This window comes from Acanthochromis polyacanthus, chromosome 18 (genome assembly GCF_021347895.1).
Source record: "Acanthochromis polyacanthus isolate Apoly-LR-REF ecotype Palm Island chromosome 18, KAUST_Apoly_ChrSc, whole genome shotgun sequence".
NCBI lineage: Eukaryota > Metazoa > Chordata > Actinopteri > Pomacentridae > Acanthochromis > Acanthochromis polyacanthus.
The window spans coordinates 5629326-5872509 of NC_067130.1; the positions used below are offsets into that span (position 1 = coordinate 5629326).

At 40.3% G+C, this 243184-nt stretch overlaps 11 protein-coding genes across 18 annotated transcripts; 6 read left to right on the forward strand and 5 right to left on the reverse strand.

The window, feature by feature from the left end:
- Nucleotides 1–339: 339 nt before the first annotated feature.
- Nucleotides 340–4635, reverse strand: exosc2 (exosome component 2). Its single transcript, XM_051938808.1, is given in 10 exon segments — nucleotides 340–736; nucleotides 1329–1457; nucleotides 2289–2437; nucleotides 2440–2464; nucleotides 2905–2973; nucleotides 3068–3133; nucleotides 3224–3313; nucleotides 3458–3503; nucleotides 3595–3696; nucleotides 4287–4635. Coding segments are annotated over 10 exon segments (879 nt in total). The 5' UTR covers nucleotides 4409–4635; the 3' UTR covers nucleotides 340–655.
- Nucleotides 4636–6818: 2183 nt separating this feature from the next.
- Nucleotides 6819–53842, forward strand: ric1 (RIC1 homolog, RAB6A GEF complex partner 1). 2 transcript variants are annotated; one of them, XM_022215460.2, is made up of 27 exons: nucleotides 6819–7478; nucleotides 14622–14729; nucleotides 26853–26932; nucleotides 30285–30392; nucleotides 32757–32902; nucleotides 33578–33714; nucleotides 35067–35158; nucleotides 35927–36015; nucleotides 37347–37491; nucleotides 37581–37629; nucleotides 37907–38077; nucleotides 38177–38389; nucleotides 39146–39184; nucleotides 39753–39863; nucleotides 40073–40162; nucleotides 40286–40446; nucleotides 41387–41525; nucleotides 41611–41727; nucleotides 42528–42935; nucleotides 43094–43405; nucleotides 43553–43711; nucleotides 45556–45689; nucleotides 45772–46052; nucleotides 47489–47701; nucleotides 49148–49325; nucleotides 49412–49600; nucleotides 51301–53842. In XM_022215460.2, exons 1-27 carry the CDS (start codon nucleotides 7338–7340, stop codon nucleotides 51614–51616), a joined length of 4326 nt encoding a protein of 1441 aa, XP_022071152.1. In that variant the 5' UTR covers nucleotides 6819–7337; the 3' UTR covers nucleotides 51617–53842. The 2 variants fall into 2 exon arrangements, with proteins under 2 accessions (XP_022071152.1, XP_022071161.1); XM_022215469.2 differs by having other exon boundaries at nucleotides 35070–35158.
- A 3453-nt stretch (nucleotides 53843–57295) lies between these two features.
- LOC110966171 (endoplasmic reticulum metallopeptidase 1) lies at nucleotides 57296–86594 on the reverse strand. Its single transcript, XM_022215447.2, has 15 exons — nucleotides 85439–86594; nucleotides 81083–81387; nucleotides 77673–77800; nucleotides 77477–77582; nucleotides 76761–76907; nucleotides 76487–76579; nucleotides 74540–74752; nucleotides 74092–74312; nucleotides 71103–71277; nucleotides 70279–70469; nucleotides 69768–69920; nucleotides 67992–68194; nucleotides 67754–67869; nucleotides 66790–66953; nucleotides 57296–63342 (listed from the first exon to the last, which is right to left on the reverse strand). Exons 1-15 carry the CDS (start codon nucleotides 85711–85713, stop codon nucleotides 63166–63168), a joined length of 2667 nt encoding a protein of 888 aa, XP_022071139.2. The 5' UTR covers nucleotides 85714–86594; the 3' UTR covers nucleotides 57296–63165.
- Nucleotides 86595–90575: 3981 nt separating this feature from the next.
- Nucleotides 90576–97039, forward strand: oaz1b (ornithine decarboxylase antizyme 1b). Its single transcript, XM_051938167.1, is given in 7 exon segments — nucleotides 90576–90754; nucleotides 94152–94237; nucleotides 94240–94286; nucleotide 94454; nucleotides 94598–94769; nucleotides 95783–95867; nucleotides 95961–97039. Coding segments are annotated over 7 exon segments (648 nt in total). The 5' UTR covers nucleotides 90576–90629; the 3' UTR covers nucleotides 96093–97039.
- A 2248-nt stretch (nucleotides 97040–99287) lies between these two features.
- LOC110966156 (E3 ubiquitin-protein ligase UHRF2) lies at nucleotides 99288–135325 on the reverse strand. Its single transcript, XM_022215426.2, has 16 exons — nucleotides 134936–135325; nucleotides 125546–125944; nucleotides 123180–123508; nucleotides 113490–113708; nucleotides 113199–113308; nucleotides 112894–113080; nucleotides 111207–111330; nucleotides 107985–108092; nucleotides 107031–107135; nucleotides 106814–106920; nucleotides 106341–106503; nucleotides 105870–106007; nucleotides 105232–105466; nucleotides 104832–104980; nucleotides 103887–103985; nucleotides 99288–103797 (listed from the first exon to the last, which is right to left on the reverse strand). Exons 1-16 carry the CDS (start codon nucleotides 135086–135088, stop codon nucleotides 103651–103653), a joined length of 2772 nt encoding a protein of 923 aa, XP_022071118.1. The 5' UTR covers nucleotides 135089–135325; the 3' UTR covers nucleotides 99288–103650.
- A 6582-nt stretch (nucleotides 135326–141907) lies between these two features.
- On the forward strand, nucleotides 141908–154000 carry LOC110966127 (uncharacterized protein KIAA2026). Of its 3 annotated transcripts, none has more exons than XM_022215393.2 (10): nucleotides 141928–142482; nucleotides 142977–143682; nucleotides 144916–145116; nucleotides 145207–146837; nucleotides 146973–147034; nucleotides 147166–147255; nucleotides 147382–147497; nucleotides 147713–147921; nucleotides 148152–150194; nucleotides 151243–154000. In XM_022215393.2, exons 2-10 carry the CDS (start codon nucleotides 142988–142990, stop codon nucleotides 153255–153257), a joined length of 7062 nt encoding a protein of 2353 aa, XP_022071085.2. In that variant the 5' UTR covers nucleotides 141928–142482; nucleotides 142977–142987; the 3' UTR covers nucleotides 153258–154000. The 3 variants fall into 3 exon arrangements, with proteins under 3 accessions (XP_051794652.1, XP_022071085.2, XP_022071077.2); XM_022215385.2 differs by having other exon boundaries at nucleotides 141928–142449; XM_051938692.1 differs by lacking the exons at nucleotides 147713–147921; nucleotides 148152–150194; nucleotides 151243–154000 and having other exon boundaries at nucleotides 141908–142449; nucleotides 147382–147706.
- Nucleotides 154001–154235: 235 nt separating this feature from the next.
- mlana (melan-A) lies at nucleotides 154236–160961 on the reverse strand. 2 transcript variants are annotated; one of them, XM_051938694.1, is made up of 6 exons: nucleotides 160852–160961; nucleotides 157750–157863; nucleotides 156813–156905; nucleotides 155883–155979; nucleotides 154930–155037; nucleotides 154236–154363 (listed from the first exon to the last, which is right to left on the reverse strand). In XM_051938694.1, exons 3-6 carry the CDS (start codon nucleotides 156899–156901, stop codon nucleotides 154295–154297), a joined length of 363 nt encoding a protein of 120 aa, XP_051794654.1. In that variant the 5' UTR covers nucleotides 156902–156905; nucleotides 157750–157863; nucleotides 160852–160961; the 3' UTR covers nucleotides 154236–154294. The 2 variants fall into 2 exon arrangements, with proteins under 2 accessions (XP_051794654.1, XP_022071096.2); XM_022215404.2 differs by lacking the exon at nucleotides 160852–160961 and having other exon boundaries at nucleotides 157750–160766.
- Nucleotides 160962–160993: 32 nt separating this feature from the next.
- Nucleotides 160994–189497, forward strand: LOC110966106 (nipped-B-like protein B). 3 transcript variants are annotated; one of them, XM_022215357.2, is made up of 47 exons: nucleotides 160994–161119; nucleotides 162384–162532; nucleotides 163445–163610; nucleotides 164637–164737; nucleotides 167261–167369; nucleotides 167455–167603; nucleotides 168014–168144; nucleotides 168778–168868; nucleotides 168996–169520; nucleotides 169628–171328; nucleotides 171648–171761; nucleotides 172733–172900; nucleotides 173670–173741; nucleotides 173848–173937; nucleotides 174020–174120; nucleotides 174245–174331; nucleotides 174986–175217; nucleotides 175455–175606; nucleotides 175705–175785; nucleotides 175930–176030; nucleotides 176149–176278; nucleotides 176363–176445; nucleotides 176653–176785; nucleotides 176880–177023; nucleotides 177121–177207; nucleotides 177439–177656; nucleotides 177752–177854; nucleotides 177941–178039; nucleotides 178523–178669; nucleotides 179171–179305; nucleotides 179399–179497; nucleotides 179600–179653; nucleotides 180395–180503; nucleotides 180599–180735; nucleotides 180953–181093; nucleotides 181218–181311; nucleotides 182017–182171; nucleotides 182268–182358; nucleotides 182997–183170; nucleotides 183344–183534; nucleotides 183671–183778; nucleotides 184186–184386; nucleotides 184541–184687; nucleotides 186162–186511; nucleotides 186593–186767; nucleotides 187454–187642; nucleotides 188782–189497. In XM_022215357.2, exons 2-47 carry the CDS (start codon nucleotides 162460–162462, stop codon nucleotides 189139–189141), a joined length of 8298 nt encoding a protein of 2765 aa, XP_022071049.2. In that variant the 5' UTR covers nucleotides 160994–161119; nucleotides 162384–162459; the 3' UTR covers nucleotides 189142–189497. The 3 variants fall into 3 exon arrangements, with proteins under 3 accessions (XP_022071049.2, XP_022071066.2, XP_022071057.2); XM_022215374.2 differs by having other exon boundaries at nucleotides 168999–169520; XM_022215365.2 differs by having other exon boundaries at nucleotides 161109–161232.
- A 2602-nt stretch (nucleotides 189498–192099) lies between these two features.
- On the forward strand, nucleotides 192100–207605 carry nup155 (nucleoporin 155). Of its 2 annotated transcripts, none has more exons than XM_051938693.1 (34): nucleotides 192100–192171; nucleotides 192554–192721; nucleotides 194516–194653; nucleotides 194765–194861; nucleotides 194991–195061; nucleotides 195145–195237; nucleotides 195630–195893; nucleotides 195982–196055; nucleotides 196179–196270; nucleotides 196358–196455; nucleotides 196550–196717; nucleotides 196812–196912; nucleotides 198096–198266; nucleotides 198370–198480; nucleotides 198651–198745; nucleotides 198840–198925; nucleotides 199129–199258; nucleotides 199379–199445; nucleotides 199548–199663; nucleotides 200879–200982; nucleotides 201181–201314; nucleotides 201490–201681; nucleotides 201944–202082; nucleotides 202159–202294; nucleotides 202388–202541; nucleotides 202638–202742; nucleotides 204063–204217; nucleotides 204432–204561; nucleotides 204652–204765; nucleotides 204872–204992; nucleotides 205076–205186; nucleotides 205514–205650; nucleotides 205756–205862; nucleotides 206754–207605. In XM_051938693.1, the coding sequence occupies exons 2-34, from the start codon at nucleotides 192580–192582 to the stop codon at nucleotides 206890–206892; spliced, it is 4092 nt and encodes a 1363-aa protein (XP_051794653.1). In that variant the 5' UTR covers nucleotides 192100–192171; nucleotides 192554–192579; the 3' UTR covers nucleotides 206893–207605. The 2 variants fall into 2 exon arrangements, with proteins under 2 accessions (XP_051794653.1, XP_022071038.2); XM_022215346.2 differs by having other exon boundaries at nucleotides 192121–192291.
- A 955-nt stretch (nucleotides 207606–208560) lies between these two features.
- Nucleotides 208561–211240, reverse strand: LOC110965913 (rhodopsin). Its single transcript, XM_022215112.2, has one exon. It carries the CDS (start codon nucleotides 209952–209954, stop codon nucleotides 208869–208871), a length of 1086 nt encoding a protein of 361 aa, XP_022070804.1. The 5' UTR covers nucleotides 209955–211240; the 3' UTR covers nucleotides 208561–208868.
- A 603-nt stretch (nucleotides 211241–211843) lies between these two features.
- zdhhc8a (zinc finger DHHC-type palmitoyltransferase 8a) lies at nucleotides 211844–226853 on the forward strand. The gene is made up of 10 exons (XM_022215333.2): nucleotides 211844–212303; nucleotides 219830–219951; nucleotides 220035–220192; nucleotides 221257–221429; nucleotides 222879–222981; nucleotides 223066–223157; nucleotides 223242–223371; nucleotides 223490–223604; nucleotides 224898–225010; nucleotides 225109–226853. The coding sequence occupies exons 1-10, from the start codon at nucleotides 212200–212202 to the stop codon at nucleotides 226411–226413; spliced, it is 2415 nt and encodes an 804-aa protein (XP_022071025.1). The 5' UTR covers nucleotides 211844–212199; the 3' UTR covers nucleotides 226414–226853.
- Nucleotides 226854–243184: the final 16331 nt, after the last annotated feature.

Sequence of the window (243184 nt, forward strand, 5' to 3'; positions counted from 1 at the left end):
TTAAGTTTGGAGAAATACTTTTCCTTTCTGTTTCATAATCATTTGAGAAAAAAAAAAACAGAACAGGACTTTGTTGTGATGGGAATTTACTTACTTACTCACTCTGGGGAGTTTGTCTCAGTCATAAACTCCCGAGAAGAAAAGTTGGATGGATAGTGATGATGTAATGATGTAAAACGCCATCAGTGATTTTTCCTCTAAGAATTATTTACTTTGGTAGAAAAAATATAGTAGTGTCCCTCTCACCCCACCCTCATATCACAAACACAATATCTATCAAAACCAATTGCAATATGGTTATCACTCAGCCCAAATACTGATCACACAGTAGAGAAAATGTTTAAAAATTACGAAAGATTTATTGCATACAATACTGTTTTAGTATAATAACACATTATCAAAACTGATCCACAATACCTGTGTAATACAGCTGCTACAGTGATTTCTGAATGTTGCTGATTTTAAAAAAAATGTACATATCTTTTCTATTCAAATAGCGAACATCAGTTTTGTTTAATAAAACAAAACGTTTCAACTCATACTTCACTTTGACATATGTAACAAAAAGCCAGTTGTTTGTTCAGATAAGTGAGCAGCAGTCAGGTCACAGAGCTGCTTGATGGAATTTTGGCTTTGTGATGAAGCTCTGAGCTCTTTAACCCTCCTGTTCCAGCAGCTTCTGTTGTGTCAACATCACAATCTCCTCCATCACCTCTGGTTTCAAGATGTCCTTGACCTACAGAGACGGGATAAAGCAGAGAATTACACATTTGTTAATGTAAAAAAATATTTAATATAGCAAAGATCTTATGAATACTCAACATTTTTTAACAAGAAAAAAGATCTGCATGTCAACATGTACTACCACATCTGTGAATTTAGCACTTTCTTGAATGATCTTTGTATTCAAAGTAAACATGTTTTTAGGTTTTCTGGGTTGCAGCTTAAGAGCAGAGTCCAAAGTAGCAGTAGAGTAATTATTATGAAACCGTGCCATGGGAATAAATACAAGAGTACATTATATTATATGTCATTATTACTGGATAAGTGATTAAATCATGTGTTCCAAGGGCAACAAAATCAACCGTGTCTGTTCAATCGTGCAAGAACAGTAGAGTCAAAGTCGAGAACTGATCTATTGTTTTCCCAGTCGTGTTGCCCAGGAACTGTGGATTTCCAATAAGGCCACTAGATGGCACAATAAATCACGGAAAAGACCACTTTTGTATTGCAAAATGTTATCATTGCCATCTGTTTAAATTTGCAAATGTGGATGGCTTCCAGAAGCATATTGTTGAAGCTGATCATCATATTCTAGTGTTTCCTACCTGGTGCTGAAGTGAGGATTCGTAGCAGTAGAGAACACTTGTGTCGTACAAGAGGACCTTGTGTGCAGACAAAGTCAGCAGGCAGTTTCTCAACCGTGAAATCACCTCTCGGTCTGACAGGCTAACAGGCTGAGAGGACAGACAGAAGGGAAACAAAGAAGTTCAAAGGCCAAACGTATTTGGACAGTTGCTTTATGTTCTTCCGTACATTTAGCTTTAAATAAAAGAATGGATCCTACAGCTCAGTTAAAGTCTGACCTTTGATTTGAGTGAGTTTAAATTAACAAGAAACCACTGTGTTGAGACATTCACAACTAAATGGATATATATTAGGTTAGGCAAAATCATTTAATATTTTGTGATGAAATCCTCTGAATGACTGCCTGAAGTCTGTGATACACAAACCTCACCAGATGTTTTTGTATCTTCTCTGGTGCAGCCTCTTTCAGCTATTCCACCTTTGTGTCCTTGGTTCTGTCAAATTATGTTATGTTGTCCAATATGCTTTGGTACATTAGACTAAATGCGAGTGGTCAGGATGGTCCTCTGCATCTCTGTACTCTACTTCTCACTTCTGTCAGCAGTGAAATCAATAATGAATGACAGTTACAATCCACTGTGTTCAAGGCTCTTTCCAGCATTTTGATAGAGGTTTCCTTTTATTTAATCACTTTATGGAACTTTTTTGTGTTTTTGCAAACCCCAGTGGGACCTATCTGTTGCATCTTGCTCAGTCCTCTAAAGTTCTCATCATGAAGTCTCCTCGTGATCGCTGACAAGAAAACATTTACCTATTTACTGGGGAGCATTCTTGACTTGCTGTGTCAATACTTCAATATTTGTACTCCCTTTTACAAACTGGAGTACTGTTAACCTCTTGATTTAAATCTACATTTGTATCGATCCATATATTACCGAGTGAAACTATGAAGGACTGCTCATTGTGACCTCTCTTCATACCTCCAGACTGGTGTAGAAGCCCCCAGCTTCCTCCTCCTGCTGTCCCGGCGTGGGATACAACCACACAAAGCCGTTATTCCCGAGGATAATGGACGCACCACATGGCAGGTTGTGGAAGTGTGTTTTCTGCCTCTTGATCAGAGAGGGGAAAGTTGTACGAGCACACCTTGACCCAACTGATTGTCAGAGAAAGCAGAAACAGGAGATTAGAATAAGCGAGGACTGTCTTTAAAACAACAATATCTACGGATTTTTTTTTAAAGTATTGTAAGATAGCAAAATTTTGCGATCCATAACTGTAATGGAACACATAAAAGAGCAAAATCACTAATATTTTGTCTGTGATATAATATATAGGAATGATTAACTATACAGATTTTTGCCTCATGATTTTTTTATTTTAGCATCTTACCAAAACATAAAGGAGCCAGTAATCAAAGACAGATTAATACTTGATATGACACAATTAAAAATTCATTATGAGTGTATTTTTATAAGTGTATTTGCAAGCCATGTTTGTCTGCTTAGAAGTATGTTTCGCCCCTTTGTTTACATTCTAACTGGTCTTAATATACCACACTGTGCATATCTCATTGCGCACTTTCGCAGAACTTACTTTTCCATACTTTAAACTACGGGTGTGAAGTGAGAGAGCTCCATCTGAGAAGACAGACTGCACCTCTGCCTAAAACCACAACAAAAGTAAAGCACATATATTATGAAGTAAGAATAAGACGGTGAAGCAGCCAGTGACAAATGTATAATAAACTCTTAGTTACACTGATGAGATCTCCCTCCTGCAGGTATTCCCTCATGGTGAGCTCATCTTCTGCTGATCTTCTCCTCTAAAAGAAAAAAGCAAGTAAATTTTGCCAGAATAACCAATATTGTATAACAAAAACTTTTCGTAGTGAGTCAAATTTTCTATCACTGACCAGCTCTCCTCCTGGCAGATTGACAGAAGACAACAAGAGGACAGAGTCCAGCCGCGAGTTGGTCTCCACCTTCCACCGTTTCTGCTGTACCTGCATATGATCACAAAAAAATAGAATAAAATCACAGGTATTAAAAAAAAGACAAAGTCTTGATTAGCAAAATGACAACCCTTGTTGTAATGGCATATTTATATGAAAATAGCACAGATCTCAGTGAGAGAGGCAGTGTCTTACCTCTGTAATTCTGCCAACCACAACATCTCCGACCTCACCATTAAATCTGCAAAAAAATAACAATCAGAAAAACTAGTCAACGATATCTGCATTTTTTTTTACTAAGAAAATGTTTAAGAGCGAGTTCAACCACTCACCTGGTTTTAAGGGGCCTGACACAGATTAGTTTGTCCACCCTTTGTACCTCTCCAGCGACTGAAGCCGTCAGCTTGTCTTCATCAACATAAGTGCCATGACCCCTGGGAATAAATGGTATATGGCACTGTCATAACAATAAAACAGTCAAAAAGGGATGTGGTTAAAATAGAATAGTCGTTTTATTGCCTTTGTCAGACTTTTACAGTATAGTGACATTGGAATTCTTTGTGCGTTTCTCAAGTCAGCTTTATAGATATACATACAAAAAGGTAAACAATAAAAGCAGAAGCAGGAGAAAATGTTTGATGAAAGATGTGCAAACTATATATATATATATATATATATATATATATATCAACATCTTTGCCACAGTTTCAAAATATCAAACTTGCATCGGATTTTGTCTGTCTGCCTAAAAGTGGCTCAACAGAACAGAACATGCAGAATGTTAATTCAGGTGAGTTCCTGTTCTGCATCTCTAGCGAACTCAATATTAAACTAAACTCATTTTGTGAGTTGAAGCTAGCGCACCAATTGCACGATGATGTCAGTTCACCTGACTATGGTCAGTTCAAGCTGTTTCAGTGGGGGTGTCTTAGCTATTTGACCAATCCAGATAACAGTACCAGACTCCTGCCACAGAGCAGCATCATTTTGTTTGACTCTGTTCCACAATAAAACCAACACCCACCTCATGAAACCAGTGTCTGAAGTGATGACATCGCCGGGGACTACCAGGTCTTTTCGGTCGAAAGCAGCAGCTGATAACGACACAGTTTTTCTAATAGTCGGTAGTCTCATGTCCACAGCCATGCTTGTCTGCTTGGCTTCTTCTTCTTCGCCTTTTTATTTACTTGCGGTTTACGCACAACTTTAGCTGGAAATCTTACCACCTATCGAAGCACAAATCTGACTGTCTTTTGACAAAATTACATGCAATTTTCAAATCCGCGAACAAAGTCTAGAAACGTTTCAGGCAGAGGAAAGAACCATGCTATCAAACAAATTTCTTCTTCGTGGTCTATTTCTTCTTCGTCTTCCCAAATTCCTCCACAGGCATTCATACCGCCGCCTCCTGTTCTGGAGTAGGAACCACAAGTTGTAGTATTTTATTGACTGTTTCTCTTACAAAATAATAATAATAATAATAATAATAATAAACATCTATAGTGCGGAAAAATCAGTGTATTATTTATTAGCAATTCCCATCAAAATAACATTTATTTATTCAGACGGCAAAGTTAACCCCTGCTTCTACAGGATGCTTCATCATTATTCCTGCCTTTGTCTAATTTTAAGAGTGAGCTTCTTCCTTTTCTTTAAATCAGGCAATAAAGGGCATTAGCAATTTTGTTTTATATTTGCTCATTTTTGTATTTTCAACAGGAGGAGCAAAAATGAGGGGCTGCATAGTAGAGTAGTGGTTAGCACTTTTGCCTTGCAGCAAGAAGATCTCTGGTTCAAATCTCAGTCTGGGGTCTTTCTGCATGGAGTTTGCATGTTCTCCCTGTGCATGCGTGGGTTTTCTCCGGGTACTCCGGCTTCCTCCCACAGTCCAAAAATATGCTGATATGTTAATTGATAACTCTAAAATTGCCCGTAGGTGTGAATGCGAGTGTGATTGTTTGTCTGTACATGTAGCCTTGTGACAGACTGGCGACCTGTCCAGGGTGTCCTCTGCCTTCGCCCGAGTCAGCTGGGATAGGCTCCAGCACCCCCCGCGACCCTAGTGAGGATACAGCAGTGCATAGAGAATGGATGGATGGATGGAGCAAAAATGTCTTCAACTCACAACATGATCATTTCGCCACTAGAGCTGCAACAATTAATCTAATAAACTATTAGTTTTTGACCATTAGTTTAATTGCCACCTATTTTGCAAATGAGTTAATTGGCTTAACAATATAATGTAAACTGGGGGACGAAGCCCATTTTAGGAACAATGCTATTTTCTGTTAAATTTTATATTTTTGAATATCAATATATGTACACAAGAAGCATGTTTAAGTGAACTAATTTTGAGAAGGTAATTAAATCATACCAGGCTATAGCTTAGTTATTATAAAACTATACATGAAATCTTGAAAAGGGGCATGTTTCCCCACCATACCAGACAAGTAAATTTGAGCTATATGATCCTGTTACTTAAGCATAACATTAACTAATTCTCAAATTTTGATGTTGTTCTGACTTTAACGGCAACGTGAATGTTAGGTAACAGATATAGTGATAATTTTACACTGTTTAAATATTCCAAATTAATCTATAATTAAGAGCATATGATCGAAGTTATAATTGTACTGAATTATCATTGATATTTAAATTTATTACATAAATTACTGTCAAACTCCTGTATGACATAGGTATGTTTATAACATACAGTAGCAAAGAATTCAAGTTAGCTAACCAATATAGCATGATATATTGACTTAACATAAAGTCAGTAAGTTAGCTTTTAGACAGATAACAGATAATAGATAATATTTTTTCTTTCTTTTTTTTTTTTTTTACTGATGGTTAGCTTTTATGTTACTGTATTAGATGATAGTGTACATAAATTATCAGAAATCCAACATTAGTAAGGCTAAAATATTGAAAATCACTGATGTCCATGTCAGGCCCTACTCTTACACTACATGCATATTATAAAAATTAGTTTTTAAACAACAAATTAATGAAAATTTCCTAGATGATACTCATGTTAACAATAAAGTAAAGTTTGCATATGTATAATTTTTACACTTTATTTTGTCTTCTCAAAATTTTATATAGAATAGAATAGAAAGAATAGAAAGCCTTTATTGTCATTGTACACGGGTATACAACGAAATTGGGATATATCATCTTTCCTCAAAAGCCATCCCTTTTGATTTCCTAAGAGCAGTACAACATCTTAAATACTATTTAAAGATGAGTAAGATCACTATCATCCAAGACAATTGAAAATATCTAATGGGCAGAAGGGAAATGTATCAAGACTTCTCACTCTATATCTGGGACTCCTCACCACTCAGTCAAAACTGAAGAAGGCACTTGGATGAGAGGTTTAAAGTCTCCATGAGCCAAAACAGTGAGGATCTCAGTATTGTGGAGGGGAAAATAATTTTTATTTTTCCACCAGCAGATGTCAGCGTCCAGCCACGTTGCCTTCGTCGCTCCTGTGGTCTCACATAACGGAGCGGTGACGTCAGATGTCAACACGACGCAAACTTGTCCGTCTCGGCCAATCAGCGTTGAGTCAGACAGACTCTTGTAAAGATGGCGACGGTGAGGCACAGAGGAGTGAAAACTGGACGCTTTGCCGTTATTAAACACCACTGGTCCAGACACCGTAAGAACTGATACGGCACCGGGAGCGAAAGTTTATCGACCAATTTCTCGGTCGCGACACGTCGCTCGGTGCTGTACGGCGACGCTGCGGCTCTGGTCGCTTTTGTTTTCGGCTCCACTGTTGTTGCCTTGGACTGCTCATTAGCTTCAAGTTGGAAAGCCAATGCTAGCCCAGGGCTAGCTGTGTAGCTCCATCGGCTGCTTGGGTCTTTCTGTATGGCATCCATGGATTGATATCCTGTCCGGTGCTAACACTGGGCTGTGCAGACGTATTCAAAGTTTTTGTTTTCACGGAAACGACCGCAAATGAATCCACTGGATTAAAAAATACTACTTAAGGGGGAACAGGGGGCACCGACGATCTGGCATTGCGGCACTGTTCTGAGTGTCGAGGCGGAGTAAGTTTGCCGTCATGTATTTTCTAACCGGGTGGCCACGGAGGCTGCTTTGTCCGCTAAGGAGTGAAGAGGAGCCCTTCCACGTCCAGCCCAGCTCCCAGAGGTTTTACTTCGCCCTGCTGTCAGAGACTCAGCTCAGCATCTGGTTCAGTCGGGTAAGTTACGTGAACTAGCAGCAGCTTCGGTTCACTCATGAACTCAGCTGTCCCGACCAAAACAACGCAGTGCTACTTTCATTTTAGCGAAGATTAGACCTCTGTTAAACTGATTCTCCACTATAAGCAATCCAAAGGTATTTATATGATGTGTTGGCAAACCCTTCCACGTACTATCACATAGGTGACAGGTGACGTTGTTACGCACCTTTGAGGATATCCGTAATCACAAAGGTATAGCAATACGATTTACGTAGTATTTGAATGGTGCTTAGTGTGTGCTCCGCCTCATATTCATTTCTTCATATATAGTAAAGATCCGTAAAGACCGTTTTTAATGTCTCAACCACATGAACTCACCTGATGAATGCTATAAGCCAGAGTAGTTTCACTCCCTCACTGTTAGTATTTAGTCAACCCGATCGTCTCAGATACACTGTGTGTGCGCTTTTGTCGAAATTTTCTCACTGTGTACTCGGTCACATATGTTCATGTTCAAAGTTTAAGTTATTATCAGGAACAGTGTTCAAAACAAACACTCACTGACCACGTTGTGGTATTTTCTGTCAGGCAGTAGCTCAGGATTAACTCAAGATCTTTCAGGCTGCCGGAGTTCATGATAAATGCAGTCATGTCAGTGCAATATAGTCTCTCTTTCCCTTTCATTTTTCATCCACAAATGCATAACGCAGCAGTAATATTTTATAGTGACTCAGAAGTAGGGTTGCTTTCTGTAAGTGACTGCTCTTTAGATGAAGGCCACTTTTCTGGGTATTATCGCAGTCTATTCCACAAGAGGATGTTTTAAATCTTTTTTTTTTTTTTTGCAACCAGCGATATTAAATTTTTTGAAATTGCCACTTTCACTAAACCTTGATCTCTTTTCAAGCATTGCCACTTCCAAAATGCCAGGTTAAATTGATTTAAATTTTGACTACTGAACTCCGCCGGTCAAAAAAAGCACTGCTGACGTTGGTTGCACGGTAATGTCATAAAATGAGATGACCGTAATAATTTTGTAACTGGTTATGTGACATTTAAGACCTGACTTGCGAGAGAAAATACTGAAATCGGTGCTGCAGGCCACGAGTTTCTGAAAGAAGTGAATGCTTTATTAGCTATTTTGATTAGAAATGTAAGTAAGTCAGGTGCAGGATGAGAAAAGTAATAGAAATGCACAATGCTTTTTAACAATGAAAGACAGCATAAGGAAGTTGATGCAAGCTTGAACAGTTCAGTACTGAATATCATTTGTAAATTTTGACATGTTCCGATCAGTATTTAGGTATAACTGGTGTCTGCATTCATCTGATGTGTGCGATGGCAGCAACTACCACAAACTAAATTCTATTTTTACAATTGTCCATATTTGTTTATTTGCTCATGGTGGCTTCCAGAGAAAGAATGCTGTCCATCAGTGTAGGTTTCATTCCATTTGTTTCCAGGGAACTCTTGTATCAGGTTAAACTGCAGTTCAACTTCAAGTAGTGTGGAAATGCAGACTGGCTCTTGAAATGTCGATTCATTCTCCACCACTTTTTCCAATGTTTGCGCCAGCATCATGTAGTAGAAAGAGCCTCGAAAATGCAGAACTGTGTTTCAAGCACTGTGAATTCTGTGCTCCCACCCCCATTTGTTTAGAGATTTTTGCTGTGGTGATGTGGAGGGTGGGCCATTTGATTTGATAACCTGCAGTTGAGCACATTGTTTACAGCAGTCCGAGTTCCACACGGCTTGTATATTATTGAGTTGTAGCAACAATGGATCAGGGTCACTGTTGATTTCCTGAGGCCCGCACAGGATGTTAGCATGTTTTGCTTCCTCTCTTTCTTAAGAGGTTTGCCTGCCTACAAGTATTAGTGGGGCATCCAGGAAAAGGAATGTCACAGTAGTGTTGATTGGAGAAACTTTCTTGCCCTTGACATGCACCTTTCACATCTGTTAAGTCCATTATGTCATTCCACTTCACTATGTAGACCAGCTGTACTCGCATGGATGATGTCGAGGGTGTTGTTTATACTACTTTCTCAAACATTGCATTTTTTAAAATAGATTTGTTGAAGCAAACATTTGACATGATGATGTAATCCCTGTTTCCATTTGGGTTACATTGATAGAAGGACAAGTGGACAGCTGAGACACATTACAATTCACCCCTGTTTCAAGACCTGTGGGCTGTAGTATAAAGCAAGACTAGTGAGTTTACGAGGTTTGTTGAGCCTCTAGATAGAGATTTCAGTGTCAGGAAAGTGGCTCTCTAAACCTACCAGATCAAGATGATAACTCATGCAACGGAGCTCACCTGCTACAGAGGAGGTTTTGCTCAGTTTCAGATTTAAATCGGCTGCAAGAAGCGTCTCCCTGAAACCAAATTGTGACTGGCTCATTCTCTGTTTGTGATGCAGATTCTCAGCTGTGAGAATATGTTATATCTGTAAGCCTGTTGAGCTGTATGTTCCTAATGCCACTGCATGAAGCTGTGCAGGTACAGTATCGCACACCATATGCATGGCATTGCCATGGGAACCCAACATGTATTTAGCTGGTAATGCAGAAATCACAAATATGTTTGGTCCTGATTTGCTGCCAAAACAGTTGTACACTGCTGATACTGCAGCCAATAGAACACATATTAATATATTGATTAGTCTATTAGTTGTTATTACAGAGAATATTCCATCATTTTCACTTTGATTTGGCTGGAAGATTAAATAATATCCTTTATTATGGGACAGTGACAGACATAATGCTCTTCAATGCAATGTTATGTTTAAACAGCTCTGATGTGCATCCTTAATAATAGGCAACTGCATTGATGATTAAAATGAATGTATTAACCCCTGATTAACGGTTTTCTACCAACATCCCTCTCAAATCATTTGCAGTAGCGTCATAAATTTTTACATTCCTCGTAGATCTTTATTATAACAACCTGTTGACTGAAGTCGGCAGCACACGATTGGCCCATTTTGTGTGGAAGAGGAGTAACATGATGCGTCAAACTCCCCCTGTTATGTGAAGGCGCACAGAGTCTGAAGAAGAAAGACTGGCTGAACAAACAAAGTTGATAACCTCTGTTGTAATGCCTCTTATCTCTGACTGAGATATTAGGTTTTGTCCAGCCGACTTGCACAAAGAAAGCCTGGAATTTGTCAAACTTGCTTTATCCATCTTTACTCAGGTTACATATAATATAGTTATTGTCAGTCTGATGCCACACAAACACCAGATTTGTTTCTCACAGCTGAGCTTAAAAAACAAAGATGTTTCAAGAACTAATATACCAACTATTCATAGCGTTGAGACTAGCAGGTCAAAGTTTTTGTGACTTGCAACAGAGCACAGGACAACCTCTACATCCTGCACCGGTGACGTATTTTCCTCTTATGTCCTTGTCTGGGAAGCCTATGCACATATTAGCATTTACACTACAAAAGACGTGGTCAAGTATGTCCCAAACCACCCTGGCAAGTGGTTTGACTGATTGATCACAATGCATGGAGTTTGTCTTTTACTTAATTTCTGCTCTCTATTTTTTAATCTGATCACCCAAGGTGCATTTAAAAAAAAAAAAAAAAGTGTAAACAGAGTGATCGTGTGTGTAATAGATTATGGCAATATCATTATAAAATGGCTATATTTTGTCCTCTACTGATTCCAGCTAAAACATCTTAACACAGAAATATAGGGGTGTTTCCAAGTCCCATCAATTCACGTCGCCCACTACATATTTATGTCACACGATTCGGTATCCATACGTGACATACACATGCATAACGCACGTCTGTGCTTGGCGCAGGGTCATTTTGTTTGTAGATGCATCTATATTGAATGGCCAAATTCTGTATTGCTGTGATTTCTGATCATCCATAACTAATAAACAAATGCTGCATTTTAAAAAAAAATCAGGATTTCTGACAGTGCCATATGGGGGAATGATCAGCTGATGAGTACTTTTCTTGTTCTGTCTGTCATAGTTCATAACATGACTCATTGTAACAACATTAGATACTACCTACATCTGGTTTCTGGTTTCTTGTTTCCTGCTTCATGTTTCTCTGCATGGACACTACATGTCGCTCAGGTAATTTGGTGAGTCAAGGTGATTGTAAATCTGCCATTTCCCCTCCTCAATTTTCTTTGCCCCTGTTGCTCTCAGCTGTTATTTTGCCACCAGGTGCAGTCTCTTTGATCCCATCTCTCCTCGGTCTCAGCCTGTGCAGCCTGAGCCCAGTTAGTTCAGACGAGGCTCTATTACTAATCCGTGCAGCACAGTGGCTTATCCTTGAAGTTATTCTATCCTTCCGCCCTGCCATAACTGTATATGTTGTGTGTGAATGTGTAGAGCACCATACTTGGCTCTGGGTGTTTGCGAAAATGATGAGTGTGGTGTGTTACGCTCACATATGATTGAAAGTAATTGTGTGTGTGATCATTCAGGCTCCTCTGGGATTTCTTCAGTTACACCTACTGACTGTGGAATTGTGGTGCTGCATGGGAAATGGCAGTGCAGTCGTAGTTCACTTACAGTGTGTAGTGGTTGTTTATTTAGGTTGTTGTCATGCAAACTGAAGTCTTGTAAGGCCACTTTTTCTTTTGGAAACATTTCTTTTTTGTCTGTGTGTTATTGAGCGGTACATCTGACCGCCTACAGGGCTAGGTGATGCAGCAACTTTTCCTAATTTGAAAAATATCTTGAAAAATGCAACAACCAAATCTTTGATAGATGAGTTCACAGCATCCTGGCATTAATAAGGATGACTATTTTCCGAATTATTTCTATTTCTCTGTGTGTTTAGTTAAACGTTTGATGCATTTGTGTTTGTGTTGCAGTGAAAGATCCAAAGATTCTTAATAACTGTCAATACACAGTGGTTTGAATTTTGTGTTATTAAATGTAAAAATGTGAACAAAAATCACACTTAGGAAAACACAGACACAATCAAGGGAATACAGATGCTTTTCAGGTTGAAGACAGGGACCAAAGAAACAAAAAGTAGCTGGACAGTGGTTTAGCTAACTATCTGTGCCACTGCAGAAACAGAGCTCAGTGTTTTTAAATATGTAATCTACAAATAAATTTTCCATTTAAATGCAGTTTGTGCCCAGAGTTCATTATGGAAGCATTGTTTTTAAAGGCATGCAGGGTACAGCTAGCTTTTATTAAGAAAAATAATGAATAAAAAGAATTGTAGCAGATAATTTTCCCAGATTATATTGCCAAGTTAAACGTGTCAGTCTGTGTTCTGGCCATCAGATCTTTGTTAGTAAAGGGGAAATAAATCAGTACAGGGTGCACTGATATGCTTTTTGACTTCCAGAAGCAATAAAAGTTACAGGACTTAACATTATAGGATGCACCTGTTTACTTCTTTGTGTAAGCACTGAACAGTTAATCAATTTCAGATTGAATTTGCAATTTAAAATAACACAATTAGTAAATCATAAAGATTGCAATTTGGAATATATGCTTTGCATTCAAACTTGAACCAAGGTTTAAACTGTTGTGACAATACTTTCTCAAATTCCTGCTTTTCTTCTTGTGTGACAGTCATGCTTTTGTTGGTGTCTCATGTGTAATGCTTCGTCACATTTTCAAAGGAAAATTTAAATCTCTCTAACACAGAATATAGAACTGAAGCTTGACTTTCAAAAATGCATTGTGAAGGTTACAAAATGAGATGTATTCCCAAAATCTTTCAGCCATAATGAGTATGTACAGAGGTGAACAGATGTAGATGTAAACCTGAAATTAATGCAGAAATGCGCTAACCTCATATTCGTTGTTTAATTTCAAATCATAAAAAAATGTCCAGGTACTTCCATACTGCACCATATGTAGCTCTATTAAGTTACCATTCTGTCCAGCTGTTGATTCAATTGAAGTATTTTTTTCTTTTTACTCTATCTGAGTTTTGGAAGTCGTTGGAAGGAGAATGGTTTCTGTTTCCCAGCCAGCGCGACTGTCACTGGTATTATTAAATTTTCATTATATGAAAGCGACACTGCAAGTCACAAATTGTTGCAACCTGTTCTCTCATTACAGTGACTGGGTATCAGGACTAACGCAGCTGGAATTACACGAGACATTTCCCTGCTTCTGTTACCTGACCATAGCTATTCACTGTCCTGTTTATTTGTAATGTCAAACCCCTTTATGTCTCACTGAAAACAGAATTAACTGCCTCACGTAAAAACAACCAGGCCCAACATATACTTTTTGAAATGATAATGCTGCAGTTTTACTTGCTTCCTATTTATGTGCCTGGTAGGATGGAGCTGAATCAAAACAGGTCACCAGCATGGCAGCACCACACATGAAAAAAACATGTTTACCACACTCACTGGCACTGCTGCTTGCCAAGAGATAAAATCAATTGGCAGTCTTTTAGTTACATTTTCAGGAAGACTCTTTAGTAATGAGCTGTGCTGTTAACCTTGAAATATGTAACCTTATACAGCTTTATTACATTTTCTGCAAGGCCTTCCCTAAGGTGAACTCAAGAATGAGACATCGACAGGTGTTGAGGTTTTGATGTTGAGATAGTGGTTTCTTTATCAGTGCTCTTTTTTAAACCGCTTTTTTAACTCTTGCTGCTTCAGTGGTTGAAGTTACACACATGTTACTCACTACTCCTCATTTTGCTGCAGATAAGCATAAGAGTGGATAGAGGCAATACAGGAGCAACAACCTTTACCAGAGGCTGTTTATGCACACATGTTCAAATGTTGTCTATGTGTTTTATGGTATAAACAGTAACATGGATGTGTTTTTGTGTGCTTGGCTGAAATATATTTTCCACAGTAAATGGGCCTCACTTGATAAGAGTTAGAAGTTTGGCAGTAGCCGGGTATTATATTTGTCCCACTCTTGGATGAGAAATTCAAATCAAATCTGTATTGTTTCTTTGCCAAAGAATCGACGTTTCAGGCAATGAAAGCATTAGCAACAAATTCTTCTGTGGCTCGCTAGCTGATAAATGTATACGTGTATAAATCATCACTGTCAGTCACCACTGTAAATATTAAGTGTGTTTTTTTTTCCCGATCTCTTTTTACATTATGAGACAGTCAGATGTCTGTGAGCTGCAAGATGTTTAAAATGCAAATTTTCTCTCCCATGTCCCTGTTTCCCACCCACAGCCCAGTGTTTTGATAGTCAGCTATATCGAGTCTGCAAAGGCGGCGGCCCAGTTTGGCTTCTACCAGAAGGCAGAATGGAAACCAGACGACTCCATGATAGCTGTGGCGGTAAGCATACCACTTTATCCTTGTCATGTCATATTTGCAGTTTGATTTATCAGCCCACATCTCATATCATGCGTTGTTGGTACTGCAAAATGGTAAATATGTGGCTGGGGTATTGACTGTAATCTTCTGAAGTTTCCAAAAATCATCCTGCGTAAAATCAACAATTATTGCACCCATGATTTATTTTGTTGACTGAGAAATCATGGGAATTTCCACGTACAAACAGCAAGCTAAAGCATCAGAATTGTCAAAAGTATGTCATTGATAAAGTATGCAGCCATGTCTTATCGTAAATGAAACCCTACACTTACTGCCTTCATTATTTTGGTGGCAAAACTTTACATGACCTTCCCACATCCATACAGATATGACCCTCAGCGCTGCTGAAATGAAAGCGGCTGCATAACAAGTTGGCTCTGTGAGGTGCTGAACTTACCTAAGGGCTCTGACACACCAAACTAGCAGTCGTGTTGCTCACTGTCACATGTAATCACTTCGTTTCCACTCTCATTTATTTGTTACCTAGTGGGGCTCTAGTCTCTGAAACAGGAACCACTCTTCTTACCATTTTGCTACCACAATAATTTATTACATGTAGAGTTCTTGTTGATATTGTCAAAAATGTTGCATTGTGTTTAAAATTGTTCCTAGTGTTTTGCCTGTGTGTTCTAGATAATTATGCAAATGTGATTTTTCGTTATTGTGAAGAGGCTTTTTGCTCAATTTTACTAAATCTGCTTTTTTTTTACTATTGCAAAGGCCTATTGTGAGCATTATTTGGTAGTTTTGGAATATTTTTATTATTTAGAAAATAAATGTGTTGTTTACTTTTAAAACTGAACTTTGTTTATTTTTTATTTGACTTGCATAATTATCTGGAACAGTCATATTCTAGAAAATTGGATTATTACACCTCCAAATAATAAAAATATTCCAAAACTACCAAATAATGCTCACAATAGGCCTTTGCAATAGTAAAAAAGCAGATTTAGTAAAATTAAGCAAAAAGCCTCTTCACAGTAATGAAAAATCACATTTGCATAATTATCTGGAACACACAGTAAATTCGAGACAATTAAATTACAATGCAGTGCAGGACCCCACACCATCAGCCAAAACAGAACATTTAGAAGCTTCATAATAATAAAATGTATGGCAGAGGTGTTGCATTGAATTTTGTTCCATTTTGCCGGTGAGCATAAAAGCACAAACACAGCTTCCTCGTAGCTGTTGGACTTTACAGTAGAATGAGCACGACAAATGCTAGACAGATAAAATGAAGCGTTGCTACACTTTTCTAAACAGCAGAGTTTGCCCTATTTTTACAATATGCTGAGCTCCAGATACAAAGAAGGTATTCCCATGGCAGCGAGAGCTGAACTGAAACAGCATCCCTGAGCTCTTCACATCAGAAGCAGAACAACTTTAATAATCTCCACCGGGAAGTTGCTTTGTATTAGTTGCTCGACTATGTGGAAGCTGTACAATTATACAAGAGGTACAGTACTGTACAAGAAAGTATTGGGGTTCATAGTCGGACGTCTTGTGAGAACAGAGTGGTTCATGCAGTTGCGAGGTTAACAAAGGGAAGGATGTACACAACAGCCAAGATGGTGTATGAATACTGCTTGGCATGCAGTGTGGATGAGGCCTCACGGTCGACAGTTCAGTTTGTTGGCTGCAAAAATGTTCCTTCAGGCTACTTTGACCAGAGGAGCAAAATTTGCAGCAAGCTATTTGCCAGATTTCTGGATACTCTTGAATTTGTTCCTGTTTTCTGTCTGAAAGCTGTCTATGGTAACAATGAGGGTAATATCAGCTTAAGAAACATTTTGTAATATTTTGTTTGTCACCTTGTTCATGTTTAGATCATGGAATATTTTTACTCCATGTATTATCCTCATCTACCGCATCCTGTATCGACTGGAGGGGATTTTGGAAATTTTGAGGCCGGATCTTGAGCTCTTTGTGTTGCTCCTCCTGCCATTACTGCAGTATTTGCAATGTGTTATTGTGCATTATTCTGTTGGGGGGGATGTTGCTGCCATTGTGAGAATTGTTAATGTTTTTCCTTTACCTGCCCAGGGTTTAGTGTTGTGGCTGATCGATGTATGTGTGCTAACTGAAGCTATTTGTGCTTTGACTTTCATAGTCAACTCCGCAGGTTTGCATCTTGCAGAAGGCCACAAATAGCTCCAGATCTAACACTGCCGGAGTGGAGTGGCCACTCACAAAGCAATTTTGACTCCACACGTGGTGCTTCAGGCGTATACTGCTGTGTTTGAAAGTGTACTGCTAGCTGTGGAGCCAAGCAAAATAAAATGTAGAAGAGTAGACAATCAATGCAATCAATAAACTAGCTACGAGAAACTCAACATGTTGCGAGGGACAAGGAATGATGGCGGGAGCTCACGGTAGAGCAGGATTAAAGTAAAAGATTCAACAATAACACGTATGAAATGGCAAGTAGCAGTAAATTGTCTCCAGCAGACAAATCAATAAGGGTCACTGAACAACAAACTGGCCTTTAATATTTGAAGACAGTATCTGAATGCTTTGGTTACACTTTGCTCCTTATCTGCAATATCATACTTTGTCCTCTGCTGATCATTGACTGCAGTGAGTGTGATTCAGTTTACTCAAAGTGAAACCGTCCTCTTTAAAAGTGAAACAATATATCTCTGTCAAATTGGTTTTTGTTCTATGGTTTATCAGTCGCAGATGTTTACATTTTAGCTTCATCAAAGTGGCCTGATGACTGCTTTGGATATAGGAGGAAACAAGTTGTCCTCCTATATCCAATTTGGACACCCAAAGGAGTCCAAATTGGATATAGGAGGACAACTTGTTTCCTTGACATTAATCTCACTCATAACACTCGAGGCTTTCGGGCAAGCTCTGTACCGGGAACAGATTACAGTTGTCGAAAAACCCCTAGGTGTTTCAGTTCTTCTGGGAAATAGAGATAGTCTCATTGTGTGTGTTTTGTGCATGAGTATAAATTTTCCTAAGCACCTGATAAAGAGAGGACACACAGGGTATCTGTGATGTTTTACTTTATTTTAATAATCCTGAAATTTCACCCGTGGGATTTTCCTTTGTATGATCTCACCTCTGCCTCAAGGTAAACCCACAACTAACAGAAAATAACCACTTCATCGTCTCACAAATCTCAAAAGACCTGATTTTAAAAAATTCATGCTCATTTCCATGGAGATGAAAGGACTATGTTCTCGCCAACATCCTTCTATTTGAAAACCCACATAAGCTTATTGCTGGTTGTTTAGTCAGACCTTGCCTCCACTGTGAAACTTCCTTATTTAATTTATTGCAGGTTCAGTTGCTGATAATAGTAATCAACAGTTGAATTCTACTACATAAACTTTAGATAGTACGGTTTAAGATTACATTTGCATGCTGTTAAGTATCTGCTTTTATAACGTTTCCTCACAGTGCAGGCAGAAAATCTACATGCCTCACACAGCTTCGAAATGGCAATATCGTACAGTCTTTACTGCAGTGATTCCACCGAGGTCAAGGTGAAGCTGTGGTTTATTTGCACATAATATTGTGTATAAACAGTAGCTTCATTCAGAGAGGGATAGCAGACTTTGATACCCTCTTGGAGCAGAGTGTTCCTCCGGCTACAGAGTGCATCGTGTCTGGGCTGATGGCGATGTTATTTATTTTCAGGGTGGGATGTAAATCACTCTCATCAAGTGTAATCCCTGGTTTCGGTGTCTGTGATCCCTGTGTGCGTCGAACTAATGTCTTGATACGCGCTGTGAGTTCAGAGAGGGAACAGACGGATGCTGCATCTGCTGTGTCAAAACAGAGAAACAAGTCTGTGCAGTGGCTGTAGAATCAGGCGCTTTATTGTAGAATAATCGTGTAAATAAACATGATAAATAGAAGCCCTATGAGGGTAAATCTGCTCGTCTTGTTGTCTTTGTTTGGCAAAACTAATTTCTCGGGACAGTTATCATCTAGTAACAGTATTGATACTAAATGCTACTGTCCTTGATAAAGAATACCAGAGAACGAGCACTTCTACACAGACAGGAAGTGTTTCCGCTTTTCGTTACAATTACTTGCAATTGTTAGCCGAGAATGCTGTTGCCAAGAGAACTGTGAGGGAAGTGACAAGTTGAGTAATCTCACACAGGACAACTTCCTGAGTCAGCAGATGACTCAGCCAGGTTCCAAAGGTCATGTGATTACCAAGAAAGATCAGACACAGGTGGCACCAAGCAAACCAGGCATAAAAAACTATCAATTAAAACAATTAGTGTCTGTCTGCTACAAAAAACCCCCCTCTCTGTTTTTGTGTGTGCTTTAGTCCATGCTCACAAGTGTGTGCATTTGAAAATCGCATCTTTTTTTAACTTATAAACGCAGCTTTCTTTGCATTCACCTTTCTGTAGTTTGCAAATTTTAAAATTCACTTGAGGAATTTTTCTGATAATGGTAAACTGTCTATGATAGTAATATCTTAATGCTTTCCTCCATTCTGAAAGTCTGTATAATTGGTAATATAATCTGTCTCAAAATTGGGATGTAAATAAATACTTGCAGCCCCCGCCAGTGCATATTTACCTTTTTATGTTCTGTTTCATCAAGTCTATGTAAAGACTGCTACTGCTAAATCTTGCCAAGGACACAAGATGTTGTTCTGAGGTCAGTATAGCAAAAAGGTCAGAAATGTTTATCCCAAAACACCACCTCTTTTCCTCGAAGCCATTTTGCTGAATAGCCTGTATCAGGTGTGAAAGAGGCAACTATAACACACACCCACTGGCTTATTGTATAAAGCAGACACAGTCCAGTAACCTTTTGAACCGAAAAGTATTTTTGCTCTTGTGTGAATGTTCTAAAGTGTTTGAGGCAGAAATGAAGCATTCGATTCATATTTGTATTATGATCAGAAATGCCTTCGAAAGTCCAGATAATGCCCCAGACATTAAAACAAGTAGAGAAAATATTGGCATGATAACCTTGTGGCCTGTTGAATTTCACCTGGCCACAAGGAATCCCCCCCCGCAAAGTATACATGAATGAGTGCTGTGAATGTGTCTGGGAAAGCAGTAAGTGGGGCTCCGTCCAAAACCCACCCCTGCAAACACAACGGGGAGCAGGTGCAGAAGATAAAAATACCAGGGTCCACTCTCCACTCACTTCCTGGGCTTCAGAAACACAGAGTTTGGTTCTGATTTCTAACTAATGAAAAGTAATGACTGTGACAACTACTGAGGCAGCCATTAACTGTGTGTCATTTGCAAAAGAAATCATTATTTAAAGCCAATAATGTTGAAAGCTGAATGTGAACTGCAGCTGTAATTGTAATGAAGTTTTCATTGTCTCATTATGATGACTACATCAACTTTAGCGAATTAATCTAGTAAAATATGTATTCCGTTTAGGAGGATGTTGTTGCTTTTTGTGTGGTATCTTCACTTTTTTCTTTTCTTATTTTTCTTATTTCAGTTTAAGTGAAATCTTTAAATCAACATGTTTGACTCTGGAAGTGAAGTGATTGAGAGCTACTGATAAAAACATTTTTATTACAGTGAGTTTAGTTTTGAAAATGTGTGTGGTTGTCTTTCCATTTTCTGAAATAAATCTGTCTAACATCTGATCGGAGTCTAGGTTTGAAATGTAACACCGTAGAGCAATTTTTCTCTGATGTTTACAGCCTGGTTCAATTTTTCAACTTGTCAGGAAAACAATTTAATGAGGACGTCTAGAAAAGCACTTTGTGTGAAAAAGCTAAAAATTGTCCTGCTGAATCGCATCAAAACGACAGTTGATGGCTGTGCTTGAAATATATTATCTATTTCACCTGACAAATGATAATGCAGCAACAGAGGCTGTTGTCCCTTCAAAAAGTACTACTGCAAAGTTGGTTAAGGTTAGAATAGAAAAACTAACTGCTCTCAATTCACAGCAGACTGACCCATAACTTTCTGCCATGATGGGAGCTGAACCTGCTGAATCTGAAACCTGTTTTATTGTTGGTGCTCTGTGATGGAAACATGGAGGTGATTGTATGTCTTTAGCAAAGAAGGTGCCACTAGATCTGTGGAGCATCTGCATCATTCATCATGATGTTATTCATGTTAATCAGACAACACAGGTTTGTCTTGTTCACGCTTGCAGAGTATTTTGTAAATTCCTTGTCAATTTTACATGTCAAAAAGGAATGCTGAGTTGTTTTAATGTCCAAGCAGAACAGGCTTATGATGACATACTTGCGTAGTAAGTCTTAACAAATTATTCAAAGGCGAGGCGGTGTCTCGATAAGCACCTATTTTCTTTTCTTTTTTTAATCTCCAAGAAGCCTTAACTTCTCACACGCTCGTTACTATTGTAGTTTAATTATAGTTTGAGCAGACTTGGAGTAAAGAATCATAAAGGCCAGCATTGCCCTCACTCTTCACTTAAGCTACCAGCTGTTTCCCAGATGTTTGGCTGCTCACACACTCTGCAGACCTTGAGGCTAACGTAATCACCCTCCTTAAACCACGCATAGGACTATCTTTAGCTGTGCGAGTGTCTGAGATTACGAGAGAAATAACTGAAGCAATTGACAGAATGTTAAGGATGGACTTTTTTGTGTGGCAGGAGTCAAGAAAGGAGGAAGTTCTTCAAACAAGGGGGAAATACTTCTTACCGTTTTAGCTTTTTCTTGTGTGTGTTTTGGGATCTGTCCGAGGCCAAAATGTTCCCTGTCTGTTTTTAGACTCTCACACAGCAGTACTCGGGAAAGTGTTTTCACCAGAAGCTTTATTCACCGAGCAGGAATTTGGTGCAGTTTGCAATGACACAAACGTAGCATGCATGCATAGATGCAAGTGTATATTACTGCTTTATTTACTTGCACATCGTTCCACTCATTCAGTGACTGTCAACGGGGTTAGGGAAAGTGAAGTTTTATAAATAGTACATAATCCTAAAATTAAAGACTCAGCATTGTCTGCAGAATTTTTTGTTTTGTAAACAAAGACAAACCTCAGGTTCCCATCTTATCTCTATTACACACTCATTCAGTATGTAGACACAATAATAGGGGCATACATTAGCTCTACAATACATATAATTCTGTTGAGAATCCATCAGAGAGGCGTTTGAACTCTGGATTATGTTGAGGCTTTACTGTGCCATAACTGTACTGGATTAGGTGTTTCTTTTTATGGTGTCTGCTGCTTTAATCACTCTGTGTTGGTATATTCTGCCTGCTTGGAAAGGCACAGTGTTTACCTGAGAGGTTGATGTGATTTTGGGTGATTTTTAGTTTCTGTGCTGCCTGCTTCAAGTAGAAAGTGTTATTTTTAAATCAGTTTTTAGGTCTGAAGAGCAGTGGACTGTTACATAATTAACAGCGATCGATTGCACATAATTCCTTCCCTGTCAGAAAAGATGCAGTGTTCCTTGAAAGTAATGGCATGCTACTGAGTGATATATCTTCTTTATTTTCTCCACTCCTGTAATCAATTCTCAAGAATACACTAATGGTGCAGAGATGGATCAAATGTCTTCAGACTTCTTCTGCTTCAGTTAAGACTGCTGACAAGTGTGTCCTTCCAAAGCACTTTGTGCTAGACTTTATGCACACTGCAGTTAGTTAGAGAGGCACAGCACATATCTTTGGTCTGCCGTTGCACTGTTTATACTTGTTTATAATCTGGTAGCTACTGCTTCAAAGCAAAACACGTCTGACCTTTGCTCAATGTAGAATTTCTTGCACAAATTTCTGCCCTGACCATTGGCATCTGCGTTGTGTGGTTTTGAAAAGTGCACTTAACTCCAGCGAGCCACTGCAGATATCCAGCAGACTTTGTGTGTCTGTGTGAACTTGCTCAGACACGTAGAAGAGAGGCTTCAGTTCGCTATTATGCTTTCTGAACTCTTCTGCTGACTTGTCACTTTCTCTGCAAAAAAACCCCCGTTCAAAGTCTTGCATTCTACTGGCAAGCCCGAACTAGAGTATTTACCAGTCAGCTTTTTTCACTTCGTTTCTATTTGTTTGGGTTTTTGCAGAAGCAATAAATCATTCCTTTGATGTTGCCCTTTTTCAAATGCAGCATCAAGTCATAGTATGGAACCGAAAAGAGGAAGTGTTATGTGACAAGACTGACTAAAGCGCTGCCTGGAGTGCTGTAATTATAATATCATCCACAATGTGCATCTCGCTTACCAGGCATTAAGTACGTGTGTGTGCCCACGCTTGTCAATAGGAGAAAGCAGGTTAAAGCAGGACGTCATCAAATACATTTCTCATGCACTGCAGTTACTCTGCAGTTATTCTGAAACCCACGTGATTAGGAGTCAGATTTGTTTGAGATTTTAACCAAGCTGCAGCCTCTGAGGCTGAAATATGAACCCAGCGCAGAAGGGCCAAAAAGAAGCACAGTTCCTCAAAATTGCCCCTCGAGGCTGTCTCTGTAAGTAAGCCAACCTCCACAGACCTCCTTGTTAAAAAGTCCCAAGTTTACACTCGAAATAAACAAGTTTAAGATCTGAAGTTATGGTCTCTTTAACTAATATCCCCATGTGTGACAACTGTATGGCAGCAGATGGTAATTTGTAATAGAACTCATCCATTTGAATTGTTTCAGTATTTACGTGCAGGTACTGAATTAGTGATTGTGAGTTTATTAGTCACAGCACGGACACAGCAAGAGGATAAGATCTGTAGCTGATGATTTTCTTTAGATGCATCCCTTTTTTGCAGACTCATAAATAAATGTGTGGGTACCGCTATCCGTCTCGGGTGCTGCAACTTGCCAGCAGCAACTCCCATTAGTGAGAGGACATAAACAAAAAAAACTTTTTCAAACTTCCCCCAGGCTGTTCTGCTGACTGTCTTTGAATCTCAGTGGCTGCTTGTTTATTGGGCTGAAGTTGACAATGGCTGGCATCCTACCACTTCCTGTAACTTTATCTCTTGCAAGTGTGAAACTACCGGGAGTCCTCGAAACACGGGATGCATCTCAATTGTGGCCCTCCTCCTCCTCCTTTATCTGCTGGTCCCTTTCATCCACATTTTTTCACTTATCTGACAGGATAAGTTGAAGCAAACCTAATCATAATCTCATGAACAGATGAATGGATGTGTGGCTCCTTTCATGTAGTGGTGTGATCCAGCTACAGATTAAAGGCAGGCCATGCTGGGAGTGGGAGACATCGCTGAAGTTCTCTCTAAGTTGCTGAATAGTTTTTCTGCCCCTCCTCCTCCCATCTTTGATACTTCAGTGAGATTCCCTGCCTCCTGTAATTGACATGCGTTTGAAGTACATTAGCTGGCTAGTCGCACTTAAATTTCCTTTCTGAGTTCACATGGCCGCCCACTGGGAACGAAACCTTGTCAGAATTGGCAAATATGTGGATTCAGTGGGGGGCGACGTCACATTGACAAGACTTCAGAGTCATGATGTGAACGTTCACTCGCTTTTATAATTAGATATGCGCAAGATATAGTGTTTCTGCTGGAATATGGACAGTTTTTTTTTCTTGTTTGATTTCTGTATTAAGAAAGGCGGTGATGACAGGGTAAACATTTAACAGCACAGATGCGGTGAACTGAATCATTAACAAATATTTGAACAGAAGTATTTGCTTAAAATATTTGTCAGAGAAGTAACTTTGAATATTTTGGCACAGTCCTTGCAAATAATCACGTCACTGTTGTCGAAAAAATTACCCCTTAAATAGTATTAAATCTGTGTTGTTTAAAGTATTTCTTTTTTAATTGAGATCGTTTAAGCTGCTTTGTGTTGACAGTTTCTCTTTTTTCCATAAGAAAGTAGAAATAAGACAGTTTTTGGTTCTAAATCACGTTTCATGTCTCTCTGAAATGGTTTTAATGCATGTTGGTGGGTTGTTGTTTAGCAGTTTTCGTCTTTGTAGCTCCTCACCAGTGAGCTCCAGGACTGTTGATGGCTTTAACAGGTCTCGGTCTGGCAGCAGCTGCTGTTTTCAAGTTGAACTTCATGCAGCTGCTGGCTATACCTTCTCTCTTGGTTTGTTTTTACTCATTGCTGTGGTGATGTGTTGCTTTGCTACCAGCAGCACAGTCACCACACTAGACAGGTGTGTAGTGCACTGCCACAAACTGCGCAAAACACTGGCATACAGTGCAACCAAATGTGTGTATATGTCGAACTCATTGTGATGCAGCTCTTATTCTAGCATGACAGAAGCTGTTTATGTACAGCCACTGTAAGACCATGACACATTAGTGCTGACAGTGGAGTCAGGATCAGGTCTCGTGTCTTCTTTCTCTCTTCAAGCTCAGTTTCAGCTGTCTCCTTGACAGCAGTATGCATGTGTAGTTGTGGAAAAAGCACCGGAATAATATAATACAATGTACAATGTGTTGTTAATATTATCACATAACAGAGCTTATACACAGAATGAAACCTTCATTGTGTATCAGCTGTTTTAAAATGCTGACAAAATAGTTTCTGAGAATCATCATCAGCAGTGTCAACCTGCATAGGGAGTTTCAGCAGCCACTACATAATGGCAGTCTAAATAGATTAATTTAAGTGCAACGTTTTGCAGCAAATATAGACTCATTTTTCCCAAATGATCAACCGGCAGTTCAAATTTTTAAGGATTGTGCATTGCAGGATGATGTCAAGCATTATTGTTTGTATAAGAGATGTTTAATAAGAGATATCTGTGCTCTTTAGTTTTCTTTCTGACGTGATATTAGCCTGCCTGGCATAAATGATTTGCGTAGTTTGTCGTGTTTCCTCTGGGCTGCCACATTTAATAGATGATTGTTTGGGTCCTTTATGTGCTTTCATCTCTGGAAGTCTGAGGTTAGTGTTCCTTTGTTTCAAGGCGTGGCACCCACACCCTCAGATTTATTATCCAATAGATTTAAAACTCAAGTCAATCACTTGTCCAATGATAAATGTACACGTGGTTTATGTTGTTTTTATGTATATGACTCATGTCTTTGTCCACTATGACTCGGATGAAGGCTCAGTATTGTTCTGTTTGCACAATTTAAGGATGTCAATTGATCAGCGTGCTGCAGTTCCTTTCCTGCTCTTAAATGTTTTGTTGCCTATAGCAGTGGCTATGTGGCAAAAGTTGTACTTTTTAATATAGAGTAGTCGATAATGGGCTCAGTCAAGATCATTTAGTTTTATCGCTGCAGTTGACTGCTCTTTCACACCTGGGGATCTGGATCTACAGTCTCAGAGCTTCCTCAGGTCCTTTGCCTTCCTTCCTCCAGCCGTGACCTAAAAATTGTCCCTCTGGTCTTCATGCAGTCTCTGTAAAGATGATTCAAGCAGTGAGGGCAGCGACTCTTTGATCAAATGTCTTTTATTGATTGGTCGCTTAATCTCACTGGACATTAAAAGGAGCAGCCAGGCTTTTGTAGGAGACAATTTTGCTGTAATAACAATCTGTCTCTTAATAACTCTAATTCTGTGGCCAAAACACGAATACAAACGTACCATATTTTATTAATACAAATAAAAAATGCATGTGTGTGGAGAATCTGAATCATGAATATTTCCTGAAGACATCTCTGACAACTTGGTTATTTCTTTTTTTCGCAGCCCAAAAGGTTTTTCATTTTACTTTTATCTTGACTAATTCGGAAAAAAAATACTTAACTGTTGTCCAAAACAGCCCCACAGTCACGGTTCTGATTATTATTCAGCTTGAGCCCAAAAAGGATGTCAGAGTGACTCTGCTTGTGGCCTTTCACAAAATATTAGGGCTGCTGATATTCTGCTTTCATTGCTTGCCAGCGTCTGTTCTGTTCTTTCAGTGATAAACAAAACTGTCCGTTTCTGTTATTTCTGTCAGTCACATTTTGTCTGCTTCCTATTCCCTCATTATAGCTCTGTTTTTATTAGTCATTGAGTGATTTTGCAATAATTTTTTGATGCATTTCAGTAAATGTCTTTTCATTCCAATTCATATTTGTACAGATTTGTTCTCTCACTCCTCTGTCTGTCTGGAAAATTTTTTATGATTTTATGCAATCTCGGTGTCTGACTCCCCTCCTTCCATCTTCCTGTCTGATAATGAAATAACAAATGTACAACTACATTTGTGTTGTTTTAATGACAGTGTTTGTTTTCTCTCTATTTTCAGACTGCCAAAGGCTACATCCTCTTGTTTGATGTGTTGGGCGGAGGAGATGACAAGTACCTCTATGAGCCTGTCTATCCAAAGTGAGTGCAGCACACATTTAAACTCACACATGCATTGATTCAAACATGCTTAAAGAGCCACCTAACCATCTTTATGATAAGTTATATCAACAAAACACAACAGCGCTATTTTTGTGTTGTTTGAACTGATCAGTTAAAATGATGGATATCTCATTTTTCTGGTGATTTACAGTGAGGTTATTGCCTGTACAGTAGTTTCATGCAGCCAGACTATTTTCTAACACTGGCACACACTGTATAGGATGGTCTACCTGCACTGCATAGTCATTTTACTATTGGGGGAAAAATGATCTACCATGCAAATACCTTTTTTTTTTTTTTTTTTTTTTAAACCAATCACAGTCTTCTTCGACAGAGCTAAGAGCTAACTTCCACAATGGTGTTCACTCAAAATAGTGATGGGGGAAATTGTTTTGGTGGACGGTACCTTGAAATTTTTAGCATGTAGTTTGCTGCCTGAAGGTTGTTGTTGTTTCCCATAGTAACGGTTGAAAACAGTCACATGTAGATCGTGAAAGGGGAAGGGAAAGCTGCGTGAAATGTGCGGCCAATGACAGGATTATACCTGAAATCTTCACCTGATTAGTCGTACTTGCTCTAAACAAACACAGATTTATCTTATGCAAACACTTAGCTTCGACTGCTTTTCCCTTTTAGGGGATTTTTTTCTTGCTGCAGCCTATCTTTGAATAATATGACAGGTTGACCATTGTCTACCCTAATGGGTGTAGCCCTGTTTCACTCTTACTGACAGTCAGAGAAGGGAATCTGGCATTAACGTGTGTCTGATCCAATGAGCATTTCATATTATTTGATAATGTTTCGGGTTTACAGATCCAGCCTTAAACCTCGAGAACTACACATAGACTGGACTAAAAACGTTTAGCTGCATCTCCTCAACTATTTTCTCGTCCAGAATTGCTCAGCCTTCTGCTTTATTTTCTTATTGCAAGGTGTTATTAGTATTACAACAAGTTCTTGCACCGCAGTGTCTTTGTTATTTACATGCGCTTCCCCATGAGATTACATTAGGCGGCACACTGCTTCTTAAACTCTCCCTGTGGCAAAATAACAGTAATAATATCCTGTAGTGTGGGTTCTAATATTATGTCCCACTCATGTAGAATGTGCTCATCTGAACGTGGAGAGATGAATATGTGCAAAGTGTCTGCTTATGTGTGTGAGGCAACCTGAATTCAAAGTCTGTCAGGATTTTAAAGCTCCTGTAATGTGAGGCCAGCCGAACGCTCGTTAAGCCAAGAACCAGCTGAGCGTCATTAGCAATCAACCGGCAGCCGTCTGTCCGTGGAAATAAAGCCTTTTTTGTTTGCTCATGACCAAATATGTAATCTTCTGTGGTTATATGGTTGAAGCCAGTGGTGAAATTGGAGCTGCAAACTTGTGCAGTTATCACAGCATTTTAAAAGCATCCGAGTATAAAGCCATATTGGTCTCTAATGAACTGTCCCTAAACAAAACTACACAGACGTGCACTGGTTTCAGAAAGTGTTCAGACTACGTAGGGCTGAATGATCTGTCGAACTGCATTTTTTTCTGACAGATGTTGTAGTTTGATATGCTAAAGTCAAGGTTCAGTTCAGTATTTCCTGTGTAATAGATTTAAAACATCTGGTGTAGCATCACCATGAGACACTGTCAAAAGGAGAACAGCAGGAATTTGTGAAACCATTGACACAACAGTTCAAACTCTGGGTCAGGCGCACTGCAGAAAGTACGAGGTATGCCTATTAAATTACAAGGTTGGGCTCATGTTGGTTGAACCACAGCATGCATGTCTGACATACATTAATCAATAAAGTTCCAGTCTGCTCAGATACAATCAAATTACAGCGTTAATCTCATTTTTCAAAAGACACCTCGTATACCCCAAATTGCTGCTGCCACGATTTTCTAATTGCTTTGTTTGATAATATTTGACATTTATGAATTGATCAGTCATAATTCGGACCTCCTTAGCTTTCGCACACTTTCTTTGGTTTCTCATAAATGCTCACTCAGTGTAGGTCAGTGAGACAAAAAAATCTACACTAATGTTAAGTGTGCAAAAGGTGAATGGCTCTGAATGCTTTCCGAATTCCCTCCGCGTTCTTCAGGGTGTCTGCTTTTCCTTCTTCCTTTACTAATCCTCTAATTTGTGTGCTTGGTATCAAGAGTTTGTGTGGCATTGTGTTTGGGTGTGTGTGCCTCGCATACCTCGGCAACATACCAGCAGAAGTCGGGCAAGTTGGGGCATAGTCGATGATCTTTGTCAGTTCCAGGAATTAAAAATGATTTTGAGTTGGGATTTTAGGATTTCAGCAGGTGTATTTTCATATCTTTTAACCCTTTAACACTTAAGGCTCATGCAGGTACCCTGGATTTTTTTATTATCCCCCGCCTCCACGAAGTGGAAAAGGGGGATATAGGTTTGGCCTCCGTCCGTGCGTCCGTACGTCCGTCCGAGATGAAGGGGACAGCTTTTCTCGGAAACTATTACAGCAAGGATTACGAAATTTAGTGTGTAGCTTCACACCATGGACACCTTTATCAAGTTCGAAAATGAGACCTGTGCGATAATATTTAACACAGTTATGGCCCTTGATCACTATTTTGGATATAGACTTATATGAAGGGGACAGCTTTTCTCAGAAAGTATTACAGCTAGGATTACGAAATTTAGTGTGTAGCTTCACACCATGGACACCTTGATCAAGTTCTAAAATGGGACCTATGCGATAATATTTAACACAGTTATGGCCCTTGATCACTATTTTGGATATAGACTCATAGACATCACATGTGGCGGGGGATATTGATGACCATGTCGTCTTGTTTGGACTGTAAAGTAGTCAGAAATCATACTATGAGGGATTGCTTTTTACCCTTTTTTTCAGAACAACCTAAGCTTTCAATATTTGGCAATGTCTGACATAAACTATGTGTTTAGACAATAGTTTAAAAATTGACTTGAATTTTTCAGGATTTTTCTAAATTAGGAACTGGAGTTGAACATGAACCAAATATTAGACAACGAAAATGTAAAATATGAACTATAGTAAGTATTTACAAAAATTTTAATTTTAAAATACTTAAAATGTGAGCGGTGCCACTCCTCTGGGTTTTTGTGATGGACGTCGTTGCACATGGTTCCTTTGACACACCGTAATACCCCGTAAAGTGTATCTTCTCTTCTTTCAGGAACTGTTCCAATTTTGTCTCTAGCCTCAATGGTTGAGGAGTTTCGGTAATTTAAATGCAAATGTGCCACTGTGTGTCACCGGTGATCCCTGTAGTTGTTAAAGGGTTGAACTAATATGTGTATTTGGGATATTGTGTGTGTTTTTTTTCACAGAGGAAGTCCTCGTGTGAAGGTGACACCCGGTTATAAGGAGGAGCAATGTGCCCCCGCTCTGTCTTTAGAGATGAAGAAGCCTGTGGACCTGGAGGCCCCCATCACCAGGTAGATGCTTTCATGTGATCTCTTTCTCTGTTGTGTCTACCTGTTTGCCTCAGCCTCGCACAAACACCACTCCGCTCTCACTCTTGGCCTTCAGTTTGTCATCACACTTGCACAGGCAGAGACGCCTACACTCACTGAACCCACCGAAAGATTTACTCTCGCCGTATCGTAGTGCAAGCGCTTGCTGTAAACTATAAGAGAGTGCGATGAATCATGTTTGTTTGTGTCCACCTCCTTGTGTATATTTCCATGTATACATATTTTCTGGTCATTTCAGATCATGTAAATTAAACATTGGATGTTTTCCATTTAAAGCCCTGAAAACTACAGTTTTCATGGAATCAGTGTGACTCCAGTTTAGTCTGGATTTGTACATTTTGAACATTTTGCAGCTACGCTTTTGCTGAAGCAGTTCACCAGTGGCTGTTTAAAGGCCTTCCTCCATTGTTACTGCTGTTACAAATGAATAGCTCTTTGTGTGTCTGTGAAGGGAATTTGGCGTGAAAAAGTCTCTTCTTCCTCTAATGGAAAGTCAGTATTGGCAGTGAGCGATTACCGAGGTGCAGTGGGACGCTAAGCTCCTCTACTGTCGTCTGTGAAGGCAGAGGCCTGCAGAATCGGCAGAAATGGAGGGTTTGCTGAGAGAGGAGAGTGATGGACAGATGAATGAGGATACATGGATAGGTTTAGTGATTGATGGAAGGAAAGAATGATAGAAGATGCATTTTTGATTTCATTGTTAGCTGAAGGAAGTTAAGATTTGCCTGCAGCACAACTGATTTAAATCAACTTCATGCCGCATGTGTGGTTTCTGGACAGTGTTTTGTTAGATAACAGGGTTTTCTGACATAGAATGGGCCTTTTGAGAGTGACTCCACTTGTCAAAAAGCATGACAGCAAAAATAATGAGTCTGTGTTACCTTATTCAGCAGGATTCTATGCAATTTTCCTTTTTTACCATTTGATAGGCAAAAATGTGTATTATGCTTGGATAAGTGAAATCGCAATTAAGAAAACTGGTGAAAAAAATTACATTTCTATATTTATTCTTAGTACTTATCATTGTGGCGCTGGTAATATACTTTTGGGACTGGCTTAAGCCTCTTTGGGGAGGCACCAAAAACGCTTTGATGCAGAAAAACCCTAGATAATCACAAGGTATTTTGAGAATGCAAATTTCCTGACCAGATTCCATCAATCTGTTTGACGCTGTTTAATGCTTGTGTGACTCTGATTGCTATCATGTTCCCTCGTGACAAATCTTGCTGTTGTTCCTTCTAAATGGGGTGTGCCTCTATTGTGTTTCCAAACGCATGAAAAAGCGCATTCATTTTTTGCTCAATTTATTTGTTTATTGGCTTGAAATCAATTGAACAAACAAGACATTTGTACATTTTTAAATCAGATATCAATTAGGGCTGTAGAATTATCATTTTTCAGTACTTTAAGACAATTTATACACATATCAATCAATTAATCAAGAAAGCAGCCGTTGTAGATGAGTATACTGACATATAAATATATAATATTCATTTCTCAAATATACAACCTAAATTATAATGCAGTTGATGAAGAGAAATGCCTTTGATCAACACAGGAGTCTGTTCGATAGGAGCCAGTTTACAGTAATTTGATTTTCTCCTGTGTGGCACTTTGAGTTATCTCATAGTTTCTGTTTTTGTTTGTCACTCACCTTCCCTTCTATCACCCACACGTCATTCGAGCTGGAAGCCTTTGTTCACTGAGTGACAAGAACTATCTTTTTGTTTGTCTTGTGTTTGTATTGTCTGTGTCTTTCGTGTCCCTCCGCTCATCTGTCGCTTCTCCTCCACTGTTTGCTCTTGACAGAGATTACAGGGTAGTCATCTGAATGAGAGCACTCTGTTGGCATTTCACAGACGCAGCTTGATTGTGCGGGAGATGAGTGGGCGTCTCCTGCTGTGGAGCTGCAGTAAAAGACGTCGCCTCCTCCACACTGTCAGTCCACTGCGCTCAAATCCTTCGCTTCTTTTCATTTCTCCGCTTTGTGACTCCTCTTGGTTGTGCTAGTGGTAAACCTCTCAGACTTTTTGGAAGACAATGAAGCACTTTAACGCACACAAACACACTGTTGTTTGTTCCCCTGTGTGTTAGAAGACAGTGAGCCCTGGCAGTGGCAGCGATGTGGCCTCATCACAGCTGGCCAGTAAACCTTTCAGGCTTCACTCAGGGCACAGCTGGATAATGAATAGTCCACTGTTTTCCAGCTTGTTATCTCGCTCCCACCCGTTCTACCTACCTCTGCAGCCTGTTGTGTTTTACTCACTCCTCTGCTGTTTTTTTTCAAATAACACTCATTTCTGTGTGTTTTCTTATTCCCATCAGCCTGCAGTCCCTCCGGGAGGACTTACTGGTGTGCACCGCTGACGGCTACCTCCACGTGCTGCACTGGGATGGGCTGGGCAGCAACGGACGCAAGGCCATCTGCCTCACTACAATCCCCTTCTCACTAGACCTGCAGTCGGCCAGAGGTTAGAGCACACCAAGGCACACAGCTGAAGAAAGGAGTGCAGACAGTCAATAGCTAATGCAGGGGGTCCTCGACTTACATCGGAGTTCTGTTCTTGTGGTGTGATGTAAATTGATTTTCGCCGTAAGTTGGAACTCTGATGAAAATGTAAACAAAGCTGTTATTTGCATCACGATATCTGTCAGTTTGCATATTTGTACAACTACACTATCGACAAACAGTCATTAGCTCACACTGAAATGTAACTCGGTAGGAAATTACTGACGAAGATGTAAACAAAGCCGTTACCTGCATCACCGTATCACTTATGCTTGGGAGCTGTAATGAAGTTAGCAAATGTAGCATAATCCAATGTGGCTGCAAATGTAAACAAAGGCGTCTTATAGCGCCATGTAATGACTGTACATACAATATTCATCCGCTCTGCTCGCCATGTGACTACATATCCATCCGCTCTGCTCGCCAACTAGTTCCTCTGAACCAGTTCCGATAAAACGACGAAACGTTAAACCAAGGACCGACCTGAAATCAGTTCCGATATAATGACGAAACGACGTAAACCGAGGACCTCCTGTATTGGAGAATTCCTTATAAATCACCATAAAATTACATAAACGAAAATGGTGAATTCTGTCCAGCTCACATATCCCACCATATTCTCTGTATGATTGTGTAGGTGGCCCCTCTCTGGACCTGGAGGGAGTGTATATACGTTGTATGGAGTACTGTGTGACCCTGGACGGCTTCGCTGTGGTCCTGAGTGACGGACGCCTCGGTTTTATCACACCACTCTGCAACACCATCACCACAGATGTAAGAATACTCAGAGACACAGGCCACATCTCCACGAATACTTGTCTCACAGTGACATGTTAAAACAAAAGTAATATCCATGCACACAACCAAATGTTTTAGCTACATTTTAGAGATAAACATGAAGTAGTGCAATGGTTGGTTAGTTGTTCAAAATACTATAGAAGAACAGCAGTGGCCAAAAGTATTTACCAAGATTCCCTCAACTGCACAACAAATTCAACAATGTCTGCAGCCCAATTCATTATCTATATTGAATTAACCACCTGTAATCAAGACGATGTTTTTGTTTTCGTCACTGTAGACGGTCACATGATATGAGCCTGATGAATTAGGAAATGAAAGTAGAAATATAAGTGAACATAATGTCTGAGTCATAGTTTCCAAAAGTCTTAGTTTCTGTCTGTCCAGACTACAACGCAGGCCCAGAGTTTTCTAACTAAAACAGAGTCAGCACTTTTCCAAAAGCATGTTTTCTAGAAACTCTGGAACAGCGTAACAAAGCAGGAGTTATGTTTCTTAAAATGAAAATATATTAATGTGAGTGTAGTCAGAGGCGATTGATGCTAAAAGCTCCAGATTTTTGTAAAAGGCGAACAAAGGCTACAGTCCCAGATCATGAAAAATGTATAACTTTCACAGCACTTAATAGCTGTTTTAGCTGCAGAATGCCTGAGCCCATGACTATAGAAATAGAATGCAATAGAAAGACAAATAATTTCCCATCACATTACAGGATATCTGCATGTCTGTAAAGCCAAATTTTAAAAAGTGTCAGCAATATAAATATGTATAAGATGACTTTTTCAAGTGTGCCAAACAAGTTGTACGTTACGTGTAAGAGCTGTGAATGTCCTTCCCTTTTAGAAATGTTTTATTTATTGACAGCAGCACCAGTCACTTCTGTTTTCCCACAAACGAGACAAACAGAATTACTTGAAGAGAACAATTACCCAAGCAATTTTTTTATTAATGTCATGCTAATATGACTCAGTGCAGAGCCTGCGGCTATTACTTATCTTGGCAGGATGTAAACAGAAATGACTGTATTTTCAGGATATTTTTTCTCATCCAAAAAGGGCAGAAGGAGCTTAATATTAACATTTTGGCTTGAAATTATGTTCTAGAAATTGGACTGTGGGTGTTGAGGTTGCCATGAAGATATAAATGCGCATTCAGATATAAATGTCAAATTAAAATCGTGACCAGGCAGTTTTGAGTTTCTTTTGGACATTTTTATATATAAGGAAATAAAAAGACTTTAGTGAGGTAGCTTTTCAAACACTATGCAGACCTGAAACTGGCACCATTCAGTTACTTATAATTCATCAAGGTTTCTTGTGTGTGTCCAGCAGTTGCAGGGAGTTTGGGCAGCAGACGTGACTGATGGTACCTGTGTGGCCGTCAACAACAAGTACAGACTGATGGCCTTTGGCTGTGCCAGGTACATGTCCGCTCAACTGCCTCCCTCCGTGTCTCTATCTTTACAATACGACGTTGGGAAGAAAACCTGGGTGTGTTTGTTTGCGTTTGTGTGTTAGGGGGAGATTGTTGTCCGTGTGGTGTGTGTCCAGTGTGAGAATCTGTCAGTTTGTATTTGCAGAGGCAACCTAGTGTGTGCTTGTCAGGAACTTCTCGTGGATTATGCAATCTGCCAGGTTGGCAGGAATTTCTCTCCTCACTGCTTCCTACTTTCCTTCAACATGTTTTGCTACAAGTTTTTGTACCTTGCGGAAACAACATGCACACACACACACACAGCAAAAGAATTCTCTATATGAATGTTGTCACGGCAGTCCTTTGAAAAAGAAAATGGAGCCTAAAATCAAACTCCTTTGGCACCCTTCATGATAAAAGTGGTTGCTACTCTAATCAAGCTCAGTGATGAATGAGGTAGACTAAAATGGCATCTGCAGAAATCAGATTTAATCCTCTGTGATTAATCAGTACAAATAAATACCTTGGCCTTGTGTTGTTAGTGTGGAAGTATGTGCATGAATGTGTGTTTGGCTTAATGTTCAATCAAGTGCGCAGAAATTCTGTGAGTGATTCAAAGCTTAGAAGTGTCGCTTGGATGTAACGGCTCCAAATTAAAATACATGTCACCTGAAGCACTTCCTGGTCCTTGAAGTGTCTGGCTTTGATTACAGGCGATATTTCTCACTTTATCCAACAGGTTGTGACAATAGAAGTGTCTTTGTTCTCTTTACAGCGGCTCAGTGCTGGTGTACATGATCGACACCACGACAGGATCCATGCAGCTCTCACACAAACTAGAGCTCACCCCAAAACACTATCCAGGTATCTCTCATTTACCCTCCATTGCCGTCTCTTATCTGTCTCACCTTGTCTTTCCCTCACACAAATTCCTTGTTGAAATAACATAAATTCCTTTACTGTTTTCCTTTACGGGCCTACATGCTTATGTTTCCTCCTGGTTCATATCAGTTTGTCACAGTCCTGTAACGTGACCAAGACCATAGCTCCCCCTAGTGGCTGAACTGCCACATAAGTCCAGTGTTGTTTAAACAATGAAACCAGCTGATGTTTTGCTGTTTCCTTACAGTTAAGATCTTAGCATCAAAGCAACTCACTTAGAGTCCCACAGAATTTAACCTGGAGCTTATCCCAAACACATCAACACACTACAAATAATTATTTTGTCTTTGGCACAATCCTCTTCTTTTCTCTTTAAATAGCAATAGTTATTTATTGTCTGGTGATCAAAGAATATCTATATAAGTTTATGTGCTCATATACTCTTGAGTTCCTTGCACTTGTCTCAGTACATAAATTTTCTGCTGCTATTTTTACTACTATATAGTTTATTGTAATATAATACATATATTAGGATTTAAAACTTTATTTATCTTTGATGGGAAATTCACAAGCTCTCCAGCATATTAACTCTGCAAAATAGTTTAATAACCTGATGAACACTTGAATGCCTCAATTCCTTTCTGCATAAGTACTTTGAATTTTGGCATTTAATTTATTTAGCGCTTTTGTGCTTTTGCTTAAGTATGAATTTAATTGTGAGTATAAGTAATTAATTAATTCTAGTCCACAAACAAGCATTCTCTAAATTAATTAACAGTATCATATTATATAAATATATAGACTCCCATAATGTTTTATCTACTGTGATATGTATAGTCGCATTGAAATCATATCTAATTATAGTATAAATTGTCATAATAAGTTGATTGTTTTATCAGAAACCAGCACTTTTAAGGGCAAAAATGGTTATTTTTCAGTGGCATGCAGGAGAAAGAAGCGATTTGTCCAGCCATTGCTAAAATTTCCATTAAATAATAATTGCTTCTCACTTCGTGTCATTTGGAGTTCCTGCTCCTCAGAAGATGAAGAAGATGAAAAAATAATTGAGCTCAGTGAATTAATGAAATATTCAAAACTTCTCACAGTTACTAAATCTAGCATGAGTGAGATAACAAGGAATATTTGACAGCTTTCATGGGTAATCTCGTAATGATGAAGAGCATAATGAAAGATGTTTTAATATGAGGAAAGGCAGAAGTTTCACCAGCGCAGAGATCCACTCAGTTTCAAAGTATAAAATACAGCAATAGCTGAAATATGAAATCTTTTGACTAAATTCTTTGCCTTTTCAGACATCTATAACAAGACAGGCCCTGTCAAGCTAATCTGCTGGTCACCTGACTACAGCGTTGCCATGGTTACATGGGAGTGTGGCGGCCTGTCGCTGTGGAGTGTCTTCGGAGCTCACCTCATCTGCACTCTGGGAGAAGACTTTGCGTGGGTGGACACACACACAAATACAGCCCTACACACTTCACACATCATTTAATACAATTTCTGAAAGAAATTTCGTTTCCTCCCCTCAGGTATCGTTCCGATGATACCAAGAAGGACCCCCTTAAAATCAGCTCTATGGTATGTGGCTTTAGTAAATGCTCCACTACAGATGGTTGAGTTGTGGTTTTGTTTTATTGTTAAATCCATTCTTCACTTAACCATTCGAATTTCATCAAATTGCTTTTCATTGAAGTGAAACGGAACTAACACAAAGGCTGAACACTATTAGTTTTTTGCATCTGTTCCAATCACAGTAATGAGATTTGTTTTTTTAATTAAACTTATTGGGAATATGAATTTCATCTGCTCTGTTTCCATTTTTTGACCCTAAAACTTGCACTCTGCCTCTTTCCAGAGCTGGGGAGCGGAGGGCTATCACCTGTGGGTGCTCCCTTACAAGCCAGAGAGGAGGAGACCAGAGGAGCAGCAGGATGTGGAAATGGTTGAACCCCCTCCCTCCTCCCTGCAGGCCGGTATACTGCAGTTCCACTTCATTAAGAGTGCCCTCACAGTCAACCCCTGCACGGTGAGAGCGGCAGTGGAAACATATCACCGCACACACTCACACTAACGCACGCCGGCATTAAACTTTCATGGTTTGTTTGCTCCTCTCTCGGCCATGCAGAGTAACCAGGAGCAGGTGTTGCTCCACGGCGAGGACCGCCTCTACCTGACCTGCGTTGACCCCTCGCAGATCCATAGCAGCTCTGACGCACACCCGCACACACACATACACCCACGCGACGGCAGCCCCATGCACCACCCTCCCAACCCCGACTCCTCTCTCTCTCAGGGACTCAGCACTTTACTGGGACACAAGCACTGGCACGTGGTCCAGGTGAGGATGTGCAGTCATCACTCCTGGTTAGGTGTGATTTATACAACAGTGACAAGAGTTTGGAAATATTTCTTGGTGATAACATTGTAGCCTGTGTCCATATTTGGACAAAGACTGAGCTTTATTTACATTATGCTACATTACATTGTGTTGCATTATGATCTTTGTATTTGTATCCAAATGTGTGTTGTACTTTCCTTGCTTTCCCACCCCTCCCTCTTCTCCCAACCCTCCCCCTTGCCCTCCTCTGTCCCTCTCAACCCGCCCAGCCAGCAGGCCCCCCTATATAGAGCCGGGTTCTGCTTGAGGTTTCTTCCCTGTTAAAAGGGTGTTTTCCTTGCCACTGTCGCCTTTGGGCTTGCTCTGGGGGTCAGGCATATGGGTTCTGTAAAGCGTCTTGAGACATTTTGACTGTAATTGACGCTATATAAATAAAATTGAATTGAATTGAATTGAATTTTATAAAGCAGCTGGGTGTGTGTAGCCTTAAGTAGGAAGCTTAAACGGTAGATTCTTGTTCCTATTGTCCTGTACACTTTTCGTGTGTGAAGATTCATGAATTAATGCTCTGGTAAAAATTCCATGAGCATAGTGGTTTCTTCTAGATCAAAAAAGCACATGAAGAATTGGCAGAACCCCCTGATAATATCTGCTAATAGACAGTATTGCAGTTAATAGTGGTAGCAGTTCATTGTGTTACTTTTTGTTGCATCACAGAGGAACTTAATTGAATCTTAATTTTTTGTTTTCCTCTAGATTCACAGCACATACCTAGAGAGCAACTGGCCTATAAGGGTAAGTGTGTGTTTGAATTTGTGTTTATTGGTCCATCATGTCAAGCGTTAGGACAGTTGTTAGACACAGAAACGTCTATGAAATCATCTTTAAAATTCCACCTCTTTAGTGCTGAGCTTTCTGATGTTACATGTGATTTCATTTTAGGGGTACATTCACAGACTAAAACCTGTGATATTCCTGTGTTTACAAAGTAAATTCCTCCTGCTGCAATCTCAACTGTGTGCACAGAAGCAGAGTTATTGTTCTGCACGGTGCAGGAGCTAAAAATACAATAATAGAACCTCTCCTGTTCTTCTTAGAGAAAATTTGTTGTTGATGTGGGCCTGCAAACATTTAATTTTATCTGATATATAGTTGTACAAACAAACTCCACTTGAAATACGTCATCTAAGTGGTAGCAAATAGGAAATGTCAGTTAAACTGTCAACACTGTTACGTTTTATGACTTTAAACGTATGTCAACACTTGACTCTGTCATATTGTTTGCTCATGGATGGCTCTGTGTGTGTGTGTGTGTGTGTGTGTGTGTGTGTGTGTGTGTGTGTGTGTGTGTGTATGTCTACAGTTTGCAGCCATAGACACAGCAGGCCAATGTATGGCTGTAGCAGGGAGGCGGGGATTTGCACACTACTCCTTATTCACAAGGAAATGGAAGCTGTTTGGGAATATCACTCAGGTATGTTGATGCTGTTCATTGGACGATAACAGTCAATAGAGATCCTGCTTTGTCTTAAATAAGTGGAGTAACATACAACGTAATTGTAGTGAAATGTTTCAAAGCTGCAGAAATAGCACTATAATCTGTATTGTCAAGTTTAAGGTTAAATGTTTGTTTGGCTGAAATCATGGGCAATTGTGTATTTATGCCCACGTGTCTCTCTGTAGGAGCAGAACATGACGGTGACAGGAGGTCTGGCTTGGTGGAATGACTTTGTGGTGGTGGCCTGTTACAATTTTATAGACCAGCAAGAGCAGGTGAGGATGAAGCACCCCTTACTTTGTCAATATTTCTTATCAAGCCAAGTGTTTCATGCTCCCTATCATGATTCTAGACGTGTAGTTGTGTCTCATTGTGATTTCTCGATCTGTTGATACCAGTTGAGGCTCTATCAACGCTCGTCCAACTTGGACAACGCCTTTGCCTCTGTCACAAAGCTGCACTCGGACACTCTGCTGCTTAACGTCTTCAGAGACATGGTCATCCTGTTCAGAGCCGACTGCTCCATCTGCCTCTATAGCATCGAGAGGAGGAACGACAGGTGGGCTCCAGTCATAACTTCAGAGCTTCACAACACTCAATTACATGAATCTTTTTCTAAGAACAGTCCCATCTGCTTGCAATCTGCCAGACATTTTTCTTCCAGTTTTTCTTTTTGTACTTTGTAACTTAAAAAATAGATTGCCTGAGGAAGAATTTTGGCCAATCCTCAAAGTTCCAAATATCGAGGCAACAAAACAAATGCTAGTTCTATTGAGAAATGATGGTGTCATTTCTGAACTGGTTCGCGGTTCTTCTGACACATTCCAGCAGCAGGGAAATCCCTGGCATCAATAGCCATGGTATTGTTAGGTAATAGTGTTACTCAGCTACATTTTCCCTTGGGAAAAGAGGCTTTAGTAGAAGCTTTTGACATTAAACCTGTCACGTGCCAGAACTGGGCCTCTGCTTTTTCGTCTGGCCGGCACATTGACTCATGCCAGCCTCGGAACTAAAGGACTTTGTCAACTGGAAGGACGCTGTTAAAACGCAGACCTCTACCAAGGCCAATAGTCCCCTCTTCTTTGATATGTGGTTCTCCAGCCAAACCCCCTTATAAATATCTGGATAATTCTCTGAAACAAGTTGGATCAACTCCAAAATATAATAGGTTATTTTTTTACTCATGCTCCACCAGCAGATTTCAGATTATTTCAAAGTTTTTAATTCCCATTTATTTAGTAAGTATATTTAGTAGTATTTAGCAGTGGTAGATTTTGCCTAGGTAAATTAAACTGGGCAATATTTTAAAACGCTGCATCTTTTAATGTGTTTGCTGGCATTTTGAGATGGTCACCTGGCAAATTGAAAATTGACAGGTGAAACTGAGCTTTTGCAATATCACTCGTGTTAAAATATTCCCCCAGTATCTTGTGTTGCTTTCTTTGCTGCGTCATTAAAGTTGTGATTCTGACTTATAATGTGTGAACTTGCAATTTCAGTCCAAATCCATCAGCCAGTGTGGAGCTCCTGCAGGAGGTGTCGATGTCTCGCTACATCCCTCATCCGGCCCTCGTGGTCTCAGTCACGCTCACGTCTGTGCGCACAGAAACTGGCATCACATTGAAAGCCCCGCAGCAGGTACCACAGCGACACACAGACACACACACTCACCCAGCTATAACCAGAGGTGTGTTAATGCTTCTGTAATGTGTGTCCATGCCAGGCCTGCATGGCAGAGAGCATCATGTTGAACCTGGCTGGCCAGCTAATCATGCTACAGAGGGACCGTTCTGGACCGCAGGTACGAGATAAAGAGACCCCTGCAGTCAACAAGAAGCTGGTGAGTCCAGACACCACCCCTGGATTTTCTAAATTTTAACTCAACATGTTTGGCGAAAAGTTAATATTGCAAATAAAGCTTAGTGTTTCCATTCACCTTGATCACCATGCAGATTAACTGTAATCACACTTTAATTAGTTTTTGGTCTCTGCAGTTGTGCTCGTTGTATTAAATCTGCAGCCTCATCTCAAAGTCATCTGTGACTTTCCAGCTTTTAGCCAAACAGAATCAGAAGTCATCTCTTCTTGTAGTTGAGAAAAGTAAAGGCTGGGTTATGCTTTCCGCACGAACGCGACGTGAGGAAATGAGATGCTTGGAAATCCACTCGAGAGAACGTGACTTTATACTCCATGCGACGTCTGCTCCCAAACTGCAGGGGGCAGTGTATCGCAAACACACGCCTACCTAGTCTACTCTCGTACTAAACTAGACACCACTTAAGAAATGACATTTTAACGAATAGTTGCATTTAAACGGTAAATTTTAATTTCACGCCATGAATTGTTCATAACCCGGTTATCACAGTGATCTCTGTGATGAATGGTATATATGCCTGTATTTCTGAATTTCTGCTGCTACGAACTCCTGTTCTTCTGCCAGTTTTCCGCGTGTCTCCGTCCGCCTTGTTGGAAAAACTTGTGAGGGGATGTTTCTGCTAAAATTATGTAATTTGTCCGCGCCAATGCATTAAGCATAAAACAAGCTTTACTCTTCCACAAACCTAAAGCATCTTTAACAGCATGTCAAGTGAATAGCCTTCATTTAGGAAATCCCTCTAACAGTTTGTCTTTCTCCCCCAGCTACCATTTTGCCCTCCTGTGGTGCTGGCCCAGTGCGTGGAGAACGTGTGGACCACCTGTCGCTCCAACAAGAAGAAGCGCCATCTGCTGGAGGCCCTGTGGTTGTCCTGTGGAGAAGCGGGGATGAAAGTCTGGCTGCCGCTGTTCCCCCGAGACCACCGCAAACCCCACTCCTTCCTCTCCAGGCGCATAATGCTGCCCTTCCACATCAACATCTACCCTCTGGCCGTGCTGTTCGAAGATGCCCTGGTGCTGGGAGCAACCAATGAGACTGTGCTCTACGACGGGCTGCAGGGATCCTCAGAGCCACTGGAGGCGCTGTTCCCCTACTGCACCGTGGAGAGAACCTCCCAGATCTACCTCCACCACATCCTGAGGCAGCTGCTGGTTCGCAACCTGGGCGAACAGGTATGTGCAGCGACCTGTCCCGTATCGACTCAGATCAAACACGCTTCACTTACACAATCTTTAATCTTTTTGTTTGCATTCTGTAGACCATTTAGGAGATCATATCATGAGATTGTTTGCATCAACAGAGTCACAAAGTTCACTCTTTCCTCTCACAGGCTTTGATGCTGGCTCAGTCATGTGCCTCCCTCCCCTACTTCCCGCATGTCATGGAGCTGATGGTTCACGTGGTGCTGGAAGAAGAGGCGACATCACGGGAGCCCATACCTGACCCTCTGCTCCCCACCGTGGCCAAGTTCATCACAGAGTTCCCCCTCTTCCTGCAGACCATCGTCCACTGTGCCAGGAAGACAGAGTACGCTCTGTGGAACTACCTGTTTGCAGCTGTGGGAAACCCCAAAGATCTGTTTGAAGAGTGTCTCATAGCTCAAGATCTGGACACAGCAGCTTCCTATCTGATTATACTGCAGGTATAATAGGACTGAGCGCCCATGTTAACACACACTGCATGCACCTGGTCACTTAACTTTTTATAGCATAATGCAGGAGTTACTGGACATTTTCAGCCTCAAGCAGTGATCTATAAAACTCCTCGTCTTCTCTCTTCTCCCATAAAGAACATGGAGGTTCCAGCTGTGAGCAGACAGCACGCCACTCTTCTCTTCAACACCGCACTCGAACAGGGGAAGTGGGACCTCTGCCGGCACATGATCCGATTCCTCAAAGCCATCGGCTCAGGGGAGATGGAGACTCCGCCCCCGACACCCACCACTCAGGTGAGGAGCTTCACATCGTTAAAGTTCTTCCTGTTTTTCAGTCAACCTGGCTTTGAAAATCAGTGAAGGAAAAGTTACAAGAAAAGGAATGTAATGCAACAACCTGACTGGAATTTTCCTATATATGGGAAAAAATTAAGGTTGTACAGACTTAGACTTTATTAATCCGCAGAGGGAAATTCTGTAAATTCTGCCTTCATATGGATTTTCTGAATCACTGGTGTTCGTAATTTTCATGGCTTAGTATGCATCTGTCCACATTGAAAAGCTAAAAATCTGTTCTATGGATGCACTTTTTTTTCAAGCCAATTTCAAAATCTGATTTCAATGGCTTAGTGTGGATGATGATAATATTGTACAAAATATATGGTTAATTTGTAATCCATTTGACATGAAAACACAATAAGAGACCTGAAAGCAGACAAATGATTCTAATATCAAATTAGTTGTGGCAATCACATGTACTCGATCTAGTAAATACTAGGGATGTGCGCGACTAGTCGTTTAATCGTTTAACCGCCTACTCATTTATTAAACGTTTAGTATTTTACTAGTCGGTTAAACGCTGCATTAAGCACCTTGTTCTTCGCGCCTCTGCCTCGGCTTCTTTGTTAACAGGCTGAGCAGCCAGGGAGAGAATTGCTCCTCCTCCCCTCCCCCGCACACGTAGCAGGGGGCGGGGCCACACAGTTTGGGGAAGAAAGTTTGGAAAGGTAAAGTGGGAAGATGGCGACGCTCCCGCGTAAGAAAATCAGCACCGTTTGGCAGTATTTTGATGCAGCAGATGACAACAAGGTCGCCTGTCGGCTGTGTAAGCAGAAACCAGTGTTGCCAACTTAGCGACTTTCTAGCTAAATCTAGCGACTTTCCAAAGCGTCCTAGTGACTTTTTTGTCAAAAGCGACTAGCGAAAAAACTAGCGACTTTTTCTGCCGTTTTGGAGACTGACAGGAAAACTCAGATCATTCTGCAGTTACTGTCCTCAACAAGCAGCAGGTGCTGCTGTGAGCTTCTCCCCCTCCCAAAGCACAGGCTGTCAGTCCAGTAACCCCACAGCAGTCCCAGTGTCTGATTAGAGGACATATCACTCTGCAGCCAGACGGCAGGTGAATCGCGCATGCGCAAAGTCACTACAGATCCCTTCTCGACTTGCGGAGCGGGATATAAATGAAAATGTTTCTTCACTGTCATTATGTGGCTTTATAGACTAGTCGGTGGGGAAATTAGTCGAAATTCCCATCCCTAGTAAATACAGTGTCCCAAAAAAAATTGACATCATTTGAGATGTCCGTATCGGAGTGACTACATGATCGGGAGAAATGATACTTAATAGGATTTATTTTGGACATAATGTGTTTTATTTTACAAATTTCAAATGAAAAATTGTGGGGGATGGTAATTTTGTAAAGTTCCAAAGTTATTACAGATGTTCAATGTGTGCACCACTTTAGCGCGGCATGCATCAAGTCGGTAGTGGAGTTCTTGCCGCACTTGCTGCAGCATGTCATGTGTAACATTCTCCAGAGCTTCAGTGATTCTGTTCTTGAGTTCCTCTACACATGTGGGAAATGGTGGGATATAGACCAGTCCTTTCACGTAACACCACAGAAAGAAATCGCACGGTGTTAGGTCAGGTGAGCATGGGGGCCATTTCAGTAGTACGTTATCTCCATCATTAGCACGTCTAATCCATCTTCCTGACAGATTCTCGTGAAGATAAACTCTATTATTAGATGATGAAATGATGTCAAATTTTTTGGGACACCCTGCATATAACTTCTTTCATGCTGTGTACCCACAAACGTTGTCAAACCTGTAAACGTAAACATTTGTATTTGTCTTTAGGAACCGAGCTCAACAGGTTTCGAGTTCTTTAGAAATCGCAGCATCAGCTTGTCCCAGTCAGCCGACTCCGTCACAACAGGAAAGTTCAACCTGCAGAAGACCTTCAGTATGCCCACTGGAGCTTCTGCTAAAGGGTACGCACATGTTAAACAGTGAATGTGGCTGTTCTGCTTTGTTCGAAGTCTTCTCGCTATAATATCCTCCTCCTTCTGCCAGACGGGATGTGGAGTGTGCAGAGAACATGTATATCGACATGATGCTCTGGCGCCACGCCCGCCACCTCCTGGAGCAGGTCCGCCTCCGTGACCTGGGATGTTTTTCCGCACAGCTGGGCTTCGAGCTCATCGGCTGGTTGTGTCGCGAGCGGAACCGAGTGGCTCGAGTTGAGGATTTTGTCACAGCGTTGAAGAGACTCCATAAGGATTTCCTCTGGCCATTTCCTGTTATTCCTGTGGGAAGCCTCAGCTCGCCACTGAAGAACGGACGCTGTCGCACAGGTGAGTGAGCAGAGTCAGATATCACTGAAAGTTTCAGTTCAAACTTTAAAATTACGCTAATATTTGCAAAAATGAAAAGAATGCTCTTGATATTGAAACCCAAAGAACTTTTGAATACTCAATTGATTGAGATAACTTAGTATGCATCTGTTATTGCAGTTAAAATGTCCTGATGATATGTATAACCTATATTCCTCATGACTTTTCTTACCATGTGAACTCCAAACATTTTTTTATGTATGTGCTTAATGTTCTTCACCTCTATGGAATCAGCACAACCATGGCTAGAAGTAGAGAGAACTCAAAAGTTTATTTTGTTCATTATAACAAGGTTTTAATGGTACAAACCAAAAAACAATGAAAGTTGAATTTCTTATTTATTGTTTACTTTTTTTAAAAAATCTGAAAAGTAGAATCAACATGTGCAACATTTTTCCAAGTGCTCACAGGTGGTGCCAACATTGAGGAAAAAATGTGGTTCTATATAATAAAGTCACCTTACTACTTCTAGTTTTAATTTGTTTTCTTTCTGTTCTGTGCTGCTCAGCGTAGTTCAGTTAAAAACTCAGTGAATTTTTGTCATGAGACTGTTAGTCACTTGTGGCTTTTCAGCTGTGATGAGCAGCTCAGATTTTTTATTATTTTTTTTACAGAATCTGGTTACAGCCAGAAGTTTATTTCTGGCAAATGATTAAACGAGTCATGTAAAATGAAGTGATTTTGATTAAATATAGTTTTAAGTTTAGGTTTGGTTACTGCTCCCGACAAAACCCAAAGTCGCACGAGAATGACTGTGGGATAGTTCAGCATCAGATGAGTCTTCCTGTTTTTGCGGTTTCTGTTAAAGGTATAATTTTGCTGATTGATGAAATACAATAGCCTGCCAAGGGTTTAAGAACACAGTAGCTGGTCAACATGTATGCCCCTGCTGACATAATAATTCAATTTTGACAATAACCATAAAAGGAAAATTTTAAAAGATTGTATTCAACATTGAAAAAGTAACTTTGTGCAAAAAATTAAATGTAAAATGCATCTTAAAAGAGCATTTCCTATTTCAGTGATAGAAGTATGGCACAGATATTGAGCAAGCTGTCAAAAATGAACGATGTTTAAGGAGGTTATACCTCACATTTTAATTTCATTGGCACCCCAGATTCTTCCTCATCTCACTCACAGAAAACCTACCCAGGAATTAGTCTGATTCTTAGACCCTGTGAGTGTTTACAGCCCCATCTTTATTCCAAATCTGGACCAGATCAACTCCTAACCTTTGTTCTGAACCTGCAACATTTAAAGCCTATTTCAGATACAATAAAGACCAAAATCTCATGAATATGAAGCGACTTTAAACACAGGATGAGCTCAAACAGAACAAAGCTAAAAATAAACATTTTTATCACCGTACTTAATGCTCTTTTTGGTCATTCCTCCAGTGCTGAGCACACGGCTGCTGAAGTCCCAGTCAGCTGACAGCCTGCTGAACAGCGACATGGACACGGCGCCGCCCCCAGCAGCTCCCACCAACCACACCTGGATGGACGGACTCGGGCAGAGGGCCAAAGACATGGACACAGCTTCATCAGCTCACTCCAACCAACACTCACCGCAGACACACGACGCCTTCCTGTCGCTTCTCACCAACAAAGGTAACCAGACCTGAGCAGTTAATCCCTCTCATTAAAAGGCCCTGACGCAGACACAGCTCTCATCCACCTTTTGTCGTTGTTTTAAACTGCAGTCAGATGAAAAACAACCAGTTCACTGTCTTGGAGAGAGTTTAACTTGAAAAATATGGTCAGATTCTTTATAACACCAGCTCAGAAACGATTCAGGGAGAGACAGGCTGCTTGCTGGAGAGGATGCGGACATTCAGGGGCAAACCATTATCATGTGTTTCGGGGGTGTCCTACGATTCACAGCTTCTGGAAAACGATCAGAGATAGCATGGAGAAGGTTTAAGAATCAAGATTGATCTTTGTTTTCAGGTCTTATACTTTGGTAAGATGCCACCTCAACTCATTGGTTACCCTAAGATATACTTGTCTAGAATTCTGCTGGTTGTCAGCAAAAAAGCCGTTACAAAAAGCTTAATATGTCAGGACCCACCCTCTGTAGAAGACTGATTTAATGTGGTGCATGATATTTATGTAATGGAGAAATTAACATTTGCAGTGAGACTCAAAACAGATTTGTTTGAGAAATGTTGGAATGATTGGATTGAGTTTATCAGCCCACATAGATCAGACTTTAACCCTCGTGTCATACTGCGGGTCAAAATTGAGCCGTTTTAAAATTTGAAAATGTGGAAAATGTATATGTTTTCTCAGTGAAACTTCTGATGTCCACATTGTCAACATTTTTGGGAAATCTTTGAACATTTTTTGGTGGAAAAAAATGTTACAAATGTTTCTTAAGAACATTCACATAAAAATGTTTTTGTGAATGTTCTTAAAGAAAATATTAGATGTTTTACTGATATGTACGTAATCATTTTAGATATTTTGGGGATTTTTTGAAAGGTTTTTACCAATTTTTTGAAAATATTTGCAAGGATTTCCTTGCCACATTTGGGGGATGTAAAAAAAAAAAATCGAACTTTGAAGGAAAACTTTTAAGCAATTATTGGAATTTTCTTCCTGAAGGTTTTGCAAATTTTCAGAATTTTGGGGAATTTTTTTGCTGAATTTTTTTATTTTTTTCAAAAAAGCAAACGATATTTTCTGGAGCCCGTAAATGAGGACAACGGGAGGGTTAAATGATGTAATATGAGTTGTAATACGACACCCCTGCTTCTCTGCTGCACAGGTTTATTTGTTTTTTTATTTTGTTTATTGTCTTTTCTGTTTTGTCGTTTTTTTTCTCTTTTCCTGATGTGTATGTATGTGTTCTATTTTTTATTATTTTTATACACTCGTTCCGTATATCTGTTTGTTTATAAACTTGAAAAACAGTTTGCAGTGTACGTTTGTAAGGTATTGTGTATCTGCTGACTTATTTATGGAATAGAAAGAGAATTTCCAATAAAAAAAAAACCCGCGGTCAGCTTTTATGTTGTTGTTTTTAACCTCTTCTTTTTCTTCTCGCCCCTCTAGTGGAGGAGTACAGCGTCGGCTCGGCCACAGACCTGACAGAGACCAGCTCAGTGGTGGACGGCGATTGGATGATGGTCGACGAGAACTCCTCCACTCTGAGCCTGAGCCAGGCCGAGCTGGAGCACATCTCCATGGAACTGGCCAACAAAGGCCCACACAAGTCACAGGTGCAGCTCAGGTGAGAAACGACTCTCCTCCTGGATTGCCACACCAGTCTTCTGTTTCTGTGTGCTTTCATTCAACATTCGCTGCGAATCTCTGCAGGTACCTCCTCCATGTGTTCATGGAGGCCGGCTGTCTGGAGTGGTGTGTGGTGATCGGCTTGATCCTGCGGGACGCAAACGTCATCAAGCAGGTGATCAGCTTCCTGGACAGCCCAGAAGTTCCTCCAGAAACTGTGCAGAGTGTCCGAAACGGCTTGTTGGCTGTCGACACCTGGGCCTCCACTGACTGGTGGGTAAAACATGCAAACTGCCAGTCAAAGTTTGAACACGCCTTCTCATTCAATGCTTTTTATTTATTTGTATTATTTTCTACATTGTAGATTAATACTGAAAATTAATTGTTTGCAGCATAACTATATATGTGCTCTTTTATAGTTTTGATGCCTTCACTGTTAATCTAAAATGTATAAAATCATGAAATAAAAACCACTGAATGAGAAGGTGTGTCCAAACTTTCTACTGGTAGTGTATTTTAGGTTCTCTGAATGTGTAAATGCAAAATGTTTTTCTTATGTACCGCAAATTAAGGATGAGAATATGCTTACTGTATTGTGTGAGTGACCCTGCAGCATCAGTTAACGTGTTGGATAAACCCTGGTTGTGGTAGAATAACAGAAATAAGCGTCTCCTTAGCACTTTTCCGTCCTTGACCGTGATGTAAAACATCAAGAAAAGATGTGAAGATAAATGAGGACACAAGAAAAGACAGCCCACGGTGCCAATTTCACACAAACTTGCATAATCATTTGGCGGTGGATGCTGTTGTGGATCTGCTGTGGGTGGAGCCTTGCTTAAATGTTGCTACCACAAATGCACTTCCTGGCCAAAAAACAAAAACACCACCTGGATTTAACTAAGCAAACGGATAAGATCCTTCCATTGGGTAGTTACTGCAGTGATGAATATGTTTCATCTGCAACAACTTATTTAAGCCTAGCTGATGCAGTGAGGAGCTTCTCATTTCTTAAACAACCATGTTGGAAGTAGGGCTGGACCCGAACATCCCGAATATCCGAATATTCGTTCGCATATGCAATCGTTCGAATATGCAGCCTTACTGTCTTCCCTCCGCCTTTTGCCCACATTGGCTCATCTCGTCCTGTGATCACATACACATATACACATATGTCGGTGTGATCACCCCCTCCTCCCCCCAGACGAAAATATTCGGAGCTCGTCTCTTCCCTGCGCCTTCGGCCCACTTCGGCTCATCCCGCAGTGTTCTTCGGCTCATCCATTCGTGTTTGTAAACACCACCCGAATGGCCGGGTGGCTGCAGACTCTGACGTCACGCTTCACTTCGTTGCATGAACACAAGACAAGATGCTGAAGACCGCTGTTTGGGAATTCTTCAGTTTAACTAAAGACTAAACGAGGGCAAAATGTGGACCCGGGAGACCAGACGAACGGATCCGAATATTCGGGCCGCCTCCGTCTCCGTCTCAGAAGGGTCAAATTATTGACCTGCATCAAGCAAAGAAAACAACTAAAGACATTTCTGAAACTACTAAAATCAACTCCAAAATCCAACTCTCCATCATCAATATAAGATCTTGGTGAAAAATGAATGCATCTCTGGACAGAAATAAATGCTGCAACATCGCAGAAGCTTATGGAAATGATGCTGTAGTGAATGACTGCCAACAAAATATTAGAGTGTGTGACTTTTTTTTGGCCGGGCAGTGCATTATAGAACTGGTCCATCCTTTCTTTTTGTAGAGGTTAGACCAGTGTGTTATGAGCTAAAGAAGATAAAGAAGGAAGCAATGAAGCAGCTTTTCCTTGGAGAATTCAACCAGCTTTCATCACAGCTGCTGCTGAGACATTTCTGCGTCATTTCACTCAATTAGGAACATTTTCAAAACAACAAACACTGTCTGTCCACAACCTCAGTCTTACCTTGCTAACTTTCCTCCCATCTGTTTCCAGCCTCGGATACAAACCATTTCTCAACCTGATCCAGCCGCAGCTGCAGCAGCTGCTGGACTCTACGTCCGAGCAGGTGCAGCCCGAAGCCTTCCAGCCCGTCATCCAGAGCTCTAAACTCAGCGGCTCCGAGGCGCTGGGAGGAGCGACGGTACCGCGGGTGGAGGACAGCAGGGGGGTTGCTGCTCCGCTGGGCCTGGCTTTACCCTCCCTGGAGCCCGCGGGAGGATTCCCCCGCCCCCCCTCCGAGGACTGTCCTGCCGAACAGACGGAGGAGCAGGGGGAGGAGGAGGGAGCGTACGACTGCACCTTGTCCTGAAGCCCGGAGGCTCTTCTGGACTCAAACCTGTGAACTTTGGATCCCCGAGGGAGCAGCAGCTTCAGTGGCTGACTGGAAAACGACTTTATTGTTGTGCGAGTGTGTGAGTGTGTGTGTGCACAGAAAGTACCTCTCCTGCAGGTTCTTACTTCAGTCAGTATTATCCACTCTCCACATTTTCCTCTGTGGACACTGAGCTGCAGACAGACAGCCCGACTGGCACAAAGACATCACAGCACAAGCAGAGGCAGGCTTCAGTCTGACTCTTCCTTCCCAACAGGACTCATTTCACCCAAAATGTGCTGTTAGGAAAAAGCTCACCTGCTACTTGTGGTGTCTGGAAGCTGTCGAGCAGCACATGAAAGCTCCAGGCTCTGTCCTTTTCTCGCTCTCTCTTTTTAAAAAAACAATCCCAAGCCTGTTCAGACAAAAAGCTCCATTGTGTGGTGAAAGAATCAGTTTCAAAGAGTCTATTTGATCATCGTGCTACATTGCTGAGCATAATGTAGAACAAAGCTCGAACCATTTCCAGGATGCACTGAAGTGTGTCTGAGCCGACAGCGAGCGTACGTGTGCACAAGAGGTGTTTCATACTTTCATACCTCATATGATTTTAAAATATTTTGTGATACCTTTTTGGATAATGTAACGGCGTACAAGAAGACGTTATTTTTCTATCGATCAGACCTCGTCCCGCTTGAGTCTCGCTTGGTATAAATTCTGTGTAACTCTCAGAAAACGAGATGAGATTTCTAAGGAAATGATCGCTGAGAAGAATCCACCACAGGCTAGTTTCTTACCACTGATCAGTACCTCCGCTTATGTATATTTCACACACCGAAGCCCGGCGTCTCCACCACAGTCTGTATCAGTTTGTTGACAAACACGCTACAAAAACCAAATCATATGATGCTTTATCCAGCTTTTAAAACACATTTGGGTTCGTCTCCATCTGAGAGTGTTTCTCATCACATGATTATGTTATTAAAGCCATTCTGCTGTCTGTAGCCAACCCTTGTTACGAGAGCATCATCTGACTCCCCTGTCCGCAGTGTTAAAAGTGACAGTATCGTTTATAAATCGAGGGATTGTTGCGCTGTCGTGTGATTCGACCCTCATCATCTTGATAAGGACTTCATACTTCGTCCAGTCCAACATGCATATCACACCCCTGAACCGCTTGACTGAGTTTTTTTGTGTGTGTGCTTCTGTGTGCATTTCTGAACCACGTCGTATTCAAAATGTGTAGAATTGATCTTATTGTATTAGTCCTCATTATTACTATTATTTATTGGTATTTTTAGCTGAGTGATAATTGCTGAAGTGAGAAACGGGAGTTTGTTTTTATGACTGACAACAAACTCTCTCCAGTTTTAGTCATCAAATGGTTTGTCACGGACATGTCAGTATTATATTGTGCAATGTATTGAAATGTTACTCAGCTTTATTTTTTATGCTTCTCTTCTGTCCCCCAGCTGTTAGCTTTTCACGATAGACCAAATCCTATTTTAGAGGTTCATTTTGTTCTCTCCTTTGTAGATTCTTCAACGGTTTCCTGACTTGTCTGTTTTGTTAGAACACTCGCTAAACACGGAAGGGCAAAACGACTACACGACACAGGTGTTTCTGTCGTCACCAGGTGGGCCCCGTCTCCACTCTGAACAAGCTCTACAGCTCCACTACGCTGCTCCGCTGTAAGCTTTTTACTTGACTTGAAAACGGTAACTTGATGAACCAAAGACTTTTACGTCCAGAGGCCTTCTGTTTTAACCCGTTTGCTTCGATTGAACGCTCGAGTCATTATGCAGAGGGAACAAAAAAAAAACTCAAAAACACACCCCCAACCCACCTCTCATCACAAACATAACCGCCATGGCTCAAAGACAACTAATGCTGACAGCATACGAGACAATTTCCTACGGAAATGAATATTTCAGACGTGTTACGGTTTCCCTCTCTGCGGGTGAGGAGTGGTCAGTCAGGTGTGTCTCGTGGTACTCGGGTGTCACGTTCACTCGCAGGTGGACAGCGCTCCCTCCCTAACTCTGTACAGTTTAAAAGTATTGCCTGTTTACTCAGAGTAAAGTTTTATTTCTGGGCCAGCAGACATCCTCAATGCAGTGTAAAGATACTCTCTTGTACATTTGCCTTTTCTACTCATGTTTGGTTTTCTACTTCATTTTTTCCTTGTACATAAAGACCAATAAATTATTTTTAAAATGGTAATTTTGCTTCATTTAGCACAACTGTCTGTATTGTTGTTATTTTTTTATCCAGGGCATACAGGTGTTCTGTACCCCCACACTTGCCGCTCAGCAGTGGGCTTTTTCTCATGCTTGCTGTTATTATTTTACTCTCCAGTCCATTAGCAACACTGCTGCCATGAGCCGGGGCGATAAACCATCTGGCCATCTGGCAGATAGCAGCCTGTTAATGGAGTGAAAAAGTAAAAGCGATTAAAGCTGCAAGGGGCGTTGGACTGGTTCTCGCATCCTTGCTGGTCGGCAAATCCATACATGTCCACCAGGTGGCGTTTCGACCGAGAGTGCATGTCAAACTGTGAACGTGATGAAGGTTGGACTCTGAAAATTTCAGGTGCTCGGCACCATAGATATGTATAGAAGGGTAGATACGACACGCCCCTCTGAGCAACGTGCACTGCCTACCGAGACAGGGGCAAAGTTTCAGTGTTTTCCATTGATGTCAATGGCACGAAAACTAAAACAAGAAGAATGCTGGCTAATTTTGCTGCATACAATTGTACACTACGTCGGACGATCGAGACAAGGAAGTTTGGAATAAGTTTTCATAGGTAAGAATAGTTTTTGGCTCTTTTTTTCATTATTAAATCGTGTTGACAGCTTCCAGTCTATGAGAGCTACCTGGTTAGCCACTAGCAAAACACTAACGCAAGTTGACAGCTGGACAACCAAATAATAGACGATTAATAGTAGCTGTAGTGTAGTTGTACAAGCAGTAGTAGTAATACTAAAAATACAACCAACAGTAAGAGTAATACCATAGACTGTATATAAAGATGGACGTAGCATCTGGCTCCAAAATTGAAGCCCTCTCGGAAGTGTCAAAAACTTGCAATATCACGCCGTCCGCTAGGGTTGGCTCCAAAAAGCTTTTGCTCCATAGACCCCAATTCATTTTTGGAAAATATCAAATTTGATAGACTGATTTTCTACAGCTCAGGATTTTTTTTCCCGCCATGGTCAAAATGAGAGATCAGGTGACCGATCTTAAAATAAATCAATACTGAATTTTAAATAAATCGTTAAAGTTGGCGGAGCCAGGGGGCGTGGCTATACTTGATTGACAGTCTGGTCTGGAATGATTGACAGCAACAGAAGCCTCTGCGGTAAAATGTGGGCGGGATAAGAGAGTCTTCAGCTCTGTCTGGCCCGCCCATAGACTGGTCCAGCCTGTTTGATGACGCTTTTTACGTCACTGGCTCCAAAAAATCCAAAATGGTGACCAGGAAATAGCAAAATCCGGGCTTCATTTTCTCGGCGCTGAAACCAACGGGTGACGTCACGGTTAGTTCACGCCTGATCCTCACGCATCCACCTTAAAGGAACATTCCACTAAAAATCCCTGGACATGCACCTAAAATGTTGGTTTAACCGAGTATTCCAGCCAAAATCCTCAAAGAGACCTGAGGGGCTGGTTAAAAGGAATATTCCACCTAAAACCTCAACAAGAGCGGTATGTGTAGCAGCGACAGCAGAAAGAGGTCCTCTCTGGGAGGAAGAACCGCGCCCGAGTGGCAGCTCCCTTTCTGCTCTTACCTTACTCACTGAACTCAAATGCCATGGAGGACTCGAGTAGTTGACGTTTCCTGCTGCAACCTTCTCTTTTTCAGCTTTCTTCCATGTCCGATCACTCCCGACCCGGTTTTTGTTGATGTTTTTGACTCTTTTTCCGAGCTTTGACCAATCTGAGAACATGAAGTACATCAGCGGCATCAGCGGCGTAACCAATGGAGGGAAAACCAGCCTCACCAACCGCCTGATCAAGAACCTGCCCAACTGCTGCGTCATCAGGATGACTTCTTCAAGCCCCAAAATCAGATTGAAGTCAGTGAAGATGGCTTTAAGCAGTGAAATTTCATCACTGCTCTGGACATTGACGCCATGATGAGTACGATCATCACGTGGCTGGATCCGCCCCTGGTTCAGTTGTTTACATTTTTCAGATTAAGGCATTAACGATGTCTGTAAGTTGGTTCAGGTTGTTCAGTCATTTTTTTTTTAAGTTCTGCACTTTATTTTAAGATTTACAGTTATATAAAAAGTCATTTATAAAAAAAGTTGCCAAAATGTTTTTTGAACCGTACTGAATTTATTTGGTTTTGATAGTCTGTTATTGGTTACATGCAGACGCTAATAAAGTAGTAGGTTACATCAACATGTAGCTATCGCACTATTTCAAGTTTGACATGATTATGTTCTGGATCTTTGCTTTAATACATTTTCTCAGACTGGACCACTTTGAATTTTAGTTGAATACCACTGCTCTACTGGATTGCAATAGTTTTTTTCCCAACTTGTCAACAAGTTTGTAGAGGTCTCTTGGGATGTTATTGAATTTTTGTTCTGAAAATCCGACCTCTCTGTCAGTTTTTGTCATTCAAAAATTAGTGCTTGATTCAGTCAACCGATAATGTTGTGGGCCGGTCTGGGCCAAAAATGCCAGAGCTGATTTTTTGCCCCAGTCCACCCCTGGATGTCACATGGAGACAAACAATCATATTCACACCTATAGACGATATGGAATCACCAATTAACCTGAGCATGTTTTTGGACTGAATTTGGATTTTCTCCCTGTGCATGTGTGGGTTTTCTCTGGGCACTCCGGCTTACTCCCACCGTCCAAAAACATGCTGAGGTTAACTGATTATTCTAAATTGTCCGTAGATGTGATTGTGAGAATGATTGTCTCTAAATGCAGCCCTGCGACAGACTGTTACCTGTCCAGGGTGTCTCCTGCCTTCACCCTAAATCAGCTGGGATAGACTCCAGCCCCCCTGCGACCCCAGTGAGGATTAAGTGGTGTATAGATAATGGATGGATGTTTTAGGACTGTGGGAGGAAGCCGGAGTACCTTGAAAAATCTTAAAAATATCTAAAGTGATTATATATATATATGTATATGTAAAACATTGAGCTGGATTTTTTATGTGAATGTTCTTAAACATTTTTAACATTTCTTTATTCCACCAAAAAATGTTTAAAGATTTCCCACAAATGTTGGAAACGTGGACATCAGATGTTTCACTGTGAAAATGTATTTTTTTCTCCACATTTTCACACTTTAAAACGGGTCAATTTTGACCTGCAGGACGACACGAGGGTTAAATCACAGATCCAGAACGTGTGTCATTTCTACAATTAGTGTCATGTTAAGTTCAAGAATCTTCTAGCTGCAAGGTGACAGTGCTAACCACCAAGCCACTGTGCAGCCCTTACACCCAAAATCATTCACAACAAATGCAAAATTTAGATTTCTGTTTGACTAATATGTTTCTTCTTGCTGCAAATAACAAATGAGGAAAGTTGTTAAGAAGCTGGGTTCTACAGTCAAACGTAGGCATTCATGTGAAACTTTTTGGCTTAACTGTGCATAATCTGACGTGCTGCTTGTATTAAAAGACGATACTACCAACAACAGTAACGTAAGAAGCATTTTAATTGCTGTACAAGTGCTAAATTAATTCAAGCTTTTTGCATAATGTAAAATCATCCCATCCATTCACTACATGGATACCCTGTTAACCAGATCAATCCCAATAATCACAACAGTTAAATTGATCACCAGCTTCCAACTAACAAAACAAATGTGATTTTTTTTTTTTTTACAAAAAAACCTCTAACATAATTCCAAAAGAAGAACCGTTATGTGTCAATCACAAAAAAAAAAGAACAATCTGATCAGTTTTGTGTAAAAACATATTAATTTAACTTTCAGAACAAAATACAGAAACTGACATGAGTGGAGATTAAAGAAACACAGTTCAGGTAACGATAAAAACAATATATTTAAAAAAAAAAGGAAATAAAGAACACCCTTCAACATTAAGACATTTCAACGTGTATCCCAGAAGATATTTCAGTTCAACAGTTTAATTCTCAACCTGATATGGAAACCGTGTGAACAACAGATGGAGATAAAGCTACGACCAAAGTGTGAGTTTGTTCTCGAAAACAAAACACACCCTGTGCCGTGCTTGGTCAGCCTCTCAGTCTCGACAGAGTTACATTAATACATTAGACTGTCGCAAAAATGTCACGTTATCCTAAAAAAAAAAAAAAAAAAAGTGTTTGTATTTTAAAGCTTTAGCAGCACTCGGTGGAAGCTTTAGTCTAACGGCGGGAGCACCAACAGTGTAGGATGAGCCTTTTCACAGCGTTTATGTCGAACACCTCCCCACTCTGTCCCACGTTTACAGCAGTTCTTCTTCCGTTTAAAGTTAGAAAGACAGACGGGAGTAGAATCATCGCATTGAAATGGTCGGTGAATCTGGTGTTGGTGGTCAGAAACGAGCTAAATTTATTAACGAATCTGCATTTTTTTCCTTCAGTCTCTAACAAAACAAAACAAAAAAAAATCAAGATCAAGCACTACTTAGCCACTTAGAAAAATATTAATTTACATGAGTTAATAAAGCTTGTTTTTCTCTAATAGACTCTGCATTTGAAGCACTTTCTATACAAGTGAATAGATCCATCTTCTGTCATTTGTAACATCTGATCCGCTGCACTGCACGGCCACATGTCTAACCAGAGGACTCGACTCAAGACTTCACTCCTGTCAGCTTTTAGTTCTCAAAGACAATCCCCGATCAGAGCCAAGAAAAAACACATTTTCCTTTGTTGTGAGAAGATTCCTGATTGAAACCTCAGAGCCTTCAGAGCGACACCAACAATGACGCTCAACTTTTGAGTTCCTGCACCGTCGAACACAGATGAACCTGCTTCAAACCCATCGGTGGAAACCTCAGTGACCCTGCTGCTGACTGGTCCAGCTGCAGAAACATCTGGCTATCTGATCAGCTGCATCAGCAGCATCTCTTAGAGTCAGGGGTTGCTGATTATAGGGGGGGGGGGAATCTGTGTTTTTGTACATTTAGCTTCCCAGCAGGGGGCTGTTGCTTCCTGTTATTTCTATATGATATGTAAATCCACCTGAAATATGTTTTAAATCCAAATGAAACGGCACGTCCGCTTCAGTTCTTGTCTAACGTACAGTACGGGGATGTGAAGTATGCAAATGGATAAAAAAAATAAACAAAGGCATCGTCCTTTAAGGAGAAAAAAAACACTTCACGCATCAAATCTCTACAAGTTTATATTTCACCGATCGACTAACTTTAAATTTCTTCTTGTCTTAGGAGTCAGAAATCACTCGATCAGATGTAGTTTGTGTATTTTGCATTTTGAAGGGACACGTTCACTGCAGCCAACCAATAAGGTCATCCGACGAAAACAACCACAAGGAGAGTTTCTGACTGCATCACACCATTTTCCAGTCATCTAAAGAAGAAACTTTAAATCGAACTTCATGTTATTCGTTGAGGAAAACTGAGCGATGCAATCAAAAGCTCCAGAAGAGCTACGGAGTTAACGATGTAGTGAGCTAGTTTTCGTCTGGTTGTCTGGAACGTTTGCCCACCAACTTCAGGGCTTGAAATCATCAACGATTTCCAGTTTTGCTCATCGGATGCATAAAGAGAAAGAGCACAGTGGGACAATCTGCTGCAAAGGATGTCAACTCTGAAACCTTCCATGACAGCAAATCATTTACAGAAAAACGCTAAACAGTGCGGCACTTGATAGCTTGTTCTTACAAGACCACTGAGATGTTCGTGTCCACAACGGTAAACATTTTGCGCATCTTTGGAAGCAAAACTTTTAAGGCCTCCTTTCGTGTAAATTTCTCATTTTTGTGTGACTGCAGCCGAATGGACGACACGGATCGAGACGAAACGTCAACATAACGTGGACAGAAGACGAGCGCTTTTGCTCAGTTGATCTCCCGAGTTTTAACAACTACCAACAAGTAACAAACACACTCATCATCAGTGTGTGGGACTGAAGGCAGGGAGGGGGGACAGTCATCCTGACACTCTGAATGCACGGATACAGTAGGCGATCCATGAAAACAATACAGAAACAGAGGTAGCCCACACACAAACATACTCTCTCTATATAGAACATTTAGTTAACCTTCGTTGGCTAAATGTGACCTAAATCTTTCCAGCAAGAACATTCAATCCAAGAGCTTTAATATCTGCAGTTTGATCGCTGTGGAGGTAGTGGTGATGCTGACTGTAACGCTGTGTTACAGTGTCAGACTAAGTGAAGCGGACAAACTGGACTGTGGTTGCAATACTTGGGTTCGACACGAAAAGATGCAGCTCCACACGAAACGGGAGAAAATGTAGCGACACAGAACAAATATGAGACGGACACGGTTTCTACTGAAGGCTCTCTCCAGCAGCACCAATGCAGAGTTTTACATTCTGAGATGCATTTCAGCAAAAGAGAGAGTTAAATGAACTAGGGATGCAAATTTTGAAACAAACTTCTCAATAAGCATTAAGCATAACAGAAGACTTTCTCGTGGTGGCCCGTTGCTAGCTAAACTCTTACAAAGAACTACTGTTAGCCCCATAGATGCCTCCTCAGTGTAAAACAGGAAAAGGCTCCACCTGGTGGCTCACTCAGGTACTACAATTAATGCAGAATACATTTTCTGACACGGACATTCGCTCGGTTAATATAGTTTTAGTCAGTTATTAACAGCAAATAATCGATTAAACGAGTCACTAGCATCCCTAAAATGAATTTTTCACGTTACATCATTGTGTTAGTGTAACTTTAATAACTACCATCAGGGGCAACACTTTAAGTACGTAAGCTACAACAGAGTTTCTTCAGGATTTTATTGCAAACCGTTTGTATATGGAGTAAGCCATAAGGCATCGAAGCAGCGAGTTACCAAGTCGATTCCCAGTTGATCCGGATACTTACTGCTTGATTTTCTTGAAAAATCTACTCAATTTAGTGCCAACAATGGGAGGAAATAGGAATTCATATTATCGACAAGTTTCACACATTTTCAATGACAGCTAGAAACCTTCCTCTTCATGTTTAACGATAGAATATTGTCTCCGTTTTCTAGCTTTTAACTACTGAAGTCCATTTCACCTGGTGGCTCACTCAGGTACTACTACTGGCGTGGAACACATTTTCTAACACGAACATTCTCTCGGTAAATATATTTTTAATCGGTTAACGGCAAATAATCGATTAAACAGAGTCACTAGCATCCCTAAAATTAATTCTTCAGTTTACTGTGTTAGTAAATAACTATGTGGAAACCATCAGGGGCAACACTTTGCTATGACGCTACTTTGTTACTACAGAGTTTCTTCGGGATTGATCCGGATTTTATCTCAAACCATTTGGAGCAGTGAGTTACCGAAACAATTCCCAGTTGATATTTATGGCTTGTTTTCTCGTATATCTAGACACTCTCCACTTTATTGATCTAATAAAAGGTGAAAGTGACAAAACATAACAAAAAAAACTATAAAATTCTAAATAACCGTTTTGGGTAACGATGTGTTTTACGCGTCTGTAACTAATAAGTTCTAATAAATTTCTTGAAAATAACTACGCAATTTAGTGCCAGTAATGGAGGAAATAGGAATTCAAGTCAAAGACAAGCTCCACACATATTCACTGACTCCTACAAACCTTCCTCTTCATGTTTAACCTTAGACTCATTTCACTTTTTTGCACAGATATCACTGAAATTATACTGATTGAATATTGTCTCTATTTTCTAGCTTTTAACTACTAATAGCCATTTCAGATAATTACAGGCCATACAATAAAACAGCTTCCTTTTTTTCTGATCTATATTACTGCATTGTCTCCCTCTGAAGCAAAGATGTGCACTTACATGTCAGGATGACTTTCTTTTAGGGCTGCAGCTAATGATTATTTCCAGTACCAGTCAGATTTCTGATTATATTCTCTATGCAATGCCAAAAAATAGTAAACAAAAATGCATATCCCAGATCCTCAGAGATATTTCTTTTGCGAAACACACCCAGATAAAATTATCATGGATGAAAAGCAGAAGATTTCGGGCGTTTCTGCTTGACAAATGACAGAAACAATTCATCAAATTGGAATAACAAACGATTCAGTCAGCCTGAAAAAAATAAATCATCACTGCAGCTCTATTCTTTCAGTAAGCAGGAGACTGTCATTGGTGCTGCTGGAGACAGCTCTTGGCATAGTCAAGTTTTTAAAAAGTAGCATTATTATTACAGTGACAGCAAATGTAAATGAGCATCACCTCCATGAGAAACAGAACGAGGCGACGGATGCAGTTTATGACTGTGGAGCTGCACTGCTGGTTTCCCATCCAGTCATCTGCAAAGCTCAGACGATAATTTTAAATCACAGGATTGTCCATTTTGCCAAACCCAAAATGAAAATTACACCTTTGCTGAATACATCCAGCTATAAATGCATTAAGATGTCAGAACAGATCTCGATATTGGCCTCCAGATTTGAGGAGAACCGCTCTATAAAGGACACCTTGACACTTTGATTTCAGCTTCGGTTTTAGTTCAACAAGCACTGTTTCCTGCATCGTCTTCAGGAGCAGATGTTGACATTCCTCTTTAAAACACAGATACAACCCGCTGCAAACCAGTGGTGTCAGTAAGGAATGATGACAAGCAGTTTAACTCAGCAGCTAAAGCAGCAGACTATCTGCTTGTAAGAGAACAAAGTGCATGTCGATGAAAAGTGACTTTCAAAGTGTCAAAGTTTCCAGTTGAAGCCAGAAGAGGCATGAGAACAGAAACAGGTTTTTGTTTCCATCAGTATGTTACTACACCTACAGTGCAGAGGGTGCTAGTGGTGTTAGTTCTGCAGAGGAAGCCAGAGACACGACTAGTCTGACAATGGCCCGAGTGGTTTGCTGATAAGCAGAGAGCAGGGGAGGGGAGGGGAGGGGAGGTAGCCATGCGATGTTAATCATTCAGGAAGAGTGTTAGCATGTGAGCGGAAGAACATGGGAGGAACTGAGCGAGAGGAGAAAGTGAGGAAGGGAGTGAGAAAAGCAAAGGCACAACAGATTGAGTAGAAAAAAGAAAACAAACTAAAACGTAACCCCTGCGTTTCACTAACCCAGGAGTGAGCACGAGGCTTGTGGCAGCCAGTGCGTCGGTCTGGAAGCCGGCTGGTCAGCTTACCTCTGGCATGTCTCTGCGTGTCGCCCTGCTCGGTTAGCTACTGAGCCTACTGACACAGTGATAGGGGTCTCTCAGGCAGGCTGGGACAGAGCGTGAGTGTGTGTGTGTGTTAGAGTGTGTGTTGTTGTGCGAGTCGGAGTGAAAAGGCGGCAGGGCCGGTCCCTGGTATTGTTCCTTGAAATCTCGTCTCTGTCTGTCTCGGAGGGGGCCCCCGTGGCCCTCGGCTCTTCCTCACCATCGGCCTCTGTGATGTGCGGCGTCCTCAGTATCGGTACATGTCGTAGGTACTGACCCAGGAAGAGGGGAAAGACCACGTGGGAAACCTACGGAGGATTTCCTCCAACTGAGCAGTCCTCTGGTCTTCCCCGAAGAAATAGTGGGAGGAGATGGCGACGGAGATCATGCCTTCTGGGCCGGATGGGTCTGGATCTCTGGGAGGCTGACAGACACAAATAAAACCATGAATGTCAGCACATCAGGATGCAGGTATAAGACACCCATCATTTTAGGGAAAAAAAATTACAGTAAAACGGGGCTATAAGGGACAGCGGGGTAATAAGGGACATTTTTCCGGAAAATGTTTTAAATGTAATTCTGTGGTTTTTACCTAGATTTCTTTAAGAATTCATGGATAATTGATAAAAACAACACAAAACTGCATCCTGCTCAACATAAAACCGCAGAATTACATTTAAAACATTTTCTGGAAAAATGTCCCTTATTACCCCGTTGTCCCTTAAAGCCCCGTTTTACGGTAGTCCTGCATCTCTTAGGTACAACATCAACACATTTTTCTACATACACTAGAATATATGTGTGTCAATATATAATTGAGGGACTTTTGAAGTCCATGGGATTCATCTTGCATATATTTTTATTAAAAGTAAAAGTTATAGAATCACTTTATTCATCCCCGAAGGGAAATTCAATCATATGTTCATTATGATCATTTCTTTGCAAATTCCCTAATTATTTATTATGGAAACAATCACTTATTAAGAAAAAATGACTGAATATCACTAAAATGTCAAGTAAACAACTGTCTGAATTTAATAACAACCACCTTCTAATTAGCTAAGCAAAATAAAATGAGCTTAATCAAAAATAGTTTTAAATATGTTCTTGTTGTTAAGTTGAGATAATCACGACAGATATTTGTTTTTTGGTGATATATCAAATTTCATATGGAAAATAACAAATTATATCTGTGTCTGAGAAATCACTTTCCTCTAAGTTCCCCATTACAAAAACATCTCTCAAGAAAGTGTGTTAATTCCAGATCACATGACATGATGTCATTTCCTCCTGAAGGCTTTCTGAGTTATTTAATATAAAGTAGTCAACAGGTTTACTACAATATCTTTATAGATAACTTTCAATTCCAATTTTACTCAATTGCGTATATATTAATTAGAAGAATCTTTGTGTAAAAATGTCATGTGGTGTTTGGTTATAGGCGGCCATGTTGATTTTAGGCCTGAAAACAGCAAAAATGTCAGCTATGTTAGAAAAAGTCCCACAATTATGTATTGGCCCATGCTGTTTTGCTCGTTTTCTACTTATGTACAATCTGTGCAATACAGACAATTTGAACACTAATAAATCTCTATCAGTATTTATATTCCTCAAAAAAATCTGTGCAATATCACTGGTATACAAAAATGATGAATTTTAGAACTATTACTCATTTATATTCAGATTTATTTTTATTTTATTCTACATTATTTAAATGTTTGCACTATTTCTGCTGCTGTAAGACTGCAAATTTCCCCACTGTGGGATTAATAAAAGCCTTATCTTTGTCCCTCCTTCCACTAAATGAGTGATTTCTTTACTACAGGAAACGACGACAACCTCCGAGCATCAATTTACCACACTGATAGTTCAAAATCTTGAAAAGGATTTGGATTGTGAAGTAATGCAGCCCCACTAACTTTTTTTTTTTGCAGTGAATTATTTGTCTCCCTGCACGCACCACCAAAACTATTCCTCCCATCACTATTTTAAGGGAAAGCCTCATCCTTCACTTAGTCCCAACTACAACAACTGTGATTGGTTTTACAAAATACAAATGAGCCAGAGTGTTCAGCAGAATGAAAGTGTGATCAAATCAGATTATTATTTACTACAGAATTTGCTGGCAAAGTGAGACTAGCATAGCACAAAAAGAGTGAGAGGACCTGAACAAAGCTTGCATTCTCACAAAGTCTTCAGCTTGATCATGTTGCATGTGTTTTAGCTCAGGCAGTGGATTTTAAGGAGAGTCTTTAAGGGTCGTGGGGTTCGTTTAAGCCATCAGGAGGTGTGTGTAGTCTTCAATGCAATTCCAAAAATTTAAATCTCCAAATCTGGAGCTTAACTCTTTTCATTGTAAAAGTCCCTGAATCAGGATCAGGCTGCATCTGATATGAAAATACAACCAAGACCATTTTAATTTCAAGGTTGCTGAATGTTTAATGAAGATGCCACCTGGTACCATCACTAAAATAGATGTTATTGTGCTCAATTTCTGTTGCATGAGGTTGTTTGGTTTGGAGTCTGAGAATTTCACGGTTCAATAGCATCAGTGTCACTGTAAGGCTGTTATTAACTTTCTAATTTACAGTTTTAATTAAGTGGGAGTTTCCAGTCCGGCCTGGCGATACGGATAAGGAGAGTTACTGTATGTCATAATTCTCTTATCCATAGAGCCTAGGGCTGTTCATTTGGCTTCACAGTTCTGCAGCAGTTACTGACTAAATCTGAGGATTTTAATTAGGATGGAATTTTAAAAATCAGCCTAGGACTTAAAGGGTTAAAGGTTCGACATGATAGCAAAACTATGATGGTTAAAATGTGTCCAGGCAGGAACTAATCTCCTGCATACATCAAAAACTGAAGCCTTGAGGTGATGATGGGCAGCAATCCAGAAATGCAAAGAATGAGAAGAATGACACCAAAAAAATCTTTCTGGAGCCTGAAATGCTGGTGCATCTGTCTGGGATCTGAAAAGAATTTCAAGCTGTCAAACGTGTATCAGTAACAGGTGATTTATGTACAACTGTGGGCAGTGCAACAGCCTTAAAAGGATTGATCAGCATGCTGGGAAACACACTTCTGCACTTATGTCTTATATGAGACTGAAGTCTAGACACAGTTAGCTTAGCATAACGATATAAACAGCTTGTCTGGCTCTGTTTAAAGGTAAATCCATTTCAAATGTTTTCCAAATGCTGAATAGTTTCTTTAAATACACAAATTATGACATTAGAGCTGCAAATAGTGATTGTTTTAACTTCTTGATTAATCTGTTGATTATTTCCTTGACTAATAGCTAAACTGTCTAGTCTCTAAAATGTCAGAAAATTATTTAAAAAAATGTCAGCTAGTGCTTCCCAAAGCCCAAAATGACACTCAAATGTATTGTTTTGTCAAAAACCCAAAGATATTCACATGATCAACATAAAGAAGTAAAGAAATCAACTTAACTTATTCAACTTAAAGCAGCTTTTATCAGATCATTTAGACTTTTCTGTTTCCTAAAAAGTTTCTGAAACCAATTAATGAATTATCAAAAGAGTAGATTAATTTAATAATGACTGATAAATTGATTTATTGCTGCAGCTTTATAAAACATATTTGCATTATTAAGTTATACATCCAGTATTTGACATTGGCAGAACACTTGCCAGTATTTACCATCAAAAAGTTTTGTTAACTACAAGTTTTTTTTAAACTAAAGGCCCACTTTGACAAACGTTGGTCATTCCACAGCGCTACCTCCACTCACCTTATATAGAGAGCAGCTTAAATAATTCACATGCATAAAGTACAAAGAGCAGAGCAGAAATATAAAATGTTAATAAGTACAAAAAGTACAGGGCATCTGTTTTGCTGCAGACAGTACCTGTATTTCAAACCAGAAGGTCCACGTGGGGGCGTTTAGGCCGTGTGAATAGAAGACAAAATATTCTCCGCTCAGGTCGAACTGAGGCGTCCCGTCCCCGAAGGACCAGGTGGAGAGGCTGGCACCTCGGTGAGGCATCAGATACAGAGACATGTGGCTGGGGCCTGCATGAGACGGGATGGGATGGAAGTAAGTCTGACTGAGTTTTGTCATATTGAAGATGCTCAGATCAAGTCTTTAAGTTTCAAGCCCTCAAAAACCTATTTTTATTCTATTTCAAAATGGAAGCCTGTTGTTCAAGATCAGTCTTTGGATTTTGACTCTATTAACACTCCTGTTGTCTTCATTCACAGACACCAAAAAATACTGTTTCCTTGTCTGAAAAAAAAAATCCGAAAATTCAGCAAAAAAAATTCCCCAAATTTCTGAAAATTTGCAAAACCTCCAGGAAGAAAATTTTAATAATTCCTTAAAAGTTTTGTTTTTAAAAAATCCCCCAAATTTGGCAAAAAATTCTTGTAAATAATGCTAATAAGTAAAAAAATCTGCCAAAAAAAGGGTAAAAATATCAAAAGTGATTACATATACATTAGTAAAAGTTGTAATATTTTCTTTAAGAACATTCACAAAACTTTTTTCGCAAATGTTCTTAAGAAACATTTTTAACATTTCGTTTTCTCCACCAAAAAAAATCTTCAAAATGTTGAAAATGTGGACATCAGACGTTTTTTCCACATTTTCAAACTTTAAAACGGGTCAATTTGACTCGCAGGATAACACGATGGTTAACTAATCACCCAGTGTTTCATTTTTGTTTTGTTTTTGTCTGAAGGTACCAAATTAATGATTATGTTCTGACCATTGTTCAGTTATGGACCCATTTCTGCCACTCTTGCTGAAATCCCATAAAAGAAACCTTCTTTGTTCCTACTTTAAAGTTCTGGTGGTATAACGTGTTCTTGACCTTTCGCGCTGAACATCATCTTGACCGTCCCCCAGCTCGTGTCCTCCCTGGACAGCAGGCTGAACTCCAACGGAGAGCTTGGAGAAACTTCTGAAGCAGGCAGGTACCAGTTCTTCCTACAAACAGCGAACATATTTGTGAAAGCGCAGAATAAATAAAAGCAGAGCTCACATTGACTGATAAGGCAACCATGCTAAACAAACAGTGTAAAAACAAGCTACAAGGCTGCAATACTGACTTGCTGAGGAACTTCACAGGCAGGAACCAGGGGTAACCGCAGAAGGGTCGGTCCTCCCGGCAGCGGGTCCGAACGCTGTCGTTGATCTCGGGGATGTGAGGCGTGATGTGCTGTATGGCCGTGTAGTCAAAACTGTTTATCCACAGACCCGAGTCTCGGCTCTCCACCTGGCCCTGGAGGTTGTGAAAGGTCCGTGTTGTGTGCTGCAGGGAGACGGATAAAGCATTTTAAAAGATTAACATTAATTCAGTTCTTTGACACACACTTTCCTCCAACCTGCCGTGTACTGCAGCTGCTTCACTGAGTGTCTTAATGGAGCTCTCTGAGGTCTACATGAGCAGGTGGAGGACTGGAATTAGCTACAAAATCATTAGTGGAGATGACACTGTGTGCAGCAGCCAAGTTACAAAAAAAAAACTGACTGTAGAGGGAAAATATGCTCCCAAGAGATTTTAATCCTGCAGGCAGGAAAATGCACTGCAAGACGGTGAATGAAAACCAAACACAAAAGGTAATTCTGCAGTTGCTGCTTTTTCTTTTTTCTTCTTAGCCATTAATGATGGAAGACATTTTTTTTCACTTGTTCAAATGTTAAGCTGCATGTGGAGAAGCCTGGAGTTTGTCGATGAGCAGCCTGTAAAGGAGGACGGAGTTGAGGTGTGAGTTCCTTTCCTGACCTTCAGTGCAGAACATCTCGGTTCTTTACCAGCTGTCAGATGAACCAAATTGCTGATATGAGTCCCATTTCACATACTTCGAGTTGATTTTAACTATTTAGTTGTTTAGAAATGACTGTTAACATAAGGGTCAATATATAATTGAGGGACTTCTGAAGTCCATGGGATATATCTTGCATACATTTTTATGTTCATTATGATCATGTCTTTACAAATTCCATAATTATTTATTATGGAACCAATCACTTACTAATAAAAAATGAATTGATATCACTAAAAGATCAACTAAATAACCGTCCAAATTTAATGACAACCCCCTTCTAATTAGCTAAATAATAATAAAATGAGCTTAATAAAAAATTGTTTTGATTGTGTTAAGTTGAGATAATCATGACAGATATTTCTTTTTTGGCAATATGTCAAATTTTATATGGAAAATAAATTGTATCTGTGTCTGAGAGAAATCTCTTTCAGCCAAGTCCCTCATTACAAAAACACCTCTCAATGAAGTGTGTTAATTCCAGATCACATGACCTGCTCCACATGATGTCATTTCCTCCTGAAGAAAAGACTGGAAGACTCCAAGACTTTCTGAGTTATTTAATATAAAGTAGTGTGTGAGTCAAGTGTGGATTTATGGCATGTCAACAGGTTTACTACAATATCTTTAGAAATAACTTTCAATTTAAATTTTACTCAGTTGTATATATAATATTTAGAAGAATCTTTGTGTAAAAATGCCATGTGGTGTTTGGTTATAGGCGGCCATGTTGATTTTAGGCCTGAAAACAGCAAAAATGTGAACTATGATACAAAAAGTCCTGCAATTATATATTGATCCTTATACTAATTGTATCTTCCCAAGTTTGTCTCATCTCTCATTCTTGCATATTTAATTGGTTATGCATATTTTGTATTCTGTTTATGTTTCTCCAATTTATTATAACCAACCGATGGAAACTCGTCGTCAATCTTACAACGAAAAGTGTGCAGAATTTTTGCGTCCTTAATGAATGGGCTCCATCCAGCAAACAGAAAAATGTCAGTGTGTAGATGTATACGTTTCTGTGTACATTTGTGCGTCTGTGCGTGTTCAAACCTGCAGGAAGACTCTCTTTGGTCGCGGGCTGTCTGGACTATCCGAGTAAGGAAAGAAGAGGCCGCAGGACACCAGGAGGAACATGATGATGAAGACTGAGCCGAGACCAGCCAGGATCCACTTTGTGCTCCGTACCAAATAGATGAAATGTAGCTGAGAAAGACATAAAAAAAGCATTATGGAACCAGCAGAAGTAACAATCTACCCTGCAGTGTTTTCAAATTACAACAAATTTAAAAGTATTTTATAAAGACTAACATCCAAAAAAAAAACTTGAGCCTGTGAGATGTACATTAAACTTTACAGCCTCTGTCAACTATACACAGTTGGTTTGCTCCATCCTGTTCACACAAATGTTGCTCCCAGAAGCTTAAAAACGATTGTTCAGTCACCTATTTTCTGTCCTGCCTACGCTTCCTAATGCACACGCAAAGTGACATCACTGCCTTCCTGCCTGAAAAAAAGCGAATCCAGATTTGTTTTTCATCACACACAACGTGGGAATACTCACAAAAAAAGAGGAGAGGAAGATGGTTGCCAGGGTGACCAAGGTGGCCAACACCACCTCAGGAGGAATCTCCGTGCCGCTGCGGCCCATGATGGGTGTGAAAATCTCAAACACCACCCAGATGAGGAACATGAAGTGGACATAAGGCAACGCCAGGCCCAGCAGGTAGAGCACGCTGTACTTCACTGATGCTCCTGGAGAAACAGAGTTTGTCAGACTAAACTGAAGCAGCCAAGGATGAGGAAATGAGGCTGGAATCTTCTGGCTTCTCCGCAGCTATGACAAACGCTTCGTAAATTACATCTTGAGGTAAAAGTGTTTATAGCCTCACAACAATCCTGACTTCATCCCACAGCTTCCTTGATTACTCCAGCAACTCTGTGGCTTTTGCAAGTCTTTATAATCTGCCCTGATCATGCAGTAAACGAGGGGGTTTCTGAAGCCATTTACAATCTGACAAGCACTTTGTGTTAAGACTGCTGAGTTCTTAAATCATGTGAATGGTAGGAGCTGAAAATAGTGAACAGCTGATGGTTAGTCTTTGTTGACTTTCAACAAATAACTAGAGATTTACCTTTACTATTTCTCTTATAATGAGCATGCACCAGTCAAACACATAACAGCAGCTGTCTATAATGCTGACATTGATCTGACTGCTAAGAGGCTTAGGAGAAGCAGGTTTAGGGATAGAGATGATTTATCTCTTACCATTAAGCATTCATTTTCAACCAAAGTGCCCATATGCATAAGAATAGTAAGAGTATAATGGGTGTATCTCAGTCGGACAAATCGTGACAAATTAGGTTGTGGTGAGGCGGAGCGTTTACCTCTGTGTTTAAATTCTTTCGCCAGCAGCAGTCTGGTGGCCAGGGGGAAAGCTACCATTAGCATGGGCACGTAGGCTGAACACAGGCCCTGCTGGGTGAGCCACACCAGGCTGCAGCACCACAGCAGCAGGCTCACGTCAAAGTAGAGATCTCCCAGCTCCACCAGACGGACACCCTGCACAGGAAACACACAAGACATATGCAGGAGCAGATCAGAGGCTTTGGCGTTTACTGTGTGTATCTTTGAGAGGCTGTGAATCAACTGATGTGCAGCTGTTTTGTTAAAAAAAAAAGAAAAAAAGCTGGCTACAGTAGAGGAAGGCCATCTAAAACAGGGATCGACCAATACAGGTTTTTTGAGGCCGATGCTGATGCCAAATATTGGAATTCAAGAGGGCTGATAACCAATATTTTGAACCGCTAAATGTAATGTTTTAACAACACGTGAAAGCAGGAACCTGTCATTCATAACTGGGCTTTATCATTAATAAGAGCAGCTATAACAGAACATGTAAAACCAAAATAGAAGTGATTAAAATCCGAATGCTCTCCTCTGTTTATATAGGATCAACTGGGATTGATCAGTTTATCTCCTGCAGCTACTTTTTCTGTTCTTCTCTATATTCATTTTTATCATCCACTAAGGTCCATGTTATTATTGGTTTAGGGTAATTTGTGGCTGTCTTCTCACTTAACCGCTAGCCATTAGCATAGCCCTAGCCACTGTGAGAACAGCTCATTTTAACAGTTTGTTCAATTTTTGAATTCTCTGCTTGAGAGATCCTTATGAGACCGCATATAAGCCGATAATAAGCCTATCCCTACTTTGAAAAGCTGTTTACCTTATTTTCACTGATCACATGAATGCAAAGCAACAAATTCATCTCCTTAATTACAACTTATACTCTCAATATTCAATTTTGCTGATATATTCATGCATATTTTTGTAAATTTTAGGTAACAGTACAGCTGAATGTTGCTGCGGTACACCTCTAAACAATGGGTTTCCATTTTTCCAAATCTTTTACAGTAATAAACATTAAAATGAAAACGAGATAATCAATGCATTGACTCAAATTTGTCATGACAAACTAAAGGCAGTAAGACTATTTGTCCCTTTTCACAAGTTCACTAAGAATCATGGAAGCTGTTAAGTTCACTCCTCTCTGGTCAAGGCACCAACACAAATTTCAGTTTATATCAGTTCATGTTGACATAGAGGAAGTTTTTCTGTAAAATGTGCGGGGCAGCATCTTCTGATACAAACTGCAAATAAAGATAACCTCTAACTCATAACTGCTGTGCATAGAAAAAAATAGACGAGGAGAAGGAATCAGTGATATGATGTAATACTTTCTACAATGGGAACGTATTTAAGATTCGGTCACTGTTTTATTCTGAATCGAAAATGGAAGACAAAATGAAAGACAAGGGCTGAGAGTGTGACCACAATCCCACATGATCAGTGGCCAGACTATTTGCAAAAATGTGTATTTCCAAATTTATTTCATCTTCTTCCAGGACTAAAGATTTGTCTGTTCAATTAAACAAAACGTGTCTGTTGCGTCTATTTACGACTTTTTCTGAAAATACCATTCAGAATTAGGGCAAAGACAGATTCTCGCTTTTCAAAAGAGGTTTTGTTTCACTGAAGCATTATGCAATCTGGGACAAAAGGCTGGTCTGTGTTCCTTCTGGAAAATGGCCACGATAAGCTGGAGTTCATATTGTGGTTAAGCTGCAGCTCCAGAAGAAATCAGTTTTCTGTACTGACAAATGACAAATCAACACTTCTAAATGTCAAACCTACAACATACCCAATGAAATGCAAACATCTGGTCCTAAAATGATGGGAATGTTTCGCCAAAAGACCTCTAAGAATCTTTCTAAAGATGCAAGAAATAGGCTGTAAACATTTGATAGCTAGAAAAGCACAAGACACTCCCTCTAGCATTAAAAACCACAGAGAGAAAGGAAACAGGCTCTTAGCAGTAAATGATCATTTGGTCAATGCATGTATGTGTGACTGACAGATGACTGTCTGTGTTCTACCTCTACGGTTACATTACATAAAAAGGAGCTGCTGTTCTGTAATCGATGTGGAGGAAGAGGAACCATCTGAGTTTGTCATCTCTGCACTTTAGTTCTCATTAAATGTGAGTTCAGCGAAATGTGAGGCCCGGGGAAATAATGTGACCTTTTCTTCAGGTCGGAGTAAACAGAAAACGCAACTAGAAAGAGTCAGGACTGATTTGATGATGAACTAAACAAGTCAACACAAGGTGCATTATTTCAAATAATAATGTAGCTTCAGCTTCAACACATCAAATATTTCAGCTGTCACTTTTGCCCCATCCCTTCCTGACATTTAACAAATACAACTGTAATTTAGAAAGAAGCTTCTGTTTTAGAATAGAATAGCATAGAACAGAAAGATAGAAAAGCCACCACAACACAAATAAATAAGAAATAGGAAAAATATAATAAAGTAGAAAATGAACAAGAGAGTGTAGAATATACTATTTTTAACAATGTACTGAAGAGAAAAATGGATCATAAAGTGTCAAATGCTATAGACATATAGACAGATATTTGGAACACACATTATATCCAGCATTTCTCATATGGTAAATGGTTGTATTTTATATAGCGCTTTTATCCAAAGCGCTTTACATGATACATCACATTCACCCATTCACACACACATTCACACACTGATGGCGGGAGCTGCCATGCAAGGCGCTAACCACGACCCATCAGGAGCAATTAGGGGTTAGGTGTCTTGCTCAGGGACACCTCAACATGAGCACGACGGGCCGAGGATCGTACCGGCAACCCTCCGGTTGTGAGACGGCCACTCTACCCACTGAGCCATGCCGCGCCATATGTGTAATAAAATATGTTTATTTTGCTACAGATTCCCTGTGTGCTCTTTAAAGTTATTGTCCGAAGCTAAAGGAAGTCCTGCATCAAAAACTCCATCACTCACCCCGTAGTACAAGTTCTTGGCCAGCGTGTGGATGAGGATCATCTTGCCAGTGGCTGCAGCTCCGTACAGGCAGATGGAGGCGTAGAAATGGTTGTACCAGAACATGGAGCGGCCCAGCAGGGTGACGAGCAGAGCAACAATCAGCACCGACAGCAGGGTGACGAACCAGCTCAGCACAGCTACACCCGTGGCACAGGCCAGGTCTCGAACGTAGCGCCCACCTTGGAGAGATGGTAAATGAAGACAAACGGACGCGCACGAATTAATCAGAGAATTAGTTTAAAGGTTCTGAGCTTCTAAACTCAGATCGGGCGAACTTCAACTCACATTTTTCAAGAAAAATACTTGTGAAATAGTCATAAAGAGGAGGAAGAGGAAAACACATTGCGCACATAAGCAGCAGAGGAAATAACCTAATAAATATCCACTACAGGAAATGGAAGCCTACCTCCATTGCCAGGCAGTGAGGCTTTCTTGGCCAGATAGAGGAAGGTGGCCGTGGCTACCATGTAGTTGAGGATGGTGCCAACGCGAGCCGGGTAAGCCACCACGACTACACCTAGCAGGTCAAAAAATACCATGTTGCCATGACGATACTCCGAGGAGTCGGCCAGCTTCTCTGACATTACCAAGTACTTCAGGACTGCCAGGATGTTGTCGCCTGGAAACAGGAGTAAAGAGGTGAAAGGTGAACAGTGAAGCTCTGGTCAGACAATTAACTTGTGACCGGGACATTTTGAAATCACAGGAATAGCCAAGTCAAACGAGGAAGTGTACAAGTTTAATTGTGGGTTTTTGGTTCCCATCACTTGTAATTCTACCCTCACAATCAGAGGAAGTTAATGGCTTATATGACTGAATACGAAAGTGATGATCCTACAATCATACGGTTAAAAGGCTCCTTCTTTGGAAAACTGACACATCACATTCAGTACACAGGGTTTATTAAGCGTAACTATCTGACCAGCAGTATGAGCCATTCCTGCACGGCCACCCTAGTAGTATATTCTGCAGTAATAAAGCTGTAAATAAATAAATTAATAAACAAGATGCTCTTTCCAACTAGTAAATAATGCTTTTTTGTCGAGGCTTATTCATCTGCCGTCTTATTTCATGGTAATCTTAACACATAAACGGCTATGACAGATGAATGAATGACAATATGGGATGTAATTCTGCACATAGAGCTCTATAACCTCCCACACACACACACACACACTACTCCAACCTCTTACACATACAAGTATACTCAAGCATCAAGCCCTCCTACAAACACTTCAGTTCTCTCTAGCGCACAACTTTACTCAAGTAATAGTTTAGAAGAAGATAAAGACATCCTGACTCCCACATCTTCTATGTAAAGTCAATTATTTCTTCTATACTCCTGCTCGGAATAAAAAGCACGTCATACTTGACTTGACTGTAGATCATAAATCTGGTTACATGAAAGATCATTAAAAAGAGCTGGAGTGTGTTACTGCAGCTGAGGCAAAGTTTCTTTTATCTGTGCTGCTCTCGGTGCTGCTGCTTCCATGTCTGCACAGTTAACAACACAAGCACACAGGCAAGACAAAGCTCCATTGTTCTTCCGCCTGGTGGGTTCACTGTGGCCAAACAGTGTAAACAACTGACATCTACTTGTTCATGTGGGGTTCACTGCTTGTGCTTCACCCTCAGCATCGCTTTCTGAGTGTTACTCGGCATTTCAAGCCCCTGCCAGTCTTGCACCTCGCCCCACTCTGTCCAAAAACAGGAGCAGACTTTTAAGACGAGGCCAAATATCTGTTGCATTCATCACCAGCTTCTAAAGGGCAGAGCTACTGGTGTCTTCTTCTTCTTCTTCTGTGCTGTGTCCTACTCTCCACCTTAGAAAACTGTTCTGCCTCCTTCTTCACAGACTAAAAATACCTCCTACCTCCCTCTGAAATCTCACTTTCTCTCTCTAATAATTCATGCCTTTCATGGCGAGCTGCTGCGCACAGAAGAAGAGGAGGGAGATGTCCAGTAGCTGCTGAGCGAGAGAGGAAAGATGCCAACGGTCTCACGTTTTTAGTGCTGACTGACTGGATTCTCTGCTAAGTAAAGCAAAATAATTCGGCAACACAGTAGCTCAAGGTAAATGAGGGCAACAGCCTGCAGCTGGTATGTATGTATGTATGCATTTCTAAGTCCTCAGAGGAATAATATGATCAGGGGACTGCTGACCACTCTGAGACTGGAGGATAAAACACAAACGAACAGCATGTGTTTGTGCCAGAGACAAAAAATAAAAATGGTGCTGCAGTAACTGTTCTGACAGAGACACACCCATGAGCATAAAACTGCTGATTCTAATTGAAATGACTGTTAAATAAAAGCATGACACATATTTCAGCATGCGTGATTAGTCGTGTACCGGCTCTCTGTATCGAGTCTGTCAGGATCCTGTTTGCAGTGTCGTACTTGGTATGGTAGATGAAACCATTTTCTATGAAAGCCAGATCAATACCTGTAAAAAAAAAAAAAAAAAGAATATAGAAACAGAACACAATTAAAGCATCAAACAAAAAAAGGTGGTTGCTTTGTCTGTGTATCGCCCACAGGATTTTCCTTTCTGAGTCTGACACAGAAAAGCTTCATATTTTCATTATTAATTCATGAACTGCTCTGCAACAGTTGTTGGCCTTTACCTGGGATGTTACCAAAGTCCCTGTATATGCGGAAGTCGGTGTCAGAGGGAATGACGCCGCTCTGAAAGACCTCCTGACCGACCACAGAGGCGAAGGGGTGTTTGGCTGCATGGACGTAGGCCTGGACGAGCCATGGGTTCTCTGGGCCTTTAAGGAAGGAAGGAAGGAAGGAAGGAAGGAAGGAAGGAAGGAAGGAAGGAAGGAAGGAAGGAAGGAGGGAAGGAAGGAAGGAAGGAAGAAAGAGCTGCTGAGATATTTTAGATACTAGACAGGTATCTGGGATTTTGAAGTGTTGTAGCATTAAGTAATCAGTAATCTTTATTTATAGAGCACTTTTAAACAGTCTTGCATCACAAGGCAGCAAAATAAAACAGACAAATCATGAAAATACTCAGGATTTACACGACAGATAAACAGATACACAGTCAGGGTTAGGCCTTTTTTATGTGTTACGTGATTAGGGCCAGTGATTAAGGTCAGATGTTGTATTTGTACAATACAACACTTGTAAGTGATTCTCAGAGCTGCAGCGGTATCTCGACTTCAATCTGCGTCAGTAAAAAGGAAAAAAACTGCATGCATTCTTTTGCAAGCTTTTCCATTTAAAGGAAAAATAAGTACAGCTGGAAGGCTGCGAACACGAACTTCCAAAACAAACACAGAGCAAACCAGGAGAAAAGCATGACGACAAACAAACCCGGCCAATTTATCAGTACCTGTCTGGAAAACAACCTCCTTGCCTCCAACACCTGCAGCCTCCAAGTTGATGAAGGCTCGCACCTGCTTGGCCCATGGATGCTGGGTAATGAAACCGTGACTGGCCTGTTGTGGAGGAGAAAAAGTAAAGCAAAAATGACACAGAGAAAAAATGAAAAACAAACCAAAGAGTGCAATGTGTATGCTTAATTTTACCTGCAGTATATTTTCTTCTGCCCCATTAAAGAGGAAGATAACGCCATGGTGAAGAGGGGAGGACTGGTTGGCCAGAGAATGGAGGACTTCCAGCATCACTGCACAGCTCACTGCGTCATCACTGGCACCTTAGAGAAGAAAAAGCAGTGCATGCGTGTCAGAAATACTACTTGTGAGCTGCAAGTTCACTTTAACATGTTTATCAGGCAACAGGAATTTATCTTGACCTTAAGTTAACACACAGAGTCACGCAGTTGTGCATCTATATCACCCTTTTGTCCTGACCCGGCGGAACAGCCAGAGATAACAACACAGATGGCGGAGCTGATAAGTCTGAAGTGCAGCGGAGCAAAGTCACAAACACACGAGAACGGAGGGAGTAGGCTCCGTGTGGAAAGTGGAAACATGCGAAGAATGCAACAAGCTGGCTAAAAAACTGTGGTGTGACGGCGGGAGCACAAAGGAAAACGGGCAGCAGCGAGAAGAAAGGAAAAGTGCATGATGTAAAAGATTAGACAGGTTAGTGGTGAGGAACACAATTCACTGGGAATAAATGCAAAGAAAAGGGGGGGGGGGATGACTCAGAGATCAGACAGTCAAATTGAGACATCATGTGCTCTGGATTTCTAGATTGACTGTGTTCATGGGGTGGGGGCCGGGTACCATTCAGGCTCCTGTCTGTGCCACTTATGTCAGCGACATATTAATCCTTGTCCCAGAGAAGCTCTGTGAGAGTTCAGAACATTCCATGCATAAATCAAAGCCTGAGCAAGCCTGAAATTGTAAAAATGTTTCTACTAGTACACGAATTACATTATCAGTTTATTGGCTGCTTACCCACACATATATTCAAACCATGCAGGCAAAAATATGTGCAAGACAATCCTCTGCCCGTCTTTATACTTTCTTCTCTTCCTTTATTATTTTGTACATGAACTAATGTTTAGAATACCAAGAAATCAAAGGCTTGGCAAGCAGCAGCAGACATGAAAATGTGTGTGTATCTTCCTGGTCCACACCTCTTGGATCAATTTCCTTTTACCGGTGAGGCTTTGTATGTATGCGAGTATGTGAACCAGGAAAACATGTCTTCCCAACAGGCTTCAGGGGTGTGGAGCTGAACAGTGAAGAATCTCTAAATGAAAACCAGACCAAGATAAAGTGATGACTACAGATTTCAATGCGCTATATGTCATTAGCAAACACTGCTACTTCTGTGTGGACTGAATACCGCGTGACGTCCTCTAAGCAGCTTCCTGTTCAAAGCACAATGTGGCTGTTTGAAATAAAGAAAAAGAGGGATTCAGGTTGTCATGACCGGATTGCTGTTGCCATCTAAATTTCACACTCTGGTCCACATGACAACAGTGCACAACACGGGACACAAATAAGGTACTATTATCCGAAGTCATTTGAGGACCTGTGTGTTGGACAGCGATGGTTTGCAAACACTGTGAGGAACGAGGCTTCAGGATTGGAGAGTCGCAGGAAAAAGAAAGGAAATCAGAGTTGACAATTTGTCCTCTGGGGCCCACGAATGTAAATTAAACAAAAAAAAAAACAAGTGGTTGTCAAAATAGGTCACTCTGAACCACAAATGTGAACCTCAAGGGGAACAAAGTCAGCAGGCTTCATCCTTAGAGGGCCGTAAAACTTTGAACAAAATTTCAACCCTTTCAGTAGGCTGTGTTGTCTGGACCAAAGTGGTGAACAGTCCCACAAAGAAAAATGTCACTGCAAAAATACTAAATAATTTTCTGTAACGTGCTCTTCCAATTAGTAACAACATTTTCAGCTCGTTCAGCTCTGTCCTACAGTTTTTAAAAGCGACAAGGTCAATACATAATTGAAGGACTTTTGATATCTTGCATATATCTTGCATATATTTTTATTAAAAGTGAAAAAATTTAATGTTCATTATGATCATGTCTTTACAAATTTCATATTTTTTATTATGGAAACAATCACTTAATATCACTAAAATGTCAAATAAATAACCGTCCCAATTTAAGAACTACCTTCTAATTAGCTAAACAATAATAAAATGAGTTTATTCAAAAAATGTTTTGATTGTGTTCTTTTTATGAAGTTGAGATAATCATGACAGATATTTCTTTTTTGCCAATATACCAAATTTTATACAGAAAATAACAAATTGTATCTGTGTCTGAGAGAAATCACTTTCCAGTAAGTTACTTATTACAAAAACACCTCTCAAGGAAGTGTGTTAATTCCAGATCACATGACCTGCTCCACATGATGTCATTTCCTCCTGAAGAAAAGACTGACAAGACTCCAAGGCTTTCTGAGTTATTTAATATAAAGTAGTGTGTGAGTCAAGTGCGGAATATCTTTATGAATAAATTTTAATTTCAATTTGACTCAGTTGTATATAAAATATTTTTAAAAAGGCGGCCATGTTGATTTTACGCCTGAAAACAGCAAAAATGTCAGCTATGCTACAAAAAGTCCCACAATTAGATATTGACCCGACAGGTTCACAAAGCACTGACCCCATGTGTTCAACATCCTCTACAATCAATCAACCAAATTGAAAGTTAAAATGTGAAAATGCGATTTCGAGATAATCAGGCAGCTAAGACGGGTTGTTCAGTGTTGGTTTGCAAAAGGTACCACATCTGACCAGCCACTACAGCTAATAGATCGCTGTCCATGATACATAACCGTGCTTTCAATTCAGCATGCCTTGCCTCAAATACTTCGAACAGACTATTTTTATTACAAATATTATCAAGGAGGCAGAGGCAAAACTAAACATGTGGCACGCTGAGTCAGAGAGAGAAGAAAAAGCAGAAAGAAAGCAAGAAGCCATTGTATTGTTGTTAGACGAGCTGAGACATATGAGATAAGATAAATCAGCAGCACAGCAGAGTGCACTGGGGAGGCGCCAGATGTTATGTTGAATTTTGTTTTTTTTTACCATTTATACTTCTTTTATTTTACTGGGTGCAAAAACATAAATAAATATGATATTGATATATTATGGCCATCGACCGCCCTGTTCTCTAAATACTGGCATTAACCCCTCAGGAACCTACAATGGCCGACCACAAGTGACATTTGCCATGTACAGTGTAGAAAGTGTTTTCCAAATGGCAGTCAAGGTGTTTCAGCAGCAGAATTAAGAAGACAAATTGAATCCAGTATGCAAAATGTACTGCTCACATGAATATTCTGCTCTGCTCAGTAAAAGACTGACATGGGAAAGTCAGTTGCTTTGTTAGTTTACATCTGGCCCACAGGCGTTTTCTGCATGTACCTACACGCACGGTGAACGCTTCATTAAAAAATAAAAATAAACAAAATAGCTCAGCTACTTCTCAGAGCTCACAGAGGCTCAAAGGGGAAATCTCTTCTTTTTTTTTTAATAGGCATGAATGTTTTTATACCTGGACTGTTGGCCACTGAGTCAAAGTGGCAGTTGGCGAGCATGAGGTGCTGCGTGCCACCTTTGGGCTCCAGCCGGACAGCGATGTTGGTGACACGGTCGTAGAAACTCGTGAAGCCCCCAAGGAAGTCGATGGAGAAAGAGCCGGTGGGGCGTTGTACATCTACGGTGAGCTGATGGGGACCCGCTGCCGTCTCCAGCCGGATGTTCTCAATCTGCTCCAACAAGTAGCCCACCGTCAGGACCTCATTCTCCTGGCTGCCCACCGGCCGAGGGCCAACGCTGGTGATCCGCTCTAAGTGCTGCCTGGATTGTGAGGTGAGGGAAGAGCGAAGAAAGAAAGAAAACATTTTTGAACTAAGAATGGCTGAATGTCTTCCTCTGTATATTTATGTATGTATGGCCACAGCCAAAGACAGAATTCAAAACTTAATTTAGATTAAGTGCATTTCCTGAAGACGTGGGGAAGGTTGCTGACATGGTGCAAACACATACACATGATGTGCATGTGTCTGCCTGTTTGTGTTAGTGACAAAACAACTGGAGTCAAACCTTCTTCATTTGTGTCAATGAAAGGTGCGTTCATTGCATTTTTGCCAAACACTTATCTACATGCATAACAAAGCTAGAAAATACATTTGTAGTGGCTGCAAAAAGATAGCATTCCATTCTGTTTATTGAAGAACATCTGCTTTTAGTCCATAAGCAGAGTTGAAACTCGTAGTCAATAATCAATCAGACGACATCAAATGACAAAAAAATCAACCCTCCTGTTGTCCTTATTCACGGGCACCAAAAATTATTTCTTTTTGGAAAAAAATCCGAAAATTCAGCAAAAAAAAAATCTCAAAATTTCTGAAAATTTGCAGAACCTTCAGGAAGAAAATTCCAATCATTCTTTAAAATTTTCACTTAAAGGTTTATTTTATTTTTAAAAAATCCCCCAAATTTGGCAAGAAAATTCTTGTAAATATTTTCAAAAATTAGTAAAAATCTTTCAAAAAAATCCTAAAAATATCTAAAGTGATTACATAAATATATCAGTGAAACTTCTAATATTTTCTTTAAGAACATTCACATAAAAATCAACCAAAATCCAGCGAAATTCGCTGGATTTTGGTGGATTTTTATGTGGATGTTCTTAAAGAAACATTTTTAACTTTTTTTTTTCCACCAAAAAAACGTTCAAAGATTTCCCAAGAATGTTGAAAATGTGGACATCAGAAGCTTCCCTGTGAAAATATATTATTTTTCCACATTTTTCAAACTTTAAAACGGGTCAATTTGACCCGCAGGACGACACAAGGGTTAAGTGATACAAGCAAAAATTATGAAAATTTTGCAGTCCATACTTCTAAAGTGTAAATATTTGTGGCTTCTCTTTGCTTTTGTTGCTAGTACATTGAATATCTTGGTGTTTAGGACTGTACAGAGAATACATCTTGGGAACTACACTGAGCACTCTCCATCATTTTCTGATATTTGTCCACCACACAATCAGCTGATCAACGGAGAAAAGAATCACTCCTTGTAGCCCTGAAAGGAACATAAAAAATTAAAGACTACTGGAATTCCCCTGCTGAACATGAGTGGACGAAGATGACCCTGCAGAAGTCAGGTTCAGAATATGAACTTATCTTTCATGAGGGGAACTTGTAAAGGTTTCCACGCTGAGTTACAACCACTGTCCTGGTGCAGTGGGAATAGAGTGAGCTTCTGTATGGCTCTGACCTTATCATCCTTCTCACTGCACGGACTCCCTTAAGAGAGGTAGACCGGGAAATAAAGCAAAGACGCCCATATGGTCGGGCAAAAAGAAAACAGATGCTTTTAAGACATTTTTCCTTTAACAGAAAACAGCTGCTGTTGGTGTTTGCTGTAGCTGTTTAAGAAATATGCAATGTTGCCCACGCCAGAGTGCGTACTGCAGTGGTAAGTGATGCTTAAAGCCAGCAGCAAGTAAACTTCAGAAGTGGTGAGAGAATAATATCGGTCATCAAACCATAGTGGGTGAAGCCATGTGTTGTCGTCCAGCTGTTGCAGGCAAAGATTAAAAATAACAAATGTTTGTCCCTTTGCTCCTGCTTGAGACCCAACAGAGACTTGCTGCTGCTGCATGCATTTTCCTTCTTGCGACAAAGTGGCACTAAACGATATCATAGATGTCTGAGCTGCTGCTTCCAATCCATTTTTACAGCGGCCTCCGAGGGAATGTTTTATGCTTATAATTCAAATCTGGATTTGCAGGCCATGCACTCCTGAAAGCCATGATTGTGACCAAAGAAGCTCAGAGCCCTAATCAGTTCAAATGCAGCATGCCTGACTCACTTATGGAGCAAGCAGCCAAATGATGGCAAATCCCGCTACCCAGCACTTTCAAGAGCTCAACCACAGCCCTGCTGACCTCAGATTCAGGGCCGTAATCCCTGAATCCTCCTCATCACTAACTGACAGAAGCTGCTGCACTGTGGAGCCGACTGGTCCTTTAATCTGAAAACGTTACAGCTTCATTCAAAGAACAGGATGTTTGTTGTCTATAGTCGGGCAGCCTCCATTTATTATTAATCAATCTGTTATTTTCTTTTGTGCTCAGATCAATGTTATACAAAATGTCAGTATTGGTTGAGTAGGGCAACTACAAATGATTGCTGTCATTGTTGATCAATCTGGTGATTTTTTTGAATAAATAATAAATCGTTTCGTCTAGAAAATATCAATTTCCCAGAGCTGACATCTTAAATTTAAAGCTACAGCAATGAATCTATTCGTAAAAAAATACTTGTTAAATATTTTGCTATTGAATGAATCTGTTTTGAGGGGATTAAAAATGCAAAGTTCTCTTAAATTTCAATGTTTTTTTGCTTTCTTTACTCCATTGTAGGTCTTTGGGTTGTAACATTTTTTTCCCCTTTATTTGACATTTTATAGACCAATCAATCAATTAATCAAGGAAATAATCAACAGATTAAACGACAATAAACATAATTGTTTGTTGCAGCCCCACTTCATATTGCCTTTATAATTCCCACTTCAATTTTTACGATTTTAGTTTTTTGTTAAGGTTTTCTACTTGCCAAAAAATGTATGCATTATGACTGAAATGTTAATAATGCATACAAGTGAGTACATTTCATTCATGAGGTCATTTATAAAAATAATGTAGCCTATCATATAATCATTAAAGAGATGATTTCTCAATATTACATATAAAGCCCATCTCTAAATCATGCTAGTGTCTAGTTTTCAAAATATAAACAAGCATATTGGACATAGCCAAAATATCTAAAACAACAATATATTATGGCCTATAATAATAAATATCATTCTTGATTACACTATAAACTGCAACGTTTTTTATCATTAAGACACATTTTTGATATTTTCACAGATAATGAAATAATCATGAGATTATCTTTTCTTAAATGGTCAATTACAGAGGATATAAAACAGAGATCTGACTATATGCTGATGTTGCAGTTGTGTTCACACATCGATTTTTTACAGTTTCCCTTTTATCAAATGAATGACTATCCACTTGTATGCAGGTTTCCTTTATAAATACATACTTTGCATTTGTTTTTATAGTGGTTCATACACCTAATAAGGGTTTATGCTACATCTCCTGTTTCAATGCATCACTTTGAACTGCCTCTGTGCATGAAATGTGTCATACAAATAATCTAACCTGGTCTAAAAGTCTAACTACCCAAAGATATATAGATTGCCAGCATAGTAAACAGACTGACAATATGCAGATGCAACTGGTCTGATTTTAGTCCACCTTCATAGTTTCACTTTTATCAATGAATGAAATGAATGACTATCCATTTGTATGCAGGATTTCATTATTAATAAGTACTTGAATTTTTTTTAGTAGTTTCTGTGCTTTTAATATACGTTTCAAGGTTCTATGCTATATCTTATACATCAATGCATCACTTTGAATTGTCTCTGTGCATGAAATGTGTCACACTAAAAACCTAACCTCGCCTAACCTGCAAAAAATGCCTACTTTTTCAGCCTTTCTAAGCGTAGATTTCCATCTTATGGATGAATACTCATGTTTATGCATCTCAGCGTTGTTTAAGGCTTAAAGCAAAGAGGTTACATCATGTAATAATGAACAACGCCAAAGGTTGCTGCATCCCTTCTTTCCCAAGACACGCCGTTACAACACCTGTCCACCCTGCAGGTTACCTTGGAAGCAAAGGTGGGCCGGAAGAGAAACCCGGCAGTGGTTTCTAGGCAGGTCTGTCGCCAAACTAGAGGAAAGGTTGTCGTGGGCTCGGCTGCTTTGTCAACATAAGCCTGCATGTAACATATAAACGAGGCGTTACGACAATGACAAATAACTCACCTGGCTCTCACTGCGTTGAACTCGCCGGTCGGCTTCCCAATGACAAGCTGCTGCAACGACAAATGAACGAGTCCCCACAGCACCAAAATAAACACAGAGACCAGGGACGCTGCAAGCGCTTCCCGCAGCAAGTACAGGCTCACTTCGGGCTTCCTTTTCGGGTCAGCGCTGTAGCCGTTATTCCCGCACCGGTCCAGGGCTCCGTCGTTGTCCTGAGGTACATAATGTTGCGTCCCGAAGGCTTTTATTCTCCGGACAGTGGTGTCGCTCTCCATTTTTGAGCCAGCGGTACATCAGCAGCGAGCGTCGCTCTCGGCCGTCGCTTTTTTTCTGGACAGCCGACGGATCGCGCTGAGGGACAAACTTGACTGAGAGGGCGGGCGCTTGAAAAAAAGGAACCACCACACAACAGAGGAGAGTAGACACAAGACACACTGATATAATCACTCTTTTGAGAGCAAAGGACGCAATGAATTGCGTAATAAACTAGCAACTTCGGCTAATTTTGTTTACACTTTAAAGGAATAGTTTAACCAATTTTCCCAATGCAGCTTCTTAGCTTAGCTTAGCACAAAGACTGTAGGCAGGGGGAAACAGCTAGCCTGCCTATATCTGACTTACAAAACAAAACCTAACAAAACTGCCAACAGTACGAAAATTATACTACTACCAAAGAAATACTCTGCCACATAACCAATGTAAAACACAAACATAAACAAACATTTAGTACATTTTTAACTTCTGGCTAGCTATTTCACTTGTTTCCGGTATTTGTGCTAAGCTAACTGAGTATTTGCTTGCTTGTTTTTTTTATTATTATTAAGTGTAGATACATGAGTGATAATCTCAACTAATACAGTAATTTAGAAGGTGATAAATGTTGTACTGTTCCTTTAACATGAACTCGTTTACCTTCCCATGTATGTAACAGATGATATAAATTATACTAATAGGAATAATCTTTATTCACAGAGCACTTTTCAAAATCCAAGTTGCTTTCTTTACTCCTGGCCTGCAAATGAATCTGGCAAGTCATAAAATATTTTAGAAACACAGCATCATATATGAAAACCTTTAGCATTTAAAAAAAAAGTCGAAATATTATTAAAAGACATTAATGGAGAAATTAAAATTGTGGTAAAATCAGGAAAAGGCTGTCAGATAAAGTATGTTTTAAAAGGGACACAAAGAGATCTCTAATTCAGCCGGCCTGATTTTCTCAAGCAGATCATTCCAGAGCCTCAGGACCTTGACTGAGAACACTCTGTCCCCTTTAGTTGCCAGCTGAGACCTTCAAACACGCAAAATGCCTCTGTTTAAGAATTTTGACGTGTGTTACAGTGTTTATTGACCAAAATGTCAGAGCTATAGGTATCACAGAGGCCTTAAAGGGCCTTAAAAGTAATCTGTTAAATGTTACAATTTATCCAAATTCCACATTTGTGAGATTTCATTAGTAGTCAAACAAGTATTGAGTTCCTACACTTGAGTAAAAGTAGCAGTTACATTTTTTTTAAACTCACAAGCATAAATCTTGGATTAAGTGTTGTACACATTATCTTACAGGAGGGGCATTTTTCTTATTCATAAGGAATGTCATTTCAATGTCCTTATTTAATTATCATCAACTGATTACCATATAAGAACAATTTTAACATAGCGGGTCAGGGTAGAAATTTTTTTTATCAATTTAACTTACTGCAACAATGTAAATTTGCTTATATGCTTGTTTTTTATTGCTGTTTTCTATGTGAAATATTAGTCTATGAATCATGTCACTAAATTATTATGGAAGAGTTTACAAAACCAATGAATATTCACCCCTGAAAGGTAGTGGAATGCAAGAATAAAATTGTCAAATCAGAATCAGAATTGAGTGCTTTAAATGAAAAATTTTATGTAATTTTTCTCACAGTTTCTGAATTTTTGAGGCTGAGGATAGTGGTGCTGTAATCTTAAGATACAGTAATCTGTGAGGGGTTTTAATAATAATTTTGTCCAGATTTTGCTTATTCCTTCACCCTTTCACAGTTTCTGGAAGATAATCCTCCTGTAATGTGTACAAATAAACAAAAAAGTAACAAAATATTTATTTATAAGGTTTATTATTATAAAGCTGTGTAATTCATGTGCAAAGTTTACAAGTTTCAATAAATCAACTGTCCCTTGCCCTGTAGCCCCAATGGAAGAAACACCATTGTCTGATTATGGGAAGTTTATTTTCTCCTTATATGAAACTTTATGTACATCTGACTGTTTTTTGCACATTATCTTTGTGCCATTGCATTTCTTTATCTGCAGAAATGTGATGGTCATACCAAAAATACCACCTGACATTGCACCATCAGTGGGGTCATTTACATGTACAAACAGGTCTCATCTGTTGAATTTAGAAGCATTTAAACCACTCTGATTTACCTAAAATATACATTTTTAATATTTGCTTTTATTCACAAGCTAGTAAAAAACAAAAATCCTCAGAATTATTTCACACAAACAAGAGTTATGTCTTTGTTGGCTGAAGAGAAATCATGTTTCTTGTCTCCATCTTGTGGAGGAAACGAGCATGCAAATATTCCATTCAAATTTTGCTCACGTAATGTTTTTTTTTTTTTTTTTTAATCATGTTGAATTATTATTACATAGAAGCATTGCGTGTAGAAGTTAATTTTACTTAGGAAATTCTGACAGGTTGACTAGGTTAGTTAACTTATTTAATTGAGATTTAAACAACATAAACAGATGTGAGCCTAAGCATAGTCACCAGTATTTTTGTGAGCTTTGATAAAAAATAATAACGAATTTCAACAATACAATCCACAATTAAATGTAATCTTATAACTGACAAAATGTTGTACTGATAATTCAGTGGCATTTATGAGACACAATCAGTATCACTTAAATACACACCAAGTATAAACACTATATATATATATATATATATATACACCACACCACACACACACACACACACACACACACACAACACACACACACAACACACACTATATATTCGATAAAACAAAGGAAAAATACTGATTTTGCAGTGTAGCATTTGTCGTAGTTATATTCAATTAAAGACTCCCTATTCCTTCTTCAAAATAGTATAATTAGTTTCTTGGGTGAGATACTTAAATGTACTATTTTTTCCACCACTGCAAACATGCATACATAATTAACTGCTTTTTCCACCAATGTAGCCACATAAAATAAACTGGCAGCAAATGTATGTTTAATAATGATACGGAATCATATGTATGTAGTGTCTTGTTCGAAGTTTTTCTGTCAGTGGTACTGTTTCCATTAGACGCCCCCCTGGCCGTTGACGGCTGCTAACAGCTAACCTGTTTGTTTATGGATAGCATCTAACGCTAAAGCCGAGAAACGGGAAGGAAACGCAGTTTGTCTTAATATTTGAGCTAACTGTAATTTAAAGTGACGCACTCGTGATATTGTTTTGTTGTGATAACCGTTTTTGTTTTGGCCACAGGTCAGGGTGGGTCAGTTTTCCTAAATATAACTTACGGTGTTGGTCTTTATTAGCATCTTGACGAATCCTTTGGTTTAGCGTCTTAGCATGATTAGCATTAGCCTGCTAGTATAATGCTAACTTATTTTAGGCCTCGCTGTAAGTACGACTCCGGTGTCAATATAACAGCCTCCATTTTATTGATTTGGAAAATGGACTTTACTGAAATTTCTATGTAATGACAACTAAATTAAATAGAACAACGCGGGTTTCCGCCCACATACCATGTGTTATGGTATAATTACTACTATTATTATAGTATCTCAACACAATAATTGTTTTGTACATGTATAGATTAATAGTTGACCCTTGTAAAAGAAATTATCTTACTCTAGCACTACAAAGTCATCTGACTGTGTTTTTTCAGGGCTTTCAATCTCACATTCATCAGCAAAGTCCACAGATTTGAGTGGGCAGTGTGGTAAATGCCTTGTAAAGCTAGTGCTTAAACTTGTTTTGTCAAGTTGCTGTATGTTGTTTTTAATGGGAACAGAAATTGTGATTCACAGCACCTGGTCCATCTACACACACACAGCTACAATAATTAGCTTGCCCCATGAACTCTGTATGAGAGTATAACCTTGAAAATGAGATGTGACTTTGTACTGTAATAACTTTTAAGTGGGGCAACTGGTATCATCTGTGGTGTTGTTAAAACATGTATAGTTGAGTGGTTGAAGTTCACGCAGTATTTTTAACCTTTTCTATTTGCGTTTTTGGAATAGAACTTGCAGAAAGCATAAATGTTATTGGTCAGTAAATCTGGCCTGCATAATTAAATATATATTTAAAAAATGTGTTTTATATTTTGATCAATTGCTATGTTGTAATGATTTTTTTTAATAAACAACATATACACTATAGAGCCTTCATGAGAAATACATTAACTATAAACCCTTATTGTTTGTCTCCTAAATGAATTATTTTCAGATAAATATATTGGGTTACTTAAATAATGTATTAATGCAGATTAAGGAACTGTACTTTCAACAATGATTAGGTTTGTTGTCAACTATTAAAATAATCACAAAATGTTTTGCTAATTGATTAATCTGTTTGGTTTTTTTTGCTGAATATATGGTAGATAGATAGATCCTTTGCCACAGCAGTTTCAGGACAGACATAACACCACACACTTCCTCAAATATGCCAAAAATCACCTGACTTCGACTTACTATAGTTTAAATATTTTCTGGTTTCTTTACTCTTCTGTGACAGTAGAATGGGGTTGTGAACAAAATAACATATTTCAGGCATCATCTTAGGTTTCTGGGAAACCACTGATGAATATGTATTAAGATTTTCTGACATCTTTAGACCAAAAATTAATTGATTAATTGAAAATATAATCAACAGACTGATTATTAAAGAAAATTATCGTTGGTTGCAGTGCTAATTTGTAATTTCAACACAGCAATGACAATTTGAATAATTAGCACTGTTATGACTACATTTTTACAGCACAATAGGAATTATAGCACCAAAATAGGCATTTTCCCATCCTATGCCACACTCATTTTGAAAAGAAAGAGGAAGCTGTGTCGTGTGACTGCGTGTAGCTTGACTTCTTCCTTATCTAACAGCTCCCAGCTTTCTGCCGATCACTACCTAGCGGAGCACAAGCAGAGAGCAGTCAGCCCGTCGTGTCTCTCCCCGAGGCCGATGGTAAAATCCAACCTCCAGCGGATCCTAACAGTCATTGCTTTTGCTCGCGAGAAAGAAGGAAAACAGCAGCCCTCTACTACCATGGCGGATCTAAGTAGTAATATCTGTGACATGATTGGGAAGTAAGTAAACGATGAGAAATACCTCACCTAAGCTTACTGGCTAACCGTGATGTGGGGAGGGGTGGCCTAAGCTAGCGCAGCTAGCAGCCACGGAAAAGCGGAAGTAAATGGCATTTAAATGTGCTCTTGACTTAAATGCGCAGCATAGCAATAGCCTAGCATTGTGATTTGTGATACACTTTGTTACTGAGGTATTTAAAGGATGTCACGTTAAAATTGTAGCCTTTTGCGTCGTGGCCCGAGAGACAACTTTAGCAGCGTTAGCTCATGTTAGCTGGGAACGTCGTCGAAACTGTGATACGTCACTGCGTCGGCTAGCTGACAAGGAAAACATTTAACATTGTATCGTTTTTGTTGTGGAAACTTAAAACACGCAGCTTTAAATGCGTGTGTCACGTAGAACCCTGGCAACTCATTTACATTCGTGAAAAATTGAACGGTATAGTTAAATAATAACTCGCATTCCAGTAAGTTTACAGTCAACAACTCGAACGTAACGTTAAGTGTTTGACATTGGAAACGCTTAATCCGCGCAGCAAGCCTCAAAACAGGGAAACGCTGTACTGACACAAGTAAACCAGAGCAGCTCACGGTGTTTTCTTGTAACATCTCCGGGACGGCGACAAAAAATGACACCGGGTTGACAGAAACGTCGACAGGTGAGCACGTTTCTGACCACTGCGACCTCGTGAGCTGACAGCGGAGTCAGGTTGATTATTACGCAAGCAGCGTTTTACTGCCGCAGGCGACGTGAGCGCAGACATGTTACTGTAAACACTTACGGATGGAGTGGTGTATGGACAGTAGAACCTTATGAAGACACTGTCAACCAAAAGGAAGCTCGTTGTCGATCATTTAATAAATTTTATAATTAATGCTATCGATTAGTTGGCCCATTCAAAGCCGGAATGAAATTACAAAAGGCTGATCTAATCTTACTGCGTTTTTCTACCAAGTCTAAATTTCAAAGCAGAAGTATTATTATAATAATAGAATTGAAATGTATGATCCATCATTACCACATAACATTTCTAAATGGATTAAAGATATAGATTGCTTCAAACATGTGTTTATTACGTTGCTAAATAGCATAGATGATGGCACAAATAAAGCTGTGATTGTGGTATTTTAATTTATAAAACCAAATAATTCCCAATAACAAAGTATTAGACTATTACAATGAATCCACTTGGCCATTCGTGACTGAGAGTACCATTTTAGTATTGCAGCAGTCAATTAAAGTAATAATAATGTCAGTAAAGAGCAGACCCAGGGTCAGATGCGTTGCATAATGTATGTGCTAAGTTGCAGCCTTTGCCATATGTTAATTGCATAGCTTCAAATTGTAGCTTCTCTTTGAAACTGATTCATCTTCAAGCCGACCTAGAGCCATGAGTTAATTATGTATAAACTGTCTACTTTGCATATAAGAGTGACAGGGAGAGCTGTCAACATCACAGTGTTGTTCAGCCACACCTGAAAATAATCTGCACTTATTGTAGGTTTGATTAAGCGATTCATTTCTCAAGCAGACAAGCTGCCTAATTCCACCCTCTCAAATGTGAGGATTTGATGCTTTCCTTTGTCGTATGATTGCAAAATAATTGTTTGTTTGTGGACTCGCTGACGGAACAAACAAACTGGCGGCTGCTGGAAATTCTAATAAGCAGCTTTCCCAGATTTCAGACAAAACAAATGCCCAGGAATTATTAGCAGATAATTTGAGAATGAATGCAACCACAAAATCCAAGCCCAAATTTTGAGAATATATTTGGAACAGAATATTATTGTTTGATTTTCAAGCGAAAATCAAACGTGTTTAATCTTGGAATACATCGAGGCGTGGAGGCCTCGTTTACAGTGTACCAGAGGAAGAAATAAAAGATGTTGGCACACAAACAAGAAACTTGGATACCCATAATTGAAGGCGAAGTTAGCAAAGTTGTGAAAACACATTATTTAGAACATTTCAATTTGAAATAAACCAACAGCCAAGTAAAATACAGAAAGTTATTCTGTAAATTGACAATTAGTGTCAGCAATAGACCTTCACATCAGCCATTTTATCATAAAATAGGAAAAAAAAGATGTTTCTAATGATGTTAGCAAAGTTTTTTTCCCTAAACAGAACAAAACCTTAAATTGTCATTAGTAACACCTGTGTTTACCCAACGTTTAATATCAAAATGGATGCTGTGAAAAGTCTGTTTTCTAACAGCTCTGACTTTAAGTAGTAAATATTTTCACCATTTTTGTTGTTTAGAGAGCAAATTAATAACCAAATAACTAAATAAGGGCTATATTAATTGATGATATGTATAATAATCAGGTGCAGCTGAAGTCACTGTGCTGTTTGATTGAAATATAAATCTGACATCTCATAGGTAATTGTTAGACAATCGTTCTTTTTTTTTTTCACCATTAACTACATCAAAAAGGCCTATTTGTCATTTTGTTTTACACTGTATTCCTCCTTAATATTTGGACTTAATTCTTCACCACTTTGCCTCTGAATGCAAACCACAAGATACAACAAAGCCGTGTTTACAGCACAACAAATGTTTGTGGACATTTGGTAGGTATTAGAGGTTGGCTCTGTTAACGGCTTAACTTACTCTGGCTGTTTTAACTAACCACACTGAAATGCGAGTTAAAAACGGGAGTCTGGGTTTGTGCTTTTAGCAGCAAATACTTGCGGTCGGTCGCCTCCCACCACATCCCTCTGTCCGGTGCGCTGCTCTTTTAAATGTTCCGTTAACAACTCTGTAAACATAGTGCTATTGTTTTGGTGAACAGTTGAGTCCTGCTGGTTTAACACATGCCGTGGATTGAGCACTTAGCATCAGTATTTGTTAAAGTCTACAGTTTTGCAGACAAAAAAACCTTTATGGCAAGCAGTATTTGCTAATCTTGTATTTTTTAACAGCTTGTTTGCTAAAATGAACGTTACAGCGGTTGACACTTCTTCAAATTGTGGCCAAACTCGATAAGATGAGAACTAGGACTGCGTGTTAGACAAGGAACTTAAAGCATACGTGGTGCTCCGGTGGTTTTTGTTGCTTTTGAGACAAAGAAAGTGGTGTGTTGCTGTTGTGGTCTGATGCCGTGTTGACACAGTTGACAGTCGTAAAAACGGTTCAAACAAAACATCACAGCGAGCTGCATGGAAATCGTTGGGCTTTGTTGGCTTTAGCAAAATAAAGGTGTGCGAAGCAAAGAGCTGCGTGATTTATTTGTAGGAATAATGCCACAAAATGCTCCGTATCACACCTTTTGAGATGATACGGTACACAATGACAGTGTATATTTGTCTGTCTTTGCTTACTTTAAAAAAGGATCACAGGAAAACTATAAGTTTGCATTTTTGTAATTGTCTTTTCTTTGTTCCCCCTTCCAGCCTGTCCCTGCACTGTAGTAGTACCCGCCCGGGCCTCTGTGGTGCTCCTGATGCCCCTCTCCCACCCCTGAAGATCCCAGGTGGGCGAGGAATGGCACACGGGATCACGCTCCTTCAGCTCGGCAGCTCTACTCAGTAAGTCACACACCGTCTCAACGCAGAAATGTGGTGCAAATGCAAAAAGACGTGTAAGCTGTCTGCGTCGGAAGATGTCTCAAGCATGCAGGCTTCCTCCTCACCGAAACATTTCCTGTCATGTGATCAGAGTTGGTTCACGAAGCAGAGCGGCAGAAGGCACCGAGGGTTTTACCCGATTCAGACGCATTATTTCCACGTGTGCTCGCATTTTTTTTTGGCCATATTTCCATCCTAGTTGAACAATAAAAAGAAACATAAAACCTACGTGTAACCAATACATTTCCGTGTTATTTTTACTCGTGTTCCAGACCGAAAGTTGACCGTGACGGAAGAGCCAGCTGGGAATGGTCGCCCTGGGATACTCCACTTCCAAAGCCGTCCCACCGTTACCAAGACGATACAGTGGGATGCTGTCCTGAGCAACAGTGCACTCTATGTGGAGATACCTCTTGACCCTCTTCCTGAAGGCAGCAAGGAGAGGTGAGGCCTCTTAAGTTCTACAGGGGTCAATATATAATTGCTGGACTTTTCTAACATAGTTGACATTTTTGCTGTTTCAGTCTAAAATCAACATGGCTGCCTATAACTCAACACCACATGGCATTTTTACACAAAGATTCTTCTAAATATATATATATAATTGAGTAAAATTGAAAGTTTTTCATAATGATATTGTAGTAAACCTGTTAACATGCCATAAATCCACACTTGACTCACACACTACTTCATATTAAATAACTCAGAAAGCCTTTTCTTCAGGAGGAAATGACATCATGTGGAGCAGGTCATGTGATCTGGAATCAACACACTTCCTTAAGAGGTGTTTTTGTAACGGGGAACTTCGCTGAAAGTGATAGTTATTTTCCATATAAAATTTGATGTACTGTCCAAAAAGAATGTCAGCCATCATTATCTCAGCGTAATAAAAACAACACTATCACAGCTATTTGTTGAATCTACTCATTTTATTGTTATTTGGATAATTAGAAGGTGGTTTTTATTAAATTGGAACGTTTTTTTAGTTGACATTTTAGTGATATCCAGTCATTTTTTTCTGAGTGATTGTTTCCATTATAAATAATTGTGGAATTTGTAAAAACATGATCATAATGAACATAAAACATCAGTTTTTCGTTTTACTTGTAATAAAAATGTATGCAAGATATATCCCATGGGCTTCAAACGTCCTTCAATTATATATTGACTCATAGGAGTAGAAATGTTCTGCTTTTGTTAATTGGACTCTGGCAGCCTGTTTATCTTCACACCGGCCTGTGTAGACGCTAATTCTTTGTTTAATCTTATTTTGCTCTCTTTGAAACATCGTAGGTGAAGCCAGAGCCTTTAGAAATAATCAGCAAATGCGTTTAATCCTCAGAGAAAAGAAGTCTTGAGATGCAGCCAGAGACTTGGTTTAGTTTTTTTTTTTTTTGCCTGCTTGTTGCAACACTTTTCCATTTCCTAACCTAAGCTGCCCTATGTTCTCCCTCCAGTTTCGCGGCTCTCCTCGAGTATGCTGAAGAACATCTGAAAGTCGTTAGCGTGTTTGTCTGCTTTTACAAGAACAGAGATGATCGTTGGTACGTGCCAACAGCCCACCTCTCCCACCCACCCATGACTTGATAGCTTAATTATTTTTGGCTTCTGACTCGGTAAATCTTTTCCCTTGCAGCTAAACTGGTGCGTACCTTCAGTTTTCTGGGCTTTGAGATTGTGAAACCGGGCCATGCCCTCGTCCCACCTCGACCCGATGTTTTCTTCATGGCCTACAACTTCGACAGGGACTCTTCGGACGAGGAGTAGCCCTCCAGACAACCTCTCACCCCCCTGCTTACATCTTTTTCTTCCCATTGTATGTTTTTCTGCAGCTGTGGTAAACCCTGGGCTGTAGCTCTCTGTATGCAAGTACTTACCACCCCCCCTCCACAGAGAATGCGCAAGCTGTGTATCTCCTGTTTCCAGCATCTATCTTTGTGTGTTTTATTATAGTATTCATTCAAGATTCGTCGATGTTGTCACCTAAAAGGAGGGAATCTTTTGGGGGGTTTTTTTGGACTTACAATCATATTGCAGTTATCATAGCTAGTGAAGTTTAATTTCTTGTCGAGTCTTTGTTTGTTTATCTCTTTTCATGGCAGAATAAGACGGCGGATTCTTCATTTCTTGAATGTACAACAAAAAAGGTCATCAGGTTTACACTCGGGTACTCCAGCTTTCTTTTGATTGGCTAAATGACTTTAAATTTTCTTTCTCTCTGAATCGAAATAGCGAATGCTCTTCAGCGGGACCAGTTTTATTTTGTAGCACTAACATCCTCGCAGTAGTGTTAGCATTTTACAACTTTTACTTTCGAGCAACAGCCCCAACGATTGGTACTTCATAGGCGGATAGTGAAATCCTTTTAGACTAGAAGTGGAGTGAGAAGATGAGTGCTATTGCATGTGTCTGACGTAGGAGCTTCAGTTTTCAAGTTCAAGATCTTTTACTATGAGTGTATTTGGTACAAAGTGAAGGGAAAGTGAATAATCCAAAGTGCATTTGCTTCTTTCAGCTGTGTATAGCTGACAATATATTGTAGAAATTTTTTGTTTTGGAGGTTGGAAAAAAATGCTGTGATGTTATGATTGGATATTTTTGTTTCTTGGATTAGCATTCCTTTAACATTTTTTTTCCACAATAGTATTGAGTTTGTTGTTCACCTGCATAGTGGTACCTGTTGTGCTTCTGTGATAATAAAACAACAAAAACAATCTTTTGTCGTCTTCTGTTGGACCAGAATAGAACAATCCAGTTCCTCACTTGACCCTCCTGTTGTCCTCATTTACAGGCGCCAAAACATGTTTTCTTTAAAAAAAAAAATCCAAAGATTCAGCAAAAAAAATTCTCAAATTTCTGAAAATTTCAGGAAGAAAATTCCAATAATTCCTTCTTTTTTTTAAAAAAAATCCCCCAAATTCAGCAAGAAAATTCTCAATGTTTAAAAAATGAGTAAAAATCTTCCCAAAAAATCCTTAGAAAAGCTGAAATGATTACATATATATCAGTAAAACTTCTACTTTTTAAGAACATTCACAAAAGAATTATTTTTGTGAATGTTCTTAAACATTTTTAACATTTTTTTTGGACCAAAAAAATGTGGACATCAGAAGTCCCACTGTGAAAATCTATTTTATTTTCCTCCACATTTTCAAACTAAAACCCGCAGGACGACATGAGGGTTAAAGCCTTCTGTAGTTAAGTTTTCTACCAGATGGGGCTCCTGGAGATGCTTCAGAAACTTTTTTTTTTTTTACTCGCATAGGTTTTATAAATAATGTCATTATTACATAACAGCAAAGCCCTTGTCATACTGAAACTAGTGCCTAACATAATGTATTATGTGCTGGAACAAATGGAAGTAGAAGAGTTGGAAAAGCAGCGGCCGAAATTCAAAGCATGTCAGAGCGTCTTCACACCACCAGGAGGCTCCACAGGACTCTGAACCGCACAACAATTCAATATAAAGTCACATCTGTGGCTCTGCTTTGTTTCTGAGCATCACTTTAGAGACAAAATTATCTCCAAACTCCCCGTTTTCAGCTATTGAAATTAGCTTTGAATGTTAATATCTGCCGAAGCCGTACAAAAAGGTTTAAAGGCCGCCCACGCAGAGTATTTAACTTCATCTGGCTGATTAGACCTCTTCATAGAAAACAGTTTCTGATTGACATTATGTGGCCTCCAAGTTATCATTTTCATTGTTGTATACTTAATTTGATTTGATTCCCTGCACTTTGATTTCTATGCTGCTAATTAATGATGGTGCCAAAATAGCACACTGCTTTTTAAAGATGCGACTAACAGAAAGTTTATTATTCGTGACTCTGTCTACCTTTGGCCTGAGTGGAAGTCTGAAGGCCTGTGTAGCAGAGGCAACATCTGGAGCTTTTAAATGGAAAACTGCTTATTTTCCTCGGTGCCAAATGAAACAGACTAAAACTAATGCAATTTGTAAACTATTACGATGATAGAATAATTCTCATAAATGATGTGTGGCCTGTTTTTAATGGAAAACTATCAGAAGACGTTATGGTTTGATGCCACGGCCCATCTAACAGCCCACATCCTCACCGACGTCTGGCTAATACCGAGCTTCTTGACTGTTAAAACTATGACGGCAATAATGGAAAGTCAGTTTTCTGTAATCGGGGTGCACCAACAATTACTTACACGAGCAAATTAACATCAGAAGTTTTGACAAATCTGTAGACGTGCTGCTGCAAACGCTGTAACCTGCTTCATAGGCAGAATTAGTGTCTTAACCCATTTTATAGACTTGCTTTTATGCTATTTTGCCTATTTTATTAGTCTATTTTTCCCTTTTTATGGTTATTATTTGTGCCCTTATTTACTTGGTTTTGTGTTTCAGTATGACACTGCATTTTTGTCGCTTTTATTGTTTTATTTCCTGTCAATTGTGTTTGTGGCATTGATTTTATTTTTATTTATTTTGTACATCTTATCTTTTGTTTCCATGGTCTTTCTTCTTTCAGGTTCAGGCATTTTGTTGTATAATGGTGCTGAATGTCCACCTTTTTTGGCACTTTGTAAACCGTTTTTTTAAAAAGAGGCAATATAAATTATTACTATCATTATTATATGAAACGCATACATCCACTTTTCACTGCTTATTGAGTGAGGATAATGGTGAAAATTTAAAAAAATGTTTTTTTTCTTTCTTCTATATGGCAAAATAAACAGTCTTCAACTTAATTACTGTAGAGATATATAGGGAAAAATGCAGTTTGCTAAATTATATAATAAAGAGAATACCTTAAGTTCTGCAAAATGGAAAAACTAAATCTGAACAGCTTTAAAAAGTTTAAATGCAAGTGGCCAATTTGAGTTGAATTTTGAGGAGCAAACATTAACATCACTATCTACAATCTGACTTTACATTTTACTCTGAAATCCAAACTTATTTGTCACATTCAATCAGTAAAACAAAAAAGAAAATCCTTCTTTTCTTGAATCCAAATATTTAATAGGTACATATCAAGTATTATTATGACATGTATAAAATTTCAGATCACAATATGAAGCAATGAAACTCCTCAGACTGGCGTTTTTGCTGCAAATGTTTGAGGTCGCCAACATAAAAACGACTAATGATTAAAATCGAAGAGAGAAGCAACTAAAATGGTAGAAAAAAAATAAACGGTGTACAGACATAGATAATAGTAAGCATTCTAGGAAAATTAAATGTGACTTCTCAAACTTTTTTCTTCAATAAGAGAGTGCAATGAAAAGAAAACGACACAGCACTGAAGCCAAGCGTCCACAAGACGTCTAAAAATTGTTAGTACTGTAGGTTCACGGAGGGCAGAAGACTGCGGAAAGAGAGGAGAGGGTAGCAAAGGTCACAGCAGAGAAAGAAAGGAGGGCTATTAGCTTGCCAGTCAATGCGTGAAGAAAATAATCCGAACAAGAGTAAGCAACAGTGGAAGTAATGCACATCACAGTTAGCTTTAAAGACCATAGTAGCATTTGTACTTGCATGTTGTCGGTAAAAAGAGACAAAAAAAAAACATCCTGAATGATTGAACAGAAACAAGGACATCACCACAAACAAACAAACAGCCTGCCAATGAATAAAAGGAGGGAGTGTCGGTAACACGACGGGGGTCAGACAGACAGCGTTCGTCTCTGATCTGAACGTCGACAGAGAATAAGACACTGATGTGTGCAGCAGCGTGTTGACTCGGCTGAGGCTGTCTGTGTCAAAAAAAGAACATGGCTTTACGTGACGGTGGCATCGAACAAGGGCTACATCTTCCCTCAAACTCGACTCGTGTACAGTAACTGAACTTCAGCGCTCCAGGTGACCTCTGTCCACATCACACACCCAGTGACGTGCCGCTGCTCTCCATGCGTTTTAAACCTGCCAACCCCGGACATTTTAAAGCACCATGTCAGCACCAGAGAGGATGGAGATCTGTGTCGGCTGCTCGCAATAAAAACGCTTCCTTTAGCAGTTTTAACCCCAGGAAAACTGGACTTTCTGTGGGTATAATAGGTGAAAAGAGGCTTCTGTATGCAGCAATGCATTTAACTGTTATCAATACAATATCTGCAATGGAAAATGTCACAATATAGCAGGAGCTAAAAATAAAAACGAGTCAGAAATTAAATGTTAAGCCCAAAATGCTTGTAAGATTACAACTTCCAAGTGCTTTTTGTTTTCTAGTTTTAACTATTCTCTGCAGTTAAACATGAGAAAAGGTAAGCAATAAATGCAAAATGTGTCTTTTTATCCAAAATGAGCATATTTTTACGAAGTCAAGAAACAACCATGAGCTTTCCTGACATTTCTTTCAAATGGTGAATCTTTTGGTGCAGCGAATTTGAGGAAAACGCATCCAGATTTGTTTGTATCGTGTTCACAGCTGCCATTATGATTTGGTTTCTGGGTTGCAGATCACCGCGAGTTAGACCTGATGATCTGGGAAAATAAACGAGATCCTCGTGTTTCTGTTTTGTTTGCAGGTTAGACGTTACATCCACACGGTCTCATGTTTGCCACTTGAAAACATTCACCTCTGTGTGGAGCCAGAAGTCTGAGGCAAACAGCAAAAGAAAAGATCTCCTTCTGTCACACACGCTCATAATCCTTCTAAACATGTACGGCGGTATGTAAACAGGCCTCCTTGTTATCCGGCATATCCAAAATAAATCAGCTGGTCTTCTCTCATATGAGCCTGTCTTTTTGGAACCAACTTTCTGTGAGAAGAAATCCAACTAATTTGAACTGAACATATTGAGCACAGCCAAGCATTTCTAATCAGTAACTCAATGCTGTTTGCTTTGACAGTTCTTTTAAAAATGCTCTTTTCTTCCTCAGTCCACTGTTGTATTTTCAGATTTCTCTCTGGACTACAGGAACAACTTCCCTGTGATGAACTTACAAATTGCAAATTAGCCTTTTCCCAGGTGTTGTTTTCCAATTAAAACATCCTTGATGGCCTATTTATTGGCTAAAAAGGGACAAAAAAGGGCTTGGATGTTAAATAATTACCTCGGGCTTCACTTCTCTTACTGCCAGTGTTCATTTTCTGACCATGAGGTTCAGTAAATGACATAATTCAAACTTCACATTGCACCAACATGCATGGTCAATGTTGTAATGTATGCAAGTGCAACGAAATGCATTATCCATTAGGATATTCAATTGTGTATTAAAAAAACTAGAGAAGTCTGTTAAGCTTACATCCACCAGTCAACTAAAAACCTCTCACTTGTGCTGTGTAGGGTATTGCTTCAAAACATCAAAGTTCCAATACATTATCTGAGTTTTAGTAGCACTTATTGCCAAACACAAGCAGCCTTAAAAGTAACTGGCTCAAGTAAAACCTTCTAAAATAGTTTAATAAATCAGTAAATGTCTGATTAAAATTAGAAACTGAACAATATTAGGAAACTGATGGGGAATTTGGTGCTAATGTTTGGTATCTGATAGCACTGAAAGCACTACTTATCTTTCTCTGCCTGTTTTAAAGGACAGCAGTGGTGAATAGCAATCTATGACAACATCAAACACACTATCCAGCCTCTCTGCTGTACATTAGGGAGCCGTACAGTTTGGCCTTGAGCCTCCGACTGTGTGGATCCGCATCACGTTGAGTGGAAAGCTCTTTATCAGCGAGCACAAATCAGCAGCCTTTTGTTTGGCTCAACTGAAACAGCTGTATCTCCGTTTTCTGGACGTAACGTGACAAATAATCCACATCGCGCCGCCTGTGCAATCACTCATCCGACCACTTTCTCTAAAATGAAGGAGATGTGCATCGCGCTGGACACCCAGAGCTCTCCAGAGAACATTACACTGAGCCCAACAGGAAGAACAATAGCAGATGAATATCTGCTGAGCACATTATATGCTAACCATCTTTGTGTGAAGTCCTGCTTGATTGTGGTTGCTTGGTAACACCAGGGACAAACCACAGTGTGCCATTTCAGATGTCACTGAACAGAATGCGTATCCGGCTCATCTAACGCTTTACAGGCATTTAATGCAGTTGCAGGTTTCATTCTGGTCAATAAAGAAAAACAGAACGTATTCATCTTGTGTGCGAGGACAGGTTAGTTTATGGAACCATGAACCAGATAAATGTCTTTACATTATGTTAACTCATCTATTTAAACACTGTGCGAGGTTTTAGTGCGTTAAATGCATCCTGTACATTTATTTTATAGCTGCTCGGAAATAGAAACAAACAGGATCTAACTAAAGAAAGCTGGTAGCGTGCTGGATATTGCATTGGACTCTGAGGTGTGATTCCTCATCCAAAATTACTTTTTAAAATCAGATTCCACAAGGTTTGCCCCTACAGCCTCGTGCTTAGTAAACACTGTTTATGACTCCACATAAAATCTTAACAGAGATTTGTGTCACTGGTAGATTCTATTTGTATGTAAAGTTGCAGCCTTGTTAGAGCAGGAAATCCTCCAACACTCCAAACAAACTGGACGCAGCTGCCAATTTCTGTTCTCTGCCAAACACGGAAAGTTACCCCTGGCGAGACATTTGCTATTCTTACTAGCTCAAGGCATGGCAATGGCACTATTCCAGGTGACATGAGCAGCTAGCAGGATGCTAGTAAATGCTTCTGATTAACCTACAAAACAAGACGCACATGTCAATATTGAGGTGCTAAAACGGCAGAAGATATTGTGTGCTTTGCTTTATGTAAAACTGGATGCTCATTTTGGACTTTTTTAACTTTACTTTGCCATAACAGGCCAACCTACTTGCCCTTCCTAGCACCGGCCGAGCACACAGATCAGTATTTTGGTGTAAAAAGCTGCATACATGGTACACAAAATGCACACAGGTTGGCAAGAATCTAACAGCTGATTTTATGATATTGAGAAATGTGCACTCGAACAACGTGCTGTATGTCAATCAATGGAACCAGTGGACAGCACAATGGAAGGGAGAACTAAATAAAAAAGAAGAACTGATATCTTATGATGGCTTGTGGGAGTATGAGTCGGGGCTCCTTTTGTGCGTTTGTTTTTTGTGCGCGTTTGTGTGGCAGGAGTGGGGAGGTTTAAAAAATGTCCTCGGTTGAATTTCAGGCTGGTGATGTTAATGGAGACAGTCCAAGTTCAGCAGATGAGGTCAGTCCCTACTGAGGTTGTTTGTGTATGAATGATTGTATACATAAATGGCTGTATATGCAATATACATTTGCCCGTGGGTAAGTACATTATGTGTGTGCAATGCGTTTTAAAGTGGAGCTCTAGGTACTTGACGGTATACGAGGGTGCACAGAATGGATGCTTATGTGCGTGTATCCTACTTATAAATGTGATTTCGACCTCATCGGCCCTTGCTGTAGCCGGGAAAGAACTGGTCGAGCAGTATCTGAAGCGTCTTGTTCTGGGTCATGACGTAGTCTTTGCCCAAGTCGTGGCGGCAGGCAGGGCAGGTGTACACCTTCGCTCGGAACGATCGCTGGAGACAAGTCTGAGGAAGGAAGACGGCGTGAGACGTTCACATGCACAAACGGGGGGTTTTATGTAGCAGCTTTTACAAATACCTCCACTCAAACGTACCTTGCAAACGTTGTGTGAGCAGACGGTGGTAATAGGCTGGAAGGCCAGCTCCTGGCAGCACACACACATGAAAATCTGCTCCATCTTGCGCAGGAAATTCTGAGCAAACAAAGCAACACAAGCAAAAATGTATTTAGTTTGTGAATAACACGAAAAAAAATTTTTTAGAGCAGTTCTGCCCAATAAAAAAAAGTCAGACATTAGTCTCAGAAATTGGGGAATAAAGCAGAAGGTGACTCAGGCAGTTAAGCTCTAAAGATCAAGGAGATGAATTTCATTTTCTCGGATGGGGGACGGAGTGAATTATCTGTTAAGAGGCTGTTGAGGAAAATGCTTTCTGAATACAGTTTTGAGGGGTTTAAAATGTGTTAAAGCCAAGTCGTGGTCTCCGTGTCTGCAGCAGTTTGCATCATCTGCCGAAAAAGTCTACTGTCGATGCCCGTGCACAGTCCAAAACTTGTGACTGCGCAGATTATGCGCACTGCAGATGTGCCAGGAAAATGAATGGTGCTCAAAACAAATGTTTGCTTTAAGGAGAGGCTATTCAAGGAGAGTCTCCGTCATCCACACCTTTTTAATTCATCATCTCAAAAGTTGTAACTGAAGTAGTCACTACTGAACTTTGGAGGTGTTTTGATTTGTAATTGCTTTCCATCAATGGTGCCCAAACACAGTGGGAAGTTACAAATGCTCCAGAAATCCTGTGCTACGTCTGTCCACTGTGTAATCGTACTGACACAGTGCTAAGGCCTAATCTGCTGCTCTATCCTGAAAATACATAAAGTCACAAGTCTTTCCAAAACATCCACAGGAGCTCAGTGTGCTTTTTAAGGTTCATACAGGAGAATGTGACCGTCTATGTCAAACTACCCAACAATATGTGAACAGGGCAGGATAAACCATGAACTGGACTTCTTTAATCTTTAATATCCCAGTGATTCATACCGGTCCCTCTTTAAGGTTTTCCATGGCTTCATCCCAGAGTTTCTTGTTGGCTGTGTCCTCTCGGATCAACTGCTGCTGCTGCTCTGACAGCTGGAAGGTCTCCTCTATCTTCACTCGTTTAGACGGAGGCTCTGCCACTGGTGAGGATTCTGGCACAGACATAAACATAACTTAAAAAGCAGCAGCTACTCTTAGAGAATAAACAAATGACAATGAAAATGAAAGCTAAGCTGTTAAGTACATATCATCTACAGTGGTCTATGCTTGGGATAAGTACGATCCCGGTGGACATTTTTCCACCATCTTGAATAAAGTTTCACTGATCACGCCGTCCTCACCTGTCCTCTTCTCACAACACCTTGTCTGACCTGCTTTGAGCTTCGTCTGTAAAAGCACCCACCACTCTCTCCGGTTGTCTTCTGCTCTCCATTACTTTGTGGCGCCTCTTCTTCCATGTTTTCCACGGGGTTCTCTTCCTCCTCTTCCTCGTCAATCTCCTCTTTCTCCTTGATCTTGCGTTGTCTCCGTGGCCTCCCTCTCCCGGGATAGTGTTTAGTCCGGCCGCCACGACCAGGTCTGGCGCAGGCCTCCTTCTTTGTTTTGTTAGCCATGGCTGACAGGTAGCCTGGTGGGTACTGCAGACACACAGGAACAGACACAAGTGCTTATTTTGCTTCATTATTTATACAATTTGAGCTTATTTTCTGGTATATGTCTGAAAACTGGATGCACAAAAAGAATGAAGCTAATGAGAAATATCAAGAAGAGGTGTACAGTGACACTAATAAAGCACATAATTTAATATGTACACATGCAAAGGTGCTGTATATGCTACATACTGTGCTCTATCATACTGTAAGTGTGGGTTTGTACGGCACTTGCTGCACACATACTCAAAATTCGGCACTGATTCTAAACAGAAAAAGGCAAAACAGTGACATGACATGCAGTATTTCAATGCATTTCATTTTCAGTAGTATCTACACAGGTCAGTTGACACAAAAACACACACACATTCAGGTCCACAAGCAGACTAACCTGAACAGCGAGGCCCAGTTTTTTGATCCTCTCCACACCTTCAGGCGTCCACGGTGCCGGTTCCATATCATCCCGTCTCAGCAGGTATCTCCACACCAAGTAACCACACTTTCCGATCTCTGGCCAGTACTTTACCACCTGTGAGCCACCAACAGCAACAATAACAGTAAATTTCACACATAAAAGAACGGTTTTGAATTAAGACTGTCCTGTGGGGTAAAGCTGAATCAAGGAGTTTATGTTTTACCTCAACATTTTCAAAAAAAATAGATTGTTTTGGGACCATGGGGTTATTTACTGTTTCTGGTTTTATTGCTCTGCTCTGTAACTCAGATTTAATAAGGGTTTGATCCTACATGGCAGCATTTGTAACTCCCATGATTTCCCACAATCATACAATGTAATGGTTTCTCTGTATTTTAAGCAACATCGTAAACAGATCTGGTTTTGGGGCGCAGCGTTTGATGGTACCTTGTAAATACCATCGTAGCGGTTTCCTTCCTCGGGAGCGTATTTGCTGATCCGTCGACCTTTGGAGCTGCGCACAACTCTAACTGGTTTTCCCGCTCGCCAGTTCCTGGACTCTGCTCCGTCTTTGTCATTCAAAGGTGCATCGCAGTTTAAGGCCAATGCCCTGCAGGCGTCAGGAGCCAACACAACTATGTTTATAAAGTGTGAGTGGGAATAATCACAGATGGACGTTTTTCACTTATTAAAAGAAGCAATCAGTTACTTATACTGAATAAGCAAATATGATGAAAAGTTATTCAAGGTAAAACATCTGTTTTTTTCTCCTAAAGTTCAAGTTTGACAACCTGACTGACAGAAATCAAAGCAAATCACACTGAAGCAAGACAGAAGAAGGGTTGTCTAGTATTAAATATGTTCTGTCTCTCAACAGGAAGAGACACACACAGATAAAAGGTCATCTGTGAGTGTCGTACCTATTCATGTGTGTCAGGGTCTGGTCAAACGAGTGCTCTCCGATCCGCTTGTTTCCTGAGAGGTCACGACCCCCGCTGCCCGTGTAGGTGAACTCATCTCCCCGGTCCTACCAGGAACCAGAACACAGTGATCGGCATGCTGTTGCACAGGACAGACCCCGGACTTCAAATGTGACACAGTGAACTAGCAGTGAGGGCGAAGCATCACAAAACCCACCACTTCATCCTCAAAGCCACCAGCTAGCACCAGCGAATAGGAGCCGTCGTTACTGCGTCCGTGGATCCCGCCGACGTGTGGCCTGTGAACTCCTGCCTCGCTCACCTGAAGGAATAAAAGCACAGAAGATTACACTGTAAAAAATTGTTGTTTTTACGGTAAAATTCCGGCTGCCATGATTGCCAGAATGCTACTGTAAAATTACGGTAAAACATTTTCTACATTTACAGTAAAGAAATGCATTGATATTGTAGATTTTAAGGCTAAAAATGTGCTTCGTTACATATTGTACTGTAAACAAAAATTTACATGAAAATATCATATAAAACAAAGTTTGCGCAACTTATTATAAATACTACAACATATTTCCATTGTCAGCACAACAAATAATGTATTTAACATTAAATATATGTACTCTTGGCAAAAAATTGTGGCTAAAGCTGTCATAAATATCGAAGCATATGTCTGTTCTTAACACAAATGTACATACATTTGACCAGTAACAAACATGAAATAAATGCAGACATTGCCATGTTACTTGTTATAAATACTGCTGCACGTTTCCATTACCTGTACAACAATATGCACATTTAACTGTAAAAAAAAAAAAGTATTCTTTTTGAGAATTAAAAGCAGAAATGTTATTATTTTCTTTAGTGATACACATATTCTGGCATTTTTCCATTAAAAACTGTGCAGGAGTTCAGAAATGTATTTTTTTCAAATGAAAAAATAAATCTCAAAACGGCACTTTTCTCCTGATTGACGTATTAACGGTGATTCAGTGTTATATAAACTGCATCAAACTGTTTGAGTTTACAGATGTTTACCGTCATGGTTTGACAGTTTTTCACTGTAAAATGCACCAACATTTTTTACAGTGTAGGACAAGGCTTCAAAAACTGCTTTCTTTCAGCTTTTATAGCAAAGCTGACTTTCATGTACTGGGCTCACCTGTACTCTGAATTTCCACGTGGTTCCAACAGGAACACCAGGTATGGGTCCATAGTGGTTTGAAGGAACAATTGTGCATTCTTTAGTGCGCCCCACACAGGCCATGCCCTGTAATTACATCAAGAAAGAGCGCAGAATCTATAATATGTGCACAAAATGCCATAAAAATATGGTCATAAGTATATGAAATATAGCTAAGCCTGTGGTCAATATATAAAGAAAAATGATGAGCATCTCACTGAACCAGCACAAGCATGGGAATACACAGAAACTTTTACAAAGATATACATTTTATTTAAAGGATTTTAACACGGCGATAATATTAAAGCCAAGCACAAATGCCGTGTGACTCACAGCACTTAAATCTGCCCAAACACACAAGCCAGGCTGTTTTCAATTAGTGCACAGAGAAAGGGAGCATTCTGGTAAAGAAAGGAGTTATTTTCCATTGGCAGTTCCAGGAAAGTGGCTAAGTCATGCTTAATGGCATTGTTCGCATTACACCATGGAGCAGAGCGTCGGGGAGACAGCGAGGCCAGGATGGAAACGAGCCACGCAATATCTCAAAAGTGTTGCCATGAGAAGACTCTGAGGAGAATTTGAGGAAAAATATTTAACAGTATGCAAAAAACAGATGCTCTTTTCAAACAAATTTTAAATACATGTCAGATGTCTTCCTCCGTCTCATTTTATGCCTCAGCAGCTCGAGTGATACAAGTAAAACAGTAAATGTAATTTTCCGGCTTCTGCTCCCTAAGGCCACGATAAAGTGAACGGAGGAGGTTTATAAGGTGTTCATTAGCCATGTTATCATTATATGAGAAAAGTTTAATAAACACGAATCCATCAGTAGATACAGTTGCAGGCATTTCCAAACAGTACTGGGAACTCTATCAAACCTGATCTAAACTCAGACAGATCGTAAGTAATGTTGACTCGATCAGAAACTGATCTGATCACATAATCCTCAGGAATAAGCTACAGTGTGTTCAGATAATATCTGACAGACTTTTAAAAAGGTACAAACAAAACCGAGCACATAAAAGGCACAGGAAGGAACAAGAGAGTTGTAGGAAGTAAATGGAACATGAGCGATGCATGACTCAGGAATGAGCGAAACAATTCATCAGTTAATAAACAGTTCAGCCAAACGTTTGGTGCCAAGTTTGTAGAATAATAACTACAGGTTATAGACTCCTATAATGATACAGCAGTTTTCATTTAGGTAGGATCAGTTTCTGTGTATTTTCTTAAGGATGCACAATATAGGATTTCTGTCGACATCTGATATGCTGATATTTTCACACCTGACACTGATGTATCCACAGTTTTTCTACCTAATTCCAGACATTAGACCACTCCTGTTGTGAAATTAATATATTATGGATACTTTTGTTGTGACATACAGATGCTTTTCAACTGTACACATTTACTTAGCAAAATAAGAAAACTATTTCTACTTACCCCAAGCCATGCCTTATACATTTATACAAAACCCCAAACCTTTAGCCTAACAGACATTATCAGCTTGTCAATGCCAATATTTCATTTTAAAGCGTTTCAGCCGATACAAACGAGCTGCTGACATCAAAACTTACCCATTATTAATTAATTAATAATTTAAAAAAAACACTGCAATTTTGTTTCCATCTCAAATGAAGCCTCCAACTCACACTGACTACAAAAAGTGTCTGTCAGGTGGTTCAGTGATTTACTGGTAGCAGTCAACAATGATCAACCTCAGAGCAGCACTTCATCTCCAACTACTCACTGTAACAATAATAAACACCCTCCTTTGGAACAACGGAGGAATAAAACCAAAACAAACTTCATTAGCGCTTAGTTCTAGACCATGAAAATAAACTGGCAGAATATCTATTCACTGTCAGACATGAAAAGCAGACACAGATCCAGACTAAATACAGACTCGGTGACAACACTGTCGAGTCACAGAAAAAGAACTATATGAAAAGTCAGGGCTTCCAACAGAAGAAAGAGTCGCTGCACGAAAGGTGAGACAGAAATGAAGATGCACTGGAAGAGGAATACTTCCAAAAAGCTTGATTAATCCCAAAATTCACAGAACTAGATGAGAGCAAAAACCAACAGATTCTGTTGGGAGAGGGACACAGCACCAAGCTGCCTAATATGTGACTGTATGTCGCATGTCAGACAGTTTCCTCATTGATCAAATTCGTTATGCATATGACACACACACACACAACACATATCTACTACTTTTTCTTTTGTGTGGGACCACAGACGGAAACTAGCCTTGTGCTAAATCCGGCGTATTTACTGCAACCTTGTGTGAACTATTATGTGATTGTATGTTCATTAATCTGCACTGTACCGTCCAAATAAAGAAGTAAAATATCATAATTTTACCATCTTATTGGGTCTTTTTTATTCTGCTTTAAATATTATATTTTTCCTTCTTTTTAGTTTGTTTGGAATTACACCCTCTTCGATGCTTTGGCAATATTGCTAACATGAAATTTAGGCCAATAAAGCACATTAAATTGTGAATTATAATGTCGCACCCCTGTAGTTCAGCTGAGTTTAACCTTTGTGATTAGATGCATTTTGAGGCACAAAGGGGCTGTTTTAAAGACTGACATTTCTCGGTAAATATCATGTTTGGATTGGAAAAGTTAGTGAAATGAAACCCTGAAGACGTAGTCCACTTCTTTTTTTCAGTCGTGTTAAACACTTGTGTTGACTTGCAGACAGACAGAAGTTCTGTCTCAAGTGGATAAATACAAATTTGTTTTTCCCATAAGTGAGAATGGAGCATTTCAAAAATGACGACATACAATCATAAAATATTGTCAGTAATCTGGTTTCTAAATATTTTTTAAAGCATTGCTTGAAGCCAATGTAAACCTCTTTGTTGGAAATGGAAAATGTAACTTCTATCTTTTGTTTTGCGTGTTTGCAGACCACTTGAGCTGACGTGTGGCCAGGAGAAAAGATTTAAGCATTTTCAGTTACTTTAGTATTTAACCGATGGAAAAAACAACCTGGAAAAGTCGATAGTGCTGATAAACCTTTAACACAAACTGCTTTTTAATATTCACACAGCCTTTGTTTCTTTAAGGTAGTCTCCAGAGGGACCACAGGCCTTTCTTAAGGCTTGATGGTAAATTTTATTTTCTGTCCCACAGAGCAGCTTTCAGTCCACCTGGTTCTGTTGTGTCTTACGTGGTCCTTAGGTCTCACCTTTCCCCAGTCCCTTTGACTCTCAGTCGTTGCCGAAGGCATTTTGGCTTTCTTCTTGCTGGCTTTGAGCTTCTCGCCCGCCTTGACAACCTCACTGGTGTCGTTCTTGCAGGTTGGACAGTACCTGCCAGAAGAAAAAAAAGTCATTTCCTGTTCAGTGATTTTGATATCTGAGAGTTTTAGATCGGCATATTTTGACAGTCAGGTGAAATCCAAAAAATGCACTGGCCTTATTTTGGCACAGAGGCTGAAATTCAGAAAAAGCCACCTAAAAAAGAAAAGCTGCAACTACTTAAAGGGTTTCACTGAGTAGTTATTTTTTGGTGATAAACACTGCAGATTCACTATTTACAGCAAAGGGAAAAGGAAAGAAAAAAACATACACTACCATTCAAAATTTAGTTGTCACCCAGGCAACTCACACTTTAATCATGTCATAACTGCACAAGGGTTTTCTAATGATCAATGAGCCTTTCAACACCATTAGCTAAGACAATGTAGCATTAGAACACAGGAGTGATGGTTGCTGGAAATGTTCCTCTGTGTCCCTATGGAGATATTCCATTTACCACATTAACAATGTCTAGACTGGATTTATCATTCATGTTATCTTCATTGAAAAAAAAAACTGTTTTTCCTTCAAAAACAAATACATTTCTAAGTGACCTAAAACATTTAAACAGTAGTGTATATACATATACAGTATAGCTACACTTCTACATATACATATGAGGGTAAACAAAATTTAAGCAAATTAGGACAGAACATTGAGGGGTCTAGCCACCATCATCATCTTCAAACTTTTCTTCTGATATGACTAGTATAAGAACAAGACAACAATAAGTCATTTTTAAAAATCTGATCTGAACAGTCTTGTATACTCAGTCTAGGATGACCATCAGCTTCCCAAACTAGTCTTGCTTAAGCCCCACAGCAAATATTATTATCTCCATTATAATAAATAGCTTTTTTATACATAAATTACAATTCTTTCTTATTTGCAATTCCCAAAAGCCATTAATTTTATCCTATCTTCCACCCAGATACAACACCTTAAAGCCGACTTATTAGCGCTGGAGACAGAGTTTTCTTAACTGATAATGTACTGCATTATCAATTAATCGGTAACACACACTGAAACCATATAGCTTCTTTTAACGCTGGACACGGGCTGCTATTACAGGCTTGACTACATGAGCCACTGAGCTATAGGAACGTTGGGCTAAGAGATGACAGTTTGTTTTGAAAATGTGAGCTTTGGCTGATATCCATGAACCATCACAGAAGACTTTGTCATGGTGCCCGTTGATCGCTAAATCCCCCGTCTGCCAAATTATTAATGTAAATTAAGCTCTGAACTGTTATTCATTAACAACCCTAAAAAGAGTTTTCAGAATTTTTCCAAGAATCAGAGCATATGATAATGAAGCAAAGCAACACATGATGCCCAAAACACAAACTGAGGGTGGCAATTTTCCTCTCAGTATCAACAACAAGAAACTTATTTTTTACATGCTCAATTCTATTTGGCAGAGATTCAGTAAAAGTTTCCACACTGAATAAACTCGCACCTGTTAGAGCATAATGTTATTTTAATTAATTTAATTACCGCACATTAAACTTTCAAAATAACCGTAAAGTGCAAAATCTTGTGGCTAATTGTAGAGCTACACTTCCTCTCTCTTACCAGTCCTCATCGTCTGGGATGGTGGCCAGCGGTGGGTTGAGGCAGTAGATGTGGAACGCCATGTTGCACTCATCACACAGCAGCTGCATGTGAGCATCCTGCTTCCCACCGCACACACAGCAGGAGCAGAATCGACACTCTGCGTCAGGGTCGGCTTTGCAGTGCTTACACTCCGGCCCACTCTTCCCTGGAGTCAAAAACAAGAAAGAGACATTCATGCTCACATATGAAGAGAAAGATATCATGCGCATCGGTTTGTCTTCAAAACTAGCATTGGGCGAATGTTTTGAGAGTGTGGTTCATACGTTTAAACTGTCCATCTGCGGCCGACAGCGCACGAGCTCCTGGTTTCTCCACCTGGTAGATTTCATCCAGAAACTGAACTTTGCAATCTCCAATTACATCTCCAGGACCCCTGAGGGGAGGGCGAGAGACATACGAGAAAAGGAGGAGAGATGAAAGTGCGAGAAAAGAGCAAGGAGGAAAAACAAACAAAAAAAATTGGCCAAAGAGATATTCTGAAGAAGAAAATAAAACTAAAGTCATCCTTTAACGCCCAATGCATCACCCTCCCACCTAGGAAGGAAGATCCTCACCCCAGGAGGATGTTGACTCGGAGCTCCTTGTTGGTTCGGGAGGTTTGATTGAGGGTCAGAACCTCGGCGTCGAACCAGAACCCCCTCTCATCTGGCGTCTCCATGTTGTAGTTCACCATTACTTGCATGCCGACCTGGAGCTGGTCCCACCGCAGCAGAGTCCTGGCACGTGGCCGCACATGCACCGGTCGTATCTCCACCACGCCGTTCTCTGGGTAGCTGGTAGTGTAAGGAGAGAGAAAAGACCATTTAAGGGGAGGAAATCTTTACCGCTGCTGTCATAAACTAGTTTTAACAACTGTGTCATATCTACAGCACTGTGAAAGGCTACAGTTAAATACACTTGGCGATTCTTAAACTGTGCTCCCGCCATGAGATCCGCCGAGTATGCACTGACACTACGGCTACATCTCCTACCCAACTGGCATGCAAACTGGAATCGAAAGTGAGCAAAAAAGGCCACAGGAAGGCCAGAGCTGCCACAGAGCGCTTGGCATCGATTGCACCCTAATGGTTGCAGTAAACCTTGGAGAACAAAAACGGAGCGATCCTCAACAAAAAGCAGCCATTCAGAACTTTCTTCCTTCTTTTTATACATTTAATAAGGAAGTCTCGCTGAGCTCATGATCTCATTTGCGAGAGAGACCTGAGAACAAAAACACAGCTATGTATACACAATCACAATAGCAGGGTTCATTCACTCCAGACAACAGTCACACAAATAGCATCTTTAGTTGAAACAGTTTAAGTGAAAGTAGAAGCTAGCGGAGCTCTACGGTCTCTTTGTTGAATGAGCGTCTTTATGTTCAAAGAGAAGCTTAGAAGAGTGCATTCTGTAAAAACAACTGGATAGCCATAGAAACTATTTAACGACACAGTGCTTTTAGTCAGAGACTGCAGCACTGACGAGCAATTTCAAATTTTCTGAAGAGATGCATGCAAGTCTGCAGAAGCCCACACAAAAACAGTGAAAATTGTAATACAAGTAGATGATTGCATTCTGCTGCTAAACAAGGCCTTAATGAGTGTAATCCAGCACATTTTTTGTAAAATTGAGCAAATATTTCCTCTCAATCTGCTAGCTGTCTGGTCTGCTTGTGCACTGAAAAAAATCCAATCGATCCGACTATTATTCCATGTTTTTGCTCGTGCATGTTTTTGCTCATGCACAGAACAGAGAGAAAGGGAATGGAAGTGAGAGGGACGGTAATCTGACACATGCTAATGAGATAAAAATGAACAATAATTCCCCAAAATCACAGACTTCACCCTTACCTGGCACTTTGTTACGGAATAATGATGCTAAGAGGAACACATGTAATTAATCCTCTGAACCCCAAAACCCTCCAGTGGGTTTTCAAGGCCTTTTCTTTAAATGCCAAAATTACACCATTTATCAGAGTCAGAAGTTAGACAAACAGAATTATTATTATTAATTTTCCAGTGGTTTTTGAACTAATCATGTGAGATGATCATTTCTGGCAGGAAAATTAACTAAATATAAAATAGTGATATTTAATCAAAGCTAATTTATTGTACATGTGTAAATAGTTTGAACCAAACAGATTCTGTAAAAACACGTAAAAAAAATTCTGCGTTTCTTGGCACTGCTAAAAATCCAAACGTGTCTCAGCTGTGACCAAGAATCACATGACAAAAATTCAGGCACTTTTCTGGAGGACTAGGTTGAACTGCAGGCTTTGTAGAAGGATACGTATAAAAACAAATAAAAAATGGAAGTAGTGAAATACATCTGTGGAGCTGACATATCTACCCATATTGGTATCACCTGCAGGCACTTGGAAAAATGTTTTACATGTTGATTCTGTTTTGTTTTTTTTATTTCTGTAAAATAAATAATCAAATAAATTACTTTTTGGGGGATTTATGGCATTATAACGGCATCACATTGCGCAGAAGACAATTTTCAGTTCTCCCTACTTCTAGCCAGGGTTGTGCTGTGACAGAAGCAAAAAAAAAAAAAAAAAAAAAAAAATGCCCCATGGGGTTAAGAGGGTTAGTCATTTTTTCTGATGTGAATGCAGTCCTCTGACATCTCCCATCATCAAAAATAAGTTGTTTGCTTCTTAGTTTGATTTGCTACAATGTTCGACCAGCCAAACAATTTAATACTAGATTAGTTTTACATTATGACTATGAGGCAAATTCCACAGATACAAACTAATTTATTTTAACCAACAATTTCTTCATCGTCTACAAGAGTTTCTGATATCGATAAAAAGCAATTAAACATGACTTTCGTCTATAAAATAAAACCCACTCACAGTCTGCAGCTTTTCAGAGAAGTGTCTCCACATTCCATGAGACATTTGCCCACAATAGCTTTCTGACTGGGTTTTTGAGCAAAGGATTATAAAGGATTTTCACCACTATTGCCTCCCACAGCATTAATCGACACAGAAAATCAACGTAGTACAGAAACTGTACTGCAAGAATGGAATAACATACTTCTTAATGCTTGCACATTGTTGTTAAAAAGATCCTGTTTGACTGACATGCAGTCGGGATTCAGTCTACATCGTTCTCGACATTCTTTTGCTAAATTACAAGTTTTCAGAGGACCCCCACTGGAGCTGTCCTCTGAAGGGAGAATACCAGAAGAGAAAATGATTCTCCACAGCCGCTTTGTTATGTTCTTTGTGCTCATTTAACCGAGTCAGACATTTAAGAAAACATGAAAACTCCAGTGTGGTTTGATCAACTTTGAGTCATCCATATCCTGAGCAGAGTTTCTGGGAATCGCTGCACCTTCTGCTGCAGTCAGCAGCAGGAGGGTGAGTAAAGGTGAGGTGACTAAAGACGACCAGCAGCCAAGACAAGCAAATACGTAGTAACAGCAGGATTAGACTAAATAAAACATCCACACAGATTCACTGTTTTTGAAATTTAACATCTGTTTTGACACTCAAACTTAGCTGATGGATTATATTCAGTTTATTATATGATAGAAACACAGGATCTAGTATTATGTAAGGATTTAACCCTGACTGAACTGCTTTGTTGGGGAAAACTGAGGTATATCTGTATTCAGATTAAAGAAGGCAGTGCTAATGCAGCATTTAATCTTTGCTCCAGTTTGGTCTCTTTTCTAATGTCTTTTCAAAAAACATCACCACAGAAATCTAAGTGTCTGACTCCAACCTGAGTGGGGGACGTCATTAGCTTTTTAATTGATTAAGCAACTGACTTTTGGAGGTATTCGTAGGTGAATTTTGTCACATTTGGACAAACCTCCCAAAACTAACTAGCTCCATGCTGTAGCTTCACATTTACAGACATGAGAGTCGTTTAAATCTTCTCATTTAATGCTTGAAAAAGAAAGCGAACCAATGTCAAACCAATCATTGAATGCATGAGCTATAAGTCTGACATGTTTTCTTGAATGTGTAAAGGTTTTCAGCTCGTAGGGAAAATCACTAGTACATTTTGTACGGTTTAAAATGTTCCTACTTTGCCAAAAGACGATGTGAACAAGTGTGAGATGGCTTCTCGTCTAGCAAACTCGGAGTGGATGTAGGGAGGTTAATTGCACAGGTTTCCTGCCTGCCAATCATCATTAAGCTGTAAGGATCAGGCCTGACTCAGAAAGAAATTGACAACTTGCTCGGCTGCCAATAGCTGGGATCGTGCCGCAGCTGAACAATGTGTTAGCACTGAAGTTTCACTGCACAACAGCCCGCACACTCAGGTCTGCTCACACAGTGGGAGGTCAAGCAGGGGAGTAGGGAATTGTGTGCATGAGCGAGCAGTGTATGTGTGAGTTATTTGGCAAAGCTGGGCCTAAACTTTTTCAGACAGTCTGCACAGACACAGAATCAACCGCAGCTAGAGTTAGAAATGATTACAATCCTCAACATATTAAGATTATATGGGTGCAGAATAGGAACTATTTGTTATACTTAATTTCTTAGTTTGCTTTTGTACCGAGAAGACAGTGGTGCATAAGTGACTGAAGAAAACCTGCAAAAAGACACTATTAGAAATTGTAGCACAACTAGCATACTCCCAGGAAGAGAAGGCCGGGGCACAGTGCAGGGATTTCCTTTTTTAGGCCCAAGGGATTACTGTGGTTTTGGGAAGAGCGGGGGGTGAATACAACACAAAAACACACAGACACACGCCAACGTGAACATGTGTACACACAGAGACACACACAGGAGAGGAATATCAACTTTGGAGCACAATGGCGCTCAGCATGAACAGAAGGAGAACAGGGAGCAACACAAGTGAAGCAGAAGTACCCGAGCTTAAGACCACACAAGCTCTTAGTCTCTGTTCAGACCCATGAACATCAACTTACGTAGGAAACAAAAAAATAATAACAGTATTGTAAACTGCAATAATGCACAAAGCTCAATCAGAGTAAATAAAACTAACACATTTATATAATTTGGTCAATGTGGACATTAGGAACCAACACTAATGACTGCCACAGTAGAATATGAATCAGTTCTTTCATACACTTGTAGAAGGCAGCAGAGTCGCATAATGGATGCACTACAATTAACTTAATGGGGAAACATGACTGTGCACCGTCTCAGATGAATTAAACGGAGGCTACTAGACCTGAAATGTGATACATGCATTTGGAAGCCCTTGCTATTTTTGTCTGGGCTATTTTCCCCTGCATCTCACAAAATGTGGTTTATTTGGGATTGCATAATAAAAACCTGACTATTATACTTTAAACTTATATTTTACTATTATGCATTTGAAGACAGACCTAAACCGTGATCGAATTCCAGGCTGAAGGAAGGCAGCAGCAGATTTCGAAACCTACTACAATCAAGACTCCAGAAAACATAATACTGACCACAGGGCAAGAAGCAGAAGAGTTTGTTTGTATTTTGTGTATGTAATAAGGAATATACGACATACAGTACACGTTATTTACATTTCTGGTGCATGCCCAGTCAGCACACTCACAGTACAAACTACAAATTTTGAGCTGCCTACAGACGTCCACACACGGTTCACGCTGAACCTCAGAGATCACGAGGTCCTGCAGCCATTTACTGACCAACACTGTGCGATTACAAACTAATTCAAAAACCACGACTCCCACTCACATTTGGCTGGTCCACAACTGCAAGCAAAATGCCTGCTAATAACTCATAAAACATTCCTGTTCAGACCTGAGATACACAATGACCAGCAGAACAGTAAACTGCTCTGTATTGTGCTGGACCATTTTGGCACCGACAACAGCTGCCAAACATGCTGGCAGCGATTCAGCCGAGACATCAGTACTCCACACAACTGCCTATGGTTAATGGGTGGAGGCTACTCTCTATGAAGTGCCTTCCAACTGTGCGGTGTGTGGCAGGAACGCCAATGCTCTCATTTGACCTGCACGTCCCTAAAACCATTTCTGGACAATTTTAAAGATGCTGGAGGGAGACGATGTAACTTTTGCCATAAAAACAGAATACTGCCAAACACAGAAAATACAAAATGGTGAATACTGTGAACTACTGACTAAGCTGACAAAACACATAGTTAGACTGAGTAAAACAGAAGGCTGGGCAGTGTACAAGTAGCACAAAATAAAACAGAATACTTTAGGTTACAGTAAATAAGACTTGAAGCGCTGTGAAATACTGTCTAATGTGCCAATTAATTGTTTTATAATTGCAATTCCGAGCACTTAACTTAATCAAAACAACTTAACACATGCTTAACTGATATTCTTCAAGTATAAATTTTTAAAATATTATTTCTGAAGCTTCATGAAAACGGATAAATAGATGCTATTGCAGAAAAACCTCCTCTTATTTGCGTATTAAGGCAGTAAAACAACAAGCAGACATTTAACTTCTGTTCTATTTCAGTGTCCCACTAAACTACAAAAGTGTGACAGAAACCCGGTATGCAGAATACATAAGTATGTTACAATTATTGCAAAATAGCAATTTCTGTTGATTGCAATTGCTTTAAATAACCATAAAGCTTTTGCATAATCTACAGAATTATTTCTTTTGTCTTTATGAAAGCAGATGAAAGAAACTAACAAAAAGTATTTTTTCAATCACTATTTCCACTTTGTTTTAAACCATTCGTATCCCCTTCTTTTCCAGCTGTTTCATGGCATCCACTGTTTATCTCAAGAGGCTTCATTCTAATTCTTGACTGGCAGCGTTTTAGTGAGCATCTATCGACATTAATGTCACTGATTTAGTTGCAGAAAGAGATGACTGAATCAACAATCTTGTATGACAATAAATATTTAGCGAAAGTTTCCTGATCGTGACAGCCCTAATGACAGCAATATACTGCAGGTGAAGCAGCAAATTGTAGCAAGCTTTAGCATTATTTATGCTTGTACTGTTCCTCCTGTAAAGTAAAAACTGTGAAAACAACCTATAAATCATCCTGTCAAAGATTACGGTCACAGTAAACAGTAAAATTTAGCAAACTGCACATCTGCCCAAACGTATGCTTATACCAATACAACCGTAATAAGGTAACAGCCACGTAGTATTCTGGTTATATCAACAAAAAAAAACATGAAACAATGCCTGCTCTGTGCTGAAAAGTAGAGAGAGAGTGGGCGAGTGAGAAACTCAGCTAAAAAACTTTATTCCGTCCTCTTTTCTTCATCACTTACTAAATTAGAAGCAGATAAAACTCTCTGAGCGGTAATCAGGTAGCCGACAAGCTCAGATAATAGCGGGCCAACCGCTACTGCTTCAGATAGCGGTAAGATCTGTTCCACTGCATACGTGGATCCGTGTTAATTAGAAGACAGAGACTATTTAAGGAGTGCTTAAGCCTCTGTTTTAGCAGAGTTGTCCCTAAAGAGCACTTTTAAACATTTAAACAACAGGCATGATGAAAAACGAGTCGGATTTCTCACGAGTTGCAGAACCCACGACAGCAACACAGCAGAAATTTGACTTGTCATAGGGGGATAAGTGCAGGTATTATAGCATTTAATACGGATCTGTTACATTCAAGTGCCACAGCGACCCTGAAATTGAAGCAGCGAAATGCACTTCAGCCATTATTGGTCACCATAGCCAGACCTGTCTTTAAAGTCAGCGCCGAACAATAACCTGGTTGCACCTCATTAGCAATCTGTAATGGAGGAACCAAAGCTCTGGCTTGTTTGTATTTCTTTAAAACAACTACAGTCATCCTGGGTGGTGTTAAGCCCAGGATTTAGCAACAGTGCCCCTGCAAGATAGTGAATTCTTTTGGTGGAAAGGTTCTATGGGATGCGAGTACTGTCAATAAAACAAGCTAGGCTGCCTCTTTGAATGATCTCAACAAATTTTGCCACTTGTATTGTAGCGTTCGTGTGGTTTCCAAACGTGAAAGGGGATTTTTAGAACGCCAACATGCAGATAGTGAAAGGGCAGGAAAAAGTCACACGAAATGTGCAAAGGAAATGCCTGGCTTAAAGTTTCCATCTCATGCGTCAGACTAAGCCCTTATTAGTTTCACTACTTACATCTGTGCACCCTGACATGTAATATTGTCTTTCATGGGGCTGAGATCTCAGAGCAGGATGGTGAAAATGTTACTAATAACCTGCTAACATTCTGAAATGTTGCCTGAGATTTGTCTGGAAACATCCTGTTGTCTAGAGGCTGAGTAATTGGGAAAAATTATAATGTTTAATATATTTAAAAGCCATGTTGCCTGAAACTACGCAACCTACTCTACTGTATCTCATTATCCTGTTCTCTACCCCCGCGTTTCCTGTCTCTCTGCACTGTCTGTTTAATACCAAATGCCCCCAAAAATGATCTGAAAAGAGAAACCATTTCATTTTGGTCAAACCATGCCACAGGAAATGCGGTTTTTAAATTCAGACAAGCTGCTGTGTTCAATCAGCCATGGCTTAAAATGACAAAATGAAACTGAAATTAGAAAATTACGAGGCACCATTAAAAACCAAGATGTCAATCTTCAATTGCATATACAAAACTCTGCATAAACATGACCTATATTTGGCCATTTTGTCTGTATTTATTACACTCTCCAAGGAGAACCTTAAGCATATGCATGGTGCAGCCAAGATTTAACTGAGAGAGACCAACGCACACAATTTGCTCACAGACACATGCCACCTCAGTTCCTCGCAGCAGCCGAGAGGAGATTCTCCCAACACATCGCTCTTTGATTTTGTGGCTCATTATTTTCTGTGGAAATGCTGCCGCGAACGTTCATGCAAAAACATGGCGGTTCATTTCGTAGGGCTGGTTGTCTTTCTCAGACTATGCAGGCAGGTGTTTGAGGGGGGAGAACGTGTACATGTGTGCATGTGTGCGTGTGTGCGCGTCAGTGTGTGTGTGTGTGTGTGTGTGTGTGTGTGTGTGTGTGTGTGTGTGTGTGTGTGTGTGTGTGTGTGTGTGTGTGTGTGTGTGTGTGTGTGTGGGAAGGCAGTGCAATCTAACCCACCCTCCACTTTTCTCTGGCAAACAAAATGATGGAAGAAACCTGGAATGGCGCTCAGGACAGAGAGGTACACTACGCATTCAGAAGGAGGCAAAAGAGTATATTAGACAAGCTGCCACTGAAGCCGAACGCTGCCAATTTAGATCGTTTGCGTGTGGAACTGTGGAAGCACACCGACCGGGAGTGTATTCTTGGCTCCGTTGGTAAGGACGCAAATCACATATTACTGTGACGTTCCAGGTTTAAAGCTAGCGTGGGATCTTTGTTGTCATTCGCTTCTCCCCTTTTTCTCCCTCTCCTGTCTCCCTCGACTCGGTATCCCAGGTGGAATAAAGCAAATGAGGGAAAACAAAACCTTTATCTGAACAAACAAACAAACCGATAAATGTATTTTAGATATTGTAACAGAAAAGAGGGTGTAGATTATTGGATTATCCCTGCAGGAGCACTGCTGTCCCGTGGCAAATTATAGAACAATAAATCAAAGCAGAATACCAGGGATTTGGTAGATTCAGGAACGTCAAATGGGAACGTAGTCTGCATAAAAGAAAACACGCAGACTGCACAACAAACCTTGATGCCATTTCTCCAGCATAACATCCCTTGACAGAAACGCGCCATGATAGACACAGCGAGGAGGCTACGTCTCACCGGTGGCATGTTCACAGCAATTACAGACAAAGCTGAAGGAGGCAAGCAAAGAAGTAATGCTCCTGAGAACTCGTGAGTTACCATGGAAACATCGGCTTCTGAATGAATTTGCTGGAAAAAAAAAGGGGGGGAACGCAAGAGATAGAGTCCAAATTGTAGCATCAACTACACAAACCCTCTTTCTCCATCCTCTGAGCTGCTCGGAGAAAGCAGGCTGCATTTCCCAATGAGCCAAACCACTGACACTGATACTCGCAGGCTTAAGTACCGCACAGACACGTCCACACTATGCATTTATGTTTGGTGGACACAACAGCAGCGCGAACGAATACACAGACGTAACAAGAAGACAAAACCATAGTTTCTGCTGTGAACGAGCCACACGTTCACAGTGTCTTATTTGTGGCACAGCCCTGCAAATTCCAAACCTCACCAGCATTTTATCATCTGCAATGACTTTTCTGCACCAGACCAAAAATGCTGCAGCCCCGACACTGTGCAGATATCTGCTGAAATGGAACCGCGCACTTTTCCTAAAATCGGGCATGATGTGTTTGCTATCGCTGCAACCGAAATCAGTTAAGTCGCGGCTCAGCATAAAGAGCCATTACTTACTCCTCGTATTTAATGTGGTAAATTACGTCCTCTTCTCTCTCCTTGCTGTCGGGCGCTGTTGCTGTTGCTGTAGAGTCTGTCTGAGAGGTGGAGGCTCCATTACTCTCTGAGTTTAACACAACATTATTCCTGTTACTGTCTGTGGTTTGACCCTGGCCGTGGGCCTGTCCCTGCTCGGCCTCCAGCTTTCCATTAGTCCTTTTTGGGGGGCGGCCCACTTTGCCCTTGGTGGGCGTTATCTGTCCTTTGGGAGCGCGTGTTACATTTTCGATGCAGGCCTCAAACCAGGCACCGATGCTGACGTCTCTGCAGTCCACCAGCTCGTTAATCTGAGGAGACAAAAAGACAAAAATAACACCTCGTCTCTTGATCCCTGTACAACAGACACAGGCCAGCATCTTTGTACATTTAACCCCATTTACTACAAATCATATATTTAAAATAAATGCAATCACGTACATTCTTGGAGACAGCCGACAGTTGTCAATGCTGTAGACAAATCTACTTTCAGAGGCAAACAGAAAACCTCTCAGTCAAAATTGTGGTGCCTTCTCTTTTGTTAGAGTTGTGGGATTTCTGCAGAGTAAAGCTGCTTAGACCATGAACTAGCAGTCAAAGATGGTGCACACTGATAAGAGGTTTTCGGTTTCAAGTCCCTGCAAATTGATTTCGTAGATGCACGTGAACTATTGTAAACATCATGATCGAGGAGAAGCCGTAGATTATGAGTTACAGGCAATTTGTAGTAAACGGGTTGAGACATGCAAAAGAAACTACCAGCTTCCCTTTCATTAATTCTCTGAGTAACATTCCTTTAACTTTAAATGTTTGGCGATCTTAATCTACAAATGCTTCAAGGCACAAATGTTTAAGAGGCATTTTTGAAATTAATTCCATTCATGTCACTAGCACTTCTTTGTGAATACTGAGTCTGTGGTGGAATGCTTGAAGCCTACAAAAGCATGTGACCTTCATATCCAGTGAAATTGCACAGTTTCCAAGTCATCTACTTGATTATTGATCTTCCTGCATGCTGTATTGGATTTTAAGCAACAAAAAGAGTCCCGTCCCACACATACAATTCACAGACGTGTGGGTCGGTCAGCCTGTAAAGTGCAGTACAGCTCAGCAGACTCACCAAGTATCGGCTTTGACTGTAGTCTATTTAAAATCTGTGTACTGGTTAGTGATACGATTTTCTAGATGCGTTTCTTATGTGTGGTTTCACATGTGCCTTCCTGGAAAGAGCACTCACATGCTTGTGCGTACTTGTTATCACCCCCTGCAAATTAAAAACATTCAGGGTATCGGACCTACAGACAGAACACTCAAATTGTGAGAGCTAAAGGATAAATTTGGCACCAACACATCCGGACATAAATACAAGCAGAGTCTGGTTATCTTAGCTGGAAGAGTGAATCTAAGCAGAGGTGCTACATCACAAGACAACATGAAAGGAATGAAAGACTTCTGAGAAAAATAACCATCACATATATCAGGAAAATTAAAAACAATCATACATGTACTTGTTTTTTGTGGCACTATTTTAAATTTATTATTTAAGCCACTGAACTCCATGACCCGCTGGCTAGTTTGAAAGGCTTGTTTTCAGTTAAAAACTCATCAGAGTTATACATTTATCACAGCTAGAAACTGTAAAAAGAAAGCATTGTTGTATTTTCAAACTTTCCATCAGTCCTTGAACTTAAAACGAGCGGCTTGCCGAGAACATTAACCAAATCGAAGCTTTATTCTTTGTGTGTCGTTTGAAAATTACACTGTACTAAGAAGATTCTGCACAAAATAAAAAAAGGTTGTGCCCTTGGCGCCATAATGAACGTATTAGTGACTCAACTGCAAGCAACAATCATGTGACAAAAATTCAGGGACTTTTCAGTTGAACTGGACTGAACTGCAGGCCGTGTTTACACAGAGCACACAGGAAAAAGTGTAGGAAGGACTTCAAATATCTCTAGTGTGTAGTCACCTTTTTCTCCGTGTCTTTAGTAGGGATGTGCGCGACTAGTTGTTTAATCGTTTAACCGCTTACTCATTTGTTAAACGTTTAGTATTTTACTAGTCGGTTAAACGCTAGTTTAACGCTGAAGGCTGCAGAAATCGTAAGGCAAAGTGGAGTCATTTCTGGCATTTTCTCTTCATATTTCCAAGACAATTTGTAGTTTTCAGCAGCTTAGATACATTTGGTCTGTAATTTAATTTGACATCCCAACAAATAAGCCCATGAATCTGTGGCAGAGTTGGCTTGCAGGGCACTAAATGCTCTATAATTTAACGAAGACTCAGAGCAGGCAGTTTGAAGCAAATTCTTACAAACAGTTCCAAAATATTTACACTTCAATCCTCACCTTGTACACACCAATTCCTGGGTCGGTTAGTGTGTTTTTGCTGGATGTGGGCGGCTGGGTGTCCTGTGCTGGACTGGAGGACTTGAACCCATTTTTGGTACTGGCTGAGTTACTGGTGGCGCTGGTGTCTGGCTTGGTTTCGTTAACAGTGCTGGTAGTGATGCTGCTCTTGTCATTGTCTATATTGGTGGAGGTTTCCATAGCAGCAGGGGAGGCAGGAGTTGGGACGTTGTGGCTTTCAGGCCTGGAGTCAGGCGGAGGGGCTGAAGCACAGGCTACACCTGAGGAGGAGTCCTTGGCGGCGGGGCTGTCTGGAGCATCGGTCTGAGAGCGAATCATCAGCTGAACGATGTCATTGAGACCCACGTTGTAGTCGAACAGTGTCTGGCCATCTTCCATCTAAACACAAATTATAAAGTCACTGAACAGGCACAGATGTAGAAAGCAACAGTTGTACATAAAACCTGGCTTCTTTCTACTGGCTACCTCTTTGTTATACAAGTGATTTTAAAATTTTACTGGTCACTTTTAAAGCCCCAAGCTGCATAGCACAAATGTTGAGCCCATTTTACCTACCTCAGAGCCTTAGCTCTTTAATAGAATCTAAAGGCGCTTTTGCCATCAAATAAGGCAAAGCTTGCAGAATTAATGACCTTTTATAAATCACTTATGAGATATTTTAGAGATTTGGTTTTGTGTAATGTTGTCTTCCCCTTGTTTGATTTTGTTTATTTATTTATTGCATGTAATAATAAAGACTTAAATTTGTATCTTTGTGTTTTGGGTCAGTCCATGTCAATTCAGACAGAAATCAGTCTCAAATGTTGTTTGCAGAGGTTATTTATTTGTTGTTGAGGCCCAGAACTAAGTTCTGTGAAACATTTTGTTTGAATGTTGGGAACTTCAAATGATTTTCAGATCTGAGAATTTTGAGGTTTTAATTACAAAAAAAACATACTTGGGATTTCATTTTTAATTTCAGTATCTCCAGAAATATAACTCCCACATCTGTTACATTTGGTGAGGCCACCAAGTTGCTTCAAACCTATTTTAATGACTGAACAGCTCCAGCAGAATTTGTAATTATTGGCTCTTGAAAATGAACAAACCATACAGACTTTGGTTGACCAAAACACTCTCTTTTGTCTCTTGTTTTAACTGTATGTCAATTTCAGCAAAGCAAATTGTAACCCTTGTTTGTCAAGTGCTATCGAAATAGTGTCAATATTTTTGCTATAATTATTTTATTATTATTACTACTACTATTATTGTTACCATTGTATATTGCTGCAACTCATAGTGACTTATTATTTCTTTTATCAATCAAGTTTGGAAACTGTCACAAAAAAGTGGCAAAATCTGTTGTTTTTTAATCCCAAAGGAATTCAAATTGAAATATTTTTTTCAAATATATTTGATCATAACTTTTTTGATAGAAATATTAAAATCAAATGCCAAATTTCATGTTAGACAGCTGTGGCTGCAGTAACTGTATCTTATTTTACTTGGCATTCAATTGCACACATGTCTATAATAACCCTTTATCCTTTATTTAATTTTACCCTAAATTTCTTTCCTAATAGACAGCGGTGTGATATGAAATCAACACCGCTGCACCACAGAGTGAATGCCCTCAAACAAATACACAAGGCTGCTTGTCAAGGACAAACAACAAACACATTAGAAAGAAGGCAACGTTGAGCACAGCGAGAGAAAACATACTGTTACTGCACATTAAAATACACACACAGCACTTCAATAAATCCACATGCCTCTGAATCACGCCAGCGGTGTTTAAGGATGTTGCTGAGGAATCCACGGCAACAACATCTGTGCTCTGTTCTTTAAATAGCCGATGTACAGTTGGTGTTCAAATGCTTTTAACTGTACATCAGCGTTAACTGCTCATCGGATTCGGCGTATTCTGAGTGACGCAAAACATTTGTTACAATTAGCGCCTAGGACGGGTGAGCTGCCACTCGGCACTACTGATGATGCCCCGTTTGTATCCATTTACACATACAGTTCAACAGAAACGAATGCCGAAATGCAGCTCCGCTCGCGAGTATCCACGGTGGTTTTCTACAAGAAAAAATAAATAAAAGATACGAATGCATGAATTAAAGTGATAGGAGATGTAGCTGGGGGAAAGAAATGACTGGGTTGCTATGACAACCAAAAGAGAGCACCCCCCCACCCACCCACCACCATGACTCTGAATCATATATACAATCGCTGTCGACATCAACCCACCACCACCATCGCTACCATCACCATCATCAGCGTGACCCTTTCAGGCAACGCGGCGTATGGGCATCAGAAAATGGTTTCACGCAGAAGAAAAAAAACAGCTCTTTAAAAAACAATGAGGCCCCATTAGAAACCCACATTAACTCTTCTACCACAGCCGATCTACCGTTACGTGTATAGCACAGCTACTGCCTTAGGAGTGGAGCTCATGGCGGACACGCCAACTCATTACAGACATCAGCTATTCATTTCAGCCCTCAACCCCGCAAGCCCATTGTGCTGGAGAGACGAGCATGGCCGACACTCTTGCTCACGCTCCCCTTCTCTCTTCTTCGTTATTTGACAATGAGGAGGCGAGCGGTTGGAAGTGTAGCGGGAGAGCAGTAGAGGGAGCAAGCACAATTTCCCCATCCCTCCCTGTTTTTAATAGTCTCATGAAATTTAGATCAGAGGAGCAGTGGTGCAAACACGGCCATACAGTGGTTGTTACACTCACCTGTCTGTCTTTCTGTGGTAGACAGTCTCGGCATTTCTTTGTCTGTTTCCCTGCCTATGCTAGGTCTTCAATTTAGTCTCGGTAAATTTTTTCTTTATCTTCCACTGTATGGCTGCTGTTTGCTACTTGAGCTGCATTAAGAAAACAGAAACGTAAACAAACAGACGAACAGAAAGCATGCTAAACAGACAATAAGATAGCTGGCAGAACCAGGTTAGATAGACGGAGCAGACAGACAGACAGACAGAGGACCAAAACAACATACGGCAGAATTGCACTGCACCAAACGCATGAATGATATCTAAGCTATTCGTACCGCTTTCCACAGTGGTTTCATTACCATCAGTGTGTGTAGCCTCTCAGAACGAGGTGCTACAGCCCTGACTTCAGTCATACTCAGCTGAATAATCCTCAAAACAAAGAACCACCAACTATACGGGCAAACGTTCACATAAAGCTTCATATATTCATGTAGGACAAAGTCTCTTTGACAGAATACTGTCATGTTGACTAGGGACATGACATTTTCTCCCCCACAATAAATAATGCAGCATAATTTAAAAACACGCTGCTTCTGGTATCTTCATTATGTGACTCAGTGAAATGTCGTGCATTGATCCAGAGGGAGACTTCAGTCCAAAGCACACATCACAACAAAGCTGTAGACAAACCGACGATACTTGACTTGACGATTTCTCAAAAGGCTCGAACAAATAAGAGTCAAAAATCCTCGGCACGGCAACATTGTGCAAGTGTGTGTGTGCGCTCGCCTGAGAGTGTATCACATTTTTGAGTGGAATAAAATTAACACCTATCCACAAGGCTAATTTCTTATTTGAATTTCAACAGGAAGTCTTTCAAAGACAAATGTCTTATCATAGCAGGCTCCAAAGAAAACAGAAAGTATATTGTCAGAAGGAACATCAAACAAAGACAAGACAAAGACCTGTGGCTGCTCTGACAACATACTGAACATCTCGACTGAGACCGCTCTGCAGAGACATTAAACCAAGCTGCTTTTTCTGTATCAGATCTCCTCTCAGGGAACAAATGTGTTTATACTGTTTTTAAGTCTACAGCCGATAATACCTATCAAAAGGCAGAAGGTGGAGAGATATTTGGCTTTGCATTATCCTTCATTATTGTGCCAACATGCCAAGTATCTTATTGTAAGGCTTTAAAGGCTCTTGATGAAGAAATCCTTCTGACATTAAAGTAACTAAGCAACCTGCTTAACATCCGTGCCTGCAAAACAATGAGGCTCTAAGTAAAGATGAAATCAAATTAACAAAGCAACAAATCAAGGCGCCCCATTAAATTTTAGCACGATGTTGAAAGGTGTGAAACTGCAGCTGTACGCACACTATCGGTGTTGGGGAGATTTCATAGCAGTGAAGAAATTATCCTCTTTTGCTCAGGCAGGCCGCCCAAACCCCCTTACTCCTACACCATTTCTTCTCGTCTCCGCCTACAGTCCGTGCTAGCCTGGAGTTGAGCAAAATAGGTCATATTACCAAAAACAATGACATGGGGTGTGTCTGCGTTCCTGCCATCTACAAGTCTCCATCTTTGGTCCTGTATTCTTCATTCTGCTCACACGTGTTTAACCTTTAGGAAAATATCCAGCGCACAGTACCTGGAAAGGTGCAGCTCTTTTCATAATTTGGTGTCAGCTGCTGCAGTAGATTTTTAACTACGACACAAAAAAGGAACATTTTAATTTTTTTACAGTGTCGTCCAAATGTGTAGTCGTGAGGAATTAAATAATTTTCCACCAAGTTTGGGCTAAATTTCTTGAAATCAAACGAAGCAATGTTTCTCAAAACACACAAAAAGGGAGTAAGGAAGACGAATTAACACATATAAGTGACACTTACTGTATATCAATAGGATTGCAGTTATGTAAACGTGGCCACAGAAAAATTCAATTACTAAATTATTTTCTTTCAAGTCCCAGTCCTTTTGGCTACATTCAAATGAGCACAAGTGTCTGAGTTTGGCACATGTATGAAAATGTTTTTGCTTGTTTATTTCTCAACTTATAGGAAATTAAAAATGCTTTCCCGTCTGTGTTTTTAAATACTACTAAAAACGATCTCTTAATGTTATCAGTAAACATCAGAACATAGTTTTATGGATCATGATCCATGCTTGTGTTGCTTTATTGCCTCTTTTTGAGTGTTTGTACAATAAGTTGCGCCTGTAGCTGTCTTATGTATCATTAAATGTGCTGCCTATATAAACCTGAAAATAAAACGAGCGAGTCAAAGAACATAGATTTAATGAAAGTGCATTTAGCCTCATGGTGTATTAACTAACCTCTCTTTCTATTTGGAGGTTGTAGCAGGTTGCAATCATTGTGTCACATTTGGTTATATAACGACATTTAGACCACAAGTGGGGCTTTTAATTTGTGATATTGACCCAAGAAAGCATTAGCAGGTATAACAGCCTTTGGTAATACGAGCTACAAAAATTGTAGCAGAAACCCGAGCATTCACAAAGCAGGTGTAATAACGGATTTAACAGGTACGACATTTGATCACTCAGTGAGATAAAATTACACGTATGAGAAGTGGCAAAACTGTGAAAGCATGCGAGAGTGTTAGCAAGCCTACAGTTCGTCTAGATTTAGTGCCTTTCTTTGTCTTTGCTCTTTGTCCGGGCTATCTGTCGACGAAGGGTGTGACTGTGTGCATGCATGGCTGCTGCCAACTCCGCTCGCTTTTAAATTCTCTATGAAATTCTACAGCTTAGCAATGCCCAAAGAAAAACCCATCAATCGAGGAGCCACAACCTCAATCCATGTATAATCAAATTGTAACGATATCTAGGTCACAGCAACCGTCTGTGGGAAAGGGGGCAAGCCAATAACTACAGCCCAACAATAGGCAGCAGCTACCAGTGGAGGAGAGACCCAACTATTAAAACACGAAGCATGTTGCCGTCTCAGTAAAAAGAAAAAAAACAACAAAAAAAAGTCCACATGTGAACTACAGCCTTATCTTCAAATCACACAGAAGCAACGCAAGCCGGACTCTAAGCCGCTTATTAATGAAGCCAAACCTCTTTGACATTAGTAAACGTGAAGCCTGCTGCAAAAGTGAGTGTGGGCGCTGAGCAGAAAGGCCGCATGGCCAGTGGAAGGTGTGTGTGAGGCTGCTTGCGAATGTGAGTGACAAGAAACGTTCAAAGTGAAACAGAGACTCAACAAGGAGTGCTCGGGCAAACTGAAAAAGAAGAAAAAAAAGAAAAGACACAACAAGACAAAACACCGAGGCACAAAGTTGAGTGGCTTCTGGCTTAAGACCCTTCCGACTGAAGGGCAAGCATGACTTTGAACTGGTGAGGCAGCGTGAGCAGTGAGCTGGAGGGAAAAACAAGACGCCATTTTGAAAAGAGAATTAGAGTTGCTCTGCTACAAGTCTAAATCCGAACAGAGCGCAGGCACCACTGTGCATGTAAGGGCACTAGCTAGTGTACGCTGCGTGTCACTGGCTCATTCCATGCATTACTTAACACATGGAAATCCCCTAATCAACGCTCCGAACTTATTTTCCAGGGAACCAAAGGAAGCACAGGATTTACGGCACAGGCCTAGCCTCTGCAGATCCAGCTACGGCCGTCCATAACAGCTCAGATCTCACAGCTGATTACTTGTTAGAAGAGCAAATGTAACTTAACCACACCACATCTAATATTACTGATTAAACTCTCAAATTTAAGAGTAGTAGTCTTGCTTTGGGCTTCGTCAGACTGGTGCTTTTAAGTTGCACAAGGATGCAGCTAATTTAAGAATAAGTGCACAGAACAGTGGAATTAAATTACTTGCTAGTGCACTGGTGCAAAACAAGTATTCTAACAACATCTCCCATCACTCTTCATCATAATGGCTCATCAGTATTTGGTTTCCCAACCAAACCAGTGTTATTCTGACAGAGCACTGTAGGCATTCAAATCTTTCTATGACCACTCCAGACCGTTTCTGAAGCATTTTCTTTCTCCCTGTCACGCAGAATTACAAAAGCAGCAAACAGAGAAAACCCATTGTGGCAAGTATGACTCAGAATCGAATGCCTGTTCATTATGATTTAATTACACAAGAGGAAGTAGATCCGACAATTCAAAAACGCAGAAAACTCGTTTATACATTTCTTGGCCTGTAATCCAGTCCAACACATATGAGTGATTCGGAAAGTGTGACTGAATGTAAACAAAGTGAGATCAACACATCATGCATGCTGCTGGCTTCCTGTGGGTTTATCTCCCTGCTTGAGTCATACTGTGTTAATATCAGCTTTGTAATGTTATGTTAAAATTCTGAATAAATCATGACACCAGCGTCCCGCCAACAGCAGGCGTCTTCTGCTTCTTACAGATAGTTTCAGCCAATCAGTAATCTTTCACACTTTATACACATTTGGGTAGCGTGGGTCAGTCTTTTATGTTTTGATTCTCTTTCTATACTGCCTCTTCGCATGTTTGAACAAAAATAATTACAGAATGATACAGACTCAACTCGCATATCGCAGGGATTCATGGATATAAATTCCCCAAATACCGTTTGCTTGTACTCCATTAACAGCTGCAGTGTGTTAGTGTGTGGTAGATCATAAAATATGTCTGTCTGCGTTCACAAAGTGAATCACGGGCTTTGAGGCTGCATGCGACCATCGGGTAACAACACACACATGCTCATCTCAGGGGAGCAGATTACAGTTTTCATCCTTGTCTTCCATAACAGCTGGAATTAGTGACAAAAAACTTTTCCAATCGCTACGTAGAAGACAGAAATCGTGCACTAGCATCTGTTCACTGTGAGATATGTGTGGGGAATTGCAGGCCCAAGCCGATGTCTATATATACGTGCCTCTTTGTAACCTAAACACCAGAGAGGTATTGACTTAATCTCAAATTAGTCCTCAACAATTAATGTGGTTATTGCAGTGGTTTCAATAAGTGACACTGTGGTCTGAGCATATTTTCCCTTGAATGCTGGAGGTTTTAGATTTAACAAATTAGGGCCAAGTTGTAGGATGCTGAATGGAATAAAAATCGGGAGTGCTGCATTTCTACGATTTAGAACAGTGTGATAGTCTCACTATTCTAATCAGAGGCAACGTCAAACCGAGGTGGACTGTGTGGACTAAATCCTTACATGTTATTTTGCAATAGCATTTAGAACAATTTGTTTAAAGGTTCAAGTAATGTTTTCTATTTGCATTTTTGCAACAAATATAAAATGATGGCATTTGCTATTCGTTTAGACGAATAACAACTATAAATCAAAATTATCTTCAGAAACACATCGTGAGCTCTGCAGGACTGTGTTGTAAGAATTATCGGTATTAATATTGGGAGTACTGCAGTTATACAATCTGTAATGGTGTAATAGGTTGATCAAAATCAATCCTGCACAGTAAAATTATTACATATTTTGCATAATATATGCTTTTTTGCAATAGCATTTGAAACAATTTGCTAAAAGGCTGAAGTCTTTGTCTGAACATCTTTGCAAAGAATATAAAATGATGATATTTGTCTTTTAACATTTTAAAAACTATCATTCTTTTAGACATAGCAACTGTAAATCAAAATGATCTTAAGAAATATGCCACAGTGCATTAAAAATAAAGCTCTTTCTAGCTCAGATGTAAACTCTTGAATGCTTTACAGGCTGCACTGTTGATGTATTCCAGCAGATATAGGGTGTAGTAACCAGAAATAACACTGTATTATAGTTTGCATGTAATCTGCAAAGATCTTAAAGAGCTCTGACCATCTTTCTGCCTTCTGTGTTATTAAATGTGACCTGAAACACAGATAACATGTCATATTGATGGCTGATATCACTATTAGATTACTACGGTGGTTAGATCTGAACTATTACTACATACTGACAAATCAGAATCACATGGTGCTGAGTGTTTGGATACAGTTATGTTTTTTTTAATGCAAAACACACCCAAGAAACATTCCACTCATCCATCTGAATGTTGCACAGTATGGTGTGTTTGCAGCTGTCAGGCATTGAGGAAGGTGGTGGGTGTAAACACAACTACACTGGCTTTTTTTTTTTTTTGAGATGTCAGGGCACGTGTAGCTGCGAGCATCCCCCTTGAAATCAACATTAACACAATCACAACATAAATGAGTATTTAGCGCCACTTGCTTTGCATCGAGCCGCCGTTATTTGCGAGCGAGCGATGCGGGCTGTTTGTTTGCACTGCACTACTTTTGTCTCCATGTGGAAAACAGAGGGCGATGTTCTCTTTTCTCTCTCTCTCTCACTCTCTCTCTCTCTCTCTCTCTCTCTCTCTCTCTCTCTCTCTCTCTGGCGGCAATGTAAACAAACATGTCTACGGCGGCAGGACATTTGTTGCTCTCCTCAGCGCCGAACCATGTGAATAATAACGTGAAATAAACGAACACGCGTGCACGTTTTCCCCAAATTGCATGGCACACCGCGTTCCCCGGGCTTCTTGCGCAAGAACTATTGGTGAATTCCTATCAAAACAGGAAGCTAGTCCGGGTCCGAAACGGCTCCAGAGAGGAGGACCACTCACTCACTCACTCCAGCTACCTTCACCCCTCCGTCCAAAAAAAACTGACTGTTGCATGACACAATAAAACTGTGTTTTTACCTGCTTCCCTCGGTAGAAGAGGCGCTGCTGCTGCGGGCTCACATTGAAGATGTCTTGTATTTTCACGCGCAAAGACTCAATTTTGGTCAATCTAGAAAGATCCTCAACGGTTCGCGTCTTCTTCCCGTCTATAGTACGAACCTGGATCCACATCGTCGCGCCGCCCTGTTAACGCCTTCGAGTTTAAATTAGCGGATAAAGCAGCGCGTGGACGCAGGGGGGGCAGTTTGTTGTTGTTTTTCTTCTTCTCCCCTCGGGGGGTCAAACGAGAGAGAGGAAAAACGGTTCGTTTTTTTTTTTCAGGGCTCCATTGCGTTTTTTCCTCTGCAGAGGTAACGTCGGACTGGCTCGCGCAGGAGGTGTCTCACATGAGGTCGCGGCGCCAAGCAAATCTCGCGAAGCAACGTTGAGCGAGCTCCGCGCGCAGTTAAAGGCGCAGCAGCTCCATTCAGACCAAGAGGGGGGATACACGCGTGGGTCTCAGTCTGTGTCCACTTACAACTTTTATCACCCGTGTTTGTTTTACACTTGCATTCCTTACATTGTTATTCTGTTGTAGGCGTCAATGCTGCAAGAACTTTGACACGAGAAGGTTCTTCCATGCACATTGGCTCACATCACCTTATAATAATGGTTTCAAATGAAACATGCACCCCCAAAATGTTTTCAGGATGTTTCTCTTTTCATATTCAAGTCTAAATAAGACAAAAAAGAAGTCTGCAACAAAGGATTAAAAAAATACAGAATATATCCCCATTTTGCCCCACATGTCTTGTCCTTGCCAGAAACTAGAGGGCTGGTGTTCAAGAACTGCCTGACTTTATCTTGAATGTTTCAAGATAATGAGAAAAATCTGAGTAGGTAATGTGTGTAGGTTTACCTTTCTTGGCTGGCAACTATTGGTTGAGTCATTGCTTTGGTTAATATATAATCGCAGGACTTTAGTTGGCAGGTATCATAGCTGAGATTTTTGCCGTTTTCAGGCCTAAAATCAACATGGCTGCCTATAACCAAACACCACATGGTAGTTTTACAGAAGGATTCTTCTAAATATTATATATACAATTGAGTCAAATTGAAATTGAAAGTTATTCATAAAGATATTCCACACTTGACTCACATACTATTTTATATTAAATAACTAAGAAAGCCGTGGAGTCTTGCCAGTTTTTTCTTCAGGAGGAAATGACATCATGTGGAGCAGGTCATGTGATCTCGAATTAACACACTTCTTGAGAGGTGTTTTTGTAATGGGTAACTTAGTTGAAAGCAATTTCTCGGACACAGATACAATTAGTTATTATGTATGTATATATATTTTTTACTTTAACAAAAACATATATATATATATATATATATATATATATATATATTGTGGTGAGCACATTCGCCTTGCAGCAAGAAGATCTCGGTTCAAATCCCGGCCTGGGCCTGGGATCTTTCTGCATGGAGTTTGCTTGTTCTCCCTGTGCATGCGTGGGTTTTCTCCGGGTACTCCGGCTTCCTCCCACAGTCCAAAAATATGCTGAGGTTAATTGACTATCCTAAATTGCCCGTAGGTGTGAATGTGAGTGTGATTGTGTGTCTGTATATGTAGCCCTGTGACAGACTGGCGACCTGTCCAGGGTGTCCCCTGTCTTCGCCCGAGTCAGCTGGGATAGGCTCCAGCACCCTCTGCAACCCTAGTGAGGATAAAGCGGTGTATAGAGAATGGATATATATATATATATATATATATATATATATATATATCTTATCTTAAGTCCCTAAACTATATATTGACCCGGTTATCACTTTCATCTTTAATGTTATGTCGATTTGTCTTTTGAGTATTGACGTCCTTTTGCTACCACTTCCTAATGTGTATATCAACCAGCAAAGTGATGTTGAGATGGAATTTGCCAACCTTTTCTGATTTATATGGTAATGGCCTATAAATTGATTATTTGATTTGATTGCAACATTCAAAGGATATTCAGAAGATGTTACGTAGATACTTCAAATAGTTCTCACCATAAACACATCACAGGAGAAAGACGATCCATCTGTTTGTTTTCAGCATAGTCTCCTTTAGCTTCAATGCACTTGGTCCACCGATGCTCCCTCTTCTACTCCTCAACAGCAAGCATGGCCTCATCATCTATCTGAAAATCGTAACAACCATCCAAGTAGGATACCAGTTTCTGAAACAGATAGAAGTCAGATGGTGCAGGTTGGGTAAGTAAGGTACATGGAGCGACAGTTTAAAGCAACAGCCTCGGAACAGCGTTGTCAGATTATGCTACATGACAACAAAAGAAGAATGTTCTCAAACCAACTTCAAAAATGTTTTCAAGCCCAAGACCTCAGAGGCCTCAGTGGTAGAGCATTTTTCCCACAATATTCTGAAGATGTTTTTCTGATGTTGTTGCAATTCTAGAATGTTGTTCCACCAAACGCTCCCATAATGTTACTCGAAAACAAAGGAGGGACGTTTTCAATGCAACAGTCATAAAATGTTTAAGTAAGAGTGCCTTTGGACTTTATCCTGTCTTTAAGAGGGACATTCTGGGACCTTATCTTATCTTATCTTATCTTATCTTATCTTATCTTATCTTATCTTATCTTATCTTATCTTATCTTATCTTATCTTATCTTATCTATGTTCTGCTCCATTCTGCTGCCTAAGAGTGCATCATTTTGTATACGTCAACCACATTTAATTACTGATAATACTTCTTTGTAGTTAACATTTCGATTGCATGTCTTGTTTTATTGCGATTTATGCCAAAGTCCTTATAGGCAAGTCTCCCCACTTGGCAGCCATCTTGGTGACACCCTCCCTGTTTTTGTTGATCTCACATGGGTGCACTTTACTATCATTTTGCTATATGATAAAAAAAAAAAATGCTCTGGCTTTTTTGTATTTCTTTAAACCAATCACAATCTTGTTGGGTAGAACTTACTGTGAGCCCTCAAAATAATGTCAGGGGAATAAGTTTGGGTGAGCATTGGCATGTAGGGAGGCAAGCACTGTCATTCAAAGGGCTAATTCAGTGCAAAGAAAAAAAAAACTAGCAGGCGCTGCTTTACTGCAGCCTGAAATGTTTGGTAAAACTTGATGTTTTCAATGTGCTGGGTTCCTAGTCTGGTGTATAGTTGTTTCCCAGAGTGAAGGGGATTTTGAAAATGGAAAAATATAGATAGACCAGGGCTGCATTCCAATACACACGATGCCAGAAAAAGATTCATGTTCCAATACATCATGTGTCAAATGCATTAAAAGATAACAGGATGTTCTACTGCATTAACTCACATCTTGCAACATGCTTTTCTGACCATTCGTCGCTTATGTCCTGGTGTCTCACGAACAAGCTTGAGCCGCTAAGAGCGCATAAACAGATGATTTCACACAGCAGGCTGTGACGAATATTTAAACAAGATGGTCCAAGCTCAAGGCGCAATATTATGATGAAATAGTATGTCCCAGTTGTATGCATACTGCTTGTAACAGTATGTACTTTTGTAAGGGCAGCTGTAGCACTAACTGAAAGTGGAAAGAAACAGTGTGTGATTTGGAATGCAGGGCAGGCCTCTATCTAAATGAATGAGGAATTTCAATGCAATTTCAGTGGTTACCAGAATATAAAAACTGCTTGTAGAGAAATTGCCATTCAGATTTAATAGAAAGTGCTTAAAAAGTTTGGTGGCTCTATACGCTAAAAAATGTTTAAAATGTGTTTTTCCACTGGACTTGTGTCAGCAACCCAATGTTTTATAGGGAGAGGGGTCAGAATAGGTGTCAAACAACTTCCCTCTTTGTGAATTCTCCCACAAATCACTACCATATAACACCTCTGCTTATGGCTTAAAGAAAGCTTTACATACTTCTTCTACTGCTGGGTCTGCTTAACCTGTAGCCAAGGGGCAGAATGCTGGATTGGGTCCCTATTAACCTTCTGTTGCTCCCTTTGTCCTGTACAGCATTTCACACGCTGAACCTGAGGCCTTTGGGCACCAGGGCAATAGCCCACTTTTTCTGGCTATAATCCAGTTTGGGGTAAATGTAATATGGGATTAGCCTAATTGTCCTCCCACATAGACAAATGAATAACTACAGTACATTCAGAATGAACAAAGCAAATGCTCAGATTTCTGAATTTTTTTACATCGGCTTCCAGTTAGAACTTATTTAATAGTGCTGTTCTCTCTTTCCAAATCTCTTCATATAGAGCCAAAATGGATTCCTTATGTGCCTGAAAAGTAACCCTAACAGGCACTTAAAAGTTTTATAGGAAGCAGTCAGCTAGCAGTACCTCAAGGTAGAACCAAGAAAAGCTGCATGTAGCTGTTAGGCCGCACACAAAGGGAACTTGTAGTCAAATGTAAAGTTCAACCCTCTTCTGCATTCCTATGTCTTCATTGTTTTTGTCTCTTTGTGCATAATCTAATTTGGATAGCAGGATGGAGGATTACACAGAATATGTTATTTTTGTATTTCCTGTCTTAATTAATTATATACAGTGCCACACTTAAGTATTTTGTTGAGACATAATCCACACCATATTGTTGCAAAAGTGATTATTTATAATACAGTCATATATAATATGTCTCGCATTGCAAAGCGCAGAGTAAAAGCCACCTAAAACTTCAATTCAGAGCCTCTATTTCTGACTCAGGCTGCGTCTGTGTGCCTTAAAATTCGACTGACCCTTACTGGAATTGTCATTTCATATTGCATTTTGTGTTTTCCACCATTTGATATCAAAAAGGAGGCCTATATTGGACCGAAGACCTATTCTCTGACAATACCTCTCAGCTGAGTTAAAATCACTGTAAAGCACGGGCCCCTGGTGGCATGATTGCTTAATTAACAATTGTCCCAGCTGGAGGCCTCCTGGATGTCTCACATAAGCCTATAACAGTCAGTATAAGAGCTGCTCATTTTCCTGACGCTGCACGTTGTGACCTTTGCTTATGTGACATTAAAATGCAGCACTTGTATCGTGATTTGTGCTAAATAAATTCAGAATGCACCGTTTTAATGTACCCCATCAACAGCTCTAATAGCTGCACATCCCAGCCTCAACCCACAGCAGTTAAGGCCCACATACAGCCATTCAAACACAGTTTATTGGACTTTTATGCCCTAATAAATGTCTGTCAGGAAGTAGAGCCTCTCCAGCAATTTGGAAATTGTGCCTCCTGCTTTACAGTCACCACACAAAAGCCTCAAGTATTAACATAACCTGGTTAACTCTGTGGTGGAGCTATTTGAGTGTGCGTTAAACAGAGTAACGACAAAGCAGAGGAGTTATTAGGCCTTTACATCTGAGGGCATAGGATTGAATGTTTTTTGACCAAAACAAAACTAATTTTAAAATAACTCTATTCATCTGTCACTCTGATTATGTGTTGAAGCCTGCAGAAACAATGATAGCTGATCAAAAACAATGAGACATTATTTTACTTTTCATCAAAGTCTGACATATTTGCTGAAGTTAAAATATTTTTTCTGTCATGTCTGGTCTTTTGCTATGGACATATTTCCTTTTCACAATCTAACAGTAGGACATTTGCAGCAGTGAAACTATGGTGTGTATGGATGCTTTCGATAACTACATAAGGAGCATGGTCTTTCTTGTCATAATATTAACAACCAAAATGTGGCAGTAGGTAACTTACCAGCAATGAAAACACATTTTATGCTTTTATTGTAAGCAACTGTAATTAGATAAGCTAATATTATGGCATTGACAGACTTGCTTGCTGCACAATAATAAAAATGATTCTGTTTTTCATTAGTTATTTATTTAGGGTACTGTGTTATGGGACTTTAACTCCTGCATCTCTTCTCCTGGACTATTTAGAGTGTCGGCCACCCAAATTACTACTTTTTAAAAAACTTATGAAATACAATATATAGCTGCTGAGACATGGAAATAACTTTTAGACAATGTGTTGTTTCCTTTACAATATCTACACAAAAGCCCTTGACAGTTTCGCTTCATCAGAATGGTTAAATAATTACAGCATCTTCTAAAAAGACACAAAAAGTCTCTTAATAATTCAACACAAACAAATAAATCATGTTTTTAAAAAAGAATGTAAAATGTACAAAACTTACACCATCATTTTGTGCATGAACTGTGTATGTAAAGTCAACTGAATTTACTAAAAATACTAAACAATGCCTAAAATAAGTAGTGTCATAATATTATTATTGTTGCGAAGTGTAGTGAAAATCATAAAATCCTTCCTAAAGATGTAGCTATTTAAATCTGCACCTTAGTTTAAACTCACCTATTTATTTATGACGTGACTTTTTTTCTAATGTCTCTGCATTTCACTGCACATTGTGTTTGAGCATGTGACAACTAAAAACTCTTGAATCTCAATGTGCACTCCCTAAGGAATTAAATTAAATTGGCTAATCAAAGAAAGTCAGTGGGATGAGCTTACTTTCCTTGAGCTACTTTTTATTACATTAAATTTTACTCTGTTGGTACAATAATAAGCTTAAAATCTAAAGATTTCTGGGAAGCTTGCCATGAGTCAAAATCCTAACAACACCTCTGGTCTTATTCTACCTGAGAGGCTTTAAAAAGGGCAAATTTCACCCTCTTTTGCATCATTTCTATACAACTGTTGTATGCTAGTGAGCAGCGACATCTAACGGTGGAAATGGAGACATCTTTACTGCCAGAGTTTACACTTTATGGAAGCATCATCTTCTGTGTCCCTCCTATAACTCATTGAAAGATGCTTTACCGCTCAAGTTATGAATGAACATTTCAACAGACTAATTCTGTTGACTCACTATTGCGCACAGCAGCTTCGCTTAAATGTGAAATTTATCGATTCTTTTGAATGACAGCTGTCTCCGTGGGCACATCTGTCTGTGACAATGACTGACATTAATCACAATACGCTTAATAACGCAGTGTTGAGTGACAGTGTGCCCTCCACAAACCAAAACAACTCTCCGGTGTGACACGGAACCAGCTAGCTACGTCAGGCTGCGCATATTTGCATCGGGTGCACGCAGGGTGGAAGTGAAGTGGACGGTTCAGTAGTCTCCAGAGTAGTCGCCCACTGGCTTTTTGTAACCTCACGGCGTCCAGAATGTGCCCGACACATGCCGCAAAACTGCCTATAAAGTGACCGTGTATATCTGTACGTGCCATAAAGTAGGTGTTAAGTTGAAAGTCCCGGCTGGTTAGCGGGGTAGCTGCTGATAATGAACTGTTATGCATTGTCAGACAATCAGCTAGTGTTACTTCGGCTCCGTTAGCCGCCTTGCTGTGACTGACATCACTCCGTGCGATGACGACATGATATGTCCGCATAACTTTTTATCCGCTGGACATTTAAATCATCCAGTTTTTCTACTATGGACGGCGAACGCAGCAATTGCAGGCCCCTGGTTGGAGACAATAGCAAGCTAACCCAGCTAGCAGGCTGTCGTGGCTGCTAAGCTTTGCTAAAAGCTGTCCTGTCTGGTGCGTGTGTGGACCCGCACTGAAAACGTCGAGGTATGCTGTTGAATCAACCGAAATCTGCCTCTGGTCAGTTTGTTCTGCCCTTATTTCACACACGATTGGGACACGGGACGTAATAAGGGAGTGCACTATAGATTTCTCCACGAGTAAACAGAACAAACTTTGTTTACATACTGTTGTTTTAACTAGCGATAGCTAGCTCGCTAACAGCTAACTTGAAGCTAGCTAGCCATGGATGCAGGGGAAAGGGAAAAGTTTGCAGGTGGATAAAGTAAGGTAAGCTGCTAGGAGGGTGGAAACTGTCACCCGAGGTAAACATTCCCGTGTTTTCTCATGTGTCTGTTATAATGTGACCTCCTTCCATGCCAGCTGTTATAATGAAAGCAAACTTAGCCTAACGGTGGTATGTATGAGCAGCTCATCTCAGTGCTGTACTTTGTTTTGGATCTCGCAATAGAAATGCATAGTAAACACTGATTATTTGACCAGGTTTAACTTAAGTTATATTGTCATTTGCAAAGTCAAAATTCGCCATAAGTCACACCTGTTACCTTCTTCAGGTGCCTGAGTCATGGATCAGCAGCATCTACCAGACCAAATCACAGCAGCTTATAGCCAAGCTTTGATCCACAACCAAGATCTGACTGCCCAAGATTCAGCTCAGCAGCCCGCCGTTCTCATCATGTCTTCACAGTCCAAATGGGTGACCGGCAGCACTGAAGACATGGTCATAACTGAAAATGGCACCTGTGAAGTTGAGACTATGGTAGCTTTACACTGTCCTGGTGACGGTGGAGATGCTGCTGCCGAAGGCGACCACCTTGCTCTGAGCAACGATGGCATGTCAGAGTTTTCTAACAGTGACCTCTCACTCCCCGAGGTCTGTATTTCCACCAACAGTAACAGCTTTGAGGAGGATATGAACTATGAGGTCCAGCAAGCCTATAGGATATTCACTGGCTTTCTCTTGGACAAGCACAAAGGGATCACCAGCCCATTCCTCCATCCCATCGGCCACCAGGAGGCCCAGCATGGTATTGGAGGAGTCAAGGGCCGGGGTCAATCACAGCTCAGGCAGTCAATGTGCTTGCGGAGAATGGAGGAGAAATTTATCAGCCAGGAATATGACACCATAACAGAATTTGTTGCAGACTTCAGGCTGATGTTGGAGAACTGTTACCGATACCATGGAGTGGACCACTGGATCTCCAAACAGGCTCAAAAGCTGGAAATCATGCTGGAGCAGAAACTTACATTACTATCCAGGTAACAAACAAACAAACAAACAGACATACATGTATTTACGCTATTATACAAATCACATTGCCAGAAAATGGCTGAAACATTACACAACTGCAGTCATGAAGGGCCCAAATGTGTTTGCTATGTTTGCTGGATGGAGCCTCTTAATAGTATTAATTATGACAATCACACTGAAGAGCCTATACAGCAGCAAATTTATATACCACGACAGTCATCATTTTTGGTTAAAATTGTACTTGTTAGATGTTACAAGTCTTTTTAATGTTTTATTTAACCAGAAAAAGACTAATTAAGAATGAGCCAAGACAAGCTGCAGCACAATTTAACAGATTACTGATATACATTTGCAAGAAAAAGTATGTGAACTCTTTGGGATTACTTAGATTTCTGCATAAACTGGTCATAAAATGTTTCACCATATTTCACAGCTGGGATGAGGTTTTGATGTCGGTGTGCTGTGCCTTTTCTTTCCTCCACACATGGCATTGTTTCCAAACAACTCAATTTTGGTTTGCTCTTGCAGTCATCTTTACGGAACGATCACGTCTAGAGAGAGTAACAGTAGTGCTGAACTTTCTCCATTTGTAGACAGTCTGTCTTACTGTGGACGCATGTACATCAAGGCTTTTACAGATACTTTTGAAACCCTTTCCAGCTTCATAAACATCAATATTTCTTATCGTAGGTCTTCTGAGAGCTCTTTTGTGTGAGGCATATTTCACATCAAGCAATGCTTCTTGACAACAGCAAACTCAAAACTGGTGTGTGTTTCTTATAGGGCAGGGCAGCTTTAACCAACACCTTTGGTCTCCTCACATTACTCCAATTAGCTATTGGAGAAGTCATTAGCCTCGGGGTTCACATACTTTTTGTATGCATCAGGAGAAGGCACTTATTTTTATGATGTTGTCATAAGCCAGCATTTGCATGAAAGTGGATTTGGCAACCTTCTTTTTGGCCTTAACAGATTTGCTGGTTCTGAAATAAACACCTAAATACAACTTAAGAAAGCCATGAAGTACAATTCCTAGTTATCTATATTATAATGCACACTCTTGATCACAGAGCCCTGAAAAGCAGTGATACATGGGTGGATTATGAACAGCTGTGTGGCTGTATGATTTTATCTGTACTATAGGGGTATTTCCTGTTTACTTCCAACGATCTTGACAGCTAATATCAAGCAACTTCAGTCATGTTAGCCCATCTGTTTGTTCTTTCCATCTTTCAAACTAGGACACTGCGAGAGAAGACGACTTTGGCAGTGACTTCTAAAGGACGCTTTGGGGCAGAGGAGGAACGGACCACAGGAGGAACTTCCACGAGGAGGAGACTGGCACCTCGTAGCCTTGCTACCATCACTGTCGGTGGGCATGAGTCTGTCATGGTACAGGCCCTACGGCTGGAAGAGCAACAGAGGGCCAAGGAAGAGAAGAGGTGGGAAAGCCTTTGAAAGAGAAATATAAAAAGTTTTTGTGCAAACAAGTAAACAAGGAAATAAACCACATCTCTACTTTGCATTTTTAGGCAACGTGAGCTCGAGAAAAAGGAGGCAGAAGAAATGTCAGCCAAGGAGGTAGAAGAGTGGGAGCAGAGCTTGCTGTTACAGGCCTCCCCCCATACTGTGGACACCCTTTGGGAACTTCCAGCTATTGGACACTTTCTCTGCCTGGCTCAGACTGCCCTTAACCTCCCTGAGATTGTATTTTTTGAGCTGGAGCGTTGTTTGCTGATGCCCCGCTGCAGCCTGCTGCTCTCCAAAATCATGTCTTCCCTATTGTCCCCCCCACAGCGGAGGGCCACGCTGCACCGCCGGCCTGCCCTGGGTTACCGCCGCTGGGAGTCGGAGCTAAGGCAGCGTGTCATGGGCTGGTTTCGAACTGTTGGTTCCTCCCGTGATCAGGCAGGTCGGGCTGAACAGCTGGGACTTTGCCATCAGTTTTTCAGCACTCTGGGGGAAGTGAGTCCTTTGGAGGAGAAACCCTTTCACTTGCTGCCCTTCTACCAGCGAGTGTGGCTACTGAAGGGGTTGTGCGATCATGTGTATGAGACACAGAAGGATGTACAGGATGCTGTGCTGGCCCAGCCCATTCATGAATGTAGGGAGTCTATTTTGGGCTATGACAGCAAAGAGAATGCCTACATACATTTCCCACATTTCTGTGGGGCAGACCTGAGGATCTATTGCCAGAGCCCCAGCACACCCCCGGCATTCCCTTTTCCTTCTGTATGGGTGAAAGGAGTTGAAATAGAGCCAGGGACAGAGGGTGAAGAGTCGGATGGAATGAAGGATGAGGGGGATAAAAACAACACAGGGTGTTATGGAGTCCCCATGGACACAGGAGAGTCTGGTGATTTTGGTAAAAGGAGAACAGAGACATATGGGGATTTCAAAAATGAAAATGAAAATGGAGAGCAGGATAAAAGGTTTAAATCATGGTCACTGATAAAGGAGGAGGTGTCTGAATCAGGGTCCTCTGACGGAGATTCCTGTGACGACTCTAAATTGAACTTAAAGCTACACACAAACTCCTTGTCCCTCGCACACGTTATTCCTACTGGAGGAGGGGGTTTGAAAATGAATCTGAAAGAAGAGACTTCAGTAATGGAGCATCGATCCAAGAGGCCCACAATAAAACAAGAGCATAGCTTCTCTTTGGGTTCAGTACGCACCATTAAGGCAGAAACGCAAGATCCCTGTCTGAATGTAGGGGAGCACAGCTACACAGGCAGGTCTCCTGCTCGCTCAGTGAATCCGCCCTCCCCAACCAAGCCTTTGGGGCTCAAAATGGAGGGAGTAAGTTCCAGTCAAGGACACCAAAGACCTTCCTGTTTGGAATGTTGTAAAAGCGAAACTAGTGATGCTAAAACTGAGGAGCATGAGTGCTGCTGTGGCACATCAGGGCTAGCAACGCAGTTGTCTTCTGAGAGCACTCAAAACTCAAGCGAAGAGAGGATGAATGACAAAATCTGGACTAAGAAAAAAAAGCGGAAGAAAAAGCGAGGGAGGGAACAGCTGCTGAGGGTGAAAGGAGAGCTCAAGCAGCTGCAGCATGTGGACAGGATGAGACTGTCCACAGCTGAGACTGCCAAGTCTGCAGTGCGGAAAGTTGCCACAACAATCAAGAGAAAAGACAAGAAGAAAAAGCATAAAACAGGTAAATAAAAATGCTTAGTGTTGATGTCAGTCTTGTGGTGTTTCTTGACATTACAAAAAGCTCATTTAAATGTGCATTTATAGCTGAATTACATTGTGTTTTTCAGTAACTTGTTATCTGTTATTTCGTTGACAGGAAAAAAGCCTGACTCCTCAAGGAAGGTTAAAGATGAACTTCCAGTTGAGCCATCATTTAAGGTAATCACACTTATATTTACTTTTATCTCATTTCTTGAGCACTGTATTTTCTGTACTCTATTAATTGAGAAACATTTGATAAAAAATTATATTTCAATTATTTTACCTCTCACTCTGTTTCTCCCATGCAGTTGGTATGCACCAGTCTTGAGGAACTGCGAGAGCTGATTAGTAAGACGGAAGATGAACTCGATGACCTAGAGAGCACAAAAAAGAGACTGGTGGGTGACAGTCCTTATTTTGTCAAAATGACTTGCTCATATAGTCTCGAGCCTTCTGCATTTAGTGTGTTTATTTTCTCATGTTTTAATGCTCGTGGCTTGACAAGGTTTTCTTTGGTATGACAGGGCCGGTGGTATTATCGAAGGGAAGCTGTGAAAGACCTCCATAGCACTCTAATCAGACTACTGAATGAGCTTTCACCCTGGGAGCCCAAACTCGTTAAGGCCTACCAAAGGAACAGGTTTGATGTTTAGATGATGATTTGATAAGACGTTAATATATCGTTTTTATCAAATGTTTGTCCTGAAAATAATAGTAGTTAATTTCGTGTAGTTGGACTTATCTTAGCAGTACAAAACAAAAGGACTTTGATTGAACAGCTCTTTTTAATCTGTCATCATTGCTGAAATAGAAATAAATTTTTGCTTAATTAATTCTTCTGTCCCTTTATATCAGGCTTCGTTTGAAGAAGGAGTTTGATGATTTCAAGATGCACCCAGAGTACAATAACTTTGTGCGTGAGGAGTGTATTTCATCGTCATCAGATGATGATGATGATGAAGAGAAGGATTTAGGGAAAGAGGTGTGTTCATTCTCAGGTCATTATGGAAGATCAGAAGAGGAAGACCTGGAGCATATGGTTCCCAGAGGCCTTTGGAGTGGAGGTAAAGTAATTAAACTAGAGTCTAACATTCCCATTTTGTTTGCTGTATTGTAACATTTAAACCGTTTTCCTGTCCTAAAGACAACACTGCAGTTAAAATTCACTGTTAAGAGCTAATTTAACTGTCATAAAGGAATTGAAATGTCGCCACCTGTGTGTTAAACCTTTATAGAGAGTAGAAAAGGTAATTAAGGAATGTGTCTCTAATAGACATTTCTGTTATGTTCTCAGCAAACACCAGGGAGTTTGTGACTGAGTCTGCTGGAGAAAAAGCAGTGACCTGCGTACCTCCAAACCACATGAAACACCGTCTGGCCAACTCAGAGAAAGACGTCAGTCTGCTGCCAAGAGTTCATACTGTCAGCAGTAACATTAATTCCAGCGACTCGAGACTACAATCTAAACCTGAACTGATCCCAACAAACCAATCCAGGGATTCAGTATGGGCAGCAAGGGTGCCAGGTCATACTCCAGTGTCACCCAGATCCCCCATCCTCCACCCCACCAGTGGACTACCTAAGGGCTACACGCCCATCCCCACCCTGCTGGCTAAGAGTGTGGGAAACAAAGTGACCTTAATGAAACGACCTGCTGATTGCCCAGGTGTTTACAGTGTAGATGGACAGCGCAAAGGGCCTTTGAGCTCCATGCCTACCTCTGCAGTGGCAAACACAAGACTTTCAAAAGCACAAAGTTCTCCGTCCACTTCCCAGCAGAATTCGCAACAAACGCAGGTGCAAGGACCAAAGCAGATGAATGCACTTGGGCAGACAGCAACGGCCATCGTGACGGCAGCTCTTCCTAAATCACCACAGGCCAAACCAACCCAGGCAGTACCAAAAAATCCTGTCCAAGTGGTGTACAAGGTACCTGAGGGACTGGGTCACCTTGTCAGGAAAGAAAGCAGCAGCAGCAGCCCAATCAAGATCTCTGTTCATCCTGTCGTGGACCAGAACACTGGGGAGAAGATCATGCAGCAAGTGGTAATTCTGCCTTCTAATCTTCTCATTCACAAAACTGAAGCAAAGACAGCCTCTCACCAACGGCAGGCTAAGAGCAGTCCGGTCGCAGTCTCTAAAGTGGCCAGTCCTTTATGTATGTCCACCGATGTGCCTGGGTTCAGCATTCCTGAAAATAGAATCCCTGTTCAGCAAGTGGCTCCCCTCAAAGATGCCAGAACAGTGAGAACTCCTTCACCTTGTGTTTCCCCTCGCCTGCAACAAGGGTCCCTAAACACAGCAGAAACTAAAGGGGCACAGGTATGTAGTGTCCAAGCTAGCACATCCCAAGGTGTCACACTGAACCCTTCACCCATCACAGCTCATTCCAGTGCAGTTTCTACTGAGCCTGTTAAAACTGCAGACTCTAAACAGGAGCTTAAAACTGTGTGCATCCGTGACTCTCAGTCAATCCTGGTAACAACAAGAGGAGGTAACACAGGCATCGTCAAAGTCCAGACATCCTCAGACCAGAATGCACTTGGGTCTTTCCCTACCAGTCCAGTCATCACTATCTCGCCTCAGTTTAAAGCCTTCCTTGTTTCCAAGACGTCACCCGCATTTTCTACTACTTCTTCTCAGACTTCCTCTTCTACTGTTCCAGCAGTGACAGGCATCTCAGTAGCCCAACCCCAGATGAAGGTACCTTCAGTATTAAAGCCCTCTTCCACTATGTCGAATCCCCTGCTCACTGCGGTGACTGGCAGCGTTGCCGTATCAGGCCCAGGAAGCCAGACGGCAGCCACTCCTACTACTTTAAGTCACGACTCCAATACCTCAGCTAGTTCTACAGTTGCAACACAGATTTCCCAGCTAGCACAGACAGCTGCTGTTGGTTCTCATTTTCAAGCTTCGGTAGTAAAAAACACTGTTGTTGTCCCGTCGCTGAGTAGTTCTGGTGTTCCTCAACTTCTCACGCAAGATTTCATGACCAAAACTGGTGTGAAACGCGCCAGTACAGATGAAAGATCCCAAGTGACTAAATTCATCCTGGTTACTCCACCTTCTTCCTCTGCCTTAGCCAAAGGCTCTCCCTCTCCCACCAAATCAGTCCCCAGTTCCAGAGTCATGTTCATCAGTCAGCCCACGGTGACATCGTCCACCACCTTCATGGGGAGCATTCCAAAGCAGGCGATGGCAACAGGCGCCGGTGGACAGGCGCTGACCACCTCATTATCAAATCAGACTGTGAAGATGGGATTAAGCCCAGGCCAGCCTGTTGGCAGCGTCGGCTCAGAGGTGTTGTCCAAGGCCAAAAACATCACTCTGCCCTCAGGTGGGGATATTTTAGCTGATCTTTTACTGAAATTCTTTTCATCTTTTGGTGTATCTTGTGTGTGATTCGCTTTGCAAACTGGGCACCCTGGGGACATAGTTGATTTATACATACTGACTTTACTGCAGTTGGAAAAATGTAAAACTGATTATTGAATGTTATAGTGATCAACTTGGGCATAAAAGTAAATCAAAAGTGTAATCTTAAATTCTAATTCAATACGCTTATTGTCAAATTCAGCAAATGGTGTGTGTGCACTGAAAACAGTATTTATACACTGCAGTCCAACAACATGTTGAAATATTTTAAAGATAAACTAGTACTTTCAATTTATGCCACATTATACATATATTAATGCAGATGCATTACAATGAAATTAGTTAAATTAGAGAGTTCCAGATTCAGTGGGGAAACTCAGTTGCCAATCAGAGTTGGGTAAATATTAGGGACATAAAAAGGAGGAGAAGAAAGACAATTATAAGGAAGTGAGAAAAATAAGGAAAGCTGAACTCTGATCCAGACCGCAAGGGTCAATGAATAGCAGGATCATTTAAAATGGAGTCAGCCATTCTAATCAAATGCTGTAAATCTGACACATGCTAACTATCTAAATATGTAACTTGAAGAACGGCAAAAGTCTTTTATGAAATGTTAAATATCAGGCTATAGATTTTCAGTCAGAGTCTGTGTTAGACTTTAAGCTCGTATATTAATGAAGTGGGTTTTTTTGGATCTCCTCATCTGTATGATGTAGAGTATGTGTAGCCCAAGCTTATCTTGGTTTAGACTACAGGCGCAGGAATGAAACTAAACAAAGATTGAGTTATAACCACAGAAGACTATCTGTGGCATTTTACCAGATGATGCTTTGTTATGGTAGACAGGTTGTCATCATGCAGTTTAAGTGTTGGTGCAGAACCTTGTTCTTGCATTTAGTTGGCCAAAGAACTCATCCTGAATATAAACAATGTCATAAATGGTTATACTGTAAATACTGCTTCATTATTAGTGTTGAACTTTGAGTAAAATATCTTTCTTGTGTCACCAGGGGTTCAAATCCAGTTGTCGGGGAAGACGACAACTATTGGTCAGACTATTGGTGCCCTGTCACATTCTCCTTCTAAGGGCACACCGGTGTCGGTCGCCAGTCCATTCTGCCCAACAGCCACCACAACTGGACTGGTCCCAGCAACAACTTCGATTACCACCACAGCTTGTTCTCTTCGGCTTTCCTCTCACGGTTCTCTGACCACCAGCTCGCAGCTCCAGAGTATCCCTTCCTTCTCCATGATCTCCCAGACAAGTTGTTCAACATCCACATCTACTGCTGCCGCTCTGCCCGCAGGCAATATAATAAAGAAGGACATTGTAATGCCTGCAAGTATACTGTCTAACAGCTCTCCTGCTCAGGTAACAACAACCATGGAAAGCAGCCCAGCTCAAACTTCCACACCCGCTTTTGACCGTCAGCCTTCATTCATCCAAAGTGGCACTGGTGAGGAGACGACTCCCCTTTTACCTTCCTCTCAACTCCCTCGCAATAAATCCCAAACCCCCCTCTCCTCTGCAACAACCACCTGCAATGCATTCTCCACCTCTGCTACTGGCACAATACAGCAGAGAATAGTCATCAACACTTCTACACCCCTTGCTGCTGGCACACAAATCCTCCTAAACAATGCACGCTTTGTAGTCCCTCCGCAGGGTTTGGGTCCAGGCAGCCATGTCCTTATCATCTCTAGCCCCGCACCACAACAAGTGCCTACTGCCAGTGCTACCAACACTGGAGCATCAGTACCTCCCCAAGGGGCAAGCCATGCCACTGTAGCCCCTCGGGCACCAGTTTTACCCCAACCCTCAGCCAGGCTGCCTGGTGTGCCAGCCATAAGTTCCCCTTTTGTAGCATGCACACCTGCTGTTCGTCCTTCTTTGCTAGCAACCACTCCCAACATTGCACCAGTCAGACTAACAGGAACCCCTAACCTGGGCTCAACTTTGTTACCCAGCAAAACAAATGTAGTGTCGGCTCTTCCTAGATTACCAACCGCACAGGCTGGTAACTTCGCAGTACCACCAGTAGGTACATCCACTCTGGTCTCATCTCCTCCGAGGTTAGGCAGTGTACCAGCCTTAGTTTCCCCAGTGGCAACCAGTGCCCCTCCTCTTGGTTCAGCACTGGCTACAATCAGGTTAGCTACTGGTACACCCACGCAAGCTGAATGTTCATCCACCATCTCGCCTGCAGTAGCATCCTCCTTTCCCAGATTTTCAGGACCTCTATCATCTTTACCCGTAATACCCGGACCATCAGCTGTCGCCCTGCCCAGCCCCGTCATACCAGTTCCTTCACCCCTCTCCTCATCTGCAGCCCCTGTAGTAGCAGACATAGCAGCTTTGCATTGTTCTCTTCCCGCCCAGCATGTGGTCGCAGTGACAACCCTGGGCCCTGGCATACAGCCCCAGCAGACAGCAGTAAGGATTGCAGCACCCTCCAATGCTCAAGCACAGGCTTTAGTGCATACAGGACTTGGCAACACATCAATCAAAAAGCAGGTTCCAGTCCTGCAACCAGTGCTTGCTGGCACCCGGACACAAGTATTGCCAACAGTGGCTGTCCCACCGATTGTAAGCGCAGTGTCGAGGATGCAGACGCTGCCCATTGCTACTGTTCCACCAATTGGAAGCACTGTCAGCACCTTTGAAACGGCACCTGTGGGGACTGCGCCTCCATCCAGCAGCACTGTAATTATCACTCCAGGTCAACCAATCACATCACTGAAGGCAAACAACGCCATCCACCCACCTGCCGTACTGACCAATCAAGCACTTGGAAAGCACTCACTGCAGACCTCAGCATTGGGTCTGCACACCAATATAGCATCCAAGCTGCTCATTAGTCCTGATGGTGCTGTTTTGAGCACTGTTCAGTGCCAGGCCAATCCAGCAGAGCTTACTGCCTGCCCCAAACCTCTGGATGCACTGGTGATTTCTACCAACAGTTCCACTGGAGCACTACAAACACATGATTCCTCTTTACAGCCTTCACAGGCAGACACAAAGTGAACCAATTAAACGAGGCTGTGCTACCTATGTGAGGGGTTCGATACCACTTTTCAGCAGCTTAGTTTTGGCAGGGCTCATATCTGTTGCTTGTAGTAATCCTGAGGTTAGTTAATGAACTCCTTTTTCCAGCTATAGTTTGAATCATCACTTACATTTAGGATGCAGTAGGTTTTACCCTCTGGTTAGAGCATCTTACATGTAAACTCTCTCATTCAAACATAGTGAAGATGTATACTGTGATGGTTTTCTCGAGTGGAAACTACTGAGGTTGCCCTCAGATGAATGTTAAAGACTCTTAACTTTCCTTAATTTACTTCATGGCCAGTATTTACAACTGTTATAGCAAGTCAGTGAGACAGGAGGGTAGATAAATAGATTTCAAGTCAAGCTTTTGCAGTTTAACTTTTCAGTACCATTAGACACAGCTTGAAGAAGTATTAATTGGTTTACTATTCATAATTGCAACTTACTCTACTCTTTCTGTCAGGAAACAATACAACCATCTGCATCCAGACTGTCATGTCCTTTTTTCAGCTGTTAACTGTTTGAAAACTACATTTTACTTTTTAGAAATATAAACTAATAGATGGACTTGTACTACATGTTTGAGCCCATATAAATGTTTTGAAGTCACATTTATTTATTTTTACCATATAGATTTTTCAAAAATATTTACTAGGTACATTTTCATTGAATAACTGTGGACGTTACTGCATGAAAATAAACAATGCGACTGTCCCGAACCAGTGTGTTTGAGCTGCTTCCTTATATGCAGATTTGTGGAATCATTTTAATGTTTAATGAAACAACCTACAGAATATATATTGTGTTTATTCAGTAAATAATTTTACAAAGTCAGAGATACAATATTTTCAACTATTGGTATATTTAGCTACAAAGCATTGGGCACCATGTCGGTTTAGTGACATCAGATTACATATCATTGGGCAGCAAATCAAGTTTAGAGCTTGTTCTCCATTATTTTCCTTTTTTTTTTTTTTTTTTTTAGACGGCTGTCCATCTTCTGGAGAGGTCCTTCAGGGGGAGTAGGGAGGAGGCAGTGGTCCTGAGGAAATCTTTTCATAGGCTGGAGGAGCATTGGGAATCTGGGGGAGAGTGGGACAAATACATCCAAATTATAAGATTGTAATGGGATGTCCATTATTCTTACACAGTACTGAAACCAAATCATGAGTATATCATTACAAGTACAAAATGTACATTTTACACACATGAGATTCAGGATAATTTCTGGAAAGAGTACTAATCTCCTCTTTTCACTTTCCATGCACACGTGAATGAACACACTTTCCTAAAGAATGCAGGATTTTTTGAATCCTACCCCCAGTCTGGTGACATAATAATCTCTCCTTCCGGCGCTCACCGCATGGCCTTCACATGCTTTATGCTGTGCAGAGAACCCAGAGGCTTTGTTCTAAACAAGTGCCCTCTATTTTAAACTTTAAGTTGCACAGACTCTTCCCATTAGTTAATTATATTTGTTGGTGTATTTAATATGATACATTAAAGAGTCAAAGAAAATGTTTTCCCTTTTCACATGCATCCAGTTGTTATGAACACTTGTTTGTACATTAAATATGTTTGACTCAGGCAAAGTGATATAAAAATAAGACCAGTTTAGTCAGTCACAGAGTAACTGCCTGTTCCTCACCACAGATCGGAAGCTGCCAAAGTCAGTGAGAGCCATCTTGTTCTCTGCTGAAGGTCCGGCCTCTGAGTACTGGCCTCCTGTGTAACTTGGTGAACCCGATCTGAGGCTCTGCAGGAAAGAGACAGATGTGCGAGACACAGACATGAAAACAAAGTGATATATTTTGGGAACAGATCTTTAAAACAGCTTGCAAATTGTGAGAAAGCTAATTTATTTTCATATAAATATGCCACATTATGCCAGTTCCCTACCTGCAACAATTAAAGGTTGGAAATAAACTTTGAGCAGAGCATGAATTTTATAGCCTAGCCGCGCTAGACCCATGCTCTGAAGACACAAGGGTCTAGTCTAGGCACGCTCGACAGGGAGGGAGGCGGCTAAAAGGAAGGTTGTCTATCAAATCACTCTGCAGCAATTGGGTAGGTATACAACCAATCAGCACAACGAATAGGCTCCTCGAGCGCCGGAAATCAGAGGATGAGGTAGTTTGGTGAAGCCTTATTTATACAGTCAATGGGTGAAGCTCAAGTATGTTACAGACATATTAACAGAAAGATTATTCAGAGTCGGTGCTAATGGAGCTCAACGACTGTTGTCGTTTTTGTTGTCGACCCTGGCAGAGAATTAAATTTGTTGCCGTGGGTTGTCTAGCGCGGCTAGGCTAGTTGTTGCCGGCTGTTTCTGTCAGAATCGTAGCGCCTCTGTCTCACTTAGTTACGCCCGCCTTCTGACTCTACACTTCATGGTGATTCCTCCGGCCAGTTTTAGGAGCATCCAACCTCGAGCCTTATGGAGAGTAACTGGACCCACCCTGGCAGAGAATTAAATTTGTTGCCGTGGGGTGTCTAGCGCGGCGAGGCTATGAATTTTACACAGACTTGACAAGTTTCAGTACCACAAAAACCCATCACTCTTAAACTGTGCTTAATCACAGTGAAGTGTGATGATCTCACCCTGATTATTCTGTAGCCACTCCTCTTCTTGAAGTACCAGCAGCCCAGGATGAGGAGAGCTCCAAGGATGACCACCAGCAGAGCTATGCCCACTGCCCTGTGATGCACAACACCATTCACACAGAGCCAGAGAGGAAGGCATTAGTTTAAACCTTTATATACAACATTAATTTGGCATATGAGCATCAATATGGCCGAAAATTTCCGTGAAGACTTCAAGCTACTATAGCAGCAGAACTATTTTTCCTATACAGATGCATTTCAACATGGCAACCACGTACTTCTGGTGTCTATGTGTAAATAGAGAATCTCTTTACATGTTTTATAAGTTGAAGCATCTAGAATTTAACTGTAGATTCAGCTGCAGCTCTTGTACAGATTTTTACAGACTGTAGGCATGAAATATATTTTAAAGAACTCTGGAAACAGTTAGTAAAACTGCTAAATAGTGCAATACTGATGCAGAATCTGCACCCAAATGAAAAGAAAAAGTCAAACAATAGGCTGGATAGTGTGACAGTTCGGTGGGTTTCCTGAGCAGAACAAGGACATTTTTGACACGTTTACTTTTCTTTGGCCGCTTAAATTTTAATTATCGTATGAACTTTATCAACAATCAAAAAACTTATTTGAGGGATACATAAAAATACTAATTATACTGCATATAAGTTCTCATAGCAGTCTTTCTTATGTAAGCAAATGTTTGAGAGAGTCAGTGATCTATTTTTTTTTAAAAGACTCTTTTACAGTGTTTGGTTGAATAATCATTATTAATGAGACGTTGTTTCAACCCACTGTGCGTAATGGTCACAGCTTGGTCACGTCCTTAAAAAACTGTCTGGCCCCACCAGTGGAGCCAAAGTCTCAGGGTAGGAGTGGCAACAAGCTTCACTGAAATTCAAAATTTTCCTATAAAACAGACACACATACTCCTCAGCTCTGACAAATCCTCTTCTGCCACTGGCAAAATAAATGTTGAAGTCTCCACGAGGCATCCCGTCTGTGCGATTGCACCTCATCAAGCTGAAAGTCAACAGAAAATCAATTTAGAAACCATCAAATACAATAGAAGAGGCTTTAATTCTTCTGTGTTTTCTGTATAACAGTCATTTTGCAAATTAAATAAAATAATTATCTATGTAACAAGTAATCTTGGACTATCCTATCAGGTGTCAAATCACTGCTGTATTCAACATTAAGCCATTGTCAAAAACAGCACTGTGCATACCTTACATACAGCTTACAAACGGTCAGCAACCAAATGTACAGTTAGTTTAAACAAATCACCCTAAACACCATTTTCTATCTTTTTTAATCATAGAATTATGTTCAAACATTCCTGAATCTTTCTTCCTGGGTAGGAATATGCAGCATTATGTATTTATTTGGCTTATTTATGGATTGGGACTCTCACTGATCAAAGTATCGACCTGATGTCTTTGTACTGAATGATGCTCTCTTGCCAAGTGCAGCATCACTTCAGTCCATTACAAAAGGCTGACCAATGCTTTAAAAGCATGCAAACAGCTTCCATGTAGTCTGTACATTTTTTTGTTGGCAAACAGTGAAAATCTATAGCTCCATGTAATGATTTTGTTAGATCTACACTATGACCTTGAAAAGCAACAGGAGACAAATTGATCCGACAAAATGGCTCTGTTCTACTTGTTAGCAAACACCTGTTGCAACAGCAGTAAATATTAAGTACCATTTGATGCTATAGCAGCCTACAACAGCATCAATTTGTCATTTTCTGCTCACATATTAAAAGGTCAAACTAATTCTTTGTTCAACACAAAATCTTCTAAAGTATGCCTATTATCCCAGGTCTACCTTCGCTAAGAATGATAAAAAGCTATTATCTTACCAAAGTGGATATTTAGACGGCAGAGAAGAGTTCCTCTGGTTGGAAAGCCGTCCTAAAAGAGACTGAGCCTGCAGAGCTCTGTGTTATTTCACTCCTCAAGTATGTTGCCTCAGTCTGGAGGAGAGCAGAGAGGGGCAGAAAACCCCTCATGACCGTCACGGGTTAGGGACTCATGGTTAAACCCATTGAAGCGGAGTAATTACCGTGAAACCCCCCCCGGCCCTGAACGCAACATTATTATCCACTCGTGAAACTATACAGGCGTCAGCTGCTGGCCTTTCAAATGAAAGAGAGAGAGTGTGTGAACAGAGTTGATTGTTATGTACAAATACCCTCTATAGGCTATAACACCTCCAGCCTAGAAAATAATGCAAATTAAAAAAAGACAAAAAAAAACAAACATTTGCAGCACAGTATAAAGTAACTCAATAATATGTTTCTGTTGTAGCTGCTGCAGATGACGTTAGTTTGAACTTTATACCCAGTTTTGTATCCAAGGACTACAGATAAATCTGGGGAGAGGTGAGATGACGCATGGGAAAGGGAAAAAGTTCTGATACACAAATCTATTTCCAGCTTTTGGGCTTTCTCTCTAGTCTTTGATTTTTGGTGATATATTGGATCATTGGAACATTTATTGACATGATACTATGTGAGATGTTTAAAGGGAAAATTCAAGACATCAGAATCCAGGGGTGTCAAACATACGGCCTGCAAGCCAAAACCGACCTTGCACAAGGTCCAATCCGGCCTGTGGAAGACATCAACTTGTACATTTGTATAAAAAAATTCTAGACATTTACAAGTTGTTTTGAGATTGTTCAGTTCCAGATAGATGTGACTCAATGTTTGTTTCTTTACAGTGATCTGTAAGTTTTGATGTGTAAATGATTAACTGAAGCATAATATTGTTGAAATTTTGCATGTTTTTCTTAAGATATTTTAAGTTGTCTATAATATTTCTATTTTTTGCGCTAAAACAAACTGAAGAAATTGTTATTTCTAAGGTATTATTCTATGATTTTACTTTTCCGGCCCACTTGAGATCAAATTGGATCTGTATGTAGTCCCTGAACTAAAATGAGTTTGACACCTCTGCCATGCAGTCTCCAAACCACTGGTTTGATCTTAAACTGTGTTGTATTTTACCAGCTTGTTATATTATCCATTGGGTAAAATATTAATCTTAAAAGTAACTACAGCTGTAGTATCGCAATACTTTTATGACAGTTTCATAAAAAATACTTTAAAATTAGCTTAAGTTATGTGACATAAACAACTTATCAAGCACTAAATCTAGACATAAGTTGAAGCTATTCTCTTGGTAATGTGGGTTTTAAAATCAAGTGGTGGCATGCAATCTTTTCAAATTTCAGAAGCTGCTATGCAAACAAAATATATTTCCAATTTACTGTGCTGTTTCTCATACATGGCTGTTTAAATTTTGCATTCATGACAATTTTGCTTTGTGGTTGTACATAAACATACATTTAAAATTACATAGCAATCCAAGGAGCAATCTGGTAACATTTAAATCTAAAAAAAAGTCACCTCTTAAGAAGATTGAGGATCAGGTTTCTTCCACTGTCCTCATTAAACCTTCAAAGCATTAAATAAGGCAGAGGATTCTGTGTTTTTTACTAATCAATGGAACATAAAAAGACATTTACCCACAAGTGACGTTACCTCAATTATATATTGGTTCTTATTGTTTCTTTTCATCCTTCAAGCCTCAACTGAACTGATGAGCAGCACAGATATTTTACTCAGAGAAGCATAAACAAACAGAAATATACATATACCATGTAACATTGTATTAAACTCTATTCATTCTTTATATCAAAGGTGAACAAGCGTTTGTTGTTGCCACACATGACATCTCCACAACCGAACTGATGCCGTAAAACAGTTAAGTACAATCTGTGGAAGATAAAGGGAAGATCAAGAATGGGGTCACAGGTCAGAAGTCACAAGTCAGGAATGAGTTGCACAAATGCAACACATGGAAATAATGAGGCTGTCAGTGCTGGTTTGTGGAAAGTTGTCGAGCTATTCCTGACAGATATCTGGGGGACAGGAATATGCTACCGGATAAAGCAGATTTCCTAGATAACAAACACTGATGATGTGGCCAGAATCCATCATGCCAATAGGTTGTTCTCGTCTACCTCTTGTCATCTGTGGCATTGTATTATTTGATGTCCTAATGTCCCACCTGACTGGATTAATTCAATGGTTGAACAGCTCAAAAGCTTTTTTGGGATACATTTAACTCATTTGAAACAAATCAACAGAAATAAAATCTTTTACTTTTTCCTCTCAGCCAGAAATCATTGTTTTCATTCAGTGTCACAAACCGAAAGCTTGAAAAGGAGAGACTGGAACAAGAAGGAAGCAGTTTGCATTAGTCTGCATTTTTACTCCACAAGAGGGAGACCAAAACCTGCTTATTAAAATGTTTATGTGTCTCAAGCTGAAGTTTGATTTTTATGTCGGCTTATTAGAAACTGTGAATGAATGCTTTAATAGACGCACACGTAGCTGAACTTCTACACCTCTAATTAGTTTGTAACATGCATAAAAACCTATTAAAGGAGGCCAACTGCTTCAGCTTTGGGCAGGGCATGGTTAAGTTTTCAGTGGGAGGAAGTCAGCTGATTGGGATTGGATGACTGTTCCTGTGTTTGTTGTGATGACAAGTGATGCATCACCTGTCAGTGGGATTTGGATTTTAATAAAAAGTGAACGTCATCTGATCTGGAAAACCTCATCATTTGAATGCTTGTGAGAGAAATGTCTACGGTTAGTGGGAAAGGTTGATGGTTTAAAGCTATAAAGCAGCCTCACAGATGAAAATCAATAAAGGATTTAAGTGTTTTAGTATTTCTATTTTTGAAATCTGCTAAAAAGATGGCAATTGAGGTCACAATAAAGGTGAGGAAGAGGGACACAGAGGTTTTAATGATTCCCCTAGTTAGTATTTTGAAGGTGAGAGATGTGAAGGGGGTAGACTGTCAGTGGATCCCCCTCCTTTCCCTTTCATCCCCCATTGCCCCCTGCCCCCCCCAATAAATGAACTGGTACCCTCAGACAGAGCCTAACCTCCAGTAAAGCCGCTTTACAAGGCTGATCTCCACCATCCAAGCAGACATGATCGCGGTTAGAAAGGAGGAAAAGCACCGGCAGTCCTTGTGTTAGCTGTGCCTCGGAGGAGCTGTTTGAACGGTGGGACGGAGAGGGAGCTAGAGACTCTTCTCCGGCTCCAGCTGCCATCCTACTCCTGCTCCTCCCCCTCCTCCACCTCCTCCTCCTCCTCCTCCTCCTCCACCTCCTCCACCAGAACCACTTCTCTTTCTCATCACATCCAGAGGTAAATAAGATAGATCCAACAGCAACAGCCTCGTTTCCCTTAGCCAGATTGTTTACCTCTCCTGCGCTCGTTCAGACAGCCGCTGGGAACCATTATCGGAACCAGCCGAGGGGGTAATTCTGATTTGTGATGGGGTCTTTTTTTGCTTTGTACCCCCTGCCTCCTTGGCGTCGGGTCGGGGTTACGCTTCCTTAGGCAAGTCCGAGGTCCACTTTGTGAGCTGGAGATGCCTCGGTGAAGGCCAATGCGAGTGTGAGGTTAAAATCCGAGCCGATTCGCGACCTATGTTGCGAAAAAAGAGCGACACGGAGTGAGCTATCCTCGGCTAACTGGCTTTGATGCACTCCTGGTGATGCTAGCTAAGGCAAGTTACAGATAAGGCTATACCTAGCCAGTTAGCATACATTAGCCGCATCTCCAGTTGTTGCTAGCCGGCTAACAGCGAGTTCATTTTAGTCACTTTCCCAGACGTCGTAACGCTGCGTTCCCCCCTAGCAAGCGTCTAAACCGGCAACATAGTAATAACTTAGTCTTAATATAGTCTCAACTGTTGTCAAAACGAGCTAATGTGGCTGTTAAGAGTTCGGACAATCCCGGGAATCTTAACCGACACTGTAACAAAAGAGGAATTTGAGACACAACTGGCTAACAGTAAGAAGGTTTTATAAATTGCCGTTGGGTTTTGTTTGGTGTGTTTGAGCCCAAATGAACGTGAAAACCGAGACGAGTCGTCGTTGTGAGAGGCTAAGGATGCAAGAGACACTAACACGCACAGACAGAATCGTTTCAACTTTTTATCAGTAACCATATCAGGGTTTTGTCATCAGCCGGGTGTACTTGCGTGCACGACCTGCTGTCTTCGTATCGTGTCAGCTCGTATGTATTGATTGCTTGCATGTTTTGCATTTTTGACTCGAGCAGGGTGATATTTCGCTGCTAATGTACGCACTGAAGGTGTGTATTTACAGGGGACAAGAGGCAACCAGGGAACAAGATGGGGTTCTCACCAGAACCCTAAATCAATAACTGATATAGGCATGCCCAGGCTTGTTATAGGGCCTCTATACACTGTCTACGTCAGAGATATGATAATGCCCACTCATGAGCTGACACAGTTTTGGACCCCCATCCCAGAAGGAAGATGCACACTCTGGATCTCAGGATATTTAGGCACTTCTTATTACTAAGCCTAATAGGAACAGCATTGAGGATGAAAGTGAATGTGCTTTGAAAGTGTTTCTTGCCACTTTTTTGTCTTTTGCAGTGCGTTGGAGATGTGACGAAAGGGAAGACATTGGTGATATTGAGCAGCCTGTGCATTCACGTGACCCCTTGACCTCATGTTCAGCATGAATGGTGATATGCCTCATGTTCCCATCACTACTCTTGCTGGAATTGCTAGCCTAACAGACTGTAAGTGCAACTTTATCTCTCCAATGCTTCTTCACACAGCCTAAACACTGACATTCAGGCCAAGATGTCGCTAGACTTAGGATTACTTGATAGCCAGGGCTGAACACTTCGGGGAAAACTCTGATTTTCTGACTGATGTTGTGGTGATTTCATTTGTTATACATTTTTTAAATAATAATTTATGCTTCACTTCAGTATTTAGTGTGCACTAGATTTAAGTGCTACTTAAATACTACAGAAAACATGACCGTCACACATGGAGTGCAGCATGAATTTGTTTGAGATGATGGCTTAAAACCTGCATCAAACCTGCTCCGTAACATAACGTATATTCTTACGTGCTACCTTGGTTGATAATTGCGATTTAAAATCAGTTAATTGTTCAGCTCTTGCCGGTAGTCGTACCAGAAGCTAAATGCTCATAATTGTGATGCTTCTCACTTCACAGGTGAAGTGTCTTACGATTCTGAAGATGGGGCCAGAATTTCAATCTAAAAAAAAATAACAAAACACATATTAAAGTAGTGGAACATTATACATTTCACATAGATATGATTTATTGTATGATTGTTAGACTTGATAGGCATTATTTTTTTGAACAATATACAACATGTTTATCACACTGTTATAGCACTTTTTGGTCACACTTGGCATGTATTCTGAGGTCATCACATTAGTTTCTATTTCATTTTACTTGTAAATGTGGTAGTACAATCAGTAAATATACGGCTGCAAACTGTCAAAAAGTCAGATTACATTATTGACATTTGCTTCTTCACATTTTATATCATTACATTCAAAATGATTTCCTGCTATTTCCACAACTGTTTTATTTTTAAAAAGGATTTCTCCCTATCGTACTCTTCACTCTTATCCTCTAAACCTCACTTGTCTTCCGTATTATCCTTTCAGTGTTAAACCAGCTGCCTTTGCCATCTCCTCTTCCTGCCACCACTGCTAAGAGTCTGCTCTACAATGGAAGGATCTCCGAAGAGGTCAGCAGCCTGCTGGTGTGTCGAGATGAGAATCTGGTGACACAGCTGGCACACAGCCTCAACCAGGTCTCCACTGAACACATGTAAGTTATATTCACTTTTGAATTGGAAACGAGACCATTATTATGACAGTGTGACTGTCAGCAGTGGTAATGGAGTGCATTAAAAAGTGTTGTTTCACTGTAATTGCTTAAAAGTCTCATGTTATGCCTTTTTTCAGCAAATTAATGAAAGTATCACATGTTCCCACAATGTGTCTTTCAATTTTCCTGCTCAAAAAATGCAAAAAATAGCACTGTGGCTATGTAACCCCTGATTTAGGTCCTGTTGTAAAGAGGTGTTTCGGTGTCTGTGAATTTAAATGTAGTTGAGCTGCTGCTGCCGACGTCCCATTTAGGAAGAAAACTCACTTTGCATCCGTAATTGATATTATGCAGCAAAACAGTCGACTGTGCATGTGCAATTGTAATTAGTAGGTTTTATGGTGCAGAGTAACTGCTTGGAAAAGGCTATGAAATGACTGCTGGTTAACATGTAGTCTTAAAGGACTGTGTTTCATTCACTGGCATACTCATGCTGGTACATATCTAAATAAGTACAGCTTTATTAGGTGCTGGGAGAGTGTGAAGTCTCTTGTGTTCACTCCTACAGTCAGTAACAGAAGCTTTTGTGTGCTTTGCTCATAGCAAAGACATATTAGAGTTAGCAGAAGCATCTTTAGTTAGTAAAAAACCTGGCTCACCTTGCTTGCAGCAGGCAGTGAGAACACAGGTGTATGCAAATTTTGCTCTGTCAGCTATTAGTTCCTTAGTTGTTATTTGCTAACTAAACTATATTGCGATTAACTTTTAAAGTTGCGAGGCCATCCATGAGAGGGGTGCTAGAGAAAGGGAAGTAGATACAGAAAATGCAATAAAAATGGATTTTCAGCATATGGGACCTTTAATGTCAAAGATCGGATTACAGTCCCTGCTATACCAGAGAGGTCAGCGTGTGCTTTGGTTTGCCCGAAACATGAATAGCTGCTGTAGACTGTGTTGGAAATGGAAAAGAAATCTTCACTTTTGCCTGTAAAGTGACTGTGGACTGTTCTTCGGTTTGCTTTTCAGAGAGCTGAAGGACAACTTGGGGAACGATGAACCTGAGGGTGACATGCCAATGCTTCTCCAAACTTTGCTGTCCAGGAACCCCAAAATCTTCAGGGACAAAAGTATGCTAACCAAATACAAGGTTTGGGGTGGTAAGAAGGAGGAACTGAGACTTGCTGTAGCCTCTGCAGTTGGGCTTAGTGCATGCTCTTTCCCTGGTTGTACCTTTTGTTTCTGCTGAATTATTCACCTGAGCATTTCCTGGGTCAGATGCACTACTTATGCTTAGTTTCACAACATTAGTGGCTGCCACATTGGAGGGCAGAGCCACTGCAGGAGAAAAAACATGGAGCAAAACTACATTGAATAGACCTTTTACATAACAAACATTTTGGCTTCTATTATCGCAGCATTGCATTGCACTAATTACAGGAACTGAATCACCATTAGTGTTGTTTAGTCTGTCTGTGTTTCTCCTGCTACCACAAGTAAAAGACTATGTTTGCCTTTCAAAGAGAGGACAGGCAGAAAAAGTTTGGAACCACTGACGACAGCTGAAGAATATTGTTTACCCTTGCGTAGTTCAGATGTTTGTTTGATTCTGTTAGGTTACAATTTCAGTTTTTGTTCTGTAAATATAGGGCTAGTCTAGTTATTTAGTTTTATCTCAAGGATAACGGATCAATGCTAACACTAAATACAGATAATTATGTTGTCTAGTCAAGTTTAAAACTGGAAACAGGCAAAAATAATCAGCCCGGCCTAGTGAACAGTAAAAAAATGCATTTGCCAGTGAGAATTGTGGAATACTGTGCTTATGCACTTATAAAGAACTGTGTCCAGTAACTGACGTGTTCTAGGTTTGACTTGGGTCGTGACTAACTCGCTTCTTGCTTCTTCCTTTTTCGACAGAATCTAGATCTTTAACTACTGCTTGTCGTAGACAGTTTTTAAGTTAAACTAGGTTAAAAAATCAGTTTGTAAAAATAACAAAAACCTCAATTTTTTTCACCTATAATGAATGGGATTTAGCCATGCAACGTAATCTACGAGAAGTTTTCACCGGAACTATTCGTAATGAAAATTTTTCACATTTTTCTGCAGATTATTCTGAGTTTTTCTGATTCATTTCTGTTGTATTGGCAGAATAAATCATTGAGATGGATATTTTAAAACTTTAGGTACTTAAACAACTTGATTCACTTGGGTGATTTAAATGTGCTGGTGTGAGTGTTTTAAAATCTGCTCATCTACTGGGATTTTCAAGAACAACCATGTCTAGAGTTTGTGAGAATGGTCAGATGATTAGGAACATCCACTGAGTGACAATACCTTGTGGATGACAGAGGTCAGAGAGGATTGGCCAGTTTGGTTAAAATGGAAGAAAAGGCACCAGTAATTTAAATACCCACTTGTTACAGCCAAGACAAGCATCTCTGAATGCACAACTTGTCGAGCCTGGAAACAGATGGACTACAACAGAAACTTGAATGCTCAGGAGCATGGATCCATCATGACTTGTATCAATCCATCCTGGTGGTGGCGGCAGTGTGGGGGGTATTTTCTGAGAACACTTGGGCCCTTTAATGCAAATTCAGCTCCACTTTAACAGCCTAACTGAGTAACTGTATTTGTCCCCTTATGACCACAGTGTGACCACTCTCTAAAGAATGCTTTTAGCAGGATAGCTGGCCATGAAACAAAGCTAATACCATCTGAGATTAAACACAATAAACTCAAATGACCCCCACAGTCACTAGACATGGTGGGATGGGAGAATCTCATTACAAAGCTGAGAATGTGCAGCGACTGTGTGATGCTATCATACCGATGTGGACCAAAATCTCTTTAGCACCCTGTTGATTCAATGCCATGAAGATTTCAGGAGGTTCTGAAGGCAAAATGGGGTCCAACGTAGTACGAGCAGAGTGTACTGAATAAACCGGCTATGAGCGTATAGTATCCATACTAATTTGCATACTTTTCATCATCATTCTTTGTGCCATAGAGGAAAAATGAAATACAAGCTTTATGCGCTTTGGACACTGCAAAGCAAGAAGTACTTGCAACTGTAAAATGGGCAGAATACACCACAAGTATTTGTGGTAGCTGCCGCATTCAACTTGTGAACATATCTTACCAGTCAGTCTTCTATTAATAGTGATACATGAGCCGAATGAAACCATAAATGAAGCAAGTTACTTTATCATTGTTTGTGCCACTTTAACCAGCAGTAGGAACTTAGTGCTTCTGATCCAGTGAGTGGCGCCTTTAAAGATGTGCTCAGTTTGTAATCGCCTCCTGAAAGAATGTACTTAACTTTGCACCTCAGTAAACTCCTTCTTTACCACCTTGAATCTCATACAGTTTTTGGGATTTTTTTATTTTCGGAAAGTATGCCAGATTGAACTATGAGTGCAGTAACAGATGTTTGGGCATTTTGAACAACCTCATAATTTAATGTGATCATCCCATTATTTGTTTTAGGTGCACCTTATGTACTGATCAGTGAATTTGGCATTGTAAGGATGCAAATATGTGACATTCCTATGCTGGTTTAAATTAGTATCAGTTGCTATTGATTACATGGGTTTGGTCCTTGTTTGCATATCCTTTAGTGTTTGCTTTTTGTCTCCATCTCTTAGGTGTAATGCAGCAGCCAATGATGCAGCAGTATAAGATGTCTCAAAATCAGGTCCATGGGAGTCCAGCATCAAACTATCAGCAAACCACTGTCCCTCAAAGCCCCTCCGGGTAAAGCCGTGCCACCTTACTGTCAGATAATACAATAGCAGCTGGATCTGTACTTGTACTTAGACTACTTCTTCCTCTTTCACAGATGCTTTACATCCCCACAGTCCGGATCAGGTTCTCGGTTCGTACCCCAGCAGAACAGTCCTATACCTAGTCCATACACTCCTCAGAGTCCTGCAGACTACATGCAGTACAATCCACCTAGTTATTCTCAGCACCAGCAGAGTCAACAAGGTGAGTACAAAGTCTAGTCAAGAGAGGAATGCCATTAGCTTGTCACACATCTGTAAGGAATGACGGCAGACTGCGGTCTTTGGATATTTACGTTTTTAAAGTGTTCAGTTGTGTAGTGAGTACAGTACATGGTTTAGAATGCAGAACACTAGCTTCGTGCTAACCATGATCTAAGACCTTTGAATTATTCCCTACTTTTTAATAATCTCACAACACTCACACAGTGATTCAGGTACACTGAGCTGGTTGGAAGGAAACTGCTACAAGTCAATGAGCTGACATTATCTTACTGTAGCACGGCAAAACTACAGCTCTCTGTTAAAAGGTGATAAAAAGTATAACTAGCAGATGTGAGGCATTTCCCATTACAAGAAAATTAACAACATATTTCTTTTTGTTCTCTGTTTTAGTTGCTGGTAGTGTGAGAAATATCCATGACAACAAAGTCTCGGGACAACTATCGAGTAATTCATCCAATCACGAAGGGAGATTAGGCACAGATGAGGACTACATGAACGTGGCTCACAGACTGGAAAATGAGGTAATGCAGAGAATCGAAATATCTTGACCTGGACCTCAGCAGACACAATGCAATACAATACAATAACTTTATTAATCCCTGAAGGGAAATTCAATGGCTGCACAGTGCTTTCGCCTTGCAGCAAGAAGATCCCCGGTCCCCTGCCTGGGATCTTTCTGCATGGAGTTTGCATGTTCTCCTTGTGCATGCGTGGGTTTTCTCCGAGCACTCCAGCTTCCTCCCACAGTCCAAAAATATGCTGAGGTTAATTGGTTATTCTAAATTGCCCGTAGGTGTGAATGTGAGTGTGATTGTCTGTCTGTATATGTAGCCCTGAGACAGACTGGCGACCTGTCCAGGGTGTCCCCTGCCTTCGCCTGAGTCAGCTGGGATAGACTCCAGCACCCCCCCGCGACCCTAGTGAGAATAAAGCGGTGTATAGAGGATGGATGGATGGGAAATTCAATTGTCTGGGTTCTCATCTGTTTACTTCAGAATTAAATAGTCTAATTGCTGATGGTAAGAAAGATCAGCAATTAGACTAATAAGAAGTATAATACTTAGTATTATATTTATATTATTATTATAAGTACTAATAATAAGACACTGACTGTACATCAAAAAGTAAAAGATAAATGCCTCATGTTCCAACAGGAGAACGACTCCTCTACGAAGGCTGCTGCATTTTCAGTTAAATCACCGCAATCTGCGTGTTCCCCTGCTGCAAGTGAAGAGACGAGAAAAAGTATGCTGCCTTAGCAACAAGTTAATCCTTCTCCATTTTGTGGAATCAAAAATAATATAGAGTTTATGCTTTGCCAAGATTTTATCCACTGGTAGTCAATTTTCCTCTAACATTTTTTTTGCTTCAGCAGGGTCCAGACCTCCTCTCATCATGCACTCTCCTCCACCTGATGTGCAGCGAGGCGCAGCGCCTGACCTCCTCCTCACATCGGCCGACCGCAAAAAGAGGCTGAAGGAGAGGAGTAAAGAAGAAAATGAGCAGATGGACAAAAATGCCTTGTATGACATAGTGAGCTCTCCATCGAAAGACTCTTCCAGGCTGACTTTAAAACTGTCGCGAGTGAAGATTCCAGACATGGATCAGCCTGAAGAACTTCCCCTTAGGGCACATATGGAGTCAGACCACGAAAAGGTTATAGTGAATAATAACAATCAGTTCTCAAGGACTTCCCAGGACATTTCACACAAGTTGGGGGCAGAAGAGCAGGCAAACTGTCAACAGGCTGTGGTGCGTCCAAACACCAAGGAGACTGGAGTCGTCAGTGCAGTTGTTTTCGACGATGCCGAGATAGACGCAATAGCAGAAATTGAAAGAATTGAACGCGAGTCAGCCAGTGAGAGAGAACGATGGTCGAAAGAAGTCCAGGATAAAGGTGAATTTCTGTGTGTCTATGCTTGCCCTCTGCTTTCTTGCATTTTTGCATGCCGTGAGGTTGTTTGTGCTTGTAAAGAGGCTAAGCTGCAGTATTCTTTATTTCAGACAAACCACTGAAGAAACGGAAGCAAGACTCGTATCCTCAGGAACCCGGAGCAGAAGCAAGCGAGGGGCCGACTGTGCATGGAGGCGGCGGTATCAGCAAGCTGACACCCAAGAAGACGAATGCTGCAAGTAATGGTGCCAGTCGGCCTGCTCTGATGGTCAGTATTGATCTGCAACAGGCTGGCAGAGTAATCGGACAGCCTGTGGTGGTCTTGGAATCGCCGCAGATGTGTGAGGATCACCTTCGTCGCCTGAAGTCAAACACTGATGGAAAGGTCAATAAAGTTGTAGATAGCAGACCTGGGATCATCAAACAGCACACTGACACTCCTCAGAAATCTGGCTCAGATGGGCAGCTAGAAACTCATAAGCAGAAACAGGAAAGCCGGCGTGAATCAAAACACAGACATGACAACAAAAGTGACGGAGGAAAGGGAGACTCAGACGACAGACGGCCAGACACACCACGGCAGAAACATGACAAACATTCGGACTCACGCCACAAAGAGGAAAAGAACCACAACAGCCACCGATCCCATGTCAGCAGACCTGAAACTCCAAAAAACATGAGCAAGGCGGAGCGCAACTCCAGACATGGAGAAGAGAAAGGCAGGGATAAAGAAAGGGAGAAGGACAGAGACAGACAAAAGGACAAAGAGCGAGACAGGGAGAAAGAACGAGACAGGGAGAAAGAGCGAGACAAGGACAAAGAACGGGACAGGGATAAAGACAAACACAAAGACTTAGATAGAGAAAAAGACAGAGACAGAGAAAAGAATAGAGACAAAGAAAGAGACAAAGACAGAGAAAGAGACAAAGACAGAGAAAGAGACAAAGACAGAGAAAGAGACAGAGAAAGAGACAAAGACAGAGAAAGAGACAAAGACAGAGAAAGAGACAGAGACAGAGACAAAGACAGAGAAAGAGACAGAGACAAAGACAGAGAAAGAGACAAAGACAGAGAAAGAGACAAAGACAGAGAAAGAGACAAAGACAGAGAAAGAGACAGAGAAAGAGACAAAGACAGAGAAAGAGACAAAGACAGAGAAAGAGACAGAGACAAAGACAGAGAAAGAGACAGAGACAAAGACAGAGAAAGAGACAAAGACAGAGAAAGAGACAAAGACAGAGAAAAAGACAGAGACAAAGAAAGAGACAGGGACAAGAAACACAAGACGTCAAAAGAAAACTGCGCCAAAACCTCACCTGACCATCAAACGAAACCTGACATCTCTAGACCGAAGCAAGATGGAAGCAGAAAATCAGCAGATCTCAATGGTCGACAGAGGACAGGCAGTTCCGGCGTTCAAACTCCCCAAAATAAGGAGCAAAGGGCAAGCGGGGATGGCAACGTTAGCTGCCAAACTGGAAACAAACGGCAGCCTTCGGAGACAAAACCTAGCGAGTTCCCCTCTTACCTGCTGGGTGGCAAGTCAGGAAGTCTGAAGAACTTTGTGATTCCTAAATTGAAACGAGATGGAAAAGAACCCCAACTCGGAAGTAAAATGGTCGAGGGCTGGAGCGAACCGCGAGTAAGGCTGGAGAGAGTGTCGTTGGTAGAGAACCTAAACAAAGGCGCTAAACCTGTCGTTGTGGTTAAGAAACTCAGTGTTGATGAGGTCAGAAGGATGATTAAAGAAAGCAAGAATGCACACAGCTCCAAATCCAGGAACTGGTCCTCATTGGATAGATCAGGAAGAGGTAGGATTCTTCTTATTGGTTTAAGTTTTTGAAAGCGGTAATACTGCATGCTGCTTTTTTGTGCTTTTGACTCTCCTTGTTCAGTACTGACCTACATATAGTGCTGGATGTATGCATGTAATCTCTTTTGTCTTTTTAAAAAATGTATTTTAAACTGTACAGGATGGATATGTACAATTTTATTTATAACTGTAGTCTCTCTAATGATTGTTATCAGTGTCATTAATCCAGAACAATAGCACAGGAATAATGACTTGATTCTTCTTTTGAAGTGTAGTTTAGTCTTTGCTCAAAGATCCCTCACCTCTTATTCTTACAGAGTCTTCTTTTTGTGAGAGGACAAACAAGCGAAGGCACAGTTTGATTAGTAAGAAATCCAAATATGCTGAGCTGGATTCCTCAGAAGATGACAACAGTGATAGCAACTCTGAGAGTGAGTATTAAGCCTTATGAATTTACACTGTTTCTACATTTACAGTGATCTGTCAAAAGTGCTACACTGTCTCCACTTTTGACAGAAATGTCGTTTAACCAAGAAGCAAAAAATATTATCAGTCAAAAATTTTAAAATGCCTCATTTTTTTCCTGTTTTTTTATTGAATTTCGAGTAGTTCAAGCCCAATAAATAGCTTAAAATGGTACAAAGGTAAGTTATGAACTGCCATAGGTTAAAAAAAAAAACGATAAGGTTACCCAAAACTGAAAAATGATGTACATTTCAGAATTGTTCAAAAATACCTTTTTCGGGGAGTAAGAAAGGGGTTAGCTACTTACAGCTGTTCTGCAGCAGTGGAGGTTGATCAAGCTTTGAAAGTTGGTGCTACCAAATCCCACAGGTGTTCCAACTTTTCCTGATTACCTACAACCCCCTCTGTCTGCATAAAAGTGGTGTTGGAACACACCGTAGCACCATACCCTCGAGCACATTATTTGAACAGTATTTTAATGCAGAAAGTAGTGTGTTCCTGTAGAAATGGCGAGGAAAAGAGACAATAGAAGAGACACAGACCATCAGAACACTTAAAAATGTAGGTCTTTCCTTCAGAGAAATTGTGAAGAACCCTGATCCAAAATGGCTACCACAGCATTCTGCAGCAGCATGCAGTACCCTCTGCTAGTTGGTCAGGGGTTCATCATACAGCAAGATAATGACCCAAAACTTAAGTCCAAGCTATGCTAGAACTACCTTAGAAATTTCTTTTTCAACTTCATTTGTTTATTTTTTGTTCTAAGCTTTCATTTCAGAGTACAATGAGACTTTAATATGCATAATTTCCAATTAAAAAGTCGAAAAAATTGTGTTGTTCTAAAACCTTTGAATGGTAGTGTACATATTATGTATGTATTATTAAAGCAATAATTTGTGATTAAAATTAATTACCCACTGCTCTGTCATCGTTTCAGCTGCAAGGAAAAGGTACAAGAAAGAGCACGACAAGACATGGAAGTACGAGGAGAAGAGAGGTTCTGGAGACCACAGACGAAATGGTGGACGGGGGTCTGGTAGTCGTCATCACCAATACGGAGAAGAAGATTCAGATGAAGACTCTCCCCCACCGAGTTTGAGTGACGGTGTGACTTGTTTGCATAGCTCAGGGGTTGACCGATGTGGTATTTTTAGGGCTGATATCGAGGCCGATATTTAAAACTGATATACTGGGCTTTGCAAAAGTTCTGTTACACTCGGTTTCATGATCTTTAGAGACGTTTACATGTCGGAGTGAAAAATTCCATTCAATAAACTGAAAGTTCTACCTTATAGGCAGGTGTCCTTAATACAATTTTTTTCTCTGGTGAAGTTGTATCAAGATGGAAGTCAAAAGAGTTGAGATATCTGCTCTCCTTTGTGCTGAACATCAGCCGGATGATCGTCCACAGAGTCGCGGAGAGGCTAAAGAATGGTGAAGATCTTTCAGGTCTTCACCATTCTTGATAGATCACTGAAAGATCTTCACCATTCTTGAGCCTCTCCGCGACTCTGTGGACGGTCATCCGGCTGATGTTCAGCTGCTTGGCTCTGTCAGACTTGTTGTGGCCAGCATGAAGGAGAGCAGATATCTCAACTCTTTTGACTTCCATCTTGATACAACTTCACCGGAGAAAAAAATTGTATTAAGGACACCTGCCTATAAGGTAGAACTTTCAGTTTATTTTCAGCTGAAATGAAAATTGAAAATCTTTGGAGTCAAAGTTAGGAATATCACAAATTTCAACACAAAACTTTGTTGAAAGACTTGTGATTATTTGTGTTTCACGTATATTTATGTATTTATTATTGACTGTTAATTGCTGCTGTCAATGATTTGGTCAATGTTGTGATGGTCTTTTGTTTTTCGTTCAGTTGCCAAAAGAATGAAGAAAAAGGAGAAACAGAAAAACAGGAAAGCGTACGAATCCAAGCTGACACCGGAGGGTATTGATTTGCCACTTGGAATTCCACTCTATTGCTATTGGACTTCATTATAACATGAAAAACCTACATATTTGTATTATTCATTTTTTTTCTATTTCTTTGACAGAAATGATGGATTCTTCCGCATTTAAGAGATTTGCATCCAGTGTAGACAGCATTCTTGAGACCCTGGAGGACGTGGACCTCACTGCTGCAGGTAGACATAAAGTGCTGCACATATACCAAACGCAATGAAATTTGTTGAATTGAAAAACATTATAATTCTGTCCGTCATACAGATGATGATGAGATACCTCAAGAGATCCTACTCGGAAAGCAGCAGTTGAGTGAACTCGGCAGCAATTCTGCCAAGCTTAAAGCTATGGGCATCTTTAACAAGGTAAAAAGAGCATATTTTTGTGTTGTCATATATTTTCAGTCGGTATGACAGCTGCTTTTAGCTGTTGTTAAGGCCATCAATTCATAGCGGCAGTGTGGTAATGTATCCTTTTTTTGGTCTGCAGTTTTCATCCAGTAAACTGGTGAAGATTTTGAATATCCTGGAGAAGAACATTCAGGACAGCGTCAAACTTTCCACAATGATGAATCATGTAAGTTGTCAGCCTGATATTACTCCTGGTACGTGAATCCTTCCTTCCTTCCTTCCTTCCTTCCTTCCTTCCTTCCTTCCTTCCTTCCTTCCTTCCTTCCTTCCTTCCTTCCTTCCGTCCTTCCTTCCTTCCTTCCGTCAGCAACATTACTCAAAAACGGACAATCGGATTAGGATAAAATTTTCAGGGAAGGTCAGAAATGACAGAAGGACCAAGCGATTAGATTTTGGCAGTAATGTGACTTACAGTCTGGATCCATGGTTTTGTTAAGGATTTCCCAATGAGATAGAGGCGTGGCGTCACAGTGACTATGACAAGTGAACCTTACCTCAGCTGCCTGCTGAGAATCACACGATTGTGATCCTACTACAGATCCACCGCTGCGGTCTTATGAGAAATGATACAAGGAGCAATTTATTAAATTGTGGGGGTGTTTCCGAGTCCCATCTATTCCCACCACCTGCTACATATTTAGATCAGACAATTCGGTATCTGTACATAATGCACACATGCATAACACACCTGTGTTCAGTGCAAGGTCATAGAATGAACAGGCTTGGTGCAGTACTGCGCTCTCTGAGTGCTTTTCTTGTTAATTAAGTTGAAAAGGTAAAAGACAATTTCTTGAAATATTGTTTTTATTCTAATTTCTAGGATAATGATTCCATGGATGAGGAGCGGTTGTGGCGTGACCTCATCATGGAGCGGGTGACAAAGTCTGCTGATGCCTGTTTGACTGCGCTCAATATAATGACGTCTCCACACATGCCTAAAGCAGTTTACATCGAGGATGTGATTGAGAGGGTGCTGCAGTACACCAAATTCCATCTGCAAAACTCCTTGTACCCTCAGTATGACCCTGTCTACAGAATGGGTCCCCATGGAGGTCAGCCGCAGTTTGATTCTGTCTTTTTAAGATGTTTCACAAATATTGCAACAATCTTGGCTTATTTGCTGAAGTTGATGCACCTTTTACTTTTTGAAATAAGTAACAGTTGTCATATTTCCTGATGTGCGCGATCGTAGTTGAATTGAAAATTTCTGCCAAACATCTGACAAGTTCAAACACATTGCTTCTGCAGTTTAAAGTGGTTTTGTATACACTCTTATCTTCCTCACCCAGGTGGCATGCATACTTCAAAGTCCAAGAGAGCAAAGTGTTCCACCCACAAACAGAAGGTGGTAGTCATGCTCTACAACAAAGTATGCGATATTATCAGCAACATCTCAGAGCTCCTTGAGATCCAGCTGCTCACTGACACCACAATTCTTCAGGTGCGATGCAGTGTTTGGGCTGATATCATTCAAATTCATGACCTCGTGTCACTGTTGAGCTGTCGTCAAGTCTGACTGCTCTTGTGTTCACTTTGTAGGTGTCCACTCTTGGCATTACACCATTTTTCGTGGAGAATGTCAGTGAACTGCAATTGTGTGCCATCACACTGGTGACAGCAGTAAGTCGGCCATTGGATGCTATTTGAGTGTTGCTTTAATTGCTTTTGAAATTGATTCAGAGTGGTTTTTTTGATGTTCTACTCCTACACGATGTCTCTACTTGTGTATTTTGATTTAATGCTTTGCACTTTTCCTTTCCTTAGGTGTTCTCTCGTTACGAGAAGCACAGGCAGCTCATTCTTGAAGAGATTTTCACCTCTCTGGCTAGACTGCCTACTAGTAAACGCAGCCTCAGGAACTTTAGGTAACCACTGCTTGTGTAAATATTTTCTCAGTGAAATGATAAAAAACAGGAATTGATTATTGAAGCCCCCTGTGCTTCTCAGTAAATCTAAGAATACTAATGCTTCAAACTCCCTCAGGCTAAACAGCAGTGATTCGGATGGAGAGCCCCTGTATATCCAGATGGTCACAGCTCTGGTTCTTCAGCTCATCCAGTGTGTGGTTCACCTTCCCTCTGACAGAGATACGGAGGAAGAACATAATAAGAAGGTAACCACCAAAGACTTAAATTGTATTTCCCAGAAAATAATGTTTGATTCAGAAGTTGTTTTCATATTAGGTGCTATTTTCTAGGTGGATAAAGATGTCCTTATTACAAACTCTTATGAAACTGCCATGAGGACGGCTCAGAACTTCCTCTCAGTGTTTCTCAAAAAGTAAGTCATTATTTCTGCACTCACCAAACAACAAGACACAGCACTTCTTGTTAACGTCATATTCTGTAGCTCTTTTGCCTTTTTCTGTAAACTGTGACTCTGAGCATCCTTTAACAGTATATCTGCTCCTGCTCTGGAATAGGCTGTAATGTTACCTTGTTCAGTGTTCAAAAATGCATCTTATTAAAAGACTGTTGTATGTTTCAGGTGTGGCAGTAAACAGGGAGAGGAGGACTACAGGCCTCTGTTTGAGAACTTTGTTCATGACCTGCTGTCTACAGTCAACAAGCCTGAGTGGCCTGCAGCTGAACTGCTGCTCAGTTTACTGGGTCGGCTGCTGGTGAGCAGCATCATTCACCCCAAAGGCATCATCACAAAAAAGCACTGATGTTTGTTTTCATTCTGACTTTTGTTTTCCGTGTCTTGCATCCCAGGTGCACCAGTTCAGTAACAAGCAGACAGAAATGGCGCTCAGAGTGGCGTCGCTGGACTACCTTGGCACTGTTGCTTCTCGCCTGCGTAAAGATGCTGTCACCAGCAAGATGGACCAAAAGGCTATTGACCGCATCCTAAGAGAGGTAGACTGGATAATTACAGAATCAATTTAACAGACGTACACTAACAGAGGTGTTGAAGTGCTTTTGAGATGCTTGTGGTCTGTTTGTCTCCTTCCAGATCCAAGGCAGTGATGAAACACAACAACTCCAGAAAGCTTTGTTAGACTTCTTAGATGAGAACATTGAGACAGATCCAGCTTTAGTGGTGAGTGTTCAGTTTTCATAAGCTAGAATTATGGACACATTTATAATTCCTGATAAACTCCACTTATTCGTACTACTTCAACCATTTAAATGGTTTGCTATGGGGATACTTTTGGCAGAAACTGTCTCTATACAGGATTCCTTGCTTTGAAAATGGTTTTATCTGTTTTTTTTATGTCTTATAATGTTAAAAAATTGTTTCAACAAATATGTATACATTTGTTTTCTCCAGTTTGCCAGGAAGTTTTACATCGCCCAGTGGTACAGGGACACTACAAGCGAGGCAGAAAAAGCAATGAAGTCCCAAAATGAGATCGATGAGGACGTGAAAGGTCGACATCATTCCAACGATGTTGATTCAACTGGGGAGATTATGCAGAAGGCCGAGGCAAGAAAGAAATTCCTCCGCAAGGCTATCAAGGCTTCACCATCTCATTTCAGTTCTCTGAGGTAAATCCTGCTTCACTCTGGATCGCTGTACTACTTTGCTGTGCTGTTTGATTTGTTCTCCCATCCTCATATCAAACCGCCCTCTTTTCTTCCAGGATGAACTCTGACACAGTGGACTATGAGGACTCCTGTCTGATTGTCAGATATCTGGCCTCTATGAGGCCATTTGCACAGAGCTTTGATATTTATTTGTCACAGGTAAAAGGATTAATTAAACATAAGCATGAGTGAGGTCTCACACTGAGCCAGCTGTAACTAATTTACTCTTTGTGTTTTTAATGTAGATTCTGAGAGTGCTGGGTGAGAGCGCCATTGCAGTCAGAACTAAAGCCATGAAGTGTCTGTCTGAGGTGGTGGCTGTGGATCCAAGTATTCTGGCAAGGGTAAGAACTTCTTTATTTGCTCCTGGATACACCCTGTCTGCACAGAAGGTGTTTCTGCTGTGTTTTTTCAGGTGTTAGTCTCATGTGTCTTGGATAGGACAGTTACTCCTATTTTAGTCAGTCCACCTGTCTACACAGGCAGTGTAAGGTGTGCATTTCAATGAACCTATGTACCCATAAACACAGCTTGAAGCATATATTTTCAAGCTTCAGGTCAATTGTCCTTCATTTTAGGCATTGAACAGTATTGTGTACTGGGCTCTGAGCGCATCCAAGATGCGGGTTAGTGCATAAATGCCTGTTGTGTAATAGACAGTGAGCACTGGAGCTGCTAATGCTGCTTTGCTAACATGCTGGTTCCGCTACAGCTACGTCAGGCTTTAGGCCGCTACATTGACACCTGAAAGACTGTGGGTTTTTTGTTTATTTTGTTATTTTTGTTTATTTTTTGTGCTTGACTAATCTCCCATATTTGTTTCTCAGTTGGATATGCAGCGTGGGGTTCATGGTCGCCTCATGGACAACTCCACCAGTGTACGAGAGGCCGCTGTGGAGCTTCTCGGTCGTTTCGTGCTGAGTCGACCCGAGCTCATTGAGCAGTACTATGACATGCTAATTGAAAGGATATTGGTAAATTCTTAAGCTTTCCTCGTTACCTTCTGAATGCATGAGTGTGAAGGTTTGCATCATACACTCAAGTAATATTTTGAGCTGGTTTGGTCACAATGTGTGCTGCACTATGGACCTGGTTAAAAGCCTGTCATGGGTCAGACTGAAGTGTAACTTTGTCCTTGACTTTGGCAACCTGTGACTAAAAAGTTCATTTCAAGTGCAAAAGTTCAGCTCAGGTTAAATCATCTTTTTCCCACACTGCCACCTAAAGACCAAATGAAAAAGTGCAGCAGTTTGGCAGTTGATAATGTATTTCAAAATGCCATGACAGTGCAGCTATGTATTTGAGAAACATATTTCCTTTATCACTTTACCTTGCCCTTTTTGTTTGTCCTTCATCAGTGTGTTTATTTTGCATTTTCATATTTCCACTGGATATTTTACAATTTAGATCAATTTAGTACAAACAAAATCACTTTATATTCATGTCCTAATGAGTATCCCTTTGTCTTTACACAGGACACGGGCATCAGTGTGAGAAAAAGGGTCATCAAGATCTTGAGAGACATTTGTCTGGAGCAGCCAGACTTCCACAAGATCACTGAGATGTGCGTCAAGATGATCCGGAGGGTCAACGATGAAGAAGGGATCAAGGTTTGTGTTATTTTTATGTGAATGCCTTTTACAAGTGGCTGTTTTGTCATTTTTGATATATGTTTTTAAGACCTCCACATCTTTTCCATGCAGAAACTGGTGAATGAGACATTCCAGAAACTCTGGTTCTCCCCGACGCCGAGCCATGACAAAAATGCCATGACCAGAAAGATCCTGAATATCACAGACGTGGTGTGTACTTCAAAGACTTGAGACGAGAAATCCTGTGCCATTGATCAAAAAGGCCACATTTTGTTTTATGACATAATCTTACTTGTTTCTATTTAATCCCAGGTGTTGGCGTGTAAAGACTCAGGCTATGACTGGTTTGAGCAGCTTCTTCAGAATGTAAGTTGTTCAACTTGTTTTTGATGTTTGGACAGCTGTTTGTGCACTTCTTTTGTCTAGAATTTCATTTAACTGGGCTTCACAGTGGAGTAGTGGTTAGCACTTTCGCTTTGCAGCAATGAGATGCCTGGTTCAAATCCCGGGGTGGGCCTGGGATCTTTCTGCATGCGTGGGTTTTCTCCGGGTACTCCGGCTTCCTCCCACAGTCCAAAAATATGCTGAGGTTAATTGGTTACTCTAAATTGTCCGTAGGTGTGAATGTGAGTGTGATTGTTTGACTGTATATGTATACGCCCAAGTCAGCTGAGATAGGCTCCAGCACCCCCTGCGACCCTAGTGAGGATGAAGCGGTGTATAGAGAATGGATGGGTGGATGGATGGGTGGACCAGTGGTTAGTACTATTGTTGCCTGTTCGCATCCTGGTCTAGGCCTGGGATCTTGCTGCATGGAGTTTGCATGCGTGGGTTTTCTCCGGGTTCTCTGGCTTCCTCCCACAGTCCAAAAACACACTGAGGTTAATTGATGATTCTAGATTGTCAGTAGGTGTGAATGAGAGTGTTCTTGTGTGTCTGTATGTAGCCCTTTTATAGACTGGTGACCTGTCCAGGGTGTCCCCTACCTTCACCCTAAGTCAGCTGGGATAGACTCCAGCCACCCTCATGAGGATTAAATGGTGTATAGATAATGAATGGATGGATTGATCTCATTAAACTCCCATATGATTCTGATTTTTTTTTTAGCTGTTGAAGTCAGAAGAAAATGCTTCATACAAGCCTACCAAGAAGGCCTGTGTTCAGCTGGTGGACAATCTCGTGGAACATATACTAAAGTATGAAGAGTCTCTTGCAGGTAAAGAAGCTTATCTGTATTTTTACTTACAGAAGTTTTGTCGTACTATTGTTGCATTAAATGCTGCACCAATGTTTTCTGTCTTTGTGTCTCAGACTGTGAGGACAAAGGGGTCAGCTCAGGTCGTCTGGTTGCCTGCATCACCACTCTCTACCTGTTCAGTAAAATCAGAGCACAGTTGATGGTCAAACATGCCATGACTATGCAGCCCTACCTGACCACCAAGTGTAATGTAAGTGCTATATCAGCTTGTGAAGTATTTGCCTGAATGTGAAAGAAATAGTTTATCTTCTGACTTGTACCAAAGCGCAGCGAAGAACGTTAACTCTTCTGTTGTGCAATAGGACCATCTAGTGGCAGCAAAATGAAAACACAACTGTTGATTGAACATAAAGTCCAGTTAAGTTTGTACTTTAAATGTGCAGCTCTCGTGTCTTTTTTTTTTCCAGACTCAGAATGACTTCATGGTCATTTGTAACGTGGCCAAGATCCTGGAGCTGGTGGTGCCGCTGATGGAGCACCCAAGTGAAACTTTCCTCACCACCATCGAAGAAGACCTGATGAAGCTCATCATCAAATACGGCATGACGGTCAGTGTCGTTCACAGCTCTCACAGAAGGCTCTCAGAAATTGTAAACGGCATCAGCATGGATATGAAACAACTGGCCCAAAGCATACTTTATCATAACATCCCTTGTTGTGTCTGCTCCTCAGGTTGTACAACACTGTGTGAGCTGTCTTGGTGCTGTTGTGAACAAGGTCACACACAACTACAAGTTTGTCTGGGCTTGTTTTAACCGGTACTATGGTAAGGATTGTGCATATGCAGAATAATTCTATGTTCAAATAATAGTTTCTGTTTTTATTTGATTGATTTATTGCATTTTTTTATGCAATTGTACTTAGTTTTTAAGTTATCAAAGTGGATTAGATAATGTGATAGTATAGCTGAAGCTGAGGTGCATGAAGAAGCTACAGAAAATGCTGACAACATCTTAGAATTAGTAATATCTGTATGTTTGACAAGTTAATTTAGTAGATGGATAAATGGGAGATTCTTAACAGTGTGGGGGGAAAAAACACATTTTATCATATATAATACATTTAAAAAGTACTGCTAATTGCCACATACACTGAAATGGAAAAATCCCCAAAGAATCTAAAATACAGGAAAATTTTATTACACAAGCATCGATCAGGGCATTTAACAGTTAACCTGTTTCTTGAACTTCAAAGTGTTAATGTTAAATAATTTTTTCCATGCAATCTGGCTGTTCCAAAATTACAGTTCATACTAAAAAGGACAACAAAGAAGTAAAATATTTTTTTCTCATTCACCTGCATCTTGTTCACCTTCAAATTAAAAGATAAATCTAAAGCTCACAGTGCTGGAAGACTGAACACACATCAAATCTTGTTTCGATGTTCTCATTTATTTTAATTTTATGAGCTCAAAGAACAAAAGCAGCGACTGTTTCTTGAGTTTTCACTTGTTGAGTTTGTTCTTTTACAGGAGCTCTGGCAAAGCTGAAGACACAGCACCAGGAGGACTCCAGCAGCTCCACTCTGGCTGCGAACAAACCGACTCTCCTGCGCTCGCTGTTCACTGTGGGGGCTCTCTGTCGACACTTTGACTTTGACCAAGAAGAGTTCAAGGGTGCCACCAAGGTGAACGCGAGAACTTTGGTAAAAACTGTTGCATATGGAGCTGCTGGCTTAGCGGCTGACTCTTATTGTCTCCTCTTGTGTCTCTTTGCCTCTTAGATTATCATCAAGGACAAAGTGTTGGAACTTCTGCTTTACTTCACCACTCATGAGGAGGAGGAGGTCCAGATAAAGGCCCTCATCGGTCTAGGTATAGTCCACCTCAACTCAGAAGTCGTTGTCCACTGCTAAATCTACTGGACAATTAACAGGAAGTAAATAGTGTTTGAATGCCCACATTTGTTTGAGTTGTATGAACTCAAAACACAAAAGCAGCAATTGTTTGTCCATGTTCCCACTGCAAGATCTGCCCTTCTAGAACCTCTTTCACAGCCTTAATCGACGAGACAAAAATCAACCAGAGTCTGGATGACCCGAAAAATAAAACTGATGTTAGAGAAGAGAATCCTGATTGGTTACATGTGGAGAGGACAGTAAGCACCATTTTTGAGCATCCTCCATCCGCCCATCTAGGTTAACATAACAAGCCCATTACTGTTCTATTCCCTATGTGCTGATAGAACCGCTGTTGATGTTGCAGTCGAAGCTGTCGGATCCTGCACTGCAGTGGAAACAAAGGTTAACAGGGCTGATTAGGGAGCCGTGCTTATAAAAATTTCTTCTACCAGCCCATGCCTGCCCCAGTTTCCTGCAGTGGAGAGCTGCTTTAATATAAGTAGCAATCCTTGTATTTATAGTGTAATTTGTTGTTTAAAGCTCTTCTGGTCTATTCATTTACCTGTAACTCTGTAATGACATCCGTATTTAAATCATTTACACTCTGTCCAGGGTTCCAGTTCATCATGCACCCAGAGCTCATGTTTGTGCAGGACGTGAAGATTCTGTATAACAACACCCTGTCAGATGAGAGCAGTTTGGTCGGTTTGAAGATCCAGGTGCTCAAGAATCTGCAGACGTACCTGCAGGAGGAGGACTCTCGAATGCAAGAGGCTGACCGTGAATGTGAGTCCAACAAACCCACCTGATGTGCTCAGTTGTGAAAAGATTATGCTGAGGTATAAACATGTTTTAGTTAAACTGTGATGCAGTACGGTGGGAGTAAGTTGCTCCATGACAGTGAGGGAGCTAAAAACATGTTCAGGAGTGTTAATCTGCACCGAAAATGTTTTTTTCAGGGAAGAACCAGGCCAAACAGGAGGATCTAAAGGAAATGGGCGACATCTCATCGGGCATGAGCAGCTCCATAATGCAGATTTACCTGAAGCAGGTGCTGGAGTCCTTCTTCCACTCACAGTCCACCGTTCGGCACTTTGGCCTGAGTGTCATTACGCTGACTCTGAGCCAGGGCCTCATCCATCCTGTGCAGGTGAGCCCACAGAGACCTAAATACAGTTTATGTTTCCTCAGGAAGATCTGTGTGAGATTTTCATTTGTCTCTTGTTGATATTATGTGCTATTTTGAATACATCTTGAGCCACAGATTTGTAATTATTGTTTATCAGTGTGTGCCCTACTTGATCGCCATGGGAACAGACCCGGAGCCAACCATGAAGAACAAGGCCGATCAACAGCTGGTGGAGATCGACAAGAAATACTCAGGCTTCATCCATGTGAGTGGGCTGCTGGTGATAACGAGAAAGGCTGCAAACGTGTAAAAGACCGTATTTCACTTTAACTGTAGCTGTAGAAAGTGGTGTGTAGATTTTATTACAGCAAGAAGAAGAATTTTCACTGTGAGGAAGGAAAAGTTGTCCTTGCACTTAGATTTTAATGTAATTCTGAGGACATTTAATGGAGAAAATAGAGGGAAAATGTACAGTCTAAATTTCATAATCTTTTACTTTATGTTTGAAATGCGATGAATAAAAATATATATTCTGTACTACTAATAATGTACTATTATTCAGCTGTGTAGTTGGACTTTAGACCGCTAATATATTGTATTTAATCAGAAGGCTTTCCAATATTGTCTTTTATCTGCTTACATAATGAGCCATACGTCTCGTTTTATTCACAGATGAAGGCTGTTGCAGGGTTGAAGATGTCTTATCAGGTGCAGCAGGCCATACATGGACCCAGTAAGGCTGTGATCCGAGGTTTTCGTCACGATGACTCAGACTCGGCTCTCTGCTCTCATCTCTACACCTTGGTCCGAGGGAACCGGCAACATCGACGGGCTTTCCTCCTTTCCCTGCTCAACCTGTTTGACGACAGCTCTGTGCGTTCACTTCTCTCTTTTGCTTTTATTGACTTTTGTGCAAAGCCGTTGGTTTGTGTATCTGTCTGAAGGTTTGCCCTCAGAGGATATAAAATATTCTTCTATAATTAACAGTTCATTTAAATGGTGCTGTGTTTTTGTTTGTCACCTGCAGAATACAGGGGTGAACATGCTGCTCTTCATAGCAGACAACTTGGCCTGCTTCCCGTACCAGACGCAGGAGGAGCCTCTGTTCATCATGCATCACATAGACATCACCCTGTCTGTCTCTGGCAGCAACTTGCTGCAGTCTTTCAAGGAGGTGAGCGACTGTGTTTAGTTTCTTTATCATATATTACACTTAGTTGTGGAGTTTATCAGGAGACAACCAGGCCTTGTTTAAGGCATAATCTGTCTGCTTTCAATCAAACTTTATTTGTATAGCATTTCTCATACAGCTAAAATGCAACGCAAAGTGCTTTACAACAGTTAAAAACATTACAGAAAAACAAACAGCCCCCAGTTGTTGCAGTTTTGCAGTTCGAAGTGTGGGGTGCTGGGAAATGTAGTGTTTGTCTACATTCAGGCAGAAATATGTACAGCTGGACAGCCTTAAAATAAATGTAGTAATTTTGCAACTGTGGGCCTCAGAGGGTTAAATGGATTGCAATACAGCGGTTATGGTGAATGTGACCGTTTCACAAGTAAGTGATAAAGCTGCCAGTGTGGAAGGGCTGTCACATCTTAATGTACTTTAGATTAACCCACTGTACATTGTAGTACCACTTAGGTTTGGTCACCTGAGATGGTACGATTATCTGGTCTGGACTACGTATGGAGGACACGCCTGAGGAAACCCTGGAGTTAAAAAATCTAAAAAACTTTCAAATATAAGATAGAATTAAAATAAAATACAGTGAACAGTTAAGAGTAAAAATACATAAAATAATAAAATAGATTAAATGTAATGCCTATAATAAATAAAGTAGATTAAATGATCTAAAATTAACATCATCTAAAAAACAGCAAGATAAACGGCAACAACATAAAATAAGATAAAACCTGATGACGGCATAGGAAGAATTTAAAAGGTCAGTTAAAATCTTGATTAGAAAGGTGTGCCTTTAACCTTCTTTTAACCCTTTGCGCTTCAGTGCGCTTCAGTGTCCCGCCCGCGGTACACTTTGAGATGCGCTAAAGTATTTCGCTTAATTGACCGACGCTGCAAACTCGATGATAGAAACATTATACATCGATGAAAAGCTTAGATTCTCATGAATCCGCTGGTATAAACTACTTTCAGATGTGATTACCACAGTGGATAACATAAACACATTTGTCCGACAAACAACGAATATCCATCCATCCGTTCTCTATACACGGCTTCAACGCACACAGCGCAACTCACATTTCCGGGTTCATTATTACACACAGATGAAAATATTCCACAAAAAACGGCCATAATCCAACCTTTTACATCCAGACGAAACAAGCCAGTAAACTATTTTGTCCAAAACATGTCTTGAAGTCGGTATAAAATCCACGAATAGGTCGTTTTCAAGGAAATGCACCTCGCAATGCGCGTCCAATATTCCCTGTATTTCTCGTCATATTTTTATTTACAAATAGAATATTAGCGATTTTTTTGTACTGAAAATGGCTGGAATTGACTGCAGCTTAAAGGGTTAAAGATGTCGACAGTGTCTGCAGTCCTGAGGCTCTCCGGCAGACTTGGTTTTGGGCCACAGTGGCTAAATGCCACCATGCGTTTGAGTAATTGTGTTCTGTCTGTGCAGTGTTTACGGAAAGAGCCTGTGAGGCACGAAAAGAAGATGAAGACAAAAAAGAAGAAGAAGAAGCATCATCATTCAAGACGGAAGAAATACAGCTCTGATGAGGACGAGGATGAAGACGAGGATGAAGACAGCAGTAGCGAATCCAGTAGCAGTGATGAGGACGATGAAACGGCCCACAGGCGGAAGAAATCTGCGGCCTCTGATTCTGACTCCGAAGATGAAGACGCAGTGATGGACCGCCTACCTGAAAACCCCAACCCTCTGCTGGAGTTTGCCAGTGCGTCACAGGGCATCCTGCTGCTGCTGGTGCTCAAACAGCATCTGAAGAATCTGTACGGCTTCTCAGACAGGTAGGCCACAGCGAAAATGCAGGTTGATAAATCATTAGATTTGTTGTTTCTGTACAAGCCTTACTGAGCATTTTGTTACAGCAAAATCCAGAAGTATTCACCAACAGAGTCTGCCAAAGTGTACGACAAGGCAGTGAACAGGAAATCAAAGGTGCACTTCAACCCTGGTCAGACACTGCATTACCTAAAGAGTGATCTCGCCAACACAGAGCTCAGCGACGAGATCAAGAGGAACATCGTGAAACAGTATTTGGATGTAAGCATTCTGTTTATTTATGTATTATCTCAGCTTTGGAAACATGTAGTAGGGTAAAGGCGTGTTTGCTAGTGTGCAGAAGAAGGTATCTCTGACATCCAGCCCATGTCATGACACAAAATCTTCTTTAACTTAAGATGGGGTGGGCAATATTGTTTTGGCATCACTGAAAAGAAACAGTCCATAACAACTTCTCAGTATCTTGTAATCTGAGTGGTCTGGGAGGAAACTAGACTTTTACACCTCTGATTGGCTCAGTTTTCAGGTTTTAGAGAATCTAGACTTGACTGGAAACTTAACAAATTAGAGGCCTTTTCAATCAGATCAGGTACAATATTATAAAGAGAAACAGAAACTACTTTGACAGTAGAATGTGAGAGACATTACTCTGTCTGATGCAGGAGTTTCACTCAGTGGAGCACGGTCAAATCCTGAGTGAAGAATATTAACTTTTTGCTTCAGCGCTTCAGGAAGAGGACTGTATTTTCAGATTCTGTTTTTTTTGTTTGTTTGTTTTTTTTGCCTTTTCATGCCTTCCCAGTTCAGCTCCATTGCAGTTTCATCCTCTGCTGTCTGCCACGCTGTTTGTCCTTTCATTAATAAAGCAATTAAGGACCTTTGAGCCAGTTGAAATTAATTGTATCTAGAAACTATTAACTAAAGCTTTACCTCCTTTTATCTCATAGTTCAAGGTACTGATGGAGCACTTGGATCGCGACGAAGAAGATGAGGAGGGCGAAGCAAATGCCAACGCCAGAAACAAAGCCATCACTTCGCTGCTGAGGGGCCCAAAAACCCAGAACCACAACCACAGCAATCACACCGCTCCGGTGGAGTCCGATGAGGAGGAGAGCGAGGATGAAGATCCCCCTGCGGTAAGAATTTTAAAGCTGCTTGAATGTAAAATGTGTATTTACACTTCCTAATAGTGTGCATTAAAATTCTGAGGACATTGGTGAGCTAATGGTGATGTGATATTCGCTGGACGCAGCAGAAGAAGTCACTTAGCTCAGGGATTCCAAAACTTTTCAGCCCCCTAAAATAACTGCGAGAGACGCTCACTATCCCCAGAAGCATATCTGTGGGGGTGTGAATATACAAGATAATATAATGCTATTTGTAAACATTGAAGATCATGATTATTGAAATTACAGTAAAATCGATTCAACACCACTAAAAGCAACTCTGTATGCTCTGACAGGGTTAACGCCTGGGCTTTTCAAGAGTACATAATCATCACAGATTCTAGATTTTATGACTATTTAAAATCCTATAAATCCGCATGAATACTCTCTGCTGTTCCATCCCACCAGTTGTGACGTACAGATGTGAATCTTGGAACAGAAGTAATAAAACGTCAAACAAAATTACTGCAGCAGAGATGTGGTTTTACAGACGCATGCTATGTGTGTCTTATACGGCCAGAGTAACCGATGAAGATGTTTTAAAACTACTAAACGCGAATTATACGCTACTGAACAAAATTAGGAAACTGCAAGCAACATTTTTTGGACACATGATAAGGTAGTGTCTTCCTTCTAGCCTCGGTGCCTCGCCGTGTCCTGATGATGTCATGTTGTATGGGTGTGTTTTTTTTTTTTATTTATTTATTTAATATCTTCTTTGTTTTTAATTCTTGTGAAGCACTTTGTGTTGTTTTCCATGAAAAGTGCTATACAAATAAATAAAGTTTGAAAAAGACCCTGGAATATATCGTCACAACTGGAAAAATTAATGGAAAGAGAGGACGAGGCAGACAGAGAATGACAGATGGACTGACATCGGCTACGCATAGAAAAGGCGACAGTCATAATTCAGAAAGCAAAAGATCGGATTAGATAGAAAGAAATGATCGCCTACACTGAATGACATGGCACTTGATTGATTGAAAATATTGATATTGATGATATTGGTAATATGTCAACATTGTCAGTACATTGTAGCTGAGGTACTACATTGTCTCTAAGGCCACTTTTGAGAAAGATATCTAACACTCTGACACTTTCATTGATAGCGAAAGCCACGGAAAGGCGGAGATTCTGCAGAGGATTCAGGTCACATGAAGGAGACAGTGGAGGCCATGGATGTAATTGCCATCTGCTGTCCTAAATACAAAGACAGGCCACAGATCGCCAGAGTCATCCAGAAGACCAAGAGCGGCTACAGTATACACTGGATGACTGGAACTTACTCGGGACCCTGGACTGTGGCAAAGAAACGGGACGGTCGCAAAAAGGTGCCTTGGGTCGACAATATCAAGGAGTCGGACATTATTTACAAGAAAATCTCCTTAACGAGCGGACAGAAGCTCTCGAGCAAAGTGGCACAGACGTTACGGGCGCTTTACGCTGCCAAGAAGGGGACTAAGAGCTAATCTCCCTCACAGCCCACATCTATGGATCCAATATGTTACATCCAGAGAGAAAGTGAAACCTCTTTAGATTTAAGGCCCCGTTGGAAGTAAAGCATTGCGAACACTGATCTGTTTAAACACAGATACGTTAAAGCACGAGATAAACACGAGAAGGAAATGTTTTGGTAAACATTGTGTGGGAGTTCCTTCGCTGTTGTGCAGCAACTCGGTTGTTTGATTTTTACTCCCACTGTATTGTATCATAGTTTAACTAAAAGACATGTTTATACCTGAACATAATTCTGTAAAAAATTAAAGTGAATGTTGGAAATTAGTGTATTGATGATGTTCTTAATAAAGTGTTTTTGGAATTTAAACTAGCGCCAGATGCATTTATTTAAATTACCTGAGCTCCAACAACTTTTAAGTTTTTTTTCTTGTTTTAAACCTTTAGTTGATATATTTTATTTATGTTAAAAGCAGTGCGGTATCTGCCTACACTGTTTTAATGTAGATTTTGATGTTATAGAGCACAGAGTGACAAACAAAAGTGATCTGCCTGGGATTCTTTCGCAACAAATACTGCAATAAGTTTTTCTTAACCCTCGTGTCGTCCTGCGGGTCAAACTGACCCATTTTAAAGTTTGAAAATGTGAAAAAAAAAAATGTTCACAGTGAAACTTCTGATGATGTGATTTTTCAACATTTTTGGGAAATGTTTGAACATTTTCTGGTGGAAAAAAGAAATGTTAAAAATGTTTCTTAAGAAAATTCACAAAAAATCAACCAAAATCCAGTGAAAGTTGCTGGATTTTGGTTGATTTGTTTGTGAATGTTCTTAAAGAAAATATTAGAAGTTTCACTGATATATGTGTAATCACTTTAGATATTGTTAGGATTTTTTGGAAGATTTTTACTCATTTTTTTTGAAAATATTTACAAGAATGTTCTTTACAAATTTGGGGGAGTTTTTTTTTTTTAAATAAAACTTTAAAGGAAAACTTTTTAGGAATTATTGGAATTTTCTTCCTGAAGGTTTTGTAAATTTTCAGAAATTTGTTGAATTTTTTTTGCTGAATTTTTTATTTTTTTTCAAACAAGGAAGCATTATTTTTAGTTCCTGTACATGAGGATAACTGGAGGGTTAAGTAATTGTTATTTGTTTGTGCTTTTGTCCCCCACATCAGTGTGTAATTTTCAGAGTCAGCACTCTGTCTTTTCTGCCTCTACTGTTTTTTTTTATTTACCTTTGCGTTTCACAGAAATCAAGGTGAGTGAAGTGGTGAAGGAGTTTTCCATGCTCTCATTTCCATAAGGTGCACTTGCCTTGAATATTTACCAAGTCTGTGCCTCTGACAACAACAACACCGGATCTTATCTGATAACTGAATTATCTACTTATTGATTAAGCTTTGTCAAAACAGGAAAAACCCACAAAGATCACCTTACAACCGTGAGGATGTGCACATGTCAGCAGGTGTCAGGTAGCTAAAAAATCTCTCAGACCTTACTAGTGTTTGTTGTGTTACTGCTGCTGTGACATCTTTAGAAGGCTATAAAACCTCAAAGCACTTTTTATGCTTCTGTACTTGACAGACCGGTGACCACATTTAATCATTCTGGACAGATAATTCATAACCAGCGGCATCGGTGTAGATTTCAGAGGGACAGTATTTATAACCTGAATATTTGTCCTCCCAAAACTGGATATTTCTAATTTTTTTTGAAGATGTAGAAAGTTTAGAACATGAGTAGTTGGAGTCCAGCGATTTTTAAGTAAATTTAAATGAATGAATTTATCACTGATGTGAAAAGGTGTCATATACACATGTAATGAGTCCACTGCCCCAGATAACAGACAAAACAGAGGACAAAGGAGTAAATCATGCCTACAGTGTTTGTGTTGACTCAGCAGTGAAAATAGCAAATGAAAAAAGTTGTTCTACAGGAGAATAAATATTTGAAAGCACTCCAGAATGCCTGAGAGCTTTACTGTTATTGTATTTCTTGATATTTTTAATTAGTGCCTGGATTTTTTTTTTTTTAACTTTACATGAAGAAAGACCATCCCACCATGAATTCATGCATTAAAGATCATCAGGCATACAATTTTCCCCATGGTACAGCATTTTGTTTTAGGTTGTTAATGCTCATTTTAATTCTTAATAGTAATTTTGTTTTAATTTGGGTGACATACCTTTTAAATAGTGCACGAGAAAACATCCAGCTGCTGGTGAGGAGAGCAAGTTTACACACAAATTCCCATAACACAATACTAATAATAAATAACTTTAATATTTAAAACAGGTACGGCGCCTGGAGGTGATCGACAAAGCTTAGTGTTGCACTGAGAAAAGTTTTGTATTCACAAATCAAAGTTGTATAAAATATGATTTGTGCCTGTTCCTTAATTAATTGTCATTTTTACTATTTATTGTAATTGACCACTCTGACTTGTCTCCTATATCTTGTTTGATTGTCTGTGTTTGCATGTTTTAACTGTCAAAGCACTTTGTGAACACTGTTCTTAAAGGTGCTATATAAATTAAATTATTTTTATTATTATTATTATTATTATTATTATTATTATAAAAGCAAATGACTCCTTATATTAAATGATGCCACCACCAGTTTTAAGAGCAAAAATAAAACTGAACATCTCGAAATACAATAAATATTGCATTTAATATGGCCAATTACATGAGCTGAACTTTTTCGGCTTTCAGCTGAAATTATAAACCACCTGGCAAAAATATATTCTGTAGATTTTATGAGATAATACAAGGGAAAGTTGTTGTTTCTTTTACATAACAATGACTCAGTGTTTTCTTTTATTTATTCAAATTAGTTTACATTTTTCAAGAAATACTTTTGTATCTGCGCTTCCGTATGGATAAAAATATCTACAGAATGTCATTGACCGCTAGATGGCAGCACAGCACCCTTTCTGTTCTTCTTCGCCTGTTTTAACAATTTGAAGAAGCGAAGAAGAAGAAGAAGATGACGCTGCTCCCCCGGAAAAAAAAACCCTTCTGTGCTTCTGTGCATGAGGTTGGCGGGCTGCTGGTTGTCTGCTTGTTTCGGGTGTACTTCTTTAAATTCGGCTGTCGAACTGTTCAACGCAACTTATTTACCAAATAACTTACAGTCACGCGGAACCATTTCTGTCGGGTAAAACAACGAAATCACTTTAAAATCCTTTATGTCACACTTATCTAGCAGCTAGCTTGCATGCTAAATAATAGGGGTTTAACGGTAGCTGACGGTCAGCTAACCGGCGTCCTAACAACTTGCTAACACTGGCTAGCACGAGTCACAGGCACATTTAGGTTGAGAGTTTGGCGGTTTATCTCTCCGCTGTTGACATATGACGTCCAGTGAAGTGTATCTGGCGCTGTTGGAGTTTAATTCAGGTTGAACTGTTTCCGTGCAGATTAAGTCAGCGGTGGTTGCCCAGCCATGCCGTCCACCGCTGGACCCAGCAGCCCCGCCGCTGCGCTGGCCGAAGCTCTGGAGAACTCTGCCCGGCTGATTGACAGACATCTACAGGACGACCGCTGCTTTCCTGACCTGTCAGAGCTGCTCAGCGTCCCCTCACACAGTAAGTTGTGGTGAAAGACCCCAACCATAGATCCCAAGCTGTTTTTGTTTACTGAAGGTCCCCCATGTCAAACTAGGAACGGAAGGAAAAGTAGGTTGAGTGATAAAAGCAGTGATCACAATAGATTTTGATCAAAATTTTCACACAGACGATTTGAGTAACTTTTGTTGCTTCTCAGCTTACACACAGATTTAGGCACACAGTAAAGATTTAAGGAGGGATTCTGGGTAATATTGTGGGTGGTGATGAAGAGACACAGTTAAATAAATTCAGAGTGCTGCGTTATTTAAGTGTTCTTGGAGATGTTTCATCTCTTACCCAAGGAGATGCTTTAGTTCTAACTGGGGTTATTTGGATATTTCTGCACATATGGGTTACTCAGTCCCTCAATGTGGTGACACCAAACCAGGCTGAAAATGTGGGAAATGTGATGCCTTTGTCGACTAAAACTTGACATAATCGTGCCTTAAAGTTGTGAAACAGTATACTTCATTTTGTGTGGACAGCATTTAACTACATAACTAAATTTTACCTACTTATATACTCCTTTTACACTTCTATAATAATTTAGCCAGCATTTTTTTGGTTTTGGACATGTGAGATGTCAATCATGATTGTTTTAAACTGTTAAAGCTCAATTTATATGCACATTCATTTGCAAGTACCCTGAGTTCGACTGGTTGACGGGACAATTTGACGCCCTGTACACTTGGTTTTGTTTTTACTGCAATGACTGAGATGGTGTTGCTTCCTAGACATCCGTATATTTTAACCCCCAAATCCCACAACACCAATTACCATATAATGCAGTCTTGACAACTGTTCCCAGAAAATTTGACCAGTATTATAACATTTTGAGCTTCATTTAACCTCCAGGCATGCAGGTTTTGGGTCACGAATGGGTCCTTAGATATGGGATTGGGGAGAGACAGTATATATCTGGGACTCCCCATCATCCAGTAAGGACTCAAGAAGCCGCCAAGATCAGAGGTGGAACTTTCTCATCGACCAGAAAGAACCATAAAAGTCTAGTTGCGTCTTACTGAAGCTCTTGGAATTACCATGACATGAATGACTGAGAATCTCCACACACACAAGATGATGATATGGCTGAAATATAACGCTAGTTTAATTTGTAAGCTCTATCAAAATGTTTGACAAAAAATTCAAATCAAAATCACAATTTGAAGCAATGGAGTTACCAAATAGCAAAGGCTGCAACTAAGAACGTATGTTTGTAACTCTGTCCTGCTGACTGACCCTACTGTTGTGTTCGGGCCAGATTTGACACACCCACAATAAGTGGGTTAGGCGATATCACAATTTGTCCTGTTTCTGTAGCATAAAGGTGAACAACATTGGAAACTTGTGTTGATGCAGAGCAAATACAGGCTCCCAAAATATTCTCAGATTATGATATAAAATAAGTTGTGGGGTTTATAGGTGGTATATAAAAGTGAAGTATCAAGATGGTTAACAAGTTTTCTACTGTTTGTTAGACAGGGAAAACACAATATGTGTCAACTGGCAATTTTATGCTAATTGCTACGCACACTTCTCGATGTAACACACAATCATTCAACATCTTTACAATAGCAAAAGCAACAAAAGGTCAATATTATACTCCTCATGAACGTAGAATTTTTTTGCAGTTTTATGGCTTAAAGTGTAACTGCACGTGTGTCTCCATTTCATATTGTAACATTTTTTTGTGTGCATTGAAGTTTATTCTGATTTGGATGCACAAAAGTGAGTGCCATAATCAGACTTGCTGTTCTTTTATTTTGTTAACAGATATGCCGTCCCTGTCTGGAGTGTCGGATATGGACTACCCCCTCCAGGGACCCGGTTTACTCAGTGTGCCAAACCTCCCAGAGCTCAGCGCTGTTCGCCGAGTCCCTCTGCCACCTGAGCTGGTGGAGCAGTTCAGCCGTATCCTTTCAGTCGTTTAGGAGAAACTAATCCACTGCTCCACATGTTTCGTTCATTGCTCTTGCTTTTGTTGCCCCAAAAAGTTTGTGTTTGTGCTTAACCATTCTACAGACATGCAATTTAACTGCATGATGGGGGTTTTCCCTGAGATCTCTCGAGCGTGGCTTACAATCGATAATGACATCTTTATGTGGAATTATGAAGATGGGTGTGTACCATTTTATGTTACCCAGACCACTTCAGTATTATTAGTATTCACGTTTCATTGTGAGCTTTAATAGATGACAAACCTTGAGTCAAGATGGTTCTTTCTTTCTTTCTGCTGTATTCCTTGCAGAGGAGATGTGGCCTATTTTGATGGCCTGATTGAAACTATTCTGGCAGTGGGCCTTGTGAAACCAAAACAAGGTATGCATCAACACTCAGTCAGCATTGAATTGTATTATTTTTATTTTAATAATATTAATGAGTGGTGTTTTTTGTCTGCTCAGGGATTTTACAGCCACACATTCACTACCTCTTGGTGCTGGCCACGTCTGTAGATGTCGTCATCCTCGGCCTCAGTTTTCCCAAGAGCCAAGCTGGTGAGTATTAGAACCATGTCATGCTGCAGTACAAATAAAGATCTAGCTGCTGTCGCTGTAGGGGTATGTAAAACATGAAAAGTCGCAGGTATAAGCTCAATATGTTCCTGTATACATTGTCGAATATATGCAAACAAATGCCAGATATTCCAAAAAAGTACTGACGGCTGTTGTGCAAACACACTGTTGTTATAAATGTTTTTTGCAAAAGTCATGCAAGCTGTTCAAAATCACTGCAGTGAAGCTTGTGTGGACATCAGGGTGAGATGTAGAAATAACTGAAGTATCATATCCCACATCGCTGCCACGTTTTGTTCGCAGCATTGCTAATAATATCCTGCCGTGCTTGTCTTGGTTTATCTGGGTCATCTGTGTCTCTGCTTTGTTTACAGGGTTGAACGACAGCATGTCTGGTGGGATGCAGCTGCTGCCAGACCCCCTGTTCTCAATCCCCACAGACAACACCTACATCCTGTCCATCACCTCCACCGACCTGGGACGCATCTTTATGGCCGGGAAGGACGGCTGCCTCTATGAGATCGCCTACCAGGCCGAGGCCGGCTGGTTGAGCCAGCGCTGCAGAAAAATCAACCACTCCAAAAGCTCTCTGTCCTTCCTCATCCCATCTGTGCTCCAGTTCTCCTTCTCTGAAGATGGTAGGGAGAGGATTCACTTTTCCACATGGAGTGAAGTGTTTTTATGGATTTGATCACTTGAACATTTTTGTGTTCTTGTGCTCCACAGACCCCATTGTGCAGATTGCGATTGATAACTCACGCAATACACTCTTCACACGCTCTGAGAAAGGTGTCCTGCAGGTACGACACCTAAAAATATATTACTTTTTCTAATGTATGTTTGTTTCAACTTGACAAGAAGGCTGACACTCATCTGTAGTGATTGTTAGTGAGCAGAGGTAAAGTAAAAGGTGTGTTTTTCAGGTGTATGACCTGGGAGCTGACGGACAAGCTATGAGTCGTGTGGCAACAATGTCACAGAGTTCTATTGTTGCAGCTGCTGGAAACATTGCCAGGTAACCTCAAATGTGCTTCTCTCACTTATTATATTAATTCCCTTCACTAGGAAGCGAGATTATTGATTCAATCTCTTTTATTTTCAGGACAATAGATCGCTCTGTCTTCAAACCAATTGTCCAGATCTCTGTGATTGACAGATCTGAGTCCTCTGACTGCCACCTGCTCGCTGTCACACATGCCGGTAAAGATCACCAAACTGTAGTGAAGATGAAAACAAGTAGTCAGTGATGTGTTTCTGCATTGTGAACGCCTATATTAATGCTTTATTTCTGCAGGTGTGCGTCTCTACTTCAGCACCACGCCTTTTGCCCCTCCACACCAGAAGCACGTTGCAGTTCGGCCCAGCCTGCTAGCTTTGGTCCACGTCCGTCTGCCACCGGGGTTTTCTGCCTCCTCCACCCTGCAGAAACCTGCAAAGGTCCATAAAGCACTACACAGCAAAGGTAATGGACCAGATGTTTGTTTCTAGCTTGCAGTGTTCTGCTCAGCTCACTGAACATATCACAGTCTGCCTGTAATGCGTTTTGCGTCTTACAGGTGTTCTGCTAATGGCTGCTTCTGAGACAGAGGACAGTGACATCCTCTGGTGCATCAATCACGACTCCTTTCCCTTCAAGAAACCTTTGATGGAGACGCAGGTTCGCACATAATATAAATATTCAAATTTCACACTCAGTTTAATGGTCTTCCAACCACTGAATGCCTCTCTGTAGCACAGCGTGCAAATACACATGCTTTTTGGTTAGAAATGGTCTAGAGCAGGGGTGTCAAACATGCGGCCTGCGGGCCAAAACCGACCCATGAGACGACTTTGTAAAGAGTAAAAATTACAGAGAAGACATTAATTGCAAATTGTAAATTTGTAAAACTACAAATTTAAAATAATTTCTAGACAAATTGTTTTGATCATAAAGTAAAATACTATGTTGTCCAGCGTTGTTTTGTGTCTCATTTTTGTAATATTTTGTCTTGCCTTTGTTGTTTTTTCTTCTTCTGTCTGACTTTTGTTGTTTGTCTCCTGTTTGTATTGTTTTGTTTCCTTTTTGTCTCGCTTGTGTTTCTTTTTTGTCATGTTGTGTTTTGCTTTATTTGTTGTTTTGTGTCTCCTTTTTGTCATTTTGTGTCTTTTTTTGTCTCGCTCGTGTCATTTATCCATTTTATTGCCGCATTGTTACTTTTTTGACGAACATTTTGTCTCTTTTGTTTTGTTTCATATTGTTTCTCGTTTGTTGTCATTTTGATTCTCGCTTTTGTCCTTTTGTGTCTCATTTTTGTAATATTTTGTCTTTTTGGTCATAAAGTAAAATAACGTTCAGTTCCAGAGGACTAAATGTTTTGTGCCTTTGTAGAAACACTGTGATCTGTAAGTTTTAATGTGTAAATGATAAACTGAGGCAAAATATTGTTGAAATTTAATTTATTTTCCTTAAGAAATTTCAGGTTGTTCATAATGTTTTGTAAAAAGATAATTCCTTAAATGTGAACATTTTCAGAATGTACTTTTTTGCACCTAAACAAAGGAAAGATTTGGTGTTTTGGTTATTTATAGGTTGTTATGCTCTGATTTTACTGGTCCGGCCCAGTTGAGATCAAATTTGGCTGAATGTGGCTTCTGAAGTAATAGGAGTTTGACACCCCTGATCTAGAGCACCTAAAACCATTGCTTTTTTAATTGTTAACAACTGCTGTTTGTTGCTAAATGATACATTTATTTTTTGTCATATTTCCTGAACTTTTTCCCAACAGCTTTCTTTCCTAAAATCCACAAACCACTGCTTAAGAGAATCCCTATGCCTCTCTTTCCTCTGTATTACATTACAGATGATGTCTAATGTAGATGGACACTCTTGGGCTCTCTGTGCCCTCAATGAAGAAAAGCCAGCCAAGATTTTTACTCCTCTGAACAAGGAACTCATTCCCATCACCGATTCCCCTGTGGTGGTCGAGCAGCACAATATCCCTCCGCAGAAGTTTGTCCTTCTTTCTGCGAAGGTTAAAAGCACCGTCATGACTCATCATGTCGCACACCAAGACCTTAATCCTGTTATGTTGTGACAAAACAATGGCTTAGTGTTGACTCTTTGCTGTCTTGTAGGGGAGTCACATCTTCCAAAAACTGCGCCCAGTAGACCAGCTCCGTCACCTCCTCGTGAGCTGCGCCGGAGGGGAAAGCGAAGAGATCGAACGCTTCTTCAAGCTGCACAGGGTGCAGTGCATAATATTTTATAATCCCCTTATCACGGCGTGTAGCCTTAAACCTATGCATGACACACATGAATGGTTTCGTGTCATGCGCCGGCAGCCTGGATGACACACAAACACGTTCACACACTATTCATTCAACCATGTTTCTCACACGTCCTCTGCTCTGTTCAGGAGGAGCAGGCTTGTGCCACAGCGCTGATCCTGGCTTGTTCCAATGCAGCCAGCGACCGAGAGGTTTCGCAGTGGGCCACCAGAGCCTTCTTCAGGTCAGATGGCACGGCTTGTTCTTGTAAATATTTATGTTTATTCACACGGTCGTTCACAACTTGAACGGAGGTCTTTTATTTTTGCTGCGGTCAGATATGGAGGAGAAGCACAAATGAGATTTCCTGCAGCCATGACATCTCCCAGCACTGTTGGGCCTGTGATGAGCTCTCCAGCACCTGGTAAATGAGTAAATATTTAGTCGTGTCCACCTGGCTCGTGGGATGTGCTAAAGATAAAGAGCAAACTGTGACACTGTCTGCAGCCTCGTACACGCACACTGTCTCTTCATGAGTAAACAGGACATAGAAAAAATCTTGTTGAAATGTCTCACACTTGGCAGACCATACAGTGAATTTGTACACATTCTCACTGCCTTACTCAGGAATCGTACCCCCGGCATTTGCCACACCTTTTACACCGATGCCCTCTGGAACGCCCTTGTCAGCCGGTCCAGAGGTGATTTTCTCTGGAAAACATAACGGCATCTGTGTCTACTTTGCTCGCATTCTTGGGTGAGTAAATCCTGTTTTCTTTTGTCACATTTTTTGTGGCCCAAAAGCTTAAATATGAGAGTTTGTCTTGAGCCAAAAACTCTGGATGCTGATGTGTGACAGCTCGTCTTCCTCCCTCAGAAATATTTGGGATGGCAGCCTTGCAGTCGAGAAGACCATAAGCAAAGGAAATCAGTCTGTCAGCATTGTGAGTAACAAATACGATTGCATTTATTCTCAACAGTTGAATATTAATTAGAGGCTTTCAGAATGACTAGTTAACACTGGATGCTACCCGTCGTCCCCACAGTTGGAAAGCTGCGTTGCTGCAGGTGATCTGGAGTCGGTCCTTCTGGAGCTCTCTGGTTTGCAGGAGTTTCTTGATAAAAACTCTCAGTTCAGTCCTTCTTCTCTCGGTGCTGCAAGGTAAGAGCTCCCTGTCTGCCTGCTTATTCCTACACTGAATTAACCCCCAGCGGTTCCTGTACATATTTCTGCGCTTTTATGGAAGCAGCACAACGCTAAAATATCTTTTATGCAACATAGCAAAGTTATAGTGACATAAAACATAAACAAGAACAAAAAAACTGAAGTTGAATTTCTTTGATTGTTTGAATTTTTACATTAAAATTGGAATTTTAAAATAACATAAGCTGGATTCAACGTGGACAACATTTTTCAAGTTCCCCAAGGTGTTGTCTGTGCTTAGTTTAACTACGGATATTTCACTACTGAAAAGATTTTACGACCTCTACAAACTTTTTCACGATACGACACATCAGCTCTAGAGAGATATATCACCATGTTGAATGTATATTCCATAACTTCTCCACTATATACCATTTTTATCTCCTTTCAACTTTGTGTAAACGCAGCTTGCAGTTGACTCAAATAGAGAGTGAGTTTTTGTCACGTGATTCTTGGTCGCAGCCGAGTGACTTATGGCTTCCTAGGTAAATTTATTTGGTTTTTACATGATCTGATTAGTGCAAACATTTTGTTTTGGGGTTTTTTTCCAATCATTTTGAAATGACACAAAGAATAAAGTGATTTTGATGAAATGATAAGTTTAAATTAGGTTAATTTTCCCGATTAAACCGCATGTCGCTAATGATGAGTTCAAGGACGATTGAAAAGTTCGATTCTCTTCGCTTTTACAGTTTTTGGGTTTGGCAAATTGTGTTATGTCAATTGTTAGTTTGTGTTTGATGTTTTTGCACTGGCACACGGCTTTCCTGATCAAAACATCACCGAATATGAACAAAAAGAGCAAATCAACTCTCTGTGAATCACAAATATCAGAAAATAGCGGAATGGTTTCATGTGGACTCCAGTTCAATGAGAAAAATACCTGCCGTGTCATCATGTAGCTTTCTCAATTGTTTTTGGCCTCTGATTTAGAACATAAAGCTACCAAATCAAAGCTGTGTTTTAATGACCTCAAATTCATTGTGACTGATCATGAAGCTCATATGGAAAATACATGTTCTTTCCTGTTTAATATTACTTCTGCTGTCACTGTGAGCACTTTTTACATGAAACTGGAACCAGCAAAAACCGGATCTAGTTCTGTAAATCCTCTTCTTGAGCTGGGCCTAGTTTCCATCCCTTGTGTGTAACATCTGTTCTGCTCCCTGTTAGCTTCAGCTCGCCTGCCAACCTGCAGCAAAGGCTGCTGGGATTTATGCGTCCTGATGGAGTCGGCTCTCAGCAGGTTCAGCAGGAGCTTCAGAGGAAATATCACAGTGAGTTATTAGTACAAGTTTTCATGTTTTCCTCAATATTTCCATCAAAATCTGAACGGATGTGCAACTTTTATGTGTCAACACAAGACAGAACAGTGATGTACTTTGTGTTCAGCACTCCTCACTTGTTACTGATGTCTTTGTTCCTGAATATTCCTCTAATCTGAGCCTCTTTGTTTTTTTCATCTCTGTGTTCAGCCAAGGCTCAGGTCTATGAGAAAGTGTCCCTGCAGGGCATCCAGCAGTTAGTGCATCGCTCTTATCAGACTCTGGCCCTCTGGAAGCTCCTCTGTGATCATCAGTTTAGCCTCATTATGTCTGAACTACCAAAGGTACTCGTGTTTACAAATCCTTCATTGCAAACATGGCCTCATGTGTCTCTGCTGCGTGTCTTCCTGAATGTCATACATTTTGTCTTCAGCCAGAAACACGGTGTACAGCACGAGCTCCCCCATTGTTCCAGGACTGCTCATTGCTCATTCTGCTGTTTTTGTGCTTTTTGTGAAGGAGTTCCAAGAGCAGATGAAGGGAGCAAGTTTTAAGGATGTAGTGATCCGGGGCAAGGCGTTATCTGGAGCGCTCATCACAGGACTCATTAATGTCTACATCAAAGATAATGCCTCTGTGGATGCCATCAGTAATCACCTTCGGGACATCTGTCCCCTGCTGTACAGCAGCGATGACAGCGTTTGCTCCAAGGTACACACACAACCACACTTTTTTTGTTTGGAGTCCTCCTTAAAATATTCTAAGCTGAATTTTCAAAACAATACATCGAATATATCACAGCTTCAGGGGTGTCACATTTTTATTTTATTGATGTTTCTGTGTCTTGTATTCACATTTCTTGTAATCTTCCAGATAATTGTTGAGGCAACAAGTTCTTGTACTAAGAGGTTATTGATTTACCCGCATTGATTTATGCGTCTCAGTACTGAATTTGCTTTTGTCTTGCACTCAGGCTAATGAGTTGCTGCAGAGCTCGAAGCAAATCCAGAATAAAGTAGATAAAGAAAGAACACTGAGAGAGTCTCTACGGCTCTACCAGCAGATCAGCCAGCACACGGACCTGCCGCTTGTCTGCTCCCAGTACAGACAAGGTAGGAACAAGCAAGATAATCTCTACTGTCTGTGTTTGGATCGTTAGTACAAAGCTGATGCTGTTTAACTTTTTAGTGCGTTTCTACGAGGGAGTGCTCGAGTTGTGCCTCACAGCAGCAGACAAGAAGGACCCACAAAGACTTGGACCCCACTTCTACAAGAATGGAGAGCCTGAGGAGGACAGAGTGGGACAGCAGGCCTTCCAGGAAAGGTAACACAACAAAGAAATAACACACAAACCATCTGCATGAGAGATGGCTGTTGTTGCCACAATTATTTTGCCGCCCTCCTTTTTCCACTGCAGACTTTTGTGTTATAAGTGCATCACAGACACCATGCAGGAGCTGGTGAACCAGAGCAAAGCTGCCCCTCAGTCCCCCAGCGTCCCGAAGCAGCCTGGACCTCCTGTCATGACTTCTGACCCCAACATGCTCAGCAACGAGGAAGCTACAGCTCACGTGAGTCAGAAGGAGACAGGTGATGCTTATTTCTCTCCACAATGCCCTGTATGATTTGCATTTCTAATGAAAATCTGTTGCCCCCCCCTCCCGTAGTGTGAGCAGATGCTTGGCCTGGCCCAGAGGTCTCAGGACGAGTTGTTTCACATCGCTCTCTACAACTGGCTGATTCAGGCCGACTTGACTGACAAGCTCCTAGAGGTATAATGTCAATGCATGTGTGTGATTGTCAGACTTGTGTTTAAATGTAATTTTGATCAGATTTTTTATTGTGTATATTGGTTTCATCTAGAGCAGGGGTGTCAAACATGCAACCTGCGGGCAAAAACCGGCCCGCCAGAGGGTCCAAAACGGCCCATTGGGAGACTTTGTAAAGTATTAAAATTACAGAGAAGAGATTAACTGTAAATTAGTAAAACTATAAATTTAAAATAATTTCTAGACCATGACTAATTATTTTGATCATAAAGTAAAATACTAGATTGCTCATTGTTCTTTTGTCATTTTGTGTCTGATTTTTTATGTTATTTTAGTGGGTTTTTTTGTCTGACTTTTGTTGTTTGTCTCATGTTTTTGTCGTTTTGTGTTTCCTTTTTGTCTCGTGTTTTTCATCTTTTTCTGGTCATTTTGTGTTTAGCTTTATTTGTTGTTTTGTGTATCGTTTGTGTTATTTTGTGTTGTGTTTTTTGCCTCGCTTGTGTTGTTTTTCTACTTTTTTGCTGTTTTGTTTCTCGCTTTTGTCATTTTTGGTCTCATTTGTGTGATTTTTTTTTTTTCTCGTTTTGTCATTTGTAACTTTTTGTCTCATTTTTTGTCTCTTTTTTAAATTTCATGTCATTTGTCTCGTTTTTTTTTATCATTTTGCGTCTCATTTTTGTAACATTTTGTCTGTTTTTTGTTGTTTCTTGTCTTTTTTGTCCTACTTTCATCATTTTGATCACAAAGTAAAATGCCATATCATTAATTTCCGAATACCTGTGACTAGATGTTTTGTGCCTTTGCGAACACACTGTGATCTGTAAATTGCAATGTGTAAATGATAAATTGAGGCATAATATTGCTGAAATTAAACTTATTTTTCTTAAGAAAGTTCAGGTTGTTCAAAATATTTCTTAGAAAGATAATTCCTGAAAGATAAACATTGTCAGAATGTGCTTTTTTTTGCATCTAAACAACGGGAGAAATTTGAAGTTGTGGTTATTTATCGGTTATTATTCTCTGATTTAACTGGTCTGAATGTGGCTCCTGAGCTGAAATGAATTTGACACCCCTGATGTAGAGTTTACACTCCCACACACTCAAAAACTGGTGTATTTACTGATAAAATAAGACTGATTACACTATAAAAAAGCCCCCTAAAGTACTAGTATTAACTTAAAATAGGCTCTGTACACTGCCTATTAGAATTCCTGTTTTACTCAGATTGCTGAAGTTTAGTTTTTGCGTACTCCTCAGTATAACTGCTGTGATTAGATGCGGTCTGTCTGACGGCTTTCCTTTTATCTGTCCTTTGTTGAGCAGGTGAATTCCCCGTATTTGGAAGAACATCTGATGCACATGATCAAGCAGGACCAGAGTAAAGTTCACAATATGGACCTCTTGTGGCGCTACTATGAGAAGAATCGAAACTTTGGCAAAGCTGCTCATGTTCTGGCCCGACTTGCTGACATGCACAGGTTCAGACACGACAACAGCAATACAGTAACATCAATTTTTGTGTTTGTTTACTGTAACTAGTAAATGAGCAGCTTTCCAACACTGACTCCAGGCCGTGGGTCGGACTTGAACCCAGGACTGACTATAGCGGACGCCTGTCATTTTTTTTTCAATTTTTCAGTGAAAACATGGTTTTCTGAAAGCACCATGTTGTTTGTTTTTCTGTTTATGCAGCACTGAGATCTCTCTGAAGCAGCGTTTGGAGTATATTGCCCGAGCCATCCTGTCTGCTAAGAGTTCCTCGTGCATCACCGCTCAGGCATCTGATGGAGAATTCCTTCATGAGCTGGAGGAGAAAATGGAGGTACTTATTCTTGGGTGATTCCCAGAGAAATCTAGGAATAAGAAAAAAAAATCAACAACCACTCATTTTCTGTTTGTTTGGATCTTCTAGCTTGTGCGTATTCAAGTACAGATCCAGGAAACTTTGATCAGACAGTACTCCCATCATCCCTCGGTGAAAAATGTCATCTCTCAGTTGGACTCGGAGCTCATGGACATCACAAAGGTAGCATAAAACATCAGAATAAGAGAGTATCAGCTGACCAGATATAATGAACAAAGGCTGTTGTTTTTAACAGTAGGTTTTGTGTTGTTTTTTTGTTGTCGCGCAGCTCTACGGAGAGTTTGCCGACCATTTCAAATTGTCCGAGTGCAAGCTGGCCATCATCCACTGCGCCGGACACTCTGACCCAATCCTGGTGCACTCACTGTGGCAGGAGATACTGGAGAAAGGTGAGCGAAATAAAAACTTTGCCAGCGTCGTTCACCCTGCTTTGAGTCACTGCACGTGTCACTGATGAGAGTTTGTCTTTCAGAGCTGGGAGACTCTGTGGCCATGAGTCCAGTAGACAGGATGAGGTCTCTCAATCTGAAGCTGGTATCACTGGGAAAGATTTACGCTGGAACGCCGAGATACTTTCCACTGGGTAGGCTGTAATTATATTCACTTTTAGGCTCGTTAGAATTTTCCAGCTTGCAATTTTGCGAACTATAACGTAATTAGACTTCCTCTTTGCATGATTAATGTCAGCCTGCCGCTGGTGTACTGGCCTGCGGGGTGATGCACAATCCTCCAGGTGAAATTATCCTCCATTTACAACTGACGTGTTCAAACCCGTCCGTGAATTGACTCACTTTGTACACATCTCGGTACTTGCATGTGTGCGCATAATTGGTTTTGTGCCCCCAGTAGTGAACATGTTGCTGAGAGAGCAGTGTTAACAAGTGCTGACACATGCGTCCTGTGATTGTAGAGTTCCTGGTGAAGTTCCTGGAGCAGGAGGTTTGCCGACTGAACTGGGATGTGGGATTTGTCACGTGCACCATGCAGGAGATTGGAGTGCAGCTGCCGCGTCTCCTGGAGGTTTACGACCAACTCTTCAAAACTCGGGTATCGTGCTTCACTTTCAGATGTTCATTTAAGTTTCTTTAATCATTTCAGCGAGGACTAAATTGTCTCTTTTAATCCATTCGCCTGCCTCATTGGCTTTTGTAGGATCCCTGCTGGCAGCGGCTGAAGAAACCCCTCCATCTGGTGGAGTGTATCCACGTGCTTCTCTCAGGATATGTGGATGATCCCAGCAGAGTACCGACATATGACAGGTAATCACCGTCTGTTCAGCTTGTGGCCTGTAGTGGGTGCTCTGGTGTTGTTTGATTGAGCCTAGATGTTCCCTGTGATGCTTTATTTATCACCCAGTGTGTTTCTGAACAACTGTTAATGACCAGCATGAGCCCTTCCTATCTGCTCACTTTGTTCTAGGCTGGTTTAGATGAAAACCGAGACTATAAACTGTGATTGTAGATGTGTAAATCCACTGCTGACAATGTAAGATTTTGATGAACATGATCCCTCTGAGTAACATTCTTCCAGGTGGATACTTCACTTTGGAGCTGATTTTCCCTCAAAATATAAAACAGAAAATTTACGACCTTGAATCTACAGTGAGAGCAGCAAAATTATTATACTTTAAAACCGCCCTGGTCTTTTTCACACTCAGATGTGGATTTTTTTTTTCAGCGAGTTGCATTTTTGCTGTTTCTAGGCAACAGTTCATATCTGTCAATCACTTGTGCGCTGCCAACACCAGCTACCAGCAGGCAGTCAAAGACACAATAGACAAACAAATAAAACCTTGCCTTAAGCTCCAAATGCCTGATAATGTTTGGCCGAGCTTGATGCTTCGTTTGTGTTTTGATAATTTCTGCCTGTGATGTTGGATCGCTGTGGGTCAGAGCTACTTGTCAAACGCTAAAGCTGAACACAGTGGGATGCATTTGTCTATATATATCCAACAAGTGCTTCCAAAGTTACGGCCTTTTTTAGTGTAAATTCCGCTTTTTCCATGGCAATCCCTCCTACGCAGCTCAGCAAGGAGCCGCTGTTGGTAATAAGCAGAAACCAGTGAGTAAAGAGCGCCTAGTGTAAGACAGACTCTCCCTGAAAACCTGCGTTAAAGTTGGTGTAATGATTTGTTTGTCCCTCTTTTCCAGACGCCGCTTCACTAATGTATGTCTTGACAACATCTGTGGATACCTTGTAGAGCTGCAGTCGCTGAGCCCAAACTCAGCCCTTCAGCAAACCATCGGCAACTTCAAGTCGCTGCAGGCGAAGCTGGAGAAACTCCACTGACGTTTCTAATTACATTCATCATCAGGACAAGGGACAGGTGACCTCTGGGTCTTGCACTGTTGGCCTTAAAGTAAACAGCCGATTTAAAAGTGTGATTACGTTGTCAGGAAGCACAAAATGATGGCGTTTGTACTCCACAGTAGAGGGAGTAGCCTCTTTATCTCTTCAGTGTGTAATCCTCTGGTAACAACAAACGAGACTGAAGAGATGAGTTTTATAACTTATTTGATACATTTTGTTAGTCTAATCGTGCTGAAATGTAACTTTAGAAAGAAAGGACGCTGTCATTTGCGTTGTGTGCAAACAGCTGTCGGATACCTAAAAGTGGTAGGATGTTGAGTTTAGCTTTTTCCAACGAAACACGAAGAAGCATGAAATTGTTCTGAAAGCCTTTTCACCACACGGGAATGATTTTGATTGTTCTGCTTTTGCTTCCAAACAATTTAGCGTTGTATGTTGTAATTATGTATATAACTTGGCCTCGTCTCTCCTGCCAAAGGACATTCACACACTTTGCGTGTTATTCAGAGTGATGATTTCGTCTGCTTGGGTGGTAAAACGGTGCTGTCGTGTATGAGTGCTTTTGTGATTGTTTTGAATACGGAACTATTTTTAACACGGCGCCGTTCACAGCGCTACACTGAAAATTCTGGCCTGCATTGAGAACAAGTGAAAACATTTTTATAAATAAATAAAACCCGTCATTAATTTTGTGTATGAGAATGTTTTTGAAGAAGCTTAATACAGAAACTACCTGCCATCTGTGAGCCGGACACGTCGGCGTTTTTGGTTTCCGTACGGCTTTGTGTGGAATTTTAGAAATAATTATCAGCAGAAAGGAGCATTGAACTGCTGTGTTGATAATGTTTACCTAATTATCCTTAATTTAAAACAGCACTCGGGTTGTCTTAGCGTCCTCACCGACAAGGCAGTAATTGCTAAAGGTCTCTAATTAGCCGTACGCTCGAGTACAACAATTACATTTCATTTTTAACATCATGAAAAATAAAATGGTTTTGACTTGATGCTGGCTTGATTCTTCTCAGTGAGGAAGTGAGTCAGTAAACTTATACGAGTTCCATCAAAATATGTAATGTTTAGAAGGTAAAAAGTGCCACCATTCCTATCACATCAAGTCATTTTTTTGCCATAATAACAAGAACTCAACATACTGTTATTATATATAAGAAAATAAAGACACAACTCTCTTAATTTCAACTTTAAGCATCTTTGTTAAAATCTGCCATGTGACCAGCAACATAATTTTATGTGCAGAAACACATCGGCTGGCTTTCTGATTGTTTACTTTAAATATCTGTTTTTAGTATTATTAGGAAGTGAAAGACTGAACTAATGACAAATAATCTTTAAAAAGTAAGAACAACACATCTGGTGTAGTTCCACTACTAAAAAAAATGTCAAATAAAATAACCATCTTGATAAGGATAATGATTATTTGAAGCTTCGTCAGCCTGAGAACATCAGATCGACCATTCCAAAAATGCTGAAGCCCTGTCAAATAAACGCTGTCACATTTAATTTTCAGCTTTCAATGACACACTCAGGATCCTCAGGACGTCCTGAAAATCTCACTAAGGTTTAGTAATAACTTTGGACTAATCAAAACCTTTAAAACATTTGCTTAAAATGAATCCTGGATGTGCTTCTCTGCGTCTTTTGACAGCTTTTTAATGTTATGCAAGAAAGGTCATTGTAACGTCACATATTCTGCTTTCAGAAACACATATCAGCAAATGAATGAAAGGACTTTTCTGACAATTTCAGATGCAGTTTTTAATGGTGCAGTAGCAACACTTGGCTGTTTGGCAGAATGTGTTTGACAGCTGGATAAAAGAGACGACTCTGGAGAAGCATTTCTGAGTGGACAGCTACACATTTTAGCATCGGGGACAAGCTGTCTTCACTTTACATAACCAGAAGTCCAAGAGAAAGACCTGGATGTGATGTCCACATTTCTATCTTTTGCACTTGCAAGAAAGTTTTTTCACTCCGTGCAGGAATATGTAAGGGATGATGCAAGTGTAGGAGGCTGCGATGTAGCTGGCCACCTCCACTACTATTGATGAAGTGTGGATGTTGTTGGTGATGCGCAGAAGCAGATGAGTCAGCCAGCAGACCAGAACCACGCTGGCTACAGCTACCACACTCTTGGCTGCCCTCACCTGAGTGCTTGTGTTGGAACTGGGCTTTGATGGCATCTGGTTGGGCCTCGAAACATTTGGTTTGGCTCCAGCTCTGCTCTCTGTTTCCCTGTTGAAGGGAGCGATGTGGGCACTCTGATCTGATGGCCCTCCGTCTGGACGTGAACAATTGAGCTCTTTACCAGAAACGGTACTGAGGGATCTCTCATCATCTCTGTTTTCAAGACTCTTGTCCTCTTCAACCACCTCTTTGGCTGCATCAGAATTATGCCCCCGTATACGCCGCTGGTTTTGGTACAAAGTAATGACGATCTGGACGCTCGCAAATACAATCCCAGCAAGAGGGAAAGCATTAGCAACGGTTAAATAAATGGCCTCGTATGTTTGCCGGGCAAGAGCGCTGGGGAAGACGTCTAAACAGTCCTCTTCGCTCCCGTTCCCCCCTTCCACCGAGACGAAGAAGAAGTGAGGGATGCTGAAGACCACGGCCACCGTCCAGCTCCCGGCCAGGAGACACATCACCAGACAGAGGTTGTCCAGCTGCACCGGAGCTCCTCCACGTTTCAAGGAGCCGACCAGCTTCTGGTGCCAGAAGGCGCTGATGAAGAAGGTCGTGAAGATGCTGCTGGTTTCCGAGAGGTCGGCGCAAAAGCGAAACACGCCGCAGAAGGTTTCCCCCAGGAACCAGCTTCCGTTGAAGTCTGCGATGGTGTCGGGCAGGTCCACCAGGAAGTTGGTGATGAGGTTGGAGAGAGCCAGGTTGATGAAAAGGACCTCGTTGGTGCGGATGCCAGATTTCAGCTTGGGCAGGGAGCAGATAGCCAGCCAGTTGTTTCCCAGGATCCCTGCTATAAACATGAGTGCTCTGATGATGGATTCAATCAACTCCTCTGCATCCATCGTTCCAGGAGATCAGTCGACGACCTTATCTTTACTGTCGGATGAAAGAAGCCGAACAGCCTCACTGGGGCTCGTAATGTGGGAAGGACGCTCTGGTGTTTTGACATTTATAGCGGAGGCCCAACCCCATCACACTGCAGAGTTTAAACAACAGATCATCACTTTGTTTTCCCTCATGGCACCTCCATCATGTAACCCCAATGAGATGTGCATTTTTCTTATGACGCGCCCTCCCCTGACTGAAAATGGCCTCAAAGCAGAGCAAAAAACAAAACAAGAGCACCTAAATGTCCACTAAACAAACAGCAGCCGTCTCTGAAGAGCTACCAATCCAAACCTTTCAGTGTATTACACACAAAATGCTACTTCAGCGGCACAGAAACCAAACAGTACATGATTTCCCAGTTGTTATTCCTGCGCTCTAGAGGAGTTCAGGTTAGAATGTGACAGTGAGTTGACTGACCCAGTACATTTGTGTTTGATGTCCTACAAACTAATGAGATTTTAGCTTTCTTTCTGTGGGAAATCATCTGATCCTCTTACACCTACACAGTGGATGTCCCATTTATTGTCTTGGCTGCAGCTCTTGATTGATTTTCCCTCAGATTTTTTAATCTTCAGAGAACAAACCCTGAACAGCACATATGTTTTCATGCTTTTAATGTAAGAAACTTCTGTCTATTGCCAGCCAAACTTTAAGCACTTTTTCATTTATAAAATGCAGCATAGCAGTAATTCTAGGCATTATTGATGATTAATGGGTAATTAAAGTAGTTTTATTTATAATCCATCAGTAAAAGCCCTGAGTTTCTCATCTGCGTACATGTCATACCCATTTGTAAATGTTAGCATCCAGATTTTAGTCCAGGTATTCTTGCAAACTTATTCTAAAAGTTAATGCTTGAAAATGGGTTCTTGTCTCATATATTTAAATGTTTGTAGCAAAAACATTTTTTAAACTAAAAATGCAACCAGCAAAGTTAAAATTTGAAAAATCAAAATAACCAATCATTAATTTAAATTAAAAAAGTATCCAAAGGTGTTACATTTTGATTAGTTTCTTTTTCTACTTCACATTAGTCAGAAGAATAAAGACAAACAGAAATGCATGTCTTACATGTAAATACATGATAATGTCCATAAAATTAAAAAAAAAACAACTGGCATTTTTCTTGTACGTTGAAAATTATGCTGTCTTACCCTGGTTTACCTTGTTGGCAGTGTCATTATTTTTACACATATAGCTGTCCTTCAATAAACATTAAAAGCACAAATAAATAAATGCATGCAGGTAATTTAATTTTTTACACATGTAAATCTTCCATTAAAAAGTTGATTTATTTAAAAAAATTATTTTTTTAATGTATTTATTTTACATGTGATCACACACACACACACATATATATATATATATATATATATATATATATATATATTTATTTTTATTTTTTTAATTAGTGTATTTTTTTATGAAATGGATGTCTTACCCTGGTTTACCCTGCAGGTAATTTCACAGTTTTTACATATGACTATCTTTAATTAAGAAATCTATACCATAGCATGCATTGTAATTTTAGAATTTTACTGGCGCATCTTTTCTCCTGTTTTTAATTCATTTATTTACTGTTTATTTTCTGCACTTCCCAGCTGCCAGAATATTATCGTTTTCCCCTTTCTTTCGTTTTTTCTTTTTTTTCTTCCAGTGTTGCTGATAAGAATGACTGAGCTAACCTATAAATCAATTAGTGGCATACTATTTTTTTTTATTTTTATTTTTTTACATAAACAAATGTTGCTAGCTCTTACAAACCCTGAATAATGTTCTCTTTTATGACATCTGTCAGATTTTTCTAAGTTATTAGACTAATAACTCGGTCACCAGTGGTCATGGTGGACAGTTTAATAAGAACTGGGTGAGGAGCAGTGGATGTTGAGCTGGTGTAGAAAAGAACAGCTGGTCAGATCACAGCAGGGTCTCTAGTAGTAAAGCTGCGCGTCATTCATGAGTAAAAGCACCACCTTTGGGACGGACGGGAGGCGGCAGCTGCCTGCCGGGACAGACGGGACGGATGCTGCGGGCTGTTGCCTCTCGGGCTCCTCTTCTCCTCCTCCTCCTCCTCTGAATATGGTTTTCGTTCTTCTGCGATTCATGAAGGGCTTTGTACAGAAACAAGGAAGCACTTTTTGGGAGTATTTGCTGCCGGTTTCGTTGGTATGAGCCGCTGATGAGTGCGGAGAGGACAGGATGCCCGCCAGCGGCGCAGACTCGCTGAAGCCCAGCGCCTTCATCCCGGTGTGCACCGCCGCCTGCCTCCTGGTCGGATCCACCTCCCTGTTCTTCGTCTTCACGTAAGTCAGGAAAAAACTGCTGGAAAATTCATGTGTCCATTCATTCATCCGCACACAGCCCAGTGATTCCTCAGGTAGCCTGCACCTCCATTCATTGTATAGATGTACTACAGATAGATAGAGATGTAGATACGTGGGGTTGATTTAACTGGGACCAAAAAATCTCCTTCATCTTTGGCGTCCTTCAATCTTAAACATCCCCCTTAACCAGTCTGCTACCAAATTTGAATCTCATTTTTAATCTCTACTTTATCTCCAAAATGTCATTTAAAAACTTGCCCAAACCGTCTTTTAAAAACTGTTTTTTATTTTGAAAAAGAGCTTCATCCTCCTGGCAGATCCAACATCTGACCTGGTTGGCTGCCTGGTTGCACCCTGAGGACTCTCAGTAAGCACAGTTGAGGGGATAAGCCACCCACAATCAGCGTAGACCTCAACCTGTCCCTATGACCCACATGTAGCTGGAGGACTTCAAATCCTGCCACAGCTCCACAAACTCCTCTGCATAGTTGACTCCAAACCTGATCGAATCTTCGTTTTCGATGCAACATTTGGTTGAAGAAGTTAATTTTAGCCTTCTTGTTTTGACCTACTTGTGAGGAAAGGCGGACATCGCGGGCGGTTGATAAAAAAAAAAAAAAAAAAAAAAAAAAGAGGAAAAAAGTCAAGCCAACGCTGGCATGAAAGGAAAAAAAATAATGTAATATCCCATAATACCCTGAGAATCCAATTTAAATGATGACTATAGGGGCTGGGTGGTGTGTTCGTATGCATAATTCAAGCTTTTATGTGCACATTAAGGACTACAAAGGAACAAACAAGCAGCTCTCTATACTCATAATACCCTAATTTCAATATGGAAAAACCCTTCTGATGTCCTCTATTGACTTAATGACTGAAGGCTCCCACCTCAACAGCTCTCTGCCAGTATATCGACCCCTGACCTCTGGAGCCATATCTGTCCTAGTTTCTCCTGTATTCTCCAGCCGAGCACCGTTTCCACTGGAATCTGACACCAGATTGGGGGTATGGGATTAGGATCCTCTGCCTGATGCCATGTGATCCCCCATCTGGGGAAGTGGAGTCTGGAATCTTTGAGTTTACTACAGATGTACACGGAAAAATGTGCTGCTAGTGCACAGGAAATGGGCAGTTTTGCAGTCCAAAGTTATCCCATTCCCCATTTTCTTTTTCATTTAATTGAAAAAGCTAACCAAGAACAACTTGAGTTGACCATGTGCACAGATAGGCAGCAAAAAATATGTGCAGACATGTATAAAATATGAAAAAACAGCCAGTAAAACAAAATAAAATCGTATAAAATACCAAAACGGGCAACAACATAGCAACTTGTTTCTAGAATAAAGATAAATATGAAATAATAGGGCCATTAAGAGCAACCAAAAGCCACTGTAGCATGTATATCTTGAAGTTTTTGCTTAAAAATATCAATGAAAGAGGAGTATTTGATTGAAAGAGGAAGCCTTTTCAAATATACTAAATAGTGACCTTTTAATCATCCCTGCTTTGCTTTGCTCAGAATATCCAAATGCACTTCTTCGTCTTCATGTATTTTTGTGTTTTCTAGTCGGCATAGATGTGCCTGCAAGATTAAAAAGTTGAGGTGTACACTTCCTGAACATGAATACAGAGACTGACTGGCCGCTCTTCACTACCTACTGTATGTTCCCATGAGTCACGGTAACCAGGATGAAGGCAGTGGTGATGTTATGGCGGATGACAAGCCGTGTCCTTGTGACTCAGTGTTATTTAGGTGGGACCGAACAGAGGATGACACCTGTCTGTCTCTGCTTTTCAAGGCAGGAAATCACTCTAGCTGTAGCTCCCCAATTACAGATATGAAAGATATGAAACAAAAGTCCCACTTTGGCTGCAGAATAAACCTCTAAAAACTCATTTAAGTGTATGAATGTTTGAAGTTTATCCTTAAAAAATCTTTAAAACAGCTTAGGTGTAACTGCAGCTCGAGCACACCAGCTCACCTGCTGTAAAACTACTCTACGCTACACACTGGCATTTTGTAATATTTGAGTAATTCAGTCATACATATTCAAACTAAGGCTGCAATGAATTATTATCTACATTTCTGAATAATTTGTGTTTGAGTAGTTTCTTCGTCTTTGAAACGTCAGAAAATGGTGAAAGATGTTGATCGGTGAGACCCAAAGTTAAAAATGATGTCCTCAAATGTCTCGCTTTGTCCACAACCTGAAGACAATCGGTTTAGTTGGACTGCAACTAATGATTATTTTCACCCTTGATTAGTCTGTTTATTTGTTTCTTGATTAATCCATTAGCTGCTTGGTCTGTAAAATGTCAGAAAATGGTAAAAAAAAAATGTTGATCTGTGGAACCCAAAAGTCAAGATGTAGTCATCTAATGTTTTATTTTATCCACAACCTAAAGATATTCAGTTTACTGCCATAGAAAATGTTCAAAATATGTGTATATATTTGAATTTAAGTACCTGGACTTAGAGAGCTGTGACTTTTTTTCCAGAAAAAAAAAATCAAATCAATTAATCAGTTGTCAAAATAGCCGACAAATTTAATACTTGACAACTATTTGATTGTTGCAGCTCTAGTTCAAACCACAAGCTGATTCTAAGGAGCAATAGTGATGCAGAAAGCCACGCCCACAAGTTAACAGGAGTGGTTTCTTAGGTTTGTTTTGTGTAAAATCCAACAAATTTGAATCTATGGCTTTGAGAGTTTCAAGGTGGAAATGCTCAACCATGACATGACTCCTTATTTTGTTCATGATGTGTCTTGTCGTTTATAAAAACACCATGTTACGAAGGTAAAACATATGATTTCCGTTGTATTGTCCAATTAGAGGCTGTATTATTAACCGGTGTTGCAAAATATCTTCTGCCTGACTCTGATATAAATCGCCTTAAAGTCCAATTTATGTACTTCCAAATAGCAAATAAAAAAAGCTGTAGCACAAAAGGCTGGGAGGGCATATAAGACACCCACAAGACGAGTAAAATTGCAGACATTATAAAAAAAAGTTATGCTCTTGGGACAGTCTGAGGGTGAGATATTCAACTGTTTTACTTCAAGATCAATATGCAGTCACTGAGATGCACGAAGACTCATCAGAGGGATTATTTGAATCCTGAAGTCGGTTCTTGAGGCCGTCTTAATTAAAACCGTGTTTCTGTTGTGAGGTCATTTCAGCTCAAATGCAGCAGAATCATCACTCGTTCATTCAATCATTTGCAGCGTCCTGATTTTGCTGGTTTAGCATTGCAGTCCCAATTAAGCAGTCTCTTTATCTATCACGTCAGCAGGTCATTGATTTTTTTTTCTCTTTCCTCTCGCTGAGTCTAGATGGAGTTCATCAGGGGCTCTCAACCTTTTTGAGCTCTGACTGTATTTCCCAAAAGTCTGCAGCAATTAGACACCAGTCGAGCTGTCACAGTGACATATTTCTGTGGTCTCATATGGAGGCGCGTCCAAATTAGCTGTTGAAGGATGTGGTGTTCCAGGGCCGATACTGATTATTAATAATGATGGAGAGTGACTAGAGATAACTGCAAAGCTCGGTGTCAGATATAGAATAACCCCAGACTTGGTTGAAATACATTAAGAGGGAATTTTCAACATGTTTATTTCAGTGTTGATGCTTGTTTCTGGTGCTGTCAGCAGGGCAAAGTGGCTCATTTTTCAATAATTTTATTTAATTAAAAAAGAAAACAATAATCGGAAAAAATGCTGAATATCGGATCTAATAATCCACTTGGCTGATAATCAGTCAACCCTTACTCCAAATGGATTAAAATGACCCCAGTTTGCGTCATTTCCCCATCAAAAAAACAATGTAATGATGCATTTCTCCACCAGATTCCTATGCTAGAATGATCCTTTATTCCAAACCCTGCAGCCATGTTGCATATTAAGTCATTCATAGCCTTTTATCTGGTATTATTCATGCAGTTATCGGCGTCAGCAGCTCTGTGTGAGCATTAGCAGTGCGGGCATGCATACTTCCATTTTTGTTTCCTCTGCAGGTTTGCTGCAGGACGACCTTTAGATTCGCCGAGACTTTTCTTGGTCTTCCTTTGCCTGATAAAATTCATCAGTTACTGGTTTCCTGCTTTTGTTCCTCTGACTGTGGGCTTTTGTTTGGGTTGGTGCTTAAGGTTCGACGCATTGTTAAAGAATGCAGGTCATCAAAGATCACAAACACGAGAAAGGCCAAGAAAAATTCCCCTCGTTAGCCGCGTTTGTCTCACTCTGCCTATAGGTGCCAAAAATGTACTCATTTAGTATATAGAATCTAGAAAATCTTGCTTTCTTGCTTTATTAAAGTGCCACATATTCTAAAAACTGCTATTTTTTTGCTTTGTCAAATGTGTTTGAGCTCCAGTTTAAGTCTGAAATCTTAAAGCGGGCTAATTCAGCGTGCCACAAATGGCATTGACAATATGCTAAATGCTAATATAGACATTGTTTACACAGGTTAATAATAGCACAGTACTCAGTATCACCTCTTATGCTGCATTGTGTCCAAACCAAACAAATATTGGCCGCCGTTAGATAATGTTTCCTGCAGCGAAAAGCTCTGAATTGACCCAAAGCTGTGTTTTATTGCTCAAGAATTCAATTTTCTGCCCTTTAAAAGTGTCATAGTTTCTCATTATAGAAGCTGAACTGTCAGTGGAATTGGAGGCCTTTTAAAAGAGCTGAGCAAACTGTTTGTTCAGAATGATAAAAACATATTGGAATTCATTTCTGCCGGTTCTCTACGCTATTTTAAAGCTTAAATGTCTTTTCTTGCAGCTGCAGGAATGAGTTTGCTTCTTCTTTTCTTTTCTTTTCTTTTCTTTTCTTTTCTCGTACCGATGTTGCCTCTCTGACGGATTACATGACGGTGATGTCATTTATGTAGCTGTCACAATATTTCAGTAAAGGGGCCGCGGCTGCCAGCGGTAGTGAACTTGTGGCTTGACCGACTGTGTGGCTGCGTCTGCTGTGCCACTGACCCACTGCAGGGATGAGGGCCAGTGTGCAGATTGCAGAGCAGCTTACTGTTCTGTGTGATTTAATAGAGCTCTGCCCAGGCTGTTTCATTAGGTGGGGCTTGTCTTGCTGTGCTGCAGTGTAATGAACTGTCTCTCCCTGTGGTCCAGATGGTCTCAGACCAATGATGGAGGCTCATTGTGCGCCACACAGAGGCGTTCACACAGTAATCTGGTCCACATCTATTTATTTTTTAATGTTTAGAAAAGAGAAATGCTAATAATTTACCGCTAAACTAGAATTGACAGTGAAAATCCCATTATTCAGCTCATTCCTGTTGAAGCGGGCCTTACCCAAGCTTTATTTTACGGTCCAGTGAAAGCAGCGTTGTCACTAACCAGCTTCAGTTACTCAGCTTAATGTAACCGACCAGCTAGGACAGCTAAAGCGCACGTCAGACATGACCATATGTAATGGAAAGAACTCGGACACAAATCCTCAACATCAGCCTCGCCTGAATGGGGGCTGGAAGATCGTATTCTGCTTCCTTAATCTTTTTGTCACACAGTGTTACGTCTTAAGATTCTCTGCATTTCATTATGCTAAATTTGTTCGAATCTACAAAGAAAATCTGTGTCCTATTTCCAATATTTCCTCATCTGCTGCAAGTCTTGTGGGAACATCTGTAATAACTGGAAGTCTTCTGCAATTAAAGCCCATCAGGAGTGAATCAATTGGATTTATCTTGTGGTATGCAATCCATAGTGGTGTGTGCCATGTGATATATGGTGAGCTTTGACTGCACACTCCGTGTATTCTGATGTGAGGAATCCACTACGCACTGGACTGGCAGAAATGGTCTGTAATCCAGAGTTCATAATCCAGGGGATTACTGGGTTTGCAGCTGGCATGGCATCAGCAGGCGTTCCTCTAGAGGGGAGACCCTTCCCCCACCACCAGCCCAGGGGTTTGGGGTTTGGAGCCGCACTGGGATGAAGTGCACAAATGAAGCAGGGGACTCTTAATTGCTTTAGTGTTTTGATTTGCACTCAGACTTGGTGTTTAATCCCTAACTTTACTTATCCGTGAAGCCATATCTGGAAAAAAAATGTGCAGAAAGTATAGCTACTTTTACACATGTTCAGTTTATGATGTTTGTTTCTGCTAATGCTGATACAGTGTCATACCCTGTAGGATTCAGAAACAAACAAGTATATAGGTTAAATAAGTGATGCTCAATCAAACACTGTTAATATTATCCAGTGAATCTTTTCTGTCTCTGTCTACTACCGTAACCTGATTATACTGCCCCTCCCTCTAATCTCACACAGAGATATAATCACACACACACACGCACACGCACACACACACACACACACACTGAGGTGGTGGAAGATAGTTTTTGAACATTTTTTAGAGCACATACAGACAAATACGGGTTAAAATCTTCACAGGACACTCAGTATTACATATATAAAACGTAACGGTGTAAATGTTGTGGTACAAATTTGTTCACATCAATTAAGAAACACTTAACCCTGTAAGACCCAAATATAGAAAAAAAAAGACCAAAACAATAAATGAAGACACAATTTTATATATATATTTATATATATAAACCCACATATAGAAAAAAAAAGGCAAAAATTATATATATATATATATATATATACACCCCTAAAATATAAAAAATAGCCAAAAAATAGCCAAACTAATATATATATAATAGAAAATAATAGATATAAAAAATAAAATTTATGTATTTTTGCAGCAGTGGGTTTTACAGTGTTAAACTCCCAATTTTATATGATTGCAAAGATCAAAAGATCAGTTTGGCATTAATTCCACCAGACTTTCTTCTGTTAGCTTGATCATACATATTTGAATATTTAGCATGAGTTCTGCAATAATAAGGAACAAACTGCTGCTGTTATTCAGCATGTTAAGGTGTGATGACTTTAGAAAGTCTGTTGAACCGTTTGCAGCTGGATCTAAGTTTTCCAGTGTTTTGATTTGCAGCTTTTCTCTGTTTTACACCATTATAAATCTCTAGATTATTCAGTCAAACAACCAATTTCATGTCCTTATGCTGGCCTCAGAAAGCTTGAATGCCCTTCTCCTTCGCTTTTTTCTAATATTTTGTAGAGTGAATGATGCAAGATTGAAGAAAAACACGCAACCTACGGATTGAGCGATAATGAAAGTTATCATTCGGTCTTTGTGCATCACAGAGGCAGCAGGTTTCTTGCAGGAGAGACCCCATCGTTTAATCCCCCTGCTGAGGCCAGTGGGTGAACATGCGCTAATACATGCTTATCTTACTGTCAACAATTACTTTTGGGATCCACCGCTCCCATTAAAATAAATGGGATGAAGATGATCCCTGAAAATCTTTGTTTGTGTTAACCTCAACCTCTCAGGGATGAACACTGGCTGGGCTCAAAAACACCATCAGACCCTCTGTTGACAACAAGAATTCTGCTTTGAATGAACACAAGTGCACTGAATCTTTTTTATTTTTCTTTCCTGTGTGTTCAGATGCCCATGGCTGGCTGTCACCATCTGCCCTGCTGTGCCACCATGCTGTGCCATCCTTTTCCTTTTCGTGCTGGCCAACTTCACCATGGCAACCTTTATGGACGCTGGTGTGCTCCCAATGGGTTAGTAATCAAAGTCAAGTTGTGTTTACGGCAGGATGGATCACTTCCTGAGCGCCATTTCACTCGGCAATATTGTTTTGCAGCCAGCGAGGATGAAGACAAGGACGATGAGTTCCGCGCTCCGCTCTACAAGAACGTGGATGTGAAGGGCGTCCAGGTGCGGATGAAGTGGTGCGCGTCGTGTCACTTCTACAGGCCTCCACGCTGCTCCCACTGCAGCGTGTGCGATCACTGTGTGGAGGTGAGCGAGGGCAGCGGAGTGTGTGTGTGTGTGCGGGGAAAGTCAATAAAGGGGATTTCTGCAGGGTGAATGATGGACAGACAGAGAGGGTTATGGAGGGAGAGAGAGAGATCTCATTAATCAGGTTAATCCTTTTCTCAGATCCTTTGTGGCTTCAGTAGAAATACAATTGGAAAAAAAATGGCTCAGACAGCCTGTATTAAACTGTATATTGAGGGAGCATAGTGGATATTCAGATATCCCACAAGTTACAAAAGAACGCTTGGGCCAATGTATAATTGAAGGACATTTGAAATCTATGGGATATATCTTGCATATATTTTTTATTAAAAATAAAAAACTAATGTTTTTTATGTTCACTATGATCATGTCTTTACAAATCCCATAATTATATATTAAAGAAACAATCATTTATTGATAATCAATTACTGGATATCACTAAAATGTTAACTAAATAACTGTCTGAATTTAATAAAAAACATCTTCTAATTAGCTAAACAATAATATAATGAACTTATTCAAAATATTTTTGATTGTGTTCTTTTTATGAAGTTGAGATAATCATGACAGATATTTCTTTTTTGGCAATATATCAAATTTTATATGAAAAATAACAAATTGTATTTGTGTCTGAGAGAAATCCCTTTCCACTAAGTTCCCCATTACAAAAACACCTCTCAAGGAAGTGTGTTGATTCCAGATCACATGACCTGCTCCACATGATGTCATTTCCTCCTGAAGGATAGACTGGCAAGACTCCAAGGCTTTCTGAGTTATTTAATATAAAGTAGTGTGTGAGTCAAGTGTGGATTTATGGCATGTCAGCAGGTTTACTACAGTATCTTTATAAATAACTTTCAATTTTATTCAATTGTATATATAATATTTAGAAGAATCTTTCTGTAAAAACGCCATGTGGTGTTTGGTTTCAGGCGGCCGTGTTGATTTTAGGCCTGAAAACAGCAAAAATGTCAACTATGATACAAAAAGTCCCGCACTTATATATATTAACCCACTTACTTTTCAGAGCTTCACAATATTTAATTTTTTTTTTATCTGTGTAGGACTTTGACCATCACTGTCCCTGGGTAAACAACTGCATCGGGAGGCGAAACTACCGCTACTTCTTCCTGTTTCTGTTGTCACTCACCTTTCACATGATCGGCGTCTTCTCCTTCGGCCTCATATACGTCCTGCACCACATGGACGATCTATGGAAGCTGCACTGCACTGTCACGTATCCTTAAGCGCACTCAATGTACATTTGCAGCATTCATGCTGTCTATGAAAAGTATTCATTCCCACCTTGGTGATTTTCCCCTTTAACTCCTTTTCAGCATTGAATTTGTTCCTATTTCTGTGCAGACTGACAGTTCTGCAAGGAAGAATGGGGTAAAATTCCAGTGTCTACTGAATAGTGATTTAAAGGTGCTGAAAACATATACAATCACTTCTTCTTCATTTTGTATTTTTAATCGACATTAATTCAAAGAAATCTGTTTTCACTTTGACATGAAAGAGTCTTGATAAATCGGTGTCCAAAAAGCCTAATTAAACTGACCATAATTCAATGTTTTAAAGATGTAAAGAGTAGAGAGAACTTAAAACTGTCTTTTGCGCTCTATGGTAAAGTTAAAATGCCATAAATCATTAAAAAATAGAAAAGATTTATTGCTTGCAAAAAAAACCCAAAAAACCCTGAAATCAGTATGAACAGCAGTTGGTGTTGCTAAAGCTAGAGGATAATTATTCCACTTATTGTAAGTTTTTGCTTCGATATTTGTCCCTTCTTCGCTCTAAGTTCAGTAGAAATGATACTGAACAAACACCTAGTTTTGGCCTAATTTTCCAATGTGAAATGTGGAATAAAGTGATTTAGATTAAATATAAAAAATTTGCTGAGATTTAGTTCACTTTTTTTTTTAAAGCAAATGGCATGTCACAAATAATAATTTAAAAGACTGTCAGACAATTAAAAAAACTAATTAAGTTGCCCATAATTCATTATTGTGAGGACAAACTGGGAGAGACAACTACTGACTCTGGAGAGTTTGACCAAAATAAATTGTTGAAAGTGACCCAGAATTTGTACAAAATGTCATAAAATTGTCCACAATCACTGAACGTGTCAAAAATGACTCGCTGCATTCCAGAATTAATAAAAATTTGTCCAGAATGAGTCAGAAATGGTTGAAAATGACTCAAACTTTGTCCAGAATAACAGAAATTTATCCAGGATGACGTGAAACTAGTCCAACATTAATTAAAAATGCCCAAAATCATGAAGAAATGACCAGAGTTCAAATGTCCAAATGTTAGCAACCCTCAAAACTCACCTTAAACAGTGGCTGAAAGCGAACCAGTCTTGCGACCATTGACCTTTTAGTAGTTTGTGTATTTTTTGTAATGTCCTCTTATTTTGACCTATTGTCCTGTGTTTCACTGTTATATATTTTTTAACCTACCTAGGGACTATGGATGTAAATTAGCATTGTTGCTAGAATCCAGTGTATTTATGTCTATTGCTGCCTAAATAGATGTTCTTAATGTGCACTGTCCCTATCATGTAAATAAATGGGGAGAACTTCCAAAGGGGGTGTTTCTCAGACACTGTATCTGTGCTTTTATATGAGCAAATGTCTCATTGATTCCAATATAAAGCACTTTTCCTTATCAGTATTTCCAGTTTGGTAGTGATCAGTATATCAGGGCTGTTTCTCATCCCAGTCCTGGGCCTCACTGGATTCCACTTTTATCTGGTATCCAGAGGACGAACCACCAATGAGCAAGTCAGTTTGACTTCTCTAATATTAAACTACTGCCTAGAAGCATTTAAATGCCGCTATATAAATATGTTTGGATGTTCTCTACAGGTTACTGGGAAGTTTCAAGGAGGAGTAAATCCTTTCACAAGAGGCTGTTGTAACAACTTGGAGTATCTGGTTTGCAGTCCCATTTCTCCAAAGTAAGAAGCATTATTTTCCTGCTTTATTTCCGGCTTGGTATGCAGAATTGTTGTGCCTTATTTGCTGACACTTTGCTGGTCCAGGTACACAGCGAGACCCTGCAAGAAAACAGTCATCCACATCCAGCCTCCGTTCCTGAGGCCAGAGACGGACAGACAGACGCCAGTGAAAGCCAGGGACAACGGGATACAGAGCCGGGATCTCCAAAATAAAGTATGCATAAGCAGTTAAACATTTCCTCACTCACTGTCTGAGGACTGTGACCTCAGTTGTCAAGTGATATGAGATCTATCTCTTATGTCTCTGTGGGGTTTTTCTCCCTTCCTGCCAGAGACCCTCAACTGGAGCTGTCGAGCTGTCAGACATCAAACAACAGAAAACTCCACCGCCGCTGCCTCCGAAGCCGGACCACAGTCTGCTGAAAAGCCAAGTAGCTGCAATGGACGGTACTGAAGAGTGACACAAACACCAGCATCCTGTGATAACTACACACACAACTGCAGCAGTATTCCTCAGCATATATACTGTACTATGACGAAATTCCTCCTAGCATTCAGGCTGTTTTATTACATCTTTTGAAAGCAATAATTAAGTTTAATGTTTCTTACAAGCTGCAATATCTTTTTACTTTAGGGGATATTTTTACCTTTTTAATCCTCTGAACACCAAGCAGTTTCTGGGCATTTTATGCTCTTGTTATAGTTGAATTCATTGTTGGTTATTTTTTTTATCTGCAATATTCTTCTATTCTTATGCATTCTGAGAAACATGGATCATCCATTTCATATCTCCCTCAATGAGCAAAGAAACATTGGTGGTGGACGGCTTCTATCCCGGCACTGAGGGACAGAAATATTTAGAAAATCTTTCATACTATCAGCAATTAGACTGAATAATAAACAGATAAGACACCCATGTGATTGAATTTTCCTTCAGGGATAAATAAAGTTCTTGTATTGTATTTTATATAAAATCCTGCACCTTTATGGAAACAGAACAACAATGGACAGAAGTAGAGGGAACTTAAAATGTGTTTTGTGCTGTAACCTAAATCATTAAAAACAAAAAAGACAAAAAACTTATTTCACAAAAATGGGAAATACCTGGAATCAACTTATAGAGCATTTGGTGTTGCTGACGTGGAAAAAATACAACGGTAACTCCTCATACTGCCTGCAGTTCAGTTGAGTTGGAGAGAAAAGTACCAGAAAAACATTTCATTTTTGGTGATTTTGTTCAATGTGACATGTGGAATAAAGGGATTTTGATGAAATATCAAGATTTGTTCCTTCGGTTCAGTCAAGTTTTCTGACCAAGCAGAACTTCACAGATGGTTAATTCAAAGACCATCAGAAAGTAGAAAATCCTTGTTTTGATAAATGATGTCGTTTTTGGTGATAGTTTCAACAGATAACATGCCTCTCAAACCTGCTGCCAGGCTTGGAGGTTCAGAGGGTTAAAAAAAAAAAAAAAAGCAAAATATACGCTTGTAATCCACTTTAAAGATTTACAGCTTCAGTATGGAGCAGTGGGCTTTGAGCTGAGTGTTTTAGACAGATGAAGTATTTGGAGACAACTGGCACTGGTCTGTTTGTGAGTTTTGCTGACAACAGGAACAATGTAGAATACTGCTTCATCCCTTAAAACTCACTCAAAATGTCACTGCTGGGATATATGTGCAGATTTCTATGTATGTTTGTTTGTGTCTACAATTAATCACTAAATGATTTCATTTTCAGAAATGGGACATCACACCAAATCCATCATTCCTGTATCTATTCCCACCGTGCCACAGCTGCGTCCGGTCCTGGAGGCCATTTCCAGAGGATCGTCACCCATTCCTCCAGAGCAGGTGACTTTTAGAATGAGTGGGATCCTCAGTGTATAAGTTCTAGATTTGATCTGTGTCTGACAGATGCTGCTGCCTGTTTTTTTTATTATGTTGCTCAGTTGCTGAAGACATCAGAGCAGCAAGGGAACACCAGAGGTCCTGACCTCCGCTCCGAATCCAGAGAAAGCCCAGTCAGCCATCAGGCCGGTCTGCCTGTCCAGCCTCTCCTCCAGGCCGGTGCAGCGTCCAGCTCGCTGCAGCTCAACTCTCTCACGCTCAATTCCCGTTCTCTCACCCTAAAACACAGCGGCCGCCACGGCAGCAAATCCCATCTGTCCGCCGTGCACGCTGACGGTTTGGGATCCAACCCTCCACCGGGCATCATCTCCTCCTCCAGCCTGCTGGCCAACCACAGCAGCAGCAGCAGCAGCCTCCCCTACGATAACCTCATCAACCCTGCAGACCCTCAGTTCATTTCTCAGAGAGGGGCTCCTTCAGTCAGCTACCACCCTCACTTCATGTCCCTGGGCACAGATGGGGCAGTGCAACGGCCGCCTGCCCACACCTACAGTCCAGTGTTTATGGGTGTCTCCAGACATTCCCCTCAGCCTCGGGACCTCTCGCCATCTTTGCAGGGTCTCACCTCAAGAGATCCGTCGCCTTCTTTCCAAGGTTTTATTCAAAGAGACTCTTCTCCAGCTTTCCAAGGGCTCATGCCGAGAGACCTCGCGACCCAAAGTGTATCATCACGAGACGTTCCCCCTCCAGGAGTCGTCATGCGAGATTTGACCTCTCAAAGTCTTCGTGACAGCCTTCGGGATCTCGTACCGCAGGAGTTGACGCCACCCAAGTCGGCTGCCGCGCGCTATGACAACTTTTCCAAAACCATCATGGCATCCCTCCACGAGAGACGGGAGCTGGAAGAGAGGGAGAGGATGCTCCGTCTCCAAGCCAGATCCCAGGCGCTCTACGGCCCGGACATGGGGATCTACGACATCCCCAGCAGGAGGAGTTTACCACCGGACAACATCCGACCTGCAGGCTCCCGAGGCCCGACTCCCCCGGCGTACGGCTCCAGGGAGTTCCTGATGAGTACAGGCATTCTCGGTTACGGCATGAGAACCTCACCTCTCTCCAGCTCCTCCACGTCGTCTCTCACTCGTGGCCCCAAAACCTCCAGCTCTCCTCTACAGAGCGGCAGCAGCAGCAGCCTACAGAGCAAAGGCAGGTCTTCCTCTCCGGCCTATTGCCCTCCCGAGAGGCAAACGCAAGGCCTCCCTTCCTCTACGTCCACCCTGCCCCGTTTGTTCCCCTCGAACGCCTCCACCACCTCTCCGTACACCTCCTATGCCACCACAAAACGCTCCTCGCTCCTGTACTCCTCCGAGGGGAAGGACTCTGTCACGCTGGGAGCTCTGAAGTAAAAGAAAAAAAATAAATTCCGTGTTTCTGATGGTGTGAATGAATCATCTATGCAGCGTTAGTCTCAGTCTTCACAGCTCCAAAATCTTTTGTAAATAAGAGGCCATTTGGGACTTTCCTGTGTGGGATGGTGCGTGAAAAACAAATACACAGTGAAGGATAAACTTAGAAATATTCTTGCAAGGTCATTTGACCAAATGGAAAAAAACTAACTGTGACTCTCAGGATAGTTGTGCATCCTCTTACAGACAGAGGGAGCTCTGTAAACTCAAGAGCTATGTAAAGAATACAGATTAACTTATTATCTGTTTGTATGTGTTTTGATATTGCTTTGTGAAACAGTGTAATACCACATTATCTGACTCGTCTCCTGCTGGAAAAATAACCCTTGTTTAATAGAATTTTGTAGCTGTTTATATGAATAAACTTATTTTGTAATTTCCACTGCTGTTTTTATGTTATTTTGTGGTGTGAATGAAATCACCTGTGCAGGAAAATAAAAAATACAATGAGACTGTGACAGAGGCAGCTGCTCTAAATGAAAATTGCATTTCGCCGCTGCTTATCAATCTTGCTTCTAAGATATTACGCTTGTTGTAGATTTTACTCCCAAATCACAGGATCATTTTAGCTCATAACTGAACAGATGGTGATGATTTACGGAGATTGACTTTCAGGCTCATTCATTGTCTCTCAAAATTGCTACAGTGCGTGAATGCATACATTTGCACGGCAGCGACGAGAGCATTTCTGGGAAAAACACATGAAATTGTTACGCAAGAGGGAGTTTAATGAAATACAGCGGTGTAGCAGAATGATTCACTGGCTCTGCAATGCCAGTTTCTGCACTGTACTTGCGTGTGGCACCCTCTAGTGAAGAGTTTCAGAAGGTGACCTGATGTCAGTGAGGCATCCAGATCCAGCAGATGATGCTATTGTGTGTGAAATCCCAAAAAACGGCAGGGTCTGATGGAGGCTCTGTGATATGCCCCATATTCCATACACAGTCTCATTATCACCATGAGTGCTTATTAAAATAATAAGGAAAAAAATATGTTTTTTAGGTTATTTTCATTTTTTTTGACAGTTTTAAATGCCTGAGTAGCCTTCAGTCCCAGGACAGGCTCATAAATCAGGCAGAAATATAACTAATAACAGGACATTTTATTACCTCGAGCCCTGACAAACAATGACGCATTTCTGTTGAGGCAGCATATGACATGATTTGACACTTTGAGGTCACGCTCTCACGTGAATTGTTTGACCTTTTAGACAACAGATATAACGGTTACATCTAGAAAGGCCCGACTGATTTCCTCTGCTGGCAGATCTCTCAGGAGACCGGTAAATTCAGCATGATGCACAAACGACTCAGTCAGACAGGCCTAGTTAAAGACACGACGACAACAAAAGATGTGGAGCATGATCAAAAAAAAAAAAAAAAAAAGACGTCTCCCTGTCGGAGTGCCAGAGAGCAACAAGTAAAATGTAAACAAGATTGTTCAGTAGTCATCAGAGCGGTTGTTCTTGCCAAAAATATCTAACGAGATCGCAGATTACATGACACCGCCTTTCCACTGAGGAGATTGTGGATACGACGGGGAGGAAGTCAGAGGCGAAAGACGACGTCAGGGCCTTCAAAGCAGCATTAGACAACAAGCTGCTATTTGTATGAGTCACTGACATCTTCTCCTCAAGTATCTGTGAGCCAGAGGACAGCAAACTTTTCTGACTACATTTTATTACATTTTTTTAATCATAAAGGACCCAACAAGTGCATTGATCATCTCTATGTGGGGCATTCAAAACAACAAAGACATATGATACAATAAAAGACCTAATTAGCATCCATGATAACCTGTCTGATCCCTCTTCAAAAGCTGCTTCAGCTTTAATTTTCACCCTCATGTTGTCTTCATTTACTAGCACCAAATATATTGTTTCCTTGTTTGAAAAAAATCCAAAAATTCTGCAAAAAGTTCCCCAGTTTTTTGAAAATTTGCAAAACCTTCAGGAAGAAAATTCCAATAATTCCTTAAAAGTTTCCCTTAAAAATTTTATTTAAAAAAAATCCCCCAAATTTGGCAAGAAAATCCTTGTAAATATTTTCAGAAAATGAGTAAAAATCTTCCAAAAAAATCCTTAAAATATCTAAAGTGATGACATATTTATCAATAAAACTTCTAATATTTTCTTTAAGAACATTCACAAAAAAATCAACCAAAATCCAACAAATTTTGCTGGATTTTGGTTGATTTTTTTGTGAATGTTCATAAGAAATGTATTTTTTAACTTTTTTTTTTCCACCAAAAAATGTTCAAAAATTTCTCAGAAATGTTGAAAATTGGATATCAGAAGTTTCACTGTCAAATTTTTTTTCCTCCATATTTTCAAACTTTAAAATGGGTCAACTTTGACCCGCAGGACAAAACGAGGGTTAAATGATCCTGGTTACTAAAGGTCTTCTTTTTTTTAAAGGACGTGTGTACGCTGAAACAGATTTTAGTCCATACTTGACTATTTCTGTGAGGGAATTCTGCGATGTCGAGAGAGGAATGAGGAGCAGACTCAGAGGCACTCTGGAGATTCAGATGGCTTAGGATGAGAATAAGTTTTACTGATATCAGGAGAAGTGATACAACGAGCAACACAGTTATGTGAGCACTGGCAGCATCAATTCTGAGGATTCTCTTAAACCATGAGTTGGAATGATATTTAGATTACGGCCTAATATGGAGGCAACTTGTTTACTTCATACTAGACGAAACAATATCTAATCTTAACCAAGTCGTGTTTTGCCTACAGCAGTTGTCTCTCTCTCGTGTATCTTCTTTTGCAGCATCTGCCTTTCTCAGGGTCATATTAGGGACAGACAGGGCCTGAATGAGCTCCCAGCCTCAGATTGGAAGAAGCAAATAGGAACAGGGGTCAAATTTGAGGTGATCTATAGGTTCTACAAGTTGATTTAAGGTGACTGTAGTTGACAGATGCAACCTGCATGATATTCTGGGATGTCTTTGGCTAACAGCTGTGAAGAAATACCTCAGTAAGGAGAAAGAGATTCATTTTTCCTTCACAGTTTCCAAACCCAAATCATAATGCGAGAGATAGGGGACAAAATCTACAGAACATTAATCCAGCTACATATGAAGCGTTTGTCTCCCTTTAAGCCCTCATTCTGCCCTAAATCAGTGTTTTATAACCCCCCCAAAAAAGACATTTGCAAATAAGCGACAGCCCAGTGAGGATCGAGGCGGCATATGTGGAAGAATCTTCACTGATCGTGTAGATTTTTGTCGGATGACGTCAAGATTATAAAATGATGATTCGGTCAGCTGGATTGTCTGCCGTGCCTCTTTCCGGATGTGAGCTGTGATGCTTTGCCAACTAAAAAGAAGATGATGAAGGAGAGATTTAGCTGTTGTTTTTTTTGTTGCTTTGTGTTCAGTTCTTTACATCTTCATAAATATGACCTTGTGTGGACACAAATCATTTTCACAGGAAAACAGCATTTTAAAGATTAGGCAGTTTAGCACAGAAAATAAATTCAGCTACACAAAAGCATCAGGACAATTACCCATATGGCTCCAACTCCCCCAGTTTTCACATTCAGTCAGTTTCTCTGAGGTTTGTTTGCTCCAGTTTGAGGAAGTACTGATGAGTTTCCAGTCACAATCCCATTATACCAGAAAATAACACAACACAGTGACAGAAAACAACACATTACGGCCATTTTCTATTTCACATTAAAGTGTTTTGCATCCTGTATTTCCATTTGCAAATATACACCCTAGCACATACCTGTTCCTTTCTGTGTCCTGCCGACTCTAATATTGTCTTGTAATGCTCAGGTAAGCTGTTGTTTGTCTCAGAGGGGTAATGATGCTGAAATTCCAATGTTATCTTGTCCTTTCTTATGCCCTTATTTCAAATCCAACACAGTCACTCAGTCCTCACATGCATATGTGAACCCCTGCTTGGCTTTTTCCATTTAGCAATCAAATCGTACACCTCCTTGTACTGCAGAAATGACTCCATGTAAGGATAGACGATTGGATATTCTGATGTTTTCCTTCCTCGCTCTGTTGTTTTCTTGCTGCCTTGCATCCCTCCTCCTCCTCCTCCCCCCCACATCACCCATCCCAGTTTTCGTAGCCAGAGGTAAAATGGTAATGACGGTAATGACAAGGCTGCTGTGCGAAGAGGAATTGCAGGTCGTTGAGTTAGAGGACTGGATCAAAAGTGTTCTGAGTAGACTGTGGTGTCTGAGAAGTCTTCCGTCTTACATCATGCTATTTTTACAATGTGTCCCCATAACAAATACATCTCGGAAGAAATTGGTGTCCTCAAACTCTACATTTGTCGCACTTATATCTCAACCTTCCAGTATGAAACTTGCACTGTTGTAAATATTAATGCAACTCCTGAGACTAAACCACAAACGTGCTGTTGTGTTGAAGTTGCAATGCAAACATGTATTCACTAAATGGTCTCACACTGATGAGACCAATTGTACATTGAAGGATTATTTGTTCCTTTAATTGTTCCCCCTGTCCATCAGACATGACATGACATGATATATGACACAACGTGACACAGTACAATCCGATACAATTTGATACAATATACTTAATTATCCCAGCAGAGATTATTTGGTCCTCTAATTCTTCTCCTCTGTACAACACGATATGATATGACAAGATGTGATGCAATATGATATGATGTGATATGATTCAGTGTGATACAATAAAATACAATGTGATATGATACAATGCCGATACTATGACATTTTTGCAGTGAAGGTTCTACTATGGAACCAGTTTGACATGTTCAGGCGTTCTTTGTGTGAAAACTCCGAGATTTCAGGTATCAGAAGATGGTTTTCAACTTTCTTTGTTAACTTTCTGCTTCAACTTTAAACTAAATTTCCTTCACTAAGCCAGCCCTCTGGACTTCCAGTAAGCTGTGTTCCTATTGGCTGTCCAGGTGGCTGTTTGGTGTTATCAGGAACACCTGAGCAGCTCAGTGTCTTCCTGCTTTATGTCTGCAGTCAAACATTTCCTCTGCTTCTCTTGACCACTGGACCGGGTTTTCTCTCTGTTGCTTCAGTTTGTTCTTTAGGCATTGACTTGCAGCTTCCAGCTGTAAAATTGTCTTTAATGTGCTTCTTGGTGTGTTTTAGGGCTTTGTACTGGATAGTTGTCTTGGTAAATGTGGTTCTTTAGCCACAGTTAGCACATGGTGCTAATGTGTGCAGTGATTAGTGGATTTGGTGCAGCTGAGTTGTGTCTTTATCTTGGCTGTAGTGAGTCTTTAGAGGTTTTTGGTCAGACACATTCTGTATTCTTGTTTGTGAACCAATGTTGGTTGTCCAGAAGGTAAGAGTTCCTGTCCTGATTCTCTGTTTAAAGAGCTTCTTTGGTAGGCTGCAGGAGACTTTAGCGTTTGGGTTGTGCTAGTTTGGTTTTTGTACGGTTTCATTTGGACAACTATCTTGAGGCCCCTCCATGTGGTTTAGTGAGGTTTTCTGGAACAGTTCTACAAAGCAACCTGCAGCAGAAGAGACTTAGTTTTTAGGAAGTTCTGGAGACCAGACTTTAGAGCAGCAGAAACATTTGTCAGCAGTTTGAGCAGGAGAAGATGAGCTTCAGAGTAGAAATGAGAAGGAAACCTTCTCGACTCGTGTACCAAGAGTTTAAGGAGGTTGTGAAGAGTCTGTAGTTCTTTGGTCTGAAAGCACCAGAAGAGTCGACTCAAAGGAGAAAACAGGAGATATTGTTCGTTCTTCTGTCGCTCTGCAGTTTCCAGTTTCCTTAGACTGAATATCAAGTTTCTATTTTAAATGATTTCCTGTGTGACCCCAAGAAGACTTAAATAAACTCCGTCCATCCCCTGAACACAAAAGATTTTATTACCATGTTCAATTTTTTTTATGTTTTTCAGTTTTAATCATAGTTTTTTATTTTCTCTTTGCTTGTGTAGTTTTGTCATCTGTGTGAAAGGTTCTAAACAAAGTTGAATTGATGAACTGAATAATTGACTAACTCATGATTGTGACAACAGAAGTATTTTTATTGTGATTTAAGGGTTTGTTTCATTTTTAATGTTGGGGGTAAAATCTTGACAAAAAAGATTAAGGAAATTACATTAAAAAAGCAATTAAATCAAAGGAAAAAACATTTAATACAATAAAACTTTATAAGAAATTTAAACATTAAATACAATTAAATTATAATCAGACAAAATATTTAATTAGATAATTAAACAGAAGATACCAAACATGTAATTATGAAATTGAACAAATTTTTCAACAGAAATATTAAACATTAAAGATGAAATATTTTAGATAATTAAACAATTTAAAAAATACAAAATATTTAATTAGATTAAGCCTTTAAAAAGACAAATTAAATGTTTAATTAGAAAATTAAATCTTAAAGGCTAAACATTAAATAGTAATTAAGCTAACTCTCTTCTCTGGTCAACACACACAAATAAACTCCACCAACTCCTGGGGTTCACTGCTCACATTATATCTGACTCTGAAGGTGAACATAAAGTTCATTAAAACCGGCACCGATCAGTAAATTATCATTTATGATTTTATTAGTCCATCAGTGTCTGCTAGTCCAATCAGCCGAAGGACTGAATTACTGAACTGAAAACTGATTAAAACAAGACAACGGACACTGAAATTGTCTGTGGAAAATGAGCTGCTGCTCCTCTGATAAATACCACCAAACTGAAACAAACTGGAAGTGTTGCTTTTAGACATTTTTTAATAAATAGCAAATATGAGGCTTTTATTTTTTTGGAAGTAAAAGGAAACATTGCTTATCCGTAGTTTCGCTAACTTAATTTTAGCTGCACTTTCACCATGTTCTGACAGATCATTTTTTATATTAAAATAGCTGCACTTCATTTGTATATTTGGTCATTTCTTATGTTGCTGCTGTTTCACTGCAATCCTATTTTAATAATATCACTTTAAACACAGATAACTGAAAAGAAAAAAACTGGCTCTGAAATACTCAATGAATTAAATCGAGATATTTCAAATTGAAAAGAAACACAACATTGACTGAAAGATTTCAGTCAATTGAACCTTAAATTCATTTACCTAAGGAAACCATCCTTTAATGTCTTACCTTAAAATGACCAACATTTAAAAAAAAAAAAAAAATATATATATATATATATATATATATATATATATATATAGCTGCAAAGTAAAAGTTACACACTAAAGATGACTCACTGACGAACATTTAATGACATTAACTCAATTATTTTGAGGAAACAGAAATCCATTTCTAATATTTCTATCAAATATGTTTGTCTATAAAATACACTGGACAGTAATAAAAATACAATATTATATATATATTATTTATAAAGTGTGACTTTGAAAATGTAAACAAACTGTAATAAGCGTTAGCTAGCTGCTCCACTTGCTCTGAATATTTTTGTTGTCGTCTTTGTCAAGCCCAAATGAAAAATTAATCCATATTCTGGCTACATTACAGACAACAGCGTCAGCACCTAAAGTTGTGTGCCAACTGCCATTAAACAAAAAGAAGAAGAAGAAGAAGAAGACAACAGCGTCCATGGAGTGACCGGAAGTTAGCCGACCTAGCGGAAGTGTTAATGAGGTCTGCTCTGGCATGTTTTATTACTGTCAGACATGTAGCTTTTAAAATAAATCTCCTCCAAGACACAGAGCTGTAGCTCCGTTTCACTGTGAGCTCTAATGTTTCTCTGTGTGACTGTATCTGATTTCCTCTAATAAAATTCTCCAGTTTACTGGAGCTGCAGCCATAGATATATATCTTCTGATTCATATATGTACTCACTAGTCTGGTCCGATGCAGTCTCGATGATGACGTTTCAAAAGTACGTGAGAACGCAGGTACGAACAGTTATGTACTGAGAAACGGCCACAGTCTTCTTATCGCAAAGGTACAAAGCTGCTCGTCTTCTCCTCCGGCATCAGGAAACATCTTCAAAGCTTCTTCACATCCAAACGAAATACAATCAAAAGATCAAACTAACGTCATTGGTGCATTCAGGTGCAGTCGGACAACGAAGTTGCATCCAGGAGCGTCGGAAATCGGAGCATCAGTAATGTAAATTTCCAACGATTTTTTTTTTTTTGGGGGGGGGCACAACGGGGTGGCCAATCAGATCACTGGGGGTGGGGGCGTGAGGTCACTGCCACTGAATTGAACACTTTCACATTTATTCCCCTCTTATATCTCTCCCCTTATATCCCTGCTGCTTAATGGGAGAACTGAGCTGCAAGATGTCCTGCCAGTATTTTGAATCGTGGTCTGAATGGTGTCAGGGTCGTTCTCAAACACATTTGGAGCTCATTGGTCAGTCTGGTACGATATTTAGCTTGGATTATATTCATAGATGAGAAAACTGCCTCATAGCTGTATGTTCAGCCAAACATAATCAGCATGTGCAGGGCTACTTTCTTCTCGGTCTCGCATTATTTGTCTTTCTATGTACTCTGTCTTCTTGTCTGTCCTTTGCCTCTAAATTGTTTTCTGAACATTGAGCTTGCTTACAATGCAGAGATTTCATTGGCTGAGTAGCATCATGTGGGATGCCTGAATTCGTATGTACTTGGTCTGTGTGTTTCCTGAGCTGTTAACCGACGACGTAAACACTGGAAAAGCTGCGCCGGGATAATAGAAACGACCTGTGAAATTTAAAATGTTAATACAATTTACTGATTACAGGTCTGGGGAAACCCGTTGACCAGCCCCACTAGACACTGGCCCACTAGGACAGTGGTCCGTATGGCCAGTCCACCCCTGATCTACAACCAGATCAAACGGGTATCTGCGGAAAATACTGTGCACCATGTGTTTCAGCATCATTACCTTTCTGATATGTAAGAACAGAGACAATTGAAAGGTAGAATATTGACTTGCACACAGACTGAGGGCTGTAGATCATTTTCTTCATCTCTTCCACAGGATTACCATCATGAAGGAATCTTCTAATGTCAGATATTGACAATAAGAAAGACTAAAAATTGGCCAACAGATAATTAGCTTTCTTCACACAAGCAGTAAGTAAGAACTGTTTGAAATTCAGATTTTTGTGGTTATAGTAGAGAAAAAGTAGCTGACTTTAAAAGGTCAACAAGCTTTTGGTTACAGGACCTGAACACTGCTTTTCCATGATAACAATAACAACTTAATAACAGCAATTGATGTTGTGTAGTTCAGTTACATCCGATGCTTTGTGCCTCTGGATCACTTGCTGCTCTGTGTTGCCATGGTTCTTCTTACTAGATGCATGATACTATGGAACACAAAGCAGGCGACTGTGAGGCGTCATTTCAGGAATATGGCCTCATAATAACCCTTTAACATGAGTAGATTTCATTGAAATCAATCTCTTAGTCACCTAAATCTTTGATGCTATTTCTTCAGATGCTGCAGACTGACCTACATTTGTGCCACTGACTCTCTCAGTAGCTGTGGGTGTATCTCTCTCTCAGTCTCTTTTTCTCAGCTCATTGATATGCCTGATCATCAGAGGCATCGCTGAACTGGCTGATTGTCATTTTCAGCTGCAGTGCCACTGATGCATTTCATTTCCTCTCCGGGCTCTCTGTTGGTGTGATTAAGCACTTGCTGCAGTGACACTTGACAAGGAGGATTTGGATTAATAGCAACCCTGGCTTGTTTCTCCACCGGAGGGGGCATATTTTATAATATTTACATTATTTATCAAATCACTGGGGAGGGATGCATTGTAGTGCTGCTTCAGGCGAAGTTGTTTTCTGTATGGGTGATCCTGACTGGCAGCTTTTGCTGTTACTATAGCCTGCCAAAGGGGTGCAGCATTAAGTCAACATGAAAGCCGGGACGTCAGGTGTTGCTTTGTCATTTATAGTCTGAAGACAAACTCTCAATCTGACGGGATCCTTTGCAGGCGCAGCAGAATTTGCACAGATTTCAGGTTCACTCGCCTTGAATACAAACAGTCTGCCTGCACTTAACCCTAAATGTGTAAATCCTTTCTAAATACACGAAAATGAAAGGTGACCTTTCCTCTCTGTAGCAGATTTGGTGACCTTTTCTGGTATTTCCAGTGTTATTATGCACTCAGTGTGGCAGCGCCATCTGAAACATGAGCAGCATTCAACGCTGCTGGCATCATTTCCTCATTTTTGTAAACTCTTCACAAGATGTTTTGTCTTTGCATTAAAATAAATTAGCCTCAGCTGCACACGCCAGCTCGAACAGAACAGAGGTGGGCCGTGCGGGGGTTTAATTAGGACAAAAATGTGCATTGACTGTGCCTCTGTGTGGCCGAGTCCACAGGAAAAGGATGTGAAATGCCCTACTGAGCACCAAAGACTGTGTGGGCATTTCATTGCAATTAATACATCACCGTACACACCGTAATGCAATATGTCTCTTTCTCTGTGGGTGTTTGTCAACATATCCTGTGAATTAAACTGTACTGTGCACCCTCTGTGTGGATAATGGGCAGCAATAATTACATTCATCCCTGTCACATGACACAGGCAATTTACTATCCATTTACTGTGTGATGAAAAAGAGCTCCATCATCTGCGACTCAGCAACAACAGCTGACGTGTGTCTGCAAAAATGTGCTTCAAACTCACCAGCGCATCCACTCGAGCTGGATTTATATTCCTGCTGTTTACATGGGAAAATGGTTTCATGTGTATTTGTGTGCAAAAAAACATTTAAGGTCAGGGAACATGGGGCTGAAAAGAATTCACAGACTGTAAAAAAGCAGCAGAGACATTTTGTGGTATTAGCAGAATCCAGGTAGACTGTAGTGGAACATGAAGTCCTTAATTAAAAAGGACACATGGTTGGAGTCCTTGGTGGCATTAAGACAGTGTGCAGGGTAGGTGCTGCAGCGGATTTTCTTTTGCTGTCTTTATAATTAGATTTTGAACAGAAAATAAACAGGAGACTGCCATGAAATATTAGGAAGCAAGGGCGGGGGGACGATAAAATAATAAAAAAAAAAGGGTCCAGGATGCCGCAGCCGACTAAAACACACAGTTTTCACCTCCGACCACGAAGCTTTCCAGCTTTCTGCTTCCCAAAGAAAACCGTGCACTTCATTTCCGTGCAAAATTAAATGCAGGACGATCTTTTCATGAACAAATTGCACTGGTTAGACTTTTATATCCTGCTATAAAAGACTGACAAGAAAAAATGTTTTAACCTTGAATCTGTGAAAGAGGTTAACTCTTTCAGGATTTCACTCTGCACCATAAGGGAAACATGTTGGTTGTTCAGCCTGTGTTGACTTTAGAAATGCATGAATTGTATCGTCAGACAATGTGGCTCAACACAGTCCTCCGTTTATCTGACCTGAGTTCATAAATGATGCATTTAGTAGCACCTGCACTGAATCAATTCAGAAAATGTGTTCTCTATGAATCTTTTCTGTTGTAACTCTACATTTAGGTGCAAACAAGATAGTCTTGCTATTAAATAACACATCAAGATAAAGGATAAAAGAAGAAAACAAAGGTAATTTAAAATCTTTTTCATGTGTCACACACCTAAAAAGTCCTGCACATTCTTCAGTTTTTTTATGGTGTGAGATTTCTGGTTCAACACTTGTGACGTCCCCAACACATCTCTGTTCAGGATCTTTTCTTCTTTGTTTTTCTCCCCACCTCACCTGGTGGGCAGAATTATTCAACACAGACTTCTTCACTCCCTCCTGGAAGGCTGGTGCATTTGATTTGATTTGGTAATTTGGTTCTGTCTTCGAGCAAGGCATGACAGACTGCTGAATCCCCTACGTACTGAAGCGCTGTCAGTGAATATAAAACTAGATTGAGTAATAATTTCTCCCCAAGATGAGTCCTTGTCTGTCCTACTACATAGTTCAGATTTCCACCTTCATCCACAGCCTGAAGGAAGACTGAGAGACAGTTTGATGAGCCTGAGATTAATGTGGCTGCTGTTGCATTCATCACATCTATAGTTGAATAAATACAAGTGCTAGCACGACAAATGGTAAAATGATGTAAAACGCTTTGATTTGCAAAGTACAGTGGACAGATGGGTAAATATGACAGAGAGGAAAATCTCTGAAGTAATTTGTGCCCACACAATCAATGCAAGATCTGATATATAAGCACATATATCAGTCTGAGGCACATTCAGTATTTATTAATTAAGTCCACTTGAGATGGGAGATGAATGATTTAAAACAAAACTATTTAATCATGTCAGGTACATGAACTTATCAAATCACATACACTCAGACAAATCAGTCATAAAGGCACAAGCATTTGGAAAACTTTAAATCCAGAAACGTTGCCAGCATGACAACACATTAAAGCTTTAGATGATCATTTAGTTCACTCCTGGAGGAAAACAATGTCTGGAATATTCAAAATCTGCATAGCGGCTTCAAAAATTCACTTATAATTATGCTTTGAAAGTGATCTGCAAAACACTCCAGGAATTTTGATTTAGGATGTTTCTACTAAGCCTCTGTTTTGTTGTCTTTTTTAAAAGTATTGCTTCATTTAAGATGTGCATAAAGTAACAATAATACAGTTGAAGTGAGGATCGGCAACTAAAACAAGCCATGGGAAGATTTTGGAAGTTTAGATTTAGGTCTGTGATGAAACACAAACTCTTGTCTCAAACATGATGATCTAGTCTTTTACTACCCATCACCCACCCAGACCTCCTCTCTCACTGTCTCGGGTGCAGAATTATAGATTACAAATGTCATCCCAAAGCACACTGCATGGGTCAATATGTAATTGAAGGACTTTTGAAATGAAAGAATGAATGTTTTTTTATGTTCATTATGATCATGCCTTAAAAAATCCCAGAATTATTTATTATGGAAATAAAAAAAATGACTGGACATCACTAAAATGTAAACTAAATAACCATCTGAATTTAATAACAACCACCTTCTAATTAGCGAAACATCAACAAAATGAGCTGATTCAAAAATAGTTTTGTTTTCTTTTTAAGTTGAGATAATCATGACAGATGTTTCATTTTGGCAATATATTAAATTTAAATGGAAAATAACAAATTTTATCTGTGTGACCCAGAAATCTCTTTCCACTAAGTCCCCCATTACAAAAACACCTCTCAAGGAAGTGTGTTAATTCCAGATCACATGACCTGCTCCACATGATGTCATTTCCTCCTGAAAGACTGGCAAGAGTCCAAGGCTTTCTGAGTTATTTAATATAAAGTAGTGTGTGAGTCAAGTGTGGATTTATCGCACGTCAACAGGTTTATTACAATATCTTTATAAATAACTTTAAATTTTATTCAATTGTATATATAATATTTAGAAGAACATTTCTCTAACAATACCATGTGGTGTCTGGTTATAGGCGGCCATGTTGATTTTAGGCCTGAAAACAGCAAAAATGTCAACTATGATACAAAAAGTCCTGCAATTATATATTGACCTAGGTGACTCATTGGAGCTGATATAAAACCACTGAGGTGTTGTATATCCAGTGTTTGGCTGGTCTTAGCTCTGCACTTCAGATCAATAGAAAACAGGAAAATAATGTTCAGCCAGAATTGGCCCCTGTTGCTCACTGATCACAGACTTTGGAAATACCCTCCATCATTCATTGCTTTGTCGATGACACCCAACTTTTCATTTCCACAAAGCCAAAAACCTCTTTTCCTCCCTCTATTCCCACCAGTTGTCTCCAGGCCATCAACATCTGGACGTCAGACAACATTCTCAAACTCTCCGGAAATAAAAGTGAGGCTCAAAGACCTGACATCCCGAAAGCTGCTCTTTCACTATTTCCACTGGTCTGGTTTCGCACCGACTCAAAAGTCCTGGTGTCAAACTCGACAGAATACTTTCCTTTGACCATATCACCCTTCTTCGTCATACAGCTCCTCTAACTCCCTGCTCATCAATGTATTCATTACAAGAATCTACAACTTACCTTCAAAGCCCTCCATAATCTGACTCCCCCACACCTGTCAGACCTTCTCCATCCTTACAGCCCCTCCTGATCCTCATCGGCTGCTATGCTGTCTGTTCCTGCACTGTGGGCACCTGAGCCTTCAGCCGCTCTGCACCAAGACTCCGGAAAACTGGACACAACTCAAAATGTATATGTTTAGATGAGCATACTTACTATAATTCACCTGCAATCAGGTCGCATCAACTCTGATTTTAATACTTGCTTTTAATAATATGCAGTTTTATGCTTTGATGTATTTATTATAAGGTGTTCTGGTGACTTTTGAAAGGCACACACAGATGAAATCACTTATTAATATTATTATTGTTATTGTGTAGCCAGCACAACATGTTGCTAAAGGAAATTTTAAATGTGCAGCATGAATCTTTAAACCTGTAGCACACCAAGCAGAGAATAGTCTCCCGACATTCAACATTTGAGCCGTGTGCATCCATGAAGGTAGCTGGTGTGTTGATGGAGGTGAAATGGTCATTTGGGGGTTTAAATCCAGTAGGACCCACTTAATGAGTTCACTGTATAACGGGGTTACCGCAGGCTCATGTTAATGCCTAGAAGTTAAAAGTGGTTCATTGAAAATGAAGGAGCCTGCAGGCAAAACACGCTGACACACTGAAAGATGTGCATGATTCAGGTGGATGCACACGCTTTGTGTCACAGCAACTCCCACCGGCAGTCCAACAGGGAGGCAATGCAGCCTGTAAACAAGGCCCAGAAGGGAGTTCTTGAAGGCAAAGCTCAAGTCTAGACTTATTTAATGCCCACACATACATGTGAGGCCAAGTTTACAAGCTGGAAAAAGGCTCATCATGAATGAAACATGGATTGTGGTTCAAGGATATATACAGCTGACATTTTGTAACATTAGGTGTAATAAATTCCAAGTGGATTCTCCAAAATGTACTAGCTGAGAAAATGTCAGCAAATGCAGTATAATTCATTTTAAAAATTAAAAGGTCTCATCCATCATGAGTGACATTTTAAGCTCTCGCTCGAACGTGTCACTACCTACTGTCTCACGCTGACTCGCAATCACCGCTCGACTTCCTGTTTGTCTGAAGCTTTGCAGAGAAGAGCGTCAGATATTAAATATGGTCACCTGTGACTTGAAATAGGTCTATTAATGTATTTCTCCAACACACATTCAGTCGACTAAACATAAAGTTTGAACATGTTTTGCCTTGCATGCAGTTTTCACATTAACTGGTGATCTTATCTGGAGAACTTATAGAAGAAAAAACCTGAAACACACACATATATGGATGGTGTGGCGAGAAAAGATTTACCAAGGATTTTCTAAAAATCCTTCTTTGTTCTATAGTGTTGTGCTATCTACTACTAGGCTATTAATGATGCTTTTATTGGTGACAGATGTTCTAAATATTGCTGTTTGCAATGAACTGGGTTAAGGTTAGGGTAAAAAACAATATGAGGAGACCAGTCCTCTCCTTTTTACTCCACCAAGAAACTCAGCGGAGTTATGTTTGTCTGTCCGTCTGTTATTTCGTCTGTGCGCAACATTACTCATAACACACGCCAGCGCTCAGCACAAGGTTATTTTGTTTGTGGGTACATCCATGTTAAATGGCCACATTCCATAGAGCCGTGATTTCTGATCATCAATAACTAATAAACAAATGCTGCATTTCTAAAAGAAAAAAGTCGCATTTCTGACAATACCACATGGTCGAATGAACAGCCTTGGCAGGGTGCCGCGCTCTCTGAGTGCTTTTCTTGTTCTAGTATTGGACTCATTTTTACATCTGCATTGGAAAGCATTTAGAAAATCCATCAGTGTATGAAGTAGTCAAAAAAATACCTATTGTGATGATACTACTCTGGTGTCTATGGGTGTCTGTCTCTGACCCAAAACCATTAAGACACTTAATGTTTGGATTTTCCATTTGATAGGACTTTTTGAATGTGGAGATGGAACAGTGGGAGAGCAGTGAAGAGCACAAATCATTTCTGGAACTAATGGATCTCTTGTTAGGAAATATTTCTAATGTACAAAAAAAAGTGCTTCATGGATGTTGCTTTGATATGAGTACAGAAAAATGAAAGACTTATTTATATGTTTTAATGAAAGAGTCAAACGCTCTTGAGTATAAAGAAGCCCGAACAGCTTCTTACTTTTTAACTGGTTTACAGGTGAATTATGGATGATGATGCCTGAAACAAAGAATTCAAGGTTCCTTTTGAAGTGTCACTTCACCTGTTTCTGTTGTGATGTGTGTACTTTGAATGATATTGCCAGGGACACCATAAAGTGAAAGGTAGCAAGAACAAAGGATCGCATGAAATGAGAACAGAAAGAAAAGAGCTGATCGCCTTTAAATGAAACATACCTCAAAGATTCAGAGGTGTTGGCTTCAAACATGACAAACTGTAGACCATCAGAGACTATGAATTATGGAGGAGGCACTGCAGAGGCCAATAAGGATTTCTAAATGCTTTAAGATCAATGATATCGAGGGGTCCTCTTAAATCAATAGGAATGACAGCTGATAGAGAGCGCTGGTTTGTAGCTGATAGCAGATCATTTTTTTACTTGAATTACTGCTGTCTCAGTGCAAGTGGTCTGGTGGAAAATTGGAAGACGTCCTGGACTGTTATTTTTTTTTTTAAATTGAGAAATAAAGTAAGCCAGAGGAATTCATCACCATCTATTATTGTTTCAGTCAAGTGGAACACTGGTTTAGGTCTCGGATAAGCTGTAATGTTTCCCAAAGACATGCAAAAATATGACTGTGAAGCATTTC

Excerpts from the sequence above, each read along its gene's own strand:
- ric1 (XM_022215460.2), top strand. The coding sequence starts at position 7,338 with ATGTATTTTCTAACCGGGTGGCCACGGAGGCTGCTTTGTCCGCTAAGG. Across the intron at positions 30,393-32,756 it reads CTGGAGGCCCCCATCACCAG|CCTGCAGTCCCTCCGGGAGG; the intron begins GTAGATGCTTTC and ends TATTCCCATCAG. Across the intron at positions 38,078-38,176 it reads TCACAGTCAACCCCTGCACG|AGTAACCAGGAGCAGGTGTT; the intron begins GTGAGAGCGGCA and ends TCGGCCATGCAG.
- LOC110965913 (XM_022215112.2), bottom strand. The coding sequence starts at position 209,954 with ATGGATGCAGAGGAGTTGATTGAATCCATCATCAGAGCACTCATGTTT.
- nup155 (XM_051938693.1), top strand. The coding sequence starts at position 192,580 with ATGCCGTCCACCGCTGGACCCAGCAGCCCCGCCGCTGCGCTGGCCGAA. Across the intron at positions 194,862-194,990 it reads ATGTGGAATTATGAAGATGG|AGGAGATGTGGCCTATTTTG; the intron begins GTGTGTACCATT and ends TATTCCTTGCAG. Across the intron at positions 204,562-204,651 it reads AGCTGGAGGAGAAAATGGAG|CTTGTGCGTATTCAAGTACA; the intron begins GTACTTATTCTT and ends TGGATCTTCTAG.
- LOC110966156 (XM_022215426.2), bottom strand. The coding sequence starts at position 135,088 with ATGTGGATCCAGGTTCGTACTATAGACGGGAAGAAGACGCGAACCGTT. Across the intron at positions 108,093-111,206 it reads GTCAAAGGGACTGGGGAAAG|GGCATGGCCTGTGTGGGGCG; the intron begins GTGAGACCTAAG and ends ATGTAATTACAG. Across the intron at positions 105,467-105,869 it reads AACTGGGCCTCGCTGTTCAG|TACCCACCAGGCTACCTGTC; the intron begins GTTAGTCTGCTT and ends GTGTGTCTGCAG.
- mlana (XM_051938694.1), bottom strand. The coding sequence starts at position 156,901 with ATGAGGTGCAATCGCACAGACGGGATGCCTCGTGGAGACTTCAACATT. Across the intron at positions 155,980-156,812 it reads GGATTTGTCAGAGCTGAGGA|GGCAGTGGGCATAGCTCTGC; the intron begins GTATGTGTGTCT and ends TGTGCATCACAG. Across the intron at positions 155,038-155,882 it reads GTGGCTACAGAATAATCAGG|AGCCTCAGATCGGGTTCACC; the intron begins GTGAGATCATCA and ends TCTTTCCTGCAG.
- LOC110966106 (XM_022215357.2), top strand. The coding sequence starts at position 162,460 with ATGTTCAGCATGAATGGTGATATGCCTCATGTTCCCATCACTACTCTT. Across the intron at positions 174,332-174,985 it reads TTTCCACAATGATGAATCAT|GATAATGATTCCATGGATGA; the intron begins GTAAGTTGTCAG and ends TCTAATTTCTAG. Across the intron at positions 184,688-186,161 it reads TGCTGCAGTCTTTCAAGGAG|TGTTTACGGAAAGAGCCTGT; the intron begins GTGAGCGACTGT and ends CTGTCTGTGCAG.
- LOC110966127 (XM_022215393.2), top strand. The coding sequence starts at position 142,988 with ATGGATCAGCAGCATCTACCAGACCAAATCACAGCAGCTTATAGCCAA. Across the intron at positions 147,035-147,165 it reads CAGTTGAGCCATCATTTAAG|TTGGTATGCACCAGTCTTGA; the intron begins GTAATCACACTT and ends TCTCCCATGCAG. Across the intron at positions 150,195-151,242 it reads AAACATCACTCTGCCCTCAG|GGGTTCAAATCCAGTTGTCG; the intron begins GTGGGGATATTT and ends TTGTGTCACCAG.
- zdhhc8a (XM_022215333.2), top strand. The coding sequence starts at position 212,200 with ATGCCCGCCAGCGGCGCAGACTCGCTGAAGCCCAGCGCCTTCATCCCG. Across the intron at positions 221,430-222,878 it reads AAGCTGCACTGCACTGTCAC|TTTGGTAGTGATCAGTATAT; the intron begins GTATCCTTAAGC and ends CAGTATTTCCAG. Across the intron at positions 223,605-224,897 it reads CCAAGTAGCTGCAATGGACG|AAATGGGACATCACACCAAA; the intron begins GTACTGAAGAGT and ends TTTCATTTTCAG.
- LOC110966171 (XM_022215447.2), bottom strand. The coding sequence starts at position 85,713 with ATGGAGAGCGACACCACTGTCCGGAGAATAAAAGCCTTCGGGACGCAA. Across the intron at positions 74,313-74,539 it reads CTCACTGCCTGGCAATGGAG|GTGGGCGCTACGTTCGAGAC; the intron begins GTAGGCTTCCAT and ends CATCTCTCCAAG. Across the intron at positions 66,954-67,753 it reads GATGATGTTCAGCGCGAAAG|GCCCCAGCCACATGTCTCTG; the intron begins GTCAAGAACACG and ends CGTCTCATGCAG.